At 39.3% G+C, this 288,358-nt stretch overlaps 2 protein-coding genes and 2 non-coding genes across 4 annotated transcripts; 1 reads left to right on the forward strand and 3 right to left on the reverse strand.

The window, feature by feature from the left end:
• Positions 1-1,607: 1,607 nt before the first annotated feature.
• LOC142874843 (U2 spliceosomal RNA) lies at positions 1,608-1,794 on the reverse strand. Its single transcript, XR_012922437.1, has one exon. It is a non-coding gene; the product is annotated as a U2 spliceosomal RNA (small nuclear RNA).
• A 10,173-nt stretch (positions 1,795-11,967) lies between these two features.
• COL6A5 (collagen type VI alpha 5 chain) lies at positions 11,968-136,014 on the reverse strand. The gene is made up of 41 exons (XM_012766923.3): positions 135,823-136,014; positions 115,885-115,975; positions 113,467-114,066; positions 107,989-108,621; positions 102,240-102,800; positions 98,531-99,085; positions 95,933-96,508; positions 92,372-92,947; positions 90,318-90,658; positions 90,133-90,214; positions 87,745-87,887; positions 87,061-87,153; positions 85,203-85,256; positions 83,279-83,350; positions 82,435-82,461; positions 82,279-82,323; positions 82,135-82,188; positions 80,161-80,223; positions 79,491-79,556; positions 78,983-79,036; positions 75,770-75,805; positions 75,217-75,279; positions 73,647-73,709; positions 72,573-72,635; positions 70,864-70,926; positions 68,206-68,256; positions 68,042-68,077; positions 66,661-66,723; positions 65,041-65,103; positions 62,387-62,422; positions 62,235-62,271; positions 58,645-58,656; positions 56,095-56,582; positions 50,166-50,259; positions 48,969-49,628; positions 46,170-46,260; positions 43,715-43,926; positions 23,116-23,805; positions 21,384-21,480; positions 20,435-20,679; positions 11,968-13,401 (listed from the first exon to the last, which is right to left on the reverse strand). Exons 2-41 carry the CDS (start codon positions 115,949-115,951, stop codon positions 13,382-13,384), a joined length of 7,845 nt encoding a protein of 2,614 aa, XP_012622377.2. The 5' UTR covers positions 115,952-115,975; positions 135,823-136,014; the 3' UTR covers positions 11,968-13,381.
• Positions 136,015-154,742: 18,728 nt separating this feature from the next.
• Positions 154,743-154,880, forward strand: LOC142875435 (small nucleolar RNA SNORA8). The gene has a single exon (XR_012922787.1). It is a non-coding gene; the product is annotated as a small nucleolar RNA SNORA8 (small nucleolar RNA).
• Positions 154,881-185,313: 30,433 nt separating this feature from the next.
• On the reverse strand, positions 185,314-275,717 carry LOC105872699 (collagen alpha-4(VI) chain-like). The gene is made up of 38 exons (XM_076001281.1): positions 275,642-275,717; positions 271,709-272,311; positions 268,931-269,518; positions 267,617-268,219; positions 264,201-264,821; positions 259,783-260,319; positions 258,853-259,401; positions 254,393-254,715; positions 252,811-252,889; positions 250,404-250,549; positions 250,173-250,265; positions 248,545-248,598; positions 241,808-241,879; positions 240,700-240,726; positions 239,277-239,321; positions 237,434-237,487; positions 234,290-234,352; positions 233,872-233,937; positions 228,487-228,540; positions 228,333-228,368; positions 223,014-223,076; positions 221,199-221,261; positions 220,044-220,106; positions 219,443-219,505; positions 217,454-217,504; positions 212,903-212,938; positions 212,743-212,805; positions 211,034-211,096; positions 209,810-209,845; positions 208,778-208,814; positions 206,036-206,047; positions 205,452-205,945; positions 204,952-204,965; positions 196,589-196,665; positions 189,349-190,029; positions 187,341-187,437; positions 186,593-186,822; positions 185,314-185,495 (listed from the first exon to the last, which is right to left on the reverse strand). The coding sequence occupies exons 1-38, from the start codon at positions 275,715-275,717 to the stop codon at positions 185,314-185,316; spliced, it is 7,014 nt and encodes a 2,337-aa protein (XP_075857396.1).
• Between the last annotated feature and the right edge of the window lie 12,641 nt (positions 275,718-288,358).

A 288,358-nucleotide genomic window follows, 5' to 3' on the forward strand; every position in this document is an offset into this window, starting at 1 on the left:
ACTTTTAAAATTTATTAATTGTCAAAAATTGGAATGATTCCCCCTAGTGCTCACATCATGGGAAGTGAGAGCAGCCATTCAAAGTTCGGATGGGAGGCTTGGAACCTTTCCCTTCGAGATTCGCCATCTGCGACCACAGAATGGAGGGTTCTCACGTATGGAGGCTCCGTCTCTTCATCACCTTTAATCTTTATCCTTGAGCTTGTTTTTCCCATTCTTTCCTCCTTTGGTTTCTGTTCCATTGTTTTGAGAAAGGGAATTCAGGGTTGTTTCTTTTTGGAAACTGGTCCAAATTCAATGGTATCTTAATAAATTCCTTGAAGTTTAGGTTGGGAGAAGGGGCAACATAAAAGTAGCCCCACATTCTGTTGTAAAAATTTTAGGGCATTCTTGATTTAGACATTCATTTAGAACATCCCTGACATTAGTCACCCAGTCTCAGCTTGAATACCTTCTTTGCAGTGAAGCTCACTACCTCTCTAAATTTTACTGGACAATAGAAATTTTAATATATTTGCTGTATCAACATTAAATCTGTCATATTTGTTCAAATACTCTCCTCCTCAGTCTATCACTTTTTAAAAATCTCTATACAAATTTTCTTAAATTTTGTGGAATTGAATATAATAAGCTTTTATCCTTTCTGATTTATTTCATAGCTTTTTGAATAGAAACGATAGACAAAAATAATGAATAGACAATTAACAAAATAGGAAGTATAAATGGTCAATGAATATATGAGAGTGTTCAATCTATAGTAATCAAAAGTATATAAATTAAAACTATAGAATTATTTTCACATAGAACTGACAAAGAGAGAAGAAAGATAATATTGATTACTTGCTAGGGAGTGATATGATGAGCTTGCTCATCTACCGCAGATGAGAATGTAAACAATTACAATGAAATGGCAATATTTATCAAGAACCTAAAACTTAAAGTGATGGCTCATTTGATGTGTCAACTTGGCTAGCCCATGGTAACCAGATATTTGGACAAACACCCTAGATGTTTTGGGGAAGGTATTTTTTAGATGCAATTAACATTTAAATCAGTAGACTTTGAGTAAATCAGCTTACTCTTCATGATGTGGGTGGGTCTCATCCAGTCAGTTAAAGGCCCTAATACAAAAGACTGGCCTTCCCTGAAGACAAGGGAATTCTGCCAACAGACGCCTTTGGACTTGAACTGCAGCGTCAACTCTTCCCTGGGTCTCCAGCCTGCTGGCCTACCCTGCAGATTTGGGGTTTGCCAGCCTCCACAATTGCGTGAGCCAGTTCTTTAAATTCCTCAAAATAAATCTCTCTTTCTCTCTCACTCCCTCTTTCTCATATTCTCTCTCTCTTTCTCTCTGTCTTGATGTGTGTGTGTGTGTGTGTGTGTGTGTATGTTATCCTAGTGGTTCTGTTTTTCTAGAGAATCCCGATGAATACACTTAGTAATACCATTTCAAGTATTTTTGATGAAAATTGAGTGCCCAAGTTGAGAAAAGCAGTAATTGTAAAATACATGCCAAATTTTGGTATGAATTATAGTTTTGAAATTTTCTGTAATGAACACACATTATTTTTATAAAGAAAAAATATTATTCCAAAAAGAATTTTTTTTTTTAGTTAACCATTTCTGGAGGTACTGCAATACCAGGTTGATGTGGGGAGTGGACGGAGCAAGCACCTATTCCATCTCCCTGCTCCAAAAATCCATTTAATATATTGTCCTCAGAGGACATATCAGATATTAAACTGATAAGAACAGGTACTACACTTGATCTTGGCCAAAAGGTCGAGAAGCAATCCAAAAAGAAAATTTAAGTTCATTTTTTTTTTTTTTTTGAGACAGGGTCTTACTCTGTCACCTGTGGCAACATCATAGCTCACAGCAACTGTTATGTGAGCTACACTATTGTATGAGCTATATCTATGATATAGCTCACACAACAAACCCCAGTACTCACATGATCCTCCTGCCTCAGCCTCTGGAGTAGCTGGGACTCAAGGCACATAGCACAACTCCCAGCTAATTTTTTCTATTTTTTGTAGAGACAAGGTCTTGCTCCTGCTCAGGCAGGTCTTTAACTTCTGGCCTCAAGCAATCCTCCTGCCTTGGCCTCCCAAAGTGCTAGGATTATAGGCATGAGCCACTGTGCCTGGCCTAAGTTCATTTTTAGTAGAAAGAAATAATGGAAATATTTTCAAATGTGACTTTCACATATATTTTGCTTTTCAGGAATAAGGGTCTCTAGGCTATTGGGGAAATAACATTTCATCTAGCAGTACCTAAAATTAGAGGAAATCAGTCAGTCTGGATCTACATGTGGGAATTTGAGAACATTTGTTAATATTTCAACTACAGTTATTCAACACATTTTGTGAGAACCCCTTCCTAGAGCCATGAATAATGTGTGACTATCCTTCTGAATTCTGGCTCTGAGTTAATATTTTCTTATTCCTGGAGGATTTGACAGATAAATTTTGAAAAGACAAACTGTCTTTGGAAACTAAGACTTACTTCCAATCAGCCATATTCTTGTGGAGAAGTCATACTCTGCATGAAGGAAAAGAAAGCTTGCAATTCTCATTGAAATTTTTTCTTTCATTTGCAACAAAGCAACTTGTGAATCATCTTTAAGGGATGATTCTCCACAGAAAGTTTCTGAAGCTGGATGAGTCTGCTGAGTTACTTAAATGATCACTCCCCACAACAATCTTTTATTTCACACTATGAGGCAAAATTCTGAGGTTCTACAGGGATTGCAGGGATTATACCTAAGATATTAGTGACTTTCTTCCTACCTGTGATCCAGGTAACTCTAAGTAATCCCCAGAGTGGAAAATATGAGTGATTCTCCCACCTTGGCCTCCCAGAGTGCTAGGATTATCGGCATATGCCACTGTACCTGACCTTAACATACATTTTTCAAAGAGAGAATCTCTCAAAGACAGTGGTGACTTTATTAGCAGAGAGGAGAAAGCTACAAACTGTAGGTGTCAGAAAAAAATCTGATTCTTCCTTCAGAACCTTGGAAAAGCTCAGCATTTTAAAATAGCAGGTATAGCAACATATGCAGGTGAGGCTGAGTACAGGGCATTGATTAAACTCTTCCACAGAAAGTGGTTGGGGCCTTGGGTTCTCTTCCTCTCTCCATAGTTGGTTGACAAGATCCTCCTTCACACATAGTTTCCAATAAGCTATTTGCTGCTACACTCTTAAACTCAGATAGCTAAGGCTCAGGAACAGTTGAGGAAAGTTTTCAATATGAGAAAGACCCTAACCATCAGAATAAGCAACATGGAGAAAACAGAAGACACAGAGGGAGCCATGGAAATCTGTAAGAAAGTAGAAAAAAGAGAGAAGTAGAGAATAGGAAACAGAGGATGAGAAATTTGGGGAGGCCATTCTGAAAGATTCAACCAATGAAGGAGAGGAAATTATCAAAAAAATAACATGAGAAAATTTCCCAGAACTGAAGGACTTGACCTGCCAGATCGAAAAGGCTCTCCACGTGCCCATCTCATTTAATGAAAAAGGAACCACACTGAGATAGAGAATTCTAAGATTCTTAGTGAATTTTAGTTTACTCTGTGAACTAAAGGTAGTGACACCAGGATGGAGACATGATACTAAAAGTCTGTGATGGTGGAGGGGCACTTCCCATACAAAGACACGTGAATTAAAGAGGCATTAGACTTCTCAAACCAACATTGGAACAGATAATGTCATAGGGCAGTGCTGTCATGATTCAGAGGCAGCTGCTGCCTAACATAGACTTTTATACCCAGGTAAGCCAGGTATTAGTTTCCCAGGGCTGCCGTAACAAAGCATCACAAATTGGGTAGCTTAAGACAACAGAAAGTTATCCTCTCTCAGTGATGGATGCCAGAAGTCCAAATTGAAGGTGTCAGCAGAGTTGTATCCATCTGTTTTGCATCACTATAAGGGAAACCTGAGCCTGAGCCTAAAGAAAAGACGTTTAACTGGCTCACGGTTCTGTAGACTGTACAGGGAACATGGCACCAGCATCTGCTTCTGGTGGGAGTTTCAGGGAGCTTCCAGTCAAGGTAGAAAGTGAGGGGGGAGCAGGCGTGTCCCACTGTGAGTGTGAAGGAAGGAGCAAAGAGCGAGAGGAGGAGTTTCCAGGCTCTTCCAACAGTTCTCACTTGAAATAATGAAGTGAGAACTCATTCATTATCGTGGGGAGGGCACCCAGCCATTCATGAGGGATCCGCCCCAATGATCCAAATTCCTCCCAGCAGGCCCCACATTCAACACTGAGGCTCAAATTTCAACATGAGATTTGGAAGGGCCAAATATTCGAACCAGATAGAGTTGACTTTTCTTTAGAAGCTTTAAGGGAGAATCTGTTCCACATTTCTCTCCTGGCTTCTGGTGGTTGTCAGCAATCTCTAGTGCTCCCTGGCTTGTAGATGTATAAATCTATCTCTCTAGTCTCTGCCTCTGTCTTCACCTGGACTTCCTTTTTTTTTTTTTTTTTTTTTTTGAGACAGAGTCTCACTCTCTTGCCTGGGCTAGAGTGCTGTGGTGTCAGCCTAGCTCACACCAACCTCAAACTCCTGGGCTCAAGTGATCCTCCTGCCTCAGCCTCCCAGGTAACTGGGACTACAGGCATGCGCCACCATGCCCGGCTAATTATATATATATATATATATATATATATATATATATATATATAGTTTTAGTTGTCCAGCTAATTTCTATTTTTTTAGTAGAGAAAAAGTCTTGCTCTTGCTCAGGCTGGTCTCAAACTCCTGAGCTCAAGCAATCCTCCTGCCTCAGCCTCCCACCCAGAGTGCTAGGATTATAGGCATGAGCCACCAGTTCTGGCCTTCACATGGCCTTCTTAAAAGTCATGGGGTTTAGGACCCAACCAAATTCAGTATGACCTTATCTTACCTTAACTAATTACATCTGAGAAGATTCTATTTCCAAATAAGGTCACATTCTGAGATTCCTGATGGACATAAATGTTGGGAGGACACTATTCAACTCAGTACAAACCATCAATCAAGTGTGAGGGACAAATAAAGGTATTTTGGAACATGTAAAGATTTAATACTTATTCCTCTAATGCACTGTTTCTTAAGGAAGTTATTAGAGGATGTGCTTTCTCAAAATAGATAAATAAACAAAGAAAGACAAAACCATGAGACCAGACAATAAAAATCTAACAAGGAAATCAGAATTAAGAGTCCATGCAGAGCAGAAGAATGGGGACGCAAGGAAATGAAATCTCCTGTGGCAAGGAAAGAATAATAAGTATTTGATATATCTGAGCATTTGGAAAATAAAATTGACAGTTGTTTGATAGAACCTGAAAGTCAAAGATAAAACAGAAGTTGAATAAGAAAGTGACCATATTCACAGTCTCTTCTTGGTTCAATACTAAGCAATAATTTACATAGTCATAAAATTGCAACTCTAATTCTTGATTTAACAAAAAACTTAAGTGACTATTTAAAGAAAATGAGAATGGATAATTATGTGAGGTAAATTGCTGAATGTTAATCAATCATAATAGATATTCAGCAGATGATGTCTAAAATTAATACAACAAATTACAGTATTAGCACATTATTTAGAAATAGGAAGGTAAAAACTAGAAGAAGAAAATTATGAAAGTTCAATATGGTGTCTTAGTCCATAGACAGGGCAGCATACAAACAACAGACACTTATTTCTCACAGTTCTGAAGGCTGGGAAGGCCAAGATTAAGGCACTGGCAGACTGGGTGTCTGGTGAGAGCCTGCTTTCTCAAAGTTGGCGCCTTCTCCCTGTGTTCTCATACAGACATTGTAGAAGAGATAAACAAGATCCCTCAGGCCTCTTTTATAAGGGCACTAGTCCCATTATGAGAGCAGTTTTAATCACTTCCCCAAAGGTCCCATAGTCTAATACCATCACCTTGGGAGTCAGTATTTCAAGATATGAATTTGGGGAAAACACAAAAATTCAGAGCTTAGGAACTTATGGGGAATGGAGCTGGACAGAAGAGGGAAGGCAGTAGATATCTTTTATTATGAGCCTTTTAGTGTTATTTGATTTTTAAAAATTTGAGCTAGTAATACTTTTATAGCAATATAATTTAAAAGAGAAAAGTATAATACAATATGCATAAGAATTACCTAAAGAGTGTGTTACAATGCAGTCTCTGTGTTTCACCCTGAGATTCTAATTTAGTGGGTTTGGAAGTGCTTGGGACTCTGCATTTTAAAAAGGTCTATGAAATTCTGATAGAGGTGGTCCCTGAACTTCACTTTGAGAAACACAACATTGTAGGAGAGTCAGCTTCAGCTGATTTCTGGAAGAGACCAAGCAAGTTTGAGCCTATGTTAGTCATGTCCATCCCCTATTAGTATTGGGGTAACACCGTACTGTGTGTTAAAATCCTGCTTCATCGGAAGTTATTCTGACTTCAAGAGTGAGTGATGAAACAAGAGACCTAGATGCTAATGTCAGGAAATGTTTTCATTTCTTGGAAGACTCGAGCAGTTGGCAGGTAGCTGACACTAGCACTGACTCTTTGGCCCAGACAGGTAGCTAACGCTGGCAGAAGCCATGAGGACAGTCCCTCCCGTGTTTGTGGGAGGCTGAATTAGCTGGCTGGGTACTAGAAGGCACATGTAAAAGGGAACGCCAAGATCCTGTACCACCATGTGGTCAGCTGGTTGCTATGTAATAACTGTGAGTTTGAAGGTGTCTGGGTTGTAGCCCAGCCTGTGTGGAAAAGAACCTTAGAAATACGTATTTCCAACGGAATGCTGGAATGAAAGCTGTTGTTGAAATCTGCTACTTACACACTTCTGAGAAGTGTCACAATGACAGCAAATCTACTGTGAAAGGTTTATAAGGCCATGATCAGCCCTCTCCAACGTGCTACACAACCCCATCCCCTGGTCTACCCTCAAGGTTATTGCCAGCTTCCCAACCAGGGTCATTAGGTACGGTTCCCAACTTCTGCTGAGGAGCTGCTGTGAGCCAGACACTGCAGAAAGCACTTTACACGGGCCAAATCTCATAAAATCGATTTCACAGATGAGAAAAATGGAGGCTCCAATACGCTAAGCCACAAGTCCAGCATCACACAACCAGCATGTGGTAGAACAAGTGTTACTCTTTCCGTGACTTCAAATTGCATCTTGGACACATCTTTAAGCCTACGGGGCATCAGATAACAGAACAAGATCATTAGCATCGAAGCTGAGAAGTGTGGTCCATTTATTACCGCAAATGAGTTTGCTAGACAGAAATCCTGCTGGTCTGGCATACGGATTCTCACGCAGGCGCTGCAGAGCTTCCCGGACACAGCCACACAGCACAGGGGAGGTGATAGAGTCACCTGCAAGAGTCATCAAAACACTGGCGTAGCTCTGCTGCAGCACCGGATGACCAGGAAACAGGAACAGCCAGCCAGACACTCTGGACTGGGCAGTGGGGGCCACATGAGAAAAGTGGTTCTTAAAGTCTGGGCACCAGCAGCAGCGCTGGGGAACTTGTTAGAAATGCAAACCCTCAGGCCCCATCCAGACCTACCCAATCAGAAACTCTGGGGTGAGGCCCAGTAATCTGTGTTTTAACAAGCACTCCACAGGATTCTGATGCACACTGGAGTTTCAGAACCATTGGTCTAGACACCTGTTTTTCTCTTTTCCCTTATTTTCTGTTCCAAACCAATTGATTACCATATCCTACTAATTTTACAGTCTAAATATTTCCCTTATAAGTCTACTCGTCTCCATCCAGAACACCATTACCTACTCTTGACTGGATAACTAACTGATCACCTGTGACTACTTCTTCCCTCCAATCCTCCCTTCCTTCAGCAGCCAGTGCTAGCCATAATAATGTCTAACCACATCCCTTCTCTGTCCTTGGCGGCACCCCAGTGTCTCCAGAATGGAGTCTAAACTCTTCAGCATGGTGCACAGGGCCCTCCGTGGCTGGTCTGGCCTACCTGTCTATCTTCCTTGACTCAGCTTTAGCAATACAGGATCCATATAGCCATTCCCTCTTACCCATGAACACAATGTGGTTATGGTTTAAACAAAAACCTACTAAAGGACAAAGAGCCAGGAGAGACTCTTCCTTCCTGCTAGGTTGCCTACTCAATTTTTGCCTCGCTAAGTTGTATCAAGTCATTTTTATTACGATCAAGGGAGGTCTCCTTGAAGAAACCCTCGCTGGGTCCCCAGTCTGGGCCAAGGAGTCCTTCTCCATATTCCCACAGCATTCCCTGAATCTTGGCACCACTACATTAAATTGAAATGATCTCTTTGTGTGTCAGTCTTTCCAGCTAGACTTATCAGCTCAAGGCATATGCCACCTTTCATTTATCTTTATATTCCCTGCCTCTGGCACAATGCATGCTACCTGGTAGGTGTTTAATATACCATGCCATGCTGAACAGAAAATCTGCAAAATGCATCTAATCATTTGCAGATCTTCAAGCAAATAAATTCTAGGCCAAATAAATTCTCAAACTTAGATGTGCATATGAATCTTGTTATAATGCAGATTCTGATCTAGTAGACTTGGGGCAAAGCCCAGAGATTCTGCATTTCCAACAAGCTCCCAGGTGATGCTGATGCTACTGGTTCAAGGCCACCAGCTACACTTTGAGTGGCTAGGATTGTGGCCTAAGTCATGAAATGATTTATGCCATGCTAGAAAAAAACATGTTTTGTTTTGCGTAAGTGCTAGTAACTGAGAGGACAGAAGATGATTTGTGCTGTTTACTAGTCTATTCTCATAATCTCCATCATGCTGGAGTCTTATCAATTCTTTTGAAAGAGATTACAAACAGGACTCTTGTGAGCCAGTCCTCTGTACAGCTGTTGTCCCCGTCACAGGAGGTAAGAACTTTCTTATCAGCAGCATTTATATGGAGGACAACTTCTACTTGTTACAGGACTTTTTCTCAACACAGAATCCAAATTCAGTTTGGGAAGTAGAAGCTGGGGAGAAGAAGAGAGGGAGGATATCATCCAGGCTCAGCAGGATTGGGCTTACTCATTCATCCTTCCCCACATGAAGAAAAATAGGTATTGAACCCCTGTTAAGATCCTGTGTTCTACAAGGTGAGAGGGTCTAGGCTTGTCAAGGTAGACAATGGAGAGCTAGGGAGGAAGTTTAGTCAAAAGATGCTGGGAGTGGATCTCTTATATTCTAGGAGTAGAAGAGGTGCTCTGGAAGTCTAGATAGATTACTCTAGAGAGAGGGAAAGAGGTTCCAATTTAGGGAAACAGATAGAAGCTGCATAAACTTCCAACTATGACTATTCAAGTTTTCACCCCTACTACCACACTCAGATAAAATGTAGGAATCAGATTTAAAACATCAACTAAAGGTTTCCAGACATATCACAGGATTCTTAGTCATCTGTAATTCTGACCAGCTGTTGTACAATGCATTGTCTCATGTCACATGAGGCTGCAGGGGCTCATCTCTGGGTCATGTATGCACAGAACCTCTGGAAAAATGAGTGCCTAACGCACATCCTATGGTTCCTTTTGAGGGCACACAATTTTGATTGTAGTCCTCCCCATATTCAAATAGATAGGATGCTATGGAATGGTCCAAGACTCTTTAAAGTATATTTGCTATTTTATGTAATGGAGCTCCTGCAAGAGTCACCAAAACACTGACATAGCCCTGCTGCAGCAATGGGTGACCAGGAAACAGCCACAGCCAGCTGGACACCCTGGAACAGGGAGTGCGGGCCATATGAGAAAAGTGGTTCTCAAAGTCTGGGCAGCAGTAGCAGCACTGGGGAACTTGTTAGAAATGCAAATTCTCAGGCCCCACCCAGACCTACTCAATCAGAACTCTGGTCCAGTAATCTGTGTGCTCTTCAGCAACTCATAACACTTGCCATGGTCTCAGATGTCCGGTCACACTGGCCTCTGTACAAGCCAGTTTCCCCACTTGCCTCTGCACAGACACACAGCTCCTCCTCGCTTTTGTTTTCTTGTCATTGCTTATGCCAATGCCTCTCCTTGCCATTAAACCAAACCATATTTATCCTTCAAGGTGAGTTTGTCCATTCATTCATCAAATCTTTATTGTTTGCCTTTTAAGTGCCAGGCAGTATCCTGGGTATTAGGGGAACAGTGATGAACAAGACAGAGATGCTCACTTCAGTGCCTCCTGGGAGCACAGACAAATGAATGGGCCATTATAACCCTCCCTAACGAGGGGCCAGAGGGAGAGATCCAGGTACGTGGAGAACATACAGTGGTTAGTTTGCCCATTTGGGGGAAGTTTATGGAAGGTGTTCCTACACAGGCGAGAGCCAGTCTGGAAGAATGAACAGGAGGTAGGGAGGGGAAGAAGTTCCTTGCAGTGGGAAGAGATAGGGCTGGAAAGGTGAGCAAAGGTCAGATTAGGAACTGACCTTTAGAAACTCCTTCTAAGGCATGGGAGGAGTTTCCACTGATATCATAAAGGAACTGGAAGGCGAAAGCATTATGGACCTTTAATTAGGGACCTGGTGTGAATCCTATTTATTCCTTGAAGTCTTTTCCAATTATGGAAATCCGAAGTGATTTTTTCCTTCTTTGATTTCTAAAGGAATTACTGGCTGTATTTAGCAGCCTGACTGAATTCATGCGCTGTATTTTTGTCATCCTATGGTCAGTCTCTGCTGTTGGTTCTTGACTTTTTGTGCCCACAGCACACATTCAGGTATTATATTTTTGGCTTGAATGTGCCCAGAATACACTTATTTAAGAGTTCCTTATATGTACAGTGTAATTGTTCCTCTAGTGGAACAATGTCACTTGGTATCATCTGTCTTAGCTTTCACATGCATCAAATTGTGCTATGCTCTCTACAACCTCAAATGACCACTCAGACATAAAATTCCCATCAAAAGTGAATGTGCACTTAGTAATAATGTAAATTAATTTTATAAATGATCAAAATTATCAAATTGATCAAAATCAGTGAAGGGGACAACTTTTCCTGGTGCTCAATGTGCAAAGAGAGCCATTACTTTAGAATGTTTTCTAACTCTAATGACCTTGACTTAATGCAAACTCCTCAAGGACAAGAGAAGTTATCTATTTTTATAAATTCCTTACAATTGCTAACATGGTCCTGGATGTAGCATAAGGATGTACTTGAATTTTGCATTTTTGTGAGTTAATTTACTCTTTTAAATTATGAAATGTCAGGCATCTAAAAATGTATAAATATTAGGAATGCTTATTTGTCCTTCACTCAGCTTAAGAAATAAAACATTACAATGACAATTGCACCCCCATTTTACCTCTTTCCACTGAAAGATAACCACTGCTTTGAATTTGGTGTTTATTACCCCCAAATGCCTGTACGTTTTTTACTACCATTATCAGTAGTAGTCATAAACAATATGTGGTATTGCCTGTCAGGTTTTAAAATGTATAAATGCTGTCATAATGTATCCTTCTGCAACTCTTTCTGGGTCAAGGTTATCTTTGAGATTTGCCCATCTTTATAGATACAGCTCCAGTTATCAACTGCTGTATCGTATTCCATGTGGGACCGGACCACACTAGGACATTCAGGTTGGTTTCAACTCTTTGCTAAAACACACACTACTGCAACAAACGTGTTTGTATTTGGTTCCTGGTGTACATGTGTGAGAGCTTCCTGCACGTAGCTATATAGAGCTGGTAGTGGGATTGCTGGGATTTGGGATATGTGCATCATCAATCTAACTAAATAATGCTAAAATGCTATTCAAAGTTGTAACAATTCACACTCCTATCAGGCAGAGGGTGAGTTTCTGAGACTTCACATTCTTGATAACCACGTCACTTTCAGATTCAAGGATCTGATGTATTCTTCATACACACACACAGACACACACACATATACGCCTATACACATCAGGGTTCTTAGGGAACAACAGAACTTTATTAAACGAGTAGCATTTACTTTAGAACTTCCCAGAGAGCAATAAATGGCTACTTTAAAATTTTTGACAACTTAGAATTAGTTGATTGTATTATTTTTAAATTGGACAAATAATAGTAATGTTAAAGGAAACTATATGGAAAAAGTTCAAAATTGTCTGCAGGGGTCCTCAAAGTTTTTAAACAGGGGGCCAGTTCACTGTCCCTCAGACCGTTGGAGGGCCGTTGGAGAGTGTGGTGCACATTCCACACATGCGCACTGTGGGCCCAGGACGAGTCGGCTGCTAAGCAGGACAGGCAGCAGCTGCAAAAACACCAGGCTGCCCGATAAATGTCCTTGGTGAGCTGCATGTGGCCCTCAGGCCGTAGTTTGAGGATGCCTGGGTCTATAGTATTATCCATTTTATTTTTTATACAATAGATGTTTGTTGACTTGGTAATTACTTGTTGTCTTAACCAAATTGAATAATATTTTTAAAGGTTTAATAGATTTAGAGAGTACATGTTAAATTCCATTACATGTATATATTTTATAGTGGGAATGAGTTTTAAAAGTAATTCACTGTTGGCTAATTTTACATTTTATGTAAATGTTCCAAATATGTTGAGTCCTGTACTGGTGTTCTAATAGGTCTGTTAGACTACAGTTAAAAATAAACAGAACAGACTTCCAGGTCAGACTTGTTTCTATTTTAGAAATTGTCTCTTACTACATTGTAATTCCCAAGAATAGCTCTGTTCATACAAAGTATTTATGGTTTTCCATATTTTTTTATTGCAGCAACAATCTGATATACACAAAGCAAAGCATGCTAAAATGTAAAGCACACGATCAAAGCACAAAATAGTGGTTTGTAAAATTAGCCTCTTCTCATTTTTTTCTTTTTCAGCAATTCCATTCTTTTGTAAATGCCCTGGTAAAGGGGATAGCATTGACTTGGGGTGGTAGCAGCCTGACAGGTGGTTTTACAAAGCAATCGGTGCTAGATGCAGTATTAGGGTCATACCAGAACTGAAGACATGGGCATGGGTGTCTAGTTCTAAGAACAGGTAGAAGACATTCTTAGGAAACTCTATTGCTAAATGCTTTTTACTCAAGAGTCTAATCTGAGATATAGATGTGATGAAAATCATGACAAAAATCTTCCTAGGCAGATACATCATCAAAATTGATGTCTGAACTGTAGAACTGTCAAAGAAGACTCAGTTAACTCTTCCAGGTCAGTTTTCCCAGGTCTCAGGAGAAATGAAATCATTTCCAGTTTCTCAGGTCTCTTCATGGATATCTTCACTCAGAAAACTCTTCCCCTCAGATTTGAGGAGAGCAAATTTAGCATGCTATTAGCCAATTGTTTTCATGAAAAATTCCTGCCATTTACCACTCCACCTGTGATATATGGTTTATAATTTCTGGTTAGAATCACGTGGAATTGTACACGCCAATGGAGCTTTCTTCTTTTCTGCTATGATCATCTTTTGTCTTTACTGTCTGCAAAACATAAAAAATTGCATTGCTTTTAATGTTACTGTTTTGTTTAAAATGTTGCCTCTAGAAGCTACTGCTTTATATGCCACACATGAAACAAATACAAGTAGTTTTTGTCATCTTCAATAGTCAAAATAAAAGTGCAATTCAAGGTGGTATGATAATAGATATAAATGAGCCACTTTTAAGTAGAACTACAAACACACTTGTTCCAGTGACAACATTGGTACATTCATGATTTGAAATTCCATGCTTGGCAAATCTAGTGGCTGATATTATTAAATAGGCACTTGAACAAAGGTACACTACACAATACCAGGGCATTGCCCAGAACCCATCTAATCCAGCAGGATGTAAAAAAGTACAGCTTCCTTGCCTCTGGACAGCCTAACTTAGATGCCCGAGTCCCCTTGAAGGATCAGGCTTAAGCTGCCCTCTGTGGGACTCTGCCTGAGATGACACCCTTGTTTGGCTCCTACTTCTTCCCCATCTGGGTTCCTCCATTCCCTTGCTGGTTCTTTTGTACCCACCTCCTCAATAAATCACATGCACACAAATTCTCAACTCACGGTTGGCTTTAGGGGAAGCTGGCCTAAGACAGCATCTTAGAGAGCCTCCAGTCTAGTGGTCTTTAGACAACTTTGCTTAAGTACCCACCTCAAAAGGAAAAAAAAAATCATATACTTTTTGCCTTGCATGTTTTAAAGTTAACAAATAATTTTTTTCATTATGAGTGTAAGCAGCTAAAAAGGATGTAATTTGTGAAATAGTATAAAAACTGACATTTCTCTTTTAACTTAGCCAGTGGAGTCCACCATTATCCATTTAGAATATAAGTGAGCAAGCTCATGTTTAAAAGTCAGATATTTTATAGTCTTTGTTTCTCTCCTTAATCTTGTATTTCCATTCCACTTCTGCCATAGAAATTCATTCTAACTCTATGTATATACTTTAAAATCTTTTATTGTTTGCCTAATCATAATTCTCTGCAGAAGAAAATAAGTGTATTTTTTTATTTCCTATGACTATAAGCTTCTATATGTTAAAATTTTTTCTAGATGGATTATCATTAGAATTTATCAAAATAGCATATATATTTAAATTTTAGTAATTTTACCAAGACAAAAAGTAAACATTTTTATTGGAAATGCACATATTAATGTGATGGATAGTTTTTACTATTATTTTTACTTATTATTATTTATTGTTAGAGTGAAGCAAAGTTTAATATCATAATTGATAGAATTATTACTTATTGTTATAGATATAAGCACTAATACATTTTGTTTACACAGATGGATTTTGAAGGAGTTTTATCATAGCAATGTCAAATAATTCTTTGAATTCTTTTTTGAGTAATATGGCCCAGAAATGACCCAGTATTCTTTCAAAAAGTTTTACAAAAGAATCATTAACCCAGTCATTTGATGATATTTTCTCATTTCTGGAAAATTTACCCAAAAAATGCTTCACAAACTTACCAGATGGCTATTAGCTATAACCTGTTACTCTCTCACTTAGAGGCACAGTATTTAACTTGAAAAACTAAAATATGGTTGGAAAAGTTTAATATTGCTAAATTAAGCACATGAAAGATTTTTAAATAATCTGTTTTGTATTTTAATATGTTTTTTCTTCAGAATTTTGCAGCTTCATTGCTCATTCACTTTATGGGAAATTTCCCCTATATATCCTAACTGGAAGAACTAGTCTTTATTGTAAAACCAACAAGCCTCTGCCTTAGAGTCTAATCTCATCTTTCAATTAAAATAACTATGTTATTAAGGGTTCCTATGGTGACATCTTATGATCCTATTCCAAGATAGCTAAATGGCTCTTGCGGTAGTGCCACAGTTTGTGGAATTTGTTTGTTTGTTTGTATACCTGATGAAAGAATGCTTGCTCTGTTTTAGTCTGCTCAGGATGCTAACAAACTACTGTAACGTAGGTGGTCTATAAACAACAATAATTTATTTCTCATGGTTCCGGAGGCTGCCAAGTCTAAGATCAAGGTGCTGGCAGAGTCAACTTTTGGTGCTGACCCACTTTCCGGTTCATGCATGGCACCTTCTCACTGTGTCCTCACACAGTGGAGGGGAAGAGGAGTCTTTCTGGGTCCTCTTTTACAAGTGCACTAATCACCACCTCCAAGACCTAATCACCCCTCAAAGGTCCCACCGAATAATATCGTCATCTTGCGGGATTTCAACATATGAATTTTGAGAGGACACAAACATTCAGACTATAGCACTCTCCATTGATAATTCTCCAATACACTCTTTGCTTTGTTCTCATGGAGTTCTTACTCAGGAAACATACATCCTCTGATGACAGTTGGGAAATGGAACAGGTCAGATTACTAAATGAAATTTATCATCACTCCTATTATCCTTATTCTGTAATATATCTGAATTGAGAACATTCCAGATATGAGTTCAAATACCTCCTTTCTAGCAACACACTTCTTCCTTAACAGAAACATGTGTAGGACGGAAAAGACAATGACTATTAACCCAATATCCAGTGAAAGAATACCCATTAAAGAAGGTTGAGTTAGGCTCAATATCTATAACACTAGGTTAGTGGTTCTTAAATTTTAGCCTGTATCAGAATCACCTGGAGGGCTCCACCTCTAGAGTTTCTGATTCAGTACATCTGAGATGGAATCCAAGAATCTGCATTTCTAACAGGTTCCCTGATGATACTGATATTGCTGCCCCAGGGACCAAACTTTGAGAAATACCATATTTTATGTTGGAAAAATAAAGACTAAGAAACAAGCCCTGGGTTGGCATAAAGGGAAAAGGGGTATAGTTATGCTTTTTAAAAGTCCACATTAAAATATTGAAAATGTACATTATCACATAAAATTTGTCCTCTATGTAGATGTATAGAATGTAAATATCAGAAAACTGGACAGGTTAAAAAAAAAAGCCCACTCTCTTCAGGAAAATGAGATGAGCAAAGCAAAATAAAGGTTGATAATACCACACAATGGATTTTTACTTTATTTATTTATTTTGAGACAGAGTCTCGTTCTGTCACCCAGGCTAGAGTGCAGTGGTGTCATCGTAGCTCACAGCAACCTCAAACTCCTGGGCTGCAGCAATTCTCCTGTTTCAGCCTCCTGAATAGCTGGGACTACAGGCACGTGCCACCACACCCAGCTAATTTTTCTATATTTTGTAGAGACGAGGTCTTGCTCTTGCTTAGGATGGTCTTGAACTCCTGGCCTCAAGCAGTCCTCCCACCTTGGCTCCCAGAGTGCTATAATTACAGGCATGAGCCATTATGCCCAGCCTAGATTTTTTACTTTTAATTGTCAAACATATTACCAAACTTAATTCATATAGGGATTATATACCAGGCATACTGTATACTTCAAGCTTTATATGTATCATCTCCAACTTTTCAATAATTAAGAGATAGGTTTTATGAATTCTGTTTCATAGCCTAACTTTAAGGTGAACTTACATTATATAAACATAATTATTGAGTATGAGGCACTATGACAAAAAGTATTAAGTGCTGTGAATATTCTTAAGTAAGACACTTCAAATATCTGTAGCTTCCATTTCCTTGTCTGTAAATAGCTACAGTACAGCTCAGTGATTTCCAAATCATTCCAGTTTTCAAATTCTAAGCTTCTATCATTCCAAGAAAAAAGTCAAATGAATATTTTCTGAAGAGACTCCGACTGGCTTCATGGAATAGAGCTTGCCAAATGTCACCAAACCAAGGTGCTGGCAAGAGATCACTGAGGAAAAGGATTAAAGATATCATCTATTTCTAGATGTATGAAATACACTTACAATAGAAAAATACAAAACACTTTTGGGGAAAAGAAATTATGAAGAATGATAATAAACAAGAAAGGTATTGGTAATGCTCACTTGATGATCATCCTTTTGGTTCTACCCACCTTATCATTTTCAGCAGCAAACCACCTTGGCATATCTAACAGGATTGACTTAATCAGGATTTATACCAATGTTTTCCAAACTTGAATGCACACTGAAATCACCTGAGAGCTGAATAAAAAACCAATGCATGTGTCTCATCCCTAGAGAATGTGATTGAATTGATATGGGATGTAGGCTGGACTTTGGACTTTTCAAAAAATATCTGGACAATTCTAATGTATAAACAGGATTGGGAACCATTGAACCATTATAGGGTTATTTCCCTATAAATTACATTGTTAATTATATCCCCTTCTATGAACTGAATTGTTTCCCTTCCCTCCCCTCCCCTATTCATATATTGAGACGCTGACCTCCAGATGACTGTATTAGAGATAGGGAGGCAATTAAAGTTTAATGAAGTCCCACAGGTGGAGCCCTGATCCTATAGAACCAATACCCTTATAAAAAGAGGAAGAGACACCAGGACCTTCTCCCCACCATGTGGAGGACAGAGAAAGGAGGTAGTCATCTGCAAGCCAGGAAGAGAGCCATCTTCAGGATGTGTATAGGTTAGCACCTTGATCTTGGACTTACAGCTTCCACAACTTTGAGAAAACAAATTACTGTTGTTTAAGCCACCCAGTTTATAGTATTTGTTATGGCAGCCCAAGCAGACTAATAGACCCCCTCTTATGCCCACCTTCTCCATCTCTGATCTACCCCTAATTCCTTCCTTAATGTTGGGAAAATACATTGAATCAGAAGTTACTAACTTGAGTCAAATCTCAGCAAGGCACTAAACCTCTGAGCCTCAGTTTCTCCATCTGCATACTAGGGATATTAATTTCATCTCCCTATGGGGTTTTGGAGGGCATCCAATGAGATCATGTGTACAAATTTACTTTATAAACAGTACAGCTCTTTGCATGAGCAAGCTGTGTCTGATACCTGCCCCTTTCTCTTACTCAGTCAGCCTCCCTTTTCAGTCACCTACATGATTTCTCATTTGTGTCCCTTCCTCAATTTCACCTCTCCATTATGTCTCCCACCTGTCCAGTCACTAGTCATTTGGCCTCACTACAACTCCCTGGTTGTCACATCATGTTTTCCCTTTAGAATAGGTCTGCTGGCAATACGTTCTCTTAGTTTTCCTTCAACTGAGAATGTCTTCATTTTGCCTTCATTCCAAAGGGATGTTTTCACTGAATATAAAATTGTGTATTCCCAGTTCTTCTCTTTCAGCACTTAAATAAAATGTTGTTCCACTGTCTTCCGGGCTCCATAGTTTCTGATAAGAAATCTAGTCATTTGAACAGTCATTTCCTTATATTGTAACAGTTTTTCTTTAGCTGCTTCAAAACTTTTTTCTTTTCCTTGGTTTTCAGCAGTTTGATGTGTCTGAGTAGGATTTTCTTTGAGCTTTTAAAATATTTAAATATATACCTTTTACCAATTTGGGGAAGTTTTTGGTCATTACTTCCTCAATTCTTTCTCCTGCATGAATCTCTTTCTACTTTACAAATGAAATTCCAATGAAACAAATGTTAGACCTTTTGATACTATTCCACACATTTCCAAGGCTCTGTTCATTTTTTTCTCAATCTCTTTTTTCTCTTCAATTTGTATAATTAATCTTTCTTCAAGTTCACTGACTCTTTCCTCTGTCATTGTCACTCTGTTATTGAGACCATCTAGTGAATTTTTAATTTTAGACATTGTATTTTTTACTCCTAAAATTTCCTTTTAGTTCTTTTTTATAGTCTTTATTTCTCTTTTGAGAATGTATATGTTTCCATTTACTTAAAGTTCTTTACCTGTACCTCATAGAGCATAGTCTCTGTCTGAAAGTTGCAACATTGCAACATTAAAGTCAACAGGAGGTTGGCACCTGTTAACTGTCCTTTTCTTTGAGAATTGTTTGCATCTCCTGGTTCTCTTTAAGTTGCATAATTTAGGATTGTCCCTGAACATTATGAATTATATTGTATAGACTCTAACTCCTATTATAATTCTCTGTAGAATTTTATTTTTCGTTGTTTGTTTGTTTTACTTTTTGTTGTTAAATCAACCCATTTAGGTTCAGAATGCAAGTGCTGTCCATCTGTCTGTGGGCAGTAGTAACAGCTTAGTTTCCAGAGCTTTCACTATTCTGCTTGGGGTCTTTCCCATCTATGTACAGATTAGGGGAGAGCCTAGACTTATGCAGGTCCCACAGTTACAATTAGAGGGTCCTTATACACACACACACTCCCTCCCAAATTTATTTCTCAATTCTTCTGTTGGGCATTTTTGTTCCCATTATAAATGGCACTGTTATGAACATTCTAGAACATGACTTTTGGTGAATATATATATTTCTATTGGGTATATACAATGAAGTAAAATCTCTGGGTCATTGGCTATGTATATTTTCAGCTTTAGTAGATAGCCAGGAATATTTATTTTAGCATGATTTCCCACATGATTTCAGTACACAGCAAGGAGTGTAAATTGCCACACTAGAGCCTACAATTAGCTCCCTGTTCTGCATGTGCTATTTTATTTTTAGTTATAGGTCCATGACCATTTATTTCCTCGCCCAGCCCGTGAAGCTGCCCTCAGCCTTCACACAGATCTCAGGACCACAGGTACCTTGTCCTCTCCAGGCCCCACTGAGACTAGGGCTCAATTGGGGGCCTATGTTGCATACCAAGAAAGCCCTGGTTGGTAAGGGAGAAAGCAGATCTCAAGTGTTCAAACCCTGGAAGCTCGTTGAACAGTTCCACCTCACCTGAACTCTGCACAAGGGTACAGGGCTTCTGCCCACTCATGACCTGCTGTCCTTGTTCTTGCCCCTCTCACTTCTCAGTTCCCCAACTCCACACCAAGCATTTCCACCTACTTGTAGTTTTGAATTTGTCAACACAACTGACTTTTCTTTTTGCCTTTCTGGAGTTTTATCTCCCTTTCCTCCTTATTTTGGGTACCCCCTTGTAACCCTAAGATAACCCATAGATAAAACTCCTCTTTTATCTATGTCCTTTCATCCCTACCTGTCCCAGTGATTTCTGATTACTCATCTTTCACCAAAGGGAAAATCCCAACAAAAAAAGGTACTTCAGAGTCTTCAACTCTATGGTACTCAAGATTACCTTTTTTTCCTTGTTGTTTATCATTCACTGGAGCTGTAATTTCTTCAGAATGTACCTCTTCCTTGTCTTTCATCATCAATTCCACAGTTGAAAAGAGCTTGTATAACTTCTGCATCAAATCGGTAGCCGTCTCAGAATCACTACTATGATTGTTCCCTAATACAAGGAAATATTGCTCCTGGGAACCAATTTCACCAAACAGCTCACTGTTTTCTGTCTTTATTTCATATACCTCAGGAATAAGTCTATAGTAAGGGAGAAGAGAGATGAAAAATTAGTTAGCCAGATCCTTTACGGGATTAAATGTAAATATAGCCAGATAATATGAGAGGAATTAATTTTATGCATGTGATTGGAATACTCCAAAAGCAGTTTGTAAATGAAATTTGACTCAAGGGAAATTTTATAATATTCTCAAGGGAAATTGACATTCATTTATTTCAGCAGTTTAGGATTCCAAACAAATATCATTTTCATCACTAAATTTTTATTGACTATTAGTGTGGTATTTCACAAAATCAAACTTGAAAGAATCCTTCCTGCCAGTCTTCATATGTGCTTTGTTTTCTAAATGTTTTGTTTTGTTTATGTCTTTCTTCTGCTCTAAAACTGTCACATCAAATCTTTGATATTATAAGTTTTCTGTTTTGGCAGCATCCAATATTAGAGTCCTGTTATGCGGTTCCTAATAATAAGCTTTTCTTTTTTTCGGTAGAAGCAACAGAAATAGAAACATGGTTCTTTCCAATATAGGTCATGTTCTACCTGCTATTAACTCCATACCTGTGCTGTCATCACAAAAAGTAGCATTTAAAACACACACATACACATACACTCCCTCCCCCAAACATGCATCTTGAAAACTAAAATGCCACTAATTTCAAATTATGTTCTTAAGGACTGTTTCCAGTTGTGGTGTGTTGCCCCAACTCTGAATTTCTCAACTCACAATACAGTGTTTTCTGTGCCAACGTTCTCTGAGTTGGGAGAGGTGATATTAACACATGTGGCTCTCAGATCTTTGGTGGGATATTTGTTGATGGCACCTGGAGAGAGAGTGGGCTGGTTAGTCTAAATTTTACCCTTCCACATTCTGTCCATCATCCAAAGTCAGTTCATCTTTTCTGTGGTTGGCAGTGTTTTCAAGAACAAATTAATTTTATAGGGGACTCAGCAAAGTAAGCACACTCTGGCATTGAAATTCCTTGTTGTTGGCAAAGTCAATGAGATATAGCAGTAACAGTAAATAATTTCCATGTTCTGCATGTCACAAGCTTGTGATATAATTCAAGGACATCTCTAAATCCCTTCTATCATTTTTTTTCTCTCCCTATGATCTTTCTACAAGATTCTATTAGCTATTAAAATTGTCTGTCTTATTTATTCTGGGCTTGGGAGAAAGGCACAATTTTTTGCCTGCTACTAAATATAACTCCTAAATTCTAAGATTCCTGAGGATTATATAAGGCCTGAGGCTTTCTGTGTGCCAGAAAACCTGCATCCCTGTGATTCTCTATAAATTTGCAGGAGCTGCAGAGAACCATTCATGTGGCCTTTACCACATTCCTAATTTCAGCACAGGCCAGGACTTGTTTGATGCTACAAGGTCTTGTGTGTGCTGTTATATCCATGTCTAAAATTACAACACATGGGCTGGGTGAGGTGGCTCACACCTGTAATCCTAGCTCTCTGAGAGGCTGAAGTGGGAGGATTACTTGAGTTCAGGAGTTTGAGACCAGCCTGAGCAAGAGTGGGACCCTGTCTCTATTAAAAATTAGCCAAGCATCATGGGGTGCACGCCTGTAGTCCCAGCTACTCAGGAGGCTGAGACAGGAGGATCGCTTGAGCCCAGGTTGCTGTGGGCTAGGCTGATGCCACAGCACTCTCCTCAGGGCAACAGAGTGAGACTCTGTTAAAAAAAAAAAAACAACAAAAAACCAAAAAACTACAACACATGTTCAGAGGCTAGGGCAGCCACTCTCAAAGCCCCTAGGTGTGTAAAGATGCCGCTAAAAATCCTTCTGGCTGTGCCAGAACCAGCTGCCTGGGATAGAGACTGTAGAAGAGATTTGCACCTATGGCTCATAAGAATTCAAGTCAGAACCAAGGTTAATTTATAATGACAAGACAAAATAGAAGTCCTTGGAGCAGGTGCAGGGTGGTGTCAGGGGATATTATTTATTACAGCAGTGCACCTTGTTAAGGGTTTAGTAATTGAAGTATAGTGTGATGGACAAGAGCACACCTCTGGGGTCAGAATATGTGTGGCTGCATCTAGAATTTACCAATTACGATGTGTGAGCTTTTGAGCAATTTATTTAACACTTCCGAACCTCAGTTTTTTCACTTGTAAAATGGGGATATAAATATTTTCCTTTGAGGGCTGTATTGAAGATTAAATGATAGCATCCATTAAACAACTTTGCACATCGTAAACACTCACACATTACTGTTTCTATCTTTTCACCCATTGGAGGATTTCCTGGCAAACACTTTGGCAGTGCAGCAGCAAGGCTCAAGGTCAAAAAGATGTGGGATTTTCCTGAGAATTTTCACTGTCTCCTACACACACCCCACCACTGTTAACTGAAGTGAGGATTATTTCACTAAGTCCGCTGTTGGATTATACACAGAGACATTAAATCTATTGCAAAAGCAACAGAAAAATTTTGATGACTTACGCCTAATTAAATGAACAAATGGCCTGACAAACTTGATGATATAGTCCCAATCTGGCTTGTGGGTTCGGCCAAGCTGGACTAAATGATGATCCAGGGGGTGGCTGGCTAATTCTTCTAATTCCTTGTCATTGTATGTGGGACCAAAGGAAAACACAAATATGGAGTAGCCTTGACACTTGGCTCTCAGAGATACATTTCTTAAGACTTCCTTGTCTAATGGGTTTGTTTCGCCAGCAGAAATTACAAAGATAACTTTGTTTTTTCTGAGATTGGGGGTTCCTACGAAGACATTGTCAAGTGTCCACTGCAGGGCATGGCCGATAAAAACATCTCCGTTGAGCTGCCGAAGAGATTCTTGGAGATGACGTTTCATTTGATGTACACTGTTATATGTAACCAAATCAAATTCCAGGTAGACGGGGCATTCTTCACCGTTGGGCACATAGCCTGGGGGAGAGTAGCTCAGGACAGCCACTCTGTCTCCCAAGGTGGAGGCCAGTGGATCCGGAGTGATGTGGAAGTAATCAAGCACTGAGGTTACAAAAGCTTTCACTTCCTTAAACTCATCACTTCCTACTCTTTGGGAAGTGTCTATGAGGAAAGCCACATCCATGTAATATTCTTGAAGAGAGGCATCTCCAGGTCCATTAGTAAGGTCTGGTTCTTCTTTTCTGCCATGATTTTCATGTCCTGCAACAGAATAACTCAAGTCATTCTTTTCAATGGAAGGATAAACTTGGACCTCCTAGCCATGGATGGCAAATACGTGGCACGGGGTGTTCCCATGCTTCATTCCCATACCTGTGACAGACATCACTAATCAGTCACAGTACTCACTCCCAGATGCATTCTTCCACATCCTTCTCTACATAGTGCAGGGAGAGGCATTACCTTTTGATGTGTGTTGCCACAGGAGAAGAAATCTATTTGTCACCCTATCTTAGATCTTTGTGAAGGGATTGATTTATCCTCAAGCTATTTTAATGTGCAAGATAAGAAATATACAGCTATTTTTAGTGCACCCTCCATAGTTATAAAATTTGGGGTACATTTTTGCATGAGATTTAATTATTAATACATGTAGTGACCCCAAGAGAAAGTATAGATGTCAAAGTTACATTTATTAATGGCACAAACACGTATACCTTTATACACATGTTCAAAATATGCACCATAAAATAACGTTATGAGAACAAGTATAAACAAGTGCTGTCTTTAGAATATAAATGCTGTGGAATGACGTATTCTTAAGAACTTGGTACTCAAAGTGATTTACATTCTGATGCAAGCTTCTTATCTTGTTGCAGACCAGTATTTTATGTAGCACTACCCTAAGACTAAGAGATCATGAAACCTGTCCACAATCATGGGAATGATGACTGATTGGTGAGGCTACAACAGTAAATGCCAGCTCAGAAAGACAGAACGTAGAGGGCTGATGTTTTGTTCTTTTGTGAAAGAAGAAGTTTGTTTGTGAACCTAATCAAGCAAAAAATATATTTATAACTGGAACAAATTTATTGATCAACCCTTTCTGCTCAACCCTTTTTTAGATACTTTTACATTTATTATTTTATTTCTCACAACAAATGAATTGATTAACCTGTATCAATGCTACAAAAGCTTAATATTGAAATAGAATGCAACCCCCCCCAAAGCCCCAACACCTTGGGTGACGTTATTAGTGAGGCAAATTCTCTATTAGATAATTTTTGAATGTTCAAATGAATCCTGCCTTCCTGGTATAAACCTCACATTATCTTTTTTTAATCTATTGTTGACTAGATTTGCTAAAATTTTGTTTAAAATTTAAAATTTTTACATCTATGTTCACAAGAACATAGTTTCTCTTTCATATATAAAAGACATTACAATATCTTTGTCTGGTTTTGGCATCAGGGTAATCAGACCTCAAAAAAATGAGTTGGAAATATTCCAAATCTACTTTTCTAGCTATTTAAAAATATACAATAAATTATTGTTAATTGTAGTCACCCTATTGTCCTATTAAACACTAGATCTTATTCCATCTAACTGTATTTTTGTACCCATTAATGAACCCATCTTTATCTTCTCATCCCCACTAGCCTTCCCAGTCTCTGGTAAACACAGTTCAATTCATAGATATCCCAGTTACCCAGATTTGATCACTACACGTTGTATGCTTGTATCAAACTATCACATGTACCCTCTAAACATGTACAATTATGTAACCATAAAAATTAAAATAAAGTTTAAGATGAGTTGAGAGATATTCCCTCTGCTTTAGTTTTCTAGAAGAGTTTGTGTCGCATTGTTATTATTTCTCCCTTAAATGTTTTGTGAAATTCACCAGTGAAATCGTCCGTGTCTGGAGTTTTTTTCTTTATGGGTAGGTTGCACTACAAATTCAATCTCATTAATAGGTATAGGGCTATTTTGTTTATTTCTTCTTGAGTGGACCTTGGTAATTGGTGCATTGCAAGAAATTTGTGTATTTCACTTAAGCTAATTTATAGGCAAAAAATTGTTCAGGATAATCCCTGGTTATTCTTTTAATATCTGTAGATTGTCTCCTCCTAATTTCTGGTGTTAGTAATTTGTGTGTTTTCTCTTTTTTCCTGGCGAGTTTGATTATAGGTTTATCGATATTTTATTTTATTATCGATATAATATTTTATTGATCTTTTCAAAGAAATAACTTTTAGTTTTATTGATATTCTCTTTTGTTTTTCTATTCCATTTCATTGAGTTCCACTTTAATTTTATTATTTTCTTTCTTCTGTTTACCTTGGGTTTAACTTGTTCTTCATTTTCTGGTTTCTTAAGGTGGAAATTGCAATCATTGATTTGAAAACTTTCTTCTTTACCAATATAAGTATTTAATTGCTATTAACTTCCTCCTAAGTACTGCTTTAGTGGAATCTCACAAATTCTGATATATTGATTTCATTTTCACTCATTGCAAAATACTTTCTAATTCCCCTTTTGATTTCTTCTTTGACCATGAATTATTTAAAAGTACTTATGTAGTTTCCAAATACTTGCAGATTTTTCAAAGATCTTTCAGCTATTGACATTTAATTTATTTCTGTTTTGGCCACAGAACATACTTGGTATGAACTGAATCCTTCAAAATTTTGAGCATTGTTTTATAGTCCACAATATGTTCTATCTTAGTAAATGTTTTATGTGCCCTTGAAAAGAATGTGTATTCTGCTGTTGGGTGTTCTATAAATGTCAATTAATTAGTTGATAGTGCTGTTCAAGCCTACTATATATTCCTGCTGATTTTCTAGCCACTTTTTCTACCAACTATTGGGAGAAGATATTGAAACTCATTGATGCTCTTTTCATTTTTAAAAATTTTTTTCTCTATGTTTCATTTTGGATATTTCTATTGCTACATTTTCAAGTTCGCTATTTTCTTTCTTTTACCAAATTTAATCTGACATTAATTCTCTCTAGTGTATTGCTCATCTTAGATATTATAGTTTTTATCCCTACAAATTCTATTTGAATCTTATGTTTCTATCTTTCATGTGTCTACTTAAATTAAACCATATGGAATACAGTTACAATCACTGTTTTAGTATCTTGACTAATTCTAACATCTGTGTCAGTTCTGGTTTGGTTTTGAATGATTATGTTCTTCATTATAGATTGTGTCTTTCTGCCTCTTTGTATGCCAGACATTGTGAAATTTTCCTGTTGGGTGTGGGATACATTTGTATTCTTATAAATATTATGTGCTTTGTTAGGGGAGGCAGTTATGTGGAAAGAGTTTGATCCTTTCGGGTCTTGCTGTTATCATTTGCTAGATGAGTCCAGAGCAGTGCTTCATTTAGAGCTAATTATTTCCTACAATTGAGGCAAGGCCCTCCTAAGGTTTTCTCCCTATTACTGTCTGAATTGTGATTTTTCCAGTCTTGCTGGTGGGAAAAGGCACTCTTCCAGGCCCTGTGGAGCAAATGGCACTCTTTCCAGGTGGTTCTTTTCCCAGTACATGCATGTGCTATCAGTTTTCCGCTGAATAATCCAGGAAACCCTCTGTAGATCTTGCAGGTCCAGTCTCTGTGCAGCTATCCCCTCTCTGGTATTCTGCCTTGCAAACTTTTAGCACCTTGGTTGCCCTATGCTTTCAGCTCTGTCTCCTTATCTCTGCGAGCTCTTCGGGCTCCACCTGAATTCCCCCTTCCCGTATCATGGCCTGAAAACACTCTCACGGCAGTAAGCTGGAGCAATTGTAGGATTCACTTCATTTGTTCCTCTTCTCTCAGGATCACTGTCTTTCATTTCCTGAAGTCCAGTGTTGTTTCATATATTTTGTATTGTTTGCTTTTTTTTCTTCTTTCAATTAATTCAGTTGGGAGGTTAATCCAGCTTCTTTTCTCCATCTTGGGCAGCTTTAATAGATGAGAACCGACCATCCTGTTTGAGATGCTTCCATGTTCTCTTCTTTCTCACAAAGGACTAAGAACTGTCCATACACATAGACCAGATTCTTCCACAATTAACATATTTGTGTTAATTGAACAGGATTTTGCATTTCACAAGCATGTTTGAATTTATGGGTCTCCGTTCTCCACCAGGAATCTAGTTTCAACCTCTTCTTAGAATTTCTGATCAAGAAGGAGGTCCCTGATTAAACAACCAAATATGAAACTAGAAGCGCAGATGAAGGCATATGTCTCTGCTATGGGTGCTTATATAATGTACTTCAGCTCTAAAACAACACCACGAAAAATACTACCAGAGTTCTCAGCCATAGTGTGTTAGGAACTGTGAAGATTAATTAAATGGATATTTCTACCTTTTTGGAGTTTGCAATCTTGGGGTTGACTAACCATTACCTACTCTGCTACCAGGATATCTGTTCTCCAACCACAATGTTTCAGTTTCTCCTTAAAAAGCTCAACCAACACAGTTTGTTAAAACCTAAGGAAAAGTATTGCATAAAAGTTCTGGTAGAAGAGGAAGGGTTGACTTATGTTAGTGGAATATTTTTTCATGTGTGCCCATACTGTCAAGGACAGGTGTAGGTGAGCAACATTAACCTCAGGGAAAAAGGAAGGGAACAAAAAACGAGGACACCAATAAACATTTAGAAACTAACCAGCAAGGACAGGAACCCCCAGTCAGGGACCTTTCCTGACCAGGAGCATGCACAGAACCTAAGAGCTCATATCCAAAGTTGGCCTTTTCCTCATTAACACACATTAACATGATACAAATCACATCCATCAGTGCCGAGGCAGCTTACAATTGTCATGGCAACCGCTGGAAGTTACCCTATACAAATAAAATTCCTGGGAAGTGCCCTTAGTTCTAAAAACTCTCCACCCTTTTCCGAGGAAAGTTATAAATATTCCACCTACCATTTAACACATCATAAGGTGTAAACATAAAAATAAAAGTATAGTAAGACCCCAGCTATCTTCTCCACCTATGGAGATAAACCCATTTCCCCTCAGGAAATGTACTGTTACTTGCTATTCTATGTTAACAAGACTACAATTAAAAACCTGCTTATGTGGTAATGCTAGTGTCTGTCGTCACTCCCTCACACCTGCCCAGACTTTTAATTCCTTTAAACCAAGAGCCAAAAAACTAGGACATCTCTAAAAAAATCAACCCAGACAATACCAGAACTATTACTGTTTTTCCAGTTTTCTTTTTATTAGTGGGGAAAATCTCAACCTTTTTCCAAAGTACTGAGCAAAACTGTTTTCTAAAGAGGTATATTTCATCTATGAAATTTCTAAAAAATAAGTTTGCTCCCTACTTAGAGAATTAGCATGAGGATCAAAGAAGCTAAATGTGGATGATTATGTCTTGAAAACTCTAAAATTTAATCGAACACAAGGTGTGATTATTCTACTTCAAGTCTAAATTCATCTTACTTAGGAAGACAGGGCCTTCAAAAATATTTTCTTTCAAGAAAACCTGGCAGAAGTGTGGACAAAATATACCCATAGCTCACAATAATGCTGTTTAATTTTGAAAATGTCAACCAAGCCAAATTCCCGTCTTCAACTCTGTGGAAGAATTTCCTCCGAATGGCAGAGGAGGAAAAGCCAGCTCACTTTATTAGGGACAAGACGTGGAAGGAATAAGGGATCCAGCTGGATTTCCAGGGAAGCCCCCTGAGGGACCAGCCTAACTTTGGCCAAGACTGTAAGCCACAATGCCAAGTGTGCTCCGTAACTTTAGGGAGAAGCAGGGGTGGAAAGGAAACTTAGAGAGGAGAATGTAAAGGACTCGGGCCATCTGGACTGGGATTAAGTATGTTGTGAGGCAGCTGTGCTGCCTTTTGTGGTATTTGTGGGAAATCTCAAGATATGCATGAGTTATCCAGTGGTCTGCCTTGAAATTTGTCCAGGGGCCAAAATTAGCCATGTGTTTTCCACAGGAAAGCCACATGTGCAGTTGAGGTTACTTTGTGTGTAAGGCTCTGTCCAGATGAACTGTAGCTGATACTTTTCAAGTTGACAATTTTTATAATGACTTCCCATGAGGTTGGCAATGCTTTCTTTTTGCTTTTCCAGTTTTGGGGTATTTAATTAAGCATTCAGTTTTCTTCAGGTCTGTGCTCAGCTGTATGCACGTCTTCTCTCATTTAATCTTCCTTATAGCACTATGAGGGTGGACTTGTCATCATTCCCTTTTTACAGATAAGCAAACTGAGGCTTGAACAGGGTAAATGAATTAGCTAAGAAATGACAGTGGTAGAGGAAGGATTTGAACCCAGCTTTGTCTAGCTGTCTAACTCCTTCAGATACTCCGTTGTCATCAGATATAAAGGTAGAGCAGAAACATTAACGCACACATCAACTGGCTCACTAAAGGCCCTGGGACCTGGTATGAAGAACGTGGTTCTCAGTTCATTGCTATTCCTTCTGTTTAAAGTTGCTAGAGAATGCTTTCTTCCAAAAGTAAGTAGTTATATGAATTAAATAAAATTTGTAATTTTTTCTTCTCTAGGCATTGCAAAGCAGTGAGTATGAGAGCTGAACCTTTGGAGTTTGAGTCCTGTGACTGCCATTTGCTAACTCTGTGACCCAGAGCTTTCTTCATGCCTCAATTTCATTACCTAAAAAATGTTAATAACAAACTATAACCTTAGAAGGGCTTTGAGAGAATTAGAGTTTGCACATTGCCTAGCATATCCTAAGCACTCCACAAATATAATTTTTAGAAGGAAACAAACAAACAGAGAAGTCTCAGGCATCTGGGAATCCTTCCTATCATATTCTGCAAACCAGGATTTTCATTTAAAAAATGCAAAGTCAGCTGCTATAACTTACGTACTTGTGCACAAGTGTTAGTATGCTCTCAGAAATGAGGGGTCACTCTGTTGTGTTTATGCATGCTTAACTTTGGGGGAGTTGGCATTAATTCCAATTACCACTGCCAGCCCAAGCCTGTCTGGTGAGGTTACTGGTCAAGCTCTAAGGGCATGAGGTAGGGCAGCAAAGGAGGCAGGCACAATTGTGTGTATCTGATGGGGTGTCATTGATTTTTATGCCAAAGGGAAATATAGACACATCTAAAATTCTCGTTTTGCTGTTTGAGGTCCTCTTACCCCATTTACCTGAACAAGTAGGAATGAAAGTCTTAAAACAGGTTTTATCCTTTCCCCCAAAGTCTCAGAATTAATTTTTATGGCCTAGACTTTTCTAGGTGGCATTTAGATGAGAAGAGTGAGTTTTGCGAACCATTTCACACTTTGAAACAATAGTCTACAGAAAGGTACCAGCACACTGAGAAAAAGTGATACATGCCTTGGGAGTCATTTAAACCCAAACTACCTTGATCTGGCCCTTTGTTTTTAATGGAGGTATTCTGTGTTCCATGCTTCTGGATGAGTTTATAAGAAGATGGTTTTTAAAATTAAATTTAAATTTAAAAATAACATTGTTCCATAAAAATTATTTTAAAATAATTCTCCCAAATGATGACATGATTTAACTTATTCTTGAATTTGGCAATTGAATATATCTCCTCATTTGCAAATGAAGAAAAGGCCATCACCAGGCAACATGGCAGACATAGTTAAAAGTTAGTGTTTTTGGCCGGGCGCTGTGGCTCATGCCTGTAATCCTAGCTCTTGGGAGGCCGAGGCGGGCGGATTGCTCAAGGTCAGGAGTTCGAGACCAGCCTGAGCAAGAGCGAGACCCCGTCTCTACTATAAAATAGAAAGAAATTAATTGGCCAACTGATATATATATAAAAAATTAGCTGGGCATGGTGGCGCATGCCTGTAGTCCCAGCTACTCGGGAGGCTGAGGCAGGAGGATCGCTTGAGCCCAGGAGTTTGAGGTTGCTGTGAGCTAGGCTGACGCCACGGCACTCACTCTAGCCTGGACAACAAAGTGAGACTCTGTCTCAAAAAAAAAAAAAAAAAAAAAAAAAAAAAAAAGTTAGTGTTTTTGTGCTGATGATCGCAGGTTTGAATTCTGACTCTGCCACTTACAAGCTACGTGACTTTGTGTGAGGTTCTTAACCTTTGCCTCAGTGTCCTCATCCATACAATAGAATAATGACATATTTTTGTAAAGGTTAAATGAAATCGTGTGTATAAAGTGCTTACTTGGTTTAGATATTGAGTGCTCATGGTTGCACTCAATAAGCAGTAGCTTCTGTGGTTACTGTTATACTTTGTGCATTGTTCAATGGTCAAGTGAGACAGTACATGCAATGGTTTGAGAATTGACCCATATGGAAAATATATTAACACCCCCAAAGCATTCCATTTATATTTTTTTACTGAAATCAATACTTTTTGGCTTGTATTAGGCATTTTTTTGTACACACAGAATACCCTGGACAGATTACAAGCTCCTTGAAGACAGGACCGATGTCTCAGTCTTTTTTTTTTGTTTAATTCTCTCTCATTCCCCAAAAAGTCTAGCTCAGGGCTTAACTCAGAACAGGAGCCAAATACATATTTGTCACAGGAAAGAATGTGTGAATAACCAAGGGAAATCTATGCTAATGCTTAACAGAGTCCTTTGGTAGAGTAAGCCCTCAAAGAGGGTCATTACCACTACCACAACCAACCACCATTACCACCCTACTCTCATACTTTTATCTCCATCAACACCATCTCCCAAACCAGTAATGTTATCACCACCACCATCCCTACCACCGAGCCTTACCACAACCATCAGCAACAGCCACCTTTACCACCACTGTCTTCACTACCACCATGCCCAGCACCAACACTATCATCACCACCACCTCCATCATCATCACCACCACTATCAGCTGGTTACTACTTCAAGTATCCAAGTTTTCTTCCATTAGAAAGGAGACCACATGAAATAAAATGTCACCAATACTCTAGAACACTGCTTTATTAGTTGCAACAAATGATTGCTTAAGACATACAAAAGCAACCTCAGTGTACATTTGAATTCAGATAGTCTACATAGCTGAACTCTCAGTCTTGTCCACATGTAAAACATTCAAGAAGACAACTAAAACTACACTGACAATATTTATAATAAATAACCAAGCAAAAGTAAATGCAATACTCCAGTCTACAGTTTGAAATGAAATAGCAGGAGACTCAGTTTATTTCATAATTAATATCAGGATGATTGAGATTTCCTAAAGATTTTGTGAAACATGTCAATAAATTTCAGATATGATCACAATTCCATTACTGATCTCTTCTTTAAAAAATTTACTGATGGAAAAGTAGAACATTCACCATATGTTCCACGGATAACTCAGAAGCCAATACTGCTGTATTTAATTCTACTACAGATTTCAATTTAGCAGAAGTAAAAATATATATTCAAGTTTGACACATGACAGCAAAAATTAGAAGCTGTTTTCAAAAACGAAGTAAATGGTTAAATGTATTCATTTACGGAAAGGAACATTATGAGACATTTAGAAAAATCAGTATGCCTTTTCTTTTTTTTTTCCAAGATGGTGAATTAGAGGCTTTATTAGTGCACCTCATCTACTTGGAAATAGCAAAATAGTGTGTAGAGATCTGCACTGTGAACTTTTATCCAAGGAGAAGCACAGGAGCTCGACAGAAAAGTGAAAGAAACTTTGGATACTTTGAAAGGAGCAGCAGGCAGAAGCCTGCACTAGGGGTCTGACAGTAAATTGTGAGTCTTCAAAGCATGAAAGTGGCGGGGGGGAGGGGCATGGGGGGGGTCCCTACAAAACACATTCCCACTGGGGAGCTGGGCAGTCCAGGCCACAGGGGAGCTTCTTGACCCTTCCCAGTGCTGGATCTGACTTGGTGAATGATGGGGAGTGTGTGAGAAGAGGCACTGGGAAGTGTTTTGCATGTGCTCCCAGCCCCTAGTGTTGATAGAAGGAAGTCAATCTTGATCCAAGTCATAGGGGACCTCAGAGAAACCTGCCAGATAACTCAGGTGGTGGTCACAAGCTGGGTGAGGGTTGGAACTGAGATTTGTAATCTAATCTCAAGTGCGGATGATGCCCCATGACCAGAACTGAGAGATGAGTCTACAGCCATACCACCCTGAATGTTCCCGATCTCTTTAGAACTGAGAGAGCATAGCATGTACTCATGCCAGTGGCAGGAGAGTTGGGGAGTTCCTCCCCACTTTGCAGGCTCAGACTGGGAGGGATGTGGTCTGAGAACTGTGGTTTCTGTCCCAGTTGGGGAGTCTTGTGGCACAGGGCAATTTGACATCTGAGCACAGACTGCCTGGAGCTCAGCTGGCTGTTTTCAGCCTGCTGCCAATGGAAGGCCATGGTGGGAGACCCATTGGGTCAAGGGTGTGTGAGCTGGGTGGGTCCCACTACCACCTGCTGGGCTGTGGCACTACAGTCACCCCTCTCTCTCTGTGCAGGCTCTTTGGTGCTGCAGAGGCAGTTCTGCTCCTCTCTAGAACATTGTCTCAGTGGCCAGGGAACTGTCCTCCAACCCCTATTGTGGCTATCACTTGTGCCCACCACTGGGGAGCCTGAATGTGGGCTTGCCTGATTCAACCTTCACCTGGCTTTGCCCCCTCTCACCCACCTTAGTGGTGGAACATGAGACAGGGACCCCTGGGAGTTCCATGACCCTACCCATTGCCTGGAATATCTGAGTACTTCTAGTTAACAGAGATAAAGCATGAATCCCATGGCCACTATTGCAGGTGGCTCTCTCCTGCAAGAGCCACCTACTAGCCAGAAGGGCAACTTGCACAGCCCATTACAACAAACATTTACTGACACAATGGCAGCACTCAGGAAGGAGAAAGCTTTGTGCAACCTCAGCTACCACCATAGACCCTATTACTACAGATACTCAGGAAGCCCTGAGCCCATTCACCTACATTACTGCTACAACTGGCATTTAAGAAAGCCACCACATTAAGGCTATTGATAGCCAAGAAAATCTTACAGAGTCTATGCCACTATCCCGCCACCTCTGTCAGGGCTGGTGCTTGTGCCCACCATCAGGACACCTGTGGGTGTGCAAGCTCAATTCAATTCTGCCCAGCTTTGTGCATCCCACAGAACAGTCCATGGTCTGAGGCACCAGAGAGATTCTCTAGGTAAACAAAAATCACACATATGCCCTATTGCTACTGTCACAGCCAACTCTTATCTGGAGGTCAAACAGCACAACTGAATACAAAACCTACTGACACAAGTGCACAGTGCTTGGGAATGAGATAAGCTTCTTGACACCTCTGCCTCCCTATCACCGCAGGCAGTCGAGAGTCTACTCACATGCCCAGTACACTGCTGCTACAACCAATATTTGAGTAAACCACCACACTAAGGCTATCTATAACAAAATAATTCATATAAAGTCTTGGACCCTGAAAACACCCAGAAGCAAATCCAAATACCCCTACTCAATATACATTACAGTCATACCCTTAAGTATATGTGGCAGGGGGAGGTCCCATCTAAAGTAAATTCAAAGATAAGAAGTAATAGTTTCTCTAGATGAGAAGAAACCAGCATAACAATTATAGCAGTATGAAAAAACAGAGGGGGTCCCCTGAAGGATCTCACTAGCACTCTAACAATGGATCCTAACCAAATAGAAAATTCTAAAATCCAAGATAAAGAATTCAAAATATGGTTTGCAAATAAGCTCAATGAGACCCAAGAAAAATCTGAAAACCAATAGAAAGAAATCATAAATCCAATTCAGGATATGAATGACATAGATATTTACCAAAAAGGTAGATATTTTAAAGAAAAACCAAATAGAACTTGAAATAAAAAATTCATTGAAGTAATTACAAAATACAGTTGAAAGCTAAAATAATAGGCTAGACCAAGAAGAAGAAAGAATCTCAGAACTTGAAGACAGGTCTTACAAATTAATCTAGTTAGATAAAAAATAAAGAAAATAGATTTTTTAAAAATTTAAAAAGCCTTGGAGGACTATGGGATTATGTAAAGTGTCTGAACCTACAAATCATAGGTATTCCTGAGGGAGACAAAAAAGCAAAAGGTTTGGAAAACTTAATCAAGGGAAACTTCCCTAGCCTTTCTAGAGATTTCAACATCCAGACACAAGAGGGTCAGAGAACTCCAGGGAAATATAATGAAAGGACTTCATCGAGACATATAGTCATCAGGCTATCTAAAGTCAATGTGAAGAAAAGAAATTCTAAAATCAGCAAGAGAAAAGCATCTAGTCATCTATAAAGGAAATCCCATCAGACTAACAGCAGACTTCTCAGCAGAAACCTTACAAGTAAGAAGAGATTGGGGTCCTGTTTTTAGACTTCTTAAAGAAGAAAAAAAAAAAAACAGTTAACATTATGACAGGAACAAAACCTAACCTATCAATATTAATCTTGAATATAAATGAATTAAATGCTCCATTGAAAAGATAGATTGGTGGAATGGATAAAAAAGTAAAAAATATTATCAGCAAAGCACTCTTGCTGCTTACAAGAAACACACCAAACTGGTAAATACATTTATAGACTGAAGGTAAAGGGATGGAAAAAGATATTCCATGCAAACAGAAGCCAAAAGTGAACAGGAGTAGCTATACTTATATCAAATAAAAGAGACATAAAATCAACAACAGTACAAAAAGACAAAGCAGGTCATTATATAATAATAAAGGGAAGAATTCAAAAAGATACAACAATCCTAAATATATACGTACCCCACAGCAGAACACCCAGATTCATAAAACATATACTACTAGACCTAAAAAAAGAGATAGACAACAATGTAATAGGAGTGGAGGACTTCAACACACCACTGACAGAACTAGACAGATCACTGAGGCAGAAAACCAACAAAGAAACCTTGGATTTAAATTGAACTTTAGACCAAATGGACCTAACAGACATTTGCAGAACATTCTACCCAACAACCACAGACTATACATTCATCTCAACAGCACATAGAACATTCTCCAAGGTACATCATATGTTAGGCCACAAAACAAGTCTCAGAAAAATTTTTAAAAATTGATATCAATTAAGTATCTTCTTGGACCACAATGGAACAAAACTAGAAATCAATTCCAAGAGGAACTTATGAAACTATACAAATATATGGAAATCAAACAACCTGCTCCTGAATAATATTTGGGTAAAGGATGAAATTAAGATGGAAATAAAAAATTTTTTTGAAATGAATGAAAATGGAGATATACTAAAACCTCTGTGATATAGGAAAAGCAGTGCTAAGAGTACAGTTTATATTGTTAAACGCTTACAACAAAAAAATCAAAAGATCACAAATTAACAACTTAATATCACACCTCAAGGAAGTAGAAAAATAAGAACAAACCCAACCCAAAGCTACCAGAAGAAAAGAAATAAAAAATATTAGAGCAGAACTAAATAAAATAGACACCAAAAAAAGAATACAAAGGATCAAGGAAACAAAATGTTGTTTCTTTAAAATGATTAAACAAAATGATAGATTTCTAGCTAAACTAACCAAGAAAAGGAAAGAGAGGATTCAAATAAATACAATCAGGAATGAAAAAGAAGACATTACAACTGATACCTCAGAAATACAGAAGATCATCAGGGACTATTGTGAATAACTCTATGCTCTCAAACAAGAAAACATAAAAAAAATAGGTGAATTCCTGGAAACATACAACCTCCCAAGATTGAACCAAGAAGAAATAGCAATCCTGAACAAATCAATAATGAGTAATGTGTTTGAAACAGTAATACAAAATCCCCACCCACCAAAAAAAAAAAAAAAAAAGGCCAGGGACCAGATGCATTCACTGCCAAATTCTATCAGACATACAAAGAACTGGTACCAATCCTACTGAAACTGTTCTAAAAGATCAAGGAAGGGGGAATCCTTTCTAACTCATTCTATGAAACCAGTATCACCCTGATGATACCAAAGCCAAGAAAGGACACAACAGAAACAGAAAACTTCAGGCAAATATCCCTAATGAACATAGATGCAAAAATCCTCAACAAAATACTAGTAAACCAAATCCAACAGAATATCAAAAAGATAATACATCATAATCAAGTGGGTTTTATCAGGGATGTAAGAATGGTGCAACATATGTAAATCAATAAACACAATCTATCACATAATAATTAAAAGTAAAAATCACATGGTCATCTCAATAGATTCAGAAAAAGCATTTGATAAAATTCAGCATCCCTTCATGATCAAAAACTCTCAACAAACTAGGGGTAGAAGGAGCATATCTCAAAATAATAAAAGCCATGTAGGACAAATCCACAGCCAACATCATACTGAACAGGCAAAAATTGAAAGCATGTACCCTAGGATCTGTAACAAGGCAAGAATGCCCACTTTTACCACTCCTATTCAACACAGTACTGAAAGTGCTACCAGAGCAATCAGACAAGAGAAAGAAAAAAAAGGCATCCAAATTGGAAAAGAGGGAGTCAAATTATCCCTATTTGCCTATTATGTAATCATATCCCTAGAAAACCCTAAAGACTCTGCCAAAAGACTCCTAGATTTGATAAATAAATTCAATAAAGTTTCAGGATACAAAATCAACATACGGAAATCAGTAGTGTTTCTAGAAACCAATGACAAGCTGAGAACCAAACCAAGAAGTTAATTTCATCTGCAAAAACTATCTATATATAAAACAAAACACTGATGAAACAAATTGTAGATGACACAAATGAAAAAAAAAAACCATCCAATTCTCATGGATTGGAGGAAATAATATTGTTAAAATGACTATACTATTCAAGGCAAGATTCAATGCAATTACTGTCAAAATACTAAGTCCTTTTTCACAGAATTAAAACAAAATCTTAAAATTTATATAGAACCAAAAAAGAGCCCAAATAGGAAAAGCAATCCTAAGAAAAAGGAACAAAGCTGGAGGCATTACATTATCTGACTTCAAATTACACTATAAGCCTACAGTAACCCAAACAGCATGGTACTAGGATAAAAATACACACATAGGTCAATGGAACAAAAATAGAGAACCCAGGAATAAAGCCACATACATACAGCCAGCTGACCTTCGACAAAGTCAATAAAAACATACACTGGAGAAAGGACACCCTTTTCAATAAATGGTACTGGGAAAATTGGAATCCATGTGCAGAAGAATGAAACTGGACACCTATCTCTTATCACATACAAAAATTAACTCAAGATGGATTAAGGACTTAAATTTAAAACTTAAAACCATAAGAGTTCTAGAAGAAAACCTAGGAAAACTCTTCTGGACACTGGCTTAGGCAAAGAATTCATAAGTAAGACCTCAAAAGCAAATGCAACAAAAACAAAAAGAGACAAATGGAACTTAATTAAACTAAAAAGGAAAAAAAAAGTAAAAAAATAACAGATGGCTTGATAAACCACTTTTTTCATACAAAAAAAATAATGGATGGTGATGATATATAGAAAAGGGAACACTTATATACTGTTGATAGGAATGTAAATTAGAATAACCTCTATAGAAACCAGTATGGAGATTTCTCAAAGAACTAAAAATAGAACTACTATTGAATCCACCAATCCCAGTAGTAGGTATCTACCCAAAGGAAAATAAGTCATTATATTAAAAAGATAGCTGCATTCATATGTTCATCACAGCACTATTCACAGCAGCAAAGATGTGAAATCAATTTAAGTGTACATCAGTAAGTGACTAGATAAAGAAAACATAGTGTGTGTGTACACAGACACACACACGCGCGCGCGCACACACACACACCATGGAACACTATTCAGCCATAAGAATAAACATGTGTTTTGAAGCAACATGGATGGAACTTGAGGCCACTATCTTAAGTGAAGTAACTCAGAAACAGAAAGTCAAATACTGCATGTTCTCACTTATAAGTGACAGCTAAATAATGTGTACACATGGGCACAGAGATTGGATAATAGACACTGGAGACTTGGAAGGGTAAGAGGGTAGGAGGGGAAGAGAGGGGGAATGGAATGGAAAAATTATTTAATGCATCCAATGTACACTACTTAGGTGATAGTTACACTAAAAGCCTAGACTTCACCACTATGTACTATATCTATGTAACAAAACTGTACTTGTAACCCCTAAATCTGTAAAAAGAAAAGAAAAAAAAAGGAAAAGAAAAATTAGTATGAATCTTCCAGCAATATGGAAAACATTATGATATAATATTATATAAAAGACAGGATATGTAATTAAATAAAACTATGTAAACATACATGCCTTTGGAAAAACCAAAGAACATTTCCCACACTAAAAATTGCTTGATTTGCTAAATTGTTTGATTTCAGACTTTGTATCTGAATTTTATATGCTATGATAGTACTTTTATAATTTATAAAATATTATATATTAGCAGCATCCGTGACCTCTACCCACTAGATGCAAGTGGCACCTTCCAGTTGTGACAATAAAAAATGTCTCTAGACATTGCTCTGTGTTCCCTGGGGAGGGTTAGAGTGCAATCACCTTCAGGTGAGTTTGCATCAGGTGATATTACTGAATATACTTCCAGTTCTATTATCTTTTTTTTTCCTTTTCTTTTTTTTTGAGACAGAGTCTCACTTTGTTGCCCAGGTTACAGTGAGTGCCATGGCGTCAGCATAGCTCACAGCAACCTCAAACTCCTGGGCTCAAGCAATCCTACTGCCTCAGCCTCCCGAGTAGCTGGGACTACAGGCATGCGCCACCATGCCCAGCTAATTTTTTCTATATATATTAGTTGGCCAATTAATTTCTTTCTATTTATAGTAGAGACGGGGTCTCACTCTTGCTCAGGCTGGTTTTGAACTCCTGACCTCGAGCAATCTGCCTGCCTCGTCCTCCCAGAGTGCTAGGATTACAGGCGTGAGCCACCATGCCCAGCCTTCTATTATCTTATGATTGATTCAAAATCAAAAGATACATTACCTTTTCTTAAAGCTGATTTGTAGATCAGAATAAGATTAAAGATTTAAAAAAATTAAAAAAGAAAACAAAACCTGTGCAAATTTCCTTGAGCAAAACTCCAGCCTAGTCTGAAGGGGGAATTGTTGCTTCTCATTTCATAATGAATTCATTGAAAAGAATACGAGTTCAAGTTATCCTAAGGCTTGGGGATGCTTAAAGCTAGGAGCAAGCTCTAGGCTGAGTTTGGGTTGGTGTTTAACACTTATTACAAATTATCTGGACCTTCTTTAATTCTGAAAGTAGACTAGCTGTATCTTAAGTATTGGTTAACACAGCATCTTTAATGAAAGTGCTAGGCTCATCCCTGAATCAACAGTTGCAATTTAATTAAAATACCCATTCTTCATCACATAATTCCAAAGACCAAAGTGCATTCCATTGGTAAGTAATCAGGAGTGGCTGCATGTGGCAAAGGCTTTTTATATGACAGATGTCATGTTCAAAACGTCTGCTAGTATCTCTAAATAATCTCTACATATTTGGATTTTAAACGTGACTTGTTAGATAGATGTTGGATGGATGGATGGGTGTTCTTGGGTAAAATAAAATTATAACACAGTTCACCTGGAACTCTTTGAAAACATGAATTCTCATTTCCCTTCTGTGATACTAGATACTCAATTGCCTTTAGCTCCACTGAGAACACAGACCAAATCTTGCACACCAAAAGTGTGAAGTACAGTGGTTCTCAAACTTCAACCTATATCAGAATCACCTGAGCTACTGGTTAAAACCCAGATTACTAAGCCCTATTCCTAGAATTTCTGATTCAGTAGGTCTAGGATGAGAGCTACTACATTTCTAGCAAGTGAACCAGGTGATGCTGATGCTGCCTGTATAGGAATCACACTTTGAGAACCACTGGGATAATTGATCGCAAACTTGAGAGCACATAAAAATCACCTATCGTGGTTATAAAGCTAGTAGCTTTACCCTCCCCACACATACCCCTACATATAAAGCAGTAGTTCTGAGGAGGACTTCAGACTCTGTGCTCATAATAGACTTCCAAATAATTCTGATATGAGTTGTCCTTGGGCTGCTCTAAGAAATGGAGAGGGCCAGGAAAGGTGATGGAATTAAAAATGAAGTCAATTCCAATCAGAGCAGGTGGGAAGAAGCTGAAGGCGAGGCCTAGGTATGGAGTTAGTCAGTGGTTGTGCTTCTTGTTAAAGAGGGTGATACACAACTCACTGCCAGCCCACAGACTTTGGGAACTATAAATTTCTTAAATGATTACAATTCCGGACTTTCTCCAAGACTCTCAGTTCAAGGGCAGAAAGATCAGCTATCAGCTGTAAGAAGTACATTATAAATGAGAAACAAACACAGCATATGGTGGTGCTTATGAAAGTTATCAACCTTTTATTTGCACTATACATCTGGAACTTATCAGAGCTTATCTCCAAATGACCGAATAAAATATCTGAACCAGAATTTGCTCTCCAGAAGGATGGCACATTTTACAGAAAGTTCTCCACTATTTTTTTTTTTTTTTTAGCAACTTGCTAACGATGATTTAAAAAGGAAAGAAAGACAAAGAGAAAAGAAGGGAGGGAGGGAGCAAGGAAAGAAGGAATAGCACAAAGTTCCTAGAAAACACTTAAGATCTGAGACTTGGATTTATTTTAGAGGATATAAATATATATTATCCACAGGTCTGAAGTGCTCATTGTTTCCAGGTTACCACGGCCTGACACATCATCCGCAGAATGCCCAGCATACTTCAACCCACACAGGAAGGATTGGGGGGGAAGGGTTGGGTAGGGTGGGATTTACTTTTGTCCTGCTAGCACTATGATCAATTATTTCTTCAGCCAAATTGGGCCTTACACTGACTACAAATATCTTGATTCTCAGACATCTGAAAACCAAATGAAAAATCTTTCTTTTACTACTGAACAATGGTCGTAACAATGGGTGCAAAGATGAGTTTTCTTCCTCCTTTTCCTCCCTTCCTTCCAATACCCAGTCATACCTGACTTTTCTTTCACACTTCTGAATGACTGCACCTTGGAATGTTTACCTCTAACAAAGCTATCGCAAATGACAACTTGATATTCTAACACTCGGTCAAAACACCTGTACTTCTTTTTTTTTTCTTTTTAAACCAAACCATAATAAATTCCTGTGCCCCAAAAGGGCTGTTTTAATTCCCTTATCATTAAAATGAACACCCAAAATTAACAACATCCATAAAAAGAACAAATCTTTAATTTTCTTTTTTAATCTATGTCTATATGAGAATTAAAAAAATTGTTTTGACTAGAGAAAATACACACTTCAATGCCTTAATGCTATGGCACTACACACATCCAATTTTACTGCATCACTTCTTCTTTAAGATGCCTACTTTTCAGCTAATGAATTCATTGGCTTTTTAAATTCTTAATTGCAGCTTCTACAAAGGTAAGCTTAGCTGCTTTAAAGATAAGGTTCAAATATTTATATTTCAGAAATAGTTGCAGGAACATGAGTGTTGAACCCAAGAAAAATAAAATATATCCAAGGAAGCATCTAAAGACAAATATTATAGTACAAAATTGGCCCCTGTTTCTTTTATGCTTGCATATTCTAACTACATACATGATAACTTTTGACACGATGCTTAAAATGGCATTCTGGACAACTTAGCATTTTAGAAGATTCTAGATGCATAGGTAGAATGGGTGAATAGTCTATTCAGAATTTCATACTTTTTAGTGAAAATACAGACATAATCCTATATATCTGATTTGTTTGAAACTATTAAGTCTTTGCAAAAGTTATTGCTTTGCCAGTAAAATTTATAGTATAGGCATTGGGGGACTTTATGCACTATCATTTTTGAGTATCTCAAAAATAAAACTTATACCTTTTTTTAATCATAAATTCTGGCCCACTGGCCAGGCCAACTTTTAAAAGTCATTTGAATTCCTCTTTTGCTCTGATATTCTCTACACTGCCTCCTTCTGTATTATACTAACTCTAATTTGTGGATTCTAGAAAAATCTTAAGTTTGGTGAAAATATCAGGGACATTTCTGAGAACTCATATCAGTGATTTCCCTAGTAGTGCCTGTCCCCATTTACTTCTTCAATTTACTTCTTCAATTTCAATAAAAGCAGAAGTTGTACCTACCATCTTGAACTTGCAAAAAATAGTTGCCTTAGGTACTAGCCTTAATTTATGTGATTCTCTCTTAGTGCTAAAAAGTGAGGATACAGGCTATTTAAAAATTTCCATCATGACTTTTCATTTCCTTACCAGAAGTGAGACTTGCAACGTCTACAGATTCCTGATGTTTTTCATAATTATTTGCTAATTTCTGTGGCTCAAAAATTTGGCTTGGAAGGTAAACCAAATGGTCACTTTCACCACTGTCCTGTAACATAAAAGATAAGTCTTTCCCAGCACTTAATTCTTGGCCAATGAAGCCATTCTCTCCCGAAGAAATGTCCAGTAGCTCAGTAGTAAATCTAAAAAAAAAAAAAGGAAAGTTTTAGGTAAGTCTAGATAATGTTAGAGAATCCCAGAATTTTAACATAGTTATTTAATTATTTCCTAAAAGAAAAACTATGGTCTGGTAAAAATCTAAATTCATTTCAATCTAATAATTCATTTATTTGATAAATAAAATATCCTATTTATCTTTCCTTTTCCCATATCTGCTTAGAGCCTATGAAGTACTGCTTTGAAATAAAAAAGTCTGGTTTGTGCAGTTTTAGATAATAAGAAGTTCATAGGTTATTTGGAACAACCTCATTAAATATCAGATAGATACCAATCACTATAGAAAATAGTCATTTAATTTACCAAGCACTGCTCTGTGAAAAATAAGACTATATAAGACATATCCCATTAGTATCAGCACTTCTTGAAATGGTGTCTACATCTACATTCTTAGCAGTTTAAGAGTAGTTTAAGAGCAGTTTAAGAGTTTATTCTCTGTGATAATTTGAGAATTGTGTGTTTTTATTTAGCTGATGATAGAAACCATATTCCATATAAGTTTATTCTTGATTATGCAATTTTATGGAATTTCTTTTTTTTTTTTTTTTTTTTTTTTTTAGCAATGTTCAGCTTTGAATTTTTTATGGAATTTCAATGTCCATGTTTGGATTTGTGTTTGATGCTGATGTTTGGTACCCAGTAATACTACTTTAACTGTTGGGAGTTAGTGAGCAAAGGAAAAAACATCAGACGTAATAATTGCATAATATGTTCACACCAAATGATATCATGACACTGTGTGAATGACAATTTTTAAGTAGTATAGGTAAAGATACGAGGTAAGGGATCAAGTCATTAAGCAACAGAGCAGGCAGGTTGAACATAAAGGTACCTCTGCAGCATGCACCACATTTTACATATTTTACCAATATGTACCATAGATTTTTGGGTTTTAGAGATTCCATTTGACTAAGAAGAATAATCTATTACATTAGAGTTGAAAATTTTTGTCTTTATTGAGTTTGTTTGCATTTAATGTACTAACTTGTTTTGGTTTAATAGCTGCCTAAGAACTATTAACATTTGGTATTTACAGTTAGATTTATGTTTGTACATATTCAAATAACAGTATGATATGTTGTCTGCAATCAGAATTGATTTTCCTTTAAATGAGTTTATGGTTTATTCAAGGTTAGGAAACACCACTTCACATAACATTAGTACCATATTGTCCTTCAGAAGTGGTTGGCTGCTAGACACTTCCCTGCTAAACTACCAAGTAAATGAAATCTGACACTAGAGGAACATGTACTTGCATGAATTCTGAGGAACTCTTTATTTTGCTTCTGGATGTATTTAAGAGGCCTTGTCTGTTCTGAGAAGCTCTTTTGCTTAACTGCAATTTGAGAATACGGGGTCATTATGGGCCTAAATCTGGGCTTTCACAAGGCTGCAGTCAGGGATCCAAGCTTGGTGAAATACACAGAGAAGCAGCGAACAGTCAGGATGAGCCACTCCCACTCTGAGGGTCACAAGTCATACAGATTAATTATTTATATTTTTAATTAGGATAAAATATTAAGAAAAATTATTTGCATGTGCAAATAATCCATCCAATATTGTGGATCTTTTATACTATGTTTTGGGGATGAAAAAGTAAGTCATAATGTAGCCTTAGATTTCAGCAAAGTAAGACATTGGGATAAACTGTAGCAAGTGCCTCCGCAGAGCTATAAAATGGTACCAAAAAAAAAAAAAAAAGGACTGTGGATTTTGACTGGGAGTAAAGATGTAAAGATCAGCTTCAAAGAGGAGATGGCTTCCATCCAGACCGTGAAAGATGAGTAGAGTTTCACTGGAAGGAATGGGGTCCCAGGCAGTATGATCAGAGACCCAGGAGGGTGAAATAATTCACAAAAGCAGATGAGTCCAGTGTGGCCAGAACTCAGTGCCTCGTCATTGGAAGAAATGGGAAGTGAGCTTGAGGTGGGTTGAGGATAAACTGTGTGGTCTATTCTGGGGTAGATTTCAGTATGGGAATTTTGGAGAAAACCATGAATTTAAAGGCAAAATTGTAATAAAGTTCATGTTATAAAATAATCAAACCAGAAAGCATGCTTGATATGTCACTTCTGCTACAGAAAATGAAATGCATAAAGAGCCTTTATTTCAGAGACCTTGTTAACTTACTCAACCTAATAACCTGTCATCAGCCAGTTATATACCCATCAGCCAATTAACAGTCACTCATATAAGAAATACAACTCACTGGTGATCGCCATTTTGATTATCTTCTCCTTCTGAATTGACAAGTCTGCAGGCATTCTCCAGCACTGATGGTGGGTACTGATTGAATCCTCCTATTGAGAAAAAAAGTTATAGTTAAATTTTAAAACTAGAAATTGCATTTTCTAGGTAAAGAGAATACTAGCAGGAATCCCCTTGAAGCAACAAATACCACTAACATATTTTAGCAAATTTGGCTGGGATGAAAACATAAAATAGTAGCAACTAGAAATAGCATTTAAAACTTGATTTCAGAGTATTTTAAAAACCAAAGAATTACCAGCATTGTGGAAATAGACCTCCTCAAATTGTTCATCCAAGGGTTAATTGCAATGCAGGGACACATGATTTCTATACACTGAGGCTAATATAATCTAAGAGATATTCTATTCTGATTTTCTAAAGCTTTTTCACTCAGACTTATGCTACTGGGTCAAACATGGACAAGGTAATATTGTATACCATGATGCTATTTCCATGTTTCTGCACCCATGAACACTTATTTCCTAAGTGTTCCTAAGTGTCTAAATAATAGGTCCCTTTTGTCCCCTTCCTTACATTGTTCTGTACATTTTTAAAATACTGAGAAGTATATCATTTTTCTCTCTCATTCAGTAGAATAAATAGTTTTTAGTCAAAGGAAGGCTTTGATCATTGCATGATCCAAGATTCCATGAAAATATCTCAGAGTATGTCTTTTGTTTTATAATAATTACCTTTCTCTGATTCTATTAATAAGATGAGCATTCTTTTTTTTTTTTTCCTATTTCTCTGAAACAAAAATATGTCTTTGATCAATTGCATCTGCCACTTGCTACTGGTCAGGCAGGACTTGTGATGCAGTTGTCATTGCCTGGGCATGTGGGAACAGTAAAAGTGCCAGCACCAAAACTGATAGAATCAAGGCCAGCAGTTTGGAAAAAATTCCCAGAAGTATCAGTAGAGGAGTCTTTTAACTCCTACGAACCAAATGGTTATGGGAAGGCAGTGAACTGGATGTGTTTAACAGCATTGCTCAAGTGGGAGTCAAGGTAAGCTAGCTCTACATAATTGCAAAGGCACTTAAGAGCATAGCATGATCGGCTTTGAGTTATTTTATAGTCTTTTTAAAATGCTGCTTTATCATCAACTTGGATGGCACAAAGAACAATATTATACGGAAAAGGATGGATATCGAGGACTCTGAGTCAAAAAGTAGCTCACAAGACTCAAATTCTGAATGAGAAAAAGTTTTAGGAATGCCTTAACCCATCTATTTCACATGTTTCCTTTTTATGCATGCAAAGAAATGATATATGGTAGTATACATATAAGAGAATTCTTCCAACTACTATAAAATAAAATACTCGAATAGGAGAGTTGGTATCAAAATTTAACTGGAAGCCTTCTTTATTCCTTTTTACATTATACAATTGAGAGCATCTTATAGATTTAAAGAAATAAGATAGTATTCCCAAGAATGCAATTATTGAATACTTTAATTGAACATGAGTCACAGGAAAAAGGTAGAGTTCTTTCTGCAATGAAGAGTAAACTCTCAAGACATTGAGAGTTGGGACATTGAGAGTCGTGTTGGGAAAGCGTTTGAATACCAAGAAAACTTTGAGACTGTAGGGTGGTGGGACTGGTTCCAGAAGAATCTAGATGTATGCTTGTTAGATTCCCAGAAAGAAAAGGATCAGCTCTGATTCTGTGGGACCCTCTGGAACAGGGTTTCTCAACCTCAGTGCTATTGACATTTTGTGTCTGGTAGGGTCTTTCCTGTGAATTGTAGGATGTTTAGTAGCATCCCTGGCCTCTACTTATCTGATGCGAATAGCACTCCCATGTTGTGACAACCAAAAAAAATGTCTACAGTCATTTCCAAATGTCCTCTGGGGGCAAAAATTGAGAATGATTGCTCTAGAAGAGTGTTTTCTCAAACCATTTATAGTAGAGAACAAGGCATTTTTATTTCTAATCCTTTGCTGACTGATATTTTTGGTCTATATCCTATTTAATGAATGAGTCCACTGATCATACACTTGCATGCTGCAGCAATATCAAATTGCCTTAAAAGTTTCTATATGCTTACTCTCAATTTCTGTATTTACCTCTTCCTAGATCAACTTGTAGGCCAGCACGTATCCAACGAGTGACCCTATATGGTGCCTACAGCCATGCTACTCATAGTGTGAGCCCTGAACCAGCAGCACTGACATCACTGCAGAGCTTATTAGAAACGCAGAATCTCAGGCTTCACCATAGACAAATTGAATCAGAACCTGCATTTTAACAAGATTCCTAAGTGATTTGTATGCTCACATTCTTTGGGAGGAGCACAAGACTTTGAGATCTTTACACCCTTACAAGGTCTCCAGGGTATGCCAAAGTTGGAAATAAACCAAGTAGTATAGCAGGTAACACTTTTACTTAAATGTTCATCCTGGAGACCACCTAAAAGCTGCTAGAACTTCTTCAGGATGAGAAAATATGACTGAGGAGTTCTGTAGTCATTGTTCTTTCTAATGCTGAGATCTTGGCTAAGAGATACTCTACCATAACAAAGTTCTCCTCATTTTATGATCAGGATATAAACAGTATATTCAGGATATGTTCCATCCCTGTCCCACCTCCCCATCTAATCCACATATGGTATTTAGATCAGCTGCAGACACAAAGATATGTTAACAATACTACTAACAAACACTAGCTTATTAAAACAATATTATTATTATTGTTATTAAACAATAATTATTCTTATTAAAACAACAATAATATTAAAACAACAACAATAACTTACGTCTGACTGAGTATACAAATGGTTTTAAAAACTTCACAATATAATCCAGATCTGGTTTATGCATTCGCCCGAGCTGTATCAAATGATGATCCAGTGGGTAGCTGGCTAAGTCCTCCACATCGTCCCCATATGTAGAACCCAGTGAAATCACAAATATGACATAGCCCTGACACTTGGCCCTCAAAGCCATCTTCTGTAAGAATTCCTTTCTCTCGTGATTTTCTCCAGCTGAGACCACAAAAATGACCTTGTGTTTTCTTAGGTTGGGTGTTCCTGGGAAGAGATTTTCCATGGTCCACAGTAGGGCATGGCCAATTGTGGCTTCTCCATTTAGCTGTTGGAGGGAAGTCTGGATGTGTCTCTTCATTAGGACTCGGCTGTTATAAGTTGTAAACTCAAACTCTGTTTTTACTGCACCTTTCTTTCTCCTGGAACTGTCCCAAGGAGGATAGCTCAACAGGGCAATCCTATCACCAGAGTCTGAGGCTAAAGGGTCTGAAGCGATGTCCAAGTTGTCAATCACTGAGCTCACCAAGGCTTTCACAGCCTTAAACTCATCATTTGCTATATTCCGAGAATTGTCTAAGAGGAAGGCTACATCCATGTATGAATTTTCAGGTAAGAAAATCTCTTGAATGCAAGTATTTGGAAAACATTTATCTGAAAATACACAGAGAGACATATCATTGGTTCAACAATAACACAAGATACTTATTTAAGATTGATTCAGTCACTAATTACCAAGAATCAATAATCTGATCAATACTTCTTCAATCTCACATAATTTAAATTCATGAAAAATTTTCAATGTCCCAATATTTCTGTGGCCACTAACAGACAATTTGGGACGGTCTTTGTCGAACTCAGATGTAAGTAGCATGTATACCTGAAGTCTACAAGTCATGGCTAAAGTCATTTAGAAAATATATTCAATATTTTAGAGACTTTGACACAAACCACCCAATTGCCCCCAGGAAATACTACATCAATGATAATAATCTTCTAAACGAATTTTCAAATTTTATGGGAACTCCAAACATTACAGAAACTGAAACCATCACATATGGTCTTGGAAGACTGGAAAATTGAAAATAGAACCTACAATTAAAAATAGAAATCTCTGATAAAGCCAGATTGAATAACAAGCAGAAGGCATTTAAAGTTTTCAGTGCAGTAAACTCTTCTCTTTGGTCTTACCATAGCAAAGTGTACAGAGCCGAAGTCTTTCTATTGTTTTATCTTCCCCATTTGAAGGAACTGGAATCACCTGAAATGTCCCAGTGTTGTCAAACTGCATTGAAAAAGAAGTAGATGCATGCTTGCTCATTTTCTTTAATCACTATTAGGAAGCCATTGTGCACAGACTTTAAGGATTAGCTTGAGAAACACCCAACTAATCCCTGTTACCTTGCATTATACCTCTTTGCTCTGTCCAGTGCATCTTCACACACACATACACACACACACGTGCGCGCACATGCACACACACGTATACACACAATACCCCTTTTATCCTAAACATAGCCCAAAAATGTACGTATAGAATAAGTATCAACATGCTTACTTTATGAAAAAACTGCCACAAGATAACCTGACCAAATTCACTCACTGGGGCAAGCACTTGAATTTTTACACATTTCTAATTGTGTACCAGCTGATTATATACCACACACTAGCATCTGAAGTTGGGCCCTGCAGTAATTTTACACTCAAAAGTTTCCCTTGGCCTCTTTAGGGATTGATCTCAACTATTTCTGGTCCATTCTACCTGGAAGGAGGCTCAACATTCAGATGTCAAGGAGACCTTTCCAATGACAAATTCCAACTAAAAGTCTATTTCAAAAGGCAGTAGACAGAAATACTATGTTCATTCAAAATTCTTGTTGGTATACTGCCTGATTTCATGTTTATTGATTTTTTTTCTTTTTGCTGTAACACTCACCACCATGGGCCATATACATCATTTATTCATTCAGTTATTCAATGAGTCAATAACTCTTTATTGGTCATTTACTCTGTGTGAAGCACCATGCAAAACAGATATTTTATTATTATGTGATGAAAGAAATCTATCCATTCCCAGGTGGTGATAAGGGTATCTCTCCATCCACAAAGATGCTCATGCTTTTTTCTTCCTCAGAAAATTAAAGGGCTAGAGAAGCCACACCTTCTGTTGTTCTGCAAAGTTCTGAGTGAGCATTTGAAAATATTTATAATCATTCCAAGCCTTATGATTAGAAAGTATTTACTACATTCCTACTCTCTACGTTTTACTAAATTGGATGCTTTGGGTGTTATTTTGTATTTGATGCTCTTGGTCCCCCATGTAAGGACTAAATGTTGACTTGGTAAACCAAGGAAGTTTATTCACATGAGTAAGCAACCCTTCATTCATTCATTCAACAAATATTTGTTGAATGCCTACAATGTTATAGGTATAGTCCTAGGTTCTAGGAATGTAGAAATGAACAAAACAGACAAAAATTTGTATCTTATATTCCAGTGGGGGGATATATACCATAAACATGATAAATATATAAATTATTTAGTATGTTGGGAAGTAACAATTTTTATAGAACAAAGCAGGGTATAGGGATGGGAAATTTGAGGTCATATTTAAACAAATTCCATTGATAAAGTGACATTAAGCAAAAATTCAAAGGAGGAGAGGGAAGAAGTCACATCTGGGGGGAAGAGAATTTCTGGCACAGGGACTAGTCAGAGCAAAGACTCTGGGGAGGCAAGGCTGTGCCTAGCTTGTGTGAGGATCAGCAGGGAGGACAGTGTGCCTGGGATGGAAGGAATGAGAACAAGGGAAGGAGAAGGTAGGATTGGAGTGATACAAGGAGGGTTTGGGAAGTAGATCACTTAGAGCCTTGCAGGCCATTGTGAAGATCTTAGCTTTACCTCTGAGACAAATGAGAAACTGGGGGATTTGGGGCAGAGGAATAATCTGGTGGCTTAGGGTTTGATAGGATTACTCTGGCTGCTGTGTTGACACAGGTGGTAGTGGGGCAAGTATGGATGTAAAGACACTAAGGAAAAGGTGACTGCACAGTCCAGGCAAACAATGAGCATGGTTTGGATTAAGGTGTCAAAGGCAGAGGTGTTAAGAAGTGGTCAAACTCTGGATATACATTTTTTACTAATGATACCAATATTTGCACTTGTACTTAACACTAATACTTAAATGAATACCATATTCACCAAGAATACTAATATACTGTAGTGTGTGTGTGTGTGTGTGTGTATATATACATATATATATATTAGTGTACATATGTATAAATATACAGAGGTAGATACACACACAAAGTTAAGAATGTTGGATGTAAGTAAAGGTAAGGAATCATGAATAACTGCAAGTAAAAGGATAGAGTGTTTTTTTATTAACTGAGATGGAGAAAACTGTATGTTGTGCAAGTTTTGGGGATTGCCAGGGTTGATCCAGCTGATCTGGCTGGCTAGGCGATGTCCCCTTCCTCCACACTATACTCCATGTGTGTCCCTCCTGAAGTCGTGTGTTTGGTTGAGGAGGACAACCTTCCCCAATAGAGAAGGACCATTCTCCCATCAAGGATACATGAGTAGCTGTGCTCCTCTACTAGAACCTCCAAACAAACTCTCAAGGAAGTGTTGCATAGGCTGTTGTAAATGTGAATCTAGAGTTCAGGGATAGGGTCTGGTGGGGAAACACAAATTTATGTCCTTGAGGATATTTAAAACCCTGAATGTGGGTGAGGGCACCAAGAGATTGAGTACAGATAGAGCAGAGGGCCAAGCAATGGGCTTTGGGGAACGCCAGCATTCTGAGGTCAGGGAGGTGAAGAGGAATCAGAAAAACAGTCTGAGAAGGGGTAACTAAAGAAGTAGGAGGAAGACCAGGAAAATGAGCTATCCTGAAAGTCAGTGAAAAAAAAAAATGTTTCTAAGAGAAGGGTGGGATCAATGGTGTTATATTCTGCTCATAAATCAAGTGAGATGAGGACTCAGGATCAACCCCTGGGTACAGAAACATGAAGATCACTGGAGACCCTGATAAGAGCAATTTCAGAAGGGTAGGAGGGATGGAAATGTGACTGGGATTAGTTCCAGAAGGAATGCAAGGAGAGGCACTGGAGACAGCAAGTATAAGCAGTTCCTTTTAGGAGACTGCTATACAGGGAGCCAAGAAATGAACCATATCTAAAGTGAAAAGTTAGATCAAGAAAGCTGTTTTTAAAATCAGCAAGAAAAAATCAAACAACCCTATCAAAAAGTGGGCAAAGGACATGAAGAGAGACTTTTCAGAAGAAGACAGAATAATGGCCAACAAACATATGAAAAAACACTCAACATCTCTAATCATCAGGGAAATGCAAATCAAAACCACAATGAGATATCACTTATCTCCAGTGAGAATGGCCTTTATCAAAAAGTCCAAAAACAATAAATGTTGGCATGGATGCAGAGAGATAGGAACACTCCTACACTGCTAGTGGGACTGCAAACTAGTGCAACCTCTGTGGAAAGCAATATGGAGATAGCTTAAAGAGGTACAAGTAGATCTACCTTTGATCCAGCAATCCCATTACTGAGCATCTACCCAAAAGAACAAAAGATATTCTATAAAAAAGACATCTGCACTCAAATGTTTATAGCAGCACAATTCACAATTGCAAAGTTGTGGAAATAAACCAAGGGCCCATCAATACATGAGTGGATTAATAAAATGTGGTATATGTATACAATAGAGTACTATTCAGCTATAAGAAACAATGGTGATATACCACCTCTTGTATTTTCCTGGATAGAGCTGGAACCCATACTACTAAGTGAAGTATCCTAAGAATGGAAAAATAAGCACCACATGTACTCACCAGTAAATTGGTATTAACGGATCAACACCTAAATGGACATATAGGAATAACGTTTATTGGGCATCGGGCAGATGGGAGAGGGAAGGAGGGGATGGGATATACATACATAATGAGTGCAATGTGCACCATCCGAGGGATGGACATACTTGAAGCTCTGACTCTGGGGGGGAAGGCGGGAAAGGCAACACACGTAACCTAAACATTTGTACCCCCATAATATGCTGAAGTAAAAGAAAAAAAGAAAGTTGTTTTTTTTTCCTTTCCTGATTGGAATGATTCAGTAGAAAGGCAAAAAATCAATCTACAGTATAAAGATGGTCTCTTTCAGCAATAATAAAACTAAAAAATAATACTACTAATAAATTTAAAATAATAAATAAAACTAATAAAACACTTCAAGAGAACATGAGTACCTAATAACTGTCCATTCTGTCCAACTTTATAAGAGGAAAGATCATGGGATAATTTTTAAAAATATATACTCTATAAAGAAAATCAGTCTTATAGAGATTCAATCCGCTAAAACCTTAAAAATTTTTAGAAATTTCTGGAACATCAGTTGGACACTACAAGTTTAAATTCCACTTGAGACAGGGTCCAGGATACAAAGGTGAGGCAAAAGTAGACTTGCCAAAAGAAATAATACAAAAAACAAGCGATACAGGGATGGGAGATGGCAGTTTCACAAAAAAATAAACACAGGCAAGAAACATGAAAAAATGTTTACCCTCACACAGAAATACGATCAAACAACAACAATAGGACACTCCTATTTACCTATCAGATTGGCAAAAATTTTTAAAGGTAGATAGATAAAATCCGGCCTTAACCGTGTGTTAGGAAACAGACACTCTTGGACACTCTATGCCTTCAGAGTCGAAGCAGTGAGGATTTGATAAAGACGGGGAGGAGGGGGAGGAGAGGCAGGAGGGAAGCAGTAGGAAGAGGAGGATGTCTTGAGTGAAGAGTGTACAGACAGGGAGGTACAAAGAATGACAAAAGGGGTATTGCTCAAGCATGATACGTGGCCGGAACTAATGTGTGGGGTTATTATCTGATAAGAACTAGACAGCTTCCTGGATCACTTACTCTGTAGAGATGATGGAAATTAAAAATGATTTGTTAAGAAGAGTAACTGGAGGCTCTTCTCTGTTGGGGAGTCTGAGGGCTTTGGCCTGATCCTATCTGAGGTTAAGGACTGAACTTAATGTCCTATTGAGATTTTTCCTATTCTAGAATGTAATGCAGCTCTCAAAGCTGAAATATCATTTATTTTCCCCCAGGAGCAAAATTAGGGAGGCAGAAAATTTTCAGAAAAGAAACACTGAAACCATAGAACTTGGACTTCCTACAATCCTTTTTGTCAGAATCTGTTGTAACTCTCTCTGTGGCTCCTATTTCCAAAAACTTTTTGGATGTGTTAGGAGCAGATTCTCTCCATGCTATAGAGAGATTCTCTTTCTTTTTACAGCAGAAATATGTGCATTTGTATGAAAACAGACCTTTATAATCTCTTGAAGGACATGATGGCTTCACCCAGAAGACTGTATTTAATGGATAATCTGAATATTTTTAAACATAGATGAAAAGGTTTTTAAGGCTTTTAGGGAGAAGAAGAGGGGAGCATTGATCCCTTGATAATCTATGGATCCCCTCTTTTGGGAAAAATCTTCACAGACATCAAATGTTTTACATGACTTTAGGGGTTCAAAGATCCCCTGAACTTCATCCATCACAAGCTAAGACCAGCTGTTCAATGAGACAGAGAGCAGATGACAAATCTGAGGAACACCAGACCAGCAGAGGCTGACAGAGCAATGTATCCACGGCCCTTTACATCAGATAGACCTGAGTTTGAATCTCGATTTTATCACTCAGTAGCTGTATGTAATTGGATAAATCACTAGAACTCTCTGGGCCTCAGTTTCCCCATTTTAACATGGAGAGAACAGCTGCATTCACCTCACAGGGTTGTGAGAATGTATGAGTATGTATGCAAAGCTCTATCTGTATGAAATACTGTATACATACAGATACTATATGACAGTATCTGTCATACAGCAGGAGCTGGGCAAATGTGGTTGCTATTATTACAGACTGTGATTATTAGCTATAGGATTTCATGGGCACTAACAACCATATAGCTGTGAAAACTGCAAAGGGGTTTCTAAGAGGCCACATATTTGCCTTGACTTCCCACCACTCCCATCTTGCCCCACCAGTGCCACTATCTGAAAAATAAAGAAGCTACCAAGAGAAATTCTTACTCCAAAGGCTTCATCGAGGAAAACCCTTTCATTAAAAGCGAAGACTGCCAGACTGATATCCAGGGCACTGAACTCCATGGTGGCTGTGATGATGGACGACCTACTGGCGGTTTGACCATTGCTAAAGAACACAGCAACCCTCCTCACGTTGCCTCCTGCATACGTCCGCTTGAAAACATGGCGGGCCACAAACTTCATTGCATTACCAATGTCTCTGGCCTCTGTGCTGCTTTGATATTTTATCTGGGAAAGCCGCTGGAGGAGCTGCTTCTTCCTATGGTAGTCGGACCAACGGATGAGATAGCTGGTGCCCGAGTCATAGGAAACAACAGCAACTCTTGCTCCTACAGGACAGTTATTTTCCCTGATGTTAAGGTCATTGATAATGGAAGTGATCATGTCCCTTGTTTCATTAAATCTCTGCTCTGTGATACCAGAGGACTGATCCAGGGCAAATACCAGCTCTGTTGGATACACTGGACATTTATCTACAAAAAAAAAAGAAAGAAAGAAAAGCAGAAATATTAAGTTATTTCACTGGATCAAAAACCTTTCCCATAGCCATCACTCCAGTGAAGTTGGTTCACATGCAGGCAAAGCAAGTGCTTCATCCAGCTCCAGAACTAAGGGCACCCACATGCAAAGAAAGCAAAGGAATCTGGTCTGTAAATGTGAGGCTACTACATAAATGTAGAGCATGAATATTTGGCTATAGAATGTTCAGACTTCACAGCCCACTATCAGTCAGCCATCTAAAATGAAATTGGCAGTGGTTCTTGGGCTGGCGGAACTGTTGTGTATCCTGAGTGGGGTGGTAGTTACATGAATCTATGCACGTGGGGAAACTGAGCACACATACACAAAAGTAAATTTTACAGTATATAAATTTTTAAAAGGAAATGAAAGGAAACTAGAGTTTATTGGCGATTTTGAAAATCTGCTCTCCCCCAAAATCTTCAGAAATGATCTATTAATGATAGAGACAGTTGTAATATTTCCATCCACTTATGCAACAAATATTTATTGAGTACCTACCATAGGAAATGCAGTGTGGCATCCACTGTGAAATATATGCAAAGGTGAACCAAATGCAGGCCTGCCTTCAAGGAACTTGTACTGAGAAGGATCATTATACCATAAGGTATAGACTGATTATTATTCCTAAAGAGGATTCATAGGCTGTTTCCAAAGAGGGGCGATCTCAGGAGCTTCATGAAAGATAGTTTTTGAATGAAGTCTAGGGTGGCAGGAGGAAAGGAGCAGCATGGACCAAGGAAGGTTTGCAATGAGCTATTATAAAAATGGGACTGTCTGCAATTCCCAGCTCAACACTAATGGTCTTACGATGATTGAACTTTAGGAAATTCATAGAGAATTTGCCCTATTACCAAACTTAACTTTTCAATATCCTTCTTAAAGTCTGAACACAGGAAGAAAAAAAAAAAAGGATTTTCAAAAAAATAAGCACCTCCATCTGCTTAAGCTGTTTTACTATCCCCCATCTGGCTAACTCCGAAAGCACAGTAGTCTCAAAGTATCCCATATCTCAATCTCTGTTCTTAGTTATAGAAACAGAAAAGTATTGATTTAGATAAGTGTTTTGAATCAAGCAATTTTACTGTGAAGAAATTTCAGTAATTTTAAAACATGAAACCTGATAATGAACAATAGAATAAGAACAATGAAGTATTCCTTATTTCTTAGTCCTATACTAAAAACTCTTGACAAAATAGTTGAAAAAATCTTTAAGACTGACCTATCATTATAGGTTCCTGGAAAGTGGCTGCTGATTTCTATTTATTTTTATACTTTCTCTTCCCTAGTGCCCAACAGGGTACCTGATATGTTTAATCGAAATCCATGAAGCTTTATTGAGCACTTACTATGTGCAAGATATTTTTTACAGAATTAAGGTGAATGGTTCCAAACTTTGGGACAAGCTGGAAGACCCTGAGGGTCCACTTCAGCAGGCCTCTAGGAGACCAGGAGCTCTTGAAGTTGACATAGCCACTGGCTTTAATGGCCAAGTCACCCAAGGGATCTAAGGCACCGTGCAGCACCAACAGCAGTCTAGGCCCTGAGAAGACCATCTGCGTCCACGGGCAGGTGAGGTTTACAGTGGTGACACTTGGTGAGATGGGCGCGAGTGTGGGTCAGAGGGAGGAAAGGACACTCACACACCCAAGAAGCTGGTGTCAAGGGGGATGGCAGTAGACAGGGCAGCAGAATGAGGATCAGCCAGAAAGCCCTGTTCACCAAACCCCCCAAACTCCAGACACAGGGCCTTCTCTGTGGAGAAACTGAGGTGTCAACCATGCCAGGGCCAAGAAAGAATGATAATGTGAAGGGACTGGGGGCTGGGAGTTGCCATTTGACAATCAGGGCACACAGGACATTGACAAAGTCGTAATCAAAAGATGCCACATGTCTGCACAGAAGGAAGAAGTCCTTTTTCCCACGGGAGTAAAGGATTTTTCCAAATTGGTCTTGTCAGAACGTGGTAATTATCTCAAGAATTATCTCAAGAAATAGTATGGTAAGAATACTCACCTCTCCAGCAAGCTATGAAAAGGAGAGAGAGAAGAATCTGTTATGCTTTTGAAACACAGACTAAAAATAATAACCCTAAAAATAATTTTTTTTAAATCACACAATGTAATGAGTTTTGATGTACATACACCCCTCAAGATAATGAACATATTCACTCCCCAAATTCCCAAATTTGCTCATATCCCTTTGTCCCTCAGCTCATTGTCTACCTCATCCACAGGCAAACACAGATCTGCTTTTGGTGGATATAGATTAGCTTGTGTTGTCTAGCATTTTATCTGGATGAAATCATATAGTAGACACTCTTTTTTATCGCTGTCAGCAAAATTATTTTCAGAATCATCCATGTAGAAGTATGTATCAATAGTTCACTGCTTTTTATTGCTGAGTATTTTCCTATTGTATGGATATACTACAACTGTTTTATTCATTAATCTTTCAATAAAATTTAAGATTTTATTTGATTCTAATTGCAACTGAGGCTAATTCTTAAGTTACAGGGGGCCAAGGTTGAAGGACTGAGGAAGACGTCCATAGAATTTTGTGAATTTGTGAACCTTCCCGGCCTTTTCCCCTTGTGAGTCACGAACAGCAGACTTCAGCAGAATTTAGGTTGAAACTGAAACACAGATCACTTGTCTTAGAAGCAAAAGAGATGAGCCTCTGATTAAATGGCAAGATAGCTGAAATTCAATTTGTTTTGTCTCCCTTCTTTAGCCTTCTGAGAGTCATTCAACAACAAAAGGCTAAAATATGGGGTCTTACTTTCTTCCCTGATGAATACCTTGGGGACCTCTATTTTCCTAGAACTGTGGGGGGATTTCCAAATAAACTTTGTCTTTGACATAATAAAAAATATAGTTCCTCTGAGTGATCTCCAACTCCAGAGAGAGGAAGGGAAAAAACCCCAAGGATTTCTCCTGGGCAAAACAGCATCTGGTTTTTCTAACTGATTTACTCTGTAAACCTGAGAGGAATCAGGGCAAGTGTTGGTAAATCTTTAAGAAACCACGGGCCTCACAATTTCCATGTTCATTTCACCCAATTCCTAGGAAGCAAATGAGTCACTCCAATATAATGAAAGACTTTATCAACACTGGCAACAAATTTCCTTTCCATCCTGCTGTCTCACAGCACCAACTCTGCAAAAACCTTTTGTTGGGCTTAATCCCGTGGCCACTAAGATGCTGACAGCCAGCAACCACATGGCAACGTAACCCACAGCCTCCTCTGCATCTCAAGCTTGACACAGATCCTTTCTTCTGACTGAGAACTTCCAGTGTGAACTTCAAACCCACCTGCGGGGCTGCGAGCACAGGCTCTAGAAGTAGACACGCCTGCTGGGTTTGAGTGTGGCAAATCTGGGTAACTTTGGGGGTAATTGCTTGACTTCTTCTAGTGTGTTTCATTTTTGTTTGTTTTCTTTTATACCAACAAGAATGAGCTTGACATTTTTTTAAATTTATTTTTCAAAAAAATCCTCTTATGTCCCTCCCTCCAAAATGCTAATCATTTGGGGCCTCCTGTTTTATTCTCAACCACCCCCTCTCTCTCTCTGTCCCCACCTTCTAGATCTCTTATTTTATTCTTAGGGGAGGGTCCCAGACTCCATTTCAGGACCGGCCCCCATCCTTGTGTGGCAAAAAGCTACTGCTGGACTGAAGCACCAATGATGTTAGAACAGAAGCCTCAGTGGTGTCACCTATGAAGAACGGCCGTTTGGATTTGCTCTAACGGCCTGCCACTCACATCCTGGTCTATCACGCTATCCAGCCAGCACCCTGTGTGGTTATAGAGCATGCCCACTTTTTCCTGAGTCCCCACTTTACTGGCTAACTCTTTTCATTCAGCCTTAGAAAACTTCTCCATCAAATCCCAAACCCTCCGAGGGCTGGTCCTCACCTCCCTGGCCCCTTCCACCTACTCTTGGGCTTCCTCGGAAAGATGTCATTTGATTCTGCTGAGAAGACTGGCAACACCTGGAGGGAGTTTGATCCCCACACTCACTTCCCCTACTTACCCCGCGGCCCCAGTCTCTAGCTCTCACCTCCCCCACGTGCTGAAGGGCCCGTCTACCTCTCAAGCAACATCTCTCACACTACCCCCTCCCTTTGACTCTTTCTCCATCAGCCTCCTTCCTCTTGCCTTCCTTCAAGCTGCCCCCATTTGGCAGGACTTCCCAACTCTGGAATGCCACGTTTCTGCACCTTGCCCCACTCTTCTTGCCAAGACATCTCTTGAGTTTCTGTTTCTGACTCTCTAGTTTCACATCCTCAGGAACCCCGTCCACCCATGTGGTGCTAATGACCAGCACTGAGTGACTTCAACCTCTGAGTCTCTTTCCCTGACCCCACACCTTTACCAGAGCCTGATTCCATCAGCCACCTGTAGATCACTTCATGCAGGATCTACACAACAATTCTCCACCTCTAAAATGTTTAAGTTTGTCGCCTTTTCCAACCAACTGCTTTCCCTTCTTAACCCCTCCTCTGCCTCCTCATCCACGGTGATGCTGAGCCTCTTCCCCTCTAGCCTCACAGTTACTTTAAACATGTTATTTGTTGTTCTTTCCTTGTCTCATACTTGCAAGGACTACATTTTTGTCTTCTCTCCTTCAGTAAAGTCTCTGTCCTCTTTTACATTCTTTTGATTGTGATTGTTTAAAAACCACAAAGGAAACATAATAAGGAAAGACAAATGACCTAAAATTCTACCACCCAAACACAGTAAATTGTTTATGTTTTTCTAGTTTCACTTCTAGTACTTGTTTGTCCGTATGTGTGTGTGTATATGTAAACAGCTATATATAAAAATAATGAGGATTCAATTTAATTTTGTACTTTTTAATGCCAATATTTTTTTCATATTCTGATTGAGTTTTCATAAACCCCATATCTACTTAATGTTATATCAGAAGATGATGCACCATAACCTAATTATTCTACAAGTGTAAAAAGTGTAAAGGTATAATCATTTTGCTCTAATGAATATTTCATCAACCATATTTACCCATAATTTTTTCCTTGTTTTGCTGTATGTATTTCCTTAGGACAAATTTTCAGAAATGAGATTACGGGGCCTTTTCTATTTCATTTCCCCCTTCTTTATAACCAAAGACAGCCTCTCTATTTGTTGACTCCTGCTTTATTCCTTTGCTAAAACCATTTTCCTGCCACTCCTCAGGACATCCCTATAACCAGATTCAATTACCTCCATCCAAGTGCTCTTCATTAACTAACTAACCAACTAGCCCTAAACACTATGATCGTCCCTTTAACACCATGCTCTCTCAGTCCTTTTGCATATAATTGTTACAGAAATGTGAGCTAATCTGCACACGTTTTGAGTTGATCTCTAAATGTTTCCCACATGCATTCCACTTCATGAGCTAAGGCGCTTTTACTTTACCTTTCCCCCCTTCCCCAGCGTTAATGACTGATGTTCTTGCAATAGGCACTCTGGGAAAGCCTGTTACAGAGGCTTCTCCACCAGTGAACTCAGCCTATTGATTTCACAGAACCTCATGGGTTCAATCCTAAGTGCCCTCACCAACCACTGATTCTCTCGTTCCATGACAAACAGATACTCACGACTGTGTTTCCGCATGAACTGGATCAGATCACATTGCTATAAATTTTAAAAAGAGAGAAAAAAGAAACGTGGGTACAGTGACCTCTGAGTAGCTTCACTGATTTCCCAGTGAACTGCTTGAGTTTTCTCTCAAGAATAAGGAGATACATACAGAATACACAGGCTGCCCCGGCATGCCTTTGATGCCCTAGGAAAACAAACACAAAGCAAGTAATTGGTATGTGAACTGGCATCTTTAGTGATAAAACAAGAGAAAACGAAAAACCTTCTTTATTAAAAGCGCAGCTGGCAAGGAGCAAAGTATCCCTGAACCCAGTAGATTGGATTAATTATAATACACTTTCCTACTCATACCAAGGGTATAAACTTTTTGTTTCAGTGTTAGATCAGGTAAGCTAATGTCTACCCAAAGTGAACTTAGTTGTTTTTCTACAGTGATAGGAAGTAAAGAAACAAAAATATTTCTTCAATATATTTGTACTAAAGATGCAATACTTAGCAAAAGGCATTTCCATAAGAATGCTTAAAATTGCAAACAGATTTTCCAAAGGGCAGCTCTAAGGAGAGGGATTTATTGAGAATTCAAAAGAACAGTTATATTACAAACCAAGAAGTCTAAAATGCAAGAGGTAAGATACAACCTGTACATATGTGAAAGTCGCAAAGACAATTTCTTAGCAAAATGGATATTGCACAAAAGAAGAGCACATTCACTAAGCTCATAAATGCTGAAATGTTATGGAGCAAAGGAATACAAATAATTGGGTGAAGTGAATCAGAGAAGGCTTCCTGAAAAGAAGTCCTCCTTTTTCAGCAGCTCAAGCTTTTCTCTTTTCCCCTTCTTACTTCCTTTTGTCAGGATCAGGCTTCTTCTTGGCAGTGATTCTTAATACATTTGCACACATAGATTTTTGGGGGGAAACTAATAAATGCTAGTATATACACTTCAGAAAAGGGCTATTACATGCTTACACTTGTACAATGTCACTGACCCCCAGAAGCTAAACCAGGGATGTCAACATAAAACCTCTGTTCTAAATGACAACTGGGTCACTTCTTCATCCATCCATCCATCTACCCAACCATCCAATATACGTCTAAATGTCTGCTGAATGCTTAGGTGGCCGATTGTGTACTACTGATGCGAACCAGAACTGCTGCAGCATCCCTGATTTGTACCCATTGGAGTACATTATTTTTCTGACCCAAATCAGAAAATTATGCATCTTACTGCAAAAGATGTAGTCCTATTTTTCCTTTTATGAGTTATGGCAGAAAACAGGAAAGAGTGCACAGCCATTTAAACTGAGATGACAGTTTCTGGCTGACAGAGTAGGCAGTACACATCTTAGAGAGAGTCAGATCCATGCCCTGAAAGAGTGAGCTTAAGAATAACTTTGAGCAGATGAATAATTCTTAAGCATATTAATTATTAAACATCTTAATTATTGCTTAATGCTTAAATCTTAAGCATCTTAATTATTCTTAAGAATAATTCTTAAGCAGATGCTGAGGATCAAAAAGCCTAGGACAAAGAAGCCACATTCCAGTCCAGATGGGCCAACCATGAGACTAAGAAGTTGTGAGGTCCCCACAACTGGGGACTGTGAGGTCCCCAGAGGAGAGTCCCAGAATCCAGAAAGGAGATAAACCCAAAGCAGAACAGATTATCCCAGAGACTAGATCCTTACCCACATGACTAAGAATATTCACTAATTCCTTAATGCGAAAGAAAGAAAAGATTGTATCAGAGTATCTTTTACAATTCATTGATTCTCATTCTACGATGGATTCAGTTGTCCACAAAACCATCCACAATTTTTGTTTTCTTTATAGAGTCACAAGTTCAAGAACCCATCCAAGGAATCAGAAAACACAATACACAAAACAATATAAGTGGTTTACCCACTTCTTTCACAATGTTGCCTGGGCCTCCTCAGCAAAACATAGGTACTGGCACTATCTAGTTCTTACCTGTCTGTGCTTGTCAGGGGAGACAGACATGTAACTAAATCATTTATAACAACATGAGAGGCACTAAAACAGAGAGATGGACATTTTTGTCAATGGGAGATGTGCCTGACTCCGCCTAGGAATTCTTCCAGAGGTGCCATTTCTTTTGTAAGGAAATCATAGTGGAAAGTTGTAGTTATATTTCCAAATGTCTCTACAGTCTAAATTTTAAGGATAAGAAGGCAACAATAGTGGTCTTGGGAAACTCTACCAACCTGTCTTGCATGATAAAACTTTGCCAGGGATACCTGTGTGAAGCTTATGCAATCTTATGCCTATTTTAAAAGCGTCAGTAACAAACCATAGTAATGCCTAATATTTGCATTTGCACTTTACCGTTTATCTAGAGCAGGCGTCCTCAAACTATGGCCCGTGGGCCACATTCGGGTGTTTTTGCCCATTTGTTTTTTTACTTCAAAATAAGATATGTGCAGTGTGCATAGGAATTTGTTCATAGTTTTTTTTTAAACTATAGTCTGGCCCTCCAACGGTCTGAGGGACAGTGAACTGGCCCTGTTTAAAAAGTTTGAGGACCCCTGATCTAGAGTGTTCGCATCTTATGATCTGATCCTCACAACTACCTTTTGAGGTAGTTAGTACAGGATTTGTCATCCTCCTTTTACAAATAAACTGAAAGACCCAGTGACTGGCCCAGGGGCATACACATCAAGTCCAGAAGCAGAATCTGGACTTGAACCCAGTGCTTCCGACTGTAAATTCCGTGCCCTTTCCATCGAATATACCAGAAACCAGTATACCCTACTTAGTTCTCATGTCTCAAAACACACTTACTCTCCGTCCAGGGGGGCCTTGGTGTCCTTGAGACCCCTTTTCACCTTTTGAGCCTACAGTGAGCTGCAGATAAAAACATATGTTAGTTTCAACTTTGTCTATCCATGACGGATACTTCAGTTTTAATGACAGTTTATAAATTTTTTTTAAAAAATTGTTTTTAAAAGACAGCTGCTATTAATTCAAATCAGGTAAATTGCTTACTTGTAACATAAACCACCCATTCTTATCAGTAAACATCCATTTCCCTCTTAGCATCTTCATTTAGTGACATACTTTGCTCTGGTACTGGCTGTGCATTTAAATCTAAATTAGTAATAAACTGGGATTAATGCTAACAGACAAAGTAAATATATTAGGGCACACAGAGATCTAATAAAGAAACCTCCCACGTGTAAAAGATCAAATAAGAAAAATGATTCCCCACACACATGAGAGGACATGAGTGGGCAATGTCATTCCCGTACCTCCAGATGATGGGTATGGTGACTAATGAAATTTATCCAGCCAGATGGAAAGTGCCCATTGAAATGCATCTTCTTCACACCTGAGAGTGACCACTGATATTGTACTTTAAAATGAAAGCATGCTACTCGAATGTTTATAGCAGCACAATTCATAATTGCAAGGCTGTGGAAACAGCCCAAGTGCCCATCAATCCAAGAATGGATTAATAAAATGTGGTATATGTATACCATGGAGTACTATTCAGCTCTAAGAAACAATGGTGATATAGCACATCTTATATTTTCCTGGTTAGAGCTGGAACCCATACTACTAAGTGAAGTATCCCAAGAATGGAAAAACAAGCACCAGATATATTCTCCAGCAAACTGGTATTAACTGAGTAGCACCTAAGTGGACACATAGGTGCTACAGTAATAGGGTATTGGGGAGGTGGGAGGGTGGAGGGGGGCGGGTATATACATACATAATGAGTGAGATGTGCACCATCTGGGGGATGGTCATGATGGAGACTCAGACTTTTGGGGGGAGGGGGGGAAATGGGCATTTATTGAAACCTTAAAATCTGTACCCCCATAATATGCCCAAATAAAAAATTAAATTTTAAAAAAAAAAGGCATTGATAGAGAAAAAAAAAAATGAAAGCATGCTTATCTCAGCATTGTGTTTTTAAGCAAGCACTAACTCTGCACTTTGCCAATTAGAAGATCTCAATAGCTTTCCTTAAAATGAATATACCATATGACCTTGCTATGGACAATGGAATCATCAGAAAACCATCAGGAGCACAGTGGAAAGAGTCAGCTTCATTTCCACTGACGGGGTTAATATTCTGGGATTTATTATGCACCTTAGGAAAGACTGGAAAGTACTGACATTTCTTGGAGTAGCCAGTTATCAATCTGTAAATCTTTAAAACAGTTCTGATTCATGGAACCATACAATTTTAGAGCTGAAAGTGACCTTAAGTGTCACTAAGTTCAACTCTTATGTTATAGAAATAGAGACCCTGAAAAGGTGTGTTGAAGGTCACAGTCAGCAAGTGGCATTTCAAATGCCCTCGAGTTGGATCAATAATCCACATTTATTATAACAATATAAAAGCCAGAGTCTGACAAAAAATACTTATTATTTCTAGAATTATAGGCCACTTACTGTTAGTCCCCTAAATCCTTTGGGTCCAGGTCCCCCAGGAATTCCAGGATCACCAACATCACCCTGAAGATTTAGATGTAAGAAACAAAAATGTTAAAATATTTTCTAAGAATAAAATATATTCTCTCCAAGCTAACATTGAATTGATCTTATAATAATTATACTATATAAATTAACAAAGGCCAATATAACATTATATGTCATTTTTCCTGTCATTTGGAACTAAGTCATTGGTACACTTAGATATTCTCCAAACTATTTTTAATTTTATAATAATACAAATATTGGCATAAAAATATCAATTTGATGCCTATTGGGTTACTAAAAACATCCAGATAAAACACTTGAAAACCAGGGAAAACATTTGGAGCATTGACTACATAAAATAATAATTATGAATTACTTTCTATATTCATGAAACATTTCTGAAAAAGTTGAAGGTAAAAAAAATTATTCTGACTTTGGTGGGGAACTAATTTGACAGTTATCAATATGCTTATTTCACATTTATCAGTAAATTAAAATATGCTAATTTCTCTCTTTATCAGTAAATTAGAAAATTAATGTTTTACAGTGAGAAATTCTGCCCTAACAGTTATTTATAAAGTCCCTTCTTGTACCCTTTTCTATAATACTTAAGAAAGAATCTCTTTTGGTAATTCATCAATTGAAAACAATTTTAAGAGGATTCAAAAATTATCTGTTTTCCTATAGTTGGTTTTTAACCCATATTTTGTATTTTAATTTGAGCATCAAATACGTGGAAGACACCTTTCTGGACACTTTTAAAAAAAATAATTCCAGTGTATAAAAGAGGTATAACATGAGCTCCTCTAGTTGAAATGGAAGATATTATCTTGTTCTACAGCACGAAGATGGATTTCAACCTGGTAAACAATGAGAAATTCTGGAAGATATTTGATCAGGGAAGTAGCATAATTAGGCTATGCTTTTTCTTAAGAAGAAATCAAGTGACAGTAGTGTTTGGGGTTAACTGAAGAAGAAAGAAGAATATTGTAATCTTTCAGGTGAGAGGAAGTAAAGGTCACAATAATGAAAGAAATGCAGCAATAACTGAAGTCAAGAATATCAAATGAGACCAGCAAGGCAGGAGAAATCAGAAATCAGAAGACATCAGACTGAACTTGAGAAGATATCTGAAGGTAGGTTTTTAAGACATGGGATATCAGGCAATGAAGGACAGAACAATCTTTTTCAATGTAGAATCCAAAGGGGTTAAATATGGTCCTTTACCCATGAAGCTCAAAGAAAATAGCTGCCCTGTCCCCTCACCCCATTTCATTCAGACCTACAGGCTTATCTCAGTTCTCAAGTAGAGGGTTAGGTTGATGGTAATTTCAAAAGGTCATGTGCACAATACCTTCTGCCCCCTATCTCCTGGGAATCCTCTTGGGCCCTATAATTTTCAGGAAAGAAAATTAAAACAAACACAAATCAACATACCACTTCTATAGCATGATAATATCTTCTTGTATTATTTAGGCTTGATTTACCAATTAGAAAATAATTGTTTTTCATATTTACCTTGACTCCTTTCCGCCCCATATGACCATAGCCTGGATTGCCAGAGTCTCCCTGTAAACACACCAGTTCATTTTAATTTCTCAAAAATGAAAATTAATAGCAATCTATGCTGGGCAGATGATGGTGTCAGAAGAGAAACATAGAGGACTTCCACGTGGACCAGGCCTGATTAAGGACCTTGATCCCCGGGGTCACACGTGTTGCCGGGTTCTCCTCACTTCCTCGTATGTCCCCTGGTCCTTCTTTGGCCAGCTCCACCCTGCAACTGGTGCAGGAAGCAGAGAGACGGTCATTCAGGACTTGTGGAGTCAAGGGCAGTTTTTTGCCTGGAAAATTAGGAGCTGGTCCAAAGAACACAGGTGAGGAATTCCCCAAAGAAGAATTATAAATGGCCAATAGACTTAGAAAAAAATGCTCATCCTCACTACTAACCAAAAAAAAAAAAAAAAAATGCAATTTGAAACAGTAATGAGATACTGGCTTTGCCAATGATAAAGATGAAAAAATAAGTGACAATATCCATTGCTATGGATACTCTAAAACAAATACTCTCTTATATAACACATGGACCCATATAATGTTTGGATTTTCCTAAGGGTGCTTCACAATAGGGTTCAAAGCCTTTGTTAAATATGTATATATTCTTTGATCCAGCTATGCTACTTCTAGAAATTTCTATGTAGAAATTAATTATGGTTTTATCCAAAAATTCAGTTAAGTACATGAATGTTCGTTGCTGTGTTATTTATGACAATAAAAAACTGAAAGCAAACTAAATGTCCAATAATAAGAGACTGGTCAAAAAAACGAAGGTACATACATTCAGTAGAATATTTTGAAGCTATTAAAAGTGATGTTGAGGGAAAGAGGTAATGACATGGAAATATATTTATGATATACTGTTAAGAGGAGAAAATAAAGTGATCTTTCCTTTTCTGGTTTTTTTTTTTTTTTTGGTGTCTCCAGGATATTAATGATAAATATCTCAGATGGTGGGATTATAGGTAATTTTTCTTTTCTTCCCCCTTTCCCATCTTTTATGCTGGGTACATTAATTTACCCTTCCCCTTCCCCACCCCTTTCCCTTCCTTTCTTCTTCTCTTCCCTTCCTCCCATCTTTTTTCCCTTTCCCACCCTTCCCTCCTTTCCTTTCCACTCTTCTCCTTTCCCTCCCTTTCCTCTCCCCTTCTCTTTCCTTCCCTCCTTCCCTCTTTCCTTCCTTCCTTTCTCTCTTTCTATGTTTTTATTATAGTATTCACATTTTCACATTAAATCACCAAAAAGGCACTTTTAAGACTATAAAATAGCTGGACCATTCTACAAGCATTTAATTTTCTTGACAGACATTGCAGTGAAGGAAGATTAAAAGCCTTTATGGAGGCAGTGGACTACAGGGTCTAGCAGCAAGACGGGAACTTGCTACTCCCTAATTATTTATTCTCCTGTAAGCCCCTGGCTCCTTAGGTTTATTTGCCCTTATTTTTCTTTCTGTTTTCTTTCTGCAATTTTCAAATATACAAGATATTATTATTGACTGTGCTCACCATGATATATAATAGATCTCTTGAACTTATTGCTCCTGTCTAATTGAAATTTTGTGTCCTTTGACCAACACCTCCCCAATCACCCCAGCCTCTGATAACCACCATTTTATTCTCTGTTTCTAAAAGTTTGATCATTTTTATATCTCACATATAAGTAAGATTTTATAGTATTTGTCTTTCGGAGCCTGGTTTATTTCACTTCACACAATGTTCTCAGGGTTCATCCATGTTGTCACCAATGACCAGATTTCCTTCTTTTATTAAGGCTGAATAGTATTCCATTGTGTATATACACCATATTTTCTTTTATCCATTTATCTGATGATGAACACTTAGGTTGATTTCACATCTTCTTGGCTATTGTGAATAATGCTTGTGCTTGGTAAATTTTCTACAAAATTTATGCATAATGTTTGTAATAAACATATTATCCTTATTATTATGTTGAGACAGGGTCTTGCTCTGTTGCCCAGACTAGAAAACAGTGGTGTCATGATAGCTCACTGCAACCTCAAACTGCTGGCTTTAAGCAATCCTCCAGTGTTAGCCACCCGAAGTGCTAGGATTATAGGTGTGAGCCACTGCACTTATATATATTATAAGTGCAATATATTATATAGGTCAATATATTATATTTTTAAAGAAATAAAATAATTGTCCCCATATTGACTGCTCCATGGGCTGAGCCCTTGGTACAGCCAGAGCCACCAGGACAGAGTATAGGCCTGACAAAAAGATGCCCCATATCTTGGCCCTATGCCTCTAACAATTGTTGTCACTCTAGAGTTTTGCGAGAAGGAGAGAGAAATGGGCGGTGGTGTTTTTCAACTGACATGCTTCTATATGGCCATACTGATTGTTAAAGTATAGAAATGCCCTATTCTAACCCATCCATTATCTTCTCTGCCTACCTACCTTCTTACCCTTGTGGTTCTCCTTCACTTTAACAGACTAGCTACAGAATGACAGCTGCAGGAGGTAGACGAAATGCTCCCACACTTCTCTAGATGCTGAAGTAGTTTCCATGCCCCAGAGGGTTGGGCCGATGGCATGGAAGATATTTCAGGACTAAGCACTCTAAGCTGCAGAGGGTAAGGGTTTCAAAACCTCATACCTGTTTTCCTCGCTGTCCAGCTTCCCCCACTGGTCCTGGATCTCCAAGAATTCCAGGTTCTCCCTAGTAAATGGGATAAGAGCCGCAGATCAGTAAAATCGAACCTCGCTCCCATGACAGAAAGTTCTGTCCCCTGCATGGGGACACTCAAGGTTCTCAGTGAGAGGTCAGTGCTCACTAAGGGCACGGGAATAGGGTACAAAGAATGATCCTCCACAGCTAGCAGGAGACATCTAGCACAGCCCAGGGCCTGACTGGTGCACTGCTTTCCCAGTGTTATAAAAGCACTGAAAGAGAATGCAAAGAGTAGAAAATCAACTCTAGGGCAAGCTAACTCATTTGCTGATGTATTATTTACCCATCAGCAATTACTCATTGTTCTAGAAAATAAACTGTTGACCATAATAAATACAGTCCTGCCCTCACCAAGCACAGTCTGCCTGGAAAGAGGAATGATTAGGCAGGCAATTGTAATATTGTGTGATAAAAGTCAGGGCACTACAGGAACAAGGAGAGGGGAGTCCACATCAGATTTGGTGGGCGGGGAGGATGCCTAAAGGGAAGGAGCAGGGAAGCTGAGGCCTGAAGGATGAGTCGTCTGTTGCTAGGGGAAGGGACCAGGCAGGGTGAGAGTGATCCAGGTAGAGACAAGCTTGGTGAGAAGCCTGGGGCAGGCAGGCAGGAGGCAGATGAGCAGGGAAGTCTTAGAATTAAACAGGGCAAATAAACGACCTTTCTATCCCCCATTGATTGAGGTATAAGCAAAAAAATAAAATTGCATAAGTGAAAGGTATACACCATGATGATCTGATATACATATGTACTGTAAAGTGATTACCACAATTAAGTTAGCTAACACGTCTCTTGCCTCAACGTGTTAACACTTTTCTTCTTTTTGCTTCGTGTTGAGAATATTTAAGAGCTACTCTCTTAGCAAAATTTCAAGTATATAATACAGTATTGTTAACCATAGTTACCATGCTGTACATTAGCTTCCTAGAACTTATTTATAACTACCTTAAAAATGGAAGATTTGCTCTAGGGCCATGGGAAAGGCAACACCCATGACATAATTTGCTGGACTCAGTGTAAAAGGAAAACTCGGGTCCTTTTCTCAAAAAATTAAGAGATTCAAGACCCTGAACGCAGAGCAGTAAACCAAGCCCTTCTCAGTGAGGTCCCCTATGTGGCTGCACAGGTAACAGGCCTCCCCCATGCCCCCTCATACCTCCCGCCCCTGTGAAGCTGGCCCTAGGGAAGGGACCTGCTGAAAGGTTTTGAGCAGAGGAGTCAGGTTCTGATGAGACTAATAGTTAGCTCTCTGATATCTCCAACAGAGCCAGCTCAAAGAAGGTCGTTCTAGTTAGAGATCCACATGCACACGCAGAGGATCACATGCACCCCGACCCTCCACCTGACTCAGCCACCAAGTACATTCCTGCAATCAGCAATTCAGGGAGTTGGAGAGATTTTTCAGAGTTATTTCTGATCAGTGAGATCGCTGTCTCTCCTAGTGAAACGAGAGCAGCTACATGGAGAGGTCGGCAGTTAGAAATTCTTTGCTCAAGGGGAGAGAATGTATTAGTAGAATGTCTGTGGCTTGTTGATGGTGCTTGGATTCAGTCATGTGTGGAATTAACACGAAAGTCAGGAAGAGAATGGAAGACTTTTGCTCTCAGTATTTAAAACCCACAAGACACAATATTTACTTTTTTGCCCAAAAGTCCAGGTCTTCCGATGCTCCCTTTAGCTCCCACTAGCCCAGGAGAACCCTGAAAAAAAAATGAGACCGAAACATTGGCACCGTAGCAATTTTTAACAAACCTGTTAGCAACTACAGGTGATTACAATGTTACTTTTCTTCATGTCATTCCCAGCAACTCATGGATGCTTCCTTAACAAGAGATTCAGCTACCCAGGAGGGAGGCAAGCCTCAGGGCTGAACCAGATGACTCAGGTTCTAGTCCTAGTTTGAGGACCACAATTTTCATCTGCAGGGACATCACTAGTCCATATGGGCCCTTAGTGAGAGACAGAAAAGCATATTTGACTCAACACATGTTATTTCTAAATGTGGGAAAATTGCCATAATGCGCTGAATTTGTTAGAACAAGACATTTTACTGCCACCACACATAATGGCATGCAGAATATGTATCAGTTTCCCAATCTGCAAATGAGTAAAAGTATCTTTCACACACATTCTAGGAAGACAGAAACATAAGTGTCCCTTGCCTTCTGAACCCTCACTGTCTAAACTGAAGAATTGAGTAGAGTATTTTTCCTACAAATCCCTCACCATCCAAATTCTCATTACTCACTCAGGAAACAAATAGATTCAGATGGCGAATTCAAGAGCTGAACTTAGGACTCAAATAGATTTGGGTAGCAGGGGATCTTTGTATGGCCAATTTTAAATATCTATAATCAATGGAGATATGCATGAGTGGCACAGATAATTTTTTAAAGTTAGAAAAATCAGAATAATGTATCAGGTTTTGGAGAAAATGGTTATGCTTGGGAAATATTTATGTTCTTTTGGCTGCTTTCTTTAGGCTGATGAAGTGGGTTTGTGTTTTCTAAGGAAAACCCCATGAAGGAGAAAGAGGAGCGCTTTATCTATGTATGAGGCATCTGGGCTGTGCTAAGACTTTGCCCCAGATAATCCAAAAGGAAATAATGCATACATAGATAATATAAAATAAACTACATGTCAAGATGTTTTACAGTCAGAGGAAAGTGAGTGCTGGGAGTCATTGAGCCTAATGTGTCTAAGTCACCCACCTGAGGTCCTTTGTGCCCCTGGCTTCCTTTTTCTCCTTTGCTGCCAGGATTTCCATTTAACCCCTTCAGTGGTAACAAAAGAAATATAATGCAATGACATCAAAGAAAAGTTAATTTCTCAGTGCTTTTGAAACACCTTTTGGAAAAGCAATGGTCTAACCCCTCCAAGCTGCCTTTTAACCCAGAGATCAAATATGTATCAGAAGAGTAATTGAGGCAGATCCAGTTGACTCAGTGGTCCACTGAGGAATGAAGGAATTCTCTGCCTTTGTATGACCTTCATCCCTCTTCCCTCTCCTGTAAGGGGAAATATAAATAGACTAATTGGGAAGACAAAACTTATAGAAAAAAGACGTAAGACGCCAACTACAGTCAGATGAATTCCATTGATGGGTCAGGTTACCTGGGCCGAAGTGCTTATCAATATATAAAACACTTTGCAGCAAATGCCTATTGGAGGAATCAAACTATATTTTTCTGCCACATTTGCCATCAAATGCATGGTTCTCTCACATAGAAAGAAAAACTAGAGGTGTCAGTGATGTTTCTCACTACCAAAGCAACAACTATGAAATGGCCCCTGGCTGTCCAGGAGGTACTGGGTGAGCCTTGATTCACTTCCTAAATATCAAAGGGACCTTTGGGTATCTGAAGTATCTGAAATAACTGTCACTCCCACCCCAACCCCTGGAAGCCTGGGAATGGATTGAGGGGCTGATCCCATGGTTACTCAACCTAGAGAACTTGCTAGTTCACGGTTTGGTTCAGGGACACCAGAACCACTCAAGAGAATCCCAATTTCCTGTTTAGTACAAATAATCTGGAACTTTCTAGAAGAAAAATGAATTACTGGGAAAGCCTTAGAATAGACACATCTACACAGGCCCTTCCAGACAAGTCCAGGCGTAACAGGGGCTCCATATAAAGTGGGCTTCATGAGGTGACTAAATTCCCATGAGCTACAAAGCTAGTCTCTAGGGGTGACAACAGTGTCTTCCTGGCATAAAAGAGAGTGAGACAGAGATGCCCTGACTTCTGATGCCCATATTACTAATGACAGGGCCATGAAAAATGCAAATGGCTCACATAAAGCCTTATGGGTAATATTCTAGAAATACTGTCACCCCTGTGGAGGTAGCTTTAAGTGAGTTGAGTAACAGTTTCCAACCTCTAATTTTCTTTTGTGGAAGTCTGTGTGCAGGACCTCAGTTATGGAAAACTAATTTGCTGATCCTGACATGAATTACTAATATAATGGGAAGGTATTAATCACTCATTATTACTTACATGTAAACACGGTTTCAGGTGAGCACAAAAGCATAACTTTCCTCTACAAAGGCTTATTACTGAGATGCAAATGTTGGAGCAAGTTTGATGGAACAACCCACACACACACACACACACACACACACACACACACACACACACACCATGATGGGGAACACAGCATATGGCAGGGGAGCAGACTAGAAATGTCTCAGTTGTTTATTTTTATGCAGAACTGCCAGGCTTCTTCCCATCAGAATAACTTCACATTATTTATCAATATTTACAAACTATTCCAACACACCTGTGGGCCTTGTAATCCTTCGGCTCCCGGTGTGCCTTGAGGTCCAGGATTTCCTGGTTCTCCCTGATGAACAAGAGTTTTCAGTGTCAAGATTTTCTCCACATAGTTTTCCATACAAATTTTCTCTTTATAGAACTTACATGGGACACAGGTACTATTTTGTGTGACTTGTGGCTCACCCCCTACTTTGCCTAGGATCCTGCTCTTTCAGACTCCCTAATGAATAAACACAAGCATGTTTCTTATTCCGATAAAGAGTTTCACTCTCTTGTAGTCAATTCCCAAAGCACATGAAAAGCAGTCAAATGCAAATCACTTGGAATTGCACAGGTTCTACTTGTCTACAAGGTATCTGTCTACAAGGTATCTGCTTGTCTACAAGGTATCTACCAGCTGAAATGATGGTGGTGTGTGCTTCCTGCTAGTCAGTGGGAATAACGTCCAGTCCTGGGCACTTCCCACGGCATTTGTCAAACGCTCATTTATTCCCAGCACCATTTGCACGGGGGGGAAATGCCTTCTACCACAGAGGCCAGGAGTGAAGGTTACTCACTGGGGCACCTCGGAGTCCTCTTCGGCCTTCTCTTCCCTGGACCAGAAAAGGCAAAGTGTTAGTGTGTGGGTGTCTGGCTGGAGGGGTTCCCGGAGGCAAATCAGCCTCTCTCATTCCCTGATCACATCAGTAATGAGCAGCTCACAGAAATAGTTTCCCTGAGGCACTTTCCAAAGACAAGCTTTCACACTGGGCACTTAATTATAGGCTAACATTGGGGGCACTGATTGCAAGCCAATCTAAAAGTCGTTACAGACCCGGATTCAGTCTGACAACCTCTAACAATTATCCAAGAGGCTGTCTGGAGAATCAAATCGTCCTGAAGAAACTATCTTCTACGTTTCCTTCTCCAGCAAATCCCTCTGCTACTCAGAGGCTCCTCACAGGAGAAGAGCAGAGTCACATCCATCTCTCTCTGTCCTGGGCCCCTAATTGTATCTTGGAGGAGAGTAAACAATTTCTGAATACAGTTGTTCCACATGTGCCCACTGGGATTTGTCTCTCTGGAATTCTACAAGGAAGAAATGGCTGAAGGGGTCGGCTCAACTACCTGGTGGTCCAAATGCTACCACTAGGTTCAATGAAAGAAAAAAGCAAGCCTGGCTGATCGCTGAAGCCCAAATCCGTGCCTCTCCCTAAGCGAGTTCACGTTGCCAGCTCAGGCTCTCCACCTAGTGGCCGCCTTTACCACACTCTCTCCTCTTCGGAGGGTAGCCAAGCTGGAAGATGATTTGAAACGTAGATCCTAACTTCCTTTTCCCTAAACAGCAAAGATAAACTCCGTACCCTCACACCGGCTGTCCCAGCCTCTCTGAGAGAACTGTGGAACATCTCAACCAGCAATTCACTTAGCGTCACGATAAACAACTATGGTTGCTTTCGGTACTAAGCAAGTGCTTAAATTATATTCCTTCATTCATTTATTCAGAAAGGTAGCCATGGAAATTATTTCAGAACTGCTGGTTTCTTTCAACTGCCCACCTTATAAAGTTCTTTAGAATAAACTGCCTGAGCAGCTCCACCAGGTTGGCAGATAATTAAAATTTCCCCATTGAGTTTCTGCCCCTTAATTCAAGGTACTTTTTGCTTTTAAAATTCAAATGCCCTTTGGGAGAAGTTACCCACTGTAACTTGTCAGCTGTTTGTACCTGGATGAGAATAAGCAATTCTCTTGATGTAAGAGAAGAAACAACAAACAAAGGTTGAGGCTACTGTTACCATGACATCACAATTCTGTTTCCATTAAAAAGCAAGAGTAAGATATCGTTATTCTGTGTAACAAACAGTATTCACAATGGTTAGAGATGTGTCCTTAGAAGTCAAGCAACCTGGAGCTCAGCTCTGCTCTTTAAAGCCTGTGCAGCACAGGGCAGTGTGCAATCAACCTAACCCAGCGTAGTCAGGAGCCCAGACTCCGGAGTGAGACAGTCCGAGTTCAAATCCCAGCTCTGCCACTAACGAGCTATTGTGACCTTGGGCAAGTTGCCCAAGGTTCCTTGATTTTTCTCATCTGTAAAATGGACATAATATCTACCTCACAGGTATGTTATGAGGATTAAAAGAATTAATGTTTTCAAGTGATTTGATTAGGACCTGGCACAAAATAGATGCTATAGAAGTATTCTTTGTGTGTGTCAGGCAGAAAGCAAAGGGCCTGGAGCGTGGTCTCACATGTGGTTCTTAGTGTGTTGATCCATTGTTTTGGCAACAGATGATGCAACAATTCATATATGTAAGCTGAGATTCTGTCTCGCAGAAGGCAATGTCTTGAGTTGGCTTGTGCTGTTTAGAATTTGTATCCACTTGAGATGCTGTGACCCTCCTAGAGAAGCCTGTCCTTCATTGGAAAGTTGGGGGAGAGGATGAAAACTTGATGCTGTTGTATATCAGTATTACCTTGTTTAATTCAAGAGAAATGAAGCTAAAAAGGAGGAGATCCGCAGGGAAATGAGTAAAAGATGATGAAGGGGCTGAGAGCCTCAAGTCCTGAAAGTGACTTCAAAGTAATCAGCTAACTTGTCCAAGGATTTATCCCCAACATCACCCCCTGGCATCTCTTTTTTAAAAGTGCCTGATTGATGTGTCACGTAATAGCTTCAAACTTTTAGTTTAAAGTAGCTTCCTCTTATTTCATTTTAATTCTGTTTTGTGAAGAAGAGGGCAAAGTCCCAAAGAATTTTACCAGAAGCACTGGGAAGCCTGTCCCATCTGAGTGCTGATCCTTTTTCCCTTAAGAACCATCATTCAAGATAAACAAAGGCAAGGGGGATTACAACACATTTCTTGACTATCTGGCCCAGAGAGAAGGGCAATCAGCCACAGTCTTCAAAATGATAAGTAGATTCCAAATTTGTAATAGAAAAGAAATCCAAGTATTTTCATTTCCCTCTTGAACAAAACTCAGGGCCAAATCTAGGACTTTGTATATTATTCATTATTTTTTTTCACGATGTCCATGCTGAGTGCATGATAGAGGAGTTTCTAATACATTATAAATACCATCTCTAACTTCAGTAGTCCACAAAAGGAAAGATGATTTCTTGGTAGTTCCTTAAAAAGATTGGGAAATCCAATGACCCTGGTTTTTTGTTTGTTGGTTTGTTTTTTGCTATGATAGGCTTGATATAACACGGGAAGCTATAAAGTTAGCCTAGGACCTTGAAGTTGCCAGTGAGTTGGCTCTAACCACCAGCATTTTGGTCCACTCAGGAAGTCAGTGACTCCACCTTCCCATTGGCAACATGTAAAGAGAAAGAGAGCTTAAAATGCTAAGCTACCAGAGGAGAGCTTTTAAGTTAAAGCCATTAGCTCTGTTCAAAGATGTTCAAAAGCATCTGGAAGGCAGAAAGGGAAAGGCAGACAATGTCACAATAGTTCTCACCCATGGGTAGATTCGTCCCACCCCCACCCCACAGCACCCACCACAGACATTTGGCAATATCTGGAGATATTTTTGGACGTCACGAGTGGGCAGGGGGGAGGGATGGTGCTACTGACATCTACTGGGTAGAAACTAGAGATGTTGCCAAATATCCAACAATGCACAGGACAGCTCCCATAGCAAAGAATTATCTGGCCCAGAATGTCAGCAGCACCAAGATTGAGAAACCCTGCAAATGTATCAGCTGCCTGTGCAGCAACAAATATGCTGAATGCCTCTGCGTCATCTTCAAGTGATAAAGACGGGAAATAAATGTCCTCAGAAATACTTACCCTGCTTCCTCTGGAACTAGGACTGCCTTGTGTCCCTTTCTGTCCAGTTCTACCCTATAAATACAATAGTTCTCCCAAGATTATAAGGCAACAGATTCAGAGTAAATTATAAATGCATCAGCATCAGAACCCCAAGCCCTATTAAAACAGCAGATAGATGTGTCATGCTACAATCATTCTGCATATTAATACTGTTGGTTAGATATCCTTTAAGGAAGAAAAAGGTATAGCAACATGCCCTACTATTACAACTTTCCTCAAATAATATTGCTTGCCAGAAACTTAATAATTTTGCTCATGGAAGTGTAGCCTACTAAACATACCTTGTTTTATGTAGAACATACCAAGGTATGTTCTACAAACATACCTTGTTTTAAGAAAGTAAGGCTCTTTCAGATGTGGATTTAGGGGTGTTTGCTCAATTACAGCAGGATCATATATTTTACTAAATTTACTTCACTCAATAATAGAATTAATCAACTTATATATGTAAAATAGATTCAATTACTTGTCTTCCTTGTTCTCCTTTAGAGCCCTTTTGTCCTTTGATGTTATTGTTTTGTCCTGGATTGCCCTAGAGGAAGATTTAAAAAGTATTAGTTTTTTTTTCCAAAATGATAGGATGTTCAAGTACTAAGCTAATATAGGTTAAGGGATGAGAGGTGTGAGAAAATTCACAGGATTTTTGAAAAAATGAGAGCAATATTTCCCCAAGTGTGATACATGATTAGGCAATACACTAAGAATTATAGGAGTGCTTTCTACATGGTGATTTTCACTTCTTCATATTAGCAGCTTCACTGATACACTGGTCCAAACATTCTTAGGCCACTCCTTCCAGGGTATAATAAGATTCCCCTGTAATTGAGTCTGCAAATAGGTAATCTGCAGGTCTGCAAGATTAGGAGTCCAATAAACAATGGAAATTTTCCCCCAAAGGAAATTGAAAGTGTCCATTTACCATAAGGATTCATAAGGTGAAACTTTAGTTTCCAGTTCTGAATCTTTAATATAACCAGTCCAGATCAAACACAGATATCTCCCAGAGCCTCATTCCACATCTACCAACCCTACTCCCAAGACAAGCATTTGCACAGTGGGTTAGCATGAGACACAAAGAAAAACAAGATTGGAACTGTGGAGCCAGTATAAAATTCAACAGGCTCCTCATAACTTACTGGATCTCCTGGGAAACCCTTCTCTCCATATCCCCCAGGGGGGCCTCTGGAACCTGGGCTGCCCTGAAAAAATAAAATAAGCTTTTGAGTTAGTTTGTAGGGGGCTTTTATAATGGTCCTAATGTCAAATGTAGAGTATGTGTGTGGGGGCAGGGAGTAATCAATCAGATGAAATATTCCACATCCTTCTATCTTAGCCAGGTTTCTTCAGTCTTCTCAAGCAGAATTAAGTCCAGTTTTAAGCCTGTGGTCAGGAGTATCTGTAGGGAGGCTGAGAAATTGGAAAACTTCTCATGGCCTAGCTGTCCAACAGGACTTTCTCAAATAATGGAAATGTTCTATATCTGTGCTGTCCGATATGGTAGCCACCAGCCATAGGTGGCCATTGGGCATTTGACATGTAGTCAGTTCAACTGAGGAGCAAAATGTTTTATTTTAATTAATTTAAATTTAAACAATCACATGTGGCTAGTGGCTACTGTATCGGACACCCCAGCCAGTCTAGCAACTTCTGACATCTATAATTAAATTTCCCACTGAAAACCTCCACAGGGATGTTCCATTGTCACCTCAAATCCAAATGCTCCCAACTAAAGTCACCCAAGCCAGGATTCTTGCAGGTATTCTGACTGACTCCCCATTTTCTGCTCCCCTGGTCACCTAGATCTGATGATCTTATATCCCAGACCAAGACTAAGCTGAGGTGAGAGAGGCACGTGGGGCATAAGTTCTAGGGAGGGATTCACTTGCATGACTCTGAGACTGAGTGCCTCCTTGGTACCGTGGAGCCCTGCTTGCCTCACCCCAGCTTGGGCCCTGCTGTGCCTTTAATATACCATGTGCCAATTCTCACTGCTTTACCTGAAGGCTTCATCACTTCTCATCTGATTACTACAGATCTACCTCTCATCCTCGCCTTGCATCCATGTCATCTCCAAAATATCTTCCAAACTGCTGCCAAGTAATATTTCTAAAATGCGAATCTGCTTGTGATCCTACTGCTTAAAAAAAGGCTTCCCACTGCCTAATGGTTAAAAGCCAAACTCTTCCACATGTCACTAGTGCCATCCCAATCTCTTACTGCCACTTCTTGAACCTCGCCTCTCATTTCCTGTATCCTAATGCTTCCTCCGAGCAGAAAAACTTGCAGTGCCCCCAAGCTCCACATCTTTGATCCTGCTGTTCTGTCTGTCTGGAATGCCCTTCCTCCACATCTTTGCCTTGCTTGAATTCTGTTGATGAATTCCTGTTCATCTTCAGCTCAGGGATCACTTCTTCCAGGAAGACTTCCTGGACAACCCCCAAACCCTGATTAGGTGCCCTTCTCTGGACTCCCATGCAGAAGCCTTCAATGTGGTCTCAATCACATTCTGTGTAGTCAGTTTATTGATATGTCTGTCTCCCCAGCTACACTGTGGGATCCTTGAAGGCGGGACTAACTGATTCATCTCTGATTCTTTAGCATATAATTCGATGCCTGGCACATGACAGGTGGTCAGAAACATTTGATAAATAAATAGATGAGAGCATAAAAGTCGAGCTGTTTGAAATCAAGTAGGCATATATTAATGGGTGTTGAATTTAAAATAAAAAAAAAATTTCACTGTGATTTGCTATACCAAGGCCACCAAAATAATTGTCTCTTTCTGTTGCCTTTTATTTTTCTCAGACACAATAAAGAGAAGACAGAAACCATTGACAGTCAGAAGCATTCATTTCAGATTTCTAAAAAATCCATGCTCACAAAAGAACCTTGTATGCTTTGAATTTTTCTAGCTGGAAATTCTTGAAAATTACATGGTTACCCACTTGCCCCAAATGAGAACGTGGCATCTATTCAGCAATAACAGGACTTCATCATGTGGTTAAGTCGCTTGTCAGTGTTATCCCCAGTAAGCACTGACAATTAAGTAACCACACAGCAATGAAGACTGTCTGTTACCAAACACTCCTTTGATGTACTGAAAGTGTTACCTGAGATCCCGGATTGCCTTTTTCTCCCTTTGTCCCAGGAAATCCACGTAAGCCCTAAAAGAAGATAAGGAAAACAAAATTCCCATTAAAAAAAATATATCAACCTCGTGATAGTTTTATGCCACTTGAAGAAATATGTCTTACCTCCTCCCCATCCAGTCCATCAATGCCATCGTCTCCATGTTCTCCCTGATGGACAACCACAGGCAGCAGTCAGGCAAAAGGAGGTCTCTGCCACATGCTTATTGGGACACTAATCCCATTAGGAAATCAAATTTGACTGAGAAGAAACTACAGTACCTTCTGCCCAGAAAATCCTTTGGTGCCCTGTAAAAGATGAAATATCTCTCACTGACGTGTCACAGAGTGTGGAGTCACAGACTGCTGCAGCAGGAAGGGGCTGCCTCCCTAAAGTGGGTGTGTATTTCTTTCATTGCTTCTGGCTGTACATTCACACAGGGGTAATAGATGGAATTTAATTAATGCTAAAGACTCCTTGAGATTATTAAAAAGCAGAATTCATCTGCAGATGGGGAAACTAATAGATGTAAGTGGATGATGATGGAAGAGAGAAAAATAAGGCAGGGAAGGAATGTAGGAGAGAGGGAGGGATGTTATAGGGCAGCGGTCGTCAACATTTTTGGCACCAGGGACTGGTTTCATGGAAGACAATTTTCCCACGAACGGAAGTGGGGGTGGAGGAAGGGATGGTTTCAGGATGATTCAAGTGCATTACCTTTATCGTGCCGTCAAACCTCTCGGCTAATGATAATCGGTATTTGCAGCTGCTCCCCAGCGCTAGTATCACTGTCTCAGCTCCTCCTCAGATCATCAGGCATTAGATTCTCATAAGGAGATACAGCCTGGATCTCTCACATGCGCAGTTTACGGTAGGGTTCGTTCTCCTATGAGAATCTAACACTGCCGCTGATCTGACAGGAGGCGGAGCTTATGCCTTGAGGCAAGTGCTGGGGAGCGGCTGTAAATACAGATGAAGCTTCGCTTTCCTTGCTGGTCCACTGCTCACCTCCTGCTGTGCTGTGCAGCCTGGTTCCTAACAGGCTACCGCCCAGTACCAATCCACGGCCCAGGGTTTGGGGTCCACAGTTATAAGGAATCAGAAGCATTTTTCAGAGAGTCTTACCTTCTGACCCCGCTGTCCTACACATCCTGCAATCCCTTTATCTCCTTGGGGTCCTATATCTCCTCGTCTTCCCTAAGAAAAGGAAACACAAACATGTATCCAAAGTGATGCTTTGATGTCAGAAGCTGTCAGTGGTTTTCTTTTAGAGAGTTCAACTAGAGCACATGGGCACACCAGGCTTTAGACAAAGCAAACGCTCCTGAGAGCTCATTCATTTAAATCTTTTTTTTTTTTCCTCTGTAACCAAACATATTCCCTGTCAACCTTCAGGGCTTCTGCACAGATCCAAGTTGACAAAAAGGTGCAGGATGAGCTCAGCTGCTTCATGGCCTCATCAGACAGCACAGCCAAAGGTTTGGAGTCACTTCACTAGATGTGTAGCCACATTGTAGCCACATTCCAAACACTCCAGTAATACATTTTGGCCCTGACATCCTGCCCAGGGCCCTAATGCTGTACTGGGAGAGACAGGATTGCTGACAGTAGAGAAACAAGTCGGTGCTAGGGCACTGGAGCTGAGTAGAAACAGTTGCTGGGAAGTGACACCACTAGGAGAGTGAGAACACAAAGGCGAGAGGAGCAAGTTCTCACGGGAAGGATCGATCCCCAGTTAAAGCCAGACCATCCATGTGGGGAAGAGCACTCAAGGTCAATGAGTGTGTGCCTCCCACCAACTCTCCCACGAAATATTTAAATACAGGTAAATGCCAGGAGAAAATGAATCTCGAGAGAGCAATTTTGTGCTCCTTGAGGACAGGGACGCCAACTGTCCTCTTTCACCTTCATGTCCCTTGTGGCGGGCTCAGGCCTGGGTGCATAAAAGTTACTCACACTTTGCTGCATAAAAAATAATTGTTTAGCAATGAGCTTAATTCTTTCCTTCCTGGGGAGAAGTGAGTTTTCTTTGCCCTGCTTTGCTTTCTTTGTTCTGAGGACTATTCCCTGCAAAATCCAGAGGCCTTGCCCATGGCCACGTGTTGCTGACTAAAGCCTCATGGCTTCTCATTGCCTGGACTTTCAGCCAGCTGAGGGCTCACAGCCAGGCAGACGGGTGACGCCATTCCCCACACTCGAAGACCCCCATGCTGGTTTTGTGACAAGATTCATCTGAGGGTATAGAGTGGGTGACTTAGAGCACCCTTTTAGTGGTCATTTTGTAAACTAGCTAACCTTTCAGTACTAGAGGAATTTATAAATGTTTACAGATGAGGAAACTAGGGGTCAAAAAGTTAAAACATCTTGTTCAAGGTCCCACATCTAGGTCAACCCTTGGCAGTCTGATTCCAGAGTCTTTGTTTTAATCCTTGTAACTTGCTGCCCAGATGAGAAACTGGCCTTAATTCTAAGGGGATAAAGATCCAGTTTGGATGCTTCCTGAACTTTCCCCACCCCAAATGAGCCACCTGAGTAGTTTCAGTTACTTCAAATTTATTTTCATAAATTTGATTGATGAACCAAGTGAGAGTTTTGGTTTCAGACTTAAACACAGAGATTCGAAAGTCTCTGAGTAGCGTTAACCATGAAGCCATGCCTTGGGGTTGTGTTGCCCGTTTCCCTGTCCCTGGAGGCATGTACGCTCCAGCTCTGGCCCACAGCCGTGCACTAAGCACTGGGTTTCAGGCCTAAAGACAGTCTCCTGGCAGATAACCCACTGAGCCCTGCTTGGAGGTAGTGTGGAGGACGCCCAGTGCTCTGTCCCTGATGAAAGCACGCAAGGCCACATGCGTGTAAGTCTGTGCCCTCCTTCCTGCTAAACATGGATTCAGACAAGGAGAAAGAAAAATAATGCTTTCCCTCCAAAAAAAAACCCTACAAAACATAAATATATAAACAAAACCCGTCTATCCCTTTTATACGAAAATAAAGATTGCCATAAAAAAGAAAATCAATAAGTGTGTATTGCGGGGGAGTCACAAAAACGTACAGGGTCTCCGTCCTCTCCTCTGTGTCCTCTGCTGCCTTTCACACCTGAAGAACCCTGGGAAGAAAGTGAGAAAAATAAATTTTAGCTAGCCCCTATTAATTCGAACTTGTGAGATCATTAGACATTCTAGGTAAGTCCCTCCCTTTAACTTGGTTGTGGTGTCTGCAATTGTGGCTGTGAGTTTGGGGAAAGTCTGACCACATCTGGAGCTGGCTTTTGTCCCTGCACTCATCTCTGGAGGCCCTGTGCTAGAGGCAGCCTCCTAATGAGGCTGAGTGAATGACCTTTGGAACTCTCCTGCAGGTGAGGGCTCAGGGGCTGCTCTTGTGCCTAAAGGATTTGCAGGGAGGATAGCTGTGCCAGCCACAACTCTTCTAGCAGGCAGACTGAGAACATTTCCAAAGGGAGCATTTTATTGTCTCCTGCTTTTTTGAGAGGTCAAGGAAGAATAAGCATTTCCAACAAGGAGGTTGCACACATTTCAATTACAGTCATCTCTCTCCCAGCCACGTGTGATTTAACTGTCTTGTGGCTTACTTATGGCAAGGATTTCATCTGAGCTTTGCTTTCTCTCACCCTCTATCATAGGTCCTAGTTCTCTGCTCAGTATACCAGGGGGTTGTGCTCCTGGAACATAATTCTAATATTGATCTGAGCAAAGCAATGAGAAAGGAAACTGCACTAAATAAAACATCACAGTGCAGTAAAAAGTCCAATATAAATGATCTTTCCACAAGCATGAACAATGCAGAACTCATGAGCAAGTATTGAAGTTGATTTCTTTCAAAAAAAAAAGTAAAACAACCTCCTTTTTATTGTAATATCTAAAATGGTACATTTGAAAAAGTGCCTACAAGTGAATAAAATATAAAAGTACAGCCTAATTATTAAAAAGCGAATTTTACACAATAGTTTTATAGTGATTATATATAAGGTCTGTGAAGCTACTGCCCATGTCAAGAAATAGAGCATTAGGGTCCCAGGCACAGTGCCTGCTCCAGTCACCATCCCCCCTGCCCCTACCACCGCCCCACCCCCACCCAGCAGTGCACTCCTGACTTTTATGATATTTCCTTGCCTTTTAAAAGTACTTTACTACTTAAGTGTTCATCCCTAGACACCATAGGTTAGTTTTGCTTTTTTTCAAATTTTTCATAAATGGAATCATAGCATAAGCATTCTGTGTTTCACATTTTTGATCATTACTGTGTCAATAAAATTTATTCATGTTGTCGTGTAGAGCTGTAGTTCATTCATTTTCATTGACATAGAGTATTTTATTGGAAATATCATGATATATTTATTCATTCTATTGTTGTATAATTAATCTTTTATAATTTGTTTTTTAAAGGGCTATTAATCTACAACGATATGATCTTTTTGCAGTTCAATTTCATTCCACTGCTGATGAAGCACAACTCCCCACTATTTTTTTTTTTTTTTAATGAGACAGGATCTTGCTATGTTGCTCAGGGTGGTCTTGAACTCTTGGATGCAGCAATCTTCCCACCTCAGCCTTCTGAGTAGCTGGGATTACAAGTGTGTGCCATCATGCCTGGCTCCATCGCCACTATTTTAAATACCTCTTGCCACCTTTCAAACTGTCTAAAGCAAGTACAAAAGTGTAAATTGCAAAATCAAGAGGCAACATCACCAAGCATATATAAGAGGAAAGGGAGTTTTTCTTACTAGAAGGATCAAAAATGAGCCCTTCGGAACTGGTTCCTACACCATAAAAGTCACATGTAATGCCCAAAGCAACTGCATTAGTATCGAAGAAAGGTGGTAAATTCAACCACTGACACTCAGCCCCACCCATATTGAATCAAGGTAAAATAGTATCAGAACTGAATGGCACCTTCATGGCTTGTAGTCCTCGGGTCCCCTGAGTTCCTGGAACCCCTGGACACTTACAAAATGTACAGCAGCAAGTCCTCTCTACAATGTTTCCCTGGGGGGGAAAAAAAGCAAAGCTGAGTGAGTAACAATTGTCAGGAACTTCACTGCATAAGAATTGTACTCACACAAATCATAATCTATAAGTCCATCTTCTCTCCTTGGGTGAGGAGCTGCAGAGAATAAGAGATGCTTTGTGACTTAATACCACAGAGAACACACCAGGCTAGCGACTGCATTGGCAACATCCCTTCTCCAAAGGAAATGATCTCTATTTATAGAGAGGGCACTCAGTGCTGAGACAGCCACAGCCTGAGTTTGTGTAGGACTTGTTTGTTCCTAGTTTCCAGTCTCCCGTTTCCTGGAATTTCTGTAGCATAAATTTTTGAGAGCTTTTGAATTTGATAGTGGTTGATTGGTCTTTTAGGTCCCTGTGCATTTATTTTTAGTGAGATTACAAAGAAAGAAAAGATATGCAAAACATGGATGCTCTGATGCTCTGGTCTTTAACACGTTTTTATATACTCCAGACCAGGCACTTAACTTAGTGGGGTAAACAAAGACAGTCTTTGAAAATTCATATCAAAATTCCAATTTAGTTCCCATGGTATTTTGATGAACTAGATTTTTTTGTCTGACAACTCACCAGGTACTGTGATAGTGTTTTGCCCAGTTCTCTCATTCCAATCGTCAGAGGAGTCATATAATCAAATCCTTTTCCAAATTCAAAGCTGGAAAACTCATGATGTGCAGTTGTGTTAAGGGAAACCACCAGCAGAGCATCAAGTCCTATTCAGTAAAAATACCAGATATAAAACAAAGGGGTTGCACATGACAAAAAAAAGAGCCCATCATAGTTCTACTCAGAGAACATTATTGAAAGAATCAGAAAGGGGACAAAATGGATATAAGAGGAAGCAGTACTCCCAACATATTAAGAACCCAACAGTACATGTACCTGCATCTACTGAGCGTGCCCTGGCTCTGGTCCCTGACTTTACCATGAAATCCCCTGAGGAAAAAGTATCTAAGAGAAACTAATTACAAGTCTACAGAAAAATACTCGCAGAAAACTGTGTTCCACATCTCACAACCAATTTTGATGCAATTCTTGGGCATTTGAAAGCAAGTTTTAAAAAATGGCAGTGTTGGCTGGGTGTAATCCTAGCACTCTGGGAGGCTGAGGCAGGTGGATCATTTGAGCTCAGAAGTTCGAGACCAGCCTGAGCAAGAGCGAGACCCTGTCCCTACTAAAAATAGAAAGAAATTACTTGGACAGCTAAAAATATGTAGACAAAAAATTAGCCGGGCATGGTGGTGCATGCCTGTAGTCCCAGCTACTCGGGAGGCTGAGGCAGGAGGATCGCTGGAGCCCAGGAGTTTGAGGTTGCTGTGAGTGAGGCTGACACCACAGCATTTTAGCCTGAGCAACAAAGTGAGACTCTGTCTCCAGAAAAAAAATAAATGGCATTGTTCATCTTTAGAAAGGTTTTCTGAATTTTCCTAAATATAAATTAATGATAGTTCTTAAGTTATCCCCAGTGCCAACCACCCTTGGGAGGCCAGGCCCTGAGAGCATGAGGAAAGCCCATGGTGATTCCAGTTTCAGCTGAATCCCTGGCTACATCCAGTTCATCCATTCCTTTATCACTTACTTATTAATTCATTCACTGGTTCATTTATTTCATTCATCTTTTTGTTAAATAAATATTTTTATTAGAAGTCTATTATGTACTAATCATTGTAGCAGAGATCCAAGGTGAAGAGGTCTGGCATACTCCTCCCCTCCACAGAGCTCATGGTCCAGTGGAACATATGGACAATAATCAGATAGTTGCTCTGAGAAGTGCCAGTGCTCTGAGAGGGAACATCAGGGTGCTGTGAAAGCCTAGAGGAGAAGTTCCTAGCTCAGTCTTGGAGGGTCATGGGAGGTTTCTTAGGAAAACTGATGTCTAAGCTGATTCTAAAGGATGAATGGAAGTTGGTCAAGGAACAGAACCAGAGATGAGAGATGGAGACAATAATTAAGGAGGAAGAGAGGTGGGGAGAGCTCCAGGCAAGGATAGGGGGAAATGAAGCTGTAAAGTATACTGGGAGAAGAATGGGGGTGGGGGGAGTTTCACGTGCCTGGAACAGAGTGTGGGAAGTGCCACTGCTGGAATGGGAAGCAGGGGGCAGATCCTGCAAAGCCTCATGAGCCTTATTAAGGAATATGATATGTATCCCAAGAACAGTGAGAAGATGTTGAAGGGATATGAGCTGGAAAGGTGACACAAGAAAGCAGGCACTGATGTGGCCCCCTAGGGAACTCCAAAAGCTGATCTGGGGTTACACCAAGGAATTCCCACACAAGGCATCCCATCTGACAATTAGTGGACTCTCCCATCACAGCCTACTACTCTCAACTTCTGCATTGAGTTTATAGCTCAGTCTGAAGCGATTCCAAATCCATGTTGTATCTTCACATGAATAATCAGAAACAACAGAAGCTGTCTTAGGTCAGTTTCCCTAGAAGTAGAATCTGAAAGAGGATTTGTGTGTGTGTGTGTGTGTGTGTGTGTGTGTGAGAGAGAGAGAGAGAGAGAGAGAGAGAGAGAGAGAGAGAGAGAATGTGAAGTCATGAGCAGGAATACAGCTCAGCAAGTCTTATCCTTGTCCTGATTCAGGGGGACTCTGGAGTATAAACTGCACCTGAGTTGACTCACTTGAAACAAGGTGCAGGCTTTTGCATCTCTGTGTCATTGATAGTACCCCCTCACCACTGAGGTGAGACACTGCATAGCCCCACCCCCACTCCAAGCATGCCCAGGCATGTGGTTCAGGTCACTCAAGGGCACACATCTATAGAAGGTCACAAGTACAAGCACTTGGCCATAGCATTTGGAGGAGGGGTGTGGGTCAAGTGGTTCAGGTGGGGCACCAATAGCGTCTGCTACAAGTGTCCAGACAGATCCCAAGATCTAGAGCACCTGAGTAGAGGGGGAGATTTGTTCGCATATCCTATACTTCATTGTTTAAATTTTCAACTCAGTACCTGCTTCTCTGAGCCTGTCAGATTGATTTTCAAGCATTATGCTGCTTTCACTCTGGAGACCGTCTGAAAAGATAAGCAGCACCTAAAGAAAGGGGCAAGTAGAGAATGGGTTGACATGAATGTTAAATATATAACTGGGGTGAAAGGAACACAAGAAGATGGGATATAGAATGAGACTTGGATACCTGTCCCCGGGATGCAGATTTATCCTCAAATGTGTCCCACAGAGACTGCAAGAACTGTGCATTCAGATGAGTTGGCCCGCTGACTTTGACCTGCAGCAAGCTGTCAAATATTGCTTTCCGGTAGATTTGGAACTTGGCAGGGAAATCTTGGTCACTGTTCACCTTAAAGGCCAAGCTCACCTGTGTCTCTGCACCTGCCCCACAGCTCACCCCCCTGATGGAAGTGATGTCCTCTAAGATGCCTGGGAGGTAGGATTCCAGCAGAAGGTGGCCCTGGAACAAAGGCTGCCCTGGCAGGTGAGTGGAAATGTCGAACCCGACCACTATGTCCACAAAGCAATCTGGAGACCAAGGGAAACAAGTCAGGATTACTGAGTAGATGGGAGTAAGGAAGGGCAGACAAAGCAGGAAAAAGGAGAGCTGTCATGGCCCAGAGCTGGAGGGTCTCTAGTACCCAGAACATGTTCAAGAAGGAAGGTACTGGCTGCTCTACCCACATATGTTAATAATACAAGGCTTTTCTCTATCCGTTTCCAAATATTATGTTCCCATAGCTCTCTGAAGTTCAAGCCATGTTTCAGTTTCATTTTCAGACTGTGTGTATGCGTGTGCATCCATATGCCGTGTGCACATTGCTTTTCTTTTAATGGTGACATATTTTGATTTGTATAATCGTAACAAATTAAGGATTTGAACTGCCCTTTGAGATTATTTAATTTTCAGAGGTCACAAACACAAATGGCTGCAGAGGCTGGGTGGATAACGTAGATGAGTGAAATGGGCAGGATGTACAGAAACCGAACCGGAGGACAATGACCCGTCTCTGTGGCCGTTCACTGTCCAGCCCCAGCTGAGAGTAGCTATGTGGGCAATGGGGCCCTGTGTTCTCAGATCTTCTGGTTTTTCAAAGAAGAATGTGACGTCTATATTTTTAGTATAAAATCTCCAGTTTGTAAATGCTGTGAACTAATTTAGCAAGTTGTCAACACTGGGAAGACAAACTGCATCTGCAAGGTGCCAGTTGGTTACTCCGACCCCGTCTAGCATTCATTTTACAGATGAGAAGACAGTGAATTATGGAAGTTGTTGCTGCTGAACCAGAGTCAGCACTCTGGCTTTCTGACTGCAGGTTCAGGGCTCTTTCTACCACTGTAATCTGCCTCTGTCTAAGCACCCCACATGGAACAAGAAAGATCTGGAAAGCTTAGAAAGACGAACACATTTTTTGTCAAAGAAGTGGTTTCAATCATAACAACTCTAGAAACACAAGCCCTCTGAGGAATTTCTGCATGTTGCACAAATTCCACAAAATGGTTTCATTCACAGCTGTTTCCTAACATGCTGTCTTCCCAACTCCCAGCCCCCAATTTATGGACCCTGAGTCACCCGTGGCTACCCTCGGCTGGAGCTGAACGGTGACATCCCTGCGAGATGGGTCGCTGTTCCCCAGTTCATTCTCCTCACTCTCCACCCACGTGACCCATCTCCATTCCTCACCTGGCCTGTGTAGCCATTTGCCTTTGGAACCTCTGGATTAAATAATCTCTCAGAACAATTCAAATCTTTACTATGTTATGATTATATCAAAGTCATTATTGAAAGAAGAAAACATACACTGTACACACACACACATACATGCTGAGTCCCTCAGAAGATGATCTAACAAAGCTAAAATAGTAAAACTAAAATAGTAAATCAGCAAATGTTTATTTTACTTACTTCCTGCTGGATGCAGGGCATTGTCCTAGGAATTCCGGAAAATGAGAGAGTAGAAACAGGAGATTGAAATTCAGGTGGTGAGAGAATAAACACTGGCTTGCAGTGAGGGAACAGGGCTGACCAGAGGACACAGCCCTGTGGCTCTTCTAGCCCCTGCGCCCTTTCTTTATCTTTGAGGAAGTCTGACAGATTCAAACTCCCTGGAAGCAGAGAAGTCTCTCTTCGCTGCGCACTATGCTACATAAAAATATGTTCTGCTAGAGCTATCCTATAAGGCACCCTTGGGAAATGGAAAAATGAGAAGTTGCAACTGAATAAAACCAAAGAGCACTTACTGGTTTTCCTGCAGCTCTGGCAGATTTCACGGACCATTCTTTTTTTCACATCCACATTCTCTAATTTATTAAATTCCTGAAAAGTGATTATTTTTGCAGAATTGCCTGTTATCGGCAGAAGCTGTTCCTTATGAACATCTCCTATGCCCAAAACCAGGACACAAATTCCAAGGTCTTTCAGGGTTTTTACTGCATCTGCCACATTATAGTAGGGGTCACTTGATGTGACAACAACCAAAGTTTGAGGTACACCGGCGTTTCTTCTCCCGCCAGCAGAGGGACTGAACATATTGATCACGTTTCTGAGGGCCACGTCGATTCGTGGAAACCCACTGCTCTTCGAGACAGTTTGGATTTGAGTCTTCCACTGGGTTTCAGTCAGAGAGCTTTTCAACTCGATAATTTTCTGGTAGCGGCTTCCAAATTGAGCCATACCAATTTTCATTCTTTGAGACTGAATGTCAAAATGATCAATTAAGTCTGACAAGAAAGTTGTCATGGTAACAAACTCTGAATTAGATACCATGTCAGAGCCATCACAAAGGAAAATCACATCGGCTTCCTTAAGGTTACAGACTGCAAAAGGGAAAAAGAACAAGTTATTTTCCTCATGAATCATTCTAAATTTTTCCTTTATTCAAATACATCAATTGCTTTACATTAGGAGCAAATTGAGATATGGTAACAAAAGAGAAAATCACTGATTGACCCTCAAAAAAAAAAAAAAGAAGGAAAAATAGCAAGAAGGGGAAAGATAATAGAGTTTTTTCAAGTTTTAATTATTTACATGTTCCATTTGAGAAGACACTGGAAGATATCAGAGAAGTAAAGTAGGAAGTTTGAATAGATTTAGTGTACCCATTAAAAAGTAATTACAAAGGCTACAAGACCCTTCAACATACACAGACGGGAATAGTCACCCAAATCAAGTTAATAGTACTACTATACTATAATTAGTACTCCTACTACTATTAACGCAACCACTTCACATTCGTATTGAGAAATATCATTTAAAAATGCTTTTGGAATACAGTAACAGATAATATTCACAACCACCTTATGAGGACTTATTCTCATTTTATAAAGATAGAAATAGAATCCAGAGGTCAAGTGACTTGCGTAAGAGCACACAATTACCATGGAGCGGAGCTGGTATCTGGACCTCTAGACCCTTTTTACTCTTACATCCAGCACATTTTTTTCTACTGTAATATCATAACCCAAATGTTAAAACTTCCTGGCACAAGAGCTAGTGGCTAGTAAACAGGGCACAGGCTCATCTCCTTGAGTCTAATGTGGAATGTCCCAAGACCAAGGGATGACTTTCTACACTCAGTCCCAATCAAACTCAGTGGCACTGGTAGGGGCAGCACTAAGGTGACTACTAAAGGTAATTGAGACGACAGGTGTCCCACTGTCACACAATTCCTTGTAAGCGTAGTGTGGCAGATTCAGGGATGGGCTGCCTAGATGTACCTTCAAGGAGGGACTTACTTCCCAGCTGTGGGAGTGTGGTCAGTAGACAGCGTCCTGCTCTCAGCTCCTTCAGGGTCTGTCTCACTACACAGAGATGTCTTGCCAAAGAGCAGCCCACGTCCGTGGACGAAGTGGGAAGGACTTCTCACTCAGTCCCAGCCACCGTACTCTGATGCTGCACAACTGCCATGGGCAATACTTGCCCTGGAGCTCTCTGCTGGGTTTAGAGCTCTGTTGAGTATGTGCCATTGTTTGACTTCTGCCCATCTTGCTTTCCCTTTTATTTCACCTTGCATCCCAAACTCCCAAGTCAGCACCCACCAGCACCAAATGTAGACACGGGAAATGAGAATAAAGCAGCCTCCATATTCCTAGGAAAAGACTGTAGTATTAGTAATGTACTAGATTTGGTAGCACCCAACAATAAACAAGAGACCAAGCATGCCGGAGAAGCTCATAGTCACGTGACAGATACAGATAAGAAATCAGTAAATCTGTGTTAAGTGCTACCACCAGTAAAAATAGAAGGTACAAGAGTTGGGGCCCAGTGGGGACATGGGATCAGGTGTCAGGCCAGGAAACTAGCAAACAAAGGCTGAAACTTGACAGACAAGATGTAGGCAGGTAAAGTGTTGGGCAGATGTGAAGGAACTTCAGAGTGACAGGGTAGATTGTGAAGAGGGGAGGGGCAATGGGTGAGGTTGGAGAGCTGGGCACGTGCTAGATGGAGCTCAGGAGTTTGGAAATTGCCCCCAAGGTAAGGGAGAAGGAGGCCTTCAAAAAACTGTAAGCAGAAGAGTGACACAGTTCAGTGTGCGGGAGGAAGAGCACTCAGTGCTGAGTGGACTGGCAGAAAGCAGGACAGAGGGAGGGGAGCCCGGGCCTCAGTGTGGGAATAAAAGGACAGGCATAAGAATTGGGATGGTCCCACTGCCTTGAGAAAAATCATAATTTTTCTTGGATACAGATGATATCATTCAATATCTGAAACCAAGAAGTTGAATTTATTCCTTAAGTAAGGTAATGCTGCGGTGGTCAGGCGTGGTTTCATTCAGCAAAGCAGATGCTGATCTGACACAGGACTGGAGGGAAGCTTTTGCTTGCGGTTGGACTAGATGCAGAGATGAGAGTGGGTTAATGTTAGCCTTAGAAGCATGACTTACTTGTATTGGCTACAAAAGTGAGCCTTCTATCAGTAGAAAGGAAGGAAGAAAGGAGGAAAGAAAAAGAGATGGAGGGATGGAAGAAGGAAGTGAAGAAGGAAAGAAGAAAGGCAGAGAGTTAGCTGACTGACTCATTTGCCAGGTTGGGAGGACTGGGCCAATGCAAACCGCAGATCCAGACCTCCCAGGGAGGCACAGCAGCCCTCCCTACATGGCTTGTCAGACTCTGCTGCTTTTGAGACCAGGTGGCAAATCTCACCTTTCCCTCCTGTCTCCACCCTACCCATGCCAAAGTGGGTCGTAATCAGCTCAGTCCCCTTCCCTCCCTGCTCCTGTGAGCCAGTCTCCAGTACCCGACATTCGACATTCGACTCTCATGTCCTGCCCTCTGCACTAGTGCTCCTTATCCAGAAAAGCACATCAGACCACTTGAACTTTCAATGGCCCCGCAGGATGCCTACAATCCCATTTAGAGGGCCCTGGATCTTTGAAGACAAAAGTCTATCTGTTTAAACCATGAAACTCTCCACTTGAGTTTGGCCTGAAACTGATGCCACATGGCTGCGTTGAGACCATTAACCAAATGGAGCAGCATGAGTAGCCACTAAAGGGGTAAGGCGAATGTGACATTAAGAAGAGTTGTTTTCTGCCAAAAAAAGAAAAAAAGACAATAGGGTGGCAAGACAGCAAGGAATGTTTCTGAATCTCTCCTGTATAACCTCTTCAATGCATGCTGTGGTGGGAAGGGACCTTTGGGATCTTATTCAATCAATTCATTTCTTTTAGAGATGAGAAGACTGCTAGCCTGAGCAGAGAAATGTTCAGCCCGTGACACCTAGGTAACAAGAAGCCAAGACATACTTTATTTTTTGTTTAAACTTTTATTGCTACCCCCATAGAAACTTCAAAAGCAACAACTTACCCTCTTGTGCATTGGTACACACAATTTCTTGCACAGGCATGTACACATCTTTCAGTTTGTCGAAATTATCCACATGGATGGTATTGTTTTTACTCCCTGCCATGGCCTCAAGTTCCTCTTGTTTGGCCTCTCCTATCCCCACTGCGAAGATGGTGATGCCTTTGTTTCTCAGCTTCAGTGCTGTGTCATTGAGCAGTGCTCGATCATGAGACTCCCCGTCGGTAATGACGATCAGCATCTGTTTCACATTTTGTTTGATGCGACTACCATGTTCCTCCCTGAACAGGGTGTCTGCGTGCTCCAGAGCCCTGGCAGTGTAGGTTCTCCCTCCCGTGTCCCTGCGCCTCCTCAGATTCTCAACGATTGCTGAACCGTTTGGGTACGTGTTAAGGTAGAAAAGAATTTCTGGATGTTCAGAGTATTTGAGAGCTCCAAACTGAACTCGGTCCCTGCCAACATCCGCTTTCTTCACCAAATGGATAGTTAGGTTCATCATGTGTTCTCGCTGCTGTGAATTTATGCTGCCTGAATGATCCAGCACAAACACAACGTCTAACAGTTTAATCCTTTTACAATCTGAAAGAAGAAAAGAGCAAAAATCACAAATTTTCTGCGGTGCATCCTGCACAGACTGCTGAGAAGGGAAGCAAACTAACATTTGCCACGAGCCTACCATGTGTCAGACACTGCATCTCACTTAGTTCTTAGAGGTGGCTGTTGCCGTTTCACAGAGAAAAAAAAAGCTGAGGCTCAGAGAAGTGCAATTAGCCTACATCATGACTCCAGGAACATTTGTACCCTCACCTGTATATAACTCCACAATTGGTGGTCCTTACACCACACAACTCTGCTTTGCTCATTAGGACAGGCTTTCAAGTAAAGTCCTGAACATCAGAAGTTAGTGCAATGCCAATATAATGGTGAGACATACTAATGTTTGCCAAACCAGTCTGCTGTTTTAAAGAGCTCAGGAACTCATTATATAAGTTGGGGTTTTTATCCTACTCCTTCTGGCTTCAGCTACTTTTGACTCTCTGGAAGGAAAGCCTTTCCTTGTGCATCATGTATCTGCACAGTTATTTCTGCTCCTTCCCTGACCTCCTGAATTAGACAGCAATCGCTCCAACTAGGAGGACAGCTAAGGCTCCTATCATGTCTTCCCTGGCCTCAAACCCTTGCCCACATTAAAAGCCAAGCAACCACCCTGGCTGGATCTCCAAAGTGTGCACTCTCTCTCAGCTCTTTTTCTTCTCTCAATAACTTTAGCACATGCCTTCTAAAAGTTGTCTTTCTCTACTTTCTGCCTGCTCATCTTATCTCCAATCCTCATTTCTAGCACTGAAGTTTCAAAGTTTCAAGTCTCAGACACTAGTCCACATTTATTAAAACCTGGAGCAATGGCCCAGTGAAATTTGGTGACTAGTCATGACTTGACAAATACTTATAAGATGATCTAATACATGAGTCAGCTGAAATTTCACCTTATGCTACAGATGGGGCCTTCACAAACATTACATTTGTCAAAACAAAGAAATACCAAGATTTCAAAATTGAGGCTACAGTGTTTAAGTACACCTCTCAACATTATCAGGAGTTTTAGAATCATTGCCACTTATGGAAAAAGAAAAATCTCCAATTAACCGTTAACAAAGAAGTCTTAGAGCTATCACCTAAAACTTAACTGTTTATGAGATATTTTATTTGTTAACTTTCTGAAAATTTCACACACATAATTTTGAAGAATAAAGTCCAACAGAGATCTTTATGCTGCCAAAGAACAACATAGAACAAACTTACAAATGCTTTGTTTTGTTCTCTTCATTGCATCCCAAACACAGATAACAGCACACAATAGACTTAAAAGCACAGGTGTTTTTAGTCTATGTGTAGATGTATAGCAAGTTCTCATTCAAGAGGCATTAAAATTGATAGACTCAAACTGAAGGTTGCTCAATACAATTTCAAAAGCACTACAATTCGTGAGATTAAAATGACTCCAAGTCATCAGGAAAAAAAAAAGTCAGAAATTAAAATTTTCCAAAGGGATAGATACATGAACAGGCAAATGTAAATTACCTAGTTGGTGGAAGTAGCAAAGAATAATGTTAAGTAATGAAAATATACACTGTATCTTCAAAATATAAAGGGATTTTTGGTAGAAGGGTTGCTTGGGTACTAGATTTAACTAAACTAAGAGGAAGATGAATTTGTATTTCTAATCATTTATTGCTTAACAATGGTTACAGGTAGCCAACAAATAGTTCTAGGAAGTCATTTGGGATTCAGAATGGGCTCTGGAAAATCCAGATATGTGGGTATTCAACAGTTGGAAGTTTAAAGTAAAATTCTGAGGTCTTTTTGGCATATACTTGAAGAAAGCCCCCAAACCAGACTATTTTGTGCCAAACTAGCTGTCAAAATTGTTTATCTGAAATATTATCCCTAGAGGTCATGGATGTTTTAATATGACATAGATAAGACCAAAACTTAACACCAAAGTTCAGGCAGAGAACAAACCAAGAGTGCAAATCACTGTTCCTCGCTATAAAGTCAACAGCTCGCATCCTTGAGTCCTGGAAGGATAACAGGGGCACTTACCATGGCGAGCACATATGCCAAAGATGAGTTTACTTTCTATTGTCTTTAGGTCATCGAAGTTCTCAACGTGAAAAACTAGGGTGCCATCTCCACTGATCTCCTCCAGCTGAGGTCTGTTGGCACCGTATACCCCCACAGAGAAGATGGTCACACCTTTGTCCCGAAGAACTCTAGCAGGATTCCTCACATCATCCTGTGCTTCTCCGTCTGTGATGAGGATGAGAAACTTTTTGACCCCAGAACGGGCCCCCATGGGGCCAGTGAAATATCGAGCTATAGAAGTAAGTGCATGTCCCATCATAGTGTTTCTCCCGATGAGAGACATTCTATCTATTGCATCAGAAATTTCTTTCTGTGTAAAGTATTTATTAAGCTGGAACTCTTCCTTTGTATCATCACTGAACTGAACGACACCAATTTGGGTTTTGTCTGCACCAATTTGAATCTTAGTTAACAGGTTTTTCATGAAGGTTTTCATTTTCTCAAAATTTTCATGTCCTATACTCCCAGAACTGTCCACCAGAAACATGACATCGGCTTTCATGTCTTCACATCCTGCATGTTATAAAAAAAAAAAAAAAGACCACCAATAAAACAGGTTGGCATGGTTCTTAGAATATGGAGAAACATTAAGGCAGAAATACATGTATTAATGAGAAAACACTGAAAATTAACTCAGCAACTTCTATTACATTTGAAATTTTAATTTGCTTCTTTCGTAGAAGCCTGTGAATAAGAATTTTGAATCAGAAATGCATTGAAGATTAGCTAAGGAGTTGTGAAGAGGAAATGTAACTTCCAAAGTATGTATTCATTCCTTCATGCATGTATGCATCACTCATAATTCATTTATTCATAATTCATTTATTCATAATTCTGGAGGTATCTGAAATGCCAAGCATCAGCCTATGTGTTAATGATGCAGTGGTGATCAAAAACATGGAATCAGAGCCAAAGTAATCAATTTCCTGCTCTCGTAGGACTGATACTCCAGGGTTTTATGTATATTCTTGGAAAACGCAATTCCCAGTAATCTTTAAATAGCCTTATTTCCTGGGATAATTTTAAGTGATTTCATAACCACTATAAATCAGTGTTATAAACTGGAGTGCTGATTGCACTGCACTTTAGCCTGGGCAACAGAGTAAGACCCAATCTCTTAAAAAAAAATAAGAAAAGAAATTGGAGGGAAAAGTTTTTACTAGAGATTATTATTTCTTATTATTGTCACTTATTAGTGCTTAATGCTTCAGTAAGCACATATCCATTCAATATACATAAAATACATAAAATTTTTAGATATCCCACTGATTGGAAATGGACATTTATGTACATACGTATATATGTACATATATATAGACATAAGACCAACTCCTATAAACTGCTGGAAAAAAACAGTGTTAATCTGTAATCTCTACTATCCTCTAACCAGTCTCTCTCTCTCTTAACACTCACACAGTCTACCCCACACTACTCGAAAATAGACACTTAGCATCAGCCACATATAGAAAAATGAAAAGATGTTAATTATTATTTAATAACTTGTGCTATGTAAGGCCAATCCCTTGATCCACCAAAGAGACTGTTTCTTGTCCCCTAGTATCTGCTTTCCCATTCTTGTATGTTAATAAAGTTTTAGCTAGGCAGATGGTTGCCCAGGTATAGATGATATTTCCCAGCCTTCCTTCTTGAAGCTAGGTACGGCCCTGTGACTAAGTTTTGGTCAATGGAATGAGCATCAGTGGTCTGGCCACTTCTAGATCTTACCATTAAGACAACTGAGTGTGGTGGGCTCCCCTGATCCTTTCTCCCTTTCCACAGACAAGAGGTGTTGAACACTGGATCTTCAATCTTGACCTAAACATGGAAGCTATGTGGATGGGAACAGCCTCTTTACTAGGTCTGGACTGTTCACCCCAAACTATTATGTAGGAGAAAAATAACATCTTGTATTGCATAGATTGGGTTTTTTTTTAATAGCAGCTTAACCTACCCCCTACCAGTACACTGTGTCTCACTCCCTCTGCATCTGCTCTGAGACTTGTCACTGTTTTTCTAGCCCCTCAAGCTTTGGTTCCTTAGTTTTCCTGACTCTCTGTTCACCCTCTTAGGACTTATTTCTTTGTCCACAGCTTGTCTCCTCCTCCAGGCATGCGAGTGCTCAGACTGACCACTTCGAATGCAACTGCCTGAACTGCAAGAGATAGACTGCACCTCCTCAGAGGGGTCCAGGACATTCTCCCTTGAAAGGACCTGAGATACAATCTACTTCATGCTTCCTAAAACCCCTTTACTTTTCTGGGCATCAATCCCAGGACACCTTGAGGAACTTTGAGTCTGGCATTCTTTCTAAGATATCCTGAAGCCTCAACTTTGTAACTACTGTCCACAACAGGGAAAAAATAAATAAATAAACAAAATCGTGACTTAGGATCTTGTTGTTAATGCTACTTATTTCCTAATTTATTTTTGTTTTTGATTTTTAGTGGCTCAGGGAAAATTCACTTTAACTTTGGTAAGTTCACATAAATGAGAATTCTCTTCCTTTCCTCATCAGTGAATGTATTAACCAACTTCTGCAAGAGCTGACTTTCACACAGCACTTACTGTGTGCCAGGCACTCCTCTAAGTGCTCCACATGTGTTATCACCACTAAGCTTCACAATAAGCTACAAACAAGGAAACAAAGGCAAACAGACAGCAACTTATCCAGGGTCCTCTGCCAATCTGTAGTAAAGCTGGGGTTTTAACCTTGACTCTGACTCCAGCATCCTCTTTCTTCACCAGTAAGCAAATGTACCTCCCACCAGGCAACATTGTCATGTGCTAACAATGGCAATCTACACACCATCCTGAAGTAGTACTTGGCTATTATTTTTTTTTTTTTTTTGAGTTTTTGAGACAGAGTCTCACTTGTTGACCAGGCTAGAGTGAGTGCCGTGGCGTCAGCCTAGCTCACAGCAACCTCAAACTCCTGGGATCAAGCGATCCTCCTGCCTCAGCCTCCCGAGTAGCTGGGACTACAGGCATGCGCCACCATGCCCGGCTAATTTTTTCTATATATATATTAGTTGGCCAATTAATTTCTTTCTATTTATAGTAGAGACGAGGTCTCGCTCTTGCTCAGGCTGGTTTCGAACTCCTGACCTCAAGCAATCCGCCCGTCTCGGCCTCCCAGAGAGCTAGGATTACAAGCGTGAGCCACCGCGCCCGGCCTACTTGGCTATTATTAATAAAAGAAATAACAAACAACCAGATATGGGAATTTCCATACTATAAGAATAATGGCATTTATGATGCTCGACCTGTAAGGATTCTCTGATGTATGTATTATCCTCATTTTATAGATGAGGATGTTTCAGGCTCAAGCAGGAAAGTGAGTTGAACCCTAACCTACCTAGAACCAAAGTCCATTTTCTTTCCACTGCACCCATCTGTGCACGTGCACACACACACTGTACTTCCCCGTGCTCATCTGTGTGCACACACACACAACTCACATGTAGAATAGAGTCTCTTTCACTGCACAGCGATGGGCTTTGTCAAGGCCCCAACATTCCAATCCTGGTATTTGGTGTATGGTGATAAAAGAAGTTAGAAAAATGTTATCCAGACAGCTGGTCACATCAGGCCTTGTCTCAGCCTGCCATTTATCTGCCTAAAGCAGTTGAAGAAATACAAAGAATAAAGCCTTTTTCATTTTTCTTACCTTTTTCAGTGCAGATTCTGTGAATAACTTCATTTTTTATGCTCTTTAAAGCATCAAAGTTATGCCCAAAGTTAACCCTTTCTTCTGTCCCAGCAATTTGTTGCAGCTCTGCTCTATTAGCCTCCCCAATGCCAACTGCATAGATGGTGATTTGCTCAGCCCGCAGTCTCTCAGCAGGTCCCAGGACTCCGTCCGTGGACTTCCCATCAGTCAGCACAATGAGGTAACAGGGAACCTCACTTGTCCTATCTTTGCTTCCATTTTTTATTATTGGCAGTATGAAATCCAGGGCTTCCCCAGTGTAAGTGCCACCTTTTAGTTGCTTGATGTTAGCAACAGCCTTGCTTAAGTCAATGTCATTAGAATAGTCAGCAATATTAAATTCCACTTCCCTCTTATCTGAATACTGCACAACTCCAACTCGGACTTTGTCTGGGCCAATGCTAAACATTCCTATTGTTGACAACATAAACTCCTTGATTTGCTCAAACTGTTTCTTCTGGATGCTGCCTGAGCCATCAATAAGGAAATAGATATCAGCCTCCTTTGTATCCACACAGCCTGCCAAAAAAACAAAAACATGGAAAGTGTGGAAAGTGCATTCTTTATTTTTTTTAATTTTTTTTATTTCAGCATATTATGGGGGTACAAATGTTTAGGTTACATATATTGCCCTTGCCCCTCCTGAGTCAGAGCTTCTTCAAGCGTGCCCATCCCCCAGATGGTGCGCACCGCACCCATTAGGTGTGTATATACCAATCTCCTCCTCCCCCCTCCCATCTGCCTGATGCCCCATGAATGTTATTACTGTATGTGTACTTAAATGTTAAAACCAATTTGATGGTGAGTACATGTGGTGCTTGTTTTTCCATTCTTGGGATACTTCACTTAGTAGAAGTATCCAGAAAAATGAAAGGGAAGGAAAAGTGTAGGCCTCCATCCCCTTGTCTTTAAGGATATCCCAAAACTTACACACACCATTTCTTAGGACCCCAGCCTAAGTCAGGTACCAACATTTGAGAGCAACTGAATTAATAAGAAGCCACCTAGTGAGGCCTTACCTTCCTAGTAGGAAGACAGCCATCCCACTTGGATGGCCTTTGCCCTAACCGTGATCCCCTATCTTCCTATTTAGAATTTCTGTTATGACAATAATAGTTTTTTGTTGTCACATCATTGCAAACTCCCTGAGAGAGACCACAACACACATCCTTCCTATGCCCTAGAAGTATCCAGCTCTATCCAGGATAATACAAGAGGTGCTAGATCACCATTGTTTTTTGTAGCTGAGTAGAACTCCATGGTATACCTACACCACATTTTATTAATCCACTCGTATTGATAGGCAGAAAGTTCATTCTTTATTAATTATAGAGAATCTGGAGAGAACTTTGCCAGAGGGCTTGTGGAGGAACATGAGGCTGTTGGAGGTTCTAAAGAATGAAGACTCTTCATGTTTGCATAGACCCTGCATACTTCATCAAAGCTCATGCCAATTTTCTTCTTTAAAACTTACAACCTTGTAAGGAAATTGAAAGAGAACAAGGTGTAGTGGTTTGTCTAAGATTACACAGCCAGTAAATTAAATAGTAAGGACCAAGTTCCCAAGCCTCCAGGCTATAAGTTTTTCTAGTATTGACACCTGCCTCAGACAGTTTATGCCTCACAATTTCTTGAGAAAAGGCATGAGATTGATGACTTTCTATGATTACCTCTCCAAAAACCTTTTCTTCCCAGACAACTAGAACAACATATTTAAAGCTAAAATCATCCTATTCTTCTACCTAAATAATCTATCATTGCATTTGGAATTCAAAAATCAAAAACTGGACTTATCTTGCCTCCTGCTTTTCTCTCTGACTTTATTTCTAGCAATTCTTTATCTCACCCGCTGTGCTCCAATCACCCTGGGCTTATTTCTCTTCTTTGAATGTACCCAGGGCCTTTGCACTTGCCCTCCTCTCTTCTGGGACCATCCTTCCCCCAAATATTCATGTGGCTGGTTCCTTCTCATCATGGATGTGTCAAGTCAGTTCTTGAAGAAGGCCTTCTCTTACCCTCTAGCTAAGGCACATTAGTCATTATCTACCCTATTGCCCAGTTTATTTTCTTTATGGCACTTTCTGAAATTACCTTATTCATTTGTTCATGAGCACAACCTGTTTCTTACCACAAAATGTTAGCTCTATGAGGACAAAGACTTTGCCTAGTTCTCTGGCACATAGGAGTTCAACAAATTTCTTTTTAATAAAAGACCTTTTAATGTTCCTTCCTTTGTTAAGCTAAATCTATGAAAAAAGTACTTTAGATTTCTCTATACTACCCCATGTAGTCATTTGTTAAAACCAGGTAGGAGAAGGAGCATATTTTTAAAATTTAGGTTATTTATGCTATTATCTGAGTACATGAACTGATCCTGAAGATACAAGACAATTTAGTCATTTCATAATTATTTTGTTTCTTGACAGCTTCTGGGTAATTTATAGCTACTGATACTGCTTCAGGTCATGGGAAATTGTTTCTTAGGAAATCAGAAAGACTAGAAATAAGTGTGACCCTGAGAATTAAACTATGAAATTAATATAGAAAGTATTAGGGCAAATATAAGTAGTTATCTGCAAAAGACAAGCCTGATCCCAGGCCAGCAAAACTTGAAAATAACTGGAATAAATTGATTTATACATATAATACAGAAGAATTAAGTGTTCATCACAAGGAAGGTAGTGGTGGTCAGCCATGAGGAAGAGAAAAATGTAAATCTAAACTACTTCATATAAAAGAAAAATTAAGCCATCCACTCAATGGCAGTAGCTACATTTCAGTTGCTTAACAGTTCCGTGTAGCTAGTAGCTGCCATATTGGACAGCATAGGTAGACGGCATTTTTATCATTACAAAATCTTGATTGGACAATGCCAAAGAATGTGTCCCTTGGCTCAAGGCCTCTGCTGCGCAGTTATATAAAAAGAACCAGCCGGGCGCGGTTGCTCATGCCTGTAATCCTAGTACTCTGGGAAGCCAAGGTGGGTGGATCGCTCAAGGTCAGGAGTTCAAGACCAGCCTGAGCAAGAGCGAGACACCATCTCTACTAAAAACAGAAAGAAGTTAATTGGCCAACTAAAAATATATATATAAAAAAAAAATCAGCCGGGCATGATGGCGCATGCCTGTAGTCCCAGCTATTCGGGAGGCTGAGGCAGGAGGATCGCTTGAGCCCAGGAGTCTGAGGTTGCTGTGAGCTAGGCTGACACCACGGCACTCTAGCCCAGGCAACAGAGTGAGACTCTGTCTCAAAATAAATAAATATAATTAAAAAAATAAAAAGAACCAGAAGTGTCTAGAGATTTACATTCACCCATATGCTGGAATGTAAATGCTTGTTACATTGTCCCTTGAGTGGGACAATTCTAAGGTTTGCTCTACACTGTCTCTAGAATGACACAATGGAATTGAGTCAACATTACCCTTCATGTGACTTTTCTTATCATTCTTCCCCTCCTGATTTTACTTCCTTATTTGCTTATCAATCGTCATTTGTTCCTGGGTATATACTTCTTATTTATCAATTTCATGTGAATCTTTGCCTGTCATCTGCTTCTGAGGACCCCAGCCTAAGTCAGGTACCAACATTTGAGAGCAACTGAATTAATAAGAAGCCACCTAGTGAGGCCTTACCTTCCTAGTAGGAAGACAGCCATCCCACTTGGATGGCCTTTGCCCTAACCGTGATCCCCTATCTTCCTATTTAGAATTTCTGTTATGACAATAATAGTTTTTTGTTGTCACATCATTGCAAACTCCCTGAGAGAGACCACAACACACATCCTTCCTATGCCCTAGTAGTTGGTACTATACCAAAGTGGCTGCCATTCTGAGGGACTCCCCTACATATCACTTAGGAGGTAACAGGAAACTTGTTTCTTGCTGCTGTCTTGCAACGTAAACACGCCAGAAAATCCAGCGCTGGTCCAGGATGCATTCTTAAAGCTGCCTTCAAGTGACTGGCCTGAGGTTAAAATTAGACTTTAATTTCATTGGAAGATTACAATTCCTTTCCATGTGACTGTTGCCAAATTCCTCTTTCAATTGCTTGGGAACATTTAATCTGCAGAGAAAATGTGTGAAGATAGCAGAAATCTCAGAATCAGTTAAAGTCACATCAAGTATCTCTTGGCATGTAGCTTTGAAAAGAGCTCAGTAAAACAGCTCTTACAGCAGAATGCACAAAGAATCTTACCTAGGAGATCCTTCACTAAAACGATGGAAGAAAAAATAATAAAAAAGATTAAAATGCGAGAAAATAGTAGTGGTTGTGCATAAAAATTTAGGTACAAGTATATCCCTGGAAGACTTATAAAAGCAAAACGTTGGCAATGACCTATATACCAAACAATTTAAGACATGTTAAACAAATTATAGAAACAAATAGGTATTATTTCCAACCTAAAAAGAATGTTATAAAAGAATATTTAAGGAAACAGGTAAAAATTCATAATATAAGGTTGATAGAAAAGTGGGTAAGACAGATAATACTGGTTATCTCAATATCCATTTTCTTCTTTCTTTATGTTAATTAAATTCCCAACTTTTACCTAGGTACCTGGCTGCCCCAAATAAAGACTACATTTCCCAGGTCCCAATTTTACAACTAGGTGCAACATGTGACCAAGTTCTGGCCAGTGGGATGTAAGCAGAAATGGTGTGTGTAAGTTTTGGGATATCCTTAAAGACAAGGGGATGGAGGCCTGCCCTTTTCCTTCCCTTTCATTTTTCTTGATTTCTGGATGTGAATGTAATGCCTGGAGCAGTTATCTTGGACAATGGTCCTGGGAAGAAAGGCCTCAAACAGCAAAAAATAACATAGAGACAGAGCCCCTGACACTATGGTGTATGTACCACACCAGATTAGTCTGCCTACTTCTGGGCTTATTTGTGAAATAAACAAAAATAATAATGATTTTACCTTCTTTCAATCACTATTATTTTGTTGTTGTTTTTTTCTGATGGTCACACCTAAATGTAATCATAACTAGTACAAGTTACCCAACTGTATATGCTTATGCCATCCAATATGACAGCCACTAGACACATGTGGCTATTAAAATTAAAATGAATTAAAACTATATTACATTTAAATTTCAGTTCTTCCATCATACTAGTCACATTTCAAGTGCACAGTAGCCACATGTGGCTGATGGTTGCCCTATTGGACAGTGCAGATAGAGAACATGTCCATCATCACAGAAAGTTCTATTAGACAGCATTGCTATATACAATGTGATACAATTTTTAAAACTCTGTGTGTGTCTATGTAGTTAGGCATGAATAGAATGAGGAGAGAGAGAAAGAGAGAGAAAAAGAAAGAGGGAGAGAGAGAGAGACACTAAAAGACAAGGGAAATAAATGCTAAAGAATGGTTTTACCTGAAAATAGGATTACAGACCATTCTATTTTCTTCTGTGTATCCACCCATACTATTACAAAATTTTATAATTAATATATATTACTTTTTTACATTTTATCAAGGTAGGACTTACACCTTATACAATTGGTCCACTGTAAGTGTATCATTCAATGATTTTTAGTAAATTTATGAAGTTGTACAACCATGACCAAAGTCTAATTTTACAGCATTCCCACAACTCCTAAAAGTTCCTTTATCCAATTATAATTAATCCTCACTCCTGCACCAGCTCTAGGTAACCACTTACATAAGTTCACAATAAGAAAAGTATTTTTTAAAAACATACCAGTTTTATCAAGTTCCATTCGTTCAGCATGAGTAGAAATTTGGGACCATATTTCATTTCGGAGCTTTTTCTGGAAGTTTTTACTGTAAGTTCCCAAGTCTGCATAGGACTCCAGCATGGAAATGGTCTGTCCCGGAGGGTAAGACACTATTTCTTCTAACTGGGTGGTGTTAGCCCCTTGGATGCTAATGGCAAACACAGTGGTGTCCTCCAGCCGAAGGTCCAATGCAGCCTCACGCACCTTGTCATCTGATGGTCTGTGGGTGACCAGGACTGTGATCTGAGGCACTCCCTGTGCCCTTCTGCTGCCACTTGACTCTGAGAAGCTCTCTCTCCTCATCTGCTCGATGGCAGCCCCAGCATCGGATTTCCCAACCTGGAGAGAAAGCTTCCGGATTTGCTGCTGAAATTCAGACTGGGTCGTACTCAATTTCAGAAAAGAAATGGCCTCTGCGCTATCGCTGTAACTCATCAGTCCAAGCCGCGTGCAGTTGTCCTTCACATCCATGGAGCTGGTAATGTTCTCCAGAAAGCTCTGAAGGTTCTTTAAATTTTGGCTGGTCCCAAGTGACTCGTCCACCAGGAACACGAGGTCAGCAAGTGAATCTTTCTCACAGGTTATGGGGAAGGGAACTACAGAGAGAGGAAAAGTATGAGAATTAGTATAAATCACTGGCCCAGGGAAAGATGGGTACTTTACAGATTGTCAAAATGCATTAGTGAAAATAGAGGCGGTCATTCCAGATGTTAGCATTGTTTTCTTTCAGTGAACAAAAGAAGACAATTTTGAACAAGACTTACAATATCATTGACTTCAGAAGCTTTGCACATGCCATTACTTCCATCTGAAGAATGCTTGCTAATTTCCTACCACATCCTACCCCTACCATCATCTCCACAACCACCATGCCCACCAGCATGGCCACCACCACCATCTTTACCACTACCACCACCATCTCAAGTGCTGGGATGTAGGGATGAGTTAGCAGAACTATCTCTGACCTCAGGAAGTTCACATTCTATGGTGAGGGCAGATAACTTATACTATTTCAGATAGTAGTAAGTGCTAGCAAGGAAATAAAACAGGTGGTTTTCTCAAGTGACTGTGCTGGGCATTTGGGGGTAGCTAACTCATCTGAGACATGAAGAAGCCAGCCTCTCTGAGAGCATCACATCTGGGCTGAGATATGAATAAAGAGAAGGATTCAGCCATGTGGAGTTCTGAAGAAGGACGAATTCTAGCAGAAAGGACAGCAAGAGGTAGGAACAAGCAAGAATCCCAGGGTGGTTGAAGCCCATGAATGAGGGAAAACTATGGTGGCTATGGTCAGGAGGCAGGGCCCAGGTCATCTGAGAGTCACATGATCTGAAGTAAATCTCTTAAATATCACTCTTATTGCCGAGGGGAAATAATGAATTCAGGGATAACAACTAAGAAATGAAATTTCTTAAGAAATTACTCTGGTCCAAGAAAGAGATAATGGTTCTTGGACAAGTATTTTCAGAGCTAAGATGGAGCAACAGGGTAGTTTTGATACATGATTTAGAGGTAGAACAGAAAACTTGATAAATTAGATGCAAGCACTGAGAATAAAAGAGGAAGTGGTGAAAACTCCTGGGTTTTTGGCCTGAACAACTGAGTGGGTGGTGATTTTGTCTTTTTCTAAGATGGGGAAGATAGTGGGAAGAACAAGTTAGAAGGGGGATTCAGGAGTTCGATTTCAGACATGCCAAGTTTGAGAAGCTATGGGACCTTCAAGAGAAGATTCTAGGTAAGCAGTTGGTTATACAATCTGGAATATAAGGGAGAGTACACCATATTCACGTAAAACACCTACTCCAAGCACAGGTGGAGGAACAGCAACTGTGGAAAGTGTATCCAAGAGATAAGCTCAATCTTGCTGAAAACTACACATGAGGATTGTGAGTTCTTAGAAGGCAGAGACATGTCTTATTTATCTCTATCCCTCCAGTACCTGGTACCTGATAGGAACTCAGAAATATTTGTGGAATTAAATATAATTCTCATATATCTACCAATCTACTCTGAATCCCACACAGTTGGTTAAAACAAATTCCCAATGTGACCTGCTCAAGTTAGTATTTATTTACAGTTGTTCCTATTAGTAATAACAAACCATGTACCAAATGCCATATAAGTTACCTCACACATACGTAAACACTATTATCCTCACTTTATAGGTAAGGAAACTGAAGCTTGGGGTTAAGTAACTTACTTGAGGTCCTAAGTGGTCAAGTCAGAGTTTGAACCTAGACCTCCCTGATGTCAAAACCCTTTCTCTTAACTTTCAGAAGTCCAGGGCAGGGTCCTGTCAAGCAATACCTTGTACTACTGCTGCAAGGTAAGTTAGAAAAAGTGAGACAAGGCCGGGTGCGGTGGCTCATGCCTATAATACTAGTAGTCTGAGAGGCAGAGGCCGGAGGATTGCTTGAGCTTAGGAGTTCGATCGAGACCAGCCTGAGCAAGAGCGAGACCCCATCTCTACTAAAAATAGAAAAAATTAGCCAGTCAACTAAAAATGAAACAAAACATTAGCTGGGCATGGTGGCTCACGCTGTAGTCCCAGCTACTAGGGAGGCTGAGGCAGGAGGATTGAATGAGCCCAGGAGTTTGAGGTTGCTGTGAGCTAGGCTGATGCCACTGCACTCACTGTACCCGGGCAACAAAGTGAGACTCTGCCTCAAAAAAAAAAAAAAAAAAAAATTAACATATGAAAATAAAAATATGAAAAAAAAAGAAAGAAAAAGTGAGATAAGCATGTTCAGCACAAAGAGCCCTCTAAGACAGAAATAGAGCCCCAATGTCCTAGAGAATTCAAGCTAAGCAGCCACCTACAGGGTGGGAGGATCTCCAAGATCTTGAGGGTCAAAGGCCACAGGATATTTCTTCTCCAGGAGAAGCAGCACATATGCCCTAAGAACTTGCTATGGCATCTGCATTTCCCTAAGGGAGAAGCAGTGAAGAATGAGGAGAGTGAAGAGAGAGGGACCTCCTGGAACCTCAGGGGCAACATTAATTGTAGGAGAGCCTTCTAGATGCTTGCAAAACTCCAGTCCCTCTTCTTGGTCATAGAGCTGGACTTCATATCCCAGCCTCACCTGCAGTTAGGTATAGCCGTGCGACTAACATCCAACCAGTGAAATATGAGCAGAAGTAGTTTCTCTTCCAGGCTCAGCTCATAAAACCCTCCCATGAGTCATCTTCCATCTTTTAACCCTTCTATCATCTGTATGCCAATTCTTAGGGCACCTTGGAAGTCATATTTGAAGATGGAAGAGCCATCACCAGCCTAGATACCTAAACCGAGAAAGACAACTCAACACTCTAAGCACTGTCCCTATAATGTTACAAGATAAATAAACTTCTTATTATTCAGGAAATCTATTTATTTAAAGCCTAGCCTGATTGTACTAAAAAAAAATCAGCCCATAGCTGTAGCCATGGAATGAGGAAATGGTAGAGCAAGAAGAAAGTTTCAGGATCATCCCAACTCACACACCTTACAAATGAGGATGCTGACACATGGTCCAGCGATATGATATCACTTCTCTAAGATCATATAGCTAACAAGTGCCATCTTTTGATCTTTGGTTCAGGACATTTTGTATCACACCATGTGGCTTCCTGGATCTTAGGACTAGACAGCACCTGCCGGAATGTCCCGCTACCGCCAACTGATCACAGAAGCAGCCAAGAAAATTCATTATCCTGGGAATTCTCTCTACCTTCCTTCAGAGAGAATGGCTGGATCCTCTCATCAATACAACACACTATTGACCATCTCCCTTAAGCTGTGCGTTGGCCTGTTTTGCCTTTTCATCAATGCTACATGTGCAGCCTCCTCATTTTCCCCATTCCTTACTGGTGTTTCCTGGGATCACTTCCCAAGTAATCTGTTTGACAAGGGTCTTCTGTTTTGGAGTCTTCATAGAGAACTCACCTAAGATGCAAATAATGCACTTTTTAAGTGATAAGTTGTGAGTTAAGGAGGTACAGGAGGTCCTCCTTTCAAGCTAGGGGATCAAGAATGAAAATTGATGAGAAAAAGGTCCTCTGCATTTCTTCATGAAATACATGGACATCCCAAGGACGGAAGGAAAGGCCATTCTGGCACCTGCTGCGTGGCAGCTTAGGAATAATAGGAGATGGCTTTCTGGCCTGGGAATCAGAATTCTCCCAAAAGAAACCAGCTGTAGTGGCTGCATAAGTGCTGCTTTTGAATAGCTTTGCACACAACAGACATCAACATGGATGATGGAACCTTAGAGGAAGGGTTTATGCAGTCACATGAGACACTCTTCGGGGTTTTAAGAAAGTAAGTTGGGGAGAATTTTACACTGTAGGTGTGATAGCTAAGGTCTTAAATTATACAAGTGAAGGTACTGAGTCAGTTCAATTTGAGATGCTTCTAACTGATCTCATTTATACCCATAAGCTTGTCAGAAATATTTTTAGTACTTCTTCAATTCAAAGATCAACTCTACTGGAAGACACAGTATTATTTAACGGCAGCTCTTCAGAAAAAAATTTTTAAGCACTACTGAAAGACACATCCTAACATCAAAAATGTTAAAATGTGGGAAGAGGGGGAAGTATGTCTTAGATGTAAAAAATATTAGCATAAAATGATTGCATAGGTGGGAGAGCTAATGAGTCGAACTTCTGGCTTTAGTAGATCCTCATATTCACTAAGGAGACTTTACCTCTCAGGGGAAAATAATGGCTCAGGAAGGAATGGGCCAACACACATAGGGCTCAAGACCACAGTGCACTATAAAACAGAGGGTATCCCTGCTTCTGCCTGGCTGAACAAAAAGCATGAACATGTGCTAATAGGGTCTAATTGTAAGGTTACTGTTCCCATTGAGTGTTGCTACATATCAGTTGACAGGAATTTATTAAATATTTATTGTGTGCCCCATACCATGCCAGGACTATGAGAGAAAGAGGACAGATAAAAATCTTATTTCTTTATCTGTAAGACCTTCATGGATTCAACCATTAACAAATGGAACAGCTCGTTGTCAGGCACTGAGCTAGGCACAAAGCATGCAGAGGCGAATATAAGTTGCCAATTCTGCCCTCATGTGCTGGTGGGGAGGGAAGGAGGACAAACACAGAAATGGACAGTTAAGGGAAAGTGCTGCTGTCACAGGGTGTGCACAAGGAACTGTGAAACCCAAAAAGAAACTTAAAAGGAAAGCGTCTTAAAAGGATAAGAATGTAGGGGTGAGACTTAAATATGCCAGGAGTTATTCTAGCTATAAGAAAGCAGAGGAGTGCAACAGGATTCCTGACAGAGAAAATGAAGAAGCAAGTAAGGGTATGATGTATAGATGTTTCCACTACTTCAATATGGCTATTCATAAAAACCGGACAGGAGTTGCAGGAGATAAGGGTGGGCAGATGCAGATTTGCATGGGATCAGGCACCTCTTTAACTGCGGGCTTCCTCACCTTGGGCATCAACATCAACTCCTGCTTCCTCGTACTTTGTCACATCCTTGATGATCTGCGTCATGTTCTGGGAAAACGTGCTGAGGTCTCTGACGGTCCGAAGGTTGAAATGAAACTGGGACGTGGCCATGGACTTCAGGTTTTCCTCGGAGGCCTTGTGCATCCCCACAGAGATGATCTTCACCCCGTCTTTCCTCAGGGCCTTTGAAGCCTCTTCCACGTCATCCTCAGACTCGGCCGAAGCCAGAACCACCAAAATCGGGGGAAACTGCTTCTTGTCCCTGCCATCTGTGGGTGCAGAGAAGAAAGTCCTGTGAGCCTCCTGGAGAGCGTGTCCTATCCTCAGGGACCCGCCCATGAACCCGAAGTTCTTCTTGAGGTGGTTCAACATGGGGTTCCTGCTCTTGAAGGTGCTCAGCTGGAATCCGCTGTGGAGCTGGTCGCTGTACTGGGCCAGGGCCAGGCGGTATTTGTCGGCCCCTATGGGGAGACTGTTGATCATTTTGTTGAGGAATGTTTTCACAAACGGGAAAGATTTAATTCCCAGGTGATCAGAGCTGTCCACCAGAAACACCACATCTGCGTACTCAGGGCCTGGCCCTACCAAAATAAAGTGACAGCAAACAAAAACAAGGTTACCGTTCAGCCTTTACATTTTAGACCACAGCACTCATTTGAGACTATCTTCTAGTATTAAGGGTATATCAGAATCCCAAGGAAAGTGTCTTCTAGAGGTCAAACAGAAGAAACTGTAATTGCTTTTACTAAAAGGTCAAACAAAAGGACTTTACTAATGTTAGCCAACAGATTTTTGTTCCCTAACTCTTTACCAGAGGCAACCAACATTGTTTTTATTTTTTAGTCCTGGAATCCCAAACTGTGATGTTGTACTAAAGGATAAATAACATGATGCCACCCAAGAAAGTCCCAAAGTGGTCTATGGATATCAATTTTTGGAAGTAGTACAGAGGAAGCAGCTGCCTTATGTCAGAGAGTTAGAAACAGGGTCTAAGACCAGGATTTCAGGTGAATGGGCTCCATGATGAGAGAAGTGGGACAGGACAAGGGAAGGAGCAGAGAAGGGTGTGTTGTCAAGTAAGGTCCAGCTTTAAGCCTGCTCTGCAGGGAACTCTGGACCATAAATTACAGCAAAGCTGTTTCTCTCCTAAGAAAGAGAGGTATACTTGTGAGCTGTTGCAGGCAATATTCACAGCAGCTAAGGGAGGGGTGCCCCAGCCTGATAAGGAGCTATGACATGGGGAGGTACCAACAGCATCTACTTTAGCAATCATGGCCAGCCACCTCCACTTGTGAAATCAATGATGTGCTGGTAAATGTCTAACAACTGGCTCTTTCTTTCAAAGTAACTCAGAAATTTGCCAGGAAATCCTAGGGTAGCACAGTGCACAGTTAAAAATACTTTTTTAAACTATGTTTTTATTAAATAGTAATTATAAGAGAGTAGAAAGACCTAGCTTTCATGTTCCATACACACACACATGTATACACACACACCCATACACGGAGTCATGCATCCTGTAATGATGTTTTGGTCAATGACAGACTGCATATATGACAGTGATCCCATATATTATAGTGGAGCTGAAAAATTTCTATTGCCTAGTGGCATTACCATTTCTTTGTTTAGATATGATTATGTTTAGATGCACAAATACTTATCATCATGTTATAACTGCCTACATATTGAGTACAGTAACATGTTGCACAGGTTTATAGCCCAGGTGCATAGGCTATCCTATATAGCCTAGGTGTGTAGTAGACTATACCATCTAGGTTTGTGTAAGTACACTCTATGATGTGTAAGTACATTCTGTGATATTCACATAATGATGAAATTGCCTAATAATGCATTTCTCAGAGTAGATCCTTATTATTAAGTGACACATGACTGTGTATGTGTGTTATACATATATGTACTAACTACATAAATATATACATACTTGTAAAATAAATGTGTATATGTGTATACGTGTGTATATGTATGTATATAGCGATATATATACTTGTAAAAGAGAAGGAAGGCAATGGTTAAGCCACAAAAATACTTAGAATTTGTTTTCTGCATAGGGTTCTTTTCTTCTACTTAGACCAAGATTAAAATGGACCTATAAGCAAATGAATTGACTCTATTCATGGAGACATGGAACATTGAGACTGAAGGAAATCAATAACTAAACTTTATCTAGCCAGGTATAACATAATTCATGACTTTTGCCCATAACTTTGTGCTTTGAGAGTTTAAGTTTGATATTGCATTATCTACAACTATTGCTAAATATTATGTACATTGATATTTTAGTAAATAAATAAATTATTTCTCTCTGTTTGTTAAAGTTTGCTGAGACATAAGAACATTTATTTTCCTACATAAATAATTAGTATAAAATATACTGGTACCTGGGCTCTGATCTGCCAATGTTTCATTCCAAAGGATTAGGACAAATATAATTAGCAGGATCTTCATTTTGTGAAGATTTCTTGTTTTTATCTGCAAAAGAAATATTATTTACAATATGAAAAGTATTATTGTATACCAAGAAGTAATTATTGACATAGTTGTATTAGAGCACAATACACTGTACAAGTATTTGTCAAGCAGTATGAAGTATTCCATTTGAATATCTGGGAAGTCTCTCAAGAAGGATGGGTTCAACCAAGCCCAGATTGTGAAGATTAAAATAAATACCTAATTCTTCAATTCCCAGACATTGATGAAGATCCACAAGCATCAAGAACAGCCAGGAAGACATGACCTCACCAAACAAACTAAATAAGGTACCAGTGACCAAACCCAGAGTGATGGAGATAGGTAATCTTTCAGACAAAGAGTTCAAAATAGCTGTCCTGAAGAAGCTCAATGAATTTCAAGATAACATAGTGAAGGAATTCAGAAGTCCATCAGAGAAATTTAACAAAGAGATTGAAATAATAAAAAAAAATCAAGCAGAAATCCTAGAGCTTAAGAATTCAGTTGATAAACTGCAAAATGCATCAGTCTTTCAACATCAGAAATGACCAAACAGAAGAGAGAATTAGTGAGCTTGAAGATAAGTTATTTGAAAATACAGTTAGAAGAGAAAAAAGAAAAAAGAATAAATAAGGATGAAACACATCCACAAGATCTAGAAAATAGCCTCAAAAGAGCAAATCTAAGAGTTATTGGTCTTAAAGATGTGATAGAGAGAGAAATAGGGGTAGAAAGTTTATTCAACAATAATAATAATAAAATGGAACTTTCCAAACCTAGAGAAAGATATCAATATTCAAGTACAAGAAGGTCATAGATACTAACCAGATTTAACCCAAACAAGGCTACTTCAAGGTATTTAATAATTGAGCTCCCAAAGGTCACAGACAAGGAAAAGGTTTTAAAGGAAGCATGAAAAAAGAAAAAAAATAACATACAAAGGAGCTCCAATATGTCTGGCAGCAGACTTCTCAGTGGAAATCTTACAGGCCAGGAGAGAGTGGCATTACATATTCAAAGTGACAAAAGGAAAGAACCTTAACCCTAGAATATTATACCCTGCAAAAATATTGTTCAAACATGAAGGAGAAACAAAAACTTTCCCAGACAAACAAAAGCTGAAGGATTTCATCAACACCAGACCTATCCTACAAGAAATGCTAAAAGGAATTCTTTAATCTAAAAGAAGAGGACTTTAATGAACAATAAGAAATCTTCTAAAGGTATACAACTTACTGGTAACAGCTAGTACACAAATACAGAATACTCCATTATGGTATATAAACCACTTATATCTTGAGTAGGAAGACTAAAACACAAAGCTATCAAAAATAACAACAATTTTTTGAGAGATAGTATAGAAAGATATGGATGGAAACAACAAAAGGTTAAAAAGCAAGGGGGCTGGAGGTAAAGGGTAGAATTTCTAATATATTTTTCTTTGCTTATTTATTTGTAAGCAGAGTTGTCATATGTTTAAAATAACTGATGACAAAATGTTTTTTTCAAGCCTCATGATAAGCTCAAATCAAAAAACTTATAACAGGTACAGAAAAAAGGAAATTAAAACACACTACCAGAGAAAATCAGTTTTAACGAAGGAAGAAAGGAAGGAAAAAAAAGAGGAGGACAAAACAACCAGAAATCAAATAACAACATGACAGTAGTAAGTTCTTACCTATCCATAATAACATTGAATGTGAATGGACTAAATTCTCCATTCAAAACACATACAGTGGCTGAACAGATTTAAAAAACAAGAGCCAAGTAATGTTGTCTGCAAGAAATACACTTTGCTTATAAAGACACACATATACTGAAAATAAAAGGATGGAAAAGATATTCCATGCAAATGGAAACCAAAAAAGAGCAGGAGTAGCTACACTTCTATTAGATAAAATAGATTTTAAGACAAAAACTGTAAAAGGAGACAAAGAAAGTCATCATTTAATGATAAAGTCATCATTTAATGATAAAATCATCATTAAATGATAAAGGTCAATTCAGCAAGAGGAGGTAACAGTTTTAAATATATAGGTACCCAACACTGAAGCATCAAGATATGTAAAGCAAATATTATCAGCACTAATGAGTGAGATATATTCCAATACAAAAGTCATTCAAGACCCCAATATTCAACTTCCAGCATTGGACAGATCATCTAGACAGAAAGTCAACAAAGAAACATTGGACTTAAGCTACACTATAGACCAAATGGACCTAAAAGATAACTATAGAACATTTCATCCAACAGTTGCAGAATTCATTTTCTCCTCCTCAGTTCATTGATCATTCTCTAAAACAGACCATATGTTAGGCCACAAAACAAGTCTCAATAAATTCAAAAAAATTGAAATCATACCAAGTATCTTCTCTGGCCACAATGGAATAAAACTACAAATCAATAACAAGAGAAATATTAGAAAATATAAAAATACATTGAAATTAAACAATATGCTCCTGAATGACCAGTGAGTCAATGAAGAGATTAAGAAGGAAATTTAAAAATTTCTCAAAACAAATGGAAATGAAAACACAGCATATCAAAGCCTATTGGATAAAGCAAAAGCAGTAATAAGAGTCAACTTTATAGTAGTAAGTACCTACATCAAAAATGTAGAAAAGCTTCACATAAACAACCTAATTGTGCATCTCAAAGAACTAGAAAAACAAGGCCAAACAAACCCAGAATTAGTAGAAGAAAAGAAATAATAAAGATCAGAGCAGAAATAAATGAAATTGAAAGAAAAACAGCAAAAAAAAATCAATAAAACAAAAAGTTGGTTGAAAAGATAAACAAAATAGCCTAAGTAAGAAACAAAGAAAGATGACCCAAATAAGTAAAATCAGAGATGAAAAAGGAGACATTACAACTGATATTGCAGAAATACAAAGGATCATTACAGGCTACTATGAGTGACTATATGCCAGTAAATTGGAAAACCTATAACACCTGGATAAATTCCTAGACACATAAAACCTACCAAGATTCAACCAGGAAGAAATCCAAAACTTGCATAAAGCAATAATAAGTAATGACATAGAAACAGTAATAAAAAAGTCTCATCAAAGAAAAGCTTAGGACCTGATGGCTTCACTGCTGAATTCTACCAAACAGTCAAAGAATTATTACCAACCCTACTTAAACTATTCCAAAAAATCAAGAAAGAAGAGATAATCCCAACCTCATTATATGAGGCTTGTATCACCCTGATATAAAAACCAGACAAACACACAACAAAAACAGAAAATTAAAAGCCTATATCTCTGATAAACATAGATGCAAAAATCCTCAACAAAAAATCCTAGCAAACTAAATTCAACAACATATTAAAAAAAAGTATTCATCATGATCAAGTGAGATTCATCCCAGGGAAGAATCAATATTGTTAAAATGTCCATACTACCCAAAGCAATGTAATCTCCAACAAAATACCAATGACATTCTTCATAGAAATAGAAAAAATAATCCTAAAATTTATATGGAACCAGAAGAGACCCAGAATACCCAAAGCTATCCTGAGCAAAAAAGACAATACTAGAGAAATCACATTACCTGACTTCAGATTATACTACAGAGTTATAGTAACCTAAACAGCACAGTACTGGCATAAAAACAAACACAGAGACCAATGGAATAGAATAGAGAATCCAAATAAATCCAAACATCTATAGTGAATATATCTTTGACAAAGGTGCCTAGAGCATACAGTCAGGAAAGGACAGTCTCTTCAATAAATGGTGCTGGGAAAACTGGATATCCATATGCAGAAGAATGAAATTTCTACACCCTTATTTCTTGCCATACACAAAAATCAAATCAAAATGGATTAAATACTTAAATCTAAGACCTGAAACTATGAAACTACTAAAAGAAAACATTGGGGAAATGCTTCAGGAGATTGGTCTGGGCAAGGACTTCTTGAGTAATATCTCCAAAGCACAGGCAACCAAAGCACAGTTGGATAAACTTCAACCTTTGGGATCACCTCAAACTAAAAAACTTCTGCACAACAAACAATCAACAAGGGGAAGAGGCAACCCACACAATGAGAGAAAATATTTGCAAACTGCCCATCTAACAAAGGATTAATAACTAAAATATATAAGGAGCTCCAACAACTCCATAGGAAAAAATCAAATAATTCAATTTAAAAATGAGTAAAGGATCTGAATAGATATTTCTCAAAGACATACTAATGGCCAACAGGTTATGAAAAAACACTTAACATCGCTAGCCATTAGAGAAATGCAAATCAAAACTACAATGAGATATCATCTCACCCCATTTAAAGTAGCTTTTATCAAGAAGACAGGCAATAGCAAATGCTGTATAGGATGTGGAGAAAGGGGAACCATTGTACACTGTTGCTGGGGATATAAATTAGTATAAACATTATGGAGAACAGTAAAAATATTCCTCAGAAAACTCAAAATAGAACTAGCATATGATCCAGCAATCCCATTGCTGAGTATGTATCCAAGAGATTGAAATTCAGTATATTGAAAAGATATCTACACTCCTATGCTTATTGCAGTACTATTAACAATAGCCAAGATACAGAGCCAACATAAGTGTCTGTCAATGGGTGAATGGTTAGATAGAATGAACAATATTTGAAAGCACAACAAAGTGATTATAATCAACAAGTTAGGGTATAATTTGAAATAACTAAAAGAGTGGAATTGTAATGTTCCTAACACAAAGAAATGTTAAATGCCTGAGATGATGGATACCCCAGTTATCCTGATTTGATTAATTCACATTGTATGCCTATATCAAAACATCACATGTACCCTATAAAGATATACAAATATTATGTATTTTTAAAAAGCCAACCACTACCCATGTCTCTTCAATGAGTCCTTATGAAAACTACTGTCTCACAGTTATAAGCAGTTACAAACTACTTTAAGTTTGATTTTTTTCTTCACACAGTTCACAATCAATCAGAAATCTTCATGGTAAAGTCTCATAGAAATTCCAACCAATCAGGGCTGTTCCTTATAAAAAGAAAAATAGATCAAAATTTCCAATATTCAAAATTAGATCTGCCCTAAATGAGATACCAAATAAGGCTGATTTTTATTCTAGAGTTGACTTTTCCAGAAATTCTTTTGAAATTGCTGAGCATGCAGGAAGATTGATATTAATAAAATAATTGGAAGCTGGATTTGGAAAACAGTCTGTAAATCATTAAGCCCCTATTTTACTAAAGAGAAAACTGAATATTTTCATGACCCAGAAAAGAAACCCCAAACCCTCAGCAGTCACTCCCCATGCCTCCTTCCCACAAGGAGTGGTCATCACTACATGGAATCATAATATGTGGCCTTTTATGTTTGGCTTCTTCATTTCGTATGTTTTCAAGGTTTATCCATGTTGTGGTATATATCAGTACTTAATTTTTTATGGCTAATATTCCATTGTATGGATAAGTTACATCTTAAAATTTTTTTTGTCAGTTGATAAACATTTGGGTTGTTTCTACTTTTTGGCTATTATGAATAATGTTTCCGTGAACATTCATGTACATGTTTGTGTGGATATATGTTTTCATTTCACCAGAGAAGATATCTAGGAGAATTTCTGGACTTATAACTCTACGTTTAACATTTTAAGAAAGCACCAAATTGTTTTCCAAAGTGCAGGCACCATTTTACATTACCACCAGCAATGTATAAAGTTTCTAATTTCTCCATATTTTCACCAACATTTGCTATTGTCTTCTTTTTATTATGGGCATTCTAGTGAATATAAATGGTACCTGATGGTTTTGCTTTTCATTACCCTAAAGATGAATGATAGTATCTTTTCATGTCCTTCATGGCCATTTGTGCATCTTCCTTGGATAAACATTTATTCAAAAACTTTGCCCATTTTTAACTGGGTTATATATCTTTTGTTGTTGTGCTGTAAGTTCTTTATATATTCTAAATAATAGATGCTTATCAGATATATGATTTGCAAATATACTCCTACCATTCTGTGAGTTGTATTTTTACTTTCTTAATGGTGACCTTAAGAAAATCACTTGAGCCACAAGTGATTTTAAATTTAATGAAGTCCAATTTATTTGTATTTTTTTATTGCTAGTGCTTTACTGTCATATCTAAAATATCTACTCAGTAGTCATGAAGATTTACTCCTATGTGTTCTTCTAAGAGTTTTATAGTTTATCCTTTACATGTAGTTCTTTGATCCATTTTAAGTTATTTTTTGCATGTGGTGTAAGGTAGGGATAAAATTTCACTCTTCTATATATGGATATTCAGCTATCCTAGCACCATTTGTTGAAAAGATTTTTCTTTCACCATTAAATTATCTTGGAATCCTTGTCAAAAACAAAGTTACCGTAAGTGTATGAGTTTAATTTTAGACTCTCAATTCTATTCTATTTATCTATATGTCTGTTCTTGTGCCAGTATCACACAGTTTTGATTGCTCTACCTTTGTAGAAAGTTTTAAGGTTGGGAAGCATGAGTCCTGCAACGTGGTTCTTTTTCAAGGTTGTTTCGGCTATTCTAGGCCCTATGCATTTCTATATGACTTTTAGGATCACTTTATCAATTTATGCAAAAAAAGCAGCTAGAATTTTGATAGAGATTGCATTGAAAATGTAGATAAATTTGTGGAGTATTGCCATCTTAAGTCTTCCAATCCATTAATATGAGATTTCTATGAAGGAGAAAATTTTTAAATCTCTTTATTCCATATTTTCACTAATGTTCTTCAAGAACAAGAGATTATCAGAACTCAAGCATGAAGAAGAGACCTTTTTGGACAGCCATGCTTATTCAGGAGTCAATAAATGGTCAGAGCTGTGTATACATTTCTTTAGGGTGGGTGTAGGCTTAGAGAATAAGATTGGGCTGGTCTCAACTCAGGCTTGACTCAGTTGCCCTCTCTGCGTATGGACACTGGAGCCCAGAGGACACATCCTAGGTGGCCATCCATGCCCACCTCCCTTGGTTTGGCTCTGCTTTAGTTCTTTCTTTAGCTCAGATTCCCACGTTGCACGTCCTGGCTTTGAAATGGTGGCAATAGCTTAATTATGTAGAGGTGGAATTGCTGGGTCAAAGGTTTATTTACTTTAAGTTTTTATGAATATTGGCAAATTGCCATCCTTTGGGTACCAAGTAATATAGTAATATTCCCACACCTGCCCCAATACAGCATGTTCCACTATTTTCACTTCATGTTCTTATTTGGCATTTCCATTACTTCTGCTTTATATATATATATATATATATATATATATTTTAATTTTTCTACTTTTCACATGGCTTGTACTCCTGAGATGAATCTCTGTGTGTGTGTGTATGTAAGGTTATTTTTTATTCCCTTGGCTAGCAGTGTACACCTGGGGATAGGGTGAAAGTTTGTGTTCTCCAGATAAGATGGAGATAGGACCGCCTCTCAGAAAAGAAAACTTCCAGTGCTGTAACACAGGCTCTACTGCTTCCAATCTCCCCTTCAAACCTTGTAGTTATTCTGGGGAAGCCATTCTTTATTAATCGTTAATTATTTATGACTCTCAGCTCTTTTATGCCTCAACCTCCCTGTCTCTCCAGTAACATCGTGAAGTTTGAATTTGGTGCAGGAAACCAGTGCTAAATTTCCAATGTTTCCAAAACTCAAAATATCCTATACCAATGGAAAAGTGGAAAAAAAATTTAGGATATAGAGGTACTAATATATCAGAGTTGGAATACCAATACTTAGGAGAGAATTGGATCATCTCTCTAAGGCTCCCAGGTCTAAAATTCTCTGATCCTGTGATGTTCTGATGGAAGGACTTGAGGCAGAGAGTGGCCTAAACAAGTGATACTTTGAGGAAGTTAGTTGGCCATTTTGAAGGAGATATACCCCAAAATAGACTTGGGGTCCAAGTTTGAATAGCTGTCTCTAGTGAACCAACTCAACCATTCTCATAGTTTTAAATGCTCAAACTCTCAGAGGCTGATCAGAAATTCAAAGTTAGCATTAGCTTTGAGGAAAGATTTCCCAAGCTTCAGGAATCAACACCAAACTACACATCTGGAGAGCAGGCTCCATACACTGAATGCTGGGCAGCAACCAGCTGGCCTTGCAATTTCCTGTGAGAATGTTTAGCACATGTATTAACAGATCAGCCCCATAGAGATGGAGGATGAAAGTCCCAGGCATTTCCAGAAAACTAAATAGGAGGGCAATAATGGCCTAATGATTAATGGCATCCCTTCTTTTGATTACATTCTTCTGGTCACAAATGTCTGAGAAGATAAATTTCACTCATTCTGAATAATAAACAGTACTTTCTACTGAGTAGTCTGTTTTATAACACATGGCAGGAGGTCTTAAAGTGACTTGATGAAGCAGGAAAAAGAAAAGCTTAATTTAGCAAAATGCAAAGGCACATGATAAAACTTGCAACCTTCTGGCTGGTGAAGCTTGCAACCTTCTGGCAGGTTCAGACACTAAAGGAAAACAGAGATTATTTAGTAAGTATAATAACACGGCAAAGGTACTGGTGTAACTCTTGAGGCCACTGGATTGGAAATAAGCATGTAAACATTTTATTGGACATTTATACTGCTATATCCTAAATAAAACATGCCACTCTCCTTTTGCAGCCAAAGGAGAAAGAGATCGTGAAAGATGGTAAGAAACAAAGGCCAGGTAGTCCCTCCTTCTGTCCTCCACCCTGTTTCCTTTCTCCCCAATGCCTCCTCTCCACTTTCCCTGGTTAATCATCTCCCATGCAGGATATATGTGCCACAAACAGGCCAAGAGGTGGATCTGGCCAGAATATGGCACTCCAGCAGAGGGGGAAGGATACAACCTTAGAGACTGCAACCTCCAGCTGGTCAGGGCCTTAGACCGCACATGCACCACCTACTCATTCTCCATTGAGGATCTGAGGTCCGCTGAGGTTGAGTGGCATGCCCAGGGTCTCAGAACCAGCCCAAGGCTGAGCTAAGGTTTAAACCCTAGGCCTCAACTTCCCTGGTGCTTTGGCCCATTTCTGAAGTATCTGGAAGACATACTGGGTTTTCCTGTCAGTAGGGACAGTGAGGCCAGATAATTGCCTGGTTTTATTTTCCAGCACTGTAGTCCATCCTCTGGGGGCCACATGGCTCTGCTTCCTTTGGCTTTTGTCATTCTCTTGTTTCTTCCATGGCACCACTCCTCGGACACAATGTGCTACCTCTTCCACAGCCCCAAATCTATCCACACGCCAAGGCGCCCACTCTAGCTGCCAGACTGCCATGCTCGTCCTCTTCTTTGGCACTTATCATGTTTTGCCTTGTTCTATGATTACCGAAAGACTTTTCTTAATCCCCTACTTTTCCTCCTCACCCAGTACCTAACACACACACCCATACCCCAAGCTTCTTAAAGGCAGGACTGGACTCTTCATCCCTTTCTACTGAATGCCCCACTTGCCTAGGTCAGTGCCTATTCTAGAGCTTGTTCTCAAGAAAAATTTGTTGAATCAAGTTAATTACTTAGGAGGTGACAAAAAGACCCATTGATCCAGCCATAGCCACTCAACTTCCTATAGCAGCAATGCCAGATATCACTAGAAAAAAAAAAGACCATGTTTGGAGAATCCTGCGACTGATAAAGTAATGCTCTATGCATGGGAAGCAAGTGCCATCAATTTGAGCAGCTATGTGGCAAAGCTACACCACCATATTGGACGGTTCTCGGCGAGTCCTGGGGAGCCTGCTCTAGCAGAGGAGGCTAAGTATATAGTCCTAGTTCTACCTTTGCAAAAACGGAGGCCCTCCAAATGCCCCAGGGTCAGCCCAGGAGGAAACAGATGGAGGAAGAGGGTTTGGCAGCAGTACTAGGACCAGTATGTTCTTTAACAAAGGCTGGGTGAAGAATGTGAGGAGTGAGGATGTAGAGCTCTGATCTGGCTAGAAATAGCTTCAGTCCAATATCAGAGACAGTTACTGAACAACCATCATACACAAAGCTCAGTGCAGACAACATGGAGAAATGAGGAAGGAAACCCGGATTTTGCCTAAAAGAAGAGTAGAATATTGGACAGGCTAAGCCCAACTCCTGATTTAGAACCTGACTCAGCAAAGTCTTCCCTCCTCTGTGGTCTCACCAGACTTTATTTATTAATTAGCTAATTTATTTTCTTTCCCATCAACTATGGATATAGAATCACCAGACTTTATTTATATGGATTGAATATATTTATATATATACACACACACGTACATGTTTACATACATACATACATACATACACACATGTGCATGCAAACTTCTGATAGATTATTTATCCATTCAACCAACATTTCTTAAAGGCCAACTATGTTCTTGGCACTGTTTTAGGCAGTTTGGATCCAGCAGTGAACAAAACAGACAAAAAGCTTGCCTGAAGCTTTCATTCTGGTTGCTTACATGTCCGCCTCCCTCTGAATTGCAAACTTCTTTGGGGCAAGGTCCAAGTGTGTTTGATACATCTTTGTGTCTCCAGTGCTTGACACAGAGAGAGTACTCAGTAAGAAAAGAGGAAAGGAAATGAGGGAAGGTCAGAAGGGAAATAATTATGCAAATTCTCAAAAAACCAAGGCAGAGTGAGGTATAATCAGATGAGGGGATGAATAAAAATACCACAGAAACAGAGCAGAATTTGGGAAAGGCTTCAAGGAAGAGGTAGCATTTGGATTAGACTTGAAGGGCACTTGGAGTATCAGAGAAAGAAGTAATGGGGCAGAGGCAGTTCTGGCGGTAGACAGAAGAGTGACAGCAGAGGCTCTGGATAGGAGCACACAAAACATGTGTCCTAGAGGCTGCAGGCTTCTGCTTTGGCTGTTGTCCAGGATGTGGAATAGTTTAGGGTTAGAAGACAAGGCAGGAAAGATAGGGCTTGAGATGACAAAGTGGTGGCAGGCTTTAGATGCTCTAGGGAGCACTTGAGGAGTTAGACTTTTTTCTGTTGGCAACTGGGAGCCAATGATGGTTCCTGGCTTAGGGAAGAAGAAGTAATAAGAGGCTCTGGGGATGCTGTGAAAGGGTTAATTCTTTGCATCAGGTGGACCTTGACTAGAAAGCCTCTTGGTCCACTTGCCATTACCAGGGGGTTATTATTCTATGCATAAAAGGGAAGAAGAAAAATCAAGGACCCAAGATAGAGAGGTGCCTACAACTGGATAATATAGCATCCCACTACGAGCAAACAGTTTGTCCAGTTTTTTTTTATTTGGGGAATGTCTCATATCCCACTCAAGAGATATCTTCATAAGAGCAAATTAGATTAGGACTGAAGGCAGGAATGCTTGTGTTACCATCTTCTAAAAACGAGACAAACAAGGCATGTCATAAACATGGGCTGTAGCTTAATTAACAAGTCTACCGACTGTCTACCAATTTGCCCAGTCATCCAAAACTGCCCCTTATAGATACGTCATGGTATTTCTATAGGCTTGTGGACACAGTAAAATACATAGAATATTCCCCCCCAAGAGTATATAGTCTATATGGGGAGCCAGGACAGCTTTTGAAAAAATAAAATACAGGAAGCACCAAATGGTAAGCCCTAAACTAAGGGACTTACTTTGTAAGGTCAGTTGAAGTTGGAAACTTGTTGGTTTTGACTAAAATGTCACTGCAAATTCCATCATACAATACCTATCTGTGGCACTGATTCCAGCGCCTGGCACACATGAGGGGCATAGTGAATATCTGTTTAAAGAATAAATGAGCATGATGTTTCAGAATACATTGTAAAGAACAGAGTTAGAATGTGGTTTAGAGAATGAAATATAACACTTCAGAGTCTAATTCATCAAATGGTATCAAAAGGAAATACACAAAAACACTTTATATACGCTAAAGGCTTCTACAACTTTGGTCAGAAATAGTGGAAAAGAATATTAAGGAATTAGAACTCATAATTCAAATAATAAGCCCTCTCTGAGACTTGCTTTGCTAATCTATAAAACAAGAGGATTGAACTCAAGCTATAAAATGAGAGCATTTTGTGAATTAGAGTCCAGGTCTTTTGAGCATGTGTGTACTACCAAAGGTGTCAAATGAGCAGGTCCATCCCTTCAAGGTCTGGGCCTCCTAGACTGAGGACCCCTCCGAAGGGCAAATGTCACCCTTCTTGCCAGAGCACTGGTGGAAACCACACTGACGTATCCAGAAGGCCCTTTTATCCAAGTGCCCAGGGATCAGATTTTTTCCCAAGTATTATTACCTTTCAACCATTGAACCATAAGCTTATTACACACTTTATTTTTTTTTAATAAATATCTGTGAAGGAAGAATATCTTGCTTATATTTCTAATGCTTTCTCATTTGCCAAAATTTCATGAGACCTGTCACCTGCACATGGAAGTAAATGACACTGGACCACAGCTGCCCTCCAAATCATGAAGCCTCCAAATCAGCATCATTACCAACTACATTCTCAGTGCCTGATTTCCACTGGTGGAAATCGTAGTCCCCTTTCCTGTGGCTTTTTGATCTCCTTGGGGACTGGGTGTGTACCTCATTATTGGTGCTGCTGCTGAGAAAACAGAACATGGCTCTGCTCACTCTTCTCATTATAACTTTCTTAAGAGAGAACAAACTCTGGGTTGGTGATTCTCAATCTTGGCTCCATATTGGAGAGAGATTTAAAAATACTGATGCCCAGACCCATTCCCAAAGTTTCCGACTCAGTTGGTCAGGGTACTGTCTAAACGTTGGGATTTTTCAAAGCATCCCAGGTGATTCTGATGTGCAGCCACGGTTGAGAACCGCTGGGCTAGGCCGTCCTCAATGTTCTAAGCAAGCTCCCTAGATAAAGCACAGAGACGCTGTCTCAAAGACAAGAAAGTCTAGGCCTCAATGGCTTTATCTGTAAGTCATGGTCAATAATGGCTATAGCACTGTGTTATTAGGAAGTTTACATGAAATCATGTACATAAAGCATCTTGAAGGACACATCTGTTGATTTTTGCCTGCCCAACATTCAATTACTCCTTCTGAGGAATTCCTTTCCCCATGTTCAATCCATGTAGTTGCTGGAATCCTGACCTCATCCCTACTCCAAGAGAAGAAATCTGGCCTAAGCCAGCATTGCTCCAGCCACTATGATGGATCCAGTGATGAGCACTTGACCTAGACCATCAACGTCAATAAGAGTTGGTACTAAGATGATACTGGCCTTGTAGAGTGAGTCAGGAAAGGTTCCCTTCTTTTCAATGTTATGCAACAGTTTCAGTAGAATGGGTGTCAATTCTTCTTTGTTGGTCTGGTAGAATTCGGCTGTGAATCTATCTGGGCTGGGACTATTTTTTTAGTGAGGACATCTTTTACTACTGTTTCAATCTCTCGTTATTAGTCTGTTCAGGATTTCTATTTTTTCTTGATTCAGGCTTGGGAGCTTAAGTGTTTCTAAGAATTTATACATTTCCTCTAGGTTTTCAAGTTTGTGTGCATAAAGGCTTTTATATAACAGTAGTCATGGGTGATATTTTGTATTTCTGTGGTGTCGGTTGTAATGTCTCTTTTTTCATCTCTGAATGAGCTTGAGTTCTTTCTCTTCTATTTCTGGTTAATCTAGCCAGTGATCTATCAATTTTGTTTATCTTTTAAAAACACCAACTTTTGGTTTCATTGATCCTTTTTTTTCCATTTCATTTAGTCCTGCCCTGAGCTTTGTTATATCTTTCCTTTTGCTAGCTTTGAGTTTAGTTTGTTCTTTTTCTAGTTCCTTGAGGTGTGACATTAGGTTGTTCATGTATGATCTTTCTGTCTTTTTGATACAAGCACTTAAGGCTATGAACTTTCCCCTTAGCATTGCTTTTTTTATATCCCATAGATTTTTGGAAGCCTGAGTTGCCTTTATCATTCAATTAAAAAATGTTTTATTTGTCTTGATTTCATCAATAACCCATGGATCGTTCAGCAGCCGGTTGTTTAATTACCATGTATTCATGTAGTTTTGAGAATTCCTCTGCAAATTGATTTATAGTTTTATTACACTGTGGTCTGAGAAGACACATAGTATGATTTCAGTTTTTCTAAATTTGCTGAGACTTGTTTTGCGGTCTAACATATGATCTATGTTGAAAAATGTTCCATGTCCTGATGATAACTATGGAGTTCTTGGGTTCCATTCCTTGCCTTTTCCCTCTAAGCTCGGTATACTGAGTCATCATTTTCTGGAATCTGATGTTGCTGAGATAATTTATACAATCAACATAATTTATTTTTTCTTTTCCTGCCTGGATATTTTATCCTTTATCCTTAAATATTACCATGCTAATCTTTCTTTCTTTCTTCCTTCCTTTCTTTATCTGGAATATGATGAAACTTTTTTTTTTTTTTTTTGAGACAGAGTCTCACTTTGTTGCCCAGGCTAGAGTGAGTGCCCTGGCATTAGCTTAGCTCACAGCAACCTCAAACTCTTAGGCTCAAGCAACCCTGCTGCCTCAGCCTCCCGAGTAGCTGGGACTACAGGCATGTGCCACCATGCCCGGCTTATTTTTTCTATATGTATTAGTTGGCCAATTAATTTCTTTGTATGTATAGTAGACGGGGTCTTGCTCTTGCTCAGGCTGGTTTCAAACTCCTGACCTCGAGCAATTCACCCGCCTCGGCCTCCCAGAGTGCTAGGATTACAGGCGTGAGCCACTGCGCCCTGCCGTGATGAAACTTTTGATTCACCAATTCAGATGCATTTTTACTTTTCATCTAATTCCACATTTCTTTAATTAAAAGATGCATCTTTTCATAGTTTAATCTTTCTCAATCTGGAAAATATCTTATAAGTGACACATTCATTTAGTATCTTATTGTTTTCTTCTATTCTCCCAAAAGTGATTTTTAAATCAATACTGCATCTTGAAATTAATGATAGTTTGAGATCAAAGAAATATGATATTTTATATTTGTCAGTTTTTTATTTTCCAAAAATTTCACTTAGTGCTACTCTCTTCATCTGTTGTCTGTTTTCCACTATTATACTCTCTAACCACCTATCTCCCTTTGTCCTTATGCTCTGCAATCTATGCAATTTTTCCCAAAGCTATTCTTTAAATCAAAACTCTATTTTCCACAAGTTTAACTTACATCTAGGTGCTTCTAATTCTTGTTTTGTAATGGTTTTATTTTCCTTTTGTCCTTTCTTTGGCTTTGCCTCTGTCTCTTGCATTTCTTTGAGTCCTTGATTTTTGGAACTTGTGTTCTCTACTGCCTTGGGTTTGGAGTTCTGTTTACTAGAATAATTATTGATCTTTGTTTTGCATGTAATAAATGGTTCCTTTCTTATTGGAAGTATTTTTGCATAAGACCTACACTGGTGCTTTGGGTTTTCTGTGTAGCCTTTGGATACGTGTTTAGGGGAGGCAGTAAAGTTGAGGAATGAGGGAACTACTAAGAGTTGGTCCTACACATTTCACGTTCACCTTCTCAGCTATTTTGTAGTTTATTCCTGTTGAGAATAAAACTTTTCCTTTCATTATGCTTTTAACTGCTTGTTGCCACTTTGTAGAAAAGCTTTTGATTTTTTTCTGGATTTATTTTACAGTCACCTATCTTAATTAACTCAGTCCTTAGGTTTAATAATTTTCAATTGATTATCTTAGTTATGATTTATCTACAGCAGCATTTAGATGTTTCTTATTATGTGCCAGATACTATACTTTGCTCTTTATCTTTACAACTTCCCTGTGAGGTATTAACATTATCCCATATGGCAGAAGAAGAAAGTGATATTAAGTACCTTACCCAAGTTCACACAGCTAGTAGGTGGTGAAATACTGATTTGAATCCAAGTAGATGGGCTCTTAAAACATTACACTGCTGTATGCAAAATTTGCTTATGTCATCTTCATCTTTCCAAATATTTTTTTACCTTATCACAATGGTTAAAATGAAGTATGTAAAGTTATCTTCTTTCTCTCATTTCTTCTATAACCTGTCCTTTCCCCATTAAGGGGTATCAGAAGAGGTAAGATCTACAGAAGCTTTGTAGCAACTGGGCATGTGGTCTCAGGCAAGGGTTTATAATCATAAGCCTCAACTTTCTCATGAGTTAAATGGTAATAAAGATATCTACTCTTTTTACCTCTCAGGATGACTGTAGGATTTAAACATAACTGTTTATATAAACTGCTTCAAGATCTAGACAGAGATATCACTATTACTCTAATTTTACACTCAGAGTACTTCTATTTCCAGGGGCCTGTCTTAACCTGAATACCCTCAAGCCATCTAGTTGCCTAGAAGCTTGTTATTATCACATTCTCTCTACTATCACCTATTGTCCAACACACATACACCTCTATGCACTATTAACCACTGCCACTTGCCATTCTCCAAAGAGCCATTCTTGTCCTGTATCCATGTTGCACACTTCTATTAATAATTGCCTACCCAATATTCCAATACTCCTACTCTGTTCCTTCCTTATTAACAGAACTGCTATATTAATGGATAGGGTAATGTGCTCAGCTATGAAAACATGCTTCTAAACCTCCTTTCTAGCTAAGGTTAGCTAATGAAATATATGTAGAAGATGGATGATGCCCCAGCAGGAAAGTAAATCTTTTTGCACTACCCCTCTTCCTTCTTCTTGCTGCATGGAATACAGATATAATGCCTGGAGATTCAACTGCCTTCTTAGTACCATAAAGCAATCTTACAGATAGGCTCTTCATGCCAAGAAAGCAGAATATAAAGAAAAAAAAAAGAAGCCTGAGCCACTAATAACCATGTACTGCCTACCTGTGGATTTCTTTTACACAAGGAAAATATTAGTTTAAACTACTGTTATTTGCATTCACTATTATTTGCAGCTGAACCTGATCATAATTTATATAATCTAAATATAGAGCATGATATTAAATATCCACAAGAATACACATTTAAAGCACTTAGCATTATTCAATGTAAATAAATAATTGGTGATTAAAATAAGAAAATTATAAATTAGCTTATCTGTTAATTAAAGAGGTCTGGCAAGACTCCTCTTTAGCAATCTTTTTTCATATCACTAGATTATACACTATGATTTACTTAGCTTTTGTTTCAGATTCTGATAAATGAAAGGTTGACCTGGGTGATTAGGTACAAAATTACAACAATAATAACTGCTAGCAAGTATTCAATACATACTATTTGCAAAGCATTTTACACATTAATTTCTAATTCTCCTTTTAAGACTATAAAGTAGCTATAATTATACCCATACTACAGATGAAGAAACTGATGCTCAAAGAGGTAGCATAGTTTGCCCAAAGGCTTGCAGTCCCTGACTGCAAAGATGGTGTTCTTCTACTGCATTACACTGCCTTTCTAAAGCTCTAATTATATTATCCCATTCTCCTCATGCTCCTTATTATCTTTCAAGATAAAAACTAGTTAAAGTGATTTATTTCATGTTAAGAAAGAAGGCTTAAGGTGTCACCTGGGACAATCAAATCATGTGGAACTTTACATTGGCCTTTCAGAGACCAAGTCTTGAATCATGGTATAGCCCTGAAGAGCAGCTTGAAAGATAAGAATCGAAACAGGCCAGAGGGGCTGGGTGTGGTGGCTCATGCCTATAATCCTACCACTTGGGGAGGCCAAGGTGGGAGGATCACTTGAGGCCTGAGCAACATAGAAAGACCTTGTCTTTACAAAAAATTTTTAAAAAATTAACCAGGTGTGCTGGTGTGTGCCTGTAGTCCCAGCTACTTGGAAGGCTGAGGCAGGAGGATCGCCTGAGTCCAGGAGTTGGAGGTAGTGAGCTATGATGACACCACTGTACTCTAGCCAGGGAAGCAGAGCAAGACTATCTTTAAGAAAAAAAAAAAAAAAAAAAAAGCAAACAGGCCAGAGGAATCATCTAGGGCAGTACTACAGAGTACCAAGTATTGACAACAATGCTGGCAACTGTCACATTTAAACTAGCCAGCCCTTCCTTGTAAGGTAGACATACATCTTGCTTGTATCTTAGGTCCCAGCTTTGCTCAGTGCCTACCTCCTCTTCCTTTGCACCTGCGCAGAGTGTACTAGATCTGAAATCCTACAAGATTGATAGGAGCATCTTCAAAGCAAACTGCATTACCAAGAAAAATATACAACTCAAGTGAATCCGTGCTCTCCTCTATCAGAGTGAGAGGGTTCTGGACAAATGCTCCAGTGAGGGTTGAAAATTATTCCCTTTTGGAAGGTAATTTGAACTTAAAGAAGGAAAATCACAACAATGAAATACCATGAAAACAAAACATGTATTATAAAACTTTGCACTTAATTGTAAAAGGATGCTGCTCATATGCTCACTGAATACTTATTAACCAGCTCTGCATGCAGCTATGATGCAGGATGAAGAAATATTTACAGTGGTAAACATTATTTTCACAAGATCATAACACTCCTAAGCAATGGCTCCCGCTTTTACTGACATCTCCAAAGTTGTTTTCAAACAAAGAGGTGATTAGCTTTTGAAATCTGTGAATAAGACTTTTAGATGTTTTAACTTAAAACATACATGCATAATTATATATCATTGTATTAAATATTTTCTCTGCTTTAAAATACTAATAATGATTCAACATCATAATCATGCAGCAGGTAGGGAACTCTGGGGAAATACTTTTAAATAATGCTGGCAAACACCGTATCAAAACCTTACATCCTACAGCCACGCATTGAAGAAAGGGGGAAACTGATAAATATCTGCAAAGAAATTTGCACCAGGGTCTCAGAATAAGTCAGTAGTGGATTAGACTTCATATTTAAGTCACCAGAAGCAGAATAATAACAAAAAACTGACAGCAAACAGTTTATAGAAACTCCATCATCAAAGATTTAATGAATCAGGTTCTCAGCAGTGATGAAAAGCTTGCATTTGAAGGAATGATTCAGAACCTTAGGGAACTGCCTTTTCTACTTTAATTCATACAAAATCTCAGGATCTCTATTTATTCTATTTGTAAATTATAGCACTGTAGACTTAAATATTAATACAAAGATTAATATCTTACTGGTATGAATTTTTCTTAAGGAGTTTTGTTCAGAACTCACCAAGTAAATACCTCTCTTCAAAAATACCTAATCTGGCACGTGCTGGGTTAACAATAACAACAAAAGTTAACTTTGGAACAAGCAGTTCAATACTGAAAACCAAAATACATGTGAGGTATAAAGCACTACACCAAATTACAAAGATTCTGGTTAAAGAAATAATATGTTACCAGTTGGGAGATTCTGAGAATACATAAATCCCTCCAGCACTTTGAAAAAAGCTTACTTTGAGCCCCGTACACAGTAGAAACTCAGAAATGTTTATTGAATCCGTGAGTGCTGTCTGACGAATCTCAAAACTCAGTTTACAGTTTGAGACAGAATACCAATTCCCACAAACCACGTGTGTTTCAAAGTTCTTAGTATATCGGAATACACCCCGGTATCTAACGCCTTTGGCTCATCGTCTACGCGCCCATTGCCATTTATTTGGGGGTTCCTGAATTGGGGTTAGGGACCAAAGTGTCGGGCTAAATGACCTCTAAGGCAGTGGTTCTCCAATTTTAGCCGCTTCAGAATCCCACGGAGGATTTGTCAAAACAAATTCCCGATGCCCATTCCCAGAGATTCCTGCTCAGCAGGTCTGGGCGAGGGACCCATGAATCTGCATTTCTAACAAGTTTGCAGGGGATAGAGACGCTGCTAGTCCTTGGACCACACTTTGAATAGCACTGCTCTAAGGCCCTTTTCCATTCTAAGAGTCCAGCCTTTGAGAACCTTAATCTCAACCATTAGCAAAACTAATTATAGGGTGACAGGTGCAAAGTCACCAGAAGGGAGAATACTACTGGCACCTACGTGCCTGCCCTGGGCTTCTTCCCCCGCCCTGCCCAGGCCCCATACCCCACACTCACTGAGCTTTCCCGGGGTCTGGGGACACTCAGGACCCTGGAGACCGCCCCTGCTTTCCAGAGGGGCCGCACGCCGAGCCTCCCCGGGGCCGGAGCGCGGTGGGTGGGACGCAGCGCACCGAAGCCCCTCTGCGCCTCTCCGCGCCCCTCTGCGCGCCCGCCGCACAGCCGCAGGTGCCACCCGGAGCAAACGCCGCACACTGGGAGGATGTCTTAAGCCGGCGCAGACCCAAGCGCTTGGCCTGGCTCTCCCCCGGGACTTTTAACTCTTTCGCAGGCTTTAATGTGAGTGTCCAGAAGCGCTCCAGCTGTTTGCTTGCTTTTTCCACGCACCGTAGCAGCGGGTTTGAAGGAAGCCAGGGGCTGCCAAATGAACTTGAGAAAGCAGAGTTTCTCAGAAACCGAGGGCAGTAATCCTTGCAGGCAGCTAAGCTGAGGTCACTCATGCTACTTGGGCTGAGGACTTGCCGTTTGGCTCCAAAGTTTACAATTCTTCAGAATCGGCCTGCAGAGAACAGGGAGAATTCCCAAAGAGGAGCAACGAATGAACTGGGGAAAGCTGAATAAGAGAAACTGGCACTCTGATGCGAAAGGTAGCACGAGTTTTAGCCAGTCACTTCCAGAAAGGGCAGGGTAGGGAAATGGAGCAGGCAACACAAAATGAAGATGTGATTTTAGCACAAAGAGGATAGTGAAGAACTTGGAAAGCATCAGCTATGCATTCTTACATGAATGGCTTATTTTGTGTGTGTGTGTGTGTGTGTGTGTGTGTGTGGTGTATGTTTTGTATCGATGTGTACTCACTGTGGAGACGTTATATTACACAAATATTATCCACCAGTAAACACATTCCTAGCTTGTGTGGTTGTATTCAGTTCGTCAGTCCATTGCTTCAGCTGCCAGCTTCGTCAGGCTGTCAGTGAAGAGACAGGCTAAAACTTCTCATGCTGATGAAAGTTTATTAAAAAGCCAAAAGGAAACATGAGAGATAGAAGCCCACCCTTGCTCAGCAAGAGCCTCTGGGGCACCAGGATTTGCTTCTGAAGTTAATTAGGACATTTCCAAGTATGTCTCAGAAAGAATGGGGTTGGAAGAATGGAGAAGGGAAGTTGAATGAAGACTTCAACTGAATGAGAAGTTTCTCCTTTTATTATTTTATTTTATTATTTTCCACAAAGAGGACACAAATATGTATAAATTAATAACTATTTTTGTTTTTCATTAATAAAGAAAAGATGATGCAAGGGGGAATGGTTTTTCTCAAGAGAGTGTATTTGCTCTATTTTGAATCCATTTGAGTATAGACAGGGTTATGGAGTGTCCTGCATAGAACATCTTGAAACCCTGGAATTTGAATGCCAAGACTCACCCTTTAATATCAATGAATCTCACATCTGGCCAGGTCTTAATGGACAATGTACCTTTGGTCACCAGAGTGACAGGGATGCTGAAGGCTGGCAAATCAGAAAGCTAGAGTCTGGGGAACAAAATGTACTTCTGTTTCACATTTGCACCTAGTGCAGGCAGAAATTTTGCCCCTGCTATATCCATGTACCTTCAGTGTGCAAAGATTATTGAGATGTTCTTCCTCAACCAAAAGTAATGCCCCAAGGGAGAAAAGAGGCTTATTTGACTACAGGAGAAGGGTGGGGTTTTTTCTTCATAATTAGGGTAATATTCAGATAGTACTGAAGTCAAAAGGAAGTTGTGTGTATTTCTTTTTAGAAACTTCTCTGGAAAGTATTAGTGTAGGAATTGTTTTACTTGCAATACAAGTGTGATTTAACTTTCACAATCACAATGTGAAATAAAAGTGGCTTTGGGGATCTACCACCTTTCCCACAGAATTCAGCATTTCCTTTTCCTTTCTTCTGCTTATAAAATTGAAACAAATTTTTCCCTAAAGAAATTGTAATGCAAAATTCATTCACTATTGAGAATTGCATTTATTCAATTAAAGATACATTAACTTGATTTATTTCACAAAGTAGAAGTTTGGAGCTGAACATCCACAGCAATTCAGGCACTAAAAGCACTAAGTTTTCAAATTCCTAACATAGAAAACTCAATGGACATACATTACTTAATCTGGCTTGGGTTTTACTTACCATATTCTCTAGAAAAGGAAAAGGTATTGAATAAAAGAAAAGAAATCCAGAATTCCAGAAATGTGGAAAGGATATTAACTTTTTTTTCATAATTCATCATTAATCATATTTGCTTTTCATTAATCCAAGTTTCAGCAGCTGTTATATTTAAAACAGCTAACATCAGAGTGAGGGATATAGCAAACTCAGCTCTACTCTGTACTCATTAATTCCCAATGGGAAATATTGATGATATGTCTGAAAATGTGAAAACCATACTATCATAAATATGCAAGATGATTGAATGGGAGATGATTTAAATGGAATATGATTGACTTTCTCCTTGATGGAATCAGAATTATTAAAAGAGAAAAGAACAGGACACATTTTTCTTATGTGACTCAATGTCACTTGGTCATGCCTTATACCAAGAAGTAAAAAATTAACAATTAAAATTCATTAATGATAACTGAAGCTGAATGCTTTCCTCTCTGTATTTAAATAATATTGGAATCTACTTTCCTTTCCTTTGTTTAAGCTATACTGAAAATAATCAAAAATGACTTAGCTACTTGCTCCAGGAAAAACTTGCTCATAAAAGATAAGACTATGACTAACCAAAATAGCTTACTTATCAATATTAACCCCCTTGCTCAAGAATACTTGTTTCTACACATTCATCTCCCTGTGTCCATCAATTCCAAGGTATTACGTCATGTACTCTGCCAAACCCAACCAGTTTTCTGGCTTACAAAACCTACCTAAAACTCACCCAGTCCAGGACCTGAATCCTGGAAATATCCTCCCTGACTTCCTTTCTGAGACAGTACTAAGACTCCATCACTGTGGTTTTTATCTTTACCACAGTAAGTCAGATCAACAGATTTCTCTGATGATCTTCTGGGAAACTCAACAGCTGACAACACACTATAATCATGGCCTATTATTTCGTGTCACAGCACCACAGAGGAAGATGAAGCCAACAATGTGTGGGTGGTTGGGGGCAGTAGAATCAAAAAAGGCTTAATGAGAGGGTGACTGGAGAGCTAGGTCTGAAAGAGTCTAAGTCCAGCCCTGCAAGACTGTGGAGCCATGTCTCATTAGGAGAAACCCTCTACCTCCAGCAACAATTAGAAGCAGAAAGCCGTGTCTATACCAGACGTCTGTTTGTTTTGAATTCCTAAAATAACATTCCCTTGTCTTTCCTGGAAAACATTTATTCTACCTATATGAATCCAAAGACAGATGACATTTTTTTCAGGGTTCTGCCTCCCTAGCCACAGTTCTTTGTCTGAGAATGGCCTTTGACCCAAGTTTGAGCAGTCAGCCCCAGGATCCTGGGTTCAAAGAGGCTGAGTCTCTGTTCCTCAGCAGATAAATGTGAGTCTACAGGCTGATAGAAGCCACATTCTAATCACTGTAAAGAAGTTTCTCTAAGGATTAGAGTTGACATTGCAGAGAAGAGAGATGTAGAGCTTTGGGAGGCATTAAAATCTTAATGGAAGACTATTTCCTCTCTAGTGAATCAATTCACACCATCAAATCCACAAAACCCTGGTTAACAAACCATCATGCCCATTCATTTTTTCCCTTGTTGTGAGTAAGGTTTTCCATTGATATGTCTTCCATTATGTAAATCCTGTAACTGCTAGTCTACCTTTAAAAATATGCTGAGTTTCATTATTGTAAGGATCTATATATAAGCAAGTATAGGCTTAAAAGAAATGCTAAATGCCCAGGGCCCTTTTCTGCTTATTTTCCTTCGTCCTCTTGGGAAAATTATTCCCTATCTGATTATTGAGTGACTAAGATCCATGTTTACATATCTGAATTCTTATTCATTTCTTAACCACCAAACATCTGTCAAGGATAACTATGATAATTCTGTAAACACATCCCATGAGGATATTAAGTAATGAGAAGTTTCAAGTCCTCAATGTTAACTCTATTGTGTACACCCAGTTACCAACTTATACATTGGCAGGATGTCCTGAACTGGTGCTCACTGTAATTATTCCAGCTGTGTACACCTGAAATTTCTGTGCTGTGCTGCACTCGTTCCCTAAAAGGGAAAGTGAGTGAGGCAAGAAACAATTAGAAAGAGAAATGTGTGTAAGTTGATGAATCCTGGTGCTTTGGCCATCACATAAATTTGCAAGATGTCTTCAGTGGATAATTAGGACTTTTCGTTGTTGCTGTTCTTGTTAGGAAAGATTTTAGAGGGTTCCAAATGCTTCCCAAATCCAAATGAGCAGAAAATATTAACAGAAATTAAATGTATGCTCACACCATCTAAAAATTTCTTTCCATGACTGTAACCCACTTCCCCATCCAAGAAGCTTGGGTGAGAATTTATAAAAATGAATAACATTTTGACCGTCGAGGTTCAGATTTTCCATTTCCAAGCAGGTGAAATCCTTTTTTTTTTCAGTTTGCTTTTCAACAGCCCAGGTAGACAATTCTGAAACACTCTTTTACACTACTGATGGAAGAGCAGAATTCTCCTCTGGTCAGATCCATCTTGACCTCTCCCACCCTCACTAAACCAAAGGGGGTTGTGCGAAGAAAATGACACCTGATTCTGCTTATAAGTGACCACATTGTAAGGAACACAAGGGCTGAGCTAATAATTTCTTCAGAGGAAAACACATATTAGAAAACTTTGATTCATCATGTTCTTGTGAAGTTCAATAATAACGTAATTTATTCGCCTTCTTGCCAGATTGTGCTTTGAGTTTTCAGGAATCTTCCGATTTCTAATGAGTAAGATAATAAAATAAGTTAATTTCATGGATCAAGACAAATAAAAGTTTGATCTAAGTTCTATTAACTGAAAAAACAAGGTATAATTTTATGGGCACTTGGAAAAGCTCCATTGCCTCTGAATTTCCCCCTGAGAAGTGTCAGAAACTTCAGTGACTATGACTCCTATAAATGAATGTCTTGAATATTATTCAATATCTCAAGGCTTTGTTGATTGGGTCCTCTGAGCAATGCTATTTAACTTCAATGGGACTTGACTGCTATCTGACAAGCTTTTTAATTATTCCGTTTTGATTCTGCTGAATTTACTACATCTATTTCAAACTTTTCTGCACCAATCAATCTCTTAACTTCCACATGCTCTTTGTCAACTTCTCAATAAATGATAGTGGAAAATATTTGCCTCCTATTCAAAAATGTATTACTGCTCTTCTTCACTAGCTGCGTCCGAGTTTTGTTCAAGTGTATACTCTCTCTGTGTGGCATTGTACTTAGGGAAATTGACCCAATTTAAACCAAGTAGTTATGGTAGCGCTATTCCTGACAGTGGGCATGTGAAATTCTTCTAATCATTTACACACAAGGGAATATATAAACATTCTCTCGTTCTCTCTCTCTCTCCCTCTCTCTCTCCTTCTCTCTCTCTCGTTCTCTCTCTCTCTCTCTCTCTCTCTCTCTCTCTTTTACATACTGTAGTAAGATCACTTGGCATGAGCTCTACATTCCTAAATTTTTAAGTGCACAATATGATATCATTAACTATAGGCACAATGTTGTACAGCAGATCTCTAGAACTTATTCTTCTTCCATAAATGAAACCTTATACTCATTGAACAGCAATTCTCCATTTCCCTCCTCCCACCCACCAAGCCCCTGGAAACCACCATTCTATTAATACTCTCTGTTTCTATAAGTTGGACTATTTTAGGTAGCTCATATGAGTAGAATCATGCAGTATTTGCCCTTCTGTATCTGAATTATTTCATTTAGCATAATGTCCTCCAGTGTCCTCCAGGTTCATCCATGTTGTCACATATTGCAGTATTGCAGGATTTCCTTCTTTTTTTTTTTTTTTTTTTTGAGACAGGGTCTCATTCTGTTGCCCAGAGTAAAGTGCAGTGGTGCAATCATAGCTCGCTGCAACCTCAACTCTTGGGCTCAAATGATCCACCTTCCTTGGTCTCCTGAGTAGCTGGGAATACAAGCACATACCACCATACCTGGCTAATTTTTTCAAATTTTTGTAGAGACAGGGTCTTGCTATGTTGCCCAAACTGGTTTAGAATTCCTGGGCTTAAGTGATCCTTCTGGGAGCAAAAACCCAATTTAGGAACTCAGAGTTTGAGGGATTCATGGCTAGCTTATTCAGGGAATGAGAAAGTAATCCTTAGGCTGAAGCATATCAAGAGTCACTTAAAGAGGTTGTTTAGTAGAAATCTTCCTGCTTGCAAAGGGAGCCAACCTGGGAAGCTATCTCTTTCGGTTTCTTCTCTGGGTGAAAAAAAATATATAAAATAACCATAGACTTCCTGAGAAATGATAACTATAGGCTTGCTGTGATATAGGTCTGAGATTCAAATTTATATTACTTTTGCTTAGGTAATCCCCAGACTTACAAATTAAATTAAAGTAGTTCCAACTTGGTAGTACCATCTGATAACTCTGCAGAAGCAAATGCAAATTCTTTCTGGAGATAAACATTCTCAGTCTAGGTCCATCGAGTATTCACAGACTAAAGTCATTCAAATGTAAATTCATAAACAAAATAATGCCAAATAAATGAGGTGTCATAAGGAGTGATCAGCGTAAATAACAAAAAAGAAAAAACAGATTTTGGACATTAGAATTATGAGTTAGAGAACACAAAATAAACTGTTTGAAATATTTAAAAGAATTATAATTGATTAGGCAGATTTTAAAAAGAACCAAATAGAACTTCTGGGAAAATTAGCTAGTGTCATGGCATGTGCCACAAGTAATTTTTAAATTCATTGTTGCTGTCATCCTTCATGTCTCTTAACACTGCCAGCTCTTTAGTTCTCTGTACTATATTCTGGTTAATGCCTCCAATTCACTAAGTGCGTGTTCAATTGTGTCCAAACTGCTTTTTAATCCTTCATTATGTGTTTTTGTTTTAATTCTATCAGTTTTTATACATGTATTTTGAGGCTTTGTTATTAGAAACACACATTTTTTAATTTATTTTTTTTATTTCGGCATATTATGGGGGTACAGATTTTAAGGTTTCAATAAATGCCCTTTCCCCCCTCCCCCCACAAGTCTGAGTCTCCAGCATGACCATCCCCCAGATGGTGCACATCTCACTCATTATGTATGTATATACCCGCCCCCTCCCCCCTCCCACCTGCCCAATACCCTCTTACTGTAGTACCTATGTGTCCACTTAGGTGCTGCTCAGTTAATACCAGTTTGCTGGTGAGTATATGTGGTGCTTGTTTTTCCATTCTTGGGATACTTCACTTAGTAGTATGGGTTCCAGCTCTAACCAGGAAAATATAAGATATGCTATATCACCGTTGTTTCTTAGAGCTGAATAGTACTCCATGGTATACATATAACACATTTTATTAATTCATTCTTGGATTGATGGGCACTTGGGCTGTTTCCACAGCCTTGCAATTATGAATTGTGCTGCTATAAACATTCGAGTGCAGGTGTCTTTTTTGTAGAGTGTCATTGGATCATTTGGGTAGATGCCCAGCAATGGGATTGCTGGATCAAATGGTAGATTCACTTGTATCGCTTTAAGGTATCTCCATATTGCTTTCCACAGAGGTTGAACTAGTTTGCAGTCCCACCAGCAGTGTAGGAGTGTTCCCCTCTCTCCGCATCCACACCAGCATCTACTGTTTGGAGACTTTTTGATAAAGGCCATTCTCACTGAAGTTAAGTGATATCTCATTGTGGTTTTGATTTGCATTTCCCTGATGATTAGAGATGTTAAGCATTTTTTCATATGTTTGTTGGCCATTCTTCTGTCTTCTTTAGAAAAGTTTCTGTTCAGGTCCTTTGCCCACTTTTTGATAGGGTTATTTGATTTTTTCTTGCTGATTTTTGTAAGTTCTAAGTATATTCTAGTTATCAGCCCCTTTTCAGATGGGTAGAATGCAAAAATTTTCTCCCATTCTGGAGAAAGGCTGTCTGTTTATTTTCATGACTGTTTCTTTGGCTGTGCAGAAGCTTTCTAGTTTGATCATGTCCCATTTATTTATTTTTGTTGCTGCTGTGATTGCCTTTGGGGACTTCTTCATAAACTCTTTGCCTAGGCCGATGCCTAGGAGAGTGAGAAACACACATATTTATAATCATTATGTCTTCCTGATGAATTATGCCTTTTATCATTATAAAATAGCCCTGTTTATCTCTAGTAATATTCTTGTCTTGAATTCTATTCTACGTCATAGTTAAAATAACCATTTCATTCTTCTTATGCTTATAGTTTGCATGTATCTCTTTTATTCCATCCATTTATTTTCAACCCAATTGTATCATTATATTCAAAGTGTCTCTCTAAGCAGCATGTAGTGGTGTCTTGCTTTTTTATCCATTCTTTTAATATCTACCTTTTAAATGGAATGGTTATTCTATTAATATTTAATGTCATTATTAGTATGTTTGGATTTTAGTCTACCAGTTTATTATTTGTTTTTCTTGGCTCTCTCTTTTTCTTTATTCTATTTTCCCATTCCTGCCTTCTCTTTTATTATTTGAATATATTTAGTATATTCTTTTAATCTATCTATTGGCTTTTGACTGTATTTCTTTGTATTTTTTTACGTGGTTGCTCTACAATATACAGACCTAACCTGGCCTCTGGGATTCTCCCCCCATACTCCCTGGCTCACAGAGTCTACTTTTTCTTGTTCCGCAGGCCAGAAAGACAAGGTTTCTATGAGAGAAACCTTTCTATGAGAGAAACCTTTAGCCACCCATGCCACTGTCCCCAACTTGCCTTTCCATAAAATGGGGCTACCCTTGAGACAAAGTCTTAAGAGAAGAATTTTTTTAAAGGTAAATTCAACACTATGTGGTCCCTTCTTCAAGTTTTGACTCCCTTCTACCCTAAAACCTGCCTCCTTTTGTTTACCTTTCAGATCTCAGGGAGTTGTTGTTTTTATTTTGTACAAATTGTTTCTTTGTAATCACTAAGAGTAATGGGCTATGGAAGGTTTATGCCACCAAAACAGAGCCAGAACTCTTTCTTTAGTTTTTTTTAATTTTTACAATAGATAAGAATATTCAAGTGAGACTTTAAAAAAAAAAAGAAAAGAAAAAAGGAAGAGTAATTATTACTTTTCTGAGCTCTGGCATATCTCAGGATGCCTCTCTTTGACTTTTGAACACCTGTAACATTTGGCAAAGCATATAATTGTTTGGTTAATGGGTACAAAAATTGGTTAATTGGTTAATGGGTACAAAAAATACATACTCAGATGTTCTCTTGATCTGATAATCGGAGATCTCTAATTCTGCATCAGATTTTTATAGCATTGGTTTCAGTGAACTGTATTGTGTGGAACATTAAACACTAAGTGAGTGCTACTCCCAAAACTGTTCCTGACTCTGCAACTGATTGGTGAGTCTCTTCAAAGACAAGGAATCGTAGGACACAATGAACCTACTCTTGGTTTTCTCCCCTGCCATGCTTGGTGCTGAGAGTATTAATCTCTTAGTGAATATATTAATACAAAGAAAGATGTTAGTGGGAAAAGTTAGGGCAGGAGTCCGGTTGTTGGGTTGAGGTTAACTGTTGCTCTATCCAGGAACCCCTGCATCCTAGATTTAAAAGTGAGGTCACTCAAAGCCTTCCTCAATTCTTTGAGTGTCTCCAAACCGTTTATTTTCAGAAGGTGGATAAGGAAATAGATGATCTAAAATGATACTCCTTGATCCATCCTAAAATGATGTGTTCAGGACAAATTCCACTCCAACCCTGACATCTATTATTTTCATTTTCCAGTGTGCTTGACAGTTTTTATCTTTTTTCTATTTTTTAAGGCTATTTTAATGAAAAGTTGTGAAGAGAAATATCAGGTCTAGCTGGCTAGTCTATCACCACAGCAACCCAGAGCCCTTTCTAATTGTCTTCTGAACGCACTGCTTATTTGGTATGATTATGTTGATGACTATCTATGTCTTTGGTAAAAATCAAGCTGTCAGGGTGACAATTTTCCTAACTCAAAGAATCTTCTGCCCTGAGGCTGAGTAAAAGTTCTAATTCTCTGGAGTAGCTGGTACTCAGGGACTAAAGTGTTTTCTGTGAACAATTTGTCATTTGTGAAGAGCTTCTGTCTTCAGGATTTCTCCTTTCTTCTTCCCTGATAGCTCTATTGACTCTCCCTGGAAAGAGAGACAGACAAATTTATTAGTTCTTTTGGATGTGGGTCATATGTGAGACAGAACACTGAAAAATTACACTCTCAGTGCAGGAGGGCTGAGCTTCCATCTTCACACACTGTTTTTCATTTAGTTAGTTCCTCACCAACACTGCTTCCGTTGCCACCTTAATCTTGAGCTCCTGTTTGGACATTACACAAACTTACGAATTCATTTTACTGTCTCTACTTTTTCCTTTCAATATTTATTATAAAAATGTTCAAACCTACAACAAAGTTGGGAGAATTTTACAGCGTACACTCCACCTAGATTCTACCATTAACATTTTACTCTACTTGTTATATCACATATTTATCCATCTTTTATACCCATTCATCTATCTATCCATCTTTTTTGATGCATTTCAAAGTTGCAGACATCAGTACACGTCTCCTAAACACTTCTGCCAGTATACCATTAACTAAGACCATTTCTTCTTTTTTTCTTTCTTCTTTTTTTATTTTAGCGTTTTATAGGGGTACAAGTGTTAAGGTTACTTATATTGCCCATGCTCAACTCCCCCCTCGAGTAAGAGCTTCAAGCATGTCCATCCCCCAAACGTTGCACATTTTACTTGTTGTGGTTGTATATACCCATCCCCTTTCCCCCCTCCCACCCTCCCGACACCCAATAAACATTATTCCTATATGTCCACTTAGGTGTTGATCTGTTAATACCAATTTGCTGGTGAGTACATGTGGTGCTGGTTTTTCCATTCTTGAGATACTTCACTTAGTAGAATGGGTTCCAGCTGTATCCAGGAATATACAAGAGGTGCTATATCACCATTGTTCCTTAAAGCCGAGTAGTATTCCATGGTTTACATATACCACATTTTATTAATCCACTCATGAATTGATGGGCACTTAGGTTGTTTCCATAGCTTTGCAATTGTGAATTGTGCTGCTATAAACATTCGAGTGCAGGTGTCTTTTTCATAAAGTGACTTTTGATCTTTTGGGTAGATGTCCAGTAGTGGAATTGCTGGATCAAATGGTAGATCTACTTGTATCGCTTTGAGGTATCTCTATATTGCTTTCCGCAGAGGTTGAACTAGTTTGCAGTCCCACCAGAAGTGTAGGAGTGTTCCTCTCTCTCCACATCCTCGCCAGCATTTGTTGTTGGGGGCTTTTTGATAAAGGCCATTCTCACTGTAGTTAAGTGATATTTCATGGTGGTTTTGATTTGCATTTTCTGATGATTAGAGATGTTGAACATTTTTTCATATGTTTGTTGACCATTATTCTGTCTTCTTTTGAGAAGTTTCTGTTCATATCCTTTGCCCATTTTTTGATAGGGTTGTTTGATTTTTTCTTGCTGATTTTCCTGAGTTCTAAATAGATTCTAGTTATCAGCCTTTTATCAGAAGTGTGGCTTGCAAAAAGTTTCTCCCATTCTGTGGGTTGTCTGTTTGCTCTCTTGACAGTTTCTTTGGCTGTGCAGAAGCTTTTTAATTTCATTATGTCCCATTTGTTTATTTTTGTTGCTATTGTGATTGCCTTTGGGGTCTTCTTCATAAATTCTTTGCCTAGGCCAGTGTCTAGAAGAGTATTTCCAACATTTTCCTCTGGAATTCTAATAGTTTCACACCTAACGTTCAAGTCTGTTACCCAGCATGAGTTGATTTTTGTGAGAGGTGAAAGGTGTGAGTCTTGTTTCAGTCTTCTACATGTGGCTATCCAGTTTTCCCAGCACCATTTATTGAATAAGGATTCTTTTCCCCAGTGTATGTTTTTGTCTGCTTTGTCAAAGATTAGTTGGGTATATGAGGATGGTTTTATATCTGGGTTCTCTGTTCCGTTCCACTGGCTAAGACCATTTCTTATTCTTATTTATTTCTTTGAATAATTGTGAGGTTGATTTTCTAATATTTTATTGGTTTTTGTACTTCCTCTTTTTGAGCAGCTCATTTACATGCTTTCTTCATTTTTCTACTGCTCATTTCTATTGACCATTTCTATTGGTCATTTCTACTGACCATTTCTATTGGTCATTTGAATATTAATTTCTTAGAGGATTTTTATTGCAATTTAACTTTCAAATGTTTCTTTCTAAATAATGTGATTTCCTTATTTTAAGACATTTACAAAATCAGGTGGAAGCACAAAAAATAATATGAGACATCCATCTGTTCCTAAAAACTGTTAATATTTGGTTAGATTAACAATACAATCTTCTTTGTACTGTTTTTTGAAATGTATAAATTTTTTAAATTATGAAATTGATCAATATTTTCCTTTTTAATTTTTATTTTGGTGTAATGCTTTTAAATATTCACCTATGTTTAAACATATTTCTTTTATGTGCTTATATTTTTATTTTGTTAATATTGTAAGACCATTTAAATATGAATTCATCTAGAATACTTTGGTGCATGGAGAAATGTTCAGGCTCTGACTTAAATTTTTCCAAATATTTAACCAGTCCACTCAATATTGTTTATTAAACAATTCTGTCTTCCCCATTGACCGGGAAGCACATACTAAATTCCTATATTTTCTTTGATCTCTTCCTGGAAATTCTTTACCATAACTGAATACTCTATTGTTTTATTTAGTGCATTTTCAGCATATTTTAATGGCTACAATTTCTATGCCCTACCAGTGGGTCTTCATTTCAATATTTTATTTTCTTTTACAAATTATTTATTCTTTCAGAGGAAAAAAATAGAATTATTTTGCCAAGGTCAAAATAAAAAATTCTTTGATATTTTATCTGCCATTTCTTTGGATTTATAATGAATTTAGTGATAATTAGCATCTTTACTATTTAGTTATTCATATTCAGGAATACGTTATATTGTTATATTTCTCTATTTGGTAGGTGTTGCCAAAATTTTTTCTTATGTGATTGTAGCAATTGACACTTCCATTAGCAGTGTATGAATGTTTCAATCATTACATACCCTTGCCAACTCTTGTATTACTGTCTTTTTTATTTTCACTGCTTTAGTGACTATGTAGTGGTATTGCATTATGGCTTTATATACATTTCTTTGACTATTTATGAAATTGTGCACCATTTCATGTATTTACTTGCCATTTGGATATCCATTTTTGTGAAGTACCATTCAAATATTTCCTCTATTTTTTTCTATTAGATTGCTTGACTTTTCTTATTGATTTTTGTGAATTCTTTGTATACTCTGGATTTCAGTCCTTCATCAGATGTATGTATTCAACTTTGTATGTTAGGTTTAAGGCAGATCAATTAAGCAAGTTTTTAAAAAAAGCATTCAGATTGGAAAAGAAGAAGGAAAACCATATATACTTGCAGATGATATGATCCATTTTCATGGATCCTTATAAGGAATCCATGAAAAAAATTATCATATAATAAATGAGTTCAGCAAGCCTGCAAGGTCAAAGATAGATTAATTGTTTCAATTGATCAACATAAAAAAATCAACTGTATATTTATATATTAGCAATACATAATGGGAAGAGAGCCCATGTTCATCAATTGGATGAGCTAATATTATTAAAATGTCAATAACCCCCCCAAATTGATCTATAGTTTTAACACAATCCTCATCAAAATTCTAGCTGGCCTCTCTGCAGAAATTGAGTCCTATAAGTGGCGTGGTCCTATAAGTCACATGAAAAGTCAAGAGACCTAGAATAACAAAAAAGTCTTGAAAAAGTACAAAGCTAAAGAGTTTATACTTCCTGATTTCAAAACTTGCTATAAAGCTACAGTATCAACACTGTGTCATGCTGGCATAAGGATGGACATAAATCAATTCAGTAGCATTGAAAGTCCAGAAATAAACCCTCACATTTATGGTCAATTTATTTTCAACAAGAGTGCCAAGACAATTCAATAGAGAAAAGATAATCTTTTCAGCAAATGGTGCTGGTACAACTGGAGATCCACATCCAAAAAATAAAAATGTACCCTTACCTCACACTACATGCAAAAATTTACTCAAAATGGGTCAAAGGCCTAAATGTAAGCTGAAACTATAAAGCTCTTAGAAGTAAATATAGGCCTAAATCTTCAATAACTTGTACTAGGCAGATTTCTTAGACATAACATCAAAAGTATAAGCAACAAAAGAAAAAAATAGACAAATTGGACTTTATAAAAATTTCAAGCTTTGGTACTGCTAATGACACCATCAGAAAAGTGAAAAGATACCTACAGAATAGGAGAAAATATGTGCAGATCATATTTCTGATAAAATAGATAACTCTTACAACTCCATAATAAAACTTTAACCCAATTAAAAATGGGCAAAGGATTTTAATAAACATTTCTCCAAAGAAGATATACAAATGGCCAGTGAGTACATAGAAAGATGATCAATATTTTTAGCCAACAGGTAAATACACATCAAAATCACAGTGAGATATACCATTATTTTGTGCCTGTAATAATTAAAAATAAATTTTAAAAAACACAATGAGATACCACTTTACATCCACTAGAACATGAAGAAGTCAGATAATGACAAGTGTTGATGAGAGTATAGAGAAACTGGAATCCTTGGAAATTGCCAGTAGAATTATTTGAGGGCACAGCTCCTTTGGAAAATAGTCTGGCAGTTCCTTAAAAGGTTAAACCTGGAGTATATTCCTTTGCTAGGGTTTCCATAACAAAGTACCACAGACTAAGTGGCATAAACAATAGAAATTTATTTTCTCAAAGTCTGGAGGCTAGAAGTCTACAGAGTTTCCTTACGACCTGGCATTTCCATTCCTATGTGTCTCAGTCTGTTCAATGTGCTGTAACAAAATACCACCAAGTAGGTGGCCTATAAGCAACAGAAATTTAATTTACCACAGTTTTGGAGGTTCTTTGAAGTCTAAGATCAAGGTGCCAGCAGATTCGGTGTCTAGTGAGGACCCACCTTCTGGTTCATAGATGGAAATTTCTCACTGCATCCTCACCCGGTGGAGAAGGGAGGCAGCACTCTGGCACCTCTTTTATAATAAGGACACTAATACCATGGATGAGGGCCCCTCTTATGACCTAATCAACCCCCAAAGGCCACACCTCCTAATACCATCACCTTGATGATTAGATTTCAACATATGAATTTGGGGAGGACACACATGTTTAGACCATAGCACTAGGTATCTATCCAAGAAAATTAAACACATGTCCACACAAAAAGTTTTATGAATGAGCATAGCAACCTTGTTCATAATAGCCAAAAAGTGGAAATAGTCTATATGGCCACTAACTGAGAAATGGGCAAATAAAATGTATTATATTCATCCAAAGGAATACTATTTAGCAATAAAAAGTGATAAAACACTAATATATATTCCAACTTGGACGAATCTTGAAAACATTATTCTAAGTGAAAGAAGCCATTCACAAAACACCACGTTGTATGATACCATTTGTATAAAATCTAGAGTCAGAAAGTAGATTAATGTTTGCCTAAGGCAGTAGAGTGGGAAAGTTGGGAGGGAATGGGGAGTGACTGCTAATGGGTACCGGATTTTTTTTTGTGAGGTGATGAAAATATTCTAAAATTGATTGTGGTGATGGTTGCACAACTGTGAATATACTAAAAACCATTGAATTATATACTTTAAATAGCTGAATTATATGTTATGCAAATTATGTCTCAATAAAGCTCTTATTTAAAAAAAATAATAAAACTTCCTGGAAATACAAGTGCTATCCTGACAGTTAACACATAAATAAAACCATTGAATATTAATATGATCCAAAAAAAGAATCTACTGAACTATGTGCTCCATTAGCCACTTCGGCACGGCGCTCACCGGCCACGAAACCTTGCCCGCAGCCGGCACTCACAGTCCGCTGGATAGTTCGTGCTGAGCATTGACGGCGAATCCGTTTTGCTCTTGTGTGATGAGGAAAGCTTTAAAGCACTGAAAGCTAGTTTTACTTTATAGGCAGCTTTATTCGTAATGTAAATCAGAATAGGTAACCTATACATATATGTTTTCGTTACATTATTTTTAAATGTTCACAATTTTATTTTGGTAAATGAAAAATTAGAAAAGTCATATCACGGCCGTAGGCTGAAGCCGCTGAGCGAGTTCATCTGTGGCTGTCGACTGCAGTTGACACTCGTACCGAAGTGGCTAAAACAAGTGAAGAAACCAACATATACCTGTGGAATCCAGGAACCAGACTCTAACATCAAATACAGCCAAAGCGATTCCCCATTTGATGGTGATGGAGAGAGCTAACCAGCAAGAGCAGCCAGTCCTGAGTGGAGCAGCAGGGCTCCAGGGGAGGTGTAGCAAAGAGACAAAATTGGTAAACAACTAAAGTATTTGAATAGATTGAGAGGAGCCTTACACTTCTCACAGAATTTGGCAATGAAATGGTGATGCACGCCATAATATGCTAAAATAAAAAGAAATGGTGATGCATACACAAATGACTATTAAAGAAAACAAAAAATAGAAGTGACTAGTGAGTATTACTCCCAAGAAAACAACTAGTTGTATGCAGTGTATAAAACATGGCTCTGATGGGAACAGTATTTGTGGAGTCATAGTAACACAGACACTAAACATTAATCTCATTTAAATAGATATAATTATTTGGAAGATGATAAGGGATATGGATATGTGGTTAAGAAAACCTATAAAGAAATTCTGTAAAGAATATCTAAAACTGTAAAGGCAAGAAAGAGATGCATAAGAATGTTATACAAAAAAGAAAGAGTTGAGAGTATGGTTGTCTGTAGAGAGTGTTGGGGCTCAGAAAACTGTGCCCTAAAATGAAGGCCTCAGGAGCAAAAGGTTTGTTCTAACCTTTTCCTGTGCTCTTGTCTCTCAGTCCTATTCTCCCCTGAGGCTAGTCATAGAAACTAGAATCTCTCTTCCCCAAGGCTGCTCAATAGCCAGAACCCCCTTATCCCTAAAACCAGCCGTAAAACCTAAAAATTTTCTGTGTAAAAACTGGCCATGAAGAAATTCCCTGACCTACCTTGTTTGACTGTAGGTCATAAGACCCCCATTTCAGTGAGGGCCCTGCCCCATACCCAGGAGGAAGGAATTCATGCTCAAAGAAGCCAAGAAGAATCTAGACAGACAGGTCTTGCTGGCTTTCTCCACTCAGTCTATTAACATCGATCATACCCTTTTGTCCAATCATATTTCTACATGGTTGTGCATAATTTGTTAAAGCTAAACATAAAAATGGACAATTTCCCCTCTATCTTTGAGTCTTCATTCTGAAAGCTCTCATGTATATGTGTTAAGTAAAATTTGTATTCTTTTTCCCTATTAATCAATTTGCCTCAATGTCAGTGACTTTTCAGTGAACCATTGTGGGGCCAAGAACTTTGGTCCCTGCAAGAGCAAGGACTGAAGAGGCAAGAGGCAGGAAAATTTCTCTTTTAGAGTAACCTTGGTACAACCAATTGACCTTTCAATCGATGTACATGGAAACCTTACTAAAAATTAAAGTTAAATTTTAAACAAAGGAAGAAAAATATTTTGTGTCAGATTTTCATTTTCATCAATGTCCTGTACTGGCTATACTGGAGTGGGGAAAAAACTCTTTTCCTAAAAAACAACTAGAAATGTTAGGTGAAATACACTAACTTTTTTTTTTTAAGAGACAGTATGGAGACGGGATCTCTCTCTACTTCCTGGGCTGGAGTGCAGTGGCACAATCATAGCTCATTGCAGTCTCAGACTCCTGAGCTCAAGCCATCTTCCTTCCTCAGCCTGAGTAGCTAGGACTACAAGTGGGCACCACCATGCCCACTTAGTTTTTATTTTATTTATTTATTTATTTGCACAGACAGGGTCTCACTCTGTTGCCCATGCTAGTCTTGAACTCAAGTGATGCTCCTACCTCGGCCTCCCAAGTCTCGGGGTTCACAGGGCTAAGATTACAGGGTGTGAACCACAATGCCCTTCTACATTCTTTAATTATGTACCTGGGTTTAAAGAAAGCAAGAGAATCCCCAAGACAAAACCAAAAAGAAACTGAAAACCAGAAGATTCCTCTGCTCTGATTATTATTTGCCAATTGCAGTAACCAAGGAGTTGAAATTTTAATGGTCCCTCAGGGAGAAGAGACAAGGCGTTCGGCCTGTACAAGACAAAGAGTTGGAATGATAACCAGACATAAAACCAAGACTCTCAAAGAGAAATTCTTTCAGTGAAAGACAGTGTTAAAAAAGAATACTAGGCCAGGCGAGGTGGCTCTCACCTATAATCCTAGCACTCTGGGAGGCCGAGGCAGGAGGATCGTTCAAGGCCAGGAGTTCGAAACCAGCCTGAGCAAGAGCCAGACCTTGTCTCTACTAAAAATAGAAAGAAATTAATTGGCAAACTAAAAATACATAGAAAAATTAGCCAGGCATGGTGGCACATGCCTGTAGTCCCAGCTACTCGGGAGGCTGAGGCAGGAGGATCGCTTGAGCCCAGGAGTTTGAGGTTGCTGTGAGCTAGGCTAATGCCACGGCACTCTAGCTGGGGCAACAAGAGTGAGACTCTGTCTCCAAAAAAAAAAGAAAAAAAAAAAAGAAAAAGAAAGAAAGAAAAGAATCCTCTCTCCAGGAAAAATAAAAAAGATGACATGAACTTACTTGCCCTGGCCTGGCCCCTGAATGGAAGATGAAACATCTTACCTGAGAATTTATAGGCAAAGGCCCACTCTCATACAGTACAGGAGTTCAAATGTACCGTGCATGATTTTGTCTCCTTGAGTTCAGAAGCTATCATATGCACTGCACAGTTCTGCATTTAGCAGTTAATTCCTGCTAAGGCATGCAAAGGTCAGTGCCACAGAAATTCAGTATCTGGCATCTTTGGTTTTCTCGGCTTTGTGCATATTTAACCTTGTATTTGTATTGATAGAGTACTTCTATAGTTTTCTTACATTACTCAGTTTGATATAGTCTTCAATAGTAACTAAGGCTGCTTTTTAAAATAAAGATGAAAAAAGAAATTATCATAAAAAGTGATTTTGGATTAAAAACAACCCTGGAATTCCTAGCAAAAGCCAACACAGATCTGCTCCAGAGAGACACATACTTAGTGTAGGCTTCACAAGATTCTGACACATAAAACCTTGCCTAATAAAAGCCCCAATACAAAATTAGAAAACAAATTAAAAAGCAAAAACAAATGAAAATCAAGCCACCATTAGCAAGAGTTTTCAGAAAAAATATGTATCAGAATGAGAACCTCAAAACTTCTGAAAATGGGATTATTAGATATAAGCAAAATATTAAGTATATTTAAAATTATTAATTAATTAAAAGGATGACAGACATGAGATAGGAACAAGGTACTGTCAAAAATAATAAGGCAGATTTGGAAAATACATATATAGTACATCTAGATGTCAATGAAATTTAAAAATCAATAAAGGACTTCCACTCTCAATAATGGCACTGTGGATCATCACTCTGTGAACTAAAAATAAAATCCCAAGTCTTCTGCTAACTGAATAGGTCCCTCTTGACCAAGGGGACCCCAGAAACACCTTAAAACTGAGTTCCCAGCCATGACAGGATGGGCGAGATAAAGCACAATTATAAATGCACATGATTTCTCTTTTCATAAATATTCATGACTCCCCCTATAGTTTGTTGAATATATATATTTGACCACAGCACTCAGTATAAAATCCCATTCCTTTTGTATCTTCCTTGAAAGCACATACGTGTTCCTGACTTCTGGCCAGGGCTCTGCTTTTCAGCATGTTAGAATGGCTGCCTAACGGGCTGTTACCCTTATGAGAAATAGAATTCTTTTTCCAAAGTACAAAGTGCTTTTTTTTTTTTTTTTTTAGTTAACAAATCTTACCTAGATTAAAATAATTATTTTCTGGAATTTAACAATTAAAAACTGTCTCAAGAAGAGATAGAAAAAAATGAATTAAATCCATGAAAGAAATTGAGGAAATTTGCAAGAGCTCCCTTTCCATTACTCTTCCCCCAGAAAGAAACAAAACAACAAAAGATTAAGATATTTTAATGAGTAAAATGTTCAATAGAATAGAAATGGTTGATGCTATCAAATTGCTTCAGATCCAGAAAAAGAAAGTAAGTTTCCAAATTCTTTTTTAAGAAGCCAATAGGAAGGAAGGAGCAGAACAACGTGGCCAAATAGAGACCTCCAGTGATTGTCCCTCCCCATGAACACAAAATTCAACAACTATCCAAGCAAGCAAGCACCTTCCAAAGAATCAAAAATCAGGTGAGTGATCATCCTACCTGGTTTCAATATTATATCAGAGAAAGAGGCACAGAAGAGAGCAGAGAAGACAATCCTGCATTTCCTATGCCATCCCTCCCTCATCCCCCAAAAGTGCTGCACCTGCACACACAGTGGAGAGAAAAACTGCCCAGGGAGGGAGAGTGAAGTGATTGTGGGACTTTGCATTGGAACTCAGGGCTGCTCTGGCAAAGGGAAACACAGCAAAGGGCAGAATTCTGCTGGTTCCCATGGAGGGAGAATGTAGACCAGCCAGGTCAGAGAGGAATCCTCCCCCTGGAAACAGGGTTCTGGCTAGCCCCACCACCAGCTGACAAATCTCAGCCCAGGGCCTGGAATAAATTCATATGCCAGTCAGGCCACAAAGGGTGCAGTCTTTGGGCAATCCCTGCTGCTGTGCTGGCTCAGAGACAGTGGACTTGGGAAACCAATGTCAGGGTAGGGAAACCTAAAGCATGACTGCCAAGTTGCTGGAGGCTGGGTGTAGACCTAAAAACCCCAGGAGGAACTAGTCCTGGGGGTGCCTACGCACTTTTGTGAATTTTACCTCCAGGAGCTTGATCAGGTTTTCACAGTAAATATTGAAGGAAGATCTCCTAGTGCTTCTGGCAGGAGGAGAGAAAAAGGAACCATTTTGAAGCAAGCCAGAGCCCTCTGTTCTTCCTAACAAAGTCTGCCCTCAGGAAAACCAGTTAACTAGCGTCTAACTGACATGGGGAAACGAAAACACCTAATTTAAGCCCATCTGGTCCCAACTAAGGGGAAAAAAACCCTGACAAGAAGGTTTTTTTCCATGAAGTTCACAGTCCAGCATAAGCTCACTAAAAGACTAGTACCTAATTGTAGCACTGTAGAGTGCTTACACACACACACACACATACACACACCCCTCATCCCACATTACTAAAGATCTATTTAGAGCAGCCGTTCATTTTACCCAGTACATCATATCTGGTTGTCAAGAAAAAATTACAAGGCAAAAATAATAAATAATAAAAGGCAACAAAACACAATTTGAAGAGACAAAACAAGCATCAAAACCAGACCTGGCAGGGATGTTGGAATGATCAGACTGAGAATTTAAAACAACTATAATGAATACATTAAAAGCTCTAATGGATAAAATAGACAACATGCAAGAACACAATGGCAATGTAAGCAAAGAGATGATAGTCCTAAGAAAGAATAAAAAACACTGTAGCAGAAATGAAGATAGGTTTATTAGTAGACTAGACATGGCTCATGAAAAAATTTCTGAGCTTGAAGATTTATCATTAGAAACCTTCAAAACTGAAAAGTGAAAAGAATAAAGACAGGAAAAAGAGACAAGAAAAAGAGTACCTAAGAACTGTAGTACAACTCTAAATGGCATAACATATGCATAATGGAATACCAGAAGGAGAAGAAAAAGAAAAAGAAACAAGAAATATTTTAAAAAATAGTGACCAAGAATTACCCCAAATTAAAGTCAGAAACCAAACTACAGATCCAGGAAGCTCAGAGAACACTAAGCAAGATAAATGCTACAACAAACAAACGAACAAAAACTACACCTGGGCATATCATTTTCAAACTACACAAAATCAAAGATAGGAAAATATACTGAAAGAAGCCAGAGTGAAATCAAAATATTACCTATAAGAGAACAAAAATAAGACTTAAGTCACATTTAACTTCTTTGCAGAAACCAAGCAAGCAAGAAGATAGTGGAGTGAAAAACTATTGAGAGAAAACACCACCATCATAAAATTTTGTACTTCTAAAGTGAGATTATTCTTCAAAAGTGAAAGAAATAAAAGCATTCTCAGACAAATAAAAATAGAGGGAATTTGTGGCCAATAGGCCTTCCTTGGAAGAAAAGTTAAAAGTAGTTCTTTAGAGAAAAGGAAAATAATATAGATCAAAAACTTGGATCTACATAAGGAAAGGAAGAGCATCAAAGAAGAAATAAGTAAAATAAAAACTTTTATTTTTCTTATTCTTAATTGATTAAACAGATAACACTTTGTTCAAAATAATAATAGCAATAATATATTCCATTTTTTATGTTTATGTATGTATCTTAAGTGTGTATATATATGTATATATATATATACATATATATATATAATCAAGTAAGTGAAATAAATGAGAGCAATAACATAAAGGATGAGAGAGAGAAATTAAGACTATTTTTTTACTATAAGTGTTGAGAGTGGACTTGGATTAGTTATAATGGAATGCCCCCTTCCACCACTGCTTTTGGACATCATACTAGAAGTCTTAGCTAATGCAATAAGACAAGAAAAGGAAATAATGTGCAGATTGGGAAGGAAGAAATAAAACTGTCTTTGTTCATAGATGACATAATCATCTATGAGGAAAATCTGAAAGAATTGACACACAAAAAACCTCCTGGAACTAACAAGTGATTATAGCAAGATTGCAGGATACAAGGTTAAATACAAAAGTCAACCAATTTCCTATACACCAGCAATGAACAAGTGGAATTTGGAATAAAAAATACAATACCATTTACATTAGCACCCACAAAATAAAATACTTAGGTATATATCTAATAAGATGCATGCAAGGTCTATATGAGAAAAACTATAAAATGTTTATGAAAGTAATCAAACAACTAAATAAATGGAGAGATATTACACATTTATGGATAGGAAGACTCAATATTGTCAAAGTATCACAAGAGAAACTTAGATGACCTTGGATGTGGTGATGATGTTTTAGATTCAACACCACAAGCACAATCTATGAAAGAAATATTTGAAAAGCCGAACTTTATTAAAATTAAAATGTTTGGCTCTGTGAAAGAGGATTTCAAAAGAATGAAAAGAGAAGCCACAGATCAGGAGAAAATATTTGCAAAAGACATATCTGATAAAGGATTTTTATCTAAAATATGTAAGGAACTCCTAAAACTCAACATAAGAAAACCAACAATCCAATTAAAAATGGGCCAAAGACCTTAATAGACACCTCACCAGAGAAAATATACGGGTGGAAAATAAACATATGAAAAGATACTCCACATAATATGTTATGAGGGAAATGCAAATTAAAATAATAATGAGATACCACTATACACCTATTAGAATGATGAAAATCCAAAACACCAACAACAGCAAATATTGGTAAGGATATGGAACAACAAGAACTCTCATTCATTGCTCATGAAAATGCAAAATGATATAGCCACTTTAGTATAAATTTTTGCAATTTCTTACAAAACTAGTCATATTCTTACCATACAATCCAGCATTCATACTCCTTGGTATTTATGAAAAGGTGAAAAGTTGTTTATACAAAAACTTGCTGACTGATATTTATAGCAGCTTTCTTCTTAATTACCAAAATTTGGAAGCAACCAAGACGTCCTTCAGTAGATGAATGAATAAACTGTGGTACATCCCCAAAATGGAATATTATTCAATGCTAAAAATAAATCAACTCTCAAGCCATGAAAAGATACAGTGGAACCTTGAGTGCTTATTACGAAGCAAAAGAAACCAACCTGAAAAGGCTATATACAAAATGATTTCAACCATATCACATTCATATATGTTTAAAAAGTGGTAAGATTGTCCTTATATGTTTGTGTCTGTGTATGTATATATAATTTTTAAAACCATATGCTACTGAATTTATATATTAAGAGATCTTTTAAAAGACTTTTAAACATGTATCAAGTTTAGTAAAATTGAGATAGTAAAAAGATCACTGGTTACCATGGGTTGCAGGGGGGAGAGATGATAGAGCACAGAGAATATTTAGGACAGTGAAACTGCTCTGTTTAATACTATAATGATGGAGATATGTCATTGTATATTTGTCAAAATCTATAGAATGTACAATACCAAGAGTGGATCTTAATGTAAACCATGGACTTTGGGTGATTATGATATATTACTGTAGGTTTATCAATTGTAACAAATGTACCTAGCACTCTAGAAGGGTATGTTGGTAATAAGGGAAGTTATCCATGTGTGGGAGCAGGGGACATAAGGGTAATCTCTGTATCTTCCCCTCAATTTTGCTGTGAATCTAAAAGTGCTCTAAAAATGTTAAGTCTAAAACACACACACACATGCTGAAATGCAATGACAATTAGCATCTTATACAGTTTTTTAATAGAGCCAAGTTATATATATTAGAAAAGAAATTCAAGTGTATGTTAATGTATGTTTTATGATCTGAAGGATGAGTTATAAAGTGGGAGAAGAGGTGAAGAGTAGTTGTGTGAAAGCAATAGCTATGGAAGACTACAAAAATTTTATACCCAGCTCTAGTGGTTTTTAGTTTGTCAATTTGGTTAGGCTGAAACTACATTCCCTAGAATTTCCTTTGCTACATTATTACAGGTTAAATTTATACAAAAGAGAGACTTTCATGAGATTTGGAAGTTTGAAAGTGAACATCTCTGAACGCTACCACAAGTAGATGTGATGATGGAGGAATAGGGAGTGTTGTCCAGCTCATCCTTGCTTTCTCTTTTCTTCTTTTCTCTCTACTTCTCAACTGATGATCCTGTTGATCAACAGCAGCCACCGGCTGATGTCCAGATGCTTGACAGAAGACTAATTGAGGTAGTAGCTGCACAGAGGTATAATTTCCCATAGACCTCCCGTGAACTTTCCCTTTGCAGTCCCACTTCAGCAACTGAGTGGGCTTGACATTTCAGACTGGTGACTTTTCAGATTCTCAAACTCCTACTTGAATCTTCACTGTCTTAGATCCTCCACAATTCCATAAGTATTAATTCCTATACTGAATTCTTTATCTCAAACTCATAATGATTCTACTTTCCTGATTAAACTCATAATGATTCTACTTTCCTGATTAAACTCTTAAATTCTTCAGCACTTTGATGTCAACAATTGAAAAAACTTTTTCCAAACAAGGAGGGATTCAAAATAGAAAGCACTTATGAATCTTCATGAAGATCAATTCCTTGAAAAGTGATAAAAAGAACCAGATGGCTAAGAAAAGAAATTTTAAAAAACTCATGATAAATAGAGAAGTCATGATCTAAAGGATAAATGGAGGATACAGAATTTATTTAGATATAGAACTAAGACTAAATAAATGTAGAAATAAAGATATAGAACATAATGTCACTATCAAAAAGTTGGCTTTATGAGATTAATAATGCAAATAAATGTTTGAAGACACTTTAAAAGATGTTAAGAGGGAAAATTTCCAAGTGCCCTAATTTCTTCAACTTTCACAGTGGCAATAATAAATATCATATGAATAGAAGAAAAAATTTTAAATGAGGCTTGAGAATATTTTTAAAGTTTTAAAAATATTTTTAAAGTTTTAAAAATATCCCTGTGGATAACTAAAAACAGATTACCAAAATATCCAAATTAGCAGGAAGAATAAAGTTTCTAAAACAAAACTAAGAAAATGCATATCATGAAGCAAAAGAAAGAAAAAACGCTTTTGTAAAGAAAAACAATATTAAATGAAAACAGTAAATTATATAAGAGGAAGAAGACTGTAGATTTGATTTTAAAAACCCAGAGTCTGGTTCTTTGAAAAGAGTGGTAAAATTTTTTGCCACTCTGATAACAGCAATGACAAAAGAGATGATCATATGAGAAAATTTTGAATTAATGAGGGAGCAGAAATACATACAAATGGGGTTAGAAATTAGAATGACCATGAATAGCTCATATAATAAATATTAATATTAACTAAAATAAGTGATTATGTAGATAAATATAAATTCCCAATGTGGTCTTAAGGTAGAGAAAACTTTAATAAACCAATAGTATTAAAATAGACTGCCTAAAAGATATATCCGTGAAAGAACCACCACACCCTGACAGTTCTATGGATAAGTTGAATTAATTGTTAGAAAATTCTCATATTATATCCATTGCTCACAGCATAGAAAATTATAGAAACTATCTAATTTATTCAGCAATGCTAACAAAAAAACTTGATAAAAATTAGAAAAGGTTGAAAGGGAGGAAGGAAGGGAGGGGAGGGGAACAGAGAGGAGGGAAAGAAAAGGGAGAAGAGTAGGGGAGAAAAGAGACACCTGTAGATCACTTTTGTTTATGAATATTGAATTTCGTCCTGTAAGGTGGCTAGTTTACTCACAAATCAGGTATTTTTCCTACTGGCCTTGGCTTTTGCCACTGTTAGGGTGGGTATAGAGTAGCCCACGCTAGGTCTTGTTTAGCTCTACACTCAAGCTACAGCCTTTCCAAGGTCTCGACTGAATGCCTCACCTATTCCATGAGTCCTGTCCACTCTGGCTGACCACAACTCCCATGTTCCCAACACTTGATGACTTCAGAAAGCTCCGTTTAGTTCACAGCCTTACAATATCCATTTTCCATCAGTCCTTATAGGCTATATCCACTCAGATTGATATTTAGCCAAAAGCTCAAAGGATCTCCAAAGATTGCTGGAAACTTCTCTGCATTGCTTCCTTCTCTCTGTTTCTCTGACACACAAATTCCAGCCGCCTCAGCAGTCCACAGATCTCTGGGATCCACTGTCCTTTGCCTCGGTTTAGAAAATGCTCCAGTGCAGAAGTTTGGAGTGAATGCAGAGATCACCTCATGTTTTTCCCTTCTCTCAAGGATTACAGTCCTGCAATGCCTAATGTTCAATACTTGAAAATAGTTACTTCACGTATTTTGTCCAGTTTTATAGTTGCTTATAGCAAGAGGGTAGTACAATACCTGTTACTTTATCATGGTCAGAAACAGAGTCCATGTGCCATTTTTGAATTTAAAAACTTTTTAAACCTAAATGTACTCGAATATAACGCAACAGTAAGAAACAAAGTGAATAAAGGAAATTTCTGAATATCAAAACAGATGCTTCTTTATCACAAAAAATATTCCCTAAAATATTTCCCTAAATTTTAAAGAAAAACAGATAATTATAAAAAGTATTATGAGGTTAGGGATAGTGAGTTGTTTTTTCTTTTTAACTATATGTTTAAAATATATGCAGTTCCAACTGATGTCCTGCTAGGAATGACAAGGACATTGGCACTCTTACAGTTGCCCCCCTCAGGAATTTCCTATTCCCATCTATGGAACAGAAATTCCACTCCTATTCCCAACTGACACATAATATATCATTTTCAAGGTTTGTAACATCTACCTTCTGTTTTGTATCTCTCTCTCCTATTAGTACACCTTATTATTTCCTCTTTGTAAAATCTTATTTCATTGGGAAGAATCTCTAGTGAATGATGAAAAAAAGCAGTGATAGTATCAATGTTTTGTTTCTTCCTTAATGGAAATAACTCTAAAGTTTTACATGAATTAGAATGTTTACTATGATTGTTGGTAGTTCCTCCTTTTAAATTAAGAAAGTTCCCTTCTCTTCTCAGAATAGAAATAATTTTTAAAATCATAAATAGGTATTGAATTTTATCAAATGCTTTTTTCTGCAATCAGGAGGTGACTGGATGATTTTTAATTCATTAATATATTACCATGGTAGATTTTATTGATACCATCCTTGGATTTCAGAGATAAATCCTATTTGAACATGCTATATCTTTTCATATGCAAAAAAATTCAATTTGCTAATATTTTATTTAATTTTTTTTCAGTAATTGTATTGTATTATATAGTTATTTTTGTCTTTGATATAAGATTTATACTGGCCTTTTGAAATAGTTGAATAATTTTTTCTATCCTCTTAATTACTTTGGGTAAGGTACAGATTACCTATTCCTTGAAAGTTTGGTAAAAATTATCTATAAGATTCTGGCTCAGAGTCTTTTAAAGGGAAAGACTTGATTTTAAATTCAATTTATTTAATGGTTACTGGTTAACTCCATCTTTGCTATTATTTATTTTTAAGTCAATTTCATTATATTCTATTCCAGAAAATTATCTACTTAATATAAGTTTTCAAATTTAATGACATCATGTTTTATTATTTTCTTAGGTTTCCCATGTCTCTATTTTATGTATAGTTACGTCTCATATTTTATTCTTGTGGCAGATTATGTTTTCAAAAAATGGCCACAGTAATATTTTCAGTCTCAAAAGAGAGTCTGGACTCTCAGAACCTTGCCACTTCCCATCAAGTAGCAGTGTATATTTCCCTTCTCCTTGAACCTGGGCAGGGCTTTGTGACTGCCTTAATAGAATACAGTGGGCTCAAACACAGAGGGAGTGATACTGTGTGGATCCCAAGGCAAAAACAAAACGTCTTCCAACTGAAGCCCTAGACATTGTGGAGCAAAGCCAAGCTCTCCCCATTTTGCCTCTTCCAGATTCATGATCCACAGAATCTGTGAGCATGATAAATAGTTTTTATATTTTAAAGTTACTCTTTATTTATTTATTTTTTCAGCATATTACGGGGGTACAAATGTTTAGGTTACTTATATTGCCTTTGCTCCACCCAAGTCAGAGTTTCAAGTATGTCCATCCCCCAGACAGTGCACACCGCACCCATTAGGTGTGAATATACCCATCACTTCCTCCCCCTTCCCTCCTGCCCGACACCCAATGAATGTTATTACTATATGTGCACATAAATGTTAATCAGTTAATGCCAATTTGATAGTGAGTACATGTGGTGCTTGTTTTTCCATTCTTGGGATACTTCACTTAGTAGAATGGGTTCCAGCTCTATCCAGGATAGTACAAGAGGTGCTAGATCACCATTGTTTTTTATGGCTGAGTAGAAGAACTCCATGGTATACATATACATATACCACATTTTATTAATCCACTCATGTATAGATGGGCACTTGAGTTGCTTCCACATCTTTGCAATTGTGAATTGTGCTACTATAAGCATTCCAGTGCAGATGTCTTTTTTATAGAATGTCTTTTTTTCATTTGGGTAGAAGACCAGTAATGGGATTGCTGGATCAAATGATGGTTCTACTTGTAGCTCTTTGAGGCATCTCCATATTACTTTCCACAGAGGTTGTACTAGTTTGCAGTCCCACCAGCAGCAGACAACCTACAGAATGAGAGAAAATATTCACATGCTACACACCCAATAAAGGGCTGATAACTAGAATTTATATAGAATTCAGGAAAATCAGAAAGAAAAAATCAAACAACCCCATTAAAAAGTGGGCAAAGTTGGCCAAGCTGAGGCAGTGAGTGAGAAAAAAAAGAAAATGAATTTTTCTAAAAAAAAAATTGGGGAAAGGACATGGACAGAAACTTTTCAAAAGAAGACAGACTAATGGCCAACAAGCATGTGAAAAAATGCTCAACATCTCTAATCATCAGGGAAATGCAAATCAAACCCACAATGAGATATCCTTTAACTCCAGTAAGAATAGCTTTTATCGAAAAGTCCCAAAACAATAAATGTTGGCGTGGATGCGGAGAACAGGATAAACAGTTTTATACCACTAGGTTTGGCAATCATTTGTTAGTTGTAGTGACTGCAACAGTTCTGAGTATTGCTTACTTATATCCATGTTTCAGAAAAGTTTTCTTAATTTTATATCTTTGAATTTCTTATGTTCCATCTCTCTACTCTTATTCAAAGATATTAATTATGAGTAAAAAAATGTATTTTTCTATTATTTTCTCTCTAATCTTTTAATGCTCTTTATTCCCTATTTTATTTTGCTCAATTTTCTGATATCTGTCTTCTATATCCTTAACTCTGTTTTTTGTACTGCCTCTTATCCTTTTTTGTGGTTTATAACATAAGTATCTTTTATATAATGGCTTCAGTTTTGCCTTTAATTTTTTTTGCCTGAGCTCTTCCAGCTCATTTTCTTAAATCTCTTTCTAGCATTTTTTTCATATTTTCTTTGTGTCCTTGTCTCTATTCTTTGAGCTCTTGGTGCAAAGAGGACATATTTTCTTTAGTTTATCTTCTCTTATTTATTTTATTTCAGGAAAAGTATTCATTCAATATTTTCTTAGGCTCTATAAAATCACTTTTCTGGTGTTCTTGTTATGGTGCTACTCTATTTTTATCTTCCAATATTTTTCTCATGCTTCCTTGCTGGTTTCTTTATTACATTTGTTCATTTTTCATGGGACCCAGTCTTTGTTGGTCAGCTATTTGCTGAAGAATAGTTTGTGGTAACAGACATCAGTCCAGGTAAGCTGGACCAGCAGGCCAGCTGGTCTAGATCTATTGCCTTGAATCATTCTCCTACCAACTTCTTACTTTGGGGCTCTGTCTTTTTACTCAGCGCTCAGAAGTTGTACACAGCTCTTTGTGAAGCCAATATCACAGACTTTTCATGTGGTAACCTTGTGCTTACTCCTTTTTAAATGACCTTGCCCCCAACATTTCTCCTCTGCCCTACCACTCAACAGCTTGCCTCTCACGAGATGACATGTCTGCTGTTCTTTAAGCTTAAACTTCCATACTATTGCTTAGCATCAAATAGGGCTCAGGGATGTTCTGGAAAACTATCTGTTCCAAGATCAAGGAATGACAGTCTATACCCTTATTAACCACCTACTCATGGAGAGTTCTACATGCTGGTGGGGTCCACAGAAGCAACTTCATTTATACAAAAAAAAAAAATGTATCCTGGGTCACTGCGTTCCAGGTCCTATTCTAATTCTTTGAGATGCAAAAAAAATCTCACCTTTGAATAATTTACATTAGGGGCAGGAGGAAGGGGAGCAACAATAAAACATAAAAGGTATAATTTATATAGTATGATAAAAAGTGATAAATACTTTGGGGAGAGATGCAGAAAGGAGACATCAGGAGTGGTACAGGATAAACAGGTTGAAATTTAAAATATAATAGTCTAAATTTCACTGCATTTGGCAGCTATTTTTCACAGATTGTAGTTTTGATATTTTCTTCTCATATGGTCTCTCTGCTCTTTGTTGTTTCAGAGAAGATTACAAAGTTGCTTTATCTTGATTTTGCCACACTTTGCTAGAAGTCTTCTTCTGCCTCCTTTTACATAAATGTGTTTGTTTTATAAATTATGATTATTTTTAGTGTAACATTCCTTTCTGTTTTTCTACTTTGGCCTCATTGTTTATGTGTGAATGGTGAGAAATTCTTAAAATCCGACCATTCTTTCCCTATCATGAATCCAACTTGAATCCAAAACCACATCGTGACTCACATAACTCTCGGCAGTTCCTGTGAACCTTAGTTAATTTATGACAAATAGTTTGCGGTTTCTTTTGTGACTTTCCTTAGAAAAGTATATTCTCACTTACTTTGGAGCAGTGACCGTGGAAGTGGCACCCATTAGAAAATAACCTCCTTTTCTCCTTTCCTCCTACCTAGGTATATATAATTATAGTTATAATAATGCTTATATTTTATTAAGATATGCTCATAATATTTGAAAATGAAAACTACCTTCTTATAGCTGTATCTGGAGAAAAGTCTTTCTTTTCTAATAGGAAATCAAGACTAAGAAGGGAATACCAATGTAGCATGCAAGGAAGACTCTAATATTGATTGTTCAGAGTCAGAGTGTCAAAGAGGAGGTTTCTTAGTGGTAGATTTTGGATGACATCCACCAGGTGAAGGGGACCTGAGAATAAGAAAATCCCCAGCCCTCTGACTCTTACTTTCTGGTGACTTGGCCGGGGAGATGTGACCAAGAAACTGTTGGAATGGTGGCTGAAGACTCCCAAAGAGATTTGGTATGAAGAACTGAAACTGACACACTAAGAAGAAAAGAATTAAAAATAGATATATGGAGCTTAGTCAGTGTTTGAGGCTCTGGTTCCAGAAGCCCAAATGTACCCATTTTTTAAAAAGGATGAGTGAGCCAATGAATTCTTATTGCTGTAACTGTTGTGAGCTTCACTTATGTCCCTTATCTCCACAAGAGTCTCGACTAAAGCACGCAGAATGAAGGGATTTTCTACACTTGAACTAGAGATTTAAAGGAGGAGCATTGAATACCTATGTATCAGTGAGGGTTCTGTTTGGTGGCTGGTTCCAGAAAATCTGATAAACAATGGGTCAGATAAACAAGCAATTTGTCTCACATGACAAGAAGTCTGGGACAAGCAGTCCAGGACAGGTAGGTTTAGGTCTATACCCTCCATCTTTCTGCCATCCTTAATAAAACTCCTGCATCTCCAGCCCCATGTCTATATTCCAGGTTGGGGAATATAGGGGGAAACCTGCAGCCTTAAGGCCACATATGGCCTTACATGCAGGGTCCTTACATGCAGCCTTTTGACTCAATCCAAATTTTATAGAACAAATCCTTTTATTTTTATTAATACATTTTTGTTCATATTTTATATTTTTATTTTATTTTTAAAATGAACATATTTAAAATACAAAAGAAATGAAATAAGTTTCACTGAAATAATCCTCCCAGATTGACTGGAACAATTAGAAAATTAGTAAACAACAAGGCCTAAGTTGATGGCTGCTACACTCATGATTTAGTTCTAACTTCCCTCGCCTGACTGGCACCACTACCACACAAGGCTGGTTGGCAGTAGTCTATAGGGGTCAAGTACCCAGTCTGTTAATCAGCTTTTGACAACACTGCACTGTGTTTCTGTTTGAAGTGGAATTTGTGAATAGTTGCATATTCTGTCTGCTTAACGGCCCATCATGTCAAAGAACACCAAGAGAACACCAAAAGAAGAAAAAAGATTTTTTTTAGTGAGGATTGGGAATTGTAATATTATCTTATTTCTGCTAAAGAGAAGATGATTTGCTTGCTTTGTGATACTGCAATATCAATGTTAAAGAAATTCAATGCTGGCCGGGCGCTGTGGCTCACGCCTGTAATCCTAGCTCTTGGGAGGCCGAGGCGGGCGGATTGCTCAAGGTCAGGAGTTCAAAACCAGCCTGAGCAAGAGCGAGACCCCGTCTCTACTATAAAATAGAAAGAAATTAATTGGCCAACTAATATATATATATATAAAAAAATTAGCCGGGCATGGTGGCGCATGCCTGTAGTCCCAGCTACCCGGGAGGCTGAGGCAGAAGGATCACTCGAGCCCAGGAGTTTGAGGTTGCTGTGAGCTAGGCTGACGCCACGGCACTCACTCTAGCCTGGGCAACAAAGCGAGACTCTGTCTCAAAAAAAAAAAAAAAAAAAAGAAATTCAATGCTCATCAGCATTGTAACACTTATAAGGACCAAAAATATTTTAAATTGTAGGGAGAGGAGCAAAAGATTGTATTGCAGAAATTAAAAGATGAAAAACAAAAGCAAAGACAATTCTTTCAAGCAGCAATAAGAAATAATGGCACTGGGAATAATGGCACTGAAACAACTTATAAAGTAGCTTATATACTTGGGGAAAAGGAAAGCCATTCAGGGATGTAGAAATTGTGAAAGAATGCATTGTCGGAGTTGTAAGATGCTTAGACCCTGATAACATTTCAAAGTACAAACAACTGCCTCTTTCAAAGGGAAATATGATACTTCAGCAGCATGAATTAGCCTTCAACTTAACAGAACAACTTCATGTAAAACTTCAAAAGGAAAATGTGTATGATTCAATTGCTTTGGATGAATCAACTGATACTACTGACTTGGTGAGGTTTTATATAATACTTCATTCAGGTCAGAACAGAAGATTTTCTTTGCTATGAAGAGTTATTTGGGGTATTCTTGGGAACAGAACATGAAGAATAGATATCTTCAACAACCTTCAAGAGAAATGCCATGAAGTTGTACTGAATTTGGTAAATTCAGAGAGTATATGTACAGATGGTGCACCTTCTATGCCAGGAAAACTTGAAGGGTTTATTGCACAGATCAAAAAAATATATATATTAACAGATCCAGATGCTCTCATTTCTTTTCATTGTTTCTTGCATCAGCAAAATCTCTGGTTAAAGCTAATATTTTAAGTGACACTTTGTAACAAGTTATAAGTATTGTTACTATATTCACGCAAATGCAACACAGCATCATCAGTTTCATAACATGCTAAAGTTGAAGTTGAGGTTCCAGTGTGGATTTGCAGTGTATCATTCTAGAGTGCATTGGCTCTCATAGAGATAGGTGTTTGCCAAAATTTTATCTCTGTGAGAACAGATAGTAAAATTTTATGAAGAATGAAATCAGCCATGTAAATTATTGAAAGAGGATTTGTATTGGAATGCAACATTTCTGTGTTATGTCAAATCAAAACCACTTGAGTATTTCTTCATGCAGTAAAACTAAGTCTATATATGATATGTGGCCAAAAAAAAAAAAAATACAAGCTTTTTTTTCTTAAAAAAAAGCTATCTGTTTTTAAAACACTTCTTCTTCAAAAGGAAATTTCAGAAATTTTTCCCCAGTTAGCAAAAGTCACTGATGATCAGGATGATATATGTGACTCATCTGAAGAATATGCAGCTGTTCCAGGAAATACAATGAAAGGTTCACTAACTTAGAGAATCATGACATCACACTCAAATTAACACTTCAGCCTCACCTGGTTGGTATCACCAAGGCACCTAAAGAACTACAGATGGAATTGATTGAACTCTCAGCAGACAACATTTTATTAACAAAATCATTGATACTAAGAAAGATCCCATTGAAATATGCAAAAATGCAGTAGAATACCCACACCTTTGGCAACATTCCTTAAAAATGCTTTCTTGCTTTTCAACCACTTATTGCTGCGAATCTACATTCTCCTACCTAATTCAAATCAAGATGCCCTTAAGGTCACAAATGGCTGATATCATCTACAGGATCAGCTGAAACTGTGGACCTCCATGCTGCAACCAAAATATTCAAATGCTTTCCAACAAAAAGCAGACACAACAAAGTCATTAAAAGGTTAGGTAACTTTAAAAGTAATAAATAGTGACTTCAAGACCAGCCTGAGCAAGAGTAAGACCCCATCTCTACTAAAAAATAGAAAGAAATTAGCTGGACAACTAAAAATATATAGAAAAAATTAGCTGGGCATGGTGGCTCGTGCCTGTAGTCCCAGCTACTCGGGAGGCTGAGGCAAAAGGATTGCTTGAGCCCAGGAGTTTGAGGTTGCTGTGAGCTAGGCTGATGCCACAGCACTCTAGCCCAGGCAGCAGAGCAAGACTCTGTCTCAAAAGATAATAATAATAATAATAATAACAAAAACAACAACAAAAAGTAATAGTTTTCAGTTTTTGAAATTATTAAGTACATAATAGATTTTTACAAAATAATGTACATTTTTATGTATATCTAATTGACATTTCTTGAATGTGGCCTTATTTGATTACAGCTACATTAATGCAGCCTTCCACCATGAAAAGATTCTCCACCCCTGCTCTAGATGCTCATGGAACTCAGCCATCATATTGTGAGGGAGGCCAGACCATATGGAAAATCCACATGTAGGTGATCTGCCCACAGCCCTGGCTTGGGTTCCAGCCAACATCAACCATCAGACATGTGAGGAAGGCTTAGATAACACCAGCCCCAGCCATCAAGCCACATCACCTATGCCAAGTGAAGTGGAGATGAACTCCCCCACTGAGCCCTGCCGAAACTGCAGATTAGTGAACAAAATAAATGCTTTCATTGACTTAAGCCATAAAGTTTAAGATAACTTGCTACATAGCAACAGATAACTCAGCAACAGATAGATAACATCATCCCCTATAAGGCCATATGCGATATGACTGTCTTCCCATTTTCTCTTTGACTTCATTTATTCTATTCATCTTCTTATTCACACCACTTTATGCATACTGTCATCATGATTGCTGTTCCTTAAACAAACCAGGTACATATCCACCTTAGAGCCTTTGTGCTAGCTGTTGCCCCTGCCTGGAATGATCTTGCCCCCCATATCTACAAAGCCCTTCAAGGGCAATCCCTTTGCTTGTCTCTTTCAAGTCTTCGCTCAAATATCAACTCATCATTGGCATGCCCTGGCCACCTTTTTAATATTGAAACTTGCCCAAACCTCCCCGCAGCGTACTAGGTACCTTTAGCCTGCTATACTTCCACTTTTATTCCATAGCACTTGCACCTTCTAACACACTAAATTATTTATTATGTTACTATTTCTGGGATCCTACAAACTGCTACTAGTTTGTAAATTTCACCACGGTAGGGATTTTTTTTTCTTTATCCTTCACCAATATATTCCAAGCTAACAGAAGAGTTCTTAAGACATAGTAAGTACTCAGTAAATAGTTATTAAAGGAATAAATAATATATATTACTTCTTATATCTACCCTTACAAGTTTCTCTCCAAGCCCCTGTCCAGTTCTAAGCATCAAAACCATACTATTGGGGCGGAGCAAGATGGCGGACGAATAACACCGCCAGACAGAGGGTCTCTGCAGAAAAGACCGATTCTAGCAGAAACTAGAGGAAAGAAGCAGGAAGACGAGCATACAGTGGACAGGGGCCGGAAGGAGGGGTACCTGAGACCCCGGGAGACTCCACGGGAGGAGGCTGCGGAGGAGAACTGGAGGCTGAGACCACCGGAGCAGCCCGGAGACCAGCGGCAAGGGTAGGTGGATTTGCTGTTTCCCCTCCCCTGCATTCGGGACTGCTGGTGGGCTCCCCGGCGGGTGGAGAGACCTGCGGACACCAGCCCAGAGACTGCCGCCGCCTGCCAACGGTGAGCCTGTAGCAGACGTGGCACCAGGTTCCCAACTTCCTCCGGGCACCTCCGTGTGCACGGAGAGCCGCGCGGCAGGCGCCATATTGCCTCCTCCTCCCCTCCGCCGACCCTACCCGCGGCTGCCCAGAGAGACAATACAGCCACCAGCCGGAAGCACCTCCAGGGAACGGGACCTTCCCGTTTGGGACCCCGCCCGCCCTCCCAGGTGCTGCTGGCACCGTGTTCCCAGGAAAACGGTGCCGACTCAGAGGCTGAGAGACATAGACCCAGCTTGGGCTCCCTGTGGGTGAATTAGGACCGGAAACGCTCTCCCTGGTGGGAATACAGTTTAAACTCTGGGACCCAGAGGTCGGACCTGCAGACCAGATCCCCTGCACCGAGGGCTAGCATTGCCCGGGGCACAGAAGGATTATACGTGAACAGCCTACTGAGGTCTGTGTGCCTCCAGGGGCTGATCGGGCGGAACGGCGTCCCAGGAGGAGGCTGTGCGCCCAACCCAGGTGGTGTTCCTGTGCAGGGAACCTCCCCGCCGGCATCACAGTCCGGGGAGGCCTGGTGGCTTGTGGTCTGGCCTGCTGGCAGAGGCTCAGGAGTAGCTGCGGAGTTGGGGAGGGTGGAAAGAAGCGAGGCCTGCTGCAGACTGCGGGTCTCAGACAGCCCCACCCCCACACCCAGACTTTCTGGCTGAGCGGGACCATTCCAGCCCCGCCCTGACAGCAGAGAACAGAACTTTGACCCCTGCTAACGGCCTGAGGGCAGGCTTACCCAACCCAGCTCCGCCCAGAACGAGAGCTGATAACAGGACTCAAAATCAACACCATAGCCTGTTCCTCCAAGCAAACGCCACCTACTGACAGGGACAGCATCCTGCACAGCCTTTCCACGGCACCCACTGACTCAATATACAGGGAGTGGTCCAATTTCACCCACAGGCACCACCTAACGCCTCAGAAACTAAACAAGGTGTGTGAATACCCAAACAATAACCTAAGGAAAGAAACAACAACTGATCGACATGGGAAGAAATCAGCGAAAGAACTCAGGAAATATGAAGAACCAAATGGAAAACACACCCCCAAGGAGGAGCACCAGCCCCCTAGAAACGGACACCGACCAAAATCAGGCAACCAATATGACAGAAAAGGAATTTCGTATGTGGATCATAAGAACACTCACCCAGCTGCAACAACAACTCAATAACCAACACCAAGAAAACACAAAAAACCTCCAAGAAATGGAACAAAGGTTCAACAAAGAGATTGACACAGTGAAGAAAACTTTAACCGAAGTCCTGGAGATGAAGAATCAACTCAGAGAACTACAAAATACTGTGGAAAGTCTCAAGAACAGGGTAGATCAAGCAGAAGAAAGAATCTCAGAGCTTGAAGATAACACCTTCCAATTAAATAAATCAGTCACAGAAATACAGCAGAGAAACAAGAGAAAAGACCAAAGTCTACAAGAGCTGTGGGATTATGTGGAAAAACCTAACGTGAGGGTCATAGGTTTAGCCGAAGGGGAGGAAGACAACACTCAAGGGCTGGACAAGCTTTTTGAAGATATAATAGAGGAAAATTTCCCAGGTCTTGCTCAAAATCTCGATATACAAGTTCAAGAAGCCCAGAGGACCCCTGGGAGATTCAATGCAAACAGGAAGACGTCACGTCATGCAGTCATCAGACTGACCAAAGTATCAACTAAAGAGGCCCTTCTAAGAGCTGTAAGACAAAAGAAGCAAGTGACATACAAGGGAAAGCCAATTCGAATAACATCAGACTTCTCTAATGAGACTTTACAAGCAAGGAGAGACTGGGGCCCCATTCTCACTCTTTTGAAACAAAACAATGCCCAGCCTAGAATATTATTCCCTGCAAAACTAAGCTTCATATATGAAGGAGAAATAAAAACATTCGCAGACAAGCAAAGGCTCAGAGAATTCACCAAGACAAGACCAGCCCTACAAGAAGTACTTAAAACAGCGTTATGCACGGAACATCATAATAATAATCCACGGATATAAAAACAACCAAAACCCAAAGATATTAAAGGCCAGATATTACAATGGCTCAAGACACAAATCATAGCAACAACATCCAACCCAACAGAATGATCAGTAATCTACCTTACCTATCAGTTCTCTCAATAAATGTGAATGGCTTAAACTCTCCACTCAAGAGACATAGGCTGGCTGAATGGATAAGAAAATACAGGCCAAGTATATGCTGTCTTCAGGAAACACATTTAACCTGCAAGGATGCACATAGACTAAAAATAAAAGGGTGGAGATCAATATTCCAAGCAAACAGAAGCCAAAAGAAGGCTGGTGTGGCAGTTCTAATTTCAGACGATTTAGTTTTTAAGCCAACAAAAGTAGTAAAAGACAAAGAGGGTCATTATATAATGGTGAAGGGCACAGTCCAACAAGAAGAGATAACAATTTTAAATATATATGCACCCAACTTAGGTGCACCCAGATTCATAAAGCAAACCTTACTGGAGCTAAGCAAATGGATTAATAGCAACTCCATAATCGCCGGGGATTTCAACACCCCACTGACGGCACGAGACAGATCCTCCAAACAGAAAATTAATAAAGAAATAATGGACTTAAACAAAACTCTAGAACAATTGGGTCTGACAGACATCTACAGAACATTCTACCCAAAATCCACTGAATATACGTTCTTCTCATCAGCTCACGGGACATTCTCTAAGATTGACCATATCCTAGGACACAAAGAAAATCTCAAGAAATTTAAAAAAATAGAAATCATACCATGTACCTTCTCAGATCACAGTGGAATAAAACTAGAAATCAACCCTAACAGAAACTCACATTTCTACACAAAAACGTGGAAATTAAACAACCTCCTACTAAATGATTACTTCGTAAATGAAGAAATCAAGACGGAAATAAAAAACTTCTATGAAGAAAACGACAATGGAGAGACAAGTTATCAACTCCTCTGGGACACAGCTAAAGCAGTTCTGAGAGGAAAGTTTATCTCCATAAATGCCTATAACCAAAAGGCAAGAAGATCACAAATAGACAATCTAATGAAACGACTCAAAGAGCTGGAAAAAGAAGAACAGACCAACCCCAAACCCAGCAGAAGAAGTGAAATCAACAAGATCAAATCAGAACTAAACGAAATTGAAAACAGGAAAGCTATTCAGGAGATTAATAAAACAAAAAGTTGGTTCTTTGAAAAAATAAACAAGATTGACACGCCGTTGGCTAAGCTAACGAAAAGCAGAAAAGAGAAATCTCTAATAAGCTCCATCAGGAATAAAAAAGGAGATATCACAACTGATCCCAAAGAGATACAAGATACAATTTATGAATACTACAAAAATCTTTATGCACACAAACTGGAAAATGTGGAGGAAATGGACAAATTTCTAGAAACACACAGCCTCCCTAGGCTCAACCAGGAAGAAATAGATTCCCTGAACAGACCAATCTCAACAGCTGAAATAGAAACAGCAATTAAAAATCTCCCTAAAAAGAAAAGTCCCGGTCCAGATGGCTTCACACCTGAATTTTACCATACTTACAAAGAAGAACTAGTACCTATCTTGCAGAAACTATTCCACAACATCGAGAAGAACGGAAACCTCCCCGACACCTTTTATGAAGCGAATATTACTCTGATACCAAAACCAGGAAAGGATGCAACAAAAAAAGAAAACTACAGACCAATATCCCTAATGAATATAGATGCAAAAATTTTCAACAAAATCTTAGCTAACCGAATCCAGACACTTATCAAAAAAATAATCCACCACGACCAAGTGGGCTTCATCCCAGGGATGCAGGGATGGTTCAACATACGTAAATCTATAAATGCAATTCACCACATAAACAGAAGCAAAAACAAAGACCACATGATCCTTTCAATAGATGCAGAAAAAGCTTTTGACAAAATTCAACACCCTTTCATGATACGAACACTTAAGAAAATAGGCATAGAAGGGACATACCTAAAAATGATACAAGCCATATATGACAGACCCATAGCCAACATCATACTGAATGGGGAAAGATTGAAATCATTCCCACTTAGAACTGGAACCAGACAAGGCTGCCCACTATCTCCACTTCTGTTCAACATAGTGCTGGAAGTCTTGGCTACAGCAATCAGACAAGAAAATGGAATCAAAGGTATCCAAATAGGGGCAGAAGAGATCAAACTTTCACTGTTTGCTGATGATATGATATTGTATCTAGAAAACCCCAAGGATTCAACCAAGAAACTCCTGGAACTGATCAATGAATTTAGTAAAGTCTCAGGATACAAAATTAATACACAGAAATCAGAGGCATTCATATACGCCAACAACAATCTAATTGAGAACCAAATCAAAGACTCAATTCCCTTCACAATAGCAACAAAGAAATTAAAGTACCTAGGAATATATTTAACCAAAGAGGTAAAAGACCTCTACAGGGAGAACTATGAAACACTGAGGAAGGAAATAGCAGAGGATGTAAACAGATGGAAATCCATACCATGCTCGTGGATCGGCAGACTCAATATCATCAAAATGTCTATACTACCCAAACTGATCTACAGATTCAATGCAATACCTATTAAAATCCCATCAGCATTCTTCACAGATATAGAAAAAATAATTTTGCGCTTCGTATGGAACCAAAGAAGACCCCGAATATCAAGAGCAATTCTAGGCAACAAAAACAAAATGGGAGGCATTAATATGCCAGATATCAAACTATACTACAAAGCTGTAGTAATTAAAACAATATGGTATTGGCACAAAAACAGGAATATTGACCAGTGGAACAGATGTGAGAATCCTGATATAAAACCATCCTCATATAGCCATCTCATCTTTGACAAAGCAGACAAAAACATACGCTGGGGAAAAGAATCCCTTTTCAATAAATGGTGCTGGGAAAACTGGATAGCCACCTGTAGAAGGCTAAAACAGGACCCACACCTTTCACCTCTCACAAAAACCAACTCACGCTGGATAACAGACTTAAACCTAAGATATGAAACTATTAGAACTCTAGAGGAAAAAGTTGGAAACACTCTCCTAGACATCGGCCTGGGCAAAGAGTTTATGAAGAAGTCCCCAAAGGCAATCACAGCAGCAACAAAAATAAATAAATGGGACATGATCAAACTACAAAGCTTCTGCACAGCCAAAGAAATAGTCATGAAAGTAAACAGACAACCTACAGAATGGGAGAAAATTTTTGCATCCTATGCATCCGATAAGGGACTGATAACTAGAATATACTTAGAACTCACGAAAATTAGGAAGAAAAAATCAAATAACCCCATTGAAAAGTGGGCAAAGGACTTGAACAGAAATTTTTCTAAAGAAGACAGAAGAATGGCCAGCAAACATATGAAGAAATGCTCAACATCTCTAATCATCAGGGAAATGCAAATCAAAACCACAATGAGATATCACTTAACCCCAGTGAGAATGGCCTTTATCAAAAAATCTCCAAACAATAAATGCTGGCGTGGTTGCGGAGAGAGAGGAACACTCCTACACTGCTGGTGGGACTGCAAACTAGTTCAACCTCTGTGGAAAGCAATATGGAGATACCTTAAAGCGATCCAAGTGAATCTACCATTTGATCCAGCAATCCCATTGCTGGGCATCTACCCAAATGATCCAGTGACACTCTACAAAAAAGACACCTGCACTCGAATGTTTATAGCAGCACAATTCATAATTGCAAGGCTGTGGAAACAGCCCAAGTGCCCATCAATCAAAGAATGGATTAATAAAATGTGGTATATGTACACCATGGAGTACTATTCAGCTCTAAGAAACAATGGTGATATAGCACACCTTATATTTTCCTGGTTAGAGCTGGAACCCATACTACTAAGTGAAGTATCCCAAGAATGGAAAAACAAGCACCAGATATATTCTCCAGCAAACTGGTATTAACTGAGTAGCACCTAAGTAGACACATAGGTGCTACAGTAATAGGGTATTGGGCAGGTGGGAGGGGGGAGGGGGGCGGGTATATACATACATAGTGAGTGAGATGTGCACCATCTGGGGGATGGTCATGATGGAGACTCAGACTTTTGGGGGGGGGGAATGGGCATTTATTGAAACCTTAAAATCTGTACCCCCATAATATGCCAAAAGAAAAAAAAAAAAAAAAAAAAAAAAAAAAAAAAAAAAAAAAACCATACTATTACCAAAGGATCTTGAGAATAAAATGAGACCAAACATTCTGACTTTGATTTTTAGTTTTCCCTGAGGAAAATGATTAAGAAATCAAGACCAGGAGCCAGAGTGGGATTTTCTTTTCCTAACAGAAGGAATTCTGGTACAATTTCTGTTTTTCTGATAGATGAAAAAATTAGGCTTTCACTCATAGCTATGTAATGAGTCCCCAGCTACTTCTAAAAAAGGAGACTAACTCAGGCTGACACAGAATATGTTTTATTTTCCTTAATCAAGTGTCACATGAAAACAGTATCAGATCATTTGTCCTGGATTTGTTTCTGAGGAATTTCTGGATTACTATGATGTGTAAGACATACATCAATAGCGTAAAACATAAACATATACTTTAATGAATATATTTCATATACTTTAATGAATATATTTCCAGCTGTGGAAATACAACTCTGATAGAAGAATAAAACAGGGCCAGGCGTGGTGGCTCATGCCTGTAATCCTAACACTCTGGGAGGCCGAGGCGGGTGGATTGCTGGAGGTCAGGAGTTCAAGACAAGCCTGAGCAAGAGCGAGACCCTGTCTCTACTAAAAGTAGAAAGAAATTAATTGGACAACTAAAAATATACAGAAAAAATTAGCTGGGCATGGTGGTGCATGCCTGTAGTCCCAGCTACTCGGGAGGCTGAGGCAGAAGGACCGCCTGAGCCCAGGAGTTTGAGGTTGCTGTGAGTTAGGCTGACGCCATGGCACTGTACACCAGGCAACAAAGTGAGACTCTGTCTCAAAAAAAAAAAAAAGAAGAAGACTAAAACATTATCGGAATGCATGTTTCTCTTCCTGTTCCAACCAACTCTTTCTGCAAAAGGATTGCAGACTGGGGTACCCAGAACACAGACTCTGAAACAGAAATTAGCATGCGGAACATTTATAAGGGAGTGCTCTTGAAATCACACCTGTGGAAGGGAAACAAAGAAAGCAGAACTAGGTAGGGAGAGAAGTTGAGCTGTGATGCAGTCCAAATGAAGGCCTCAGCCAACCTCATAGGCAACTCTGGAATGGCCTGCAGAGTTGTCCTAAATTGTGGTGTTGGGCCTATTTAGCTCAGACACTCAATGCATCTGTCATGGAAGGATGTGAATTTCTCTCCAGCTGAGGATATCCCCAGGGAGGGCTGACTTCTGAGGGTCACCTCCAGCAGCACTCACAGCAACTGGAAGAACAAGTTCCTCACTCCTGAAGAGGGATGTAGCCAACACATCACATCCCCCACCACACTGCCACCCTGGTTTCCATGGTAACCACATCTTTAGGTTTGTTTCTAGTTTTGCCACATAAGAGATAACAACATCACTTATTTTTGCCTGTTTTTGAAGCTTAGATAAATGAAATCTTACTGTATGCATACTTCTGTGTTTTTCTGTTTCTCTCAAAAATATATCTTTTAAGATTCATCCATGTAGCTCATTATTAATTCAGCTTAATTTGTTTCATTGCTGTACCCCTTCTTTTAAGGTACCACAGTATATTCACTCATTTCACTCTTAATGGATGTGAGGGTTTTTCACAGTTTAGGGGCTTCAAAAAATGCTGCTGCATTTTTTGAAATAGCATTCATGAACGTGCATATATCTGTGTGATCATGCACATGAATTTCCAAGGTATATGCTTAGGAGTAAAATTGCTCATTCACAATATTTAAATTTTTGATTTTACTAGAAAATACCAAAATGTTTTCTGACCTTTGCTTCCAACAGCCATGTTTGAGAGTCCCCATTTCTCTACATCTGCATCTCCAGGGACAGACATGGTAATGCTGCAGTAACAGCCCCCTATCCCCAGTGTCTTACAACAACAAATGTTTCCTTATCAGTCATATTTCCTGTCCATCATGGTCAGTTGTTGAATGACCACTGCAGGCTCCAGACCGATGGAGCAGGCTCTATCTGCAACATTGCTAGTTTCCTAGAATGTTTTACTTCTCAAGATAATATTCTTATTGTATAAAATAGACTATATTACTTCTTCCTTTCCAATTCTTCTGCTTCTAAATGCTTATTCTAACCTATTTGTATTGGTGTTTTATATATTCCGAAGCTATATGATTAGATGAATACAAATTATTTTTTATTATTAGGAATTGACCCTAGGCCTGACAACTGATCAACAGACTAGTAGATAACTGTGGACACATGAGGAGGCTCATTCACAAAATTTTCAAATAATAATGACCTCAAAACTTAGTGTTTTAAAATAATAGCCATTTATTTAGCTCATTATTCTGTGGATCAGCAATTTGGTTGCATTCAGCTGGGTGGTTCTTCTGTCCTTAGCCAGGCTTGCTTCTTTTAGCTGCCTAAGATAAGAGATGAGCTAAAGAAAGAACAATTTTATTTGCAGAAGTTAGAGAGAATATAAAGGAGCAAAAAAATATTTCTCTCATCTCCAGTCCCCTCATCCAGAAAAGACCAAAGCCCAGAAAAATAGAGTATCTTATGTGAAGTCTCCAGGAAAGTCAGGGAGGGAAACATGCTGAATTCAGATGCCCCAGTCTTGCCATTTCGCATAACAACATAATCCCAACATTGAATCTCTAGCTGTATTTAAAAATATGCCCTAGAGATTATTCAAAAGTTAAAGGAATAGCCTCTAGTGAGATCAAAATAGGGCAGAAATTAAACAAAGAAGAAAACCTGAATAGTACCTAGTTGGCATGATGTCCACTCAGCAGAGCTCAGGAAAAATCCCTGTATGTATTTGTACACTTTGACACACAGCTGGGAACCACATTCTGAGTCCAGAAATCCTATATTCCTCAATTTCCTAGGATAAATGAAATCCACTATGTTTTTTGAAGTGCAAAGCAGACACTTCACATAATGATTAAAACCTTTAAACTTTGCAGAGTGAACCAAGCAGATGCAAATCAGTTCAAAACACATTTTGATCCTAATTGTAGGCTACCAGTTGATTCGCTGCGTAAGACCCGATGTAACTTGACCTTTCTGGATCTTAACTCCTTCATCAGAAAAGTTAACATCCCCAAAGCAGTGCAAGGTGATAATTAATAAGATAGCAGATCCAAGAAATAATTTAAAAACACCTGAACCTATTTCCTCTTGACTGATGGGGGCAGATGACCTGATTTCTGAAATAAGTGCAGAACAGAAATAAATGAGGAGTCTACAAAGCAAAGGGTCTTTCCAGAGCAAGAGATGTAGAAGAAAAGCCAGTGTCAAGATAGTTGGGGAACATTTCTAACAGTCTTTGAAATAGCAGAGAGTTTTGAAATCAGCACTAAAAGGAGTTGTGCCCAGCCCTGTGCTGGGCAGGGGACTCTGAAGAAGAGGCTCATGGCCTTATAAGGAGATTAATGGGCAAATGGTATGAATATAGTGGAAAAGGGGCAAAGTTATAAGGGTGTACAAGGCAGCCTGTAGGAGGTAATGACTAATTCTTTCTTGAAAGAGGGTAATTAGAGGCATTTGCAGAGAGGTGATGAGAGCTGACCTGGGTTTTGACACAGATAATGAATATGGTACATAATAGGTACCTGATAAGTATTTTTAAATAAATGAAATAAAGGCATTTCCCACAAAAGTATCGCCAAGGGCAACAGCATGAGAGTGGAAGGAATATGGCATTTCTAGGAAATTGTATTGCTAGAGTGAAAAGTTAGAGGGATAGAACAACAGCCATATTAGTGAGGCTAGAGATGGATGCAGAGACCAGATCTCTGAGACCTGTGTGACACACAAATGCTTTTGAGTATGTTCTGTTGGATTTGGGGAAGCTAGGGAAATTTGAAAACAGAATGCAAAAGAACATTCCAAGCATAGAAACTATGATGGACACGGTGTGTGCCACTCAGAGCCTGTTTCAAGGACTTGCCTTATCTGCTATGAGTGCTATTGGTGGGAAGCCTTCAGCTTGGCCTCTCTGGAGTCTGCCACAGCTCAGAGCTGCCTCACCCATGGACATGCCCTTCTATGCATCCCACATCCAATGCCCGATGGAGGCAGGGAGCACAGGCCCAGCTATGTCAGCCCACCCTGGGCAACTCTGACAAGCCCTTTTAGCTCCAGAGCCCCCTGTGGTGTTAGCTGAGGCCGCTGTCATCGGGAATGACCTGTACTGCAGTTCAACTTCTCTTTCCATCCATTCCTGCTTCTATCCAGGCCAGAACCACAGGGCAGGGGTGGATAGTAGAAGGAATCTGAGGCAGAGGTCAAGCCTGTCCTCCCGCCCCTGTGGCTCTGACCTTCAGAATTCACTGGTGGCAGCTAATGGTTTGGAACAAATGGAGTACAGCAAAAGGAGACCTGCTCTCAAGATCAAAAGGCGTTCATGGCCAGTTTCTGTTATGGGTCTGCAAGCCACATCACTTCTCTAACATAGTTTCCTCATCCCCCCAAAACATTCGAGATTTGGTGGTGGAAGTGGGCAAACACATGAAATAACATGGGAAAGTGCTTTACAAACTGTGTATACAAGAGTGAGTATGAATATTAAAACAACAGATAATTGTTTCTGCCCCTTGACTATATTGTCTCTGCACCTCAGGATTTACGGAATAAGGTTTTTGCTGGGAGTCATGAGAGCTCCATGCAATGGTTATACTGCCACCTAGTAAATGTGGGGAGAACAGCAGTTGGACCTCACTGATGTTCCCAGGATGGGAGCAACCAACACGAACAACCAGTTTTAACAGTGCTCTTATTATTGAATCTTTGCCTGGAGTTCCTAACTCCTGGACATAGGAAGGTAAAGGTGGGAGTAAGAAGTGGAAAATAGATCACAACCCAAATCAAATACCATCCTCAGGATAGACAAGTTTGGCCCCTTTATGCCCAGCCAGCTGAGGTTATGCCTAAGAAAGAAATGCATGCGTGTACAATGCATATCTGTACAATGAGCAGCTCTGCCAAACAAGATGGAACATCTTCCATTTTATTCCCATGCAAAATAAGTTACACGTAGTGTGTTAAGGAAGAAAAAAAAGATAGTATATCCAAGCATTAAGAAAAAACTTGGATTATACAAAAATGGATACCTTTGGGAGAAAAGATTATATGTGGTCATTATTTTTTTCATGTGCATTTCTGTGTCTTACAGATTTGCTACCATGAAAACATAGTCATCCTTTTGTGGTAATATAAAAAAATTGTTTTAAAAATAGAATAGAAATTTAATGTTTCTTTGAACATTTTGCATAAAGCTGGTTCCATCCCACCTGCTGTATCATCAGACTGTGTGGTAGAACATACAGATTATGGAAATCACAGTTACAGAACCAGGAACTTTCCAGAGTGTTTTTTTTTCTCTCTCTCTTTCTCTCTCTTTCTATCCCCCACCCCATGACCATGTGTAGAGAGAGAAAATAGCTATCTATAAGCCCTTTGGAAAAGGGCTAAGGAAAAGAGCCCTTAGCACTTTGATCATGAACTAGCCTTTAGAACTTTCAGGAATACATTTCTGTTTAGCCACCCAGTTAATACATGATCTCACAGAAGTCTGAGCCAGGCATCTTCAATACCCTGCAGCTCCCTCCACACGGTTCCCAATTCTGCCTGGAAGTGAGCCCAAGGTCACAGGCTTAGAGAATCAAGCCATGAGGCAGAGGAAGACCTTGCAGAACACATAATTGTACTCAATATCTATATCACAAAATGTTTCAACCATGGTGAATCTAAACCTTTCGCTGCATCCTTGCATTGACAATGTCAGCCTCAATTGTTGAGTCACCACGTTTTGAAGGACAGAATTCACTATAATTGATGTCAAAGAATTGGTCCCATGGAAAAGTCACTGTTGTCTCTTCATCAACTGCTGTGTCACAAAGTATAGCACAGACTACAATGAGCAGGAATCACACAGTCTCACGCCAAAGGATTTAACAAAGCATATCTTTATTTATGCACATACATTAGGTAGAAAGGATGAAGTTCACATTAGCTATCCCTTTTTCCGGGCCCTCTCTTTGACTAATGCTTCCCCTATTCTCTGGTGGAAAAATCAAACCAAGTTTCAATTCATTTCTGAATTAGGTTTTGCTCACTTCTTACATTGATCTTTCTTTTGCTATGTAGCACCCCAAAATTTTAAAGTAATGTTATAGGTCAAGTTCAAATTTCCTTTTCATTCAGTTCTAATTCATTTAAATTAGTTTTAGGAAAGTTTTGGTTACTTTTTGTAACTATTAGAATTCAGTCTTCAAGTCACAAATAATCTGGGCCCAAGCCCTTGGCTGGCAGGAAAAAAATTCAGGGAGTTAGGAATCTTATGTCTAAGTTGAGGAGTGGGTTCTGTCACTTAGGAGCTGTGTGGCCCTGCCTCACAAGGGCAATCTTGATTTCATCAGCTCGTATAAGAGGAGCTACAGTAATGAGGCTCTGCCTAACTCTGCAGGGGTGGTGGGTCACACTGAGCTTCACATTCTTCCTTGGTTTCAAAGCGGTTGGCATTGCCCCCACAGCTGCCATACCAGAACTGCTGGCAAGCCCGCTCTTCTTTGTTGTAGTACCACTTCAGGGTGTAGTTCTGGCACTCGCCTTCCATTGGATCCATGGAACAAGAACCTGCAACAAAATGAACACAGAGAGAGCTGGACTTCCTGCATGAGCATGCCAGGGAAAGAACATGGTCTGGAGTCACAGATCTGGGATCGAATCTCAGCCTCACCACCAACTGGCTGTGCAACTTTGGGCAAGTAATTTAACCTCTATGAGCCTCAATTTCCTCAATTATAAAAGCAATATTAAAAAAAAATACCCTACATCACAAATGTGTTGTATGATGTCGCATAGCATATGTGAAAGGTAAAATATAGTTATAGCTATTATTTTGCAAAGCACCTGGCATATGGCAGATATGCCCAGAGAGTGTATAAGTGAGTGAATGAATTAATGAATGAAGCTTTCTGTTACTGCACACTCCTCACTTGCTTTCCTTCTTTTTTCAAACTATCTCAACCTTTTACCTAATCTCAAGCCTGTCCAGCCTTCCAATGGCCTAAGCAAATCCAGCTTATTTATTATATTAATATATAATATCCTAACTCTTGCCCAAGAAGTAAAGACATCTATTAAAACAAAAACCATGATGTCCCTGAGGAAAAAAAAAATAGCATTGGGAAGCAACGAGTTACAACAAAGCAATACATGGGATACCCTGAATTTTTTTTCCCAAATTCTGTGGGTACAAATATTGTTAGGGTTACATATCTTGCCCCTGCCCCCCTCCCACCCTGTCTGAATTTTAAATTATGCATTGATTTTCCCAGGCAGCTAATCCCTGCCTTCTAGGTAGAGCAGATTTCCTTGGGCACATTTTCTATCACATACAAGTATTCTTGTCCCAGGTCAGCCCTGAAACACAGAATGCTGGCATCCTCCAAATAGTTCTTCCTGGGCCTTCCAAGTACCCCTAAATAAAGAAGATATTGTCTTCAGAAAGCAAGAGTTAAAATTCATGGTCTGTTCCTGGGAAGCTACCTACTAACCTCCCAATAGTATAACCAGTTTTTTAGAGGTGACCTGATGCGCTGGACCCATGGAGATGACGCACACTCCTAGTGGGGTAAGGAATTGACACAATGCACAGGAATTTTTTTTTTTAAAAAAGATAAAGATGAAAAAAGTGAATCCAACTTAAGAAGCAGGAGTTTGGTTCTTACCATAGGTAGTACCTGAATTTATTTCTTTTCTAGTTTCTTCTTGTTTTGCTGGTGTTTCTTGTTCATTTTTTTCAATGTCATATTCGTCCTTTTCATAATTTTCAAGTGCTTCTTGCGGAGTTGTAGGTGTTGTCATGCCTTTTCTCTTCTCTTCTAGAAAAACGTCTGTTGCTTCAAGTGCTTCCAAATCACCAGCAATGCCAGACATACCAAACTGGTGGTTGAGTGACCTGTATAGAAATAATCCATGTCAAACCACATAACCAAACCTCAAAAACTAAGAGGTTCAATTTTCACTTGATATTGCTGTGATTTACAATCTTTATGTGAGGGCATTTCCTGATGACTGCATTATTGCATTAACTGTTTTCTTAGGTCTGCAGACATGTTTGGATAAACATCAGAATGATATGTTTATCACTATTAATTTTAACTCTGGGACATGGAATTAGAGGATGTGGGGATATCGTACAATGAAAATTTTTCTTTTTCTTTTTATTTTTTTTTTTGCTTCTATACACTCATGTATTTATGTATCCTTTGAACTTTTTATATTGATCCAGTATTACTTTCAACATTAAAAAAAAAAGAAAAAGAAAAAAGTATATCACAATTGTCAACTCCAGAAGCACCCAGCCGTAGTTTGAGTCGAGTCAAGGACTGGCATTTCCTATAACCTTTCTTTAGGGAGACCATCTCCTGCCTGGGGGCAGAGCTGTGGGTCAGTCTCAGCCCTGCCCTTAGCTACCTTATGAAAGGCATGCCTGAGTGCAGCAGAGTGTCCCCACTGTTTGGGCCCGTACACTCTGCAGTAAGTTCTGGGGGTGGGTACTGGTTTGTTCCACCTAAAAGGAAAAGAAAATCAAATCAAGCCAAATATAAAATAATGCAAAACTTTAAAATAAAATAAACAGAAAATTAAACAAAATACTACCCATTAAGACATAAAATACTAAAGACATAAAATCAAATAAAGTATAAAATATAAAATAAGACAAAAAACAAAATGAAACAAAATAAAATAAAAATATTAACAATATAAAAATAAAAGTAAACAGAACATTGAGAACAAAAAAATCCAGGAAGACATAAAATCAAAAAGATATAAAATATATTCAAATAAAGCATAAAATAAATATAAGCAAATAAAAATGAAATAACAGAATAAAAACATAAAATGCATACTATCACATAAACAATATGAAATAAAATCACAACATAAAAGAACATAACGAAACACAAAATACAACCTAACATAAAAAAGAAAGTAAAATTAAGTTAAATCAGATTAGTAAAGTGATTCCTTCAGCCAGCCTGCTTCTCCTTCATGGAATCACCAAGTCATTAGTGATCTATTACCCTTCTCTCTACCACCCCTTGCAAAGATACGGAATCTAAAGTTCAGAGAGATTCACTGACTTTTCTAGGATCATACAGCTCACTAGCGGCAGACCGAGGACTAGAACCAATTCACTGATCTTTGTACCTCTCAAATTGGAGAGACATAAACGCTGTGCCAGTACTTCGAAGATGTCCATCAAACTCCCTTTATTATTTTAATGATGATGGAGCAGATGCCCCTCAAGGTCCCCAACGGGATGGCATAACCACTTATAAACTGAGAAACTGATGTCTCCCAGCAAGGTCAAGGCCTCACGTTACAACAAAGCACCCTGCACATGAGTCATTTTGAATTATTCACTGAAGGACGAAGCCCAGGACAAACTGCTGGATACTATCCTCCCCAACCCAATTCTAAATCTCCATTATCACACTAGGGATACAGATTTGGTTCTAGCTGCCCTTGAATTTAATTCTACTAGTTCTAAGAGAAAATCACCTCTATGATTGGAGGCGAAGATGCTAGGGCTGGGGGATGGGGACGCATTCCAGCTAGGACACACTGGCACAGCCCTTGTCCCTTAACCTTTACTATTAGCTTCATCTTGGCAGGGTGCAGTGAGTCACACCTGTAATCCTAGCACTTGGGAGGCTGAGGCAGGAGGATTGCTTGAGCTCAGGGCTTCGAGACAATTAGATTTATCCATTCAGCCTGAGGTGGGAGACCCTGGCCTTTTGTCCTGTGTCCCTTACTTCCTGGTAAGCCCCGAAGATCTCTGACCCCACACTGCCATGTCAACCCCTACTTTAAAATAAATGTCATATACTCTTGTTACTTAAAGTGTGGTCCATGGACCAGCAGCGTCAGCATCACTCTCCAGCTTGTAAGAAACACAGAATCTCAGTCCCCAACCCAGACCTACTGAATTGGAATCCCCATTTTAGCAAGATTCCCCAAGATATTCATGTGTACCTAAAAGTTTGAGAAGCAATGTCAAATACCACTGGAAAACAGTTGTAATAAATAGTAATAACAATGATTATGCCTTATTTGTACAGTATTGGTGCTTTCAAAGCCACTCCACGCATATATGGCTTCACAATTAGGGAAAAGACTGCAATTCTCATTGTGAAAACAACAAAATTGAGAAGTTATGTGTAGGTCTGAGGCTCCCAGACACCAGATGAGAGGTTCAGGACAAGAAACCAGCACAAGGCCTAGCACAACGTCAGAGCAATGATAGTGCAGGGTTTTCAGGAAATGGGGTGCTCCCTGGCATTCCCCAGGGAAACTAAGCTGCACACACTTCAGCAAGGGTGGAAGGGCAATGGGCACCTACCTGCCCAAATACCAGGCTCTGTAAGTTCCTCTCCCCACCCCACTCAGGGTACCTCAGTATTCGGGGAATGCTCACTTTTTAGGAGGTTCAGGAAAGCTCGCGTGAATCCCCGGGCGTAGGCTACCTCCGGCTCCGAGACCCCTTCCAGGCGCAGCAGGTGCTGCTCGGAGGGGGCACTGGCCACGTGGGCCAGCTTGGCCAGCTCACGGTCCCCCAAGCCAGGGCCCATGGCCAGCACAAACAGGGTGAGGCCCTTGCACTTGGCATCCAGGGACACGGTCAATAGCTTCTCCCTGTCCCAGCTGCTAGTCTCGCTGGCCACGATGGCAAAGAGAACCTGTGCCCTCCGCGGCAGAGGGGCTGCCAGGAGCACCTTCTCCAGCGTCCACTCCAGGGCGTGGCCCAGGGCGGGGGCTCCCTGCAGGGGGCGGCCCGCGGCGGCGTCGCGGGCATGTCTCTGCATCTGGGTCCGGTGACCGTAGGAGGTCAAGCTGAAGCCCTCAAGCACAGGAGAGCGACCCCCGCCCGGCCAGAAGCCCGGCGCCGTGTGCGTCACCAGGGCCACACGCGCCCCATCGCGCGACGCGCCTGGCTGCGCAGCCACCTCCAGGTCGTCTAGCACGGCGCCCACCAGCCCCAGAGCTCCGCGGAACAGGTCGGCGCGCACGCCGTGGGAGCCGTCCACCACGAACGCCAAGTCCACGTCCACCGCCTGCGGCCGGGCCGCGCCGCACTGCGGAGCCGGGCGGCACTTGTCTGGGGAGGAAACACACGGGAAGGCTGGGGTTCAGCGATGCGTCCCTTTCTCTCCCATACAAAACCCGGTTCCAGACCCTCAGTAAGGAGAGAGCTGCTGCTGAGCGTTGGCCAGCCACTGCGCCCACATGCCAAGCCCACGGGTACACGAGCCCATTTCTCAGAAGAAAGGATTGAGACTGGTTGCACATTTAATGTTTTGAGCTACTAGGGCCATACGGCTTCCTAATCTCTGGGTTCACAGACATCAGCTCCCTTTCTCCCTACAAAAAAAGAGTTGTACTGTACTTAGTAATGTAAGTACAGTAGATAAATCAAGAGTAGTGAACGATGCCTGGGAAACCACATAAAAACATCGATTGCTAGCGGTGAGAATGGTCTTTAAAACCATATGAAATTGCCATTTTTTAGGATTAAAAAAAATCAAACATTGGCAGTTATTTTTAATTTTTTAAATTATTATGGGTATATAATAGTTGTATGTCTTTATAGGGCACGTGTGATGTTTTGATACAGGCCTACAATGTGAATTAATCAAATCAGGGTAATTGGGGTATCCATCATGTCAGGCATTTATCATTTCTTTGTTAGGAACATTCCAATTCCACTCTTTTAGTTAAAGTATACTCTAACGTGTTGTTGAAAATCGTCTTTGGTATTTGATAGCACTTTGTTCTGCTATCAAATATTGTTCATTATATCTAACTATATTTTTGCACCATTAGCTATCACCACTTTATCCCCCCTTCCCCGATACCCCTCCCAGACTCTGGTAACCATCACTCTACTCTGTCTCCATGAGATCAACTGTTTTAATGTTTAGCTCTCACATATGAGTAAGAATTTGGAGATTGTCTTTCCATGCTTGGCTTATTTCACTTAACATAACGTTCTCCAGTTCTATCCATGTTGTTGCATGTGACAGGATTTCACTCTTTTGTGGCTGTATAGTATTCCATTGTGTATTTCACCACAATTTCTTTATCCATTCATCCACTGATGGACACTTAGGTTGATTCCAAATCTCGGCTGTTGTGAATAGTGCTTCAAGAAACATGGGGGTGGAGATCTCTTTTTGATATACTGATTCCCTTTCTTTTTGATATATATCTAGCAGTGAGATTGCTGGGTCATATGGTAGTTCTATTTTTAGTTTTCTGAGGAACCTCCATACTGTTCTCTATAGTGGTTGTACTAATTTTACATTCCCAGCAACAGTGTATAAGGGTTCTCATTTCTCCACTTCTTCACCAGCATTCATTATTTCTGTCTTTTTGATAAAAGCCATTTTACCTGGGGTGAGATGATAAACTCATTGTGGTTTTGATCTGTATTTTTCTGATAACTAATGATTTGAGAATTTTTTTCATATACCTGTTGGCGATTTGCATGTCTTCTTTTGAGAAATGTCTATTCAGAACTTTTGTCCATTTTTAACTTTATTATTTGATTTTTTTCCTATTGAGTTGGTAGCGCTTCTTATATATTATAGTTATTAATCCCTGGTCAGATGGGAACTTTGCAAGTATTTTCTCCCAATTTGTGGGTTGTCTCTTCCTTTTGTGGACTGTTTCCTTTGTTGTTGATTGTTTCCTTTGATGTGCAGAAGCTTTTTAGTTTGATGTGATCCCATTTGTCCAATTTTGCTTTGGTTGCCTGTGCTTTGGGGGTATTACTCAAGAAGTTCTTTCCCAGACCAATCTCCTGAAGCATTTCCACAATGTTTTCTTTTAGTAGTTTCATATTTTCAGGTCTTACTTTAAGTCTTTAATCCATTTTGATTTGATTTTGTATATAGTGAGAGATAGGGGTCTAGTTTCATTCTTCTGCATTTGGATATACAGTTTTTCCAGCACCATTTATCAAAAAGACTGTCCTTTCACCATTGTATGTTCTTGGTACTTTTGTCCAAGATAAGTTCACTGTAGATATGTGAATTTATTTCTGGGATCTCTATTCTGTTCCACTGGTCTCTGTGTTTCTTTTTATGCAAGTACCATGTTGTTTTGGTTACTATAACTCTGTAGTATTATATAATTCGAAGTCAGGTAATGTGATTCTTTCAGTTTTATTCTTTTTGCTCAGGATGGCTTTAGCTATTGTGGGTCTTTGTGATTCCATATAAATTTTAGGATTATTTTTTCTATTTCTGTGAAAAATGTCATAGGTATTTTGATGGGGATTTCACTAAATCTGTAGATTGCTTTGGATAGTATAGACATTTTAACAATATTGATCCTTCCAATCTATGAGCATGGAATATCTTTTCATTTTTTTGCATCCTCTTCAACTTCTTTCATCAATGTTTTATAGTTTTCCTTATAAAGATCTTCCTCTTCTTTCATTAAGTTTATTCCTAGGAATTCTATTTTATTTGTAACTATTGTAAGTAGGAATATTTTCTTGGTTTCTTTTTCAGATTGTTTACTGTTGACATTAGAAATACTACTGACTTTCGTATGTTTTTTGTATCCTGTGACTTTACTAAATGTGATTATCAGTTCTAATAGTATTTTTTTGTGTGGAGTCTTTAGGTTTCTCTAGATATAAGATCATATTGTCTGCAAACAGGGATGATTTTAATTCTTCCTTTTCAATTTGGATGTGCTTTATTTCATTATCTTGTCTGATAGTTCTAGCTAGAACTTCCAGTACTATGTTGAATAACAGTGGTGAAAGTATGCATCTTATTCCAGATCTTAGGGGAAAGGCTTTCAATTTTCCCCCATTCAATATGATACTAGCTGTGGGTCTGTCATATATGGGTTTTATCATATTGAGATAAGTTCCTTCTATACTCAGTGTTTTGAGAGTTTTTATTATGAAGGGATGTTGAATTTTATCAAATGCCTTTTCAGCATCAATTGAAATGATCATATGTTTTTTGTCCTTCATTCTGTTGATATGATGTATCATATAATAGATTTGTGTATGTTGCACCATCCTTGGATTCCTGGGAAGAATCCCACTTGATCATGATGGATAATCTTTTCAATGTGTTATTGAATTTGGTTTGCTAGTATTTTCTCAAGGATTTTTGCATCTATGTTCATCAGAGATATTAGCCTACAGCTTTCTTTTTTTTGTTGCTGTTGTGTCTTTTTCTGGCTTTCATATTAGGGTGATACAGGTCCCATAGAATGAGTTTGGGAGTATTCTTTCCTCCTCAATGTTTTGGAGTAGTTTAAGTAGGATTGGTATTAGTTCTTCTGGAAATGCTTGGTAGACTTTAGCAGTGACGCCATCAGGTGTTGGGCTTTTCTTTGATGGGAGAATTTTTATTACTGCTTCTATCTCATTACTTGTTATTGGCTTATTCAGGTTTTGGATTTCTTCCTGGTTGAATCTAGGTAGGTTGTATATGTCTAGAAATTTATCCATGTGTTCTAGGTTTTCTGATTTATTGGAATATAGTTGCTCATAGTAGTTTCTAAGGATCCCTTGGATTTCCACAATATCAGTTGTAATGTCTCCTTTTTCATCTGTGATTTTATATATTTGGGTCTTCTCTGTTTTTTTCTTAGTTACTTGGCTAAAGGTTTTCAATTTTGTTTATCTTTTCAAAAAAGTAACTTTTGGTTTCATTGGTCTTTTGTATTTTTTTGTTTGTTTCAAATTTTATTTATTTCTTCTCTCATCTTTATTATTTCTTTTCTTCAACTGATTTTGGGTTTGTTTGGTCTTGTTTTTCTAGCTATTTGAGATGCATCAAAGAGGTTGTTTATTTGAAGCTTTTCTGCTTGTTTAATGTAAGCACTTATTGCTATAAACTTTCCTTTTATTACTGCTTTTGCCATATCCCATAGGTTTTGATATGTTGTTTTCATTTTCATTTTTTTCCAGAAATTTTTTAATTTCCTTCTTAATCTCTTCATTGACTCACTGGTCATTCAGGAGCATATTGTTTAATTTCTATGTGTTTGTATATTTTCTGATGTCCCATCTTGTTATTGATTTCTAGTTTTATTCCATTGTGGTCTGAGAAAATACTTGGTATGATTTCAATTTTTTTGAATTTTTTGAGACTTTTTGTGGCCTAACATATGATCTGTCCTTGAGAATGATCCATGAAATGAGGAGAACATGAATTCTGCAGCTATTGGATGAAATGTTCTGTAAATCTCTATTAGGTCCATTTGGTCAGTAGTGTAGATTAAGTCCAATGTTTCTTTGCTGACCTTCTGTCTGGATAATCTGTCCAATGCTGAAAGTGGAGTGTTGAGGTCTCCAATGATTATTGTGTTGGAGTCTATCTCTTTAGCTCTGATAATATTTGCTTTATATATCTGGATGCTCCAATGTTGGGTACCTATATGTTTAGAATTGTTATATTCTCTTGTCCTTGAGCCCCTTTTCATTATATAATTGCCTTCTTTGTCTCTTGTTATAGTTTTTTTCTTGAAATCTATTTTATCTGATAGAAGTATAGCTACTCTTGTTCTTTTTTGGTTTCCATTAGCATGGAATGCATTTTTCCATCCCTTTATTTTCAGTTTATGTGTATCTTTATAGGTGTACTGGGTTTCTTACAGACAACTTATAGTTGGGTCTTGTTTTTTTATCCATTCAGTCACTCCCTGTGTTTTGATTGGAGACTTCAGTCCATTCACATTCAACGTTATTATTGATACATAAGGACTTACTACTGCCATATGGTTATTTGATTTCTGGTTATTTTGTCATCCTCTCTTTCTTTCTTATTTCCCTTCCTGTTTTCCTTTGTTAAAAGTAACTTTCTATGATAGTGTATTTTAATTTCTTGTTGGTTTTTTTTTCTGTATCTGTTGTAGGTTTTTTATTTGAAGCTACCATGAGGCTTGAAAAAAAAATTTACGTGCATTGCAACATCACATTGTACCCCATAAGTAGATACAATTATTATTTGTCAATTAAAAGCAAAACTTTTGGCCGGGGGCGGTGGCTCACACCTATAATCCTAGTACTCTGGGAGGCCGAGGCAGGAGGATCACTCAAGGTCAGGAGTTCAAGACCAGCCTGAGCAAGAGCAAGACACCATCTCTATTAAAAATAGAAACAAATTAATTGGACAACAAAAAAATACATAGAAAAAATTAGCTGGGCATGGTGGTGCATGCCTGTAGTTCCAGCTACTCAGGAGGCTGAGGCAGGAGAATCGCTTGAGCCCAGGAGATTGAGGTTGCTGTGAGCTAGGCTGATGCCATGGCACTCTAGCCCAGGCAACAAAGTGAGCTCTGTCTCAAAAATTTTTTTTAAGTTTTTTTAAGGTACATATATTACTTCAGAGAACAAGCCTGTTATTTAAAGAAAAAAAGAAATAAAAATTTTTTAAAAGCATATATTTTATTATATCAAAATATTTTAATATTCTGATAATATATTTTCAATGTAATTGTTTTCCTCTCTATTTTATTTTGTGCATTGAGAAACATTATTCTGAGAAGATCATAGGTTCATCCAGATTCCAAAGGAGTCTATGACACCAAAAAATGTTTCAAACTCCTAATTTAGTACATTAGCACAGCACAGAGGTTGAAGTCAAGAGTTCAGCAGCCAGACTGCCTGGTTTGCCCCACGTCTGTCCCTTAGTCAGAGTGTGAACTTGGGCAAATTACTTAGCCTCCCTAGAGGCTCAGCTTCCTTATTTGTCAGACGGAGATATTAATAGTACTTACCTTATGATATTGTTTGTGAGGTTTATATGAAAAATGAGTTAATATCCATGTAAGTGCTCAGAACAGTGCCTGATAGGCAGTGAGAGCTTAACAAACACTAGCTAGGTTTCTGTTTCTATGGGAGAGGGAAGTGAGGCCCAGAGGGGAGATGTGTCAGATGAGAGATGGATGTGAAAGCACTTCATCGACTGTGACATACTCTAAAAATGACAGTTACTGTGCTTGGCTTGACTGAGTTGTCACAGCCAAAACTCTCGTGGCTGTGCTAGGTCTCGGTGGGGGATCAAGGAGGGGAACAATGAGATCCCCTCTTGAATTCATGATTCTGGCCCTGGGTGATGTGTGTGTGGATGGGACCTCTTCAAATATGGGCATGCAGAAACTTTCAGCAGAAAGTTCTCTCCAGCACAGGTTAGTGTGGGGTGTGGGATACAGTGATGGAAGCCGGGGACCAAGAGAAACCAAATGACTGGCCTGTGTCCCACTGCTGGTCAATAGTGGGTCCAGGCCTAGAACCTATGACTCTTCATTCTTAATTCAGTGGTCTGCCCACAACACTACAGGAACCACAAGCCCAGCCATCCCCAGGAGCCTAGCAGGACAGGTAAATGAGCAGAGCAGGCCAGGAGGAAGACAATGGGGAGGGCAGGGACTTTGGGGTAGTAGCAGATACTTACCCCATTAAAGGGGGTCAGGCACAACTCAGCTCTGCCGACAGTGGCCCCACAGGAATGCAGTGTCTATGACTCCCAAGTCTGACTTCCTAAGAAAAACTGGAAATCCAGACTTGGGAGATTCCCAGATTTTAGAGCCCTGCACATGCCAAGTAAACACACGGCTGCAGAGTGGATCTGGCCTGTTGCCACCAGTCAATTCATCCTGATCTGAGGGCTGTCCGGGCTTACCATAGCAGATAGTACAGCGAGCCATGTGCTCCACATCCTGCTGGTGCTCTGTCTGCCAGATGAACAAGTGAAATCTGCTGTCCTCCATCTAATTCAAACACATGCACACACATTTATGATTAGCTGGATTTGATTTCAGGCTATGTTTTTTTTCCAATTCAGATGAGAAAAACATTAATATGAGATGTTAAACGAATATATAATTATGTAAACATATGTACGAATAGTTCGGCCTTATATAGTACAGTTATTTATAGTCATTTAGTTCTCTAATTCTAACCTGGGCATTGGGCTGTCATTGGTGTGGGATCATGAAGTGTGGGTCTTCAGATTCCCAACATGTGTAAAACTCAGCCAGTGTCATGTTGTTTTGGAATGAGGGTAAGGAGATGAGGGGTTAAGCATTTATAAATTCCATAATTCCTTAAGAATTATTCACAGGATGCAGGATGCAGTGTGGTGGGAGCTATTAACATGAAGGGCAGAGTCTTCAAGGGGACGGTCATTAGGTCATACACCATTAGAATAGAAAGAGTAGACACCATGAGGGAGGCTCCTCTAGAATATTCCTGGTGTGCAGAGTTGGACATAGCACAACCAAAAGGTAAGAGTAAGGAGGAATCAGAGAAGGCTTTGCAGAGCTGGCAAATCTGTTTATCTCCTTCACTTAGCCTTTCCAATTATGATTCATTTAATCACTGATAATGAGGCTTAAAAGAAAAATATTAATAATACTAATAAATCCAACAAGGTCCATGGGACAACTAGTTGGATGATCAACAAACCCATGCCCTCTTCTTCCGAGGGTAGCAGCTGGACTACATTTCCCAGCCTCCCTTGCAGTTTTGATGCCACATGACTGGAGTCTAGCCAATGGGATGTAGGTAGAAGTGATGTATGCAATTCCCAGTGCATGCAGTATACTCCATTGCTCCCTCTTCTCTTATCTGCCAGACAGATGTAGAGGATCCAGGAAAAGATTTCGAGGCCCTGGGGTATAATGGTGACACTGATAGAAGGAGCCCATGTCCTGAAATAGCCGCATGCAACAAAACATGCCTTTCCCCCCACACACACATATACACATATACACAAGGGCCCACATTCCCTCGTGACAGATGGCAGACATAACCCTTTATCGTGTCAAGCCACTGAGACTTGGGTAGGAATGGTTTCACAGTTAACCTGCTGATACAGACTATTTGCAGCACTGCTACCTTATGGTGAAACCACAAATGCTTTCAGATTATTTCTCTCAAGATTGAGGCAAGGTTTGCAAAGAGGTGGAGGTCTAAACTCAGTCATGTCTATCCTTTTATTTACTCTCTCTCAAAGCATGCAGGACAGGGCCACACTGAGGGTCAGCTTCTCTTCCCTCATCTGTGTGGCCAGGAACAAGTAGGTTCTGGGTCCTCCTCTAGTTAGCAAGGTGCTAAGGATATTCATATCTTCAGATGTCATGTTAGCCCTCAGGATACAAACATGTCGTGCTCATCAAGGGTTACTTGGAAAATGAATTTTCTGTAATATACTCATTACAGAGCTCTTCACTCTTTAGGTTTGGGACTGTATCATATCATCACAAACACTGTCTTTCAGAGTCGGCTAGTGGGGAAAGGACTGTGAAGAGCTGAATGTTTGTTTATGCTAATGTAACGCACAAACAAAAGAAACATGGGAACATTCCTAAGAGAAAAACAAAAAACTCCTGAGAAGAAAGGCAAAAAGCATCCTCTCTTGTTCCTCATATGGCAAAATGCAACCTCAAATTATGCTGTTTCCTGACTTAGAGATTCAAATCAACCAGACTGATTAAACAGCTACCAGAGGAAAGTCTCAGCAAGCCATGTGGAGACACAAAGATGACATGGCCACATCTTCAAAGAGCTTAAACCATATGTGGGAAGATAGAGAAATGATTTTCAAATAAGAAAGAGCTCCAATAATAGATTTTAGGAATGCAGGAAGAAGACAAGATCCATTTCAAGGGCAAGGGACAGAGGGGACCTGATAAAGATAATGGCATTTGGCACTTTTGAGAGAATGAGTAAGACACGTAACTGGCAAAGAACTAGGGAAATGCAATCCAGAGTGAAGGAACAGCATGTACAAAGGCCCAGAGGTGGACGGTGCTTATCTCTGGAATTTTGTTCAAGGTCTCTACTCCCCACAGATTACAGAACACCCACCTCCAACATGCAGCTGCACAACACGTCTTTTTTTTTTTTCTTTTTCTTTCTTTCTTTTTTTTCTTTTTCTTTTTTTTTTTTTTTTTTTTTTTTTTTTTTTTTGAGACAAAGTCTCACTCTGTTGCCTGGGCTAGAATGCTATGGTGTCAGCCTGGGCTCACAGCAACCTCAAACTCCTGGGCTCAAGCAATCCTTCTGCCTCAGCCTCCGAAGTAGCTGGGACTACAAGCATGTGCCACCATGCCCGACTAATTTTTTTCTATATATTTTAGTTGACCAATTAATTTCTTTCTATTTTTAGTAGAGACAGGGTCTCTGTCTTGCTCCGGCTGGTCTCGCAATCCTGACCTTGAGTGATCCTCCTGCCTCTGCCTCCCAGAGTGCTAGGATTACAGGCGTGAGCCACCATGCCCAGCCTGCATAGCATGTCTGAAAGCCTGGAACTCCATGCCACATGGAGGAAGCTGCATGAAGAGTGAGTGCAGAGTTCCAACATTCAACATTCAGATCTACCTCACATGATCGTCAGATCTGAGTATTAACCAAACCAAATGAGCCCAATTAATCACCAAGAGCTGAGAAAACAGTGTAGGCAGGGATATGACACATCACTAGCTTCACGGGAAATCACATGAGGCAATTTGGACAGCTTCTGAATCCAAGATCCATGGCAATGTGCCAGGAGATATGAGGAGGCAGAGATAACCCTGGGAGCAGCAATTTTAACCCAAGTGTTGTGGGGAAATTCTAAGTTAGTGTATGTTACTTTTAAATCACAGGAAACATAGGTGAAGTATGTCATAAAGTGTGGATTTTTAAAGTAGTCTGAAAAACTTTAAACAAATACAAACATTCCTCCAAGTCTGCACAAATTCATACTCCTCTGTCTTACTGATGGTTCATGGGAAAAGTTCTGTGCAGCACTAAGAGATTAATGTCAGGAACCTGGATCCTAGTCCTTGATCTGCCATAATTGGCTATGTGGCCTTAGATAAACCTCTGGCTTCAAATGCTTCAGCAACAGTTTTAGGTAGGAGTCAATGCTACTTAGTTCTCTTCCTACTCCAACACAGCCTTGTCCTAGGTTACTTACTGTCTTTTGTTATTGGCTTCTTGCTCAGGACGATGCGTCACCTTTTCTACTCTGAGCAGCTCAGAGCACGTAGCTCTTCCATCTGTTGTTCCGTTTTCTGGAAAACTACCAAATTCAACTTAATTTGAATAGCTATAGAACTTGCATCTTTTTTTGAACTTTTCTTAGGAACAATAATTTTATGGTCATGCTTAAAATTTGTACTGTTCTTGCAAAAAAAAAATAGCGGGAACAAGTACACAAAAACACAGTGGGTGGAAGTCCACAGGGAAACGATGATTCAGTATTGATTCATTTGTACCTACTTGTCACTATTAAGCATGTAATTACGTTGACTTTGGACTTGCCAGCCTGGTCCTTGTCACTGATAAAGTAGACAAGATACTTTCTGAGAAAGTTCAAACAGAGAGATAGCAGAGGAGGGAAGCCCAGTGTGAAGATAGGAGAAAATTGGCTATACGATTCCCATCAAATTCTCATCAGCACCAGAGAAGGAAATACCAAAAGTGGAGTACTTTTAACATAACCCAAGCAATTGAGGCTGAAAGTTTTACTATAGTTTGAATCAGCACCTTTGGCAATTCCCTCAACCAGCTTCATTACTAAATGTCCAGCTGCAGTTTGTGGGGACTAGTTGTGTACTAAAGACAGGAGTATATTGAGGAGAGAGGATATGGCATGGGAGGTTACATCAACACCCTCCCAGATAGATAGACAGAAAAACATTTCCCCAAGGAGTACAAGGATGACTCTCAAACCTCAGCCCCCCAGTAGTAAAGAACTGTCTGTGATCCCTGACCTGGAGAGATCCGTGGGGTTAATTCAATACATCGACTGTTGTATTGAGCTGCCAGGGGCCATGGGACAATGTTCTTTCCTGGGACTGAGTTGGGGGAGGCTGTTGGCTTGGAAAGATGGGAGTCCAGGGGAAAAAGCAAATGCTAGGGAGGAGGATTTGCCTTGGACAGAGGAAGGGCTAACTGGACCCTAAGGAGGGAGAGTTAGAAACCATCTGGCAGCAAGTTGAGGCAAGGGATTGGGAAACAAGGAAAGAAAACTGGGAAAAGTAGAGGGAAGGAGACAGGGAGAGAGCGGTCATGAAACCTGTGACTGACCCCAGGAGCTGGAGTCCAGTTTCGGCTCCTGCCAGTTGGCATGGTCCCACCAAAGGCTGACTCTCCTTGGACTCCCCAGAACACGTTAGGGATCGGTATTGAGTTAAGGGTGTAGGTTGCAGAGTGGGACTTGGGAAAACAGACATAACGGAATGCAAATTCCAGGACTATGTAGCTTAGAACAAATCACTTCACCTCCGTCCCTCATTTACCTCATCTGGGAAATGTAGATTATCATTATTAACTTGTAGCATCGCTGCGAGGCTTAGATCAACACTGCTCAAACTTTAACACTTATGCAAACTGTCTGGGGATCTCGTTACAAATGCAGATCCTGACTATCATATCAGGGGCAGAGCTTGAAATTTAGCATTTCTCACATCCTGGATGTTGCTGCTGCTGGTGGTCTCTGGACAGCGTCTTCAAAAGTAAGGGGTTAAGATGATAAGGCATGAAAGCATGCAGCATGGGAGCTGAAGCTTCATAGGAACTCACGAAATGGGAGATATCAGATTTAATAAATAGTTATGGGGCAAACAGCATTCCTAAGGACATCCAGAAGATGGTAATGGACCTACATTAAGTATACACATAGAAAGTGTCAGATGTCCCCTGAAACACTATCTCTTATAATTCTCACAACAAAATTATGAGTTTACCCCCCACTTTACAGGGAATAAATTGAGGCCCCAATGTCAAATAACATGCCCGAATTACATAAGGAACAAAGGCAACATTTGGGCCGGGTGTGGTGGCTCACGCCTGTAATCCTAGCACTCTGGGAGGCCCAGGCGGGCGGATCACTCGAGGTCAGGAGTTTGAAACCAACCTGAGCAAGACCCCGCCTCTACTAAAAATAGAAAGAAATTGATTGGCCAACTGAAAACATATATACAAAAAAGTAGCCAGGCATGGTGGCGCATGCCTGTAGTCGCAGCTACTCGGGAGGCTGAGGCAGTAGGATCGCTTGAGCCCAGGAATACATACAGGGTTACTATGAGCTAGGCTGACGCCACGGCACTCACTCTAGCCTGGGCACAAAGTGAAATTCTGTCTCAAAAAAAAAAAAAAAAAAAAAAACAACAACAAAAAGGCAACATTTGGAGCCTCATTGCCTAAATCCTTCCCTTGGTGGCTAGTCCTGGCCTTAGGGCATTAACAATCTAATGCAGAACACAGCAGCCACAGTTCTGGTCAGTGGCTGGTCAACCGAGGCTGCTGAAGGGGCCAGTCTGGGTAACACAATACTGCCTTTCTTCAAAAACTAATGTCCTTAGCTTGTGATACTCTGATGCTGATTATTCTGATTTGATCAGTCCACAGTATATATGTGTATCAAAATATCATTTTGTACCCCATACATATATGCAATTATTGTTTATCAATTAAAAATAAAATAAAAATAAATATATTTTGATTGTCCCAAAAAAATAAAAATAAGAAAGAATATCCTACTGCAACTTTTCTGAATTCTGAAATTATACCAAAATAAAAAATTATCCAAAACTGCCTTTGGCCTTCCTCTTAATATTTTCATCTTCTAAAAGTGATTTTTTTCCCCTATGATAGACAACACTCTATTCCTTAGATACTTTTTTAAAAGAGCAATACACAGGAATAGATACAGGGCCAGTTAACAGACGTATCTCACTGTTATTGTAAAGATAAAATGCATAAATACAGGGAAAGAACTTGGAATTGTAAAGTATCTTCTTTTCCTGTTTTTGACCTGCAGACTCAAAATCCCATTGCTAATGGGAATTCCAGACTTTGAGCAAGTTATTTAACTTCTCCGTGTCTCAGTTTCATGATCTGAAAAATTAGCTCATAATAATACTTATCTTGGTGAGCTGTTGTAAGAATTAAATAAATCAATAAGATATTAGAACAGTGCCTGGATCAATAAATGTGAGCTATTTTCTTAGGCTTTGTTTCAAGGGAACATGTGGTAGACTTTTTATGAAGAAAAATAAAATTTGAAACCTGGCACACAAACTGCATTTTCCCTGTAATCCTCTGCTTTTTTCCTTTAAAAAAATGAATCTAATGAAGTCTTCTGTTTTTGAGACATAAGGCAATTAGTTCTTATCAATGGGATTAGGCACAGACAGTCCAAATGCTATGATGCAGTTGCATTTAGGGTTGAGACAAATCAATGGACGGCTTTTAAAAAATCTTTTCAGTATGCATCACAGCCCCTGAGAGTGTTTAAATGGACTGAGACGTTGGGACATCTGTTTATATCATCATTTCAAATTGAAAAAACATCATTTTCCCAGAAGAATCATGTGGGTGTTGTTCTGAAAATCAAAATATCATAGAGGTGAAAGATGGCAAAAAAGCCCCCACATAAAATCAAAGAGAATCTTCAGGCAGGGAATTCAGAAGAAAACTCACAGGCTATGTCCACCCTCCTAGCTGGATTCCTGCAAGGCTAAGGCACAGTGGGGGTAGGTTAAGGGCTCCAACATGCCCAATTGTGAAGAAATGAGGATTTTCTGTAAGGCCCTGAGAATGTCACTGTTGTTTTTATGGTTTTTCTCCTTACCAATGTCACCAGAAACGAGGTCATTCATTACCTCTGAGCTGCCAGGAAACATTTAACATCCTTTCTAAACCATTAAATTTAAACAACACAAGAGTTGTCTCTCAGCAGCCTGCAGCAAGAGCAGGTCCAAACAATGAAAAGGAGAGCAGACAGAAATGACGGAACTGGAGTGCCAGTATATTCGAACCAGCAAGTTCTCACATACCATTACATCCTTTTACTCAGAACCTAAAGCAACTAACAGGGCGAGAACATCATGATAAAGGATCATCTGTGTATTGGATCCAAATATTGTCTGCTGCACAGGATCCCCTCTCAGAGAGCAGCACTCATGATCACTGGAGGGGATGGAACTGCATCCTGGGAATCACTCTGCAATGCCTTCCTGAGAAACAGATGCCTGGATAATTGCAGCTGGGAGTCTAGATAACAAACATTTGCTGCCCTCTCTCCATTTTCCAGCTGAGCAAAGTGAGATCCATAAAGGTGAAGACTTGTCCAAAGGCACCTCGTTATTGTTGGAAAAGCCAAATATAAAAGCTGCATCTCTAGTTTAAATTCTTATACCCTGCCTCTATTAATCCATTCAAAAAGTAATTGAGAATGCCCCTGCCTAGACATCCTGCTAGGCAAAAATGATGTTAACAGTGAACAAGGAATTCACCCCTCTCTGTATTTTAACTTTGTTTCTCAACCCAAGATACTTTGTCCATTCTTACCAACAGTTTGCAAGCTCGACTTTATCTATCTGATTCTTAGAAGCATCTTCACAGCTGTGTCAACAAAATCTCTCACCTACCACTTCTACTACACACTCAACCTTCAGAGAAAATTAAATGGTCTGGCACAGCTGAATTCATTAGCTATTAAGTTAAACCATGTGACAGTTCAATTTTTGCAGGTCAAAAATGGTTAAATATTGGCAAGGTCCCATGGTTCAACCTAACATTCATAAGCAGCCTGGAAAATATTAACAGAATCACCCTTCCTTTTGATAAATCATCCCAGATGGCCTATAAAAATGTGCTTCGTGGGTTTCAATTAGAAAACCAAAGTCTGGAGAATAGATAAATGAATAAATTGCAGTGTATACATACAATGTAATACTGCACAGGAATAACAAAGAACAAATTACCCATATACACAACATGATGATCAAGGAGAACAGACATTATGTTGATTGGAAAAAGCTAGATAGAAACGAGTGCATGCTGTATGACTCAATTTACATGTAGGTTCAGAACAGGCAAAAACTATTTGATTGTGATAAAACTCAAAGAGCAGCTACCCTGGGGAGTATAGGATTGGGGAAAACTTACAAGATACTGAAAATGTTCTGTATCTTGAACCACGTCTTGGTCATAGGGATTTAAACATATGTAAAAAGTCATCTATCTGTAATTCATTTATCTGTACACTTAAAACCATTACACTTTCTCCACTTTGTTATATGGGTATATATACTGTCTCCCAGTACAAAGAAAATTACAGTTTATGACTCCCAAGGATACAGTTTAGCACAGTGGTTAAGCACAGGCTCTGAAGGCAGACAGTATCAGTCTGCCACTATCTAGCTCTTGTATCTGACCCTAGATGATACATTTAACCTCTCTAAGCCTTGCTTTTCTTACCCCTGAAATATAAATCAACAATAACACCCACCTTATAGGGGTTTGGGAATCATTAACTAGGAATGTTTACAAGGCACATAGCACAGGGTAGGCACAGAATGGCCAGTATTAGGGAGTCACACTAGCAGTGGAGTCTACACTGAGACCCTCACTCCTTGCATACACATCAATTTCTGGGGGATTCTTCCTCTGGACAACTCTCACTCCTCATGCAGTCCTTGGTGGAAAAGTTAGAGCCAGCTGTTAATCCCCCATCCCCCTGCCCACTAGCGGATCCCCCTGTGTACCAGCAGGGCGTCTGGGAGGTTGTGGTCATCCACAAAGGCGATGACTGCAGGGATGACGTCTGCCGCGCCAAGCTCCAGGGTAGCCGAGCTGATGGAAGCTGCATCAGAGGTCCGACCTGCCTGGAAGAACACAGCCACCTTCCTCACGAGAAGGCCGGAGCGCACACGTTTGAACACGTGTCTCGCCACAAACATCATGGTGGCCCCGAGGTTCCTGCGGCCAGATGACCGTTCCAGGGGGATTTTCCTGACAGCTTCCAGGAGGGCAGGCTTCCCCCTGTGGTCTGAGAAACGAACCAGGTAATCTGTTTTGCTGTTGTAGGAAACGATGGCCACTCGGGCGCCCGTTGGGCAGTTACTCTCACTTATTTCCATCTTCATCAACAGAGATAGTAAAATGCCTCTCATCCTCTCAAAATCCAACTGGGAGACATCGCTTGACATGTCCAAGGCAAAGGCCACTTCAGTCGGGAACGCGGGACACTTGGGAATACCTTGGTACAATGAACACACGGATTTAAGATTTTTCTGCAATGTCTCTAAGCAGGTGAGGATTTAAGTGAATAAAAAGGAATACTATTTACCTTTTGCACAAGCTGGAAGGGAAATTATTTCGGAGAGAAAAGAAAACATCGTTAGTTTATGTAAGCAGTGGCATCTTTTCCACATGTATGCTTCAGTATGAAAAACCATCTTTTCTGAGAAATTGAAGCGTGGCCTTCTCAAACTCCTGCCGGAGCATGGCAGAGACCACTACTTGTTCCCCAATATCCCTTCTGCCATTTTCTGCAGCAATAGAGCCCCCAATTTCTGAGTAGGCACATGGCTGCCTGGAACAAACATTACATTTCCCAACAGAGTAGCCATTTTACTAAGTTCTGGGTGACAGAGCAAGAAACATGGAAGGTGTAACTTCAAAAAGGTATCCCCTCCTCTCCCTTCCTTTTCCCTGCTGGCTAAGATGTAGACATGATGGCCGAAGCTTGATAAAGTTCTTAGATCATGAGGTGATTTGAGGAATAGAGCACCCCAAACACACACACAATGGCAGAACAAGAACATAAAAAGAGGCCAGGTGCGGTGGTTCATGCCTGTAATCCTAGCACTCTGGGAGGCTGAGGCAGGCAGGTCACTCAAGGTCAGGAGTTTGAAACCAGCCTGAGCAAGAGCGAGATCCCCGTCTCTACTAAAAATAGAAAGAAATTAATTGGACAACTAAAAATATACAGAAAAAATTAGCCGGGCATGGTGGCACATGCCTGTAGTCCCAGCTACTCAGGAGGCTGAGGCAGAAGGATTGCCTGATCCCAGGAGTTTGAGGTTGCTGTGAGCTAGGCTGATGCCATGGCACTCTAGACGGGGCAACAGAGTGAGACTCTGTCTCAAAAAAAAAAAAAAAGAAAAGAACAAGAGATTGCATCCCCAAACACCCAGGGCCTCGTGTCAACTTGAACTGATTACTTCCAAGCTTTGCTTGGGGAAATATATTTATACCACTGTTATTGAGGATTTAGGTCATATTCAACTGAACTTAAATCTAACTAATACATTGAACTATGCTGAAATTATATAATATATATTTCCTATATATAATAGATGTATACACATACATAAAATTATATATGTTCATTATAAATTATATGTTATTTTATGTAAAATATTATAAAAATTAAAATTAGCCTTAATTTATCATATATATTTATATATACAGATATATTTATAATTTTTTTATTTTATATTATAAAATTTGGAGCCTAGGATATATTCTATTCTTAATCTTTCACTTAGCATATGTTGATTTTTTGCCATCAATAAATTTAGAGCACTATCATCTACTCTATTACATTTCTTCAATTAATATACCTTTGTGGTGAGCATACTTGTAGATGTGTCTGTGCATGTTTGTCTAATTAGAGCCCTAACTAAATCTCCACAATTATGTATTTTTATATACATAGTCCAATTTTTCTTCAGAATAGCTGTTTACACTCCCATCAGCAGTGTGTGTTCTTATACATTTCCCAATTTGGATAGGGATTTTTCTGTCATTTTGGAAATATTTTCAATATGAGAAACAAAAAGAGTATCTCATTATTTTAATTTGTATCCTCGGACTTCTTGTAAGGTTGAACATTTTCAGAGGTTTATTGTTCATTTGTATTTTTTCTTTTCTGAATCCCCCATTCATGTCATTTGCTCATTTTTTAGTTGAAAAGATTTGTCTTTTATATTTAGGTTTAGGTATTATGAAACATCTGTATGGGTAGGTAAAAATGATTGAGTGGCAGCCGGTTTTCATGTTTTGACATGATGTAGTGAGGAAGTTAAGTCCTTTGCTTGGGTCTGTTGCTTATATTGCAAATATTTTTCCCTTTTTCTGTTTGCTTTTGACTTCATGGTGCCCCTCAATGTAAAGGGACTTTAACTTTTTAATATGGTCAACTCTGATACTTTTTTCCTTTTTGGTCACACTGATGGTTTTATTCTTTATGATTTCTATGATAAAAAGGATTCCAGAATCTCCCTGAAGAGCCACTGGATGGGAACAGACAAAGCATGGAAAGGCTAGGGTAATAATGGGAGGATGATTGTGGAGAAAACCCAAACGTCCAAACTAAACAATTTGCCAAGTCAGCATTCTCACCCTTCTGCCAGTAAGTGGAGAAATGTATGTATTGTAAGATGCAAATGTCCTGGAATGCATTGAAGACAGTAAATAAATTCCAATCTAAGAGTGTGACAAAACATGACTTAAGATTTGATGATTCATAATTCCATTTTTAAAACATCAGTGTACCCTTATAACCCTAATTCAAGCATGAAAAAATTGAGACATGTAACCAAAAACATTTGTACCCCTATAATATTTTGAAATACAAAAATAAAACAAATTTTAAAAATAAAAAACATAAATGTAAATAAAATAGGACACATTTCTTTTCGAAGGGTCACTTGGTCCCTTTTGTTTAAATGTATGACATAAAAAAAACAAAAGTCCCATTTGTTTTGTGTTAAGAAGCAGCAAGATTCAGACATGCAGGTGTGCAACAATCATTATGCTTCATGGGACACAACACTGTTCGGTGGAATTCTTCTTCATTGCTGAGATAGATGCCTTTCAAACCACTTTATTTCTGAGGTCACATTGGGAAAGATTACTTACCTAGGAAGGGACTGAACCCAACACATTCATTTACAAGAGCTTTTCACGATGGACAAGGCACCTCTCAAACCTCAGTCAAATCCTCAGGTGAATTACACCCCAGTCCCTGATCCATCCCCACTCAATGCCACTAGCTCCGTCTGAGCTTTCCCAAACAACTTACGGCAGTTTTCGCGCGTGAAAGAAACAATTTCGCAAGGCTGTTAGAAAGATGAAAAAAAGACAGGGAAAAGGAAAAAGTATTTAACTTGAAGCATATTTGTCTTCACCTTTGTGACTTAGAAATGCCATATGAATGTTACCAGTGCCTGACTGAAGCTTTTTAATCTACAACAGAGAACCTAAAACATGTCAGAGCAGATGAAACTATCTAACAATCGTATTTCTGAATCCAGTGGATATTTTAAAGCATTTAAAAGACTTTATATACAATACAGTGCCCATATTATTAAAGACCTATAGATAAGGGGTATCCATTTTTTTTTAATCTGCTTCAGAAAGCAGTGAAATCAAACTTGGGTTTGAAGAAGTTTAAATACAGAAATGTCAGCAGAGAACACAGGGAAAGTCTATAAATTCTCTGACCTCTATATTTGCAATTCCTGTAACACTTCTTCAGAATGGCTCCCAAAATAGGAACCCCCAACCCCCCCTCCCCAATTCTGCTTCTTTGCTCTGATCCATTCCTCTCTGCTCTCTTCTTCCCTCAACCCCAGACCCCATCACTCCCTGCTCCTCAGTTGCTTTCACCTACCCCACCCCCTGCCTAATAGTATCAATATTTTTGTGCTTGGGAGATGAAAAGCCATCCTAACTGGAGATTATTCTCAGGTATGCCACAAGACACAAAAACCTGTACTCTATGTGTATTGGTTTAGAAATGCTTTAAAAACAATTTTTGAGCTTTACAAAAAAGCACATTACAGAAAGGGAGTAGCCTCAAAGTCTTTTTCTTTTTTCATGTCAGCTAGTGTTACTCAGAAACATCTAGACTCCCTGCTGGATTTAAAATATTGAAAGATTTTTATTTGACTTGGTTAAAACATTTCAAAGTAAAGCCTATAAACTTAAAGTACTAACAGAATTTGTAAGATGAAAAACTAAAGAATCTCTACAAAAAAAATATTTCTGTTTTGTGAGAGTTTAAAGTTCTATGTTCTGAAAGTAATAAAGTAGAATTAAAATCTTCACCTACCGTCATATCTGCCAAACCTTTGGGACCTTTGATGCCCTGGAAAGAACAGAAACTTGGATTTAAATGAAAGACTCTGAAGTCCAACATGTTTTTCTCCAGAATTGGCAAGAGATCCTGTGAAATTTCACCATGCTACATAGACCATCTTCTGTCCTTCACTCCTTGCCCTGGAGTTCTGTCTGACCCCTGAAGGAAGAAGGCCAGAGAGCCTAAGAGGTGTGTCCTGAACCTCGTATTCCAGGAGGCTTAGATAGATGATACATACAGACTCTTGGAAGACCACGTCATTTTGAAACCAAGCCATAGTTTAGGATCAAATTCAGGAAAAGGATCAAATTCAAGATGCCAGGACCACTCACAGACAGTTCTAAAGCAGATTCCAGTCCTTCACCTATCCCTTCTTGTAGGGCCACCCAGCATCACCCTGCTTGTGCCCTAATACTGAACAAGTCTTCCCAGGAATCCTTCGGGTTACAGCTGCCTCACTCCAGCCACTTTGAGGGCCTAGAAATCATTGCTCTCATTTACAGTGCACAAGGTAGTAATTTGTGACCTCAGGCAGGTCACTATAATCTTTACAGCCTTTGTTTCCTCACCTGTAAAATGGGCATGGTCTTTCTACCTCTAAGATTTTTTGATTCTCTGGCTTTGTTGCGTCTCTCCACTAAACCCTAAACTGCAGTGAGACTACCAGGTTCAATCCACGGCTGACCTACTGTGCCATCCGTCATGGAAAGACAGACTAACCTCCGAGGATAAGGCTCGGCAGAAAAATCACAGCCTCAAAGTCTTTCCTTTCATACCAAACAATCTTCCAGGGAATTTTAAAAATATTTGTGGGCTTGCAACATAGTTCAGTTAAGATTATATAAATGTTATCTTTTAGGCTTTTCTTCTGGTTTTTTGCATAAATGTTGTTTCTTGTTTGCAGTGATTACACTCACTCTCCTGTGAATTTTATGTATTGTTTCCCATATTTAGATAGATTCAGAAATCTCCAGCAACTCCAATATCTTCCCTATGTCAAATAAAAAATATATATTGAATAAATACATTATATAAAGACTTGAAGCTAATGTCCTCTAAAGCAATTTTGGCCCATTCCATATATAGATCCTCTTGTGTGTCCAAAATGTCCATTTCTTCTTTAGAGAAGCCTCTTATCAAACTCCTATTCATTTTTATACAAAGGTTAAAATTGGAAAGGAGAAAAGTACACATTACCATTTGTCCTGGTGGGCCTTGGTCACCTGGAGCTCCAGCAAATCCAGGAAATCCAGCATTACCCTAAAAACAACCAAACCAAAGGAATACGTTTCCCCTTGATTATAACTTGATTACAACCATCAGACCCACTTTGGGATGCCAAGTTTCCATTATAGCTGGTGCCAGTGGGTCTGCTATGGACCAGTTAGTTTATGAGCTGTGTATCTGTGGAATGAGACATGGATACTAGAAAGAGATGGGAATCTCTTTATGGGAAACATTCAAATTTCCCCCTATAAATCTAACCCCAGCCATGCAAATGTGTGCATATACAAGCAGACACATACTTCTAGATAAAGCCTCAAAAGATGACTTAATACTCAGCTGAGTCTCAAGGTCATATAACAAAAAGAATAAGAGAACTCAGCACTGAATGCAAGATAAAGAAAAAATTGCCCCACTACTTTCTGGTCCTCAGTGTCTCAGAAAAGATACAGGGTGGGCATAGACTCACTGCTTACATTCCAGGTATTTCAAATGACACAGAATTATCTGCATATAATAAATACTTTATCTTTCTTTATTTGAAACTAGAAAGATAAGCTAGCTGATCATGGCAACCATAGCCAGCAGCAAGCCAAGTTAGGCATAGATAAAAAAAAATATTTTCCATCCTTGCCAATGTATTAAAATATCAATTCTTTTTTTTTTTTTTTTTTTTTTTGAGACAGAGTCTCACTTTGTTGTCCAGGCTAGAGTGAGTGCCGTGGCGTCAGCCTAGCTCACAGCAACCTCAAACTTCTGGGCTTGAGTGATCCTTCTGCCTCAGCCTCCCGAGTAGCTGGGACTACAGGCATGCGCCACCATGCCCGGCTAATTTTTTATATATATATCAGTTGGCCAATTAATTTCTTTCTATTTATAGTAGAGACGGGGTCTCACTCTTGCTCAGGCTGGTTTTGAACTCCTGACCTTGAGCAATCCGCCCGCCTCGGCCTCCCAAGAGCTAGGATTACAGGCGTGAGCCACAGCACCCGGCCAAAATATCAATTCTTGAGTGTCTGGTAAACACATCCTTTTTCCTTTCCTGTTTTCTGCACTGAACACCAGTCCATGTCCTTTTTCTAGGAGGCCTTGGCCTCTGATGCCTATCAGCTAAATATTACCCAAATGTTAGATATCCACAGAGTTACTCTTTCCAAAAAAAGCTACCAGTGCTTGTGGCTCTTCAAGACTGAACCTTCAGAACATGAAGGAATGGATTTTTAATGGGAGACTCTATAATGCACAGTGGATGACTCAAAGTCCACCAAGATGCAAACCACAGGCTTGAGCATCTAGTCCTAGAAGAGCTAAGAGAAAGTTAAGGCTTAGAAGAATCCTAAAGAAACAGCAATGTTTGCTCTACAGCTAAAATAATATCCTTCTAAATGATGACTAGGCTTACCAAAGACAGAAATGCCCCCAAACTTGGTTTTAGAAGGTTTATATTGTATAATTGAAAGTTCAACTTGGATTTTCTGTTTATGGCTTGGTCAACTGCATTTGCATTCAGAAGATAACAAGAGTAGGTTTAAGGGGGATATGGGGTAGCCCAAGGAAGGTGTGGAGTGTGCACCGACTGAGGAGAAATAGGGTTCCTACTAGGGAGTCCATTAACCCCATGAAAAAATGCTCCTGTGGTGATGTAGGCATCTACAGATCTTGGGAAGTTCTTTGGTTCTTACCCTCTTCCCTCTGACTCCCTTTGCTCCATTCTCTCCTTGGTGTCCTGGGTTACCATCTTCTCCCTTAATAGAATCAAAACCAGATCTTTGAATATAGGGAAACATAGACAAGGACACATGCAGCATACCAGCTGGCAGGCCCAGAAAGTTATCTTCTTACCTGTGCACCAGGACAGCCAGGGAATCCAGGTTCACCCTAGTGTCAGAAATGAGATAAGATCTTGTTTAATGTCATGTGATTAGGTATTTCCTTAGAATTCCTTGGAGAAAAGGAAAAAAACTATAATTTTGAAGAAACAGACTCAAAACAAGTGCCAGGAAAAACAACTGTAGCAACAGTTGTTATCTTGAGCTGCTCTCAAGTGGCCATATTTCATTTCTCTAACCCAGCATGAAACAACTCGTAAATGATTTTTACAAATTTTCCTTCTCCTTTATGTATTGTGTAATAAAACTTCCATCTTAGGCATTTTTGTCTCTCAGGTTAAATTTCCAGAGATTCGATCGAATGGAAACCAAGGGAAGGGGGTGCCACACTGAGCGTTGGGAAGCAGGTGCTCATTGTCAAAACCAAAGGCATACAACAAGGCAATCATTCCTTCAACAGATATTTATTTGGCATCTATTCTGTGCTAAGGACTTCTCTAGGCACTGGGAATTCAACAGTGAACAGAACAGAGACCCTGCTGTCACGGAACTTACATGCTAGTGAGGAAGAGAGTAAACAAAGAAAGATACATGTCAGGTTGTAATCCCCTCAGAAAGGGGCTTAAGGAAAAAGAATTATGTGTTCAGGGTGGGGAGGTGCTATTTTATATAAGGTGGGTAGGCAACGCCTGAAAACCTTTTTGGAAGGTGGCATTAGGGCAAAGATGAACATTAATTGAGGAAGCAAACCAAGCAGATGTCTGGGAGAAAAGTGTTCCAGGCAGAAGGAAGAGTATGTGAAAAAACCCTGAAGCAAAAGAATGAATGTCTTGAACTATCATCTGGGCCATGATAAACTCTTTTTTATTTCGGCATACTATGGGGGTACAAATGTTTAGGTTAAACATATTGCCTTTGCCCAACCTGAGTCAGAGCTTCAAGCATGCTCAGCCCCCAGATGGTGTGCACCGCATCCATTAGGTGTGAATATACCCATCCCCTCCTCCCCATCCCCAACCCACCCCTACCTGCCTGACATCCGATGAACGTTACTACTATATGTGCACATACGTTGGTATAAACTGATCAGAATTTTTTTAATTAAAAAAAAAACTCAAAAAGAAGAGAATGAATGTGTGTTGCCATGTTTGAGAAACACTGAAGCAGAGGGAGGGACATGGGTGGGCAGGAGGAGACGAAGTCAGAGAGTTCACAGACAGGCCACGTTGTGTAGTCTTATAGGCCATGTTAACAGTGGATTTTATTCTAAGTGACATGGGGGGCCCCAGCAGGGCTCTGAGTAGAGGAATGCCATGACCTGACTATGCTTTTAAAGATGTCTCTGGCTGCTGCAAGGAGAATCAGCTACATGAGGCAAGGGAGAAGCAGGGAGACCAATTAAGTGGCTATCGCAGTAATACAGATAGAAAGTCATGTTGCCTTGGTCCAGAGGGTGGCAGTGCAGTAGTAAGGAACAATGAATTGCTGGATACATTTTAAAGACAGACTCACCATGAGTTGTTGATTGCTTAAATGTAGGGGCTGAGAGAAAGAAGCTTCTCAAGGATGGCTGCAAGTGTCTGTCCTGAGCAACTGGAAGGATGGAGTCTCCACTCCCTGAGACGGGGAGGGCCAGAGGAAGGGCAGGTTGTCAAGGGAATCAGTTTTGGATGACTGGATGTTTGATAATATTAAGGGATTATTATTAATTCTTCGATGTGAGGATATTATTGTGGTTATATTTTTAAAGACTCATTTAAAGATGCAACCTGAAAGAGCTACACATGAAATACATGATATGTTTGGGATTTGCTTCAAAATAATTGGTATGGGCGGGTCCAAGTGAGCGGGAGTATAAATAAAACAAAACAAAAATGGCCAAGGCTTTCTCATTGTTTGAGCTAGGTGATGGGTCCATGAGGTGGGGCAGAGGGGTGTCATTACAGTAACCTCACCACTTTTATTTATTTTTGGACTTTTCTGTAATAAAAAGTTATTAACCAGCAGAAGAAGAAGAAAGTTATTTGGGGCATGTCAATTTTAAGATGCCTATCAGATAATCAACTGGAAACACTTTTGGAGTTTAGGATATCGGTCCAAGCTGAAGACATAAACTGGAGATCAACAGGACAGATGGAATTTGGTGCCATCCCATGGGACTGGATTTTCCTGAGAAATGTCACCTTAGGGGTGAGTAAAGAGGGAGAGAAGTATGAGACTAGACCCCAGAGTCCCCCCATACTTACAGGTCAAAGGGATTCAGAAGATCCAGCAAAGGAAACTGAAAAAGAGCAGCCCGTGAAAACCAGGAAAGTGGAATATGCTGGAAGTCGAGTGAGGAAAGGATGGGGAACAAGCCTATGAGCATCTTTATCAAATGCTCCTGAGACACAGAGTGTGAGGAGAGCAGAGTGATGACGACTAGATCTAACCACATGGGATTCACCTCAACTAAAGCAGGTATAGTTGAGTGGAGAGGGTCAGGGGTGAAGGCTCAGTTGGCATCAGTTTCTCAACCTCAGCACCACTGATATTTTGGACCTGGAGGTTCTTTGCTGTGAGGGGCTGTCCTGTGTATCCACAGGGTGTTAAACAACATCTCTGGTCTCTACCAAGTAGATGCCAATAGCACTTCCTCCCCCAGTTGTGACAACCAAAACATCTCCAGACATTGCTAAGTGTCCCCTTCGGAGTAAAATCACTCCTGGTTGAGAACCCCTCATATAGACGACTCCTTCAAGGAGTTTTGCCACAGAGAAATAGTCAATGGGAATATGTCATCAACTGTGGGGATTTTTGTTTTTTGTTTTTGTTTTTTTTTTTTAATATGGGAGATATTCCTACCTCTTTGTATGCTGCTGGGAATGATTTATGCAGAGGGAAGAAAATCTGATGATGCAAGAGAGAAAAGTGACACTTTCAGGAGCCAGGACCTTCAGGAAGCAAAAGGGAACGGAGTCCAGTCTAGGTGAGGATTAGTCCAGAGAGGAGCATGGATGTCCATCCACAGCGGTGGAAGAGAAGGCAGGCACATGAGTACAGAGGCAGGTAGGCCGGCCGGCTTGGTGGTGGACTTATGTAGGGGTTCTCTTCTCATTGCTTCTATTTGCTTAATGAATTCAGAAGTATGACCATCTGTATTAGGTATGGAAAAGAAAGCAATTCTTGGAGGTCTGAGGAGACAGGCGAGTGTATGAAATAGTAGACTCAGAGAGAAGAGTGAAAAGACTAGGAAAATGTAGTCAGCTGGCTAAGCAGCAACATGGGCAACTTAAAGTAAAACCATTACATGTTGTCCAGAAAAATTCATGCAAATCTAGACTGAATCTATGTGCCATAATGTTAACTATATCACAATAAACATAGACTGCCCTTATGCTTAGCTCTGAACTGGTATGTGGCTCAAGATAGACACCTTTGAATTCCATCCAGAATTCCCCTGCTGAGAAAACTCTTCCCTAGAGAAGAAAGACTTAGTTTGCCTGGATGGGGCTTCAAGGGCTTAGCTTCCACACTCAGCTCTGTCTCTAACTAGCTGGATGACCATAGGCAAATTACTTCACTTCTCTAAGCCTCAGTTTTCTCAACTGTAAATTGGCAATGCTAAACTAGATGATCGCTATCCGTAGGTTCCCCATTGCTCCATAATTCTGCAGATATTTACTAAGAGCTTACTATGTTAAAATGTTTGGGGCATTTTTCTGCTCAGTAGAATGGCAGTGATGCCATCTTTCAGCCACAAGGAAACAAGAGTCCTACCATCATTAAGTAATTAAGCATCACTAAACATTGATTTCTTATTTTGTGAGGCAGTAAATATAACTTGCAGATTAAAGCATCCAGAATAACAGTGGGTATTGAGATTTGATTTGTTCAACACACTTTATGTAAACTTCATGCTTCAAAACCTGTCCATGACCAATTAACTAAAAACTAAAATACCAGCTTCTTATGAGAATGGCAGTCATTCATCTAAATACATTTATTGAACACCTATTCTCTGCCAAGTTCTGTCCCAATGATACAAAAATGAATAAGAAGCAATCCTGCTTCCAGGTTTACAGACAGGGATAAGTTGTAATACTATCTAGATGGAAAGGGGCTACTGTAGAAATATGAACAGTGTGCATTATTAATACAGAGTATAGGACAACAAATTCTGGCTGGGGAAGCCTGAGAAGGCTTCCACACGGAGAAGTTGATATTTGAGTTGGTCTTTAGAACATGAGCAAAAATTGTCCAAGGGAAGGAGATTGAGAAGGGTATCTTAAATAGAGATAAGAGTGTTTGCAAAGGCAAGGAGTTGGGAAAGGGCCTGGCATGCCCAGAGCTGAGGTGGGAACATCTGATATAGGTGGAGGCTGAGGTCAGGAGTCTGACTTTTAAATAAGGGAGTGTCACAGTCAGCTTTTACTTTTTAGGGAGGAAACTCTGGCAGCTACGACATGTCATAAATATGTAAAAACCATTCCTGGCATACCACTTGGAAAATAACTCTTATTTTAGTAAAATAAAATAAAAACTATAGCCCTTAGTTCAGAAGACCCTGTAAGGTAACCCTCACCTTTGTTCCTTTTCTTCCTGGATGTCCATATCCATCCGGACCAAGACGACCCTAAGAAAATGACACAAGATGAACCGTAGTCATCGAGATCAACATTTGGTTGATAATAGTATCTGAACCCTCGGATAAATCAACACTGCAAAGAGGTGGGAAAGAAAGTCTCGATGAGGGTTGGGAGACTAGATTCATAGGATAAACACTGACATTTGGAGGAGATAACAATTTAAGACTTTAAAAAACCATGGTGGAAGGAAGTGTTTGTGTTTTTATTTAGCCCCTTCTGCAGCAAGGTTCTGCACATCACCAAGATGATGCCACAGTTCTAGGAAGCCACATCACTGTACAGTTTCCCTTGGGCTAAACTTACTTTCCTTGTGGCACAAAGTATCAGTGGAAGAAACTCCAGAATTGGTAAATCTTTAGGGATCAAGACAGACTTTGGAGAAAAAGATTGGGATAGAGGCAATTTAGTTTAGTGGTTAAGTGTACAGACCATAAACCCAGACAGACTAGAATTTTCATTCCAGTCCCAACACTGGTTGTATGAGTGACCCTGGGATAGTTATACAACTTCTATAAGCTTCAGTTTCCTCATACGTAAAATAGGAATAATATCATCTACATGGTATGGTTGGTGGGAAGATTAAGCGAGGTCGTGCATGGCAAGGTCTTAGCACAATGCCAGACACAGAGAAAGTACTTGATAAATGATAATTATTCTGCTGCTATCGGTGGCAGTAGAAGTAATGGTGTTGGCAGGAGGGTAGCAATGCTAGTGGTGATGATGGTAGTAGTGACAGTGGTGGTAGCAATGGTGATGGCAGTGGTAATAGTGATGATGATGGTGGTAGTGGTGGTAGTGATGGTGATGATGGTGATAGCAGTGGTAGCAATGGTTATGATGGTGATGGTGGGAAAAAAATAAGATAAAAAAGATGGCCAAAAATGAGTTCTTGGTGGGGAGGCAGTGTGAATGAGGTTCTTCGCTGTTATCCCACCTGCTCCTTGTGGGAAGACATGCAGAACCTCCCGCATCTGCAATCTCAGAGACCCAAACTGTGTATTTTGGAGATGTCTCCCTCTAACAGACCTGAAAGGTCACCTTCAAGAAAGGTTTCCTTTCCTAGCTTTGTCTGTCCCAGGGAGAAGTCAGGAGGCACAGTTTTGTGTTTTTAATGAAGAGATTTTAATAAAGTCAAAGTATTAACTTCACCATCTGAATGAAGAACATTATTTGCCTCATATTCCCTTTGATACTAACTCTATCCTGCTTTCCCTTTCCACATTTAGGTTCAAGCTTCTCAGGCCTGCTTTTGTTCTCTTTCCTTGCCAACAAAACACAAACCTGCAGATCTTTCCTAACTGTTGGTGAAAGCAATCTCGAAAATGTGGGCTGCAGGAAAGATAACATTACTCTGTACGCTAAAGCTACCCCCTGAATTCCAATAAAGGAATAAATTGAAAATAGTCATAAAATAACTAGCTTGCTCTCCTGTTCAAGGTGATGACTAAGGTAAAAATGCACAGCCCTGTCATTCAGGGTGTTATCTGTAGAAGGAAATCTTTTATGGTCGTTGGTGTCCAAAGATTATTTCTATGCTCCGGACAATCAAACCCCTACTCTTAAAAGTCTGCAGATCTGTTTGGCTGTCTTATTTGTTGCCCTGGAAACAATGTTTCGCTAAACAGCTCTGTATTCCTAAAAGACTCAAATGCTTATAAATATCTTTGTCAAACAGATGAGGGTGATTGGCACTTCCCTCTTCAACATGTCAGAAGGCAAAATGCATTCCAAGACATCTTTGGATTTGTAATTTATACAAGAAGTTTGAGAATCTTTGTATAAATTCTCAACAGCTCCAGTGATCATGTCATCTTTGTAACCCCAAGTTTAACTCATCAAGAATATCAGAATGTTATGTAAAACAAGAGAACAAATAACAAACAAGAAATTCAATCAAGAGTCCAAAACAGAGAAATGAGACTTACAGGTTGCCCTCTTGGTCCTTGTCGACCCGGTGAGCCTCTTTCTCCTGCAACACCAAGCTCTCCCTTGTGTAATGAAGAGTAAAGGTGAAATTAATTTTCTTCTATGAGTTCATGCAACTTTGTGTCATTTTCCTTAAAGAGTGTACAGTCATTCTTTTCAAGTCCTGGTACCATACCAGACAGTCTAAGGTAAATACTTTCCTCTAGGCTTCATTAAATATAGATAACTAACACACACAGTAGGAATTTTGCTACTGAAAATTAGCAAAACAAGGTATGAAACGCAAATTATAGAATTTTATATCACTATGGCTTTTTCTAAATGAGGGTGTGTGAATTTATTACATTTGCAGTGAAACCATATGCATATCTATCTGTTGGTATGTTTTTGTCTATTGATATATGTGATCCATGTTTTCTATATGTCTGTCTGTATGTCTTGCCTTCTCTGTACCCATCTATCTAGCTATGAATAGGCAGTCAACAGCATCACCAACCAATCAGAAACGTGTGCTGGAAATGATTACATAAAGGAAGATGTGTATGAAAAAACCCAAAGGGCTCCCCCAAGATGCTCTCAAGAGAGTGTTCTCTGATTTACCTTCATTCCTCTTGGTCCGTCTTTTCCTTTTGAACCTTTTGGCCCTTGAGGCCCAGGATTCCCCTGGAATAAGACCACAGCTGACATAACCACTATGGCCACAAAATTAACTGGTTAACTCCTACTATTATCAAAATGGTCTGGAACTCGTAATATACTCATAAATCACCTTAGAGATGTAAGCTCAGCCTTTAATGTATAATACCATTAATTTATTCTATCCTTCAACATACAAAATGCATAATATACACATTTAAACTCTGGGCTGGGGGTTTGGGGCATGGGGGGAAGGTGCTCTGTATGAGAGGCGACATTTACCACATACTGAGAATCGGAGGAATCACCTGTATGCCTCAGGGTAAAATATGACTTGATTAAAAGATCAGGAAGACAAAAGTCTGGAGTTTTACCCACATCAAATAAAAAATTTTTTCAACTGAGATGGCAAATAATACAATCAGTTATAAGGCTGGATTCTTCCTGACCACAGGAGAGAATGAGGATGGTTTTGGCCATCCTAGAGCCACTATTTTGAGTCCCCAGATAAAGACTCTCCTTCCTGACTCCAGTCATGCTGTTGTCAAATTAGCCATCTCAAATGCTGCCTTCCCTCCTCTGGAAGCCACTCCGATCATCTGTCCCAATCTGTCTGACCCTTCTACAAACCACCAGGATACTAGGTAGGGAGTAGAATAGGCACTAGAAAGACCCAAATTAGAGGCCAGCTCAGCCACTTACTACCTGGATGATGAGTCATTTAATTTCCCTGGGCCTCAGTTTCCTTGCCTATAAAACTGGAATAGTAACGCTTCCTTATATATTTGGGAGGAGCAGATTAGTTATTTATTCCTTTTTATGGTACTATTATTTTATCACGTTCTATAGGTAAATATGAGCTTGTATTGCATACCCTTGAGATTTAAACCCACATCTCATTTGTCACTACATTCCCAAAATATACGTAAGGTAGAAGGAGGTACAAGGCTGATGATCAATGTCTACTGCATCAGATTAACTTTTCTAGAAATTCCTGATACCCACAGATCCCAGAACAAACAGTATCGCTTTATGTTATTTGTTCAGGGACACTTAGGGGTATGAATTGGCCGTTGTTAATGAGCAGCTTTGTTGTAGCTGTTAGTTTTTCAAACATACCTGAGCACCCAGTGAGCCTTTTTGTCCAAAAATTCCCGGTGGTCCTTCCCTTCCTCTTGGTCCCTGCTCCAAAGATGAAATTAAAAGTTAACCAATTCTTCCGGAGCATTTATATTCCATGCAACCACAAAATCACCATGGATGCTGATGGAAGCACAAGTTGAGGTGCCCTGACCCATCACTATTTCATTTATCAAACTTTAATCAGATAGCTCCTGCACTCACTCCAAACTCACTCTATCTGAAGCACAGGGTGTGAGTTCTCAGCATCTATATTTTTAGCAATCTCTCCAGTTGAATCTGATGAGCACTGAAGTTTGAGAACATTGTTTTTATATTTTAATGCACTCAACTAATTTTAAATCCTAAAAGGGGGGTGGGGGGGTAGCTAGGATACTGCTCTCCATTGAAAAAAATCACCTTTTTCCTTATACACACAAGAGCTGAGGAAAAGAGATTGTGGGTTTTGATTTGATCAAGAACTGAAGGTGCCTTTAGGTAGTTTAATCTCACTGACTACATTATTGGGAGTTGCTCATTTTCTCTCCAGTCCATTTTCCTTTACTGACTTCTGACACTTTCATTTCTTTCCCCAGCTTTTCTGAGAAACACTTTACTATTAGAAGCATTGATCATGGCTTCTATTTTCCTGGTTGAGGTCTTGACTATCATCTATTTAAATACCCCGTCATACCTACATGCCAGTGGGAAGGTGAGAATTAAGAAGAGATTTCATTGAATATCTTGCCCATGGTTCCCAGCATGACTTGCTTACCTTTCCCCCAGCAGTACAATAAAGTGGGTGTATGGGAGAAAGAGGGGGCACAGCAGTGGTGGGAGGTCCAAATTTGAATTAAGCCAGTGATCAAAGAGTGAAATGGATATATCTTTTAGTTGTTTCTCCCCAAGTTCAAATATTATTTTCCATCATAAAATAAATACAATCTCTAATTATACTGTGATTACTCATTTCTTTCCTTAGTATCTCTGCCAAGTTTAAAAACAGCAGAAACCTCTGAAATTACCATCTAACACTCATAGAATTTTTAATGATGGAGAATGATTCTAAGTTAGCAAAATTTTTTGTCTTAAAGTTCTTCATTTGAGGATACTTATAAACAATTTGGTTTTTAAAAGAAAAATATATAAAGTGTTCTAGAAAAGCTTAGAAATAGAAATGAAATGACAGCTTTGGGTTATGCTTAGAGGATGCCAGAAGAACTTGATAATAAACAACATCCCACTGGACAGAGCTCCTCGAGGGCAGGACCCTTGCCTTAATGGTCCTAATGTTCCATGTCTATCAGCAGGGTGCCTGGAGCATAATAGACACTCAGTAAACACTTTGATTTCTCCTGCCAAATTGAATACAATTTTAGCAAATTAATATCTGAGTGATTTGAATATGCAGCTTCAGGGGCAGTAATCAAGAACATAGATTTTATAACTAGACTGCCTGGCTTTGAATCCCAACTTTATCACTTCATAGCTGTATGACCTTGGCCAATTTACCTACCTCTTCCATCCCCTCTCCATTTCTCCCCTGTCAAATGAGGATAATCTTTTTAAAAGCCCACTGAAGAATTAAATGAGCTAATATAAGTGCTCTGGGTAGTATCTAGGTGATAGTGGTCAATAAATATTAGCTATTGTGGTTTAACTTTCCTAGCAGAGAGGCTATATAGTTTGCTTTGGGATGCCTTGGAAAGGAAGCATATAAGGCCATTCTGATTTATGTTAAATTCTTATCAAACAATGAGATTAAAATTTCAAACAAATATCCTTTAGCACTAAAACCAAGTTCCCGGACACAACCTGTGAACCTGGAGACCCTTGCTGTCCTTGGTAACCTCGTTCACCAGACTCTCCAAGCACACCCTGTCAAAATAAACAAAACTTAGAGTGAGTGCAGTTTACCAGGCACCTTTAGTGTTCCTATTGAAGGCATCCTTCCCTGTAAATATGTCACTTAAAAGCTTCAAGAGAAAGACTCAAACAAGATTTGACTGGTTGTGATCAATCCTCTCAGAAAATGGAATTGGAAGGGAAAGGTGGGGTGTTTCCATTTATGTTGGAAAAATGCAAGACCAGATTCTTATAGCCTTTTCCAGTCTTTGCACGTCTCCTTCCAACATCTTAGCTAGTGATGTAAACAAAAAAACTTTGTTTAAATAACCCAACTCCTATTTGTATAATAACTGGTTCCTAAAAGCACAGACCTTCCTTTTAAGGCATATGGGCTAAATGCTCAAAGGTGTTAAGTACCCTAATCCCATGCAAGGAAACTCAGAGCATTGAACACAGCAACAAACGTGGCATTCTGAAACAAAGGTACACAATGCACATGGAAAAATAGCAGAGAACTGGCCTTAAGACTCCAAAGAGGCCAGGCGTGGTGGCTCACGCCTGTAATCCTAGCACTCTGGGAGGCCAAGGCGGGAGGATCACTCAAAGTCAGGAGTTCGAGACCAGCCTGATCAAGAGTGAGACCCCGTCTCTACTAAAAACAGAAAGAAATTAATTGGTCAACTAAAAATATATACAAAAAAAATTAGCCAGACATGGTGGCGCATGCCTGTAGTCCCAGCTACTCAGGAGGCTGAGGCAGAAGGATTGCTCGAGCCCAGGAGTTTGAGGTTGCTGTGAGCTAGGCTGATGCGAGGGCACTCTAGCCCGGGCAACAGAATGAGACTCTGTCTCAAAAAAAAAAAAAAGACTCCAAAGATCCTTAGAGCACTAAGCTAGCTCTCCAGGCAAAGAGTGAGCTGTTAAAATGACTCATTCAATAACTGATTTAATTTTTCCTCCTAATTAATATTTTTGTTCTATAGAGAAGACACATTTTCAAAGATTGAGGATAATACCCATTTTATGAATTATTCTGCCTTCTTTTGCCTGTTGCCGACATGTTGACTAGCTTACTAATTATTCACAGATGTGCAAAAAGCAAAAACTTCAAACTGAGAACTAATCAATATGTGGATCAATTACTTGTGCTTCTTAAGTTTTTAAAACTATCTAGCACTTATTAAACATTCCTGCTATATTATTCTGCTTTTCAAGAACTGATTTCTGAAGTTCTAAATATGAACCAAGTTTTAAAAGGAATGTAGCTAGAAATGTTGAACCAGGTTGTAAAATGTTATCTAATGTGTGTATCATATTAGTGACATTCATAGTGCAATATTTATGAGAATAATGTGGCTATGTATAGCAAAATTCAGACTCTTTTATTATAACTCCACTCTTATACATTTATATTACAGAAATAATTTCAGCAAAGCAATAGCAAGAACAAAACAAAAAAACTATAATAAAGTTTCTCTTCATACCACTGACCATGATATTTAATAAAATAGAAATTACCTACATGTCTAAAAGAAGAATAGTTTAGTAAATAATGGTACTTCAACAGAGTGTAAGATAATGTATTTAAATGATAATAGGAAGATTAGGCAATAAAAGGCAGAATAAAGACATCTGCACCCAAATGTTTATGGCAACACAATTCACTATTGCAAGGATGTGCCCGTCAATTCATGAGTGGATTATTCAAATTTGGCATATGTATACAATGGAATATTACTTAATTATAAGAAATGACGGTGATCTAGCACCTCTTATATTTTCCTGGATACATCTTGAGCCCATCCTCCAAAGTGAGGTATCACAAGAACGGAAGAATAGGCTCCACATGTACTAGCCATCAAGTTGGCACTGACTGATCAACACTATGGTGCTCATATGCCAGTAATATTCTCTGGGATTAGGTGGTTGGGGTGGGGTAAACTCACAACTAATGGATGCGGTGAGCATTGTAGGGGGGAAAAGGCACACGTTAAATCATGGTTTGGGTAAAGGGAACCCACATGGTAAAGGGAACACACAAACATTAAAATTATTGCAGAAAGATGGTGGGTTTATGGACATCTAAAAAAATTAATAACATTCTTAATTTTATCATAAACAACAAATTTGAAATCTTGCCTTATTGCCAAACAAATCTATGCATTGATTTGATTGTCATAAATGCAATCTTTTCCATACCTAAAATTTTATTTAGAATTCTGTTTTATTATATACATCTCGCTAGATCTAATTTAATAGACAATAATAAAACATGTTTTCTTTCTTTTTTTTTTTTTTTTTGAGACAGAGTCTCACTGTATTATCCAGGCTAGAGTGCAGTGTCATCATCATAGCCCACTGCAACCTCAAACTCTGGGGCTCAAGCGATCCTCCTGCCTCAGCTTCCCAAGTAGCTGGGACTACAGGGATGTACCATCATGCCCAGCTAATTCTTTTTTTTTTTAATTTTAGAGATCGGATCTCACTATGTTGCTCAGGCTGCTCTTGTATTCCTGGCCTTAAGCCATCCTCTCACCTCAGCCTCTCAAAATGCTTGGATTATAAGCATGAGCCACCATGCCCAGCCAAGACACATTTTCCCAAGGTCAAGGGAATGCTGTAATTTAGAGTTCAGCATGTCTGTAGCCTATATTCTTCTAGTAGGTCTGGCTGATTTTTAGCAAGTTGCAGCCTCAGAACATGACCAGTGTTCCAACATTCAGCCAACTAGCAAATCACTGACATGGTAGATAAACTCAGTTCAACCTAAAGCCCATAAATATTTACGATCTTATCTCTTATTTAAAAAATCAAAACTTGAATAAGAGCAAACCCCTATAGAGACTCAGCAGGATTACAATATATCAAAGAGAGAGGCTTCCAATTAAATATGCTAGGTTGCACATGTTTCTCTCTACTCCCAGAATGAGAGGATGCTGTTCCAAAATCTGCCCCAATAAGAACATGGCAGAGGCCCAGAGAGCAATCATTCTGGAGAAGAATGGGAGGACAGAGGTCTCAGGAGGGATGAATCCAAGAAAAATAATCCTAGGTATTTGAATATATTTTGAAGTTATCATTTCTGTCAAAAAGCTTTGTGATTCATTAGTAATAGGCACATAGAACACATAATAAATGGGGAAAAGGGTGATTCAAGGAAAACAAAAGTTATAAAGCTATAAATAACATTTACCTAGCCATCCTGTGAACAATGAATTGATTTGACCAAAAGTGGAGAAAATAAGTATATTGCAAGCATGGGTTTGGGGGAAGTGTATGGAGAAGGAGGTGGAGAGGGTAAGAAAGTTAAATCCTCATCCTCCATAATAAGAAAGCAATAAAAAAACTGAGATAAGTCCATCTCATTTCTCCTCTATACTAAATCTTGAAAATGCTAGAAAAAAATACCAGCAGGGCATGATCAGACTATGTCGGAGAAAGGCCTACATATGTTTTACAAAAATTTCAAAAAGCATCATGATTTCTGGAATCTGACATTGGATTTGAATCCTGTCTCCACCAATTATTAGCTACAGGCACATCACTTTTCTAAACTTATATTTCCTCTCTTATCCATAAGAAAGTGACCAGTGATGTTCACAACTCCTGAAGGAGTTGTAGACAGGTTTACATGTCTACATGTAAATAAATGTCTCAGGTAGTGCCTGGTACTAGATAAATGCTTGATAAAATAAAGTCCCTTCTCTTCAGTAGAAGAAAAGAAAAAAACTAATTTAATTAAAATTTTTAAAAATAGGGATTCCCCAGAGATATCCCCCATCCCACTGTCAAACCATACCATTTCTCCTTTGCAAATGGCAAGAGCTCAACCTCTTTCTTTCACTTAGACTTATTAGATTACCCATAGGAATCCTATCCCTTCAAATGGAAAAATTGTTACATCAGAAGTGAAATCCCTTCTCTACAAGATTAGCTTCTTTTCAATCTAAATAAAATAATATGGAAGCTTAAGGAGAAGGCAGAGAACCATATAAAAAGATCTCCATGGAAACTTCCCAGTGATCCTCATTCAACCTCAGACAACCCAACCACCACTCCCCTTGACCTCAGAGAGAAATATTTAAAGTAGCCATAAAAAATAGAGAAACAGGACTAAATCAAACATAAAAAGCATCTGCACAACCAAGGAAACAATCAACAGAGTAAAGAGAAAACTTGTTGAATAGGAAAAAATATGTGCAAACTATTCATCCAACAAAAAACTAATATTCAGAATATACAAGGAACTCAAACAACTTAACAGCAAAAAAAATAATAATAATAAATAATCCCATTAAAAAGTGGGAAAAGGTCTTGAACAGACATTTCTCAAAAGAAGAAATATGAATGGCCAACAGATATATGAAAAACTGCTCAACATCCCTAATCATCAGGGAAATGCATATCAAAACCTCAATGAGATATCATGTCATGCCAGTTAAAATGGCTTTATCAAAAAGAGAGGCAACAACGACTGCTGATGAGGATGCAGAGAAAGCAGAACTCTTGTACACTGTTGGTGGGAATGTAAATTAGTACAGCCATTTTGGAAAATAGTAGAGAGATTTCTCAAAAAACTAAAAATTGAACTACCACATGATCCAACAATCCCACTACTAGGTATTGGGTATTTATCCAAAGGAAAGGATATAAGTTTATCAAAGGGATAGCAAACATACGGAATCAACATACGTGTCCATCAGTGGATGAACAGATAAAGAAAATGCGGTATATATCCACAATGGAATAATATTCAGCCATAAAATAGAATGAAGTCCTGTCATTTGCAGCAACATGAATGGAACTAGAGATCATTATGTCAAGTAAGCCATGCTCAGAAAGACAAATAGCGTATCTTCTCATTCATATGTAGAAGCTTAAAAAGTTGATCTCATGTAGGTAGAGAGTAGAATGGTGGATACCAGAGGCTGGGAAGGGGAGGGAGGATGAAGATAAGTTCATGGGCACAAACATACAGTCAGATAGAAGGAATAGGTTCTAATGTTTAATAGCACAATAGGGTGACTATAGTTAACAACATTATATTGTACATTTCAAAACAGCTAGGAGAAATTTGAAATGTTCCCAACACATAGAAATGATAAATGTTTGAGGTGACAGATAACCTAAATATCCTGACTTGACCATTACACATTCAATGTATATATCAAAATATCACATGTATCCCATAAATATGTGCAAATCTTATGTATCAATAAAAAATAAATAAAAATAAAGTAGCCATATATGTGGAACAAAGAGTAACTCTTTCCAGAAAGCACTGACCTTTACCCCTGCCGGACCTTGTCTTCCTCGTGACCCCTAAGAATAAAGGAAAACAGAGAGACCTTAGAGAAGGAAACCAATTGATTTTCACTCCAGACTCCCTTCCTCTTCCACAAAGGCAGGGGAAATATGTCCACCCAGCAGTTACGCCTACCTGAGGGCCGCCATTTCCAGTTTCCCCCTGAGGGCCATCGAAACTAGAGCTTCCCTGAAAAGTGAGAGATAAAGGGAAGATCAGTTTAGACGCCATACACTTCTGAATTTATTCTCTGAACTTGCACGATCCAACACAGAAGCCACTAGCAACCCATAGCTGCTAAATTTGAATCAACTAAAATAAAATTAAATGAAAAATTTAGTTTCTCAGTTACACTGGCCACGTTCTAAATGTTCAATAACTACCTGCGGCTAGCGGCTACCAGATAGGACAGTGCACAGATATAGAATATTTCCATGACCTCAGAATGTTCTAATGGACAGCACTCCTCAAGAAGCAAACAGCATTAAATTCTGATATTTCAAAATGTCATTGTTGTAGGCATCTTTCCCCAAAGATTTTTCCTTCTCAGGGTTCACCATACTGGGCCAGCAGTCACACATAGCCTCCAGCAAGGTACGCTTAATACTTGAAACCACTGGCATTTCCCTTTCTTCCCATGTCATTTAGGGTCCTGAGTGGCAGATAGAAAGAGAGGGTAGACAAGTGCGTGTCTATACACATGGGGTGAACCTTACGGACTGATGATGACAGAGGGAGAGGTTATACAGCCAAAATGAAAAAACTTTCTAGTGCTTTCACCTCTTTAGGGGCAGAATTGGGAAAATAAGTAGTGTCCAGAGAAAGAATGAGTACATCTTTTAAGAGAAACATAAAGTGGACAATTACTTAGCGAAGTTACATGATAACTAAACAGGAATACACAGTTTGGGAAAGAATGTGAAATATAGAAACAAAAATGTTTTGTGCAAAGCTGTTTCACCCAACTGTTATTCATAATAGATTAAATTGTGAAAAAAAAATGTGAGGGACGTGTTCATCAAATTATGGTAGAAACACTTGCTGAAATAAAGAAAAACTCATGTTTTTCAAAAGTTTACAAAGTAGAAAAAAGTTTGTGCTATGATGCCAAACATGTTTAGCCTGAATCTAGTTATAGTGAAACAATCAGACAAATCCTAATTGACGGATATTTTGCAAAATAACTGGTCTGGAATGGTAATGTCATGTAAACAAGCAAACAACAGGGCATCTGTTGTAATTAAAGAACACTGAAGAGGCAGGGGAACTACTAATAAAGGCACTGCAGAATCCTTGATTGGCTCCTGGAATAACAACAACAACGACAAAACAGCCATGGAAGACATTAATGGGGTGTTATGTACTGAATCTGTTCCCATCCAAAATTCAGATGTTGAAATCCCACCCCCCGATGTGGTGATATTAGAAGGTGGGGCCTTCAAGAGGTGATTTAGGAAATAAGGGTGGAACACCTCATAATGAGATTAGGACCCTTATGAGGAGGCCTGAGGGAGCACTCCAGCTCTCCTGCCATGAGAGGCTATAGCCAAGAAGACGGCCACCTGTGAGCCAGGAAGCGGGACCTCTCTAGACACCAAATCTTCCAGCATCTTGATATTAGACTTCCCATTCTCTAAAACTATGAGAAAAAATGTTTCCATTAAGCTACCCAGTTTACTGTATTCTGTTACAGTAGCCCAAACTACCTAAGACATGGGACAAGTGGGAAAATTTGGATATGGGCTGTGTATTAGCAAATAGTATTGAGTAAATATTACATTTCTTGAGTGTGATGATTATATTGTGCTTATACAGAAGAATATCCTTTTTCTTAAAATATATTTGCCAAATATTTAGAGGTAAAGTGTCATGATGCATTTAGTTAATCCTCAAATGGCTCAGCAAGACACACACACGTGTGCGTGTATACCTATGTATATAGAGACAGGGATATAAAGCAAATATGGCTAAATGACAACAACTGGTGTCAATTCTTACAACTACAACTTTTTTCTGTACATTTAACATTTTCCAAAATAAAAAGTTAGGATAAAAGTAATACAGGTTCATCATGGACTATTTCAACAATTCAGAGAATAAAGTTAAAGGAAAGAAATATATAGTTCTAGTGATGTAGATGGATATATTCTACAAATTTGGGCTCACATCTGAATATAGTGTTTTACAACCCATTTTTTCCCTTATTCTTTCCATATCATGACATAGTCTTCTACATTATGTTACATGGTCTAATATTATTCCATTATTTAAAAGTCATATTGTTTGTATAAATAATCCCTTATTATTAGACTTTTTAAAAATCACTGCAATGACCATCCTAGGAGCTAAATCTTTGTGATGCTCCATGATTATGCTGCTCCATTTCTAGAACTAAAAAAGCTAGATGAAAGAACATACACAGACTCAGGGTGGCCTACACAACAGGCCTTGCCCTTTCCTTCTTGCTAAGAAAATCAAAATTTTCTTTGGGACAACAACATAGCCAGCTCCGAGAGATAGATTACAACAAGCCTAAGCCAATTGCGGAGATCTCATTTCCTCTAATCAGAAACTTGCTTTCTCTGGATCTCTCGAAATAGGGCAAGGGCAGGTAAGGGACGCAGGACCCAGTTTGGGTTAATGAGCTATAAAAAGAATACTTCTGGGAGTGCTTTGATGAAAATAAGGCCCCTTCCTTCTGGCATTTTATATAAAGGTGGAGACAAAATGCTTAGAGCTGCCAAGCCTAAGAGACAAAGCTAACACACTGCAGATGTCAGTGTGGAAGGAAAGGCACTGGGTCCCTGATGGCATCATGGAGCCTCTACGGCATCATGAGCTGGTGTGTCAAATCTGTAACCGCCAATCCCTGGGTTATCAAACACGTTTTTTAGCCAAACACTGCTAGCTAGTCAGGCTTTCTGTTGCTTGTGTATTTAAAAAAAATAAAAACAAAATAAAAAACAGCAGTCCTAGCTGATGTACGTTGCCAACAGCCTTCCAAAAAGGTTGTATTGGATTTTGTTCTCCCCAGAAGTGTTGCTTTCACCCTTCTGACTGGCATGACTGGTTCTCCACTCCTTCCCCAATACTAGTATATAATAAAGTTTCTATGCTTGGTTGGAAAGACCAAGCATCAGAGAACCTTCTCGCCCAAATTGCAACAGCGAATCTGCTCTTTGGTTCATCTTAGAAGTAATACAAAGAAGACGTTGCCCCCAGCATCCACTGACTGCAGGCTTGTGTAGCTGCTGGGAGTGATTTCTGTTATCCATGTCTATTCAAAAGATATTTAGTCAGCACCCACCCTTTATCAGCCCAGCATGGGAATAGAAACCATGGGGAACACAAATGCAATAAGATATGGCACTGCCTCAGAGGGTTACAATCTTTGTTTGGACATGCAACTCAGGGATATGATATCCAAGGTTAACCCTTGGCTAAAGTCAGCAGTGGAGACCTGGGAAAGCTGGGAACATGCCACTGTGATGGGTACAGCACTAAACAGTTTGCTAGAGGCCTGGGTTCCTGCCCTGCAGTAAAACCTTGAGCAAACCATGGAACCAAGCTCAGTTTATACATAGATCTTGACCTTTCTTTCCATGACAGCCACTAACTCATGGAAGCTTTGAAACACTTTCTCCAATCTTCCCACCTTATGGATGAGGAAACTGGGCCCCAGTGGGTTAAGGGTTATTGCCCTGCTCTTCTCAAGGCTCAATCTCATAGCCAGTTGATTGGCTGTTCACAGGGCTCTCTGATCCCAACTCACCATAGGAGGAACCCTCTCAACAGGGTTTGTCCAAATCAACTGTAATTAATGACAGGGTGAGAGATTCTTGCAGCAAGTCATGACGATTTTCTCACACATCTACATGATAATGATCTCGTTATAGACTGGATTTAACTCAGGACCTGTGCATATATAAAAGGAACACTAGCTAGCCGCAATCTAGAGAGGAGAGCCAATGTCCTATTTCATCAAAGGATAAAAATTTAGAGTTTGAGGTAAACAGAACTTCCTCTCCAGTTGCAAACATTTTGCTACATAGACCTCATTCCTAGAAACTAGAAATAATGAGATATGAAGACTAAAGCACTTGGGTAATTTTAGTGATTTTTTAGAATCATGCATTTTAATATCTGAGACATAAAAATCTAAAAATGTCTTCCGAGAAGTTAATATCTGTCAAGTTAATTCTTTTTCCTTCTATCACAATGCTTCAACTCTTTGGAAGCAGAAAATGTCTGATACCCAATTCACTTCAATTAGTAGTGGCTGTGACAGAAAACAAGCCAGCAGTGTAATGACCCTGAGCTTTCAAATCAATATATCGCTAAAAAATTGGAGAATTTGGAAGCTGGAAATATCTTAGGCATCATAGAGTCTGATGCTTTCGTTTTGGAGAGAAGGAAACCAAGGACAAAAGAGATAAACAGCTATCAAAAATATCCTATCACATATATCATTTTAATGTCTGAGTAGTCCAGCATATATCAGTGTAAAATAATCCATTTATCTAGTCTCAGACCATCAGATATTAGCTTGTTTCCAATCTTTTTGCAATTCAAAATAACATTATTATAAAATTCCTTTAGACAATTTTTCTGATCTACCCTGATTATTTCTCTAGGATATTGTCCTAGAAAATGAACTATTCGATCAAATGGAATAAATATTATAAACAAAGCAAAATTCTGACTGAATTCTGATTATAAAGTAATATAAGCATACAGAAAAGTATAAAGAAAAAAATAATGTTCACCTATAATTCCACTACCTCCAGGTAGTCACTGTTAATATTCTTGGCATGTACTTTTTTCAGATTTTTGTCTACACATTAAGGTTTTTTTAATCCAGTCTGACAGTCTTCATCTTTTAGTTGGAGTCGTACATTTTTTCAGTGCACATTTACATAGTATTTTTCAAAAATGGGATTTTACTATAAATATTTTGATTCTAATCTTTTGATGATAGACTGTGAGTGATTTTCCATTTGTATAAATACATTTCCACCACATCATTCCTAATGGCTACATGGTATTCCACTGCAATTATATACTATAATTTTATTAAAGTATTCCTTTATTCTTACACTTTTAAGTTGTATACATCTTCTACTATTAGAAGCCATGTTGTGATAAATGTTCTTGTATGTGCATCTTTTTGAGTTTTTGCATTTTTAAAAGATTACTTGTCCTTCAATTTCTCTACTTACCCATTTCAACAATAAAACCATATATACTGACCATCCCATGGGGAAAAAAAAAAGTAACTTGTATCACTAGTGTTGTGGGAGATAGGATTTGTATAGAAAAAAATATTGAGATAAGAATGCCAGGGCAAGGATGCACGTGGGAATTAGCGTTCAGAGTTCCCATCTCCATGGACAATGGGTTCCTACAGGTTTGTGCTCAGGTTTTCTGTGCTGATACAACCAGAATGCTCAAGTCTTCTGCACAAGCTAGCATCTGTTCCCAGGTGTGCCAGTCTCCCCAAGGGAACAGAAACCATCTTACCCAATGCCCACGCCTTCCTTTTTCTCCCTTAGGGCCTTGGATGTAACTATCACTTCCAGGATCCCCCTGAGAAAATAAAAGGTTGATTACTCCAAATGAAAAACAAAGTAAAGAAAAGAAATTACAGGAGGAATGATTTTTTAAAAAGAAAGGCACAACCAAAGTGGACCGTTTTTACTGTCTGGACCTGTTCAATAATCCTAGAAACTCAATGCAATTAAAATTCCAACCTCTGCAACAACTCCAATTTTCCAAAAGATGAATTTTCCCCTCAGATCTCTTATTTGTTGCAATACTAAGAGAAGCTGAACAGATGCCTTATTAATGAATACTTCATTGCTCTTTGCCTTTGTGCCACAAGCAAACAGTTCTCAAGTCCTTGGATTTAAAGCAACAGAAGTCCCCCAACATTACTCACAGGATCTCCCCTTAACCCAGGCTCTCCGCGCTCTCCAGGCTGTCCTGGCGGTCCCGGAAAGCCCTTAAATCACAAAGAAAAACATGTCACTTTTTAAAATCACCTGTTGCCCAAAGGAAAGAGAACAGCAAGAGGGAAATTAAGAATCAAATTAAAAGAGCAACTTAGTACCTCAATTTTAGAGCATTTGCTGCCAAAGAGGTGAGGTTGAAAGGTAGAACAGAATGTGCTTCTATTGGCTATCTGCCACATGCCTGGCCCTAGATGCGTATTACCTCACCTAACCCTCATACCTCAGCAATTAACCCTTTGCACATGTAGGACCTGAGCTCCGGGAAGTTGGACCCAGGTCTCTGTACTGTCAAATCCCTTGATCTTTCCACCCCTCCTTGATGCTCCACGCAGAAACACATGAAAGCAAAGAAAAAGGCTTTCTCCATCATGGGTGTGGGCAGCAGTGGCAGAGCAGGATTTCATGAAAAAGAGGAGAAAGAAGAGAAAAATGCTCCCAGAGCTCCTGGTTGTGATTGCTGCAAACAGAGAACCAGAGAGGTGAAGAAACTTGCCATAGGACTGTGACAAGACAAGTGCATGACCGCCTCGCTGAAAACCTGCCATGGATCAGTGCCTCCCTGTGCAGCGGGTCCTACAGAGCCACAGAGTGGGGAGAGCCCCCACCCCAGGCACCTCCTTCAGATGATGTCACACGCCCGGCTCTGCAGGGGATGCATGATGAAGACAGGCTCACTGTTCTGGCTCTCAGTCACAAAGGACATGGAATGTTCTCTAGGCTCCAAAAGAACCCACCTCATAATCTTACTTGATTACATAATCTTACCTCTCTCCTGGCCTAATATAACGGTAAAAAGGGAGATAGATAATTCTAAATTCCAATCCTGCTGTTTAATTTACTAAACAGGCAAAATTCTTTCACTTCTCTAAGACTCCATTTTCTTATTTGTGAAACAGATGTACCTATGTCATAGGACCATTGCCCCAGGAATTAAATAAAATAGAAAATTTAAATTCTCAGGATAGAGCCTGCATGAGGTTCTTATTATGATTTGCCCTACTTCGAGTCTCTCCTTTTTCTAACATAGACACTTGGCTTCCAGAGTAATCTTCTAAAACCGTAGCTTCAAATATGTATCTCCTTTGCCTAGAAGCCTTCACTAGCCCTTGATTACTCAATAGAAAAAAACAAAACTCCTAAATATGGCATTAAGTTGACTCCAACTTGCCCTTCCAGACTTTCTTCCCACTCTTTATACTTTGTGTTTTATGCTTGACACCTATTAAATTGGAATCCTTACTTTTCCAAAGCTATCCTGAGTTCTTCTAACTCTAAGCTTTTCCTTTTACCTTTTCCTTAAGCTGGAATACCCTGTGTCTCTCTCCTATTCCCTCTCACAGAGATCAGCATGCAAACTGTCTTGATTTCCTATGTTCCCTGGAATGCCACAGTCCTCCCCACCCTTTGGCACCTGCTCAAATGCCACAGAGCCTTAATATATAAGGCTATTCTCTTGCCCCCCTTCTCTCCCTCCTGACCACCTGATTGTTACTCATCCTTTAAATTTAATCCCCTCTTCACTTCCGGGATGAATACTATATGACTGCACAGGCTGGATACGCCCCCCTGTCATTTCCCTATCCATGTGATTATCTCAACAGTAAGCTTACATGTACTTCCACGATTATTTCATTCATGTCTGTCTTTTCCCATAGAGGCCAATCCTAAGATATAACTAACGCCCATACCTGTTTTGTTCCAGAATGTTCCATCATTCCAGAATGATGCCTGGATTATAACATATGCCTAATAAATTTTGGTGATTGATCAAACAAAGAAAAGCCGCCCTATTTTAGTTTCCTCTCCAAGTCACTGTGCTCCCATTGATTCCTTATTTGCACCATTCTTACATCACTTATTTTACCCCATCCTGTATTATAGTTCTTCCTGAGCCGATTTGATGTCCTACACCAGCCAATAAGCTCTTTGTTGGTCAGAGTCATGACTTACATATCTTTGAACACATCTCTGTGTCTAGAAAATGTCGCACAGGGAGAAGGCACTTGATAGGTGTTCACTGAATTTTGTAAAATTCTACTAAAACTGAAAACACCCCCAGTGTCTTAACAGTGTGGTGTCTTCTACCTTCTCTGAAATCTGATTCACAAACTTCAGGTTTGGGACTGAACCTCAAAAAAGAGCCATGTCTTCAGACCCTCACTGTTCCACTTATCATGAAATCAGTCTACACCATTAATTATGCATCCTTGGAGAAAAAGCATTACTCTAACTCCCTGAGGTATACAAAGAAGCCTAAGTGCATAAATTTCACCCCCTTGTCTAATCCTATTAACCAACAGGAGTTGATTACGGTTGAATTGGATCCTTCAGTCATGCTGGACCCCATAATTGGTTAGTAATGTCTGCCATGGACATAGGAAGAGAGAGTTGCAGTACATTTGCCAGGTATCTGCCATCCCTCCAGTAGAAACAGAATTACCAGCATGAAGTAGTGTGTATTCACTGTCAAGCAGATAGTACAAATAATGTACCTTGTAAGGATGTAGAGAAGGAAGAGATCACCACAGGCTGACATAGTCAGGAAGCCATGATGAGGAAGAAAGAAAGGAATGGAACATTGAAGAAAAGGTGATATTCAGATTAATCCCTGGAGATGGAAGCAGGGAAAAGGCATTCCAGGAGGGGCACCTGGCATGAGAAAAGACACAGAGATGGACATCCACAAGGAATGCTCAGGGAATGATGAGTAGTGCGACTTGACCATGAAGGACACTTCTTGACTGAGATTGGTGAAGAAAGTGGTTGAAAGGCCTTGGGTACAAGACTAAATCACTGCTGACAGGGAGCTGTAAAAAGCTTATAAGATAGGGAATGGCATGATCACTGGTCTAACGGACAAAAAGTTAAGTCACAAGCTTAATATTACTCATTTCACCATCCAGAGTCAGGTCTTAAATAAAGCTTCCAAATAGTCATCTAACACTGATTGTCCTTTAACTATCAATCTAGTTTTTGAACCACTAGACGATTCTTTCTCATAGTCTAAAAATAAACTGTCCACGTCAGGTTATTCAGTAGAAAAATGAGAGAAGAATATTCTCATCCTTTACCTGATTTCCCCTATTTCCTTTTTCTCCAGATGATCCTGGAACTCCATGACTACCCTAGAAAAATAAAAATAAATATACAAAGAGTCTTTCTTATATTTGTCACACCAATAATTTTTTTCAAGTAGTTTCATATTTTAGCCAAGAGAAGAAACTTTCTTTGCCACTCCATTTCCAATAAGGTGACAAACTAGATGTCTTGAAAAACCATCCTGCTAAAAATTAATTTAAAATTCCAGATAAATTAATATATTTTATATACATTAATGAACTGAAAAAGAAAAGAAGAAATCTTTATGGTTCCGAATAAAGAGGAAGCAGAAATCCAGAGAGGTAATAACACTTGGCTATCCAGAGGGCTTCTTGTAATCACTGCGTGTGTGTGTGTGTGTGTGTGTGTGTGTGTGTGTGTGTGTGTGTGTTATGAAAAACCTCAAGCTGACAATTTATTTTAAAGTAGTCCCAGGAGGTAGTGCCACTAGAAATATGGCAGAAGCAAATAACCTCAACCCAGGACTTAAGGACTTTTCATAGATAAAGTTTCATCAAAAATGAGTTTAAATCAAAAGTCACAACAACATGAAGGAGACACCATGAAGGAGAAGACAGCAGAAAGAAAAGACAACAAAAGCAGACCCACAATGACTTCAAATATGGGGATTATCATACACTGAATATAAAATAAATATATTTAATATGTTTAAACAAGTAAAATAGAAGGAGTACAATAACACACAACTATGAAAAGAAATCAAGTAGATTTGAAAAGAATCAAATAGAACTCCTTGAAGTGAAAAATATAACAAATTGAAATCAGAAATTCAATTGGCAGATTAAATAGCATACTAAACACAAGTAAAGTGAGAATTAGTGAGCTAGAAACTGAAGAAATTATACAGAATCTGACATATAATGACAAAAAATTATATATTAAAGAAAGTTTAAGAGACATTGGGGACAAAAGGAAAGTTTTCACATTGCATTTCCATAAAGAGTTAACAGAGAAAATAGGAAAGATACAAATTTCAAAATGATAATTTTCTAAGGATTTTCCCAACTTTATAGAAGACATAAATACTCATATTCAAAAGCCTAACAAGTCCCAAGCAGAATAAATAAAAATAAATTCGCACTTGGAAACATCAAATTGAAACTGCCAAAAACTAAAAACAAAGAAAAATGTTTAAAGGAGTTTGATATATATATTTTTAAAGATTGTTTACAAAAGAACAATTATCTTTACAGATAACTGCTTAACAGCAAGAATGAGAGGTAGAAGACAATAGAACCCATAAGACTATGAAATTACATTTTCAAAGTGCTAAGAGAAAATAACTGTCAACACAGAACTGCTTACCCAATGAACTATCTTTCAAAAAACGAAGATAAAATAAAGAGATTTTCAGAGAAAAAACACAAGCGTTTATAATTAACTGACTTTCATTAAAGAAAACTCTAAATGTTGTACCCTAGGGGAAAGAAACAAGATATTCTTTTGAATGCATCAATGGCTTCAAGAAAGATGTCCATGACACTAGTAAACATGAGAGTAAAGTTAGATAAGCATTGACTATATAAAACAATAATAATATTAAATAACAATTTCTAATTGGTAGAATTTAACCAGAAAAAGATGAAAGTAAAATATTAAACAATAATGTCATATGGAAGGGATTGGTTAAAGTTTCTAGGATCCTTGTATTTTAGGGATAAGGACAAATACACAGATTAGCCTTCAGTATTGTTGAGTGTGCATGTTAAAATGTCTAGCTACTCATGAAAAGCTATACTTTCCAAAAATACCAGATTAGTAGAGAAGAAAAGAAGAAATGATAAACTTCTGTACCTCTTCTCCATCCAAGCCATCCACACCTTCCTCACCAGGGTCACCCTGTCAAACAAAGGAAGATCAGAATGTTAAAGACAAAAGAAATAGTATATATGGATATTTCTTTGATGTTAATTTCCTTACTAGTTTTTTCAGTTGATACAGAATCTAGACTTTCTGAGACAACATGTATATACTGTACCCAATTATCAAAAAGTAATGATTATTTTCTTATGGAAATAGTTGTTAGAGTTATACATTGTTTTTCCTGACAGCTTCAGGTGCTAAAAAAAATTTTTTATTTTTTAAATTTTTAATGGATAAAAAAGACTTTAAACTTTTGCAGTGGGAACAAGTAACTCTTTCACAAGCGTGAATGAAACATTTTCCACTGGTTCTTACATGATCCTTTTGTCACTGACTTTCTTTAAGGTGGCAAATATGCCTGGATTAATCTATATAATGGAAACTCAGGAGATCACAGAATAAAGATAATTTAAGTGCGTGTGTTTGCATGTGTGTGCATTTGGGAGACATAAAAAAAAAGAAAAAAACTGAGGCTTACTGATAAGAGTAAAAATGGGCAGTGGCACAGTGACATCTCATTAAATATTCCATCACTTTCAAATTATGGGCCCTTCACTTTGCCAACTATATCTAAATAACAGATAACATATTGATTATATAGCATCCTTTGAAGAAAAATACAGTTTTGCAAGCAAAGCAAAATGTATTTCACTCCTACTGTCCACTGAAGAAAACTATGTTTGTGGCACTTTTTTAAACCGAAGTACAGCTAAGTTAATACATGAAAATAAGTATACCAAACTTTGGGACTAGAATTACAGGATACATCTCCACAGGACACAAGAGGCAAATTGGTGGTACCCGAAAACATGAGAAAGGAAGCTCCGAAAGCCCTTGTCTGTCTTGTTCATCATTTTATAACCACTCTCTGGGATAATGTGGGGAACAGCGTGGGTACCTAATAAATATTTTTGAGTGAATGAATGAACAAAGGGATACTTTGGTTCTAAATCTAGATGTAAAGTCATTCGCTTATTATGCCAACTCCTTTGCTTCCAGTCCTGTCCTAGCATCCTTTTCCCATTTAACACCCACCTTGACCAGACCCTCCCGCCACACCTTGGGTTCAGGACAAACTCTTCTAGACCATCTTGTCATGAATACTGTGGCTCAATTTTTATAGAGTCAGCAAGGCTTGAAAATAATCATATATATCACTGCCTTAAACCCAAATTACATGTCTTACAAATAATCATTCATTAGCATAGCAGTTTGGCTATTAATATCATCTAACATATTCCCTTGTCTAAAAGTTTTAAGCCTAGCCTCCCTCAAGCACAAGAAAAGCAATCAGACTCAGTATGGTGTTTCCCAAAGAAACTGCCATCCAATTTAAGTAAAGGAGATTACCTACCTTCTCTCCTGAAAATCCTCTTGCTCCCTAAAGTTAGAAAGAAATAAAAAGAATTAAGCTTGAATGAGATTTTTAAACCCTTGTTTCATTTAGGAAACCATATGTTCCCCGGTTTGAATAACACACAATTACAGTACTAGATCAGAATGAAGGTGCCTTCTTGAGTAAATGCAATAGGCAGTACAGCACTCTGATTACTACCACCCTCCTTCCCCTGGAACCTGGAGAAATTGCGCCTTGCAACTCCTCACAAAGTAGGGATAAAAGGGAACAACAGTGACCTGCCACTTATTATTAAATTAATCATATTTTTCAAACAAAGTTGAGACTACACTGGTTAGCAAGCATGAGAGGGCTTCCAGAACAACAGAACAAATTAGTCGAAAGAGTAACTTGTTAGGATAAACAGAACATGGTCATTGTCGTTAGGAAAACTCTTTAGGACTCCTTGATTATAGAAATTTTTTCTGGCCTTATTAAAGGAGATCCTCTAGTGCTGGATGGTTAAGGGAGATTTAAGGCAACCACTCAAAAAAAGGGTGCCCCACCTATATTCCTTCAGCCTTTAAAATTTCAATGTTCTCAAGTCTCCTTCCAACCGGCAGCACCTGTGACTCTTTTCCTAAGGGTTTTCCTGAGACCAAGGCGGGCTCTACCCACAGGCAGGACAAGCCAAAAGGGCTAGGAAATTAATGCCTCCTGGCAGCAGCCCTCAGCTAATGCCTGCTAGGATTTGGTGTATGAATGATGCAGCTCCCTCACCCCTTGACTGGGAAAATGCTGAGACGCATGTTCAACCCCAGCTGCCAGAGCTCCTCAGCAAGGTGAAGCTCCACCTGCCCACAGTGGCAATCTGATTGGTAGTGCACCCTTTTCCGGCCTCCTCCATTCCTTATCTCACTTCCTGACTCCCCTACGATTGTTTACTGGCGTCACCTCCCAGCAGACTGCTTGCAGTTGATTTCTTTTCTTGGACTTTTCTTCTGGGAAGTAAAAGAAAAGACCTGCAGTCTGAGGAGGAGCTAAGATCCCACAGGTATGTTGAAGAATTGAAATTTTCCTCAAACCAAGGAAGGGAAAGAATCCCAGAGCTCAAGGCCACACTCACCGGAGGTCCCCTCATACCCGGGCATCCTTCCTCACCTCGGCATCCAGGAGGACCCCGGGGGCCTCTTTCTCCCTGTGAAATAAGAGGACACATGAAAACAGCCAAGCCCCTGCCCATCACCACCCAGCCAACTCACACCAGCAACAACGACCATCAAAATGACTAAAATATGGCACAGTCCTTGAGGTTGATTCTGCAACCTCAAAGACCTGAGCACCTGCAAGGCATTCAGATTGTTAATCTACCATCATATTGATGACCCCACATCACGCAAACCCAAACTATCTCTATTTGTGATCAATGCAGTCAAGCCATATGGTCAAAACTTCAGAATTCAAATAAAACAGAAGGTATGTCTGAACACTTCCTTCAGACAGCTGAAATTGGGTGGAGGTTTCCTTGTGGTCTCACAAAGAGTAAACCATTATTGAACTTTTTCTCTTCTAGGTGAAATCCTACCTATTCCTAAAGTATATAGATCATTTGTCACCTCCTCTCTTGAGAAGTTTTTCTGTTGACCCCACCCAATGGCCCCTTCAGTTTCCTTGTACTATTTTAGGAATACAACTTAGCATACATCATAGTGAAATTTCTTTTATATATCAGAATCTCCTGCTATATTGTGAGCTTCATAGAGACAAGGACAACATCTCATTTATGTCTGCATTTCTAGCCCCAAACACAGCCTCTGACATACAATAGACCCCAGGACATACAAATCCATTGAGAATTTGAAGAATGAATTACTGAATTATATTAATGAATATAACCTTTTCATCTCAGTATTAGATAAGGAAGGGAATAGTAGGTATCATGCCTTTTGCAAACTTATCAAATGTGAATTAGAAAATACTGCACATTGCATGAGCTTTAATCAAAAGAGAATCTAGGCCAGGCGTGGTGGCTCACGCTTGTAATCCTAGCACTTTGGGAGGCCGAGGCGGGCGGATTGCTCAAGGTCAGGAGTTCGAAACCAGCCTGAGCAAGACCCCGTCTCTACCAAAAATAGAAATAAATTAATTGACCAACTAAAAATATATATACAAAAAATTAGCCGGGCATGGTGGCGCATGCCTGTAGTCCCAGCTACTCGGGAGGCTGAGGCAGTAGGATCACTGAGCCCCGGAGATTGAGGTTGCTGTGAGCCAGGCTGACGCCACGGCACTCACTCTAGCCTGGGCAACAAAGTGAGACTCTGTCTCAAAAAAAAAAAAAAAAGAGAATCTACATTTGTAACATCTAACTTTGACTTAATGAGGTTGGATAACTACATAAGCTACTCAGAACAGTAAAAAGGCACATGATAAAGTGAGAAGTACTTTGGATCTAGAATGAAAGGGCCTGGATTTGAGTCCTAGTTCTGCTTCCAGCTTGTTTTGTGAGCTTGAACAAGTATGTGATGCTGTGAATCACAATTTCCACCCTTTGTAAATGTGGATCTAGATAACACTGATGCTAACCATCTTGTAGGATTGCTATATTGAACACACGAACTACTATAATGGAAATATCACAAATCATATGGATTGAACAAATGAGGTCTTTTATACTTAACAGATAGCAAGAGATTATGAGAAAAGCACAGGTGCTGGCATCAGACAGACAGGTTTGGACACATTTCCAACACTATGTGACCTTAAAAAGTCACTTTCTCTTGTGACTTTTGTGACTTCTATTCCCAGTTTCTAAAAGTTTCAGTTGCTGCACATAAAGTATTAACTATGTTTTCCCAAAATTAATCCTCACACAAAAAGACTAGTCTTAAATTTGGGACCTCACAAGGTATACACAGCTTCTCCTATTTCAGAGTACTCTCTCCTTTACTTTACTTTGAACAGCATAGAACTGACATGCCATCAGTACTGATTTGAAATATTTATAGGAAGCTATGGAGATCGCCTACTAGATCAGTTAGGTAAAGAAATCTAACAGAAATTTATTTAATATATTTGAGAGTGAGACCTCACAATTACAAATTTTTAATGCCATGTGAAGAAGACTTTTTAAAGTCACTTTTTTATTTTTTAAATTTTTTTTTATTTTTTTGAGACAGAGTCTTACTCTGTCACCCAGGGTATAGTGAGTACATAGAGTGCAGTGGCATCAGCCTAGCTCATAGCAACTTCAAACTCCTAGGCTCAAGCAATCCTCCTGCCTCAGCCTCCTGAGTAGCTGAGACTACAGGAGCATGCCATGAAGCCTGGCTAATTTTTTCCTATTTTTAGTAGACATGGCGTCTCACTCTTGCTCAGGCTGGTCTCAAACTCTGAGCTCAAGCAATCCTCCCGCCTCAGCCTCTCAAAGTGCTAGGATTACAGGCGTGAGCCACCGCAACCAGCCTAAAGTCACTTTTTATAAGCAATACACGTCATGATTACATTGTGGAGACCATAAAAATATTCCTACAAGAAAAGTGAGGCAATAGGTTTTGGGAGCATCAAATAAAATTTGCAGTGACAGTCTTCATAAACATACTTAAAATTGGTTTATCTTAAACAACTTCGGCAGAAGTGAACACATTAATAACATATTCTAGAAAACTAGGTGAGATGTTTCCAAAAGTGTCTCCAGTAATGATGAAGAAACTGACGTAGAAACTACTTGATAAGAATTGTTAATAAAATGGTGTGATAAAATATGAGAGAGAGAAAAAAAGCAGTATTTCTAATTTAATATATAATTATCTCTAACAAAAGATTTTAAAATGCTTATGTGCAACTAAATAAATTAAATATTATAAGTAACATATGTCCATTTCATCTACACCCCCAAAAGTTTAAATATTCTAATTTGATAAAAACATTCTTTAGAGGCCAGGTGTGGTGGCTCGCTGGTGTAATCCTAGCACTCTGGGAGGCCGAGGTGGGAGAATCGCTCAAGGTCAGGAGTTCGAAACCAGCCTGACCAAGGGCGAGACTCGTCTCTACTAAAAATAGGAAGAAATTAATTGGCCAACTAAAAAATATAGAAAATATTAGCCTGGCATGATGGCACATGCCTGTAGTTCCAGCTACTTGGGAGGCTGAGGCAGGAGGATCACTTGATCCCAGGAGTTTGAGGTTGCAGTGAGCTAGGCTGACAACATGGCACTCTAGCCTGGCAACAGAGTGAGACTCTGTCTCAAAAAAAAAAAAAAACATTTTAGAATGTTCTCATGAGTAAATGGGAATTATCTTGTATTTGAACACATATGTTAAATTGTTTGGAGAACAAAATTTAGGCTTATTGTTTCTCATTCAACTATTAAGCTGTGTCATGCTTAAAAATCGGTCTTTCATTTATTCACAGTTGTTGTTTAAAGCTATAAATAATAGTCATGACTGAATGAAAGGAGTAACACCACCAAAAGCTTTTCCACAGCTTGGCTGGTTCAAATTATCTTACGAGACATGGGAATAATAATAATGTCTTATGCATATATATTATAAAATGAGGAAACATACAAAATATTTAGCCCTTTGTCTGGCATATATAAAGCCCTCCACAAACATTAGATGTTTTTGTTACTACTGAAGTCACAAAAATATTTTTTGTGACCTTAGATAATCTGACTTGGATCCATCACTAAGGCTTTGAGGTGTAACCCATGTATAAGTTATTCTGTAAACCACCCACTTGTGATAGATAAATTTTCAAAATGTATAGAATTCTTGAGTCTGGCAGGTTGTATTTTCCAAAGCTGGACCACAAGATTTCCCATTCCACATGCGCTGGACCTTGCCCTGCCTTTATTCAGAGAAGGAGTCTAATTTCTCTCTCTTGAATCTGGTCTGGAAGTTGTGACCAGCTTGCAATCAACAGGGTGAGACAGCCATGCCCCTGCAGACTCTGAGGCTCAGACAGAAGCCTTGCAGCTTCGCCTTAGTCTTCTGGAGCACTCCCTGGGGACAGACCTCCCCTGTCAGAGTGCTCACTCTCAGAGCCAGCTGTGCCTGTCCTTGTATCATCCCAGCCCAGGCAGGAGAAGTGTGAGAGAAGTGGCCATCTCAGCAATGCAAAAGGATGAGAGCCCCAGATTCTAGAGCCTCAGACCATCTAGTCAACCCAGATGAGCCCCCAGATGTGGAGGAAAGAGTCGGTTCCTTTTCTGGTTTCCCCACCCACAGAGTCTGTAAACATAATACAATGATTATTTTAAACTACTAAGTTGTGGGGGGAGGGGTTGGAGGGAAGGAATAGTTAGTTATAAATAACTGGAACAATGAGTTAGTTATTTGTCCTTTTACATTTTCAACTTGAACCTACAAATTTATGGGCCCCATTCTGAAACCGTCCCATCTGCACAGAGATGTCCCTGCTGTTGAGCAGACCATCCTGACCTGCTTTTCAGGGAAATGGCATTAAAAGCCATTCAGTGGAGAGCACATTGTGAGTCACCTCCTCTTATGACAAATGCATTAAAAAGAAACTGAGACCTACTAGAGCAGCTCTGTCAAATACAGTGGCCACTAGCCACAGTCGCTGTTGAGCACTTGAAATGCATCTGGTGCAAAGTGAGTGTAAAATAAGATTTAGAAGACAGTGTATTTTATAAAGATAAGGTGTCTCACTAATTTTTATATTAATTACAAAGAAAATGATCACATTGTAGTTATATTTGGTTAAATAAAACATATTAAAATTAACTTTTCACCTGTTTCCTTTTACTTTCTTTAAGGTAGCTACTATAAAATTTAAAACTATAAATGTCACCTGCATTATATTTCTAGCCATGCACTAGGGAGTCTTTATAAAATATCTTGGTTTTATGAAGGTAGGGCAGTAGTAAACAGGGAACAAAACCATCCCTCACCCGAGACACCCAAAGGTTTGCTTATCCTATTTGTCTGAAATTGGAGTCAATCATTCTAATGGGCTGGATGGTTCTGAAGTCATTCCCCTAACTTTGGCTGGGTTCGTTGAACAACAGGCCAAGCAGAAAAAATAAAATAGCACTTGAAGTACATTTAAAAACATCAAAAAATGGGAGGGAACATTTTCATTATTTCTACACAAAATAGCAAAAATCCATCATGCACATTTCTGAATGTATCTCTAACACCTAAGATTATGCTTACTGAGGAAAAATAAGTAGAAAAGTTGAGCAATTCTCCTGTAAACATAATCGAAGAAATGAGTCAGCTTACATGGGTCTCAACAGCTGAATTTTCCCCTATTTTCTGCTTATTTTCCAGACAGCATAAATGTTCAGAATAATAAAACAATGTGTCACTGTAAGTGGATCAATGAGAACGTAGATACCAGTGGTTTAGAAAGTATGGTCAAAGGGCCCTTCATGTCCCCAAGACCTTTTCAGAAGGGCCATGTACTTAGAATTATTTTCCCAATTACTCTAAAATGTTATTTTCCTTTACTCTTATTCCCTCCCAAGTGTGTGGTAGAGTTTTTAAGAGGCCATATGGCAAGTGATATCACAACAGAGCAGATACAGAAGCAGATATGCAAATTCAGATGTTTTCTAATAAACTAAATAACAATAGCACTTTTCTCACTAATATTTTTTTGTTTTGGAAAATATAGTTATTTTTTACAAAGGACTATGTCATGTATGTTAACTATAGTGGGTTTTTTAAATTTTGAAATAAGATAATAAATAAATAATTTTTAACTTCTCAGTTTTAATTTCTAACATGGTAAATATCAACAGGTAGAAACCACGTAAGCAAAAGCTCTTTGAGGCCCTCAGTAATCTTTAGGAGGTAAAAGTTGAGGGGTGGGGAAAATGGAGAGATAGTGTTCTGGGGTTCTAATGTACAGCCTGGTGATTACAATTAATAATACTATGTTATATAGTTGAAATTTGATAACAGAGTAGATCTTAAATGTTCTCACCAAAAAAACAAAAAATGGTAACTATGTGAAGTGATGGACATGTTAACTGACTTGCTCGTAGTATCATTTCACATATATCAACTCATCACATTGTGTACCTTAAGTTATATAATTTTATCTGTCATTTATACCTCAGTAAAGCTGGGGGGGAAAGAGTGTAAAGCTATTCTGAGGCCAAAAAGTTTGAGAACCAGTGGTACATATGTACATCAACCTTCAAATAGGCACCTGCAGCAAAGTGGCTTTCCATAATTCAAACTTAACTGAAAACCATGGGATCTTTAAATCCTTTTGGTATTTATATTACATAATAAAGATGGTCCCTACCACATCTCAGTCCCCTATCTCACAACGCCCACTATAATATACATGTTCTCCACTGACAATCACCTGGTAGATAACTGCCACTTGCCTGGCACGTTCCCAGGGGTGTGGCCAGGGTTATGTGCTATGACAGTGGTGAACTACAACTCCATCACCTTCTCGGCCACCCGGGAAGGCATCTGAGTGACCTGTAATAAGAATGGTCTTAGATTCTCTTCAGTGTATTTTGTTAAACCACTTACCAACATGGGTATCTTAGTAATAGGAACAAACTATCTGCAATTTATCTCATAATTAACAACTACTTTTACATGAGTGAACATCAGGCACAGACCACATTTTCAATTCATTCAAATTCACTGATTAAAAAACAAAACAGCCCCCATACCACAACATTAAACACCTAGAAACTATATCTTTAAAAGTTTGTTTGTCTGACCTTTGTTATAATAAATAGATATTTTAAGTCCACTTTAAATGGCATAGATAAGAAAAACTTTATGACTTGAGTGTAATTAAGTATTGCTGATATTTGATCCATTTTACCATATTCTTTCACAGAAAAAAGATTCAGTACTCACATGTCCCCCTTCTTCACCAGGATGACCAGGTACTCCAGCGAAACCCTTCTCTCCCTGAGAAATCAAAATAAATAACTTGGACTCTAAATTCATTTCTCAGATCTATGGGAAATAGATACCCTTGTCTCACTGAGTTGACATTTTATTGGAAATCGACTAACTATTAGGCACAATGCTTGAAGATAGATAGAAACCGGCTGAGAGGCCTGTGTTACAATTAAAATGTGATTACCACCTTGTCTTAATAGTCGGTACATCAAACTGTTCTTATTTTCCTTTTTAAGGAAATAACCACCTTTTTAAGCCACTCTACTGTAAAAATGCAAAACCAAGACTAGTTTCTAGTTAAAAGCTTGAGAAAGACTCTTATTCTTAAAGAGGGCTTTAACCTTGTTTTACAAAGTATCTGTAAGCAAAAGTCTTCCTTCCCTTTTTACTGATGAGAAATGTTTCTTTATTTCTCTATGACTCAGCTTTCCAGTTTCTTTTGATTTTTACTCTTCTTACATATCCAAACACATAAACCATTTCCTCTCAAGAAAGTTTGGCTTGTCATTTTATAGCAGATGTATTTATTTAGTCTAAAAACTGGTCAATAAGAGCTGGAAGCCGTATTTTATTTGTGATCAACAAAGATACAAGAGTCAATGCAGCCAACTACTGAGTTCTAATAAACAGAAAGAGAAGAGAAGTCAAACATTTTAAACATTTACATGTTTGGCCTTGGAGGCAAGGTCACTGAGCAACCGAAAGAGTACATGTCAAGAGGTTCCCAAACTTGATTTTAAGATTCTCCAATCTGATATTAAAGAATAACATGAGGGAAGGAAATCTAATGCTAAGGTGTAACAGTTTATTTTTCAAAAAGTAATTATAAACTTGATACTAGTCTAAATGAAAAAGACTTATCTAAAAGCCATTAAGAGCTCATTCCAACACCCCTGTGGAAAACCTCCCCAGGAGAGAGTATAAAAAGATGACCCAAAGCCAATGGTTTGACTCCACCTTACATAAGGATTTGTGATTACACCCACATCATAGAACTGCAAGAATGGAACCTGGCTAGCCCTGGATATCTGGGGACCATTTCTAATAAAGTGTTAATTTCCTAGTAAATTTCCTATTGGTCAACCTACAGTTACCAGACATGAAAATTAACTGGGACACGAAACCAGTGATTGTATCTTTTCTTAGAGTTTGATACTATAGAAAAGAATGCTAGATAGAAAGGAAAGAGGCATTTAAGTCCTATAAAGAAAGAAGATTTTGGACAAGTGAAAGTTTGGTAGATGAGTAAAAACTTACGGACAGTGGTAGAATTTGTGACATTATTTGTCAAATAAACATAAGTAGGCAGCATAATATGGCAGAAAGAATGCAACATTTGGAATCAGGTAGACATAGGGGCTTAAACCCCAAAAGCATCTTCATAACTGTGCAATTTGGGGAAAGTGGTGTCACCTCTTTGAGCCTCAACTTCACACATGTAAAATAACATCTACTCAAAGGTTTGTTAAGAGGTTAAAGTTAGAAAATGTTGTTAAATACATAACACAGGGCCTGGTGTGTAATGGGTAGCGAAATATCATCTGTCTCCCTGCCCCTATCCGCACCCAACAAATTCTTACCTTCCTCCCAGGACTCCCAATATCACCTCTGTTCCCACGTTCTCCAAAACATTTTTTACAGATATTGCAGCATGTTCTTTCTACAATTATTTCCTGGAAAACAGAATCCATATCAGATATATCCATATCAGATATGATTTTTCTCATCTGTGTTAGCCTGTATCACATTACACACTAAGACAAAATACTCTCAATATTTTTTAAATTATTATAATTTTTAAAAGTACTTACAAGTTGCTTCAATAAGATGTTCGGGAGAGATGGCAGTGTTATGCTCAAAGGTTGCTTATATGCAAAGCCCCTGCCAAATTCTAGCTCCTGGAGCTCTTCTAATTTATCCACACCTTCCAGGCCAATGATTAGGAGTGCAGACAATCCTTCAAAAATTCAACAGGTGGGAGATTTACTTGCATGTATTTTGAATGGCCTATCTTTGTCTCAGTCCTAGATATTCACCCATCATGCCATCATCCCCTATACTTCAGTTGTCTTGTCTCAGAATGCATTTTTGTTAAAATCAAAACTAGGTCATGGCATGCCTTGTTGAAGAATTAGTCTGATACCTTCCAATCCCTACCAACTAAAAGTTAAGCAATTAAGTGGAACCACAAAGGACTATCATAGTTCTCTTATAGCCCTCATTTTGTCATTTCATAGTTTTCAACCCTTATTGTATTAAGTTACATCCTTCTAAACTTATCCCTGAAGTCAACTTGTGGTTTACTCTTAGAAATTGGCAGTCATTGTGGCTGTTCATGAATATTCTGGCCCCTCTCCTTAAGGTCACATGATAGGATCACACTTCTTTGGGAGAGTTACAGACTCTCATTGAGACTTAATTCCTTACCTGTTAAATATTATCTATCTTACGAAAGTTAAAACTGGCCATATGGCTCACTCTGGACAATGAAATGTGAGCAGAAGTGGCATGCGTCACTCCCTGGGAGAAATTGTAAGAGTAATGTACAAATTTGCCTTATTTCCTTTCTCCCACCACAGCAATTACAAAAGCACCTGCTTGGATAGACCTTCCTTCGGGCTGGGTCCTTGAGTGATGAGCAGGAGGCATGAGATGAATATCATACTTTAAGCCCATGAGGTTTGAAGATTGTTATTGCTGCATAACTTAGTCTACCCTTCCAACGCAGGCATTAAGAGATCGTCTGGATTTGTCCACAAATCAGAGAACAAATGAATGAGGATACTTTGGAAATTCACCTAGAAATCACCATGTTTGTTGAATTTCAGGGCAAATATTTATTGTTAATGATTTGAACAGTAAATTCATAGAATAGACATGGAAATCAACATTTTGCTATTAGAAACAAGCTGCTTGACAATGTGGTTAAAAGTTGTATACACATACTTTTTCCTTAGAGACAGGGTCGTTCTGTCACCCTGCCTGGAGTGCAATGGTGTGATCATAGCTCACTACAACCTCAAACTCCTGGGCTCAAGCAATCCTCCTGCCTCAGCCTCTCAAGTAGCTGGGACTACAGGCACACACCACTATGCCTGCTAAATTTTTTGTAAAGACAGAGTATCACTATGTTACCCACGTTGGTCTTGAACTCCTGGCCTCAAGCAAACCTCCTGCCTTGGCCTCCCATAGCACTGAGATTACAGGCCTGAGCCTTATCTTCTTAATTATTCACCCAGCCTTATCTTCTTAATTATTCCTTAAAACTAAATTCTTAGAAATGGAATTGCCAATCTGGCATGTAGGCAAAGTTTACAGTCTCTTGTCTCATATTCCCAATCTCTTTCAGAAAAGTTGCAGCAATTTAAACTTCCAGTGGCCCTCTATGCAGTAAATTTAGTTGGGAGCAAATTGTCACACAAAATATTCCAGCATATCATTAACCAATGGAAAACATCATCCCCTGCAGAACATGTTGAATATACTCTACTGAGGAAGGAGAAAGGTGAAGGGAGCTTGAACAAGTCAAGTTGCTGGCTGTTCATTTTGAGATTTCTTTAGAACCTTTACATGGCATAAAATGGGAATGGCAAGAGCCACCGTGTACAACTGAAAAAGTTGTACTGCACAAGGACACCCAGTTGAGAGAGTTAATGCATGCCCAAACCCAGCCAGCACACCCCTGCCACCCAGGAGTCCAGGCATGGCCTTGCATCCACCCAGCGTATTGGGTGTCTTTTTCCAATTTCACAAAGTTGTCATTTAGACTAACAGAGGAGTCCTTGGAGATAGAGAAGGAGGAAGAATTAGAGAGCAAAGATGGGAGAATTGCAGTGCAAAGAACAAGGTCCAGATTTAGACTGACTCTAGAGTTCAGGAAAAAACAACATATGGTCCCCTGGTTGGCCTAAAAGAGCAGACAGCCCCTACTCATCATTGAAGTAGGAGGAGCACCTTCCATCTCCCTCAAAAGCCAGTCACGTCTGTTAGAAGACTCTTGGTCGGTGTCGGGGACGTTGGGGGGTGGGAGGGTTCCCAGCCTCAAACAATCCCCTGGCTCATACAAAGAGGAAGGCCGGGCACCAGCCTCATGGGCACTGAGCTCCGCCCATGGGCGAGCACACAGGATGCTCCACGGGGCGAGTGCCACCTGGAGAGCTGAAGGAATGTCTCGGCCAGGCGGGAAGAGTGAGGCCCACACGTGGCACCTCCACTCACCATTTTTGCGCAGAAGCTCTGACGTTGCCTTCAGTTTCTCTAAATCATCATCCAGTCCATCTGTAAACACTAAAACGACCTGTTGTTTATGAGAGATGAGGGTGGGAGAACCAGAGAGGGAGGAAGGGAAGGAGGAGAGAGGGGAGAGGGGAGAGGGGAGAGGTAATGAAGAAAGTGGATGCTATAATTATACATTTTTTAAAAATATAAGGGTGACTTTTTCTGGTTGTGCTCAGCCTTTCACCCTGCTCTTTTTCACTCATTCATTTACCACACATTCATATTTATTTCAACCTCCCCTTCCCCATGAACAAAAAAAGAATTTTAACAAGCTTAACTTGTTTACTTAAAAATGCCTTCAAAAAATTCGTACACTATCCATCTTTATCAACGCAAAAATACGAAAATGTTAACAGAGGTGTGTGTGCAGATGGAAGGTGTACATGGTAGAGGAGGGGGAGAAAAAGAGATGTGGGGGATAATTCTTGTTATTTTCTGTCACATGTTTGCAATCCATTTTCTGCCATTAAAATGTGTCTCCTTTACTCTTGCTACTGATTTCTAATTTAATTCTAATGTCATCAAAGAACATACCCTATGTGACTTATTTATTTATTTTTCTTTGAGACAAAGTCTCACCTTGTTGCCCAGACTTGAGTGCCATGGCGTCAGCCTAGCTCACAGCAACCTCAAACTCCTGGGCTCAAGTGATCCTTCTGCCTCAGCCTCCCGAGTAGCTGGGACTACAGGCGTGCACCACTGTGCCTGGATAATTTTTTCTATATATTTTTAATTGGCCAATTAATTTCTTTCTATTTTTAGTAGAGATGGGGGTCTCACTCTTGCTAAGGCTGGCTTCGAACTCCTGACCTTGAGTGATCCTCCCGCTTCTGCCTCCCGGAGTGCTAGGATTACAGGCGTGAGCCACCTCACCCAGCCTTTTTACTCTTAAATTGTTTTAATTTAAAACATAAATGACATTAGTCAAAAATAAATCCATTGGATGCTTAATTGAAGGAAAAACTAAATGTGGGTCATGAAATTTGGGTACATCGTTTCCTAATAAACATCAGATGAAATGTTTCCATCTCTGTGGACTTTTGTGGGTATATAGTTAAGAGGCAGCAGAAAGGGAGAAAGAGGCTTGAGGGGTGGGCTGCACTAGAGCCATCAGCTGTCACTAAAGACAGTTCAAGATGATGACTTGAAAAATAACAAGCCTACTTTGAATAGCAATGAGTGACCATAAAAAGCTAAGGAGTCTTAAAACACCTTTCAAGTTGCCTTTGGAATGAATTTATGCTATGGAAGGATTTGAATCACTAAACTGTGGGCAACTTGAGGGCAGGTACTTTATTCCTTTATCCCTACCAGCATTGTGCAGCACAGCACCTAGAAGGCTTAAAAAATACTTATTATTGAATGAAAACACATCTCTCATTATTTCTTATTGTATAAGAGTATGGTTCTCCTCTACGTGGGATCTCCAATGAAGAACAATTTAGTTGGCATCCATCACAAAAACCTTATCCATCCTACCCTGCCTGACAGTTCCATAGAATGAGTTCTCAGCATTTATTACCTTCACTTTAGCAGAAGAGAAATGGAGAGCCTTCTCCCCCAGGGTCTTCAAAAAATTAACATTCATATAGCTATTCTTGGCCAGGAACTTCTGGAAGAGTGCATCACTGTATTTCTCAAAACCTGAGTCAAAGAGAAGCTGGCCATTTGAGCCAGGAACCAAGTAGCGGAACCTCGGGTTGATCTCCTCAGGAAAGCGACAGCTGATGTTAGGAAGCAAGACTAAGTGTTCTATCACCTCTGGAAATAGCCATTGAAGCTTCGGCTGAACTTGGTTTGAAGGAGCTGAGATATCAATTCCTATAAACAAATCCACGTTGCATCCTTTGAAGGTGGAAAATAAAATAAAATTAGCCACTTATAAATGCATAACTGAGCCCAGAAGATATAAGCCAAGCCAGCCCTGAAATATGAACCTCAACCCCCAGACAACCCACAGAAGTACAAGCTAAATAATGATATCTGTCTACGTTTTGGGATTGTTTGTTACAGAGCAAAAACTAACTGATACAATACGTACTGTTTCATATCTCTATGCCTTGGCAAATCCTATTCCCTCTGCCTAAAGTGTCTTTTCTCATCCTCTCACTCCAATCTGGATGACTCATACTTGTCCTTTCAGTAGTAGCTCAAATGCCTACCTCAACCCAACCCATGCCCCAAGCACTTTCTGGTTCTTGTCCTGACCTCCTCTGGTTAAGTTACTAAATGCCCCTGTATGTCCACTGTTATTTACTCAACCTTCTCCCCCACTAAACAGGAATTCCTGGGCAGGACAGACTATATCATCTAATTTTCCCATTGCCTAACACAGATGCTCACTAAATGTTTGACAAATCAATGAAGAAAGGAATATAAATGAGCCTTGAGTCTCTTTCAGCAATCCTGTAATGTTCCCTTCTCCCCTCAAAAGCTTTCTTCCTCATTCACCTCCCATGCATATATCTTGTTTCAGGGGCACTGAGAGCACATTAGAAACAGGAGAAAAATCATTCCCCATTTTCTATTTCTTCTGCCTGAAAAATTTTAAGCTTTCCTTGGGAGGCATTATCTAGAATTTGAAGGCCCGTTAATATTTCAGGCTATACCTGCACACTCACAGGTGTATAGTAAGACCATCCACAAAATTCCACTGAGGATGCAAATGTTGATGGTCAGAGACACATAGGTGTTAGAATTTGGCTTAATGAATTAAAATGTGACTTAATCATAAAAGGGCCACTATTATTAGCTGTTCTGGACAACAAGCATGACTTAGAACTGTCTAAGGCAAGCTAAGATATGCAGACATTTTCTCCTTGGACCATCACATGTTGGAAAATTTGGCTCAGAATCCGTATCTGTAACAGAATCTGTAAACTTGTATCAGAATCTGTAAAAACAAAACCGCAGATCTAGGAAGGCAATTTGAGGAAAAAGAAATATGTAGCAGATTCTTCACCAGTGAAAAAGTTCATAAACGGTAGCTTAAGATTTCCCAAGGACCTGAGATCCAGGGCCAAGCCATGAAACTTCAATCCCCTAAATATTATACCCCTTGCTAGCTGATAAGGTACATTTCTGGAATTGCCAAGACAGAAAATGACTTCCTTTCCTCATTTCACATAAAGTAGCTTGGGGTTTTTTTGTTTGTTTGTTTTTTAAATCTATAATTCGAATTTATGAAAATGAGCTTTCACAAATGTAAATCCCATTCCTATATCAGACCTAATTTCAGAAAAGAGGAATTTCCTTTCTGGAGTATGGTATATTACTCTAACATTTCTAATTTACATTTTCCCCAGGAACATTTCCAGCTGGCTTTAGTCTGTAATTGACTAATGCAAGGAGCAATTTCTTTTCTTATTAATGGACAGAATCGAACCTCTCCAGGTAATCTCTAAGGTCTTTGTCAGCTTTATAATTCTAGAATTCTACAATTAATTAGGTTCCAGCTATTATTAAGTTGTCTAGCTAATTTCATCTAAAAATTAAAGACAAAGTGAAGATAAACATAAATCCTAATTTACTACGTAGTGCAGAATGAACTGAAAAGAGAAGTCGGAATCCCATATCCCTTCTCCTCCCCAGGATAATGCTCACCTGCCTATAAAAAAAAAAAAAATAGGACTTTGATGCCTGCAGAACCTGAACTGCTTAATGTAGAACATCTCATAACACATGCTTATTTCAAAAATAACTGTACGCATGCATTCTTTTTAAATGTTGTCCAAATTAAGTTAGGCTACTGAAAAGTAGTTATATTCTTTAGATAGCATAAGCAAAGACATTAATTTCGTGTTCTAGAAAATTAGACTTTAAAGGTTTGATGGGGTACAGGGCTCTCATCCCAGTCCTCCAAAATTAAGACTCGGCCTCCAAAATAAAGCCTGCCCATGTTGGGGCCCAAGCTTCTCATAAGGAGGCTCCATATGTATACATAATGCTTAGTGCTTGGACTTTTGACGCCAACTGCTGGGGAGTTCAAACCCTGCCTCTATTACTTCCCATCTATGATTCTTATCCTCTCTCTGCCTTGTTTTGTTTTTTTTAATCTGGAAATTGGGTATCATAATAATAGCACTAGTTTCACATAGGGTTGGTATGAACATAAGATGAATGTGTACCATCTAACACATTAGAAATAGGGCAACAGACATAATGGAAAAACAAAGTAGCAATCTTGAGTGGGCCCCACCTGGAGGCTGTCCTGCCTTTGGAGTTCCAGTTAGATGGAATAATATGTGTCCTTCTTGCTCCAGTTGAGTTTTCTGTTACTCATAGGCAAAAACATCCTAACTGATGAGAGGATTTTTTAAAGTATTGCTTGCTATCTGAGACTTGTGAAAAATCAACTAAGATAAAGGATGGGAAAGTGCTTTGTAAATGTCAAACACTCATGTTCGGCTTCCGAGTAGAAGGTTGAAGGTTGCAGGACCTTGTCAAGAGGCACATAGTTAAGAAAGAGCAGAGAGGCACATTCCTCTATGCTTCTGTAGCATAAAATTACAAAAAACTTCTAGATTCCATTTAATGTGTATATATTTAGGGACATAATAACAAAATGATCTCCTGTATACACAGGATCTCCTGAAGGAATTTTGACCTTTATGGGTGCCATTACACAAGGGCTGTCTGGAAAGTATCCAGCCATTATTAATAAAATGAGAACATATTACATGACTAGATACTCTATGGACAGCCCTTGTGTATTCCTCAATATAATTCTATACCATACTGTATTCTACAGTGTTATACCATATTGTACCATTCTATGACATTCTATGCTATTCTGTACTATACCATACCATAACACACTATACTGCACTATACTATCCTTTATTATGCTTTACTACACTATATTATAATACCCTCCTACTAAGTGTGGTCTGAAGAACCGCAAAATCTATATCACCTGGAAGTTTGTTAGAAATGCAGCACCCCCCCCCCACGATCTACTGAATCAGAATCTATATTTTAACAAGATTCCTAGTTGATTCAAGCACATGTTTAAGTTTGAGAGGCCTTGTTATGTTCTACTGTACTATACCAAAAGGCAATATAGTACAGTATTTAGCACACAGGCTCTAAAATCAGACAGCCTCAAGTTCAGATCTCAACTCCGCAGTTAAGTTGGGCCAAAAAAGCACAATTTTGCTGTGCCTTGGTTTCCTCATCTGTAAAATAGTATCTGTGTCATATAGGGTTCTATGAAGACTGAATGTTTTAATATATGAAAGCCCTTGGGACACTTGCCCCCTCCCCCTACGCACACACAAAAGCACCATTTAAATGTGAACAGCTGTGCTGTAGAACCGCACCCCAGGAGGCAGGAGGTGGAGTCTTCCATGAAGATCTTCTTTGGGTCAATCACCCCCTGAAAGGCAAGACTTGGGGCAAGGAGAGCAGAAAAGTAGACCCAGACTGTAAGGAGGAAGAACTATTTTGTCTCTGGGCCTTGCCGTTTCAGATAAAAACTTGAAGAGACAAAACGGGATTGAGGATGGCCTTGGCCATATGGAAGCAGATTGGCAACAGAGTAGACACCCATGCACAGAGCCTCATAGAAAAGATTCTATGTATTCTATGTATTCTATCTCATCAGCGAGACTGTCTAACTGATATTATTCCCTGCTTCTACTGAATACTTTCCTTTTGACATGCCCAAACCTTCAGTGAGTTGTGTCTACACATTCCAGTCTGGTTTTGTCTGTCTTACAAGGAATAAAAGGAGGAGTTGTGAGGATTTTATGAGACAGAGTTCTAGAAGGTTCAGGCCTCCAGAAGCCAAAGTGGTGACAACCATGGGAAAGCTTAAAAGAATCCCCAGGAGGTTGGGAGTTCAGGCCCTACAGGGTGATGTCTCCCTCTCCTCCTTGCCCAGCTGGAAAGATCAGAGTTTTATTGTATTAAGAGAGCCAACAGAGTCCCTGACACCTACAATGGGCTTATGGACCAAGTAAAAAATTCTCTGTCACTCACCTTCAGGATTGCAGGCCTTATAAAGAATGTCCTTCTCCAGGTTCTCCAGGGACTCAAAATTTTGTTCATGATACACTTTGTCCCTGTCATTAGTGATCTCCAAAAGCTGAGATATTTGGGCTTGTCCCACCCCAATGGCAAAAATAGTTATCTTTTTGTCCCTGAGGGCCTTGGCTGGTATGGCTACATTATCGTGGGCAGCCCCGTCAGTGATCACAATCAAATATTGATGAACACTGGGTCTTCCTCCTCTTGAACTGTAAAAAAAAGGCAGAGTGAAATTCAGGGCTCTCCCAGTGCAGGTGCCTTCATTCATCTGCTGAACCTTCGAGATGGCTATGCAAATGTCCTCCCTTGAAGAGTACTGGTTGAGTCTGAATTCTTCCTGAGGGGTTGAGCTGAACTGCAAAAGGCCAATCTGAATTTTATCAACACCAATATTAGATCGGTTCACTATTTTCTCCATGAATTCCTTCATCTTATCAAATTCTTGTGAGGAGATGGATTCTGAACCATCTATCAAGAAGATAATGTCAGCATCCTTACAGTCTGGGGGGAAAGAGAGCAGAACAGAACATTCATTAAGAGTCTGAAACCAATTAGCTACAAGTCCCCAGGGACAGTCTGGGGTAGCATATACACAACCCACTTTAAATATTTTAAAAGGGAGCAGAAGAGGAATTCAATGAAGCGAATAACAAATATTCTGCAACTCAGCACAGGCCAGTCTCAAAATGAGACACAGCTGTATGATAAATATATAAAATTTGACCATCTTTGTTTGCTAGGTCATGATCACTTTGATCATGTCCAATACTCAGTTGCCAACCAGTGAATCCAGGCTTAAAGAATAAAGTTTATTCAAATAGATTAGACATACACATTTGGGGATAGGGGAAGGAGAGATTGAAGACAAAAAAAAATTCTTACTCTCTGAGCAGATCTGCTGTACCAATGAATTTTTGATGTCCTTCAATAAATCAAACTCATGCACGAAAAAATACTTGTCTTCAGCTATTTCTTTAAGCTCCTTGATGTTAGCATTTCTTACTCCAACTGCGTAAATGATGATTCCCCTTCCCCTCAATCCTTCTGCAGCCTCAGCCACAGAGTCCGAAGATTTACCATCAGTGATGACAATGAGATATCGATTAATATTGATTCGGGCAGTGTCTGCAAAGACCTGAGTCATGTTTCTCAAGGCCTGACCCGTTGTGGTCCCCCCTCCTCCCTGCTGGATGTCATCGATGGCTCTCTTCAGCTCTGCCACATTGAGATACTGGCTGAGGATAAATTTACTTTTAATTTTGTCTGAGTACTGAATGACTCCAAACCGTACTTTGTCAGGCCCAATCTGGAACATCTTTATCACCTCATTCATGAACTTCTTCATTTCAAGAAAATCTTCTGGGCTGATACTCCCAGATCCATCAATAAGGAAGTAAATATCTGCAACAGGCACACAACCTAGACAAGAAGTAGCAGCAACAACCCATTAGAACAGAGTCTGAGATGGTGTATAGCCTAAACTGTTAATCCCGACCTCAACCCATATTCCCTCCCCCTCATTATTTCTTTGAAAGCACCCGTGACTCTGCCTAAGGGTATTCTTTGGCCAGGAGCGTGATCAGCCTGCACTCCCAGCAGACTAGAATGCCTGAGAGTGGGTTTGGAAGCAGCCACCAACTAGTTACTGGCAGAGGTTGATAGAGAAATACCCCAGCTCCCTTGCACTTTGTGTAGGACAACTGTAAGGTAACTTGTACACAGTTTCCCGAAAGCCTCAGTTGCCTACAGCAATACCTGCAGGTTACCCCTCATCCAGTACTGGCTGTCTTCCCTTCCCACTCCTGAATTGCCAGTCCCCTACCAACATCCCCCAGCATCACCATCCAGATAAATCATGTGCATCCAAACCCTTGTCTCAGAGTCTGTGTCTGTTCAGCTCACTTAAGACATGAAATAAATAGAACTTGATGTTCCTCAAGTGGGAAGTTAAGAAGAAGCTAAAAGTAAAATCAAAGTATATTTGAAGCTATGAATTGTCTTGGCATCCATCATTTCTACCTCCTATCCAAGTCATACTTTTTAAGTACATGGGCAAAAGTGGATACTTTCTGAAATTTAATTTAATTAATTTAAATAATTTTATTTAAATTAATTCAAAACATTCTGTTTTAAATGAGTCTTACCTAAATGAATAACTTTGTATTAAGACCCAGACTCTGGAGGGCAAAGTGGCTCTGGAGTTAGATCCTGTCTCCACCACTTACAGGCAGGCTTGGCCCCTTTCCTCTCACTTTCCTAATCTGTCAAGCAAGGATCTTCACACCTACTCAATAAGCTTATTGTGAGGATTAAACAAGATCACGTAAACAGATTTGAGCTGGGCGGGCCAGACACTGTGACTGGAGCAGAGATCTTTAATATGAACTTTTTATTATGAAAAATTTAACAAAGATTTAATAAACCCAGCGACAGCAATCAAAAAAAAAAAAAAAAAAGATCACGTAAACACAGCAGAAGCAGAGTATTAAAAATCTAGGGTTAAGATTACCTGGTGCTTTATTTTTGTCATCTAGCAGATTCCTCAAAAGGAATGAAACATATTTTTCTCCTCGCCCTTTTCAAAAAGGGAAGCCCAGACTTGTGTTATTAATCTCCAGATTCCCTTCACCCAGGAGAGAATAAAGAGCCTTTTCATGTTCCTGGCTGAAAGGGAAGTGGTCTGAGGTAGGAACTGAGCTCCCTTGCCCAGGCCTTCATTTGGGAGGACCTGGGTCCATGCAATATTTGGGGCCTACGTACACACACACACACAAAGATCATCCTAGGCTGGGCGCGGTGGCTCATGCCTGTAATCCTCGCTCTCTGGGAGGCCAAGGCGGGAGGATCCTTTGAGTTCAGGAGTTCGAAACCAACCTGAGCAAGAGCAAGACCCCATCTCTACTATAAATAGAAAGAAATTAATTGGCCAACTAATATATCTAGAAAAAATTAGCCGGGCATGGTGGAACATGCCTGTAGTCCCAGCTACTCGGGAGGCTGAGGCAGAAGGATCGCTTGAGCCCAGGAGTTTGAGGTTGCTGTGAGCTAGGCTGACGCCACGGCACTCACTCTAGACTAGGCAACAAAGTGAGACTCTGTCTCAAAAAAAAAAAGATCATCTGAATAAAATTCGAATTTAATTGGCTGTCCTATATTTCATCTGGCAATCCTACCCTAGAGAGGCATGCATTGGAAAGGAGTGCAGCTTAGAGTGATAGAGAGAGGAGTGATCTATCCCTATGGTAAGTGTTCTTTGAATCCTGGAGAGTGGAGGGAAAATTATAAAACAAAAGGCAGAAATTCAAACTTTGCAGGAACCTGTTATCCACTGGTGACAGGTAGATGGCTGCCTGTAGTCAGAGAAAAGGACCAGAGTGCAGGAAGGCACCTTGGCAGTCAGCCCCTACGGTAGTGACCCAGAAAGACTACAACCCAGGGCCTCTGCATTGTCCAGAGGAGCTGAGCACCCCGAACATTGCCTGGCACTGTACATTCCTGCCAATCTTAGCAGATGGAGATATTAGGGTGAGGAAAGAGAGAAAGAGAGTATTTCTTCCAGCCTGATGCTACTGAGCATCCATATCTATTATACATAAAGTGCTTCACAGAGTGTCTGACACATATGTCCAATAATTGGCAGATATTATGCTCGTTATGCTCATCCAGGACAGAATTCAGGTAAAATCATCACAGCTTCTATTTACCTCTAAGCAGTCCCTATCCCCTAGACTTTGGGCTAATTTTCCTGATTCCAGATTTCTTCTTAGTTGCTATGCAGTCTGGGAAAGAAATCACCTCTCAGATCTTCATACTGTTTGTGAGTTAGCTGGGCTCCTTTTCTCTCCTTCTCTGCAGAATATACTCGGGGGTGTACAAGGAAATGACATTTGTATTTAATGATTTTGTTTCCCATTCCCAGAACAGAGAAAGGGACTAAATATATGGGTTAAAGAGAAAAATGGGAATTTATTTAAATATTTCAAATTTCTAGAACTCAGAACAAGTAATCAAGAAATCACAAGATCATTTAGTGTGTGTTTTAAAAAAAAAGTTTCTGTGATTTTCCCCTGAAGATATAATCGCAGCCTTGAATTTTAAGTCAATTATGTACATTTCAATGACTCTAATTTAAATCTATGATACTAATTAGAATCTAGGAAATATTAGCATGGGCATACAAAAATAGACAAGTAAACAGACAAAAATTTTCATAATAGCCAGTAAGTGACAAATCTGAGATTTAAAATTAAAATTCAGGCACTTTTTACACCAAAGTACATATACTTAACCACTATGTTTTTTTCTAATTTTTTTTAATTGCCTGTACAGTAGGAACTCCTCTGCCCAGCCTCCACTTAGGTGACTCACCAGAAAAATTGATGTTCTCTCTTCCCCATGTAAAACATGACTGATGCTCCCACAAAACATTGAGTGCCTGAAGTATTGTTTCCCTCAGTGGAAGAATAAATGTATCAAGTTGGAGGTGGGTTTGTCCACAGCCTGTTTATGGCAGTTTCGTTATCATAATTACACAATTAATCAAATTGTGCAAATCAATAGGATGTGAATGTGAATAAAAGAAGTTTATGGCATCTATAAAAACCAGGTTAACTGCTTAGACTTAATAAAAGCAAGTTGTTAAAAAAAATTGCTAGTATATTAGATAGCACTACAAAAGATTGCATTTTTGAGATCCTAAAAATCAATAAGGATTTCTGTACTTGAATTATACCAAGAGTGGCTAAGTTCTCTTCCCACTTTAACTGAAACTAGAAATTATAGATAATATAATATTGAATGGTTTAGAAAGAAAATACACAGAAAACCAATCAGCAGGGCTCACACTCAAAGAAGCCTTGGCCCTACAGCAAAAGATTGGCAAATTAATCTTCACTTATATGTATTAAGTTAAATTTTTAAAATTTCAACTACCTGTGTGTCTTTTTTAAAAGTAGTTTCCTGCTTTAAATGACTTAAGAGTTGATCGATCCATACTCAGCTCCCTAGGGCTTTTACTGTCAATATACCTGTGTCTTCATCGGACTGCTAGAAGGAATGAGGGGAAGACGGAAGGAAGTAGGGATATTCACTATTCACTTCAGATTCTTTTGCATTGCTTATAATCAAGAAAAAACAAAGATTTTAGAAGTTTTAGGATTCTGTTTTTTAATGAAGCAACTCCAAAAATCTTTTCTTTGTTGAGGAATAGGGAAGACGGGATAGGGAGCAAGTGAAGACTTTTTAAACTCTTTTTTTTTTTTTTTTCAAAAATAGATCAAATCTGGAAAAGGCCCTCCTACCTTCTCGTGGGGCAGAAGGCACAAAAAGTGTTTTGTCCACAGCCTCAGGGCAGAGCTGGTTTGTAAGCACGCGTCCCACTACGGAGAGCTGCAGAAAGGATTCCAGGGTGATGGCATGCTTCCCAGGAGGATACGACGCTATCTTCTCCAGGTCCTGACTGTCTGAGGCCCGCCGGGTGCCCACCGTGTAGATGGTGACTCCTGCCCTCCGAAGGCGAGAAGCGGGTCTGGACACGTCATCCTGGGAGAAGCCTTCCGTGACGACCACAGCTATCTGCTGTACACCGCGGCTGGACCGGCTGCCCTTCTCCTGAACGAAAACCTCCTCCCTTAGGAAATCTAAAGCAGCACCAGTCTTTGTCCCTCCTCTTCTTCCCCGGTAGGTTAATTTGTCTAAATGGGCCAAGACCGTGGCTGGGTTCTGAAATGTATCCAGTGAAAACTCAAGGCGTGGTTCCTCATGGTAAAAGACCAAGCCAATTCTCACAACATCAGGATGAATGCTTAGAGAGCTGACAGTGGTCTTTAGGAAATTGACAACTTGTTGGAAATTGGGTTGCCTAACCCTGCTAAATTCCTCAATGAGGAACACTAAGTCAGCTGGGATGGCAGTTGGACATGCTGTAAACACACAAACAAAATCAAAAAAAAAGAAATTTAGCATGAGAACAGGGTAAAAAGAAAATATTCATATATAAAAGTTGTATTTTAATATATTTTATATACTATCATAATATATTTATTGTTATAAATTATAATTACATATTACGCTAACTTATATTGACGCATTTTAGAATTTAATAGAAGCCTTAATTTCACATCATGATCAAAGAACATCACAGGGTTCATACTCATTTCAAAATTTCTCACATGGAAGTGTATTTTTATCATTTGCAAAATATGTAAATATATGACTATCTACAACATAGTGTTTTAAGACAGCTTTTCACTTTATCTTAGTCCATTAAAAGCATCTGAGTCTGGACTAATATTTTCCTTCATTTTCTAGTTTCAAGAGATCCTGAAAATAAATATACACTTTCATAGACCTGAAACCTACTTGATTGAATACTTTTTCCTCTATCTTGGTAAAAGATGAAAATAACAAATCATGGCTATTAATTTCCATATCTTTCTCTGATAAATGTCACGTCATTTTAACAGAGGCAACATGAAATGTTGCAAGTTGGTATGAAAAATCTTTGTCCAAATATTGGGCTAGTTGGCTCTTTCATTCTGCTATAAAAAAAAAAAAAACTTTCCCCCCAACCTGCCTCAAATGAAGGAATGACATACAAACTCCCTGCCAAGAGGAATTCTATTTGAGCAGTGCCTAATGTAGGGAAACCCTCTCTGTCCACATACCAACAAGGTCCAGATCTGCTTTGACATATGAAAAAAGAAATCTCCCTAGCAGAGGACCAAAACCATATATGCAGAAGGCTGAAACCAGTGTGTAGACAACTGAATATTGTAAAACAACATTTAGGGGCAACAGAATAACCTTTTGACTTTTCTTTGGTCTCTTGGTGTCCTAAAATTTCCTGTGATCTTTTTAAATAAAGAATCAAAATTCAATCCTATATTTAAAAAGCAGGTACTGTCCACAATTTTGGCAAGTCTAAAACACCTCTTCTAGAAACTCCAAATAGCTTTGACTTCCCCCTTCCTTCACCTTCTGGTACCAAGTGCTGTCATTATCCTTTCACGTTGTCTCCAGGATTCACCCTCTTTCCTCGTTATCCTTGAACTGAGCCCAGATATCGTCCCCAGGTGGCCAGATGACAGCTCAGCCCTGAAGTCTTCCTGAGTCTAAGGTACCATCTAGAATCCAGTCCGCCCACTGAAGACTTCCTTGAAGACCACTTTGGTCATGTCATTTTTCTTGACCAAAAGCCTCCAATTACTTCCAGTGCCTTTGGGACATAATTGGGGTCTATCCTACCTAATCCAATCTCATCTCTCATTACTTTTAAACCCTCCTCATGATATCAATTGTCTCAGCTTTTTCCCCTTCTTTCACATTCATCCAGACCATTCGTACTCCCACACCCTTACCAGGAGTGTAGACCTCTCACCAGGCTCTTCCCCTTGCCAGGAGAGCCTTCCTCCCTTATCCCTATACAATAATATTAAAATAACACCCATTATTAGGGGACTGGCACAATTTTCTTATGCCATACGTGTTTGTCTTTTCTGTCCATAAAATTGTAAGGATCCCAAGCTCTAGCTGTTGACAGGTCTGGGCAGAGCTGTGACAACTCAGAGAAAGAAGAAATTGCTCACTTCTAGTTGTGAGGATCAAAGGATGCTTCACCAAGAGGGCAACTTAAGAACTGAGGGGCAAATTTTGACTGTGGGCATTCCAAGCTAATTGTATAGTACATCCAAAGGTGGAGACAGAAGTGGGGAAGCACGACATTTAGACAGCAAATGATGAGTAATTCAGCTTGGCTGGAGAATACAATGTGTAAAAAGACTTAGCAGGAGATAAGGCTCAGTGGTTCTTAGCCAATGGTGGTACCCATCTCCAGAGAACATTTTAGAAGTATATGGAGGTACTTTGGAGTACTGTAATGATTCAGGGATGCTACTGACCAGGTATAAGAGATGTTAAACCACTGACACTACCCAGGACAATCCTACACTATGAATTGTCCCTCCCCAAATGCCAGTAGCATCTCTCTTGAGTGTCTTACATGACAACCTAAGGAAGGACTTTATTTAATCTCTGGACAGAAGCCTGAATGCCCTTTCTCCTGGAAAAGGTATATAGTAGTTTAGATTATTGTTCAGAAATATTCTCTCCTTACCCCTCATTTGTCTTTTCTGCTTATAAAATTGTAAGGACCCCAAGTTCTTCCCCAAGTAAGGAAGAATATACTTCTCTACTCTACTGATGTTGACATAGCTATATGTCTTGCTTTGGCCAGTGAAATCTTAGCAGATGATTATGCAGCAGAGGTCTGAGAAATGCTTACGCTATTGGGTTTCTCTCTTGTACCTCTGCAGCTACCATGGGAAGAATATGCCCAGATTAGCCTGATGACCCCAGGAGGAAGATGAGAGATATGTGGAGCAGAGCCAAACCTAGATCAACTAGTCCTGAGCCAAATCCCATATCTGTGAATAAGCCCAGCCAGGATCAACTGTCCCTCAGCAGATCTGTGCGAATAAATGACTCATTTCAGCCACTGACTGTTCAGACGGTTTGTTAGGCAGCATCATTGTGACCATAGATAACTAATACACGGTATGTGCCTGAAGCAGCCCATGCCTCCTCCTCTTCCCCATCCACTGGTGCCAGTGCCCCAGGACTGAGGAATCCAGAATGCCCCCTTCTCTGCCCTTTCCCCAGACTCTCCTCTTACGCTGAGATCTCCCAGTGGCCCACATACCCTAGGACGAAACCTTACCTTCTACAGGCTCCAGGGCCTGAATCCTGGAGCCCGGCTCTGCAGTCCCTTGTATTACCATATTCACATCCTGCGTGACCTGTCTGACTCTATCTTCTCCCCACATCCCGTAGATAAGGTCCGGGAACCCCATCCCTTCCAGTTCTGTCCTGTCAAAGTCCTGCACACCCACGGACATGACTTTCACGCCTTTCTTCCTCAGTCTCTGTGCAGCATCCCGGACCTCATCCTCGGATTTGCCCGAGGTGATGACCACCACATACTGGGGGATACCCTGGAGAAACCGGCTTCCTGCTTCCTCCTGGAAGAAGGTCTGATGAAGGTGTCGCAGAGCTTTGCCTGTCCTTCTGGAGCCACCCCGCGGCACAAAGTGCTCGTTGACGTGAACGATCATCTCCTGCTGGGTCTTGTAGGTACTGAGCAAAAACTCAGTGTGACCTTGATCACCATACTGAGCCAGCCCGATCTGGTACTTGTCCCTGCCAACCTCCAGCATGCCAACCACCCCGGAGACGAAATTCCGCATCCACTGGAAACTGGTCCTTGACGTGCCCTGTGAGGTGTCAGCAAGAAAGACCACATCTGCATAGGTCTTGGTGAATTCTGGAAATAAACAGAGAAGGATGGGCCAGGGAAAGACACAGAGGGGAAAGTAAATCAACTCAAGCCCTCGTGAGAATTGAATATAAGGGGGCAATAGGACAGGGAGAAGTACTGTGTTTATACTACCCTATATGTATTGTCCCTTCCCTCCTCCATCACAAGCTCTCTCTCTCTGTAGCCTGCTGCCTTTGTGGTCTGTTTTATTAGACTAAAGCACTCTTCAATTATTCTTTTTCAACCAATGGAGGAGGCAAGGGAAGTTAACAATTACTGAGCAGTTACTTTGTGCTAGAGCTTTCTATACACTTTTTTCTGATTTAATCCTCCTTATCCACTCTACGAGACAAATGCTGTTATCTTCCTTGCACAGGGGAGAAAATTGAAGTGAAGAAGTGAAGCCACTTGTCTATGCTTACATAACTAGAAAGTGACAAAGGCAAGATTAAAAAACAGGGCTTCTGGCTTTTAAAACCCATGCCATTTCCTTTGAACAACGTGGTAAGATGTTATTTCCCTTCTTTTCTACCCACGAGAACCCCATCCAGCCTTTGGTCCCCAGCTCAGATGTCCCTTCCTCCAGGAAGTCTCCCCAGGTTTTCCAGTGGTGGTGAGCATCCCTTCTACTGCCCTCCCACTACACCCAGTGTATTCTGGCTCATACCGTAGTGAAGTGGCATAGTCAGAATACTGGGTTTGAACACAGCTACTCACCTTTTATTTTGCCCTCCACCACTGAGCACAAAGTCTGAAGCATACTTCCCGAGAAATCCTGCAGGATGTTGAAGTTTTCGGTGTTAAAGAGAAACTGCTCAAATGGCTCACTGGCTATTTTTTGCAACTCCCGGACATCCTGGACGTTGACTCCGACCACATACACAACAACTCCATCTGCTTTCAACTGGTCAGCCACCTCCTGGACCTCATCATTTGACTCCCCATCTGTCACCAGGATCACTACCTGAGGAACTCTGTCCTTGGCCCGGCTGCCAGCTGCCTCAGTCAAATAGTTAGTCCTGATAAATTCCAGGGCGCTCCCCGTGTTTGTGCCTCCTGTGCGGTAGGGCAGATTCTGGATCTGCTCCAAGACCATGCTCTTCAGAGGGTATTGGTTCAGGTGAAAGGCTGGGTAGATATTGTCACTATATTGGGCAAGTCCCACTCGGACCTGGTCACTGCTGATGTCAAGCCCCAAGACAACGGAGTAAAGGAAGTTCTTAACCTTCTGAAAGTTCTGGGGTCCGATGCTGGTTGAGCTGTCCACTAGAAACACGATGTCTGCCAGGGCTGCTTCTCTGCAAGCTATAAGAGAGAAGACAAAAGGGATGGGGGTCACTGGGTCTTCATCATTCAAAATGCTTAGAAGCAATGGAGGAAAGAAAGCCATGGCAGGCAGCCCATACTCAGTGGTCCTCAGACACTACTCTCACCCCAGATGACAGTGTGCTCAGAGAAGTGTCATCTCCCCAGGCCTTTCCTTCCCTCCACTCGGTCATCTTCCAAGGCTTCAGACATGCTCTACTGTTACTTCCAATCTTGAAATCCACTTGGACAATCCCTTGAATTTTATTATGAAGAAAACCACTTCTGTAAATTTAGCAGCATGCTGAGAAAGGGGATGCCCTCTTCCCACTCTGAATAAGCCATCAGCCTCCTATCTTTTGACAAGGAAATCTAATCTCTAGGAGTACACTGGCACCCACAGGTCAGAAAGCTGAAGCATAGCCCCTCTTCTTTGATTCATCTCATTGCAGCTCTGTCACTCAGTAGCCCCTTGACCTTATATATCACTCACCTCTTTGGGATTTAATCTTCTTCTCCGCAGTGCTGAAATCTTTACATCAACTCTCATACTCTCACAGAGGATAAAGTAAGATAATCTACCATAGCAGAAAACATCAGTGCTCTGCCTGGGTCCTTTTGCATTTCTTTCTACCATTTCTGTGCACTGCTCTTTGGAAGACTTCCCTCTAGCTACTGGAGCTGCTTTGTTCACAAATATATAAAAGCCCAGATCCCAACTTGACCTAGATTCAGAAGTGAAGACAACTCTGAGGCATAACATACACTCTTGAGTTCCCCTGCAGGATCAGGCTAAAGCCCTTTGTAGAACTTTTGCCTGAGATCACGCCCTTCCTTACTTTTCTCTACTCTGTCCTGCATAACACACATCCTTACTGACTGCTGTCCTCCTACCCACACTGGGAGCTCATCCTTAGCAAACCATGTGTATCCACACCCTTGTCTCAGACTCTGCTTCTGGGGAGCACAGCCTAACACACCTGCTCTACTGGAATTGGACTGCTTTAAAAGATCCAGGATCAAGTTCCTAGCTCTGCCGTCCACTTGTGTTACCTTTGGCCTCAGTTTTCTCATCTGAATAATGCAAATAATAACACTAATTTCCCTATGTATCTAACAAAGTTGAGATGATGGATCAGGGGAGCAATGTAAACAAGTTTTTAAAACTATATGGCACCACACAGTGGTAGTTGTTATTACTATGTATATAAAACCTCTTTGTAAACCTTAATGTGCTATACAAAAAGTAAGGTATACAATATTATTTGTCCACACAAATGCAATATTACCACCACACCCTGCTGCATCAATGGGTCAAAAGTTTTAGCACGTCCTCCAATTTACCTACCCTATATGGAAACACCAAACTAATGAATAAATCACAAAGGCTCTATCCTCTTGTAAGTTTTGATGGACCCCACAAGCATTCTTCTCTTTCTCTCCTCAACGTGATATGCTTTATTATGGAGTTTTGTGACTAATTTATAAAATATTTTTACCAGTTTATGCCCTGTCACCAATAGAAGTACAGAGTTGATGACAGATATGTCTTCATCACAGGTAATGACAATAACAGGTGATGCTAAGGGCGCCTCTGGCTGGCTAGGCACTGTACCAAGCACTTTACTTACACCATTTTGTCCAATGCTTTCAACACCTCTCTGAGACAGGAATTGTTATCCTATGAAGAAAATTTAAATTCAGAGAAGTAAAATGACTTGCCTAAGGTGTCGTAGAAAGTGGAAAGCTGGGATTTGAACCCAGATCTTTCTTTTCCCTAAATTTATCCCTTTAACCAGTACATTATACAGACATACTGGCAATAAAATAAGCAAACTTCCTGGGGGGATCTACTGCCCATTTCCCCTCTCTCCTGGCAATATGGGTAAGTTAATTTAGGAACAATAATTATCATTCTAGGAACAAATAAATTTTCATTTAAAAACGGACTTATACTATAATAGTATATAGAACCAGCATAAGGCCCACAGTGTTTACACAAAGAGCTGATAAGTCTTCGGTCACTGATTGGAGAGGAGCATAGAGTACAGACGCTTTAGTGAAATTTTAATTTTATATTAAACATGCACACATGGAAAATAAAAAGGACGGTGGGAGGAATGAATAAGAGATAAAGTTCTGAGTTTCATGACTTCCAGATCAGAAATAAAAAGGGAAAAGCCTTTGTACCTGGAAAGATGTAGTCAACAGGTTGAGCTGCCTTTGCCAAAGTAGCACAGAGCTCATGCCGCAGCTTCTGGGCGAGACTGCCCAGCCCAGAGAAGTTGGGAATAAAGGAGGTGAAATTGTCCTGGGGACTACTGGCAATCTCCCTGAGCTCTGCCCAAACTGCATCTCTGACGCCAACAGCATAAAGCAGGACGCCTGCCCTCCTTAATGCCTCAGCAGGTCCACGGACATGGTCCTCAGCTGGGCCACTGCTGATCACCATGGCAACCTGAGGCACCCCTTGGCTTGCCCGGCTCCCTGCTGCTTCCTGGAAGTGCTGATCTAGAATGAACTGCAGGGCCAGGCCCATCTTCTTGCCCCCAGGCTTAAATTGAAACTGCTGAATGTGTCTCAACACGTTGCCTTTGCGGTGGTAGGTGGAGAGCAGGAACTCTGAATGAGGCATGTCACTGTACTGGGCCAGACCCACACGGATGGTCTCTCTGCTGACATTGAAGCTGTTCACTAGGATGTACAAGAAGTTCCTCACGCTGCGGGCGTCTTGGGGGCTGATGTTGGAGTCCACCAGAAACACAACGTCTCCCACAGAGGCCTGCCTGCAGACTGGGAAAGAGAGTCACTTTAAGATAAAACATTGCAAAACTGACAGCTACTGGCTGGAATTCCATTTCTCCCAATACAGTGCCTTTCCACCCCACAGGCCTGGCTGCACAGCTCTCTGACGGTCGTCATATGAACACAGCCCAGGCACGCCATCAGCTTCCTTCGCCTCCTTATGGCCACCTTCTCCCCGCTCACCTGCTGCCCTCTGTTGCATTCCAACAGACATTTGACCCTTCAGTTACATCCCTCACCATGGCTCTCCACTCAGCCCCTGTGCTTAATGAAAGAACTCAGCTTCTATAGCAGTGAGTGCTGTTGGTACCCACTTAGATCTGGCCAGCACACCTGGCCCCTAGCCCCTTCAAGTGCTTCAGCTTACTGCTCACATCTGTGACTTTCTCCAGAAACCTGAGCTTGGCTGAAGGGAGTGGCCTCATCTGGAGACACGTGGGAAGTTATACCACCACCACCACCCTGGGTGGCCACTGTCTGACCAGCATGGAGATACAAACACCTGGCCTACTTGCCTTCAGTGAAACAACTCTATGCTGCTCTTTATGCTCTCATGACTCTCATCACCTCTCATGACTCAGGCCAAGGCTTGTCTTTACCTATGGCCGCATTCCTACTTGGCTTCTTCCCTGACTCTATCCCACTTCTCTCATTGCCTTACAGATTTGTCCTATAAAGCACTTTCTCAAAATAATGCACTGTCCCCAAGTCTGCTTCCAAGGAACCTGACCTTAGACATCAGTTTTCCAGCTTTGACCTCTCCACTCCCTGGCCACTACCAGCCTCTTTTAGCGTGGTCCCTGGCATTCCCATCCATGTGGCTCATATCTGTCCTTTGGCTCCCTGAACTGAAGCTGCTGTGCAGCTGCTTCTCCCCAGCCCCTGCTACAATCCCAGGAACCAGCATCTCAACAGCGGCCAGGCCCACTGGGACCCCATCCAGGCCCATCTTGGCCTCCAGCATAGAAGGGAACAGACACCAAGTGGCTGCAGGACTTGAGCAAACCTCTAATCCCTCTGTTTCTCAGATCGTGTCACTCCAGACCACATCACCTGGTCTCATTCAACTCAAATTTTGCTTTTCTGTGACAAGAAGCACAATGTGGACTAGGCACAGTGCTCGTGTGGACAGAAGGAAGAAGAGGTAATTATGACTTATCTGTTCCTCTGCAACCTCCATGATTTCTGCCCCCCTCCACCCATATCTCCCAATTTGATTATCTGTGATGGTGGGAGGAGAACATAAATTAGTGATGAGAGGAGAAACAAAAACAGAAACCAGCTAAAAATGGTTTTAAAGTGGCAGAAAAGCCGAAGGATGATAATCCCACATTTGTTAAACACATCTTGCACTTCGCTTTGTGCCAGAGGGTTAAAATGCTGACCTGCACCGACCCTGCACTGTCTTGAAGCCTCATCTTTCTGCCCTCTCCTTCTGAGCTGGTCCTGCTCCGTCCCTGCGGCCACATCCTCCTGCCCTCTCTCCTTCTCTCTGTTCCAGCGTCCTAGTCCAGTGTCTCCAACCTCCCACGCTCCCACTTGCCACTGGACTTAACATGCCCCTCTTCCTTCCAAGTTTCTCTTTCTTTCTTCCACACTTTTTAACTTGGTAAATTCCCACAGAATCATGTTCTTTTATCTTGGTTTGTAATGTAACATTCATTAGTGTGCTTCTTTAATTAATGGCAATTTCCCCAACTAGACTCCGAGCTCCATGAGAACAGATAACCACATCTTTTATTTGCTCACCACATGAGTCTCTAGCAGAGAGCAGAAACCCAAAATATATTTGAGGAAGGAAGAAATAGAGGAAAGGAAGGAGGGAGGGAGGGGACAACACTTACAGAGATGATAATCTTGAACATTAATGAAAACAAGAGAATCAAAATTTTAGTGCTGGAAATAATACTATGAGACTATGCAATGCAATATTATAGCTACTGAGCACCGAGATGTAGTGAGTATGACTGAGAAACTGAATATACTTTATACTGAATTTTAATTTGTCTTCATTTAGATAGTCACGTGTGGCTAGCGGCCACCGTATTGGACAGCACAAGTATAGAATAAGGAATCCAATGCAGACATCTCACAGAGAAGGAAAATAAGACCTAGAAAGGCAGAGTAACTCATTAAGTTCATTCAAAGAGCCAGAATTCACTCAGGAGTGAGGTCACCTGACATCCGGTTCATGCCCTGAACTGCCATAGAGATTAAATTTAAAATCTATATACAGAAAGCAAAGACAAAGTAAGAGTTTAAACAGAGAGGGCTGGTATAAACCAGGGACACTAAATCCATTTGTCACTTCTGTAGTCCTGAGTCCCACCTTTCAACAGTTTGCCTAACCTTGGTTGTAAAGCCAAGTGGAGCCTGAGCATGGAAAAGGCGGACAGTAGGTGGACGTCAGCTCCTTTCAGCTTTACTTCCCTTTGGCCCTCGAAATGCAGTCTTTTTGGGAGGAGAGAATTCAGTGACTGTTCCAAGGATGGCTGACTGGTTTGTCCCCTTAACATCTCTTTCAGGAGTGATCAAATGCAGGTCTGGAAATGTTTCCCTGATCTTTCCAATCAGCTGTAGACTATTTTTGAGGCGAGTAAGTTTGTGTTCCCTCATGTGCAACTTGAGAGATGTACTACATTTTCATACATTGTCACTTTATTAACCCCTTCACTCGTTCTTTATAGTTTTAGAAGATGTAGGAAACATGACAAGACTGTCCCAGATTCTGTTCACAAGTGAGGGGAGCCAGAGCCAAAAGGAAAATTGAGAGAGTTGCATGTTTTTTCCCAACAAATGACAGTCTGTGTAATTATATTTGAATATTAAAACCTCGCTGTTGTCTCAGTGGGGCTTCAGGCTACTCAAACAATCTTCTCTTGATGAGACTTTCATCTTGAAAAGTCCCAAGAATCTATTAAAATAACTGCAAAAAATTGCAGAAGTGTCACTGGCATTCTGTGAAACTATCCATCTTGGGATGACAATTACCCTTCAGAACAGCTCTGCCAAAGAGAAAAGACAGAATGCATAACAGGCTCTTGTTTACAAAAGCATTTGAGAGCCTGATAACACACTCAGGAGTATGATACTTTTTAATGTCTGTTTTTTTTTATCATTTAGGGTTAAGCATTGAAAAGAAAAATCAAATGCTCACCATTCAGTAAAAGTTTCCAGATTCTGCCTAAATTCTCCTTCAAGGAATCAGTTCCCTTTTGCTAATTATGAAGCCCCTGTAATATTTTCTTTTAAGATTGTCACTACCACTAGGTTCCTGGCAAGGTAATTGTTTTTGGCTTAAAGAATCTCATGCATTACCAATCCTCTGTGACTCGATGAATCCAAAACTAGCTGCAAGGAAGATGATCTCCCAAAACGTCTTCCAAGTCTCCATTCTAGATGTGTACCTAGAGAGAAAAAGAGACCTTATCATTTTAAAATATGCCTTTTTTTTAAATGGGTACATCACATTGTATTTAATTGTATCTCAACAAAGTAGATTTTCAAAGAAAACGTAACTATGTCTTTCCCCAGATCAATAGACACTTTATAAAAATAAAGAGGGAAATGTTGCCACATCGCTTCAATTGTGCAAGGAAAATGATCTTGCTGACCCAACTAAGGAAGAATTTTGTAAACACTCAGTGTATACCTCGTACTTCACTATTTAAAGTTGTCCAGATGTGGCTATAAAAGGAGAAAGCATGCGGGCATGGGGTAGAACTTCCATTTTACACATTTGGTGGACCATAAACATTCCTGGATGTTTTTGCTTGTATTTTTATATAAGAGTTCGATGACCCGATAAACACTTGTGGGTAACAAAAATATTCAAATATCTCGGGAGCACATCTGCCTGATAAAACAGGCTTGGCTTGAAAATATTATACATGCTCCCAAAAAGAGCAGAACATCAAACTTCCCTCCTGAAAACCTGAATCCATTTCCAAGGGTGTCCATAAAAATTATCCACTCTTCATTCCATTTCTGCGTTTTGACTCTAAGAAAGTCCATTTTTTGAAAAATAAGAACATAGTAATCTCATTGAATGAGAGTTTCCAAGTGGAGCAGAGAACACTTCTTATATTCTTAGCCAACCAATCTCACAGCATCCTCAGCAGAGGGTAGTGGAGTTAAACGCAGGGACTCTTGGAGATAGAATACCTGGGTTCGAATCCCATATCTACTACTTAATAATGGATCTTAAGCAAATTGCGTCCCTTCCGTGTGCCTCAGTTTCCTCATTTGTAAAACAGGGGCAATAATAGTACTTGTCTCATAGTGTTATCAGGATTAAGAGAGTTCATTATTTTAAAAAATTTTTACCTGTGCACATAGAAAGTACTCTTTAGCTATTTGTTAAATAAAATAAACCTTAGCGATCCAATATCTGAGAGTTAAAAAGAATTCCCCCTAATTTGAAACTCAGAGGAAGCAGTTCTTTTATTTTGTATAACTTAATTTATATTATTTGCTTTAAATCATTCACCTGATTTAATTTTCACTTCCAATTGATTGTTGCTTTGTAAGTTATTCTGCTAATACTGCCATGTTTCTCACCCCAAAACTGAGAGAGTTCAGCAGAGTAGCTCTTATTCTGCTCATTTTGTTGACGGAAATGGAGAAATTGGGTTCAAGAAAGTTTAAGTAGCCTGCCAGAGCTACACAGCCATGCTCCAACAGGACCAGCCACTGCCCCCAGGGCCCTGACTCCAGGTCCAGTGCCTGGCTGTACCTAAAGCATGTGCTTCAAACCCTTCAATAAAAATCTTCAAGTCCAGACTGTCACTCAACTTCTGAGTCTACTTTATGTCCAATGAAGACCTGTGAGAAATTTACCCTAGGGCAAAGTGTGAGCTCAAGCCCTAAGTACCTTTATCCACCAGTTAGGTCTTCAAAGAGCACCATTTGTGTCCAAAACACTGTATTAGGTGCTGCAGAGAATGGAATTATAAACTTTGCCTTTGTGCTTAGATAATCAAACACTGTATTTGGAGAGAGAAATTTTACATATCGAAACAATAACAAATTTAGTAAACTTAAAGCACTTTCTCTAAACAAATCAAAGAGTTTAAGCAAGAATCTCTACCATGTCTAAATCACTTTCCAGTCTTGCACCTTTAAATAGAATATTAAGTGGACGTAATCATTACAATGCCCAGAAATGGCAGACACCTAACAACTGAGTTTCTCCTTCCAAAATGTTAAGTATGACCATCCCACTTTCCTAAGGATACATCTCTACTGTTCATGCTCAATTTACTCCTTAAGGGGGATCCAAAGCTGTTAGATAAATAAATCTATTTTATTAGTTATACCAATAGAAAATACCAGGAGAAGTCTTCAAAAGAAGCCCATAGGCCTTCATTATGATTTCAGCTTGGCCATCTGCTCTGCAGACTTGAGCAGCCATTCTACCTTTAAGGCTTTATGTGATGACTCTAGAGGAGTGGTCCCCAATCTTTTAGGCACCAGGGACCAGTTTCATGGAAGACAATTTTTCCATGGATGCAGGGAGGAGGTGAAGGGGCATAGTTTTGGGATGATTCAAGCGCATTACATTTATTGTGCAGTCACACCTCTCTGCTAATAATAATCTGTATTTGCAGCCAGCTGCTCATCAGTGCTAGCATCACCACCTCAGCTCCACCTCAGGTCATCAGGCATTAGAGTCTCATAAGGAGCCGCAACCTAGATCCCTCATACGAACAGTTTACAGTAGGGTTAGCACTCCTGTGAGAATCTAATGCCACCGCTGATCTGACAGGAGGTGGAGCCCAGGCGGTGATGCAAGTAAATGGGGAGTGGCCGTCAATACAGATGAAGCTCCACTGGCTTGCCCACCACTCACCCTCTGCTGTGCAGCCCAGTTCCCAACAGGCCACAGACCAGTGCCAGTCCACGGACTAGGGGTTGGAGACCGCAGCTCCAGAGGGCTGAGTACTGATTTCAGACCCCTACATTACTACAGACCACTATATTACAAACATTCCTCAGGAGATCAGTCCAGTGTTTTTCCATTAAATAGGTGTGATATCATTCAATTTCTCTGCTCCTCAGTTTCTACATCAACCTCTCACTAGTGCCTCCTCCAAAAGGAATATAAGTAATTCAAGGAAAGATACTTTAAGACTTTAAATATCCTATCCACCAATAAACTTTCACCCAATGGTAAATAAGTGAATGCATGCATCTTAAGGAATAGACTGTTCTAGTGGATTAAAGACTATATGAAAGTAAAGAGTTCAAAAGCTAGCTTGAAAGTGACAAAAATGATCTAAAATAAATTCATGCATCATCATCATCATTATTATTATTGCAATAAAATATTACCCTACAATTTTTGAAATTTTGGGAGTAAAGTTAGATGAAATATAAAACGTTTAAGTAGGTATCTACATTTTCATACTCCATTATGTCCTAATTGTTACTATTCATGCAACTAATCATGAAATATAGGTATTTTTAACTAATTACAAATAAAGCACTAGAACTCTTTATGGAGATACAGCAAGAAATTCAAATTTTTATAGTCATTTTGCATCTGTGCATGTGTGTGTTATATCAATGAAGAGTTAAATGTCTGTAGATTAAGGACATAGTATCCACTGGCATATATGATTTTGTCAAGATGTTTGTATCTGATTTAAACTGCTGAAGGGGTTTTGCATTTGAACACATGGGGCTCACTGTGGAGGCAAGAAATAAAGTCATTAAATGAAATGTAAGTAGGTAGGGGTAGCATAGAATATTGATTCTTTTTGTAAATAGCTCTAATGGTTTGGGGGTAGAAAGAGATTTCTCTTAAAGTATATTGCTTAAATAGCTAACTAACTAGAACAGTCTATTTTTTGAGATTCACTTATTCAATTAAAAAATTACTTTGCAACCACCATTGTAACAATTGATACAGGAAGAATCATCAAGGGTTGCTAAAACTATCAGGTAAAAAAGTTTGTTGGGGAGCAGGATATTAACACGGTCTCAAAATAGCTCCTGAAAAATGACTTATAAACTACAAATGGCAAAAATGTACCTTTACAATGGAGAAGCTTGATGGACATGAGTTAACAAAGTGATCAATTATATCAATAGTAATAGGATAAACCAACATCACATATCTCCTAATGTTATGTATGAGAAAACTTAGCATCATTTATATAGTATTTCTCCCCAAAATCCATGACCTAAATCTAATAATGAGAAAACAATCATATAAACCAAGCCTTGTGGACAGTCTAAAAAACAACTGGCCTGTTGCTCCTTAAAAATATTAATGTCATGAAAGCTAAAGGACTGACCCAAATAAAGAAGTCCAAAGAGACATGACAAATAAAGGCAATTCATGATCATAGACTGGGATAATAAAAAAGTATTATAAAGAAAATTAAGTGAGACAATAAGTAAATTTTTAATATGGACCGAATATTATATAATGATGCTATACCAATATTAATTTTCCTGACTTTGGTCATTGTGTTGCAGTCATGTAAGAGAATGTCCTTCTTACTAAGAAATACACACTGATGCATTATGGGGCAAATGTTCAGCAAAATTATAATCATTCATAGACAGAGGAATAAACTATTGCAGTACTCCTACAACTTTTTTATTGGGTGTTTACTGTTTGCCAGACAATATATTAATATTACGGACTAGAAATAACAGATTAAAAGGAACAATTTCTTTTCCTCAGAGAACTTGGAATCTAGTGGGAAAGGAGATGGATAAATTGCAGTATCGTGGGAAGAACAAAATAATATAGACATCTACACAAGGTGCTGAGGAATACAGTGGGTGAGCACTTCTCTCCATCCGGGTAAAGTGTTAACACAGCAGATGATGCTGGAGTTAGGACTTGAAGGTTGAGGAGACATTTGCAGGTGAGCAAGTGGAGAAAGGGAGTTCCAGAAACAAGAACAGCATGTGCAAGGGCAACAGAAAGATACTCCGCACCTCAGCCGGAGCCCGCCCACAGCCTCAGGAGCTAAGGTCTGGAAGTACTGGGGACTTGGTTAAGCCTTCACTGGAGCTCACACACCAGTGCTGTCCAAGCCCCTCAGGCATGATAAGTCATGGAGATCTTTGGCTTTCTGAAATGCCTGACTGAAAAAGTGGGATAGAAGAGGGACCAGGCAGAGTTCCTCAGTCTTCAATCATAAACCTCCTTAACTTCATTTATTTAGGTTATTAAGTATGAAATGTCCAATTTCCTTAAGTACTAAGTTAGAGGGTTGATATCTCTGACATTTCGCTTTGACACAACTTGTTTTATTTTTATTATGAAGGGACATCCTCAGTCTTTCAAACACATGATTTAGTTTGTGATTATCTTTCAAATATTTTTAAAACAAGTTTTGCAAAACCATGGAAAAATAAAAAAAATGTGTGTTATTTTCAAATATGAGTTCCATTGTGGAACCAGTGCAACACAGACAGCTTGAAATCTCAACGAAGTGTTTAGGAAGGATGTGGCTAAAAATGCACAGTATGTCAATAGTTTGAGAAGTTCCATTCTGGTGATTACTCTTGAAAATGATCCCCGCGGGCATCCTGAGACCATGTGATGAGCTGAAAGCTGTAGCTTTCAACTTCGTGGAAGCGAATTCATCTTAACCTATGAGTGAATTAGCAGTAAGGGTTGACATTACTGTTCCAACAATATTGGACCATTTGAAACAAATGGATAAGGTAAAAAAGCTGGATAGATGGGTTCCACATGAATGAAACAAGCATCAGAGGAGAAATCGCCTCCACGCTTGCCTTTCTTTGCTGTCTCAACATAAAGGCAAACCATTTCTACACTGTATCGTCACATGTGATGAAAAATGGACTCTTTTCGACCATCACAAGCACTTGATGCAATGGTTGGATAAAGATGAAGTGCCAAAACATAGTCCAAAACCAAATCTTCAACAAAAAAAAAAAGCTAAATCGTGTCTGTTTGTTGGTCCAGCGCTGGTATTATCCACTACAGCTTCATGAAACCTGGTCAATCCATTACAGCAAGTATCTACTGCAACCGATTGGATGAGATGATGAGGATGCTTGCAATTGAGCAGCCGAGATTGGTCAGTAGAGACAGGCCAATCTACTTGCAAGACAACATTCGACCACATGTCATAAAAACAATACTGCTCAAACTACAGAAGCTGGACTTGGAAACTCTCTGTCAGCCACCATATTCACCAGAACTTGTACCAACTGCCTACCACTTCTTCCAGACTTTTGGACCACTTCTTGCAGGGAAAAATATTCAATTCTCAACAAGCTGTGGAAAAGACCTTTCACGATTTCATCACCACTCACCCTGCAGGCTCCTTCGCTGCTAGCATACACAAGCTACTGTTAAGATGGCAAAACTGTGTCGATAGTTTAGGTGCTTACTTTGATTCCTTGTACTGCTCCTTGTTTGAGATATGATAAACTAAACTTTTGATTTGAAATCGAACACTTCATATTTCATGATGTATTCTTAAATCAGCAGTGCTTTATTTACCAGCTGGACTCCTCAACTATAAAATGAAAAGATTCCATCTGTAATGTTCTATGCCAGTGGCTCTTAAACTTAAGGATTGCATCGGACTCACTCAGAGGATCTGTTAAAACCCAGCTTGATGGACCCGACTTCCAGATTTCTGATCGAGTAATTCTGGGGTGGAGCCTGAGAATTTGCCTGATGACCTGGTCTAAGGGACTACAATTTGAAAACCATTCTTCTGTGCATTTAGTATGCAATGACAGTTCCTGCTCATGCAGGTGTCTGCTCCACCTGCCTTCAACAGCATCTCTAATTCCACATGGAGAAAATTGAGTGTCTATTATCAAGTAAGTGAGGAAAGGGAAGAGATTATCAATTTTTAAACGTTTATATACACATGACTGAGGTAAGCAGATGGTTCAAAATACTTGAATGAAATACCCAATGCAAGTGTGCAAAATTAATTTAACACATTTTTTTTTTTGAGACAGAGTCTCGCTTTGTTGTCCAGGCTAGAGTGAGTGCCATGGCGTCAGCCTCGCTCACAGCAACCTCAAACTCCTGGGCTCAAGCGATCCTCCTGCCTCAGCCTCCCCAAGTAGCTGGGACTACAGGCATGCGCCACCATGCCCGGCTAATTTTTTCTATATATATTAGTTGGCCAATTAATTTCTTTGTATTTATAATAGAGACGGGGTCTCGCTCTTGCTCAGGCTGGTTTCGAACTCCCGACCTCAAGCAATCCGCCCGCCTCAGCCTCCCAGAGAGCTAGGATTACAGGCGTGAGCCACCGTGCCCGGCTAACACATTTTTTCAATTTTCTTTCTATTTATACTTTATTGTCTAAAATCCAGAGTGTTCTATCTTTTTTTCTGCTATTTTAATAGGGTTATCATAGCATTGGATTTTTGGCTTTCTTAGAAGACAGTCTTACAGTGTACCACACCTGGGCAGGAAGCTTCAGAAAGCAAACAACTGAGGAAGATGAATAGATTCTCCTGTATACATCACATTAGACTCCACACAGCATGTTTGACAGAAGAAAAAAAAACAACCTAAAGTTTAGTCTTAACCTATTGCGTAAACATTAACATTTGCTTTCTATGCCCATTCACAAATCTTACAATGGCTTGGATATATATACAACTTTGTGGTAAAACATTTGAGGGAGGCTGTGTCAAACATTTTAATGACAATTAATGTGTTAGGAAGCTCAGAAGTCTTAGAGGTTTCTGAATCTTAGAAATTTCCTCCAGAGAGGGCTAAGGATTACAATGCCGGAGTTCAGGAGAGCTCTGTGCAAAGCAAGAAATGGTTGCTGATGGCTACGACACTCCCATCAGCTGTGGTAATTATGAGATGGGCACACGATTAATTTGTGAGGTGTTTAAAATTTTGGAACAATACAGAATCTCAGCTGTTGAAAGTTTTTAACTAGGTCCTCTTCATATCCTGACTTGTCTGGTTTCCCATAATTCCCAGTTCATACATCAATCATACCATATGCTAAGAGTGGCATCAGCAAGATGGTAGACAAGAGGTGCCTAACACTCATCCCCCTTACAGAAAGGACAAAAACAACAAATAAACAAATACATTCCAACCAGAGTGTATATCAAAGAAGAGTACTAGAATACAGCAAGGGAATTGTGGGAACCCTGCGGTGCACAGAAACTCAAGATGGCCGCATAGAGCGGGTAAGAAAGTATCTCCCTTCCCCTACTCCACCCCCCAGGATGGATCAGCTCAGAATTATGGAGGACTTCTCCCTGCAGGGAAAGGGTAAGCAGGAGAACCTAAACAGTCCTCATCACTGCCACAGACACCTCCAGTCTTCATTACTGGAGAATTCTGTCATCCTCACAGGTCCTGAACCTAGCTTAGGGAGCTACCTGGAGTTCACTGGCTACACTACTCTGGAGAAGGAGCCCACATTGTGCCCACCTCCCCCCACCATGGTCTAAGCTGCTATTGTGCTGCATCATCTTAAAAACAGAGCCACTGCTAGAATGCATCCCACTCTGAGGGCTAGTACCCACTGCATCCCTCCATCCCTGAGGCTCTGCTATCATTGCACCATGTTCACACACGTGGTAGTGTAGCATTCCCTGGCCAAGGTGCTGCAGCTCCCTACCCTCTGAAAACAAGCTGCCTAGGAGGCACTCCATCTCCCCCAACACAGTAGGGCAGCTATACCCCCAGTGTCCAAACCAACCTGGTACACTGCTCCCTAGGAATAGATCCAGGAAAGCAGCCACAACCCCAGTGCCCAAGCCCACAAGGCACTGTGCCCTCTAAGGAACAGGTACTAGACCCTAGTGGAGAAACTGCCCTTGAATCAGCAGAGCAGCTGTACCCCCTACCCCAGCACCAACCAGTGCTTCAACAGCCTCCCCCACCATGGATCAGAGCTTTGACCCAAGGGAACAACTGGAACTCTGAAGCTTAAGGCCACGTGGTGACAAGCCCTTCAGGGACCTGGAGCCTAGCAAAGGCTTGTCCTAGGACCTTGTCCTAGCAAAGCAACTGCACCTCCCAGTGCCTGAGCTGATAGGGCACCCTACTCCCAGGGAAACAGAGACTTGGCTGAGCTGTGCCACTCTGAGCTCTGGGTTGAACAGCTGCAGTGCCTCACCTTGCTGGATCTGGATCAGCTCTCCAGAATCTGAGCTGCTAAGGTGCCCCTCTTCCCTGGGTAGTGGAGCCATTGTTGCACTGTTCCTTGTCCTCCAGAGCCCAAGCCATAGCTGCAACCTGCTATTATTCCTGGGTCCCTGATGCCACTGCACCTGGCCCCATAGAGCCTGAGCTATTACTGTGTCCCACCACTCCAGGGTCCAGAGTCACAATTACATAGTACTCCCTCTCCTGGTGCCCAAGTTGCCACAGTGCCTTTCTGGCTCTGGGACCCAAAATGCAGCTATGCTCTATTCCCCTAGGCCTGAATTTCTGAGACATCCCTTCTTCCCTGGCGCTATGCCACTGCTGCACCCTGACCCCCAGGATCAGAGTCACAGCTACATCCCTGCTCCCTGGGCCCAAGCTACTAGGGAGTGCCTCAGAGTCACAGTCCTCAGCTTAGTGGGAGAGTTGTGTCTACCCGTGCTTTAGAGAGTGAACCTGTGCTGGTCACAGGTTCCACAGTAGTTTAACAAGGCACTGAGCCTATGACCCCGCTCCACAGTCACTTCAAGCACTTGTGCCCTAGAATACAGCACCACTGTGGCTATCTGTGGCCTGTGTCAGACCCAACACCAATAGAGGTTCCCTCAGCTAAGTCTTCCCACTATGGGGAAAATGAGAACAAAAGGACTCCCAAGGCCCTTGCCACCAAGAATCCCAAGAAACTACCCTATCAGCACCACTGCCACAGACTCCTACAGCCTAAGCCACTAAGGTACTGACAGTCATCATTGACATTGATCAGAGTTGAAGAAGCTACTGTGTCCACTTGGAACCAGAGCCAATGCACCCTGCCCAACTGACACTGTAGGGCACAACTGCAGGTGAAAGTCTTTCTCTACAAAAGCCATTCTAAAATTAGAAGAGGAAACTGTTCCACCAGATATGCAAACATTAATGCAGCAACAAAACAAATGTAAAAAAGCAAGGAAACATAACACCACCAAAGGAACACAATAATTCTCCAGTAATTGATTGACCCCAAAGAAATGGGAATTTACAAACTGCATATAAAAAAATGCAAAATAGCTATCTTAAGAAAATTCAGTGAGATATAAAAGAATAAAATATACACAATTTAATAAAATCAAGAAAACAATTCATAATCTTAACAAGAAATTCAATAAAGAGACAGATATCATTTAAAAAAGAACCAAACAGAAACATTGGAGCTGAAGAATGCAATGAATGAAATAAAAAATATAATTGAGAGCTTCAATAGCAGACTAGATTAAGAAGAAGAGTCTCCGAACTTAAAGATAGATCTTTTGAAATAACCCAGACAGAGGAAGGATGAAAGAGAAAGAGAATGAAAACTCGTGAAGAAAGCCTACAGGATTTTTGGGACACCATGAAGTAGACAGATATTTGCATTATAGTAATTCCAGAGGGAAAAGAGATGGAGAAAGTCACAGAAAACTTATTTAGCAAAATAATTGCTAAAGAGTTCCCAGCCATTGGCAGAAATATGAACATCCAGATCCATGAAGCTCAAAGAGTCCCAAACAGATTCAACCCAAAGAGGTCCTCACTGAGGCATATTGTAATCAAAATGTCAAAAGTCAAAGACAAAAAAATTTTTAAGGCAGCAAGAGAAAAGCAGCAAGCTACATACAAGGGAATCTTCCTTTGACTATCAACAGATTTCTCTGCAGAAACCTGCAGGCCAGGAGAGAGTGGGATGATATATTCAAACTGCAGTAAGAAAAAGAAAAAGCCTGCAGGCCAAGAAAGCTAGACCCAGCAAATCTGTCCTTCAGAAATGAAAGAGAAATCAAGTCTTTCCCAGGCAAGCAAAAGCTAAAGGAATTCCTCATCACCAGATGTGCATTATAAGAAATGCTTAAGAGAGTGCTCCGACTGGAAATAAAGGGATAAGTATTACTATCATGAAAACACATGGAAGTACAAAACTCACCTAGAGAAGTAAATTTATAATCAAATACAAAATATCAAAATATAATCAAAATACACATTTACTGTAATGGTGGTGCATAAATCTTTCAAATATCTAGTATGAAATTAAAAGTCAAAAGGGTGAAAAACAACTATAGCTAAAATAAGTTATTAAAGAATACACAATATAAAAAGATATAAATTGTAACAACAAAAAATAAATCAAGGGAGAAGAGTACAAGTCTAGAGTATTTGTATGTAACTGATGTTAAATTGTTGTCAGCTTAAAATAATTTATTATAACTATAAGATGTTTTATGTAATCCCCTTGATAAACACAAAACAAAAAGACTACAGCAAATACACAAACAAGAAAGAGAAAGGAATCAAGCTTACCACTCAGAAAATTACCAAATCACAAATGTAGGCAACAAGAGAATAAGAAAGGAAAAAATGATCTATAAAACCAACAAGAAAACAATTAACGAAATGGTAGGCGTGAGTCCTTATCTATTGATAATAATCTTGAATGTAAAGGGATTAAACTCTCCAATCAAAAGACATGGCATAGCTGAATAGATTTAAAAAAATGATTCAACTATTTGGTGCCTACAAATGACCCATTTTACCTTTAAGGACACACGCAGGCTGAAAGTGAAGGACTGGCTACACTTGTATCCGAAAAATTAGACTGCAAGTCAAAAACTGTTGCAAGAGACAAAGGTCATTACTTGATGATAAAGAGCTCAATTCATCAATAAGATATAATAATGGTAAATATATCTGCATACAACATTGAACACCTAAATATATAAAGCAATTATTATTAAAGGACACAGAGGAAAAAGTAGATAGCAATACAATAACAGTAGGGAAGGTTAATACCCTACTTTCAACCATGGATAAATCAACTAGACAGAAGATTAACAAAGAAATATAGAACTTGAACTACACTCTTGACCAAATGGACCTATAATGGAAAGACATATATAGAACTTTCCACCCAACAGCAGCAAAATATACATTCTTCTCTAGCACGCATGGAACATTCTCCAGGATAGATCATATGTTAGGCCATAAGCAAGTCTTAACAAATTCAAGAATAATTGAAATCATACCTAGTATTGTTTACAACCACAACAGTATCAAACTAGAAATCAATAACAGAAGGAATCTTGTAAAATGCACATATATATGGGAATTAAACAACATGCTCCTGAACAACCAATAAGTCAAAGAAGAAATCAAAAATGAAATTTAAAAATATCTTGAGACAAGTGACAATGGAAACACGACATATCAAAACCTCTGGGATGAAACAAGAGCAGTTCTAAGAAGGAAGTGTGTAGTAGTAAATGCCTGAAACAAAAACAAAGATCTCAAAAAAATAGGCTAAGATTATGCCTCAGGGAGGTGGAAAAGGAAGAACAAACTAAACCCAAAAATAGCAGAAGGGAGTACATAATAAAGAACTGAAATAAATCAAGAACCGAAAAACCATTTAAAACATCAATAAAACCAAGATCTGTTTCTTTGAAAATATAAACAAAATCAACAAACCCCTACCTAAACCAACTAACAAAAAAGGAGAAAAGACTTTAATAAATAAAATGAGAAATGAAAGTGGAGACATGACAACAGATACCTCAGAAATGAAAGAAATAATAAAGGACCATTAAGACCAACTATATGCCCCAAAATTGGATAGCCTAGAGAAAATGGAAAATTCCTAGAAAAATATAACCCAACAAGATTGAATCAGGAACAAATAGAAAGCTTGAACAGATAAATAACAAATCAAGGGATTGAATACGTAATTAAAAATGTTTCTACAAAGAAAAGTCTAGGACCAGATGACTTCATGGCAGAATTCTACCAAACAAGAATATTACCAATACTTCTTAAGCTCTATCAGAAAAACAGAGCTAGAGGGAATACTTACAAACATGAGGTCACTATCATCTTGGTACCTAAGG

This window comes from Microcebus murinus, chromosome 1 (assembly GCF_040939455.1).
Source record: "Microcebus murinus isolate Inina chromosome 1, M.murinus_Inina_mat1.0, whole genome shotgun sequence".
NCBI classification, from domain to species: domain Eukaryota; kingdom Metazoa; phylum Chordata; class Mammalia; order Primates; family Cheirogaleidae; genus Microcebus; species Microcebus murinus.

Coding starts and splice junctions, on each gene's coding strand:
- LOC105872699 (XM_076001281.1), bottom strand. CDS start 275,717: ATGGAGACTTGGAAGACGTTTTGGGAGATCATCTTCCTTGCAGCTAGT. Junction 259,402..259,782: donor ACAGCAGATCTGCTCAGAGA/GTAAGAATTTTT, acceptor CTTTCCCCCCAG/ACTGTAAGGATGCTGACATT. Junction 228,541..233,871: donor AAGGAAGGCGTGGGCATTGG/GTAAGATGGTTT, acceptor CTCACTTTTCAG/GGAAGCTCTAGTTTCGATGG.
- COL6A5 (XM_012766923.3), bottom strand. CDS start 115,951: ATGAAGATCCTGCTAATTATATTTGTCCTAATCCTTTGGAATGAAACA. Junction 114,067..115,884: donor ATTGGCAGATCAGAGCCCAG/GTACCAGTATAT, acceptor TTATTTTGGTAG/GGCCAGGCCCTGAGTACGCA. Junction 87,154..87,744: donor AAACACTATCACAGTACCTG/GTGAGTTGTCAG, acceptor TTTCCCCCCCAG/GGAAACATTGTAGAGAGGAC.